This window comes from Mesoplodon mirus (genome assembly GCF_964341445.2).
Source record: "Mesoplodon mirus genome assembly, chromosome: 5".
NCBI lineage: Eukaryota > Metazoa > Chordata > Mammalia > Artiodactyla > Ziphiidae > Mesoplodon > Mesoplodon mirus.
In genome coordinates, this window is record NC_138980.1 from 121,135,702 (window position 1) to 121,424,059 (window position 288,358).

Here is a 288,358-nt window from a genome sequence, read left to right on the forward strand (position 1 = left end):
CACCAAGCTTCCTGTTGAGTTGGATCAACCCAGAGCCTCAGGAGATCAGAGGGAGGGAGAAAAGACAGGTTGGGTTTTTATTCCGCAGGCTTCTTCCTGTGGTGTCATTGTAGGTTGGCCATGTTCATAACTGAAGGTTTCCAGTAGCTTTTTTCACACAGCCTCCTCTGTCTCCAGGTTCCAATCATTGCTTCTTTCCCTCACTTCCTCAGGATGTCAAAAAAGTCTGACCCCGTGACGCTGCTTTTGCTCTCAGAATGCCTGGAAGAGTAATCATATACAGTCTACCCCCAGAAACAACAATCCTCCAACTAACCAGTCATGAGCACAGTGTCATGGTGTGAGGATGGTGTGAAACATTTTTTTATTTTTTCCATTAAATAATCTCCATGCAGAGACAGCATCAGATGGGTTCCAGGGTCCCTTTTTGCTCTCATCTCATCTCGTCTTCCTTTTTTTTCCCTCTGCCATATCCCCAGGATCCTCTCCATCAGTCAACACTCTCTGTGGTCAAGTCCATGGAAATTCCTGTCTCTAGTACAGTTCTAGGAGGGCAATTGGGAGACCTCTCAAACCTTCATTTTAATTGACTAAGGCCTTTTAGGGTCTTTAGAGTGTAGCATCTACAAAATAAACCACAAACACATTTTAAAAACAAGACTTTTGGGGGCTTCCCTGGTGGCGCAGTGGTTGAGAGTCCGCCTGCCGATGCAGGGGACACGGGTTCGTGCCCCGGTCCGGGCAGATCCCACATGCCACGGAGCGGATAGGCCCGTGAGCCATGGCCGCTGAGCCTGCGCGTCCGGAGCCTGTGCTCCGCGATGGGAGAGGCTACAACAGTGAGAGGCCCGCATACCGCAGAAAAAAACCAAGACTTTTTCCTGCAAATATTGCTCTCCTCTTATAGTACAACATGGGTATATTATTTTACTACAGACCTTCTGCTCACCTGTGTGAGAAAGCGAAAGATTCGGGGGAGAGGGCAGGGAAGATGAAGAAAGAATGGAGTGGTAGCTGGAGATGCAAGTCATGTCCAGAGAGCATTTCAGGAAATGAAAATAGCATGTTGAAGGCCCCAAAGCTGGGAAGCTGGAACATTTGTGGAACTAAAATAAGGCCAGTGTAACTGAAGCTTTGTTAGCAAGAGAGAGAATGGTTTGTGAGATAGAGCTGCGAATCAGAGAAAGCAGAACATCGTGGGTCACATTAAGGAGCTTGACCTTTATCCTAAGTAAAGAAAGGGTGGATGGTTTGCGGGAAACCTGAGGGAAGGCAAGTGAAGTAAATATTGTAAAAGTTTGGTTAAGAAAGATTGAGAAGCTGACCCATGTGATCTATTGTATATCACTCTATTTCTTGGCTTTCTTGCACTTAAAAATTTTTTTTAATTGAAGTATAGTTGATTTGCAATGTTGTGTTAGTTTCAAGTGTACAGCAACATGATTCAGTTGTGTATATATACTTATACATGTATATATACATATATATGTATAAATACACGTATATATACACACATATATATATATTCTTTTCCAGATTCTTTTCCCTTATAGGTTATTACAAAATACTGAGTATAGTTTGCTGTGCTATACAGTAGGTTCTTTTTTTTTTTTTTTTTTTTTGACTGCATTGGGTCTTCGTTGCTGTGCACGGGCTTTCTCTAGTTGTGGTGAGTGGGGGCTACACTTTGTTGCGGTGCATGTGCTTCTCATTGCAGTGGCTTCTCTTGTTGCAGATTGCGGGCTCTAGGCACATGGGCTTCAGTAGTTGTGGCATACGGACTCAGTAGTTGTGGCACACAGGCTTAGTTGCTCCGTGTTATGTGGGATCTTCCTGGACCAGGGCTCAAACCCCTGTCCCCTGTATTGGCAGGTGGATTCTTAACCACTGCACCACCAGGGAAGCCCTATTCAGTATGTTCTTGTTGTGTATCTATTTTATATGTAGTAGTGTGTATATGTTAATCCCAAACTCCTAATTTATCCCTCCCCCACTTTCACCTTAGGTAACCATAAGTTTGTTTTCTCTGTCTGTAGGTCTATTTCTGTTTTGTATTTAAGTTCATTTGTATCATTTTTTTTTAGATTCCACATATAAGCAATATCATATGATATTTTCTTTCTCTGTCTGGTTTACTTCATTTAATATGATAATGTCTAGGTCCATCCATGTTGCTGCAAATGGCATGATTTCATTCTTTTTATGGCTGAGTAGTATTCCATTGTGTGTATGTACCATGTCTTCTTTATCCATCCCTCTGTCAATGGACATTTAGGTTGGTTCTAAGTCTTAGCTATTGTAAATAGACTTGCACTTAAATTTCTAAAAATTTAAATTATCCATATAATACATAAATATGTTCTTTTTAATAAATTTATTTATTTTGTTTATTTATTTATTTTGTTTATTATTATTTTTTTTTGTGGTACGCAGGCCTCTCACTGTTTTGGCCTCTCCCGTTGCGGAGCACAGGCTCCGGATGCGCAGGCTCAGCGGCCATGGCTCACGGGCCCAGCCGTTCCGCGGCATGTGGGATCTTCCCGGACCGGGGCACAAACCCGTGTCCCCTGCATCGGCAGGCGGACTCTCAACCACTGCGCCACCAGGGAAGCCCCATAAATATGTTCTTAAAGTAAAAATTTTCAACAATTTTATTTTTGGCTGCATTTGGTCTTTGTTGCTGCACACAGGCTTTCTTTAGTTGCGGTGAGCAGGGGCTACTCTTCGTTGTGGTGCGCAGGCTTCTCATTGCATTGGCTTCTCTTGTTGCAGAGCACGGGCTCTAGGCATGCGGGCTTCAGTAGTTGTGGCATGTGGGCTCAGCAGTTGTGGCTCGCAGGCTCTAGAGCGCAGGCTCAGTAGTTGTGGCACATAGGCTTATTTGTTCCACAGTATGTGGGATCTTCTCAGACCAGGGCTTGAACCTGTATCCCTTGCATTGGCAGTCAGATTCTTAACCACTGCACCACCAGCGAAGCCCCATAAATATGTTCTTAAAGTAAAAATTTTCAACAATACAGACTGAAAAGTTCCCCTGAGTTATCATCCTTAATAATTCTTGAAACTTCCTCTCAGTTAACTATTATGTACTAGGAATGTTTACATCTACAACTAACAAGAAAAGCTGGCTATCAATGACCTAAGCTAATTGGAGTTTGTTTGATAGGCAGCTGTTAGCATTGGTTCAGTGATGTCAAGATGGCTGCCATAGCTCCAAGCATGGTATCTATCATTCACGAATCAGTGTGTGGCTATAGATAATTAATTTTCACCATTGTGTGGAATTCCATTGTACAAATATACTACACTGTATCCATTCTTCTGTTAACGGACGCTTGGGTTATTTCCAGTTTAGGGGGTTTTGTTTCATTTGTATTTTCTGGTTTTGCTATTAAAAACATGTGCTATTAATCATCTTATACAAGTCTTCTGGTGTACAAATTGCACAAATTTCTCTAGGCTATACCTAGGAGTAGAACTTCTGAGTAACAGAGTTTTCACATTTCAATTTTATTTTATTATGCCCTTTATATAAACGGTATCATGTAGTACATATTGTTCTGTATCTTTAATTTATTGCATAAGCTCAAAGATTTTGTCTATTTTTCTCACTACTCTATCCCCAGCACCATTCATTCATTTAATAAATATTTATTAAATACCTACTCTGTACCAGGCTCAAGTTGGAAAGATTTACTTGAGTTTTCCTCTGAAGTCCCTTCCCTCCCTGTCTTCCATAAAGGCCCTCAGTTCTGATCCTTCAGTTTACAAGTTTACAAGTCGGTATTATCACAAGAATAGGGCCACTGCTAGTCCACGGGGTGTTTTTATGCTAGTTGAAAAAAAGGCATATCTCTCCCACGGCACCCAATCACATGCCAGGGTTACCCACAGCCAGCACTGCGCGATGTTTGGTGAGCAGAGCTCAGCCTGAATTTCAGCCCCCTCACTCCCTCAGCAGATGCTCTTATGCAGGTACAACCTGTTCAACTGTACAGCGCAGCCCTGCCCCAGAAAGTTAGCTAATAGATGCAAACTTCTCTTTAACTCTCTCTCAACCTGGCTATACTCAAAGATGTTCTTCCTTTACCTCTGTTATTCTCTCCTTTACCTATTGCACTAAACAGACTGGAGGAAGAGTCCATAATATTTGCCATGAAGAAAATATTTGCCATGAAGAAAAGCAGCACCAATCAGTTCTTTTAAATATAAGTTTTGTGGCTCAAAAAGCATTCTTTGTCAGTAAAACCAACCCAGATACCCAAGCCATAATGATTTGGCTTGGCTTGGATGGAGAACTGGTATATGAGCCAGAAATGATCTCTGTGGGCTAGGAATAAAATATACCAGGTTCCTCTGAAGTGGCTTCACCCAATTTCTGTCTAGTGGCCCAATTTCTGTGGATACAAAGTGACAGCAGACAAGCCAATCAAATTCTGTCTTTGAGAACTACACATGATAAATGAATAAAGAAAGGACAGATTGTTCCAGTTTAATGAGCCCAAGAAATAATGAGAGATTTATGATTTTTAGTGATACTCGGAGTTGCACTAGGATGAAGGGAAATTTGGAGCCTGAGGCAACTTCCCTTGTATAAAACTTTCAACAGAGAATGAAATCTGTGTGACTCTTCCTAACACTAATTGGTCATTTCCCCCACAGTTAGGTATAAAATGTCTTATATCATTTTCTAAGTTCTGCTTTTCTCTCCAACCAGATGCTAACTTCCCCAAGACGACTTCCTTGTGAGTTCTTTAACCCCTGGCAGAATGCTGAACATGCACATAAGAATTCAATAAATATTTGAGAGGCTGAATTACTTTTTAAAAAATTGTTAATAATTCAACCTAAAACATTTAAGTATCAAATAACATATAACCATTATAAAAAATGTAAACAGTGTAAGTTGGAGTTCATGTACTTTTTTTCTCCTTCATTCTCAACTATCTCTGCTTATCACTGTTAACAGTTTTTTATGTGTATTCCCAGACCTTTTTACATGCACAGACATATTAATTTGTAAGGTTTTTCCTTACATAAAAATGGAATCATATATTGTTCTGCAACTTGCTTTTTTAAATTAAACAATTTTTTGGTCTGTTCTTCATGTCACTGTGTGTGGTGTGTACCTCACTGTTTTGGATGGCCGCTTCCATGATGTCCCTTTCATAGGATGGATATGTTAATTTTTTAAATAACCATCTATAACTGAATATTTAGGTAGTCTCCAAGCACTCACTATTACGAATAATATTACAATGAACACCCTTGTACATATATTCTTGCACACTTTGGTGGTATTTTTGTAGGCTATAGACCCAGATGTGGAATTACAGGGGAAACTTATAGTGATGTTTTGAAAAGGACATTTAGTTAGGAAAGTCTAAATTCTAGGCTTGACTCTGCCACTTCTAATCTGTGTTACTCTGAGCAAGTCACTTCAACTCCCTGAGATTCTTTTATTTCATCTGTAAGAGAAGGAAAAACCTCAGTATGTTTCATAGGATTGTTGTGAAAATCAAATGACCAAACTAAAGCATCATGGTTGACTAATATTAGATTTCAGTTTAGTATTGGCAGACTAGGAGTATTTCTTCAGCCTTTTTGTAATCTGCTGAATCTCATTAGATGACTTGCCAATTTCTAGTAGTCGGCTGAAATGTTCCTCTTTTGAATATAGTATAGGGAACCAAGTAGAAGAGTATTATTGAAATCAAATAGACAAATCATTGCATCCTGTGGAAATAGGTCTTGTTCTTTGAAAAGATGAATTCAGATCTCAGTTTTGATCATCCTTAGAAACGCATGAAAGTGACCCATAATAAACTCCAAAAACAGAAATACAAAGAAAGTGTCTTCTCTAGAATCCTATAAGGCAGCGGTCGCCAGCCTTTTTGGCACCAGAGACCAGTTTCATGGAAGACAGTTTTTCCACGGGGTGGGGAGGGAATGGTTCAGGCATTAATGCGAGTGACGGGGAGCCATGGGAGCGTAAATGAAGCTTTGCTCACTGGCCTGCCACTCACCTTCTGCTGTGCGGTCTGGTTCCTAACAGGGGGTTGAGGACCACTGCTACAAGGTCATAGGCAGAGAAGTCTTTGTAATCAAAAAATTCCATTATAAAATACCCTTACTGGCTAAAAAGTACTTATGCCACTCATTTTGTTATCAAAAACCTGAGCTTCAGTTCTGGTTTTACCATTAAGTTGTCTGTGAGTAAGAACCTACATTTTCCTCACTTGCAAAATGAAGGGGTTGGATTAGATCATCTTTAAGTTCCCTTTTACTGAAACAATAGTAAAAATTATAATAGTTACATGCATAAAGTGTTTACTGTATTAGAACCAGCACTGTTCTAATTGCTTTATATATGTTGATTCATTTAATCTTCACAGCAAACCTATGAGGCAGGTACTACTATTATCATTTCCATTTTACAGATGAGGAAACTGAGGGACAGAGAGGTTAGGTGGCTTGCCTAAGGTTACACAGCTAGTGAGGGACAGAGGCAGGGCTTTGGGTCTAGGTTGTCAGGCTCCAGGGTTCATGCTCTGAACTTTTCATCCTGTGATTCTCTGATCTCCTCAAACCCTTGAATTCTTTGCTTTGTGTTGATATTTGAAAGAAACTTCTTTTCTAGGAGTTTCTTTCCATTTTGTTTTGTTTCAAAGCTTTATTGACATAAATTTATTTGGAGGTCCTTTTTCCTTTTTTGAGAAAAACTTAAAAATGAGTAACTTATATTAGTTTTCTACTGCTACATAACAAATTACCCCAAGATTTTGCAGCTTAAACAGTAAACATTTATTATCTCACCTAATTTCTGCTTAGCTGTGTGATTCTGGGTCAGGGTCTCCCATGAGCTCATAGTCATGTCATTGGCGAGGGCTGCAGTCACATGAAGGGGCTGACAATCTGCTTCCAAGTTTACTCGTGGCTGTTGGTAGGAGATTTCAGTTTCTTTCCACATGGGCCTCTTCATCAGGCTGTTCATACAACTTGGTAGCCGGTTCCTTAGAGTGAGAAATCTGAGAGTGACAGAGACAGAGACAGACAGAGACAGAGAACCCAAGACAGAAGCTGAAGTCTTCTGTCCCAGCCACTGTCCTAATCTTAGAGGTGACATTCCATCACTTCTGCCATATCTATTTGCTGGAAGCAAGTCACCAAGTCCAACCCAAACTCAAGGGGAGGGAAAGTAAGCTTCATCTCTTAAGGGGAAGAATATCAAAATATGTATAAATATATCTTTAAAACCACACTGAGTACAACAAAAACAAACGAACAGTGGTATACTCACTGCCCCAAACTGGGAATTATTACCTTATCAAAACATTTCCAACAAGAAAACATTAGAAATAAAATCTTTTTTGTTCCCATGCCCAGCCCCAATCCTTTTCCTATTCTCCAGATTCTAATCTCCAACAATTCTAAGATGATATGGTGTATCATTCCAGTCTTTTTATTCTTTTATATATATATATATATATAGGTCATGCTCCAAGAGGTCAGGGACCTTGTCCTGCTAGCACCTGACATAGAATAGGCACTCAGGGCATATGTGTTGACTAAATCAATGATTTCTAGCCCACAGCCTCAGTCTTCTACTCTCCACTCCTATACTTGACAGATATTTTGAAATGAAAAGCCTGTCACACTCCTCCCCAGCTTGAAAAATGCCATTGGCTCCTCCGTCTGTGGAATCAAGTCCACTCTTCTTAACACGCCTTAAAAGTTTCTGTGAAAACAACTTTCCCCTCCCCCCAAAGCAAAACAAACACCACTTCTTCCAATAGAGGAAGCAGAAGAAGAAAAAGGCAAATCAGCTAATACTATTATAAGCTGATGGCCCTGGTAAAAGAAGTCCCAGAGGAAGAGTTCAGAATCCATAGATAAAGGAGGCTATGTAATTATTTATAGATTTCATCTTCGTTGTTGTTGGGTTTTTTTCTTCATGCTCTTTCTCTTTCATGAGAAAAGTTTTACCTATTGTTTAAAGGGAAGGGAATCTAACATTTCATTGAGCACTTAATGATATGCCAGGCATTTGGCTAAATGCTATATTTACTTTATCCCATCTAATAAAATTTTCTTCAAAAACCTAGAGTAGGTGTCACCTCTTCTTTCAAAAATAAAATGACTGAGGTCAAAAATGTCAAATACAGGGCTTCCCTGGTGGTGCAGTGGTTGAGAATCTGCTTGCCAATGCAGAGGACATGGGTTCGAGCCCTGGTCTGGGAAGATCCCACATGCCGCGGAGCAACTAGGCCTGTGAGCCACAAATACTGAGCCTGCATGTCTGGAGCCTTGCTCCGCAACAAGAGAGGCCGCGACAGTGAGAGGCCCGCGCACCGCGATGAAGAGTGGCCCCTGCTCGCCGCAACTAGAGAAAGCCCTCACACAGAAACGAAGACCCAACACACCCAAAAATAAATAAATAAATTTATTTTTTAAAAAATGTCAAATACACCAAGGAAAATTAAATGTGCTGGTGATTTCTACATTACAAGAAAGTACAAAAGACTTGTACAATACATATACTTCTTATCAGTTAATAATAGGTCGTGGGCCATCTGTGGTCACACATCTCATGTGTGATACTCTTGATGTGTCTTCCTCATAAACTCCTCTCCCATCTCTCTCTCTCTTCTTTCCCTCTCTTTCTCTTCTCTTCCTCTGGGCTTGCCTCTCTTTCCCTTGCGCTCTCTTAATCCCATTACTTTCTGGTTTTTTTGTTTTTCATTTTTCTCTCTGCCTACCTCTTAAGCCCATCAACAGCTTCATGGTTGCCTTCTAGGCCAAAAAGTTTACTGAAGGCTTGTCTAAGCTGAAGTGAAAGTAAACAGAAAGAAAGGCTTCCTTTAATTCCTGAGCTAGAATTGCAACAAAGTATAATGTTGTTTCAATACAATATGTGACCCAAAGAGATAAAGTTATATACTCTAGCCAGGCTTTCAACTTCCAATATGCAAGGGACAGTTGCCCACTGAGTTCTTGATGAGGTTCTCAATCATTACCGGTAATACGAAAGTTCTCATGTTTCCATTTTGAAAAAAAAAGAACCTGTAACCAGGAGATGTTAGCATTTTATCAATATGTAGAAGTTGTAGAGGGAAGTTTCCCTGAGATTTGAAAAGTAAGAATGGAAGCAGAAGAAAAATTTTCTTTAAAGGACAGACAGGATGTGGAAATCTGAAAATATCATCATGTGGAAAATTCAAGATGAGTCTGGTGGTCCTCAAATTCTACCCATTCATTAGGTCCTGAGAGTGTGGAGGCTGCTTTGGAAAACCAAAACTAGAGTATTAATAATGCAGGAGTTTTTATACTCCGTTCGAGTGTTTAAGTTGAGGTTGCCCTCCATTTTTATGCTTTCTGATTCTCCACTTTTAGGCAAACGAGAAGAAACCAAGAGGATCATTCCTTTGGCTCGATTTCAAGAAAAAGATATTCATTTACTTGCAAAACTTTTCAAGTGCTCTCTGAATATCAGACTCCATATTTAAACAAATCAAATCTTAGTGAGCAAGCAGATGCTATAAATCATCAAAACAGCTCCCTCTTCCCCCACCTCCCAGGCAAACAAACAGGCATTAAAAGAAAATTAGCGTTGAAGAACGGAGGTAGTGGGTATGTGGTTTATAGCTTGTGGGTTGATGATCTGACAACATTTTAGCAGAGAACTTTGCTGACTGGCAAAAAGCAGTGAGTTGCTAAACACTGAGAGATTGTTATGAAGACTTAAGGGCGAAGATATTGTTTCCTGGAAAAGGGGGCAGTGTTTGAAGACTATTGCCCTAACACTTTCATGATTTGCATCTCACGTGGAGGTGTCTTTCCTTAAAAAAAAGCAATTAGATTGCGTCCAGGTACCACCCCCTCCTCTTCAACAGACTCTTACCACCCTGAATTAATAACATACCTTGTTGACTCGTTAAGTCTTGGTGTCATTTTGATGCACATATTATTACAGCAATACATACAAAGCTACAATATTCAATCTGCTTAAACGATGTTAAGGCTATACTTTGGAGATGAGAAACTTTGAATTATTCAGTTGATTCAGGAAATGAGTTTACTGGCCTATTGTACATTCATTGGAAGAATGAAAGAGAAAGAGAGAGAATCCCCTGAGGCTTAAATCTGAAGGGAACTCAGCTTTTCACTGTACTTTTAGAAGTAAAATAGTAATGGTACTCATAAGGGAGTTTTATAAATTGGCATGCCCAAAATTTCTTTTTTAGCTATGTGCACGTAACTGCGTAAGTGAATGCTCTGGACTGCATCAGGGACTAAAGAAAGCCACTTTGCTCTTTTTCTCCACTGCTCTTTCAAACCTCCTCTGTCAAATTATTCTTCTCCAACCTTGGATGAAATCTGAGTCAGAGATCCTAGTTTTTCTGGTCATGTTCATGTATTAAAAAGCTCAATATCATCTAATATTAAAATGTTATGGTCTCATTTGGTTCAAAGTTTTTATTTATGCCCCCATCCCCCATTCCCTCCATCCTCAGGCCTGAATCAAGCTTGCAAGCCCCAAATGGGAAAGGTCAGGGTGGGCTTGTGTGGAATGGGGGCAGGGGGGAGGGGGGAGGGGTGTTCTTTCTAGACCCACTGACTTCTACGCTTTCTAGGCTGCTCTTTGTGGCTTTTCTATGGTGTGATCAGTGGAGGAGGTGGATTCATGGACAGTCTCTGCCTGATGCGGTGGACTTTCTGAGTTCTCACTACTGAGGACCTCCAACCTCCAGTTTCCTTTCACAGAAAATGATTTCAGACTGACGATTGCTTTCTCCACCACTTCCCACTCCAATCACCACATCTCAGCTTGAAGTTTTAGATGGCTCACGACCACCCTTTAGAAAGATTGTTTTGATGGAGTCTCTCTTTTTTTTCTGAATTACATTTTATTCATTTTTTTATACAGCCGGTTCTTATTAGTTATCTATTTTATACATATTAGTGTATGTATGTCAATCCCAGTCTCCCAGTTCATCCCACCTCCCCACCCTCCACTTTCCCTCCTTGGTGTCCATACATTTGTTCTCTGGTGGAGTCTCTTTTAAGATGACCCAAATCCAGTTCTTTTTAATGTAATACACATGCAGCCCACAGGAAACCTGTAGATTAGCCTCCTCAGATCCTTATTTCTAATTGCATTAATCAGGGTTCTCCAGAGAAACAGAAACAGTATGCGATAGAGATAGAGATAGATGCAGATAAAGAAAATTTTTTACATTTTATAAAAACTTTATTATAAATGTTTAAAAACATACATGAAAGAAGAGGGAATAATAAAAAATGAACTGATGTATACATCTCCCAGTTTCCACAATCATCAACAAACTGTCAGTTCTATCTTAACTATGCCCACAGCCACCAGCATCCCTGGCCTTCTACCCCAGAACTATTTTGAAGCAAATCCCAGATATCATATCATTTATCTGTAAATATTTCATTATATATCTCAAGAAGATACAGATTTTTTATAAAAAACACGATCACAATTATTACACTTAAAAATTAACAAAACAAGTTCTTGGGCTTCCCTGGTGGTGCAGTGGCTGAGAATCTGCCTGCCAATGCAGGGGACATGGGTTCGAGCCCTGGTCTGGGAAGATCCCACACGCCAAGGAGCAACTAAGCCCGTGCATCACAACTACTGAGGCCTGTGCTCTAGAGCCCACAAGCCACAACTACTGAGCCCTAATGCTGCAACTACTGAAGCCCACGTGCTGCAACTACTGAAGCCCGCGCACCTAGAGCCCGTACTCCACAACAAGAGAAGCCACCACAATGAGAGGCCCGTGCACCACAGCAAAGACCCAACGCAGCCAAAAATAAATGAATAAAATAAATAAATTTTTTTAAAAAGTTCTTAATACCACCAAATGCTGAGTCAGTATTCACATTTTCTCAATTTTCATGTATATTTTAAAATATCTTATTTGTTTATCTATTTATTTATTTATTTGGCTGCATTGGGTCTTAGTTGCTGCACATGGGCTTTCTCTAGTTGTGGCGAGTGGGGGCTACTCCTTGTTGCGGTGCGCGGGCTTCTCATCGTGGTGGCTTCTCTTGTTGTGGAGCACGGGCTCTAGGTGTGCGGGCTTCAGTAGTTGCACAATTTGGAAGGCTACTTTAAGAAAATGAATATAAAAAATTAGGCCTTTAAGTTTTACAAAATCATGAGACTGTGTGAGCACATTGCCAGGGCCCTTTCTGGGAGTGAGGGGCTTCACATAAATCTGACTCAAGACTCAGTCTATTTATGAAAGTGTTAAATCTTTAAGGACTATTCTAGATTGTACAATGGTGAATTGGGTTCTACAATCAGATCGGCAGACCTATATTAGATCAATTCAGCTATCTACCAGATACTTCCTGCGTATTTTGGGAAAAGTTATTTAAATTCTCTAAGCCTCGATTTCCTATATTAGTAAACCCACTGCATACGATAGTTGCAAAGATGAAAATATGTAAGCGTGTAAGACATTTTAGCATAGCTCATAATTAGTGCTTAATAAGTGTTAGCTATTACTAGCTATTAGTATTAAAATCTGAAGTATCTGAACTCTGCCTTGTATTTGCCTTTTCAAAACTCACAGATCCTTAGTTCCTCACAACAAAATTCAAGGGATCATCTGTAAGAAAATAAAATCCAGAATATCCAAGTCTGAAGTTTCCTGCTGAGAAAGAGCAGCTGGACCCCTACTCTCCCCCGTGAAGTTCCCCTCCCGGTGGATCATCTTGCCACCATCCTACCTGGATGATAAGGAGCTGCTCCTCTTTGAACACACTGAGACCAGACTGGGTTGTGAAAAAGAATCGACTAAAATCTAAGGGATAGTTTAAAAAAAGAATAAATAAAAATAAAGTATATCCAAGGTAGACTCTGCTTTCTCACAGCTATCTCCCCATTCCACATGAGGCCTTAGAAAAAGAAATTTTGCTTGGATTCCTCCTAGCTTCCAATCTTCCTCATCATGGTAAATACCATACACGAGTACCCACCACATAGGTGTACAATCCCAGACACAGAACTAACATACAGTTAGGCAGGTTACGCACTGCACAAAGATATCACATCTTAGAAGGCACCATTCGCATTGTAGACATCACAGATTTCTATGTTTACCAAAATAATTTTCTGGTGAATGGCAGCTAAGTATCTTGTTACATAGTCAGTACATTGTGATACTTTTTATAATCATTGAAACTAGAATGCCTTGAGGAAGACTTGGGGAGGGGGTGCCTTTTCCACTTTGTACACATGTATGATGTGGGTGTGGAGGCCTTGACTGGGCATCTAGAATGTTTAAAGTCTAGAAAGAGGAAGAGAGATCCAGCTCCCAGGCTGTTACCCCAAACCTAGAGCCTGCTCTCTCAGTTCCCATTTCCTGTCTAAGGTCTTACCTCTTTCTCTAGCAGTTGACATAGAGAATTGCTCCACCCTTCAGCCAAGAGGTCTTTACTTTTGCAGAGCTTAATGAAATAACTAGATTCATATAATACAATAATCTACAACAATAAATACTCACATGGCAATAGAAAATGATTTCCTTATAAAGTTTCTAAGATACACACATGTAGAGTTGTTTATTTTAAGGCCATGTTAATTTCAGGAAGAACAAATTTCTGTTACCCAAATGGCTGAGGATGTACTAAATTGAATAATAGATTATATCTGCTGTTCGCTTTGACAACTTCAGCTTTTATAATATCACATCTAAAACATGAGGAAAATATTACTAAGTTGATTTGGTTTTCAATGTAACACTCACGAGATATGATGTCATATTTCCTGAAACATCAATGAAAAGAGAACGTTTAGTTCTTCAAATGTGTTGGCCCAGTATAAATACAGCTATTTCCAACAACATCAGACCTAGCCATTTTTAGCCTTCCCACCCTTAGTATAAGTGTATTTCTTAAAACATGGTCCTTATTGCAATATTTTGTACTATGTTTAATTCTCAATATGTTCTGAGATTTAAGCTAAAACCAAGCTTTAATTCTAAATAAAAAAGAAAACAGTTTTTAAGGTGTATCTTTGTAACTGCAATATAGAATTTCCAAGTTAATTAAAAAATATTAGCTTGTTATTGTTTAAACTTTCTTAGTGTAAAATATATCATACCTTCACAATAGTGTATATGTGTTTATGTGCTGTTTAAAGAAGAATAATAAAAGAAGAGCTATGTACCTACTATCCATCTTAAGAAATAGAACATAACCAGTACCTTAGAAGTTTCCTTTCTACCTCTCCCTGGTAATGCTCCTTTCCCTGTCCACTGTAAGTAACCATATGTTGAAACTTTGTTAATCATTCCATGCTTCTATTAATTGTTTTATCATATACATGTATCCTTAAGCAATATATTGTCTAATTTTGCCTTATTTTACAATTGATGTAAATGAAATCATACATATATAGGCTTGTATGATTTGTTTTTCTGTTCAACATGTTTTTGAGTTTTATCATCTATTGATACACAAAGCTGCATTTCATTGAGTTTTGCTACTCTGGTACTCCTTTGTTATGAGTGGACCGCAATTTAGTTATCAATTCTACTACTGATGGGTGTTTGGGCTGTTTCCCATTTTATTTTATTTTATTTTATTTTATTTTTGTCTTTTTATGAACAATGCTGCTGTGAGTTTTTTTAAATTCACATCTCCAATGTACATGTGCACAAGTTTCTTTAGAATATAAACCTAGAAGTGGAGAGTTTTAGTATTCATCAAAATAGATTAAGAAATCAAAGCAATGTCAAACCACAGTATTCACAGAACATATGTTTGATGACGATGATGATAATCTCCTTGCTGAGTAGTGACAAAATAGGAGAGCTCATGCTTTGCTTACTAGCTCTGGCTTCAGAACATTACTAAATATCACCAATCTCACAGAAAGAAATTCCAAGAAACTTAACTCAAGTCCCCAGGTTTTTCCTGATAGGAGACAAGAGCTAAGAGTATGGAAGTCTTAATGAAGGGGTTTATCAATTGATGGTAAAGGTTTGCCAAGTGATTCAGAACGAAGAACTGACTGCTATGGGGAAAAATATGGGCTGGATAGCAACAAGAAAGCCTGACTTCTAAGCTGCTTCTATCTATAGATGGCTGTGTGGTTTTTGAGCAAATCAGGTAATATCACTGATTCTCCGTTTTCATGTCCATAAAATATGAAGTTTAGATTCAATGACCTTTGGGTCACTTCCTGCTCTAATTCTGATTCAGTGATTTTAAGTTCTTTTGGAAACGACAGCTTTGCTCGCCCCCTAGTGGTGTCCTCTGGCCTTGCAACTGGAGAAACCGGTTTAAAATGGTGGTTATTGTCCCTCAAAAACTTCCTTGTACAGTGTATTTTAGGCATTATAATTAAAAGGCATGAAAATGAAAGGAAGCTTTTTGTGAAGTTATTAAACTTTTTGAAAACACACATTTAAATAAAAGGATTTTTTCATTGACAAGAATTAATATTTGGTTTTAACAATAATGTCCTTGAGCTGCACACTTATAATTTTTGCATTTATTTTAATAACTTTAAATACAAAATGAGAAAAAAAAGGTTCTGCCTTCTTCGTCCAAGATGTAAAAAGAAATTAATTAATACATTTCCCTTCTACTAAATTAATGCCATTAATCATTATTTAAGTACTGTAGATAAAAGACCAGAGAGTTCCTGAGGATTAAAGAAAAAAACGTACATAGTACCCTGCCCATAATAGGCATTCAATACAGGTTAAATGAGTGTGAATCTTCATCTGAAAAAAACCAACAACAACACTTTTTTTTCAGCTGGAGCCTCAGTTGTCTAGTGGATTGAAAGTAAAAGAGAATGGCATTGATCTACTTTGTAAAGCTCTTGGGAACAGACTGCTTAACCACTTTAAGAATGAGTTTCTCTATTTGCAAGGAGGGAATTAAATTCCTGATGCTTGTTGAAATGACAGGGACATCATAAAGATTAGTGAGTCGAATGTTGGTAAAGAATATCATATTCCTTATAGAGCAGTGTTGTGTAAAGACTCAGGTCAGTATCATCAGAAATTGGCTACAAGGGCACTATGAAATGCATTACCTGTCATTTTTGAAATAGAGTATAAAATCCCAACAAGAAAAATAGCCCTGCTCACAAAACTATAAAATGTCATTTTTCTTCAAAGAGAGGAAAATTTAAACACCAAATCGATACATAAAAGAAAAGAATCAGGTTCTGAGTCCTGAATGTTTTTTGTTCTTTCAGCATTTTAATGAATAAATGAAAAATAAGTTTAATTATATAAAAATACTTTGACAGAAGTTTAGCTTTGTCTTTCTGTTGTTGTCTTTTCAACAGTGGCGCTGCCTTGGGAAATCTTTTCCTATGCTCTCTTATCTGTTCACCTGACTCATAGAGACAGCCCAACTGAGTGGGGGGAAAATGAACTTCAAAGCAGAGAAACTAAACTGTAGCTCTGGTTCTGCCTCTTAAAGAATAAGTGACCTTGGGCAAGCCCCTTGAGCTCTCTGAGATTTACTCTTTTCTATAAAATGGAGGTTTTGATAATAGCAGTAGCTCTGCCCCAGTGCCGTTCTGAGGATTAATTAAGAGTGTGTAAATTCTCTTTAGCGACTGCAAAATTATTTCCAAATGTTAATGACTGTTTTTCATATCTTTATTTATTATTATTATTGTCTATACAAACTTACCCATCTTGTCTTTATCAAGTCTTGATGATTTTACCCTCAAAACTCCAGCTCTTCCTCTATATTCCCACCTCTTGTGCCCTGGATTCCACTAGGACCTTTCTATTCACGGCCCCACCTCTCCCTAAACCCCGCCCAGGACTCTCCCCCAGCTCCAGTCAAACCAATCCACCACCAGGGTGAAATTTCTCACCTGAAAATATAGGCACACCGGGCTTCCCTGGTGGCGCAGTGGTTGAGAGTCCGCCTGCCGCAGGGGACACGGGTTCGTGCCCCGGTCCGGGAGGATCCCACATGCCGCAGAGCGGCTGGGCCCGTGAGCCATGGCCGCTGAGCCTGCGCGTCCGGATAGGCACACCCTTCTAGTGATCGGTATTCTTTCTGGCTCCTAATGACTACCCTGCAGAATAAAATCTCAGTTCCTTCACCATCTAGGCCTGCCTACCTGTTCCTTGCATCTTCTGCTCGTCCTTTCCTATACTTCACAGACTCATAATTCCATAATTGTCTCTTTTTCCTGTCTGCATGCATTTGCACATTTATTTCTCCTGCCTGAAACGTCCTCCTCCTCCCACTCAGCAACTCTAGTACAATTTTTCTGGGGAATCTTCTCACTGATTGCTGGCAAAATTCTACTTACTCTTCACACCTTAGTTCAAACTCTCTCCCTTTCACATGCTCCCTTTGCACTATGGTGAGATCTTCAGAGTTTTAACTGGATTGCTGTCCCTCTTTCAGAATGTGGATTCTTAACAAAGGTCGATCATGTCTTTTCATGTTGCACAAAGCCTGCTCCTAGCAAACATTTAACTTTTTTTGTTGCATGAATGACTATTTTCTAGTATGCTTAGCCCTGGACTGATTTCATTTTATACATCTTATTTTTCTATTTTTACAAGTTTTAATCATTTCTGTATACCAGTTTGGCCTCCTTCCTTCACTCTCATGTAAGTATCAAAAGTTGTAACAACGTTATCTTGGGACAGCATTACTGTATCAAATACAACATTCTTGCTTAATTAGGGTATTTATAATTAGAAGGAACAGAGAATTACTCAAGCTAACTCCAGGGAATGGGTGAGGGTGAGGTTGTTTTTAAGACTGCAGGGATATCGTGGGGAATCCTAGGGGAGGCCTCAAGGGAAATGTGGTGTGTACAGAGCAGTTTCTCCCTCTCTTGTCACATCTTCACGTCATTCTATATATGTTCTCTAGGCCTTCTTTCCCAGCTCCATCTGTTTTCAATTTCCTAATAGCTTGCCTCTGAATTTTGGCTACAGTTCAAGTCCCCGACATCCTTTCACCCTTTGCCCCACACTTCCTCTGTTTTCTCAAATTTCACATCCACAAGAGAGGACTGGAATTGACACAGCTCATCTCCTTGGGCCAAGCCACATTCATTCATTAAATATTTATGGAACACCTGATATATGCTAGGCACTCTTTTAGGTGCTGGGGTAAAAGTAGTGGAAGAGACAAATAAAAATGTCTGCTGCCACAGAGTTTACATTCTACTGGCCGCAGACAAGACCCTAAACTGGCTATCCCTAGACCAGATGCCACTTTTCAGCACCATCATGTGTGGTTGGCAGTGGAGAGAGGCAGGGTCATGTGGTAGAAAATGTGGTCACCTGGTCACCCAAAATTGAGCAGGACAGAGTCCCTAAAAGGAGGTGTGTGCAGGCACAGAGACTTTGGTGCAATTTTAGTTTGAATCTTCTCTTTATTACTCATATTCCCTTTATTTTCCTTCACATCTTAAATATCTCATATATGGTTTTAAAAGCATTCTTTTGATCCATTCAAGACCACCATGATATCTGAATACATTCTTACATATCCTAAGTATGTGTAATACTGGAAGGGTTTGTAATGTTTTTTAACGCCTGAAGAGTGTAGCCCGAGAGAGGATGGGTAACTTTTTACTCTTGATTTAACTGTATCAGCTCACTTTGCAATTACTAGATGTTGTTATTCCCATTTATATCTATAGTTGGGGGAAAAAGAAACGACTTTAGAAGCCTTTAGGACCAAGCCCTAAACTCCATTAAAGTTCATCTTTCTTTGTGAGTCTACCTGTCTCTCTGGGACCACTATGTGCATGTGCACAGGTGTGTATGTGTGTGCACAAAAGTTTATGTGGCATAATATTCTCGCTGCCTCTTGCTGGCACCATCTCTATCTCTTTGCTGTTCATCTCTTTCTCTCTCTCTCACACCTCTTTATCTTGTTCTCCTCCCTCTTCCCACGGACCCTGAATCTGTTGTTTCTCTCAACTTATGTAAAACAGAACTAAAGGCAATGTTTTCTGCTGGTGCCACCACTTCATTGGGCTGGGATTGGAGATGAGTACCTCAGGACTGGATTACCACTTGGTAGCAGCCATCAACAGGTGAGAAGTAATGACCCAGCCAAGGGCCTAAATTGGAAGACTTTTTACAGGAGTGAATAACTGCCACTAAGAGATGCCTTTTCACTCAAAACTTAGTTACTGAAATGCATAATGCATTATGTAAAATTCATAATGACAATAGACAAGAATTTTTTTATTAGAAAGAGATCCCAATGTGTAAAAATATCAAGGAAATCTAACATCCTTCAACAGGCAAGAACATTTCTTATTAACCTTTAACATAATTATAGCTAAGTACCCTGCTCTACAGTCCATTGCTTAAACTAACCCAGGTTCACTTAGGCCCATGCAGATTAAATTTGCCATAAATCTTCTTTTAGAATCAGAAGTCTGCAGGGATGTCCTGGTTCCAGAACTATAGACTGCAGAGCTACTTTTCATGAACAAATTCTCATAGGCAGTTTCCACCCTGCTTTTAAACCCTAAGTGGATCCGTAACTATTTGCTTACAATGTATAGAAAGAAAACATTCATTTAATTTCTCTTATTCTTGTTTCAGTCTTTTTTTTTTTTTTTTTTTTTTTTGCGGTACGCGGGCCTCTCACTGTTGTGGCCTCTCCCGTTGCAGAGCACAGGCTCCGGATGAGCAGGCTCAGCGGCCATGGATCACAGGCCTAGCCGCACCGCGGCATGTGGGATCTTCCCAGACCGGAGCACGAACCCGTGTCCCTTGCATCGGCAGGCGGACTCTCAACCACTGCGCCACCAGGGAAGCCCCCCCTGTTTCTATCTTTGACCTCATCTTTTGAGCCTCATAGCAAGAGAGAGAGAGAGGGAGGGAGGAAGGGAGAGAGAGGGAGGGAGGGAGGGGGAGAGAGGGAGAGAGAGAGAGAGAGAGAGAGAGAACAATGTTTAGCATAATCCAGACCTGAACGAAAATCCTAGGATTCCCTTTGTCAACAGCCAATTCTACAACTATTGACTAACTTCATCTGATTTCTCTCAGCCTCGTAATTGACTTTTTTAACCTCCACTTAACATCTATGTATTATTAACTTGTTTCAAACAGCTTTAGTACAATTCCAAATTCTCTTTTAAAACTTGCTTCTTAGAGAAAGTGGTATCAGGCCTTCCCTCTCTTATTCTAAAACAGTTTTCAATATGTTAAAATAACCAGAGTTTTTAAACAATTAATTTGATTTTTCAACAAACATTTAGTGAGCCCCTACTGGGCTGGGTACTGGGAATAAAACAGACAACAATCCTTGCCCTCTTGGAGTTTACCTCCTACTGATGATAGGGGAGACAAACAAAGTAGCTAACAATTATGTACTATCTTAAAAGATGAAGCGCAGGTAGAAAAAATAAAGGAAGGCAGGGGGATAGGGAGTGAGAGTTGCAATAGTAAATAAAGCGGCCAGGTAGGCTGAGTCTTTTGAAACAGTTTCATGTTTTCTATTCTTAACTTTAAAAGCAAAGATATATCCATTTATAATCCTCCCACTATAAAAAGGTGAAATACTATTTTTAATTGCTTTTGAACTTATACACCGTTGATTAAGTATTTTTATGTGGCTCTATCATCTGCCAGGAAAAACAAAATCCTAAACCAGAGTTCATGGTTTGCTGGTTGTGTGCAGCTGCTTTAATTGATCACTTTATAGCAGCATTCCACTTTCTGAAGTGAATAGCAATCTTGGGCATCAGAAAACCTGTCTCCAAGAGTTGAAGATCCTGTGAGTAGAGAGTGCAGTGCTCTAGAATATCTGGAACCAAAAGCCTCTGGCGAAGCCACCTGATTTTAGTCATTTCAGACGAATGCAGAAGAAGCTTATATGCATACACTTCAAATAACAGTACTAACCAACTATAAATATTTGGGGATTAGTATGGCATGCAATTGTCATTGTTTTCCCACAAATGAAGATGGGTTTAGATTCTCTGTCTTGCTTTGCCTGGATTCTCTTGAGCATCATCCTTACTGGCCAAATAGTCACACGGCATCAGTTCAGCTTACAGTCAGCCAAACCAGTGGGTCTTAACCTTGGCTGTGACTGGAATCGTCTTTTAAAATGACTAATGCATGGGCCCTTGAGTCCAATTAAATCAGGATCTCTGGTGGGTAAATATATGTATTTAATTCCAATTATACAAGAGATTCTAATGCATAATCTGGGCCAAGAACCTGTGCACCTAGCCTATCAGTCCCTAGCAGCCTTCTACTCAGCACCTCTGAGGGTCTCCTAAGGTCATTAGCGATTTATTACCTCCATAGAGACCTCAGCTCTCACCCTCACTTGCTTTTACTTTCAACTACTTTCCTCCCTTTCCTTTACTTCTTGTCCCCATTATTTCTGCTTCTGCCTCAGGCCTGCCAACAGTACCTGGTAAGGTTGTTTGGCCCTATTGGTGGCCAGAGGTGAGCTAGGTTTTCAGCTCTCTGATGCAAAACACACTGATCTAATTACCTGCAGATTGCCCACTCATCACTTCTGCAGCTGCTTCTGTGGTTCTCCAGGGCCTTTCCGTCCCCTGCCAGCCTGGCTGCCCTCCATGTCTGGTGCTCCACTCAGGGCTGGCCCCCAATGTGGAAAGTTTGGCGCTCAGGGTTCCCGTTGAATATGTACTATCACAGTGTCTTTGTATGCTCTCAGTGTGGCATAGAAGGCAGTTCATCATCTGGGCTGTGGCCTCTTTCCCACCTCACTCTCCTCCACTACCACCAGCACCTCTCCCACCCCTGCCCCACACACTTCCCCTTACATTAGCACGTTTCCCTAGATATACCTGTTTGTCTGTTTGCTTGTTTAATCTAGAAACTCCCTTCCTCATTCTTCAGACCCCTAACTCAATTGTTGCTTCCCTAAGAAGCCTTGTCTAACCACCTTGATTATAGTGTTGTTCACACTGTATCGTGACGGCTTATGTGTTTATGCTCCTGACTGCCCCTCTAGACTTGAGGCAGAGGCTGGATCTTTATCTTCCATATTTAAAATACAGACTAGCTTCTTGGGAAATGTTGGGTAGAAGAAAGACTGAATAGACTCATAGACTGTGGATGGCAAACTATAGCGAGCCTGTGGGCCACATCTGGTCCATCGCCTGTTTTTGTAATTGTAGTTTTATTGAAAAACAGCCACATCTTTTGGTGTATGTATTGTATAAATATACCCATTTGTATGTATGTATAAAGTTTTATTGAAACATAGCCAAGCTCATACGTATTGTCTGTGGTTGCTTTAGTGCTGCAAGGGTGGACTTGAGCAGTTGCAAAAGAGACCATATGGTCCCCAGAGCCTAAAATATTTACTATCGGGCCTTTCACCAAAAAAAAAAAAAAAAAAAAAAAAATTTGGCTGACTCCTGATCTAAAAAACACCTGAGAGATCTCCTATTGCAGTGTTCCAAGTAAAAAGATAATGCAAACCATATAGGTAATTTAAAATTTCCTAGTAGCTACATTTAAAAAAGGAAAAGAAACAAGATAAAAATAATTTTAGTAATATGTTTTATTTAACCCCAAATACCAAAAATGTTATCATTTCAACATGTAATTAATATCAAAATGATATAATGAGATATTTTACATTTTTATAGTACTAAGTCTTTGAAATCATAAAGATACTTTATACTTACAGACCATCTTAATTTGAAGTTGTGCTCAATAGCCACATCTAGAGCTAATGACCAAATTATTGGACAATTCTAGGCCAAATCCATCAGTTTATAATTGAAGAAATTGGTCCAGAGAGGTTAAGGGTTTAAAGTCACATAGTGGAAGAATCAGGCACTAAACCTAGCTCTCGTTATTCCTAGGCAAGTGGTCCTTCCACAGCTTACTGCCTTTGGTCTTATTGTTTGTTTACTAGAAGAGCTATGATAAGGAGACCTGGTTTCTAATTCTGTACAAGCACCAATAAGTTGTGTGACTTTGGGATAGTTCTTAGCTTCCAGGATTTTCATTTCCTCATCTCTAAAAGCATAGGACTGAGTGATCTTTAAGTTCTAATGTTATGTGACAATCAAACATGTTGGTTTGAAAACCAGAATACACCACAGTCATTTTGCCCAGAATTCTGTTCCTAAGAAGCTGTGTGTAGATATGAATTCAAGACCATGTAGGTTGTCACCATAACTTAAAGCTTTTAGGGGCCAGAATTTTAGATAATTCACCCATTCGAATTTACATGTCAGTAATCAGGAACAAGCCTAAAGCCTGATACCTTTGTCACAGAAGCTCTCACAGCGTCAGTGTTATGTTCTCAAGAGATTTTGGAGATGATCCAAGAAGGCCACTGCTGAGCAGTGAAAAAGCAAAGAAGGGACTGGTGTTAGGGCCCATTCAGGGCAGCAGAAGGGTTTCCTTTCTCTGCTAACCAGCATCAGGGACTGTCACAAATGACAGGAGGGTAGGACAGTGAGGAAATTGATCTGGCATAATACCTATGGGAAATTAGGGGATAGAGAACTGTGACCATGATTAGATAATGAAATTTTAGTTTGCAATACCAAATTTTATAACAGAATCAGTAGTATTAAATTTGTAATCCAAATCACAGAAGAAACATAACAGTGTAGGAGAAAGGTTCAGAAATGGAAGTGGACAGGCACCAAAGAGAGCTGCATCTTATTTACAAGTTTGCCTAAGACCAATTGTGTTCACTTTTAAACTTATTCATATCTTGCCCCTCCTCCACGACAGAAAAACCTTTCTTTCCTTCCAGAGACTGGAGAAGATTGCAGTAGAAGGCAAAAGCTATGTGCTTTGGAGTTGGTATGAACCCCAGATCCTCCTTTTAAAAATGATATGGCCTTGGCACAAGTTTGTGCCTTAGTTTCCTTCTCTGTAAAATGGGCATAATAGTACTTACCACATCAGACTGAATATTAAATGAGACAATATGGAAAAAAGTTTTTAGAACAATGAGTATCACATATTAAGCACTCAATTAATCTTAGCTAGTATTCTCATTCTGAAAACAGCATTCAAGAAGCAGGAGAGGAACTACCAGTGTGTTATACCTGCAAGTGACTGTCGGTGATTCACAGATGCTGTACCACGTTTATGGGAATATTGGTGGTATATATTAAATTGTGTGCATGGAAAGCAGTGGAATCTGACTGTGTCATAGAATCCTCCATTATTAATGCTTCAAGATCAGTGACTGGGCAGCTGGACGTGATGGTGTGGAGTTCCCCAGTGAATCTCACTTGGCATTTTGCTTTTATTACCTGCTAGGTAAGTTCTTCAGAATTCTAAAGCTGAGTTTTGCTTCTTTATGACAGTATTTCATTTTCATAAGCTTGTGCATTGCTAGCTGACTCTAGTTTGCTTTGGTTAATCTGCCTTCTTTCTGGGAAAAACAACATGAGAGTAGCTTCAAGTTTGCATCCTGGGTTGGGAAACTTGCCCTCCAGGACCAAGGGACTTTATAAAACAGTCCTTCAGCAGTTGTTCAGCCAGTGAAGAAGAGGTGGGTTCCCTTCCCTGCTGACTCATTGATCACGTTCCCTGCAGAATGGATTCAACTAAGCATATTTGGAATTACTGGCCAGAGACCAAGGTGACAGCCCTGGGTGTTCTTTCCTGGGACATTTGTCAAGGAAAACTCAGCCCCTTAGATAGAATAGCAGGTTGGTTTTGAACCAATCATCAGCTACAGTAATTATCATCCCTATTTTACAAAACTGAAGGACAGTGAGGTTGAGTAATTTGCCCAAGATCACACAGCAAGTAAGAAGCAGAGCCTGAGATCAACCCTAGGCAGTCTGGCGCCAGAGTCTGTGCCTTTATTTCCCTCTTCCCCCATCTACAACTTAGGAGGTGCCTTTTTATTTTCGACCAGTTTTTTCAATGGAACTGCAAAAATGTAGATTTTTAAAATTTTTTATTTATTTTACGTGTTGTTTTTTTGGCTGCGTTGGGTCTTCGTTGCTACACACGGGCTTTCTCTAGTTGCAGTGAGTGCAGGCTACTCTTCGTTGTGGTGTGTGGGCTTCTCATTGTGGTGGCTTCTCTTGTTGCGGAGCATGGGCTCTAGGCTCACAGGCTTCAGTAGTTGTGGCACATGGGCTCAGTAGTTATGGCTCACGGACTCTAGAGCACAAGCTCAGTTGTTGTGGTGTACGGGCTAGGTTGCTCCTCGGCATGTGGGATCTTCTGGGATCTTCCCGGACCAGGACTTGAACCCATGTCCCCTGCATTGGCAGGCGGATTCTTAACCATTGCACCACCAGGGAAGTCCAAAATATGTAGATTTAAAAGTCTATTTTGTTTAATCGAAATGATTTACAGTAATTGATTTTGATACTAAGGCAATTTGCACTCTTTTAAGAACTTTTAATTTATTATTAGTTCCTTGCAAAAATTATTATAGAATTATAATATGTTTTATTTTGTGGCTAAACAATGAGACAGATGATAGGAAGTACACTCCTTCTGCCCCTTATCTTCATGTTGTCTTCCTATACATTCCTCAAAACCCGGGAGTTCATTACTTCCTCCTCTGCTACTCCTACAACTATACACATATCTATAATTGCACTCATCACATTGCATTGTAATTATTTGTGTTTCTCATTTATGGCCCCTGCTCAACTGGACAGGATCTATATTTTTCTTCATGTCTGAATTTGTGTAATAAAGTCAACCAAGAACAAATGTTCATTGAACTGTATCTGAGGAAAATGCTTATATTCAAATAGATTTCTTTTATGTGAAATGTCTTTTTCAGCTGATCAGGCAGATTTAATATAAGAGAAAGTTCTGGAGTTACATGATCACTGATACTCTTTTTTTCAATTTTTAAAATAAATTTATTGATTTATTTTATTTATTTTTGGCTGCGTTGGGTCTTCATTGCTGCACACGGGCTTTCTCTAGTTGCAGTGAGCAGGGGCTACTCTTCGTTGCGGTGCGCAGGCTTCTCATTGCGGTGCTTCTCTTGTTGCAGAGCTTGGGCTCTAGGCGTGCGGGCTTCAGTAGTTGCAGCACACGGGCTCAGTAGTTGTGGCTTAGTTGCTCCGTGGGATATGGGATCCTCCTGGACCAGGGATCGAACCCTGTCTGCCCTGCACTGGCAGACAGTCTCCTAACCACTGTGCCACCAGGGAAGTCCATCACTGATACTCTTATAAAAAATTCTCTTATTTGAAATACTGAGTGTGAAAAAATATGGAATAACTTATCTGCATTCATTCTAGAGAACTGTAGTCTTCACATCATGGAATATTTGTAATCCATTCTTCCAACATTAATAACTGTGTGGCTATTCATGTTTATCTACCATTTATTCTAAAATCTTTTGGACTCAAAGTTTTTAAAAGTTACATGAAATCATTGTGATCTGATTTTTTTCTTATTATTTCCCTATTGTGTCTTAGGTATTATAATTAGAAAATGTATCCTTGCTTTTTAATTTTGTTTTCTACACGCTGTCATTTCTCGTTATTATTCTATGACGCAAATGTCATTGTACACAGGATAAAATGTTTAGCAAATATACAAACACCAGATTTTAGCTGAAGAAACAAAGAGCACAGTGTTGCAGCTCAATTATACATGTAGAAGCAAATACATTTATGTTACAGCTTAAATTTTCACTGTTTTTTTTACAAGAATAAAAGCAAAGTAATTATGTTGCATAATCTTTGATTAAAGTTAGTTGAAAACCAATATAACTCTAACATGTTATGTTGTAACTCACCTAGCAGTGAATTTTTTCAGCTTTTCAAACCCCCCAATTTATGTAATTCCTGATGTTAAACATATTAGTTTAGCTTGAATTAAAGCAAAATTTAAGCTTATGCTGTCTACTGACTTAAGTTTATTATATTTTAAATTAAAATTTGGAGTTTATTTATGCCATAATTAACTGTGATTTCATATTTTTAAATTATAAACATACTGGTGTTTATAATATTTTTATTACAAGCTATACGGATCTTGGATCTCAGATTTCCTAAGGGGCTTTTAGGAACTTGTGGTAAATATTTATTAGAGGATATGAGCTTTCTTTTCTTATTTTAATCTTTCTTTTTAATTTCATTTAATGTTATTTTTTTGGCCATTCCATGTGGCCTGTGGGATTTTAGTTCCCAACCAGAGATTGAACCCAGGCTCTTGGCAGTGAGAGTGCTGAGTCCTAACCACCGGACCACCAGGGAATTCCCAATCTTTATTTTTTTAAAAAGAGATATTATTTAATTCATCTATATTTATTCTATATTTTCATATGATAATGCAGAGGGGACAGCGTGAATTTATGGAACTTAACTTCCAAATTCCAAAAGGCTTTTTATATTGTGAATGTTTGCCTATAATGAAAGTCTGTTGAACAAACTGAAACAATTAGAGAATCACAGGATACCAAAAGAACAATTTCCTCTCTTATACTACACTTACAACTAGTCTTGAAGATTTCTAAGAGTCAATCTAGAACCAAACTCTTTTTGCAAACATAGTACTGAATGACTTTTTCCTTCATGTGCACCGTTTGATGTGTAAAAGGAAGCCGTAATTTTTGTGAAATCATCTTGCTTTTTAAAAATGTTTGTTTTTAAGTTTGTGGCTTGCCCAATTTTAAAACCATGAAGGGAAAACATTTTAATGGCCTACAACCTCAGCAGCTTCACAAATTGAGATTTTATTATTTTGTGTGTCTGCATAAGGTTTGTTTTGTGTATTGCTAACTAGCCTGTACCATGAGAATTTTAATAACATCACAGTTTTCTCTATATTCAGCCAGTAACTAGGCATTTTAACTAGTATGGAGATGGACAAATGAAGGAAAAGTAATCATTAATCTCTGAAATGGCTGAATCTTTTAAATACCTCCCTTCACGAACAGTTTACACTCTTGCTGCTTTGCTCCTGATGGCAAAAAGCAATGCTAACTTTGCTCATTACCAGTATTTCCTTTTGTGCAAGTCCAAGTTGACTTTGTTCAACTTATATTCAAGCCATTTTTGTTGATTTCTCTCTGGGGCTTAGAGTGCATTCAACAGACATGTGGACCTTTGATTTATTGGTCACAAATAAAACCTAAAAATCTTCCAAGAGGATAAAACTCATCTTTGTTTCAGCTTATGTTAGCAGGAAAAGTTGTTTTAACCCCACAGAGACTCTGAACCTTATTTTGAACTTATTGCCTGGTGCCTTTGAGCAGTGGGATCAATATTTTGAGGCATTTGTTCCAAGCCCCACAGTTCCAAATTAGTCTCAGCACATTGAACTAAACTTTATTTGACTTTAGCAATTCAAACCTCCAATATTTCTTTCAATACATGATTGAAAGTCAATCATATCTGCTCATAAATGTGTTTAGGTTTTGTTTAAGCACAGGTGTTTTATTCATTTTTAAAAGCCTTGAATTTTTAGGCTTATGAAAAGAGGATAAGCTCATTATAAAAAAATGTCCAAACATTACAAAATTACTGTAGAAAGTCAAGCTCTTGTGATATGGCGAGCCATTATTCACAGAGGAGTAGCAGTATTCCACAAGAATGTTTTCCTGTTTACTAGCATGTATTACTGTCCTGAGAGACCTTTTTTCAATAATTCATTGACAATTATATAGCTCTTGAAACATACTAATCATACAATACATACTATTTTGCACATCGTATTTCTCATTAATATCTCTTGGATATCTTTACGTGTTAGTACTTACAAAGTCTACTTCATTCTTTTCTTTGGCTAAATGTCATCCCATTATACAAATGTACCATAGTTCATTTAAATACATCCATAATTATGGGCACATGGGTTGTTTCCAGGTTGGTTTTGTTCATTTGTTTGTTTGATTGGTTGGTTTGGTTTGGTTTGCCATACCAATGTTGCAGTGAATATCCTTTCAAACATATCTGTGTACAGTTGGAACACCATTTTAAAGCATTAAAAAAAGGTAATGGCATAATACTGTTTTCATGTATGTATTTCATTCTTGTTAGCACTCCAGATTATTGTTACCAGCATACCAAACTTGTAATAAATAACATTTCAAAAATTTAACTCGGTGGCTCTAGTTCTAAAGAATAAGTGCGTTTTTCTAGAATTTGAAAATATTGACCCATGAGTGACCTTCCAACACATTCTTTTATTATTCATTGAATGATAGTAATAATAATAACTTGAGCATTATATAACTTCAGTTTACAAAGCACCTTCATATAATTATCTCATTAATAATATATTAATATAATTATCTGACTTCACATCAGTGTGATGTGTGCAGTGCAGGTTTATAGGAAAAAATGGTGCTGACTTGGAATTTTTCACTGTCTGACATAGTTATACAGAGTGTAAGTCCTCTGTTCTGTTAACTCAAGGAGTCAAGGCCACTGTCATGATAAGAGTGTTATATCATACTGGTACCTTAACGTGAAAAAGCACTTATGTGACACTTCAATAACTGGTGTTGCAAATTTACTATCCAGTTTTCAGGCAATTTTTTAAAATTGTCTGATATCCAGAGATTAGACTCACCAGGCATTTATTAGCTAAATGCTCCAATAATTGCTACTCCAGAACCAAGTATTTAAAAGACATTTATGCAGCAGTTGTTAATGATGGAGGAGTCTCAGTGCCACTTTACCTCATTTGGAACTGGGAGAACTGAGAGTAACGGGAGAGAACAAAAGTCTGTAGAATGTAGCACCAAGAGGACAGTGCTTGCTAAAACCTCAGAAATTACTCTCTCCACCGATTATTATTTCTGTATTTTTATGACCCTTCCTTTACCCAGTGCCTATCGTGGTAGGCTAGTAATAAATAGTGAAGCTTCTCTGATTTCCCACACTCTTGTTAGGAAGCAGGCTCCTGTGCAGGGAAAGGAAATCATTGTTATGTTGCCTCCAGTTTTGGGAAAGGAAGCAATCTTGAATGACTATTGTTGCAGTAGCTGCAAATTTATGTTGCCTCATTAGTGGATCTATCCCCACCCTGAGTTTAGCTGGGAATGCACTTCTGAACTTCCTCTCTTCCTACATCTATTGTAACATGCTCAGGACCACAAAATCAGCTTCCAGATCTGGAATCTTATGAGATGGTATCCACTTCAAGCCCTGCTTGTTGAATATGATAGCATTTCTAACCAACCATGATTCTACAGAGTGGCTACTGGGATTAACATATACATACTACTATATGTAAAATAGATAATCAACAAGGACCTACTATATAGCACAGGGAACTCTACTCAATATTCTGTAATAACCTATATGGGAAAAGAATCTGAAAGAGAATGGATATATGTATAGCTGAATCACTTGGCTGTACACCTGAAACTAACACAACATTGTAAATCAACTATATTCAATAAAAATTTTTTAAAAATCACATTGCTGATAATACTTAGAAATTCTGGTGTTCTCATCAGCACCATTACAGGAAGTTGATCTGTCCCTATTTCATCTGTCCAATATTACTTTGTACTTTTCAAAGTATACTTGACTGTCAAGTCAAGCTGTTTTTTTCATTGTCCCATGTGTAATACCTAGTTCATTTCCATCTTTCTGGTCAACCTTATATTTTTTCTCTCTCCTACAAGTCCTTTTTCTCTCTTGCCTAATTGAATTCTAATTGAATTTGAAAACAAACCCCCATGTCCTGATAAAGCCTTTCCTGTTATGACAGCCTTTCCTGATGTTTATACACAGGCAGAGAAACTCAACACCTTTCTGCACATTCTGTTTTTCCCTTCCCAACCTGTGGCTGAAATATCAAGTTTGTACCCTTGACATTCAAACTCTTAAAATAGTAACCTGTTTACTGGATTGCAATAATAGTATTAGGCACCAGAGTACAGTGTATGCCTTTCCCATTCTCCCACCTCTGGGCCTTCTCTCTGAACCTAGTAGGGAGATACACTGATGAGCAAAGTTGGGTTTTAGTGCACACCTCTGGACCTATCAGAGGACTCCCATTGAAGTTCAGAGTCAGCGGCAGTTGATCAGATTCTTAATCACATAGTGTATGGGAATGGTGGAGAGTTTCAAACTGATCAATGGCAAATGCCCTACCATTCTTCTTACTTGACTAACAAATTCCTCTTATGTACACAAGAATGACCTTTTGGCCCTCATGGTGTTTTTACAGCAGGTACCTTTGGACACATTTCACTTACTCAGGATATTTCAAGCATGAGTATTCCATGGCTGGTTAAAATTTCACTAATACTTTCTCATTCAGAATAATATATTTTATGTGTAATAAATAAAAAATGTTTCCAATTCAGAAAATTTAAAAATACAAGAAGTATGGCATATCTGGAGGGTGAGCATTTCCTATGATAATTTTATCTCCTGTCTCCTGACTAGTCTTATGAACTACCTAATTTAAGATTTAAAATCCTGGACTTCCCTGGTGGCACAGTGATTAAGAATCTGCCTGCCAATGCAGTGGACATGGGTTCGAGCCCTGGTCCGGAAGATCCCACATGCCATAGAGCAACTAAGCCCGTGCACCACAACTACTGAGCCTGCACTCTAGAGCCTGCGAGCAGGCTGGCTTTCTCTAGTTACGGCGAGCAGGGGCTACTCTTCATTGAGCTGCGCGGGCTTCTCATTGCAGTGGCTTCTCTTGTTGCGGAGCACGGGCTCTAGGCGCATGGGCTTCAGTGGTTGTGGCTCGCAGGCTCTAGAGCGCAGGCTCAGTAGTTGTGCCACATAGGCTTAGTTCCTCCGCGGCATGTGGGATCTTCCCGGACCAGGGCTCGAACCCGTGTCCCCTGCACTGGCAGGCGGATTCTTAACCATTGCACCACCAGGGAAGTCCCAAGGCTGGATTATTATGTAAAGAATAAGAGAAGCCTAGAAATCTAAAAATTATCTGGGGAAAAACTAAGTCTGACTTAGCCAAATCTAAGCCCTGACTGTTAATTTTCTTCACTAGATCACTCCGAATACAATCTGAATAAGGGAATAAACACTCTGTTACATTCAAACTTTCAATTATTGCAGTTTCAAGTCAAGCAATGAACATGTATATCCATGACTCATAGCAATGAATAAAATTCATTTGCAGGTATACGTGCCATCACACTCAAAGTGGGGGCTATACTTCTCAATGGGTGCCTCAGTGGGTTTTTTTTTTTTGGCGGTTAGGGCTGTGAAGTAAAATAATAGAACACACGTATTCCTCCTGTGTGGAGGAATTGTTATGAATAATATCAAACTGTTCTCTTTCCACTTAAAAGAGAAGAACGTTTTCACATTTTTTCCTTTTGTTTGGTGCCTATCTATTGACCACATAGGGTTAGTGAATATTTACATAAATAGAACGACAGAACGTTAAAGGTCTTGTAATCTGCTAACACTTTTAACACATAAAGAAACAGATTCCCACAAGTCACCTGCCCTGCTCAAATAGCTGTTTGTGGCAGAACCAGCCCAGAATGCAGATTGTCAACATCCTAATCTGGCCACTCACAGTTCTATAAATGCTTGATTTAGCTCCAATTAAATGGCAAAAGAGTATAGGGGTTAAGGGCAAAGGTTTGGAATTAGGCAGATTTGTGTTCAACTCCAGCTGGACTTCAGGCAAGCAACAAATAAATTCCTGCTGCGCTTCCGGTTCCTCTTGCATAAAGTGGGGGTGAATATCCACTCCATTAATGTTATTGTGGGCCTAAAAAAATATAAAATGTTCAGCACAGTGCTTGGCATGTAGTAGATGTCCAATAAATAAAAGCTATTATATAGTAGTTTTCTTTGAAAATCAACTGATAATTTAGAAATAGATGATGGTCAATAAGAATTTGAGAAGCATTTTGTAGGAAACCCTAAACCAAGAAAAGAAACTTTAAGTCAATCAGAAGAGGTAAAGCAGAGAATGAGGGGAATTACTTAACTGGAGTGGAAAGGAATACAACAGACAGTCCTAACAGTAAATGAATTGGTTTTCTTTTTTCTCCTCCATCTTTACTAAGAAAACACGACCCTGAGTCCCACTTTTAAGTTATGCTTTTTTGATTAATAGGCTTTATTTTTTTAACGTAGTTTATCTTTTGATTCACAGAGATTAATACTACTGGACCCACGGAAAAGTGGAAAATAATTGAAAAGCATAAAGCACTATACAGATACAAGGTCATATTATTCTTATGAATAAATACTGAGAAGTGCCTGGTTACTAGTTAACACACCAGAAAGAGATGAATCAACAGAACTTGATCTACATAGGTTTTTAAAGAACATCAAGGGTTAAATGGTGCAACTGCTGGCAAACTTTCCCGGGGACTGATGGATTGCTTATCTGAATTCTATCTAAATGAAGAATTGCAGGCATAGCTGTGGAAACATACAGACAGCGAGTATTGCACCATGCTGGATAAACCAGTTGAATCTGTAATTAAATGGCAGGACCATTGAAAAACGTATAAAACAACCTACTGGGGAAAAGGTACCATAGCTTGTAAGGGAAATTCACATAGAAATATTATGAGGTCTTTAGAGAAATAAAGACTATTGTGCCAAAGGGAAAACTAGTGGGCAAAACTTATAAGACTTTCCCCAAATCCTTAAATGCAAAGACATTTCCTACTATTTAATAAGAAATTTTGATGAGGTCATCAGTGGATTGGCAGTACTTTAAAAATAAAATAAGGCACAGACCTACTAGAGAATGGACTTGAGGATATGGGGAGGGGGAAGGGTAAGCTGTGACAAAGTGAAAGAGCGGCATGGACATATATACACTACCAAACGTGAGGTAGATAGCTAGTGGGAAGCAGCCGCATAGCACAGGGAGATCAGCTCGGTACTTTGTGACCGCCTGGAGGGGTGGGATAGGGAGGGTGGGAGGGAGACGCAAAAGGGAGGGGATATGGAAACATATGTATATGTATAACTGATTAAATTTGTTATAAAGCAAAAAAATAAAAAAAATAAAAAAAAATAAAAAAAAAAAAAAAAAAATAAAATAAGGATAGAGACCTGGCTTAAAATGAGGAAACAGAGTACATGAACATGTCTTAATGTAGAGAAGCATGAACAGCAGGATTTCAGAGATACCTCTGTGCTGAGGCAAACCTATTCAAAATTTGTGTAGGTAATCTGGAAGACAATATCTGATTCATAGATGATAATGAGTTCCTTCAAGTAGAAAGTACCTATGAGAGCAATGGGAGAAATTATAGGAAAAATCTGAGAGTTTGGGTAAGTAGGCAGAAAGGTAGTGGCTCTCATTCCTGTACACTTCATGCTCAGGAGTGTTGACCCCCTTTATAGATGAGAGGGTCCCAGGGAGATGCTGTTAGTTAAGGGAATGCCATGGACTGGAGGAATGCTCCATGTAGCTGAAGCCTCAGTGTTCACTCCAAAGTAGGTGCTGGGTGAAGGATAGAGGTAGACCACTTTCTCTCTGGCTCCAAACTGTGGGATGTTCTGTCGTTCCAGAGAAGCCTTCTTGTAGGAGTGGGAGGGGCAGAAGAACAATGAAGAGAGATTTTCCCCTTAAGGAAAAATGTTTTGTGGACACTTAGCTAAAAACTGTAATACGTACCCTAATGTACTCTTTTTATTTTTATTTTTTGGCCGCACTGCTTGGCATGTGAGATCTTAGTTCCCCAACCAGGGATCGAACCCATCCCCCTCCTGCAGCGGAAGCACGGAGTCTCAACCACTGGACCACCAGGGAAGTCCCTACACTAATGTACTCTTAAGGGCTCAGTTAACTCATGCAGTAAGCTTTGAGGTCAACTTTGACTGAGATGTCCAAAGGCCTTTGAAGTTTTGACATGAGCCTTTGTGCAAGGAAAGGCATTCTTTAAAGGCTGGGAGTTTACTCTGGTACCTATGTGGTAAATCCAGGGCCAATGATAATCTGCAGACCAGTTCATGGATGGAAGAGACTACGATGGAGTAGTTCAGAAGAATTCAGAGATCACTGGGCAAAGTAGAAAAGGTTTTGTATTTTTATGCTAGATTCTCTGTATTTGCTTTCCTTTTACACTTAATAAGATCAGAGTTGGTATGGTATGCCTCTGTGTAAAACTCTCAAAGGTTTTGGATGCTTTAAAGGAAAGGAATGCATTTTAGAAACAACTTTGAAGTCAGCTTCTCTAATTCTTAGTCTAATGTTGCTTTTTCATGTATATAGTTCCTCTTATACAGCTGATTACAGAAGGAGTAGGAAGAATGCCATTAATTTTCATGCCAGTAAAAGAAATAAAAAACTGACAGCTGCCTTTCATACATAAAAATTGCATTTACTAAGCATTTGCAATGTACCTGTGTTTTATTCTTCATTTAATTATTATAGCAAACCCTTCAGGTATTATTATTATACACATTTTAGGGACTGGAAAGTTGAGGCTCAGAGATATTCAATAATTTATCCAGACTACCTGGCAGGGCCAAGAAGACTCAAAGTTAAGGTCTGTCTGATTCCAAAGTCCATATTCTTAATATCCATATGTATAAACTTGCTGATTTTTTTAAGTCCATGTTTGATTATAATTTGTATTAACACAACAAAAGGAAGTTTAATTAAAATACTTTATCATCTTTAATCTATAATATTTTAATCTCTACTTTTAAAATCTTTTCATTTTATTCTACATACAGCTTACCCTGTTAGTAAAGAATCCACCATTACAGATTATAAAAAATATTTTTCAACAAGGGACATGCCACTGAATGTCATGACTATTCATGTGCTGGCTCTAGTGCTTTCAGACAAATTTGTTTTGTGGTGCCCACTCTATTGCATTGAGTAGGTTGTAAATCTTGTTAAAACCAATAAAAATGTAATTTCAGAATGTTTTAAAAGCAATCTCTCATGTCACTGGATTCTCAAATGCTTTCTGTTTCTACTTTCTTTTACATATAGTGCAAAAAAGATTCTGATAAAAATAATTTTATAGATAAGTATAATATTTTTCTAATTATAAAAAATAATACATGATGACTTGACAGAATTTAGAATATGTATAAAGGTATAAAGAAAAAAGTATCCAGGATTCCATTACCCACAGATAAAACATTATAAACATCTAATGTTCTTCCTTTAAATATATATGAGAACAAAATGTTAACTGTGGATTATTTTGGAAGGTGGTTGAAGAATTTCAAGTAATTTAAAATTATGTATATGTACATTTTAAAAATACTTCTATTTTATATATGTATATATTCATCTAAGATAATCATTGAAGTTTTCAAATATTCTCTAAAGTTAATTCCATTTCTCTATATGGTGACTATGAGATGTTATGACTATAAGCAAAAATTTGGCCAATTTGTCTAGATGAGAATTGAAAAAAATTAATGTGATTTATACATAATAGAAAATTTTAATTTTTGCATCTTTTAATTTTCCTGTTTACAAAGATAATATGTGGTCCTTGTATACAAATCAAATAACACATAAAAGTATTAAAAATAATTAACATTTGTTGAGTGCTTTCTATGTGCCAGGCACTGTTCTAAGGGTTTTGTTTATATTAACTCATTTAATCCTCACAATAACTCTATGAAGTAGGGACTATTATTTATTGTTTTTATTTTACAAATGAGAAAACTTAGGCATTGAGAAGCTAAGTAATTTGCTTGAAGTCTTGGTTTAGTAGGAAAACAATCATGCCAAACATCCTGGTTTTATTTGTTCACTGAGTTGTTTTAATGAGAAACAAAGATGATGAATTAGAACCTTGTCATGGACATATTATAGTTTCATTTTGGGAAATAAAATGATCAAGTTCCACGTGATGTTCTTATAGATGAAGAAGGTAAAGGGAGGGTGGATGCACACCTAGGAGAATCTGGAGCTGGCTGAGCCCTGGGTCTCAGGACAGGTAGTGGGTCACTGTCAAGGACATGTAGATGCTGAATGACAGAGTTGAGATTCAAACCCAGGTAGGATGTCCCCAGAGCCCACAATGAAACACTCCCTAAATTGCCTCTATAACGTGTAAAAAAGAAAGGCATTAAGAAGAAAGCCAAAAACTCTGATTCCACGACTCAGGGACAACAACTGCCATCATTTTGGTAAACATATTTCCAGACCCTTTTTGATGCAAAGCTTACCTGCAGCTGATCTAAGTTTTGGCAGACTGTTCTGCAATCCTCTTGGAACGTGAGACCGTGGGAAGCTTGTGAGGAACTGCTGCTGCAAAGCCATTTCTCACTTGTCTCCACATCTTTCTGGGAGGGTATCATGAGACCATTTCTCATCATCTCTTAGGTTCTGAACAGGTATGAGGTTTTCTGCCTTCCCCTCTGTAATGCAATTATGATGCTAACCACCCAGAATCAGGTTAAGAGCACAGTTCCTGGGCTTCCCTGGTGGTGCAGTGGTTGAGAGTCCGCCTGCCGATGCAGGGGACACGGGTTCGTGCCCCGGTCCAGGAAGATCCCACATGCCCCGGAGTGGCTGGGCCTGTGAGCCATGGCCGCTGAGCCTGTGCATCCGGAGCCCGTGCTCCGCAACGGGAGAGGCCACAACAGTGAGAGGCCCGCATACCGCAAAAAAAATTTTTTTTGAATAAATAAATAAATAAAAATGACTTTAAAGGTCTTATATCCAACCTCTTACCTGATAAGAGTAACATCATCCCAACAATTGGTCATAAAGCCAGTTTATGCTGTAATAGACATAGTGAGGAAACAATAAGCCAATTATTCTCAGGGCAATCAATTCTACTGATAGAGATCTGATCATTTTTGCATTCTTTCTCATATTGAGCTAACAATTACCTTTTAATAAATTTTACCATTGACCCTTTACTACCTCATGTAGCACATATTCACACAGCTATTAACTACTGTTTGGGACAGACATGCTATGAAGTCAATCATCATGTCTCTCCTTGGTTTTGTCTTCAGCAAATTAAACATCTGCCTTCACCCACACCTCACGTGGCCTTGTCTTGGTTCTCACCACCTTTGTTATCATACTATCTCATTAGCATCTTTCCTAAAATAAAATATCCAGATATTGTTGCATCAGTGAAGAGTATAATGAAATCACTGTTTCCAATAAAATATCTTATTTCAATTTCTTCTCTTTCTATAAATATATTTTTGAACTTACACAGTCTTCTTCAAAAAAGGATATGAGGGAGATAGGAAAATAAAATGTATATTAATGTCTTATTCTGTCCTCCTACTGTTAAGTTTTAACATATTTGTGTGTTTTAAATAATATTTTTAAATAATTTGGTTTGGTTTTATATTATGAAGATAATGTGTTAATGGTAAAAAAAAAAAAATTCAAACAATACAAATAGTAATAGGGAAAAGTTTTTAAAAATCCCCCTAACTCTCAAACTTATAATCCCACTTCTTAAAGCACAATTTAGTTTACTGTATTCATCCAGAATTTTTATATATTGGGCATCTTTCCTTATCAGCACTATGGGTCTATCTCATTCTTTTTAATAGCTGCATAGTATTTTATTATATGGTTATACCATTTTTATTTATCATTCCCCTTTGATGGACATAGGTGTTGTTTGTTCTCTTTTTTTTTATTTTATAGCAATACAGTAAATTTTTGCATGTGTTTCTTTGAATGCATGAGAAAGTATATCTGTAGGATAATTTCTTTAAAGTATTTAGAACTGCTATGTCAAAATTTATGTATGCCTTCAAGGGTACACCAATTTACACTCCTGCTAACAGTCTGTGGTAGTACAGTGGACTCCTGAACACCATGGGTTTAAACTGCACAGTCTACTTACATGTGGATTTTGTAATACTACGTGATTGGTAGTTGGTTAAATGGGAGAGGTGGGGACTGGTGACTGTAAAGTTATACTCAGATTTTCGGATTTTCCACTGGGTGGAGGGACGGTGCCCTAATCCCCGTGTTGCTCAAGGCTTAACTGTACTTGTTTTTCCATGTGCCAAACTCTAAATAATTGTTAATCTAACGGCTGACAAGTAGAATATGATTTGGGCTGGATTCCTTCTGTTTGCCCCACCAGATATACCCTGCACTCTTCTCCCTGTTCTTTGCCCCAGGAAGACAACGTGTATAGACTACATCACTGGACTCCTGTGCCCTCTAGCTTCCTATATGTCAAGTTTAGGAAGGGGGCCACCAGTAGGAGATGGGGAGGGGGTAAGGGGAGAGGTATTTATTGGTGAAGTTGAGATGTTTATTTCCTGGGCTCCCTCCTTGTGGGGTCTCTGTGGGCTGGCTGTGACCCTTAAGCCAAGGACTCAGCTCCTGTCCACACAATCTTCTCTGTTTCATTTCTAGCCACTGCTTTCTATTCTTGTCCTTTCAGGTGTAGAAGGGTGGTCTGCCCTGCTAAGCCAGATATTGCCCTCTCTCTTATGGTTTTCCTACACCCTGTCCCACCTTTGTAAGTAGTATCTTTATTAAGCATGCCTTCAAGTACCCAATTTGAATATTCTGTTTCCTGCCAGTTCTCGTTCCTGAGAGCTCCACTTAGAGAGATTCCCCAGGATGTTCAGGAGGTATGTCTCAAGAGATGCAATGTGAACATAGACCTGAATGATAAGGAGGAGTGTGACTGTCTTAGGCATATGTGCTCCAGGTGGCAAAGGCCCTGAGTTTGGAACAAGCTTGTCATAGTTGAAGAGCAGCAGGAATAGCAGAGCGGCTTTGGGCCGAGTGGCAAATATATGGTTTGCTTGTCCAAGAGCCATTGCCTCTTCTTCCTTGCTGAGAGAGCTCTAATTTTGTTCAGGCACAATAGGAAGATTCAAGGGATGAACCGTCGTTTGTCTAAGCGAATCATGAAAATTCTGTTCCAACGCGTCAGTGATTGATTTAGGCATGTAACCCAGTTCTGGCCAATGAGACATGAGAGGGAATTTTCTGGGGTCCTCTTGAGAATTTTCCTCTCTGGTACAAACAGGCATAAAGGAGAAAATTCCTGTCTCTTTCTCTCCTTTTCTGCTTTGGATGCTTTTTGTGAGAATATGATGCCTGGAAATGCAATAGTCTTTTAACAACCATGAGACAAAGGGCCAGGTTTAAAAACCAACATATGAAGATAGAAGAGTGAAAGGTTGGAAAGAACCTGGACCCTAATGATACACTGGACCTTCCAAACCAACTTTAGGACCACCTAACTTCAGATTTCTTGTTAAGTAAATAAGCAAATAAAAGCCAACCTTAGCTTAAGTCACCATTAGGTGGGGTTTCTGATCCTTTGCAGTTGACACACCAACTCACACAGTAGCAACGGAGGTGGTGAGGAATGGTAACCAAGGTAAGAGAGGTGGGCAGTGGTCTGTCATGCAGTGTCTCTTAGGCCAAGGCGTGGAATTTGGATTTTATTCCAAGGGTAAGAGATTTTTGCAGATGACCCAGTCAATACAGGCATATAATATAGATCTATCTAGCTATCTGTCTATATCAATATACATATTTATCATGTATATGATAAAAATATTATTTATTTTTAAAATAATAGATACTGACTAAAGATATATTTACCATTTCCATTTTAAATTTTAGAGAAATTACTATTTACAACCAGATAAAAAGAAATAAAAAGTCTCATGAGTAACTTATAAGCTAACTTGGCTGAAACTCCCAAATGTTGAGAATCTTTATTAATGTCTGACCTCTTATGCTTGGGAGACCCTTCAACACAGTTTCTAGGTATTGCTTCTGCCTGCTTTAGCCATGTCAGTCTTTACCAATTATGTTCTGCTTCAGAGAGCTTGCAATTGTCACCTCAACCCCTTACCTCTCTTTGAAAGAGCCCCCAGTTTTTGCCTCAGCCTTGTCTCTTTGAAAAGAAGGCAGCTTCTTTTAAGCATGGCTGTCCTAAATACCTTGGATGGTGTTTTTCTCCTAGCTGGCACCAAAAACATCACAAAATAAGGTAGATCATTTAAAACATTTTCCTCATGGTTGTCCTGTTCCCCATTCAGCAGAAAGATTATTGGTTACCATGGCAATCAGCTTCCACAGCATTCCATTCTAAGGAACTGCACAGGTAGAGCGCAAGCTTTACTTTGCGTTCTTTACCCTAGCTCTCTGCAGATCTGCATATTTTTTCAGCCTGTACTCTGTAACTGCTGTTTAGAACAATCATCAACCAACCAAACAAACAACTTGGAGTTAAGCCAGATAATTTTTTCAAAGGCACCATATCCCCTTCTCTTCTGAATATTTTAAAGATTTACATAAACCGTTGTACAATGATTTTCTCACAGCACCAATTGAAAACTTTCTGGTATGTTCTTTCACAAGTCTGGGATTCTAATTGTATCTCTTTAACCATGTTTAGAAAACAAATAATGAATTTACAGTAAAAACCAGAGCAGGAGATAGTTCTATGAGATCACTGCCCATGGGCTTTATATCATAACTTTCCTAAGGATAATTCTCTGACTTCCCTTCCTCTACCACTCCCAAGCCCTCTGATAAAACAGTGCAGATACTCAGAAGGGTAAAAGTTGTCCTCAAGCCATTGCCTTGGAGGTGCCAAATGCTTAGACTTTCATCCCTGAGACTGTTAACTACCCTGTTTCTATTCAGAACCTTATTGATAATAGTAAAAGATGGTTTTAAACAGGCCAAACAAATTACTGGCACCCAGTACCTGCTACATTTATGGAGGAGATGGAATAACTTTGGAGCATCAACTGGATAAATTCTATTTCCCTACAACTTTAAAAAAAGCCTTTTCTTATTATTACATTTAATCTTTGCTAATTATTTAGTTTCTTCATAACTATGTCACATAAGTGAGGAATCTAGAGATTTCTGTGATATGGAGAGATATCTTTTAATCTATTATTTCTACCTATGACTTTATTTGAAGCAATAGTGGTATTTTGGTAATGAAAACGAGAGAACGTGGAAGGGGAGTTGCTATTATCTAATGTTAAGCAATTAAAAATAAAATCTGGCTTTAACCCTCTTTCATGGAAGATTTTTCTATCACCTAGATATCTTTTCATTGAAAAAAAACGTTATCTCATGACCTGTCTATGAACATCCCGTTGAACAGCACCATCCCCTATTGAGGGCATGGAAGTAAACTCTGTAACTAAAACAGATGCCTCCGCCCACAGATTCTAAAATCAGTGGGTATTCATAAACGTTGCCACAAATTTTCAGAGCATAGTGGGAAAAAGGAACTGTTAAAAATTTGAAACTCTACTAAAGTACTTTCTGCCTCTTCCGGTAAAAGAAAATATATTGCTTTCTAGGAAGCTCACTACTTTAAAAAACAAAACAATCAGGATGGGAAATTCATGACTAGCATTTGGGTTACATCAGCTCAGTTTTAGGAGAGAAAATATTTACTTTTAGATGGAAAGCCATATAGAATGGTTCTCTGACTCCTCTCAAAATGGTACTGGAATTGTTTCAAGGGAGGAGAAAGACAATTTATTATTATATTTTCTGAGCAGACATACCATGATACATAAAATGTTACAACGTTTTACTCATTCCTTTGGGTACATGAATGCATGTATTACCTTATATGCTAATCCCACGTAAGTTAGAAAGAAAAATTGACCAATTATTGGTAGAATTTTCTAGATTAAGTGCAGAGGTTAAAATAAAAAATAATCACACAAACTTCGAGTAATTATATCACAGTGCACCCTGAGATTTATATAGAAAAAAAAAAGTTGTTCTCAATTTTCGGTTGACAAAAAGAGCAGTTGAGGAGGGACCATGTAGGTTTGAAAAGCAGAAACGCTAATGACGGGTCAACATTGTAAAAGCAGGGAGGCAGATAACATACTGTTTTGACAGCTGAGTAAAGATGAGGGGAAAAAGGTTTGTAAACCAGAGGAAGTCATGATAAAAGGGTAGAATGAAGTGTTTGAAAATGGTAAATTGAGACCTTTCATTAACATCAATGGCAAGAGCACAAAAGAGAGAAAAGTGATTTAGTTTAGATAGGAAATGGCCTGTAGAGAAATTTGAGTAGAGGAATAATTTGTATTTTAATTTGCAAGGGCCAAGAGTTGACTTTATTTGAAGAATGATAGCTCTGTTGCTTTAATATTTTATACACACTTAAGAAGCTCCATTTGCCTGATATATAAATTAGTACAATTTCTAGTAATATGATATATATATATATATATTAGACAAATTGGCAAGCAGGGGTTCGCTTTTGATCAACTTTTGTTATAACCTTAATAAAAACTAGTTTCAATATTTCAAACTATAAGCAAGATCATGATTTTATAATGTGAAGATAACAGAAAGCCTGATTTAGTTGCAACTTGGTCCTAATTCTTTTGGCTGGTGTTCTTTAGTCCTGGACTCCTAACTTGATCAAGAAAGCGTAAATGCAGAAAGAAGTAAAAACCAATGTTCCTTAATTAGGAATCATGTGAGTAGTTTAATACTAAAAACATTAAAAATACACATGATATAAATTCCATAGAGTTTTAGCTTCTTTTATTTAAACTGCACTGATATCCATTTACAGCTCTCCTAACAATCACTGAATAAGTTGGCAATCCTATGTCCTGAATTTCCCAGGTCACTTCAGATTCCAAATATTTTGTCTATTGTTAAATGATGTGTTTGGATTTTGGTCTGGAAAACATGGTCACTGAACTTATAGACTAACTCTGAAATAGCAATAGCCTTTGGCATTTTGTAGTAGCTCTGTTTCTGGGCCATGGTTATCATGTTAAATCAGATCAAATCAAAGTTCATTATTTGAGTTGACCTAATAATAAACTATGAAATAACGGAGACATTTTAAAAACTTTGTAGTAATTCGGAATTTGAAGAGCATTCATAGAATGATTCATTATAGATACAAACACAGACATAGCTAGTAAACCTATAGATAGATGGCTCCTCATCGTTGCCATATAGGAAATGAAATACAGCATACTTAAGAGATATTGTGTTATACGTTATACGGTCAAAACTAAGGAAGACAAAATTAGTCTAAGTGTGCTTGTATTAATACTTAAATAAAAAGGATTTGGTAGTCTTTCTTATTTTCAATTTCCATAGACTGAAACTCATATTCTTCATAAAACAGAACTGAGAGGGTACACTGGGATTTGCTATGTGTTGTACATGACGATAATTACAAGGGAACAAAGTCAAGACTGACTCATTATCCTATGCCAAAACATTGCTGTTTTGCAAATGAAAACGTTTAGATCATTTGATGCCCCCCACCCCATTATTATCCTTCATATCATTAAGATAGTGTTCATGGCTCCGCTCTTTATTCTTTAGTGATTTAGGTAGCCTCTAAGAAAGAAAAAAAGTTTTAAAGACTACTGAGTCCAGAATGGCATTTAATAACTTTCGAAAATTAAGGTGCTTTTCCCCAAGTCTTGCTGGAAACATATCTACCACTGTGCTCAGTCTCTCCTCCCACATTTCCGTGCTAGTGGGGACTTGAGAAAGCCGGGAAAGCTGCTGCAACAGGGGTGGGAGTGGGAGATAGGCTATCACCCGCTTGACACTTCGGCACTGTTGCTATGAATGATTCACTTGTGTTTGGCACATTTGTTGCAAGGAAATCTCCTCCTCCCAACGCTCCTCTCGGCTGTCTCCTGCGCTTTGGCCTTTAAGGAGAAGCGAGAGCAGGTGGGCACAGAGGAGCTCGCCGAGTCCTCCTCCCCCTGCTCCTTCCCTAATTTAGCAGTACTTCCGGCCGCGTGACATCATCCCCCGCACCCCGGTGACGTGAACGGCGGGTGACGTGTGTGCGGAGAGGAGCGCGCTGACGTTGCTATTTAAAGGTCCTCCTGCGGGGAGGATGGAGACTCAGCGAGAGCACCCGGTGTGGGGCGCGGAGGAGGCTGTGGCGGCAGGGAGCGGGGCCAGGAGCCAGCAGAGGAGCAGAGCGCACGGCCCGCGCGCCGCCGACCACTAGGGGAGGGGGGAAAGGAAGGACGGACCGCCGGACCTGCCGCCCGGCCTAGCTCCCCACGAGGGCCGGCTCGGCCCGTGACCACCAGCGTCCCCGCCGCCCTCGCAGCTGCCGCCTCCTCCCGCTACCCTCAGGGCCCCGCCGGGCCCTCGGGACGGGTCAGCGCCCCAGTTCCTGGTGCCCGGCCGCGTCTCCGCGGCCGCCCCCTCCCGCGAGTAGGGGGAGGGACCGCACTGCTCCCGATTCTCCCCGCCCCCTCCCCCGCCCCTCGCAGCCAGCTCCGCTGCCGCGCTCGCCTCTTGCGGGCGGCGCTGACCTGGGAAGCGGCGCCCTCCGCTCTGTGAGCGGCCGGTGGAGGCGGAGGCAGCGGCGGGCTTTGGGCCGCCCGGCCAGCGCTGCTCTACCGAGCAGGAGCTGGAGGCCGGCGAAGGCGGGCGGTGATGGAAGTGTGAGAAGGCGGCGGCGGGGCCCGGGGACTGTGAGGCGGCGTGTGGCGGCGGCGCGGAGCGGGAGAGGCGAGGAGCAGGGGTGGGGGCGCTGGAGCAGCGGCTGTTCTGCGGCTTCGAGCCCCTTTCCCCTGGTCCCGACGCGGGATTAGCCGCCCGCCTCGGCTCGGGCGGCCTCCCGTCGACCCTTCAGCCCCGTCCTTCACCGCTGCTCGGCCCGCCCCGGAGCTGGGGGCAGGGTGCCGGGGGGCAGCGTGGGGCTTGGCTCTCTGATTCATTCATTCTCCGCCGCCGGAGCCTCGAACTTGCGGTGCTCCGAAGAGCAGAGGGAAGAGCGGCAGCAGCGAATGAAGGGCCGGGCGCGAGCCGGGCTCCATTGTGCTCGGCGGCGGGGGGCGGGCAGGGGCTGAGGGAGGTGGGATCCGGCCCCCTCCCCCTGCTCCCCGGCGTGCGCTGCGCCCCCAGCCTGCTGCCAGCCTGGAAATGGCTCCGTGTGTTCTCCTCGGGAGAATGAATCGATCCTGCCCAGCCTTCTCTTCCTCCTCCCCGCCTCCTCTCTGCTCCCAGTCTTAGGAGGGGGGAAAAAATTAAAAGACAGATTCCAATGTGGAGTGCCGTGCACGTCGCGAGCCGCTGGGTTTGCACTTCGAAGAGATTTTTCTACATAGCTTTTTCTAATGTGAGCGCAGGGAAGCAGTGGCATTACTGCGTTTAGGATTTTTATTTTCTCGTAGGGATCTCTCAAGTGCACGTCGCATTGGGTTGCACGCTCCACCCCCAGGGACCTGGTGTGGTGGAGAAATTTGAACCCGCAGCCTTAGCACCGAAAAGGCCGAGTTACCTGGGCTCTCCCTGAGTGTGGAGGAGGACAGGAGAGAAATGACCACTGAACTCATTTTTTATAGGACTCCGTGAAGCTGGATTCTGCATTTCCCGATTCATAGACTCATTTTGTGGAATAGAGTTGACCGCCGTCTCCTCCGCGCAGCATTTTAACTCTAATAAGCAAATGCCACCTCTGTTTGAACATTTTGGTATTTCCCAGAGAGAAATCATTTTACCTAAGGGAACTAACTGAATTTTCAGCATCACTGAAATACCTCCACAAAAGGATCTCGGGGGGCGGAAAAGCAACTGCGAAATAACGGACGGAGAAATTCCTTTGGAGTTATTCCGTAGCATAAGAGCAGAAACTTCGAACAAGTTTTCACTGGGCAAAATGGGGTAAGGATTTTGTGCTTAACCCCGCTTCGAGTCTGTTTATGTATGTGTGTTACTGAGCGGTGGTGGTGAATTGTCTGTGTTTTATGTTTTCAAACAAATTTGCCACCTTGCTAAGCTGGTCGTACTTTAAAAATATAGGTGTATTAACCTTTTAAGAAGTTATTTTTGTGGAATAACACCGGAGGCCGTAATTAAGGAACATACGTCTATTATTGTAACCAGAATGTAGCTTTATTAGTGGTATTTAAGAAGACCACACGTACTGCCCTTTCCTGGTCGAAGTGCCGCAGCAGTTTATAATCAAAGTCGTGTTGTCTTAGGTTTTGTTGCCGGTATCTTCCAAAAAGAAGTCCTGCGTTCTCTCAGTACTTTGAGAATAATCAGGTGCACAAAGGACAGTTGTAAAGTAATGAGTGGTTAGACTACTGTCCTTGAAAATGATCCAGTGTAAATTGTTGTCCTCACTGTGCCCTCCTTTTTGCCCTTGAATAGCCGAAGCTAAAATCTATAGAATTGCTCTATTGGGGCATTTAAAACGAAAATCTGAAAGTCTTAGGAGGAGTCCACAGTGCCCTGCATTTAGTTGAAGATCAGAGCCTGAATAGGAAACAGCTTTTTGTTGAAGGAACTTCTTCACTTTCTCTGTTTTTTTTTTTTATTTTTTTTTTAATTTTTTATGATCAAGTCTTCAGTTTGTGTTAACAATGTCAGATGTATACCTTCTTTCAGGTCCAAAGTCAACCAAGAGTGCCATCTTCCAACCTTTTATTAACTTTTCACACAGTAGCTCGATAAAATGCTAGTGACTCTTCCTAATTTAAGCCAGACTTCCATAATATATTAATGGAGTAATGATCTAGTTTCATTGACAGATTTTCAAAGATTTTTTGTCAAAGAGGAACTTCTAGAATTTTCTCTCTATCTCTTTTTCGTAGTCGAATAAACACATCTAAAGTATAGTTAAAGGACAGAGATTGAAAGGACAGACACTGAAATTCGTTGTGACAGTTTAGGGGTGTGCACACCTAAACTTTCATTCTTAAAACGTTCAGAGGAAAGCCCTTACTGGTACTACCCTTTTTTGTTGGAATTAGAACTTGAAGTTCATTAACTTAAGTTTGAAGATGTAGAACGTACGTTGTAGGAGTCCATCAGGAATTGAGGAGAAAGAGCGATACTTGTTTTTAAAACTTAAATGACAAAGTGATGAGAATATATATAACTTGCATGATTTGGGATACCGCTAACAGCAATTAAAATACCTCATTCTATTTCTAGTGCTGCTATTAGTAGCTTGGTGATCTGAGGCAAATTGCTTGACCTTTGTGGACTCTTGTTTTTTTAATCTGTAAGATGAAGGTCTTAGGTGAGTTTAAAATCTTTTTCCAGCCTGTAAAAGTGAATTATTTCTTTTTCTCCTCCTCCAGTTTTCATAATTGCTGTTGGTTTCTTGAAGTAAATCTCTCAGATGGAGAGATTTTCTCTAAGCAGTTTTTAAGCATGTAAGCTGGAAAATAATGGCATTTGAAAAATGTTTTGGATGAATTGTACCAATTTTAATGAGAGAAAATACTGAAAAATACTACTCTGCAAAACCTTTGAAATATGGCTTCCCTTGAGAGTCCGCAGCTCTTCTGTTTAAAACGTGTCAGAGAAGAAAAATCAAGTGGCAGTTTTTCGTGTTGAAGGCTGCAATCTCTCTAAGCTGTGGAGTGGTAGCATCATGAAAGAAAATTCATGGTTTTCCACAACCTTTAAGCTGCATGAATGTCCATGGTTTTACCAAGGGAAGCTTGAGATTAACTCAATACGAAGGGGATTGGTCTTTAAAACATGAAAATAAGCTCCTGCACATAGCCCAGATTTTAGATACTTCAGTGTAATTAAATGTGTTTATAAACTAATTTATTAGTCCTTAATAAAGTCTTAAAGGTGGACTGGAGAGGCAAAGGAGTGAATGTTTATGGAATAATTTTTCTGCAAGTCTGCATTTGGGGCTGCGACTCTCAGTAATAGTGGCTTGTTTCATCTAAGTTGTCAAGAGAAGGCATTTGTGGAAGTTTCCACACTTAGTAGGTGTTTGTACCTAATAAGTGTTTGTGGAATAAGCACAGCCTCCTGCACCTGCTTAAAAGAAAAGGGAGCAGAGGTTTAAATGGCCTTTAAAGTTTTACCTAGGCAATCCTCAATTACCTTACTCTGACAGGCATCTGTATCTAAAATTTAATATTGTGGGTGAAGAGTTTCATGTTTAATGAATATATTTTTGACTAATGTTAGGTTATAATAAAAATTTATCTCTGCCTTAGTTTTGGATATAATTGCAAGTCTAGGGGCAAAATCAAAACAAAAGGAATGATTTTGAAAGAAAATGAGTGATTCGTTCAGGCATAAAACAAATCTAAGGCTCCTGTGATGGTAGTTTATGAACTACGGTGGAAGTGAAAAAGAACAGCTGAAACTGACAGTTGGCAGAATCTGTCAAAGTATCTTGGATGCTGCCTGAGCTGTTTTTAATTACAGTGAAGGTGGTTGAAGTATTGGTTTGTGAAATAGGTGTATCAGAACCCCTAAAAATGAGAGCAGGTATGTAAGGTAAAGTCTAGGAAAACTTCCAGGCCCCAGCGAGGAGCCCTTGTTAGGTATGACCCCCCCAGTCCTCCAAGTAGTATCTCCTAAGGAGAGCGGTGAGTCAGGAGCTATTTTGGAATGATTAGAGTAGGCAATAGAAATCCCATAACTTCAGTGAGGTATTTCATGCTACCTTTTTCCTTTTTTTCATGCTACCTTTTGTTTTACTTAGCTCATATTGGCAACTTAGTGATCTCAACAAGGGACTATTCCCTCCCCCCTCTCATTAAGAGTAATTTTTAAAACGTGACTTTCCCTGCAAATGAGGTTGATAACGCTGTTTGTGATTTATCGCACCTGCCTGTGGGCGCCTCTGGAAACCCTCTTCTCCGCCTTTCCTCAGATAACTTCCTGAAGCATGGAAGTGGGTGCTGCCTCATTGCAACCTGAACCAAGTCGCTTCTTTGCTGGGAGAGGAAGCTGACACCTCTTTCTGCCCCATGCTACTGGGTGCTGCTCTCCGGGGACTTTAGCTAAAATGCAGAAATCTTGATCCAGCATGCACTGCAATCTGAATGGGCTTTGTTGCAAAGGCAACCACTCAATCATTTCTAACATCAGGAAAGTTAGATGGAAGTCTTAATTATTTGTTCCTTTTACCAGGTTTAAACCCCTATCATGTGGCATGTACAGCAGCTCAGTACTGCTGATAACAGAGACCAGTAACATGTGCTTCTTCCCTTAGGGAGTTTATAGCTTAGAAGTTGATCTAGGATAATTACCCGAAATGGAATTCATGGCAGTTAAGGGACTGACAAAAGTGTGTTTGTACTTAGTTGTAAACTCAGTTTAGTTTTAAGTGATTAAATGTCTCAGATTAAAAGGTGGTTAAAATCTCAGAAGGTCCAACATCCCTTCTGCAGTGTGTTTGTTTGTTTTTCCAGACCTATGGTGTTTAGTTGAAATATTTATTTTTAGTTACTCCATTGCTTTGTTTTGTTATTTAAGATTAATCCAACTCACTGGATAGAAGAGTAGGGAAAATGAGTTCCAAATATTTAGGTGTTTCCTGATATAATTTTTAAATGACTGAGTATGAGGCATTTTAAGTAGCTTTATTTCTCAGTTAGGATCTGTTTAGTTGAGTGAAATGTGCAGTTTCTTGTTTGTGTTGCATATTTGTAATAACCCATGGCTTATACAGTAAAGTGACCCTATAGTTTACGAGATTCATTATGTTTGTGGAATGATTGAGATCTTCCTAGAAATCAAAAAGACTTCTCTGTTAAGGTTTGAAAAGCTGAGTGCTTTTTGAGCAACATAATGTTTCATGCTCATTAAGTATCTTCATTTCGAAAGAATCTCCATGTGACAAGCAGCATTTATATACATTACAGGAATTGAGATAAAATTTTCCAATCTTATTGAATGGGCATTGCAAGAGTAAGTAAAACTTTTTAAAGGCTAATCATTCAGTGGTCTTTAACATGTGTAATCATATAGAACTGAATCTTACTTTTAGGTTAAAAAGTCTTAATTTTCACAACATATCTCTGTATACTATAAAATTAGGACATCCATTATCACACTGTTAAAAGAGAGATTTATCAGTGAACTTGTGCTCTTAATTGCAGTTTGATTTTCCTTTCTTCATCCATCATAAGTCTAACACATTGGTTATTTCTGTGCTCCCTAATAAAATATCTGATTTGAAAAAAAAGATGAAATTGATGAGAATCAGTGCTGCTTGTTTTAAGCAACATTTTTTAGGGAAGCAGTTGAAATTAATCACATGTATACGTTACCTTTTTGTGTGCTTTGTCATTACCCTCCACTTGTATTTTATTTATTTCTCATCTTGTTTTTAAAAGTTTTTAAAAATCTCACTTCTCTGGTAGGTACAATTTAGAATTACTTTTACAGGTTCAAAACTAAATTACTTGTTTTTTTTGGCTGCGTTCGGTCTTTGTTGCTGCTCGCCAGCTTTCTCGGCGAGCAGGGGCTACTCTTCACTGCAGTGTGTGGGCTTCTCATCGCGGTGGCTTCTCTTGTCACAGAGCACGGGCTCCAGGCGTGCGAGCCTCAGCAGTTGCATCTCACGGGCTCAGTAGTTGTGGCGCACGGGCTTAGTTGCTCCGTGGCACGTGTGATCTTCCTGGACCAGGGATCGAACCCGTGTCCTGGCAGGCAGATTCCCAACCACTGAGCCATCAGGGAAGTCCCTAAATTACTTTTTAGTGACCTTGCAAAAGAAAAGAAACAAACTATTCTTTCTCATGAGGTTTCCCCCCCACCATGATTAATTGTGAACCCAGTATGGCTCTTGTGTAGCTAAAAGAATTTTAGATATGTAAAACAAACATTTGACTTAGTTAAGATCTGAATTTCATTTACACATAATTATCTTTTTTAAGATAGGCTACTGGAAGAAGGCAGAGCGTCATTGTTTTCTTTTTTGTATCAGAAAATAAAATTATAAAATCCGAAAAATTAGCAGTCTAGCCAATACTTTCTCTTCATAGTACAGTTTACCTTTGCACTTTCTCTAGCTTTTGAAAAGTCACTTTAATCTTTTAACACCTGATATTAGCTTTTTAAAAAATTGCTTTGCTTTATGGACATTTTCTTTTGATGTTCTTCCATAAAACATGAAGCATTTCCGTGTTATCTTTGAAAAGAGTTGGCACCAGTTCCTCAAGGCAGAGCAGTTTTAAGAATTGAGGACTTTTTATGAAATGACCAAACAAGAGTTAGACAGAAATTAAACACAAACAAAAAAGTGTGCTGAGGGATCACAGATACCAAGCAGCTTTTATTCCTTTATTAGGTTGTTTTAAGTCATGTTTATGATGTCATGTCTATGGGCACATCTGGATCCATGTGTCCACATGCCTCAGAGTCCAGAGGGCTGTGGAGGAGAGTGTTCTTGACCCCCGCCCCACCCATAGAAGGGCTTGCTCCTCATTTGTCCCTGTCTTTAGTAGGAGGGCGGAGATAGAGAGCCACAGCTCTGGTACGTATCTCTCTGAGTACCATACAGTGTGTTTCCTAACCACCTAGGTCGTAGCAGAGCACACACGTGCAGTGTAAGTTGAAAGGATCTGGGGAATTAGACCCCATTCTTCGTGTACAGAAAATGCTGATTCCTAGCAGTTGGGTATAAGTTGGATGTACCAATTATTTTTCTGATAAATTTTCTTGGTAAATTGTTGGATCCTTTAACCTTTACATTTAAGCATGCCTCAATCTTAAGTAGTGTTGCCTTCCTTCTGTTTCATTTAAGAAGTTTAAGACGGTTATTTTGAATAAGGCTTTTCTGTGAGTTGGAATTTTCTGCCCTAGTTACTTTCAGTTTCCCCCATTAGGCTCTTAGTAATGGTCGCTACGAAATTATCTTAAGTGGATTTGACTATCAAAGAGCTCAAAGTACTCATATTAGAAAATTTCTGTCCGTGTTCCTTTGTGGAAGGTAAGTCTGTACGTGACTAAACTTAGGTAGGACAATTATTTTGAACCAACTGCAATATTTGAGTGTGCTTAGCTTATCCTTTTACGTTTCTGTGCTTTCTTTTTGCTTATCTTGTAAAACTGCTGTTTTCTGTCCTCTGTAGTTATGAATCTCTGTCATATGACTTTTAACATTAAAATTCATGTGCTTTGCTTAATCTCCCTGCCAGCTCCCAAGATGTTTACAGAATGAGGATTCCACCTACTCTTGTGTACTCTGTTTTGCCAGGGATCTGTATATATTCAGCTGAATGGGAAGACTCACAAACCACCCTTCAACTCATCTTCCTTGAGGTTCTGTTGATTAAAAAAAAAAGTTCTGGATCTTGCAGGCTGCCTTTTTTCCCTACTCAACTGAAAATGTATAGGATTTTAGTTGTCTATTTTTATTGTTGCTTTCATTTACTATTTTTTTTTTTTTTTTTTTTTTTTTTGCGGTACACGGGCCTCTCACTGTTGTGGCCTCTCCCACCGCGGAGCACAGGCTACGGACGCGCAGGCGCAGCGGCCACGGCTCACAGGTCCAGCCGCTCCGCGGCATGTGGGATCTTCCCAGACCGGGGCACGAACCCGCGTCCTCTGCATCGGCAGGCGGACTCTCAACCACCGCGCCACCGGGGAAGCCCCCATTTACTATTTTTTAATGCTAAATTGATATTGCTACGCCTCTGTTAATGTGAGGGTAATAAGACATTAATGGCAATATTGCTACTTAGTTTTACTTGGTGGCATATTAGTATATGTGGAGTAATTAGTATATGATCTGTGGGTAAACTGTAGGCTAGTCATACGGTACAAAGCTAGCCTGAAAAATATTTTCAAAGATGGTGCAGTGGTCGATTAGAAACCAGGATGCAAAACTGTATATTCTCAACTATATAAAATACATCTGTACATGCATAAAAAGATTTGAAGGAAATTCATTAAAGTGCTACCATGTTTCCTTCTGGGACATACGATTGTGAAATTTTGTTGAGTCTTTCTGAATCTTTAAGTTTCTCTGTGATTAATATATTAAGTTTTAGAACTTCTCTTGGGTTTAAAGAGTGAAGGTATTAAAAAATACTAATATCTACAGTACAGAGTTATCAGGATCAGTCACTGTTCCTACATATACATAGATACTTATGTGTTTGTATCAATTTTAGCTTGTTTATCTCAAATTTTATTTTTCTTTTCAAAATTGGCTAAAGTAATTACACCAATGATAGCAAAAATGGCTTCTTGTTTAAGTGTGAGGAGTAGTTCAGAATGTTAGTACTAATCCCCACGGTACGCGGGCCTCTCACTGTTGTGGCCTCTCCCGTTGCGGAGCACAGGCTCCGGACATGCAGGCTCAGCGGCCATGGCTCACGGGCCCAGCCACTCCGCGGCATGTGGGATCTTCCCGGACCGGGGCACGAACCCGTGTCCCCTGCATCGGCAGGTGGACTCTTAACCACTGCGCCACCAGGGAAGCCCCTCCCCACTTTTTTTGGAGCCAGAGCTCAAAAGGAAAATGTGACTAGGGGAGGTCATGCAGGGGCAGAACATGTGCTAGATCTCCAGCTCCTTGGGGTTCCTACCATTAGCTCAGGGGATCCTAAATGGATGCTCACATATACAGAGACTCATTTATAGGGGGGTTTCTAACCCCTCATAGTTAAAAAAAAATTCTAATTTAATGTAAGCTTAGTGTCTTGATAGTGAGTTTTAACTAAATGGATGTTGTTTTCCTTTTCGATGGTACTGAAAGAAAGTGCATTCTAATTTTAGCGTAATCAGTGTCTGCTCAGTGCATTATATTTTAAATACATTGAAGTCTTTCTCATAAATGAATTGAAATGTTATTACATGTGTTTTGTATAGTTCCCAAAGTTGATTCTACAGTATAGATTCCATCAGTCAAAGCCCTGTTAACTGCTCTTGTAGTTACTGGACACATGAGCCTCAAGAATATGTGAGGAAGCAGGGTCTACTTCTCTGAAGACTTCAGACCAGGAAAAGAATGCTTAAGATGTTATCTTGAAACACTTTTCCTAGAGCTTAATGTTGGACCATGAGACCCACAAGTGGAAGGGTCACTTGTGGCATACAGTACAATTTCTGAATCATCATGCAACAGCTGTAAGTTGTTTGATTCCCTAGAATTCGTAAGAGACAGCTGGGCCTTATTGTATCCAGATTTAAAATTGTTATTCTTTCTGAATCTTTTCCCCCAGAGGTCCCAAACTCTAATGCTATCATTGGCTGGGCAGAAAAATGTGTGAATATATAAGGTAGAAGGCAGCAAGGATTGGTGGGGACTGTGGGAAAGTGAAGAGAGCATGTCCTGCCTGAAGGCATGCATAGCCAGGGTTCTAAAAACCCTCTGGTGAAAGAAATACACCTGAAGCCCAGTCTCTTATTTATTTGGCACTTTTTGAGCTCCTACCATGTGTTAGTGACTGTGATACTTTGATCTAGGTTGGATACAGTAGGTTTGGAAATGCTTTAACTCTTGTCTCAAGAAGGAAGACCAGAGCATAGCCGGGTAGTGGCAGAAATTCACACTAGATTAGTGGTTCTCAAATTTGAATTTGCATCAGAATCACCTAGAGGGATTGTTAAAAACACAGATTGCTGGACTTCAACCCACGTTTTTGATTCAGTAGGTCTGGGAGTGAGGCCCACGAATTTGCTGTTCCAATAACTTCTCAGGTGATGTTGATGTTGGTCCAAGGACCTTACTTAGAGAGTCATGGCGTTTGAAAAACGAAGCTTACGTATGAGAAACTTCTGTCCATTCAGAAGCCTCGATGATTCTTGAAGCTTTCTTTTCTCTGCTTGCAAATTGCAAAACATTATAAATTTGAACTAAAGGGGGAAACCCTGATTGAACCTTTTATCTACTGTTTATAAGCTAAAAGATCCAGGACAACTTGAAACTGATCTCTATCTCTTTAAACCTGATTACCTCCAGCAGTACTTACCAGTTAACGCCCCTTTCTTCAGAGTGACTTCTGCTTTCTAGCATTTCGGAATGTATTATTTTTAAACTACCTGACACTGCTTTGACTTCTGAAGTTTTTTTTGTGATTTTTTAAAATTTATTTTTATTTTTGGCGGCATTGGGTCTTCGTTGCTGCGTGCGGGCTTTCTCTAGTTGCAGTGAGCAGGGGCTACTCTTCATTGCAGTGCGCAGGCTTCTCGTCTCAGAGCACGGGCTCTAGGCGCGCGGGCTCAGTAGTTGTGGCTCGCGGGTTCTGGAGCGCAGGCTCAGTAGTTGTGGCGCACGGGCTTAGTTGCTCTGCGGCATGTGGGATCTTCCCGGACCAGGGCTCGAACCCATGTCCCCTGCACTGGCAGGTGGATTCTTAACCACCGTGCCACCAGGGAAGTCTGATTCCTGAAATTTTTATGCTTTTGGAGGAAGTATGATTTCCTTCTAAGTTGTTTATCCTGTTTAGCTATCCTTAAGTTTGTCCACATGCTATCATATTAGTTTTCTGTTGCTGTGTGACAAATCACCGTAATTTTAGTGGCTTTAAAACAACACTCATTTATCTCAGTTTCTGTGAGTCAGGAATCCAGGCACCTTAATGGGGTCTTCTGCTCAGGGTATCACAAGGCAGCAGCAGTCAAGGTGGCAGCTGGGACTAGAGTCTTATCTGTGGATCACCATCTCCCTCATAGCTCATGTGGTTGTTGGCTGAATTCATTTCCTTGCAGCTGTAGAACTCAAAGTGGCTGTGACTTCAAGGCCAACAGGAGGAGCCCCTCTCTGGTGCTTCATCTTCTTCTGAAGGACTCGCCTGAATAAGTCAGGGCCACCCAGGGTACCCTCCCTTTTGATTAGTTGAAAGTCAACTGATTAGTGACCTAATTACCTGTGTGACATCCCATCATATTCAACCCTTCTACCCATACTGAAGGTGAGAGTTTTATGCAGAAAATGCCCACCAGGGGGCAGTAATCTAGGGGCCATCTTAGAATTCTGCCTGCTGCACCACACCAAATACCTATGGATATTTTCCAAATGCTCAAGTATCAGTATGTCCATTCCATTTTTTTTTTTAACTTTTAAAAATCTGTAGTCCTCTGCATTCCTGCTCCACTATGGACTGGTTACTCTTTAGTCGTATTATGTAGTCCTCATACTAGACTTTCCCTTAATTTTGGGGGGGGGTAGGTGGGGAGGCATCATATCTCCTGTTTCCTGGACACTGTTTGTTTTCTTCATTTATCCTTTTGTTTTACTGAATCTCCTTTTCCTGTAGTTACCTGAAAATGACTAGGTAGGAGATAACTTTTTTGAGACATATGTGAAAGTGCCCTCCCCCTCAATTGAGGCTAGATCTCTAGACAGGAAGTAATTTTCTCTCATTACTGTGAAGGCACTGATCTATTGTCTTCTAGTTTCCAGTGTTCCTGTTGAAGCCTGCTTGTTTCTGATGCCTATTCCTTCATGTGTTACTCTTACCCCACTTTGGAATGTTTTAGGATTTATTTTTTTTCTCTGCTGTTCAAAAATTTCATGATGATGTGGTGTGGCGCTTTTTGTTTGTATGTTTTTTTTTTTTTTTTAAGTTCTTTTGGTCACTGCTGGACCATATCAGCCTGTCAACTTCCCTAAGTTTGGGAGATTTTCTTCTATTTTTAAAAAATATTTCATACATTTTTTTCTCTTTATGACCTATTAGTTGGATGGTAACCTTCTTTTTGTCTTATCTACCAGTTTTTTTCTTTTTATTCTGCCTTCTAAGGAAATTTCCTTGACTTCATCTTCAAATACTTTTATTGGATTTTTAATTTTCACATAATTTTAAATTTCCAGGTCTTTCTCAATATGTCATCAATTTGAGGACACTTACAGTGTTTTGAAGTTTTGTTTTCTGTTCCCTAAATTTTCTTTTGTGTTCCTTTTTTGTTTGTTTAGTTTCTTCTTTCATGATGGAAACTTTCCTGGAATATCTGGCAATCCTGAGCTGTGTGTAAGAGTAAGATACTAAAAAGCCGGTTAGAAGCTCTCTGTGACCCAGTGAGTCCTGTCACTGGTGGGCTTCGTGTTAGGCATTTAGGTGGTGAACAGGCCATTTTCTTGGGTGATTTCCAGGTGTCAGTAAGTAAAGATCTGTTCTCTGAGATTGTAGGTCTTTTCTTTGAGACTGTTCACTCTAGAGAACAATCTTCCAATGTATATATACCTCTTGGCATTCTGAGAGCAAAGTATATACCATTATATACCCAGGAGACATATTACCTGCTGTAAACTGAAAACCATGAAGGGGAGGATTTGCAGCCTTTCTCTTAATTCTTCATCCTTGTTTTCTGCTATTGGTAAAGGTAGTTGCTTGACTACGGAGGGTGGGAAGGGGGGAAGGGAGCACTCATTGTTCTGTTACTTAAACTTTGGATCAACTCCCCAACAGTCCCATACCTCACACCCTCTCCTGCAGTTCCTTTGCCTCTGAATTCTGGCCAGCAAGTTGTTCACTCTTTAGTTCCCTTTTTGCAGGCACCATACAGTTTCCTTGGCTTTGCCAAGTCACGTACTATTCCTTCTTCCAAAATACTTCTTTCAAAATTGTATTAAAATTACACAGTGGAGTCACTTCTGTTCTTTGGGTTTATGGGTTTATACCTTCTTTTTCCCTTCACTTTCATTTTAGTGTAGTTTCAGAAACGGAAGATATATGTGTGCAATTAATTTGCCATGTTTGACCCGAATCACTGAGCCTTAGCTTTTGAATTTAAATAAGGCATCTTTCAGAATGTGTTGACACTGTTGATGGTTAATTGATTAGCATTTGGTGGATGATGAAGTGTTGACTTTCTAAAAATCCCTCTGACTTGACCGGAAAACTCAGTGCATGAGGTAACCACATCTTAAAATTTAAAAGTTAAAGTTGATCATCAGCCCAAACCTCAGCAAAGCAGAGCACTTACTCTCTCAACTGTGTCAGGTAGCTAAGGTGTTGCTACAGTTTGTTCCTTAGCACTGTGCCTCTTGAGCACTTGTAACAAACATTAAGCACTTTATTTGTGTCATGAGTCACGCTAGGCGCTGGCAATACAAAGATGAGTAGACAGTCATTGAAACAAGAAATTACATTACTGTGACTTAAGTGCTGTAACAGAGATGTATGTTGTATTTGCCAGCACAGAGAAGGAAGTGCCCTCCTCTACCTGGGAAGGTCAGAGAAAGCTTCACATAGCCAGTTATGTTTGTTTGGAGCATTAAAGAACAAATAAGAGTTGATGAGGGCCAGGGGGGGCCAGTGCGGAGAGGGAAAATGTGTGAGGAGGTTGTTAGGGTATTTTGGGCAGGGGAGTGGCAAAGGTACAGCTTCAAAGGTGGCATATGCTAGTTAGAAAGTTTAAGGTAGTTTGGCATAACTCAGATATAATATAAAAGTAGATTTGGCTAGAAAGTTAAACCAGGGCTAGATGATGGCTGTGTCATGTTAGAGGATTGTACTTTCTGTAGATTAGTGGTCTCCACATGTTTTTGTGGCACCCATATCAATGAAAGATGTTGAGCATACTCCTTCATATGTGTATATTTATAAGTTGCATGTCCTACTGTGTGTGTGTAAACACACATACATATATATTATAAAACATAAAAATAGAAATGAAAGAGGAGAAAATAACTTATTCCTGTACCCCGCTTTAGAGGCCATTGCTTTACATAGTGGTGAGCAAAGGAACAATTTTAAGCTGGTAGAGTTAATACCATGCTTGTGTTTTAGATTAACTACTCAGGTTACAATATGGGATGAAATTTTAGACTTGGAGGAGGGGTGTGTGTATATGAGAGAGAAATGAGTGGGGGTCTTGGAGATCCTCAAATTTAATTGTGTAATAGGTTAATGGCAGCAGCTTAATCAAGAATAATGGCTTGAATTAAGGTAGAGTAGAACATGGGCTGAAGTCAGAAGAGATTTAAGTAGTACTATCTATAGGCATTGACAATGAACTCTGTTGATATATAGGGGTAAGGAGATTGGCTTGGTCAGCCATTAGTTGAGATAGGGAACAAGGAGAAAAGCAAGTTTGCAGTGAGGTGAGATGACAAATTGAGTAAAAATTGATGTATTTATGGCCAACTACGTGGGAATGTCTTATAGTTGGGTATCCAGGTCTGGAATTCAGGAAAAGAGAACTAGGCTGATGGTAGAGTTTTGGGAATCATTAGAATATATAAGTAGTGGTTGAAACTTTGAATGTGGATGAGCTCATTCAGGATATTTATAGAAAAGGGCAGATCAGGCCTCTCTGGGGGAATAATCATTTAAGGGGCAGCAAAGAAGCTGAGAGAGCTGTCAGGCTAGAACAGTGAGAGAACGGTGTCAAAAAGCCAAGAAAGGGAGTTTCCAGAATTGAGTAGCCAGGATCAAATGTAGCAGAAACATCACATGAGGCAAAAAGTATCTATTAGGTTGGGTAAGTAGTGGTCCTTTAACGACCTTACCTTGAGAAGTTTGAGCAGCCTGGGATGGAAGCCAAATTGCCACCAGGTGATGGTGCTAATGAAGGATAAGGAAGCAGGGCCCGTAAGTGTAGGCTTCTCCTTTAAGACTAAGCTTCTCTGGAATAGAGTGTAGCTTCAGCAAGCTCTAGAGTTCAGCTTCAGCAGGCTCTAGAGTTCAAGAAATTGTTGTGGTTTTGTTTTCAAAATGGGACTAAGCATTCTTTTTAGGCCCTGAGAAAGGAGTCCATAGCTAGGGGTATTTAAAAATTAGAGTACAGAGGGATAATTACTGAGAAAGGAGATGGGAGAGAGTGCAGTCTGGAGCACAGGAGAAATAGGTAACCTTAAATAGGAGGCATATCTTCCTTGTAGACTGGAGCGATGTATGTATGGAAGGATATGATTTGGTTAAGTTTGTAGGTTAAAGGGCAGGAGACTGGGAGGGAGTTCCTTAGCTGGGGGACTCCATTTCCTCAATTCATTCCCTGATTCATGTAATAAACAAATATTCTAGATGCCTGCTATGCCTCAGGCACTATTCTAAGTATATGAGCTACATCTGTGAACAAAGAGCCTTGCCTTCATGGGCATGTATTCTAGCAAACGATGAAAGACAAGGCCATCTTCTGAGAGTGCAGAGCCGCGGTCCCCAACCTTTGTGGCACAGGGGACCGGTTTTGTGGAAGACAGTTTTTCCATGGGGTTGGGGGAGGGATATGGTTCGGACAGTAATGCGAGCGCTGGGGAACGACGGGGCGCGACAGATGAAGCTTCGCTCACTCATCCACCGCTCACCTCCTGCTGTGCGGCCCGGTTCCCAACAGGCCGTAGACCGGTACCATTCCATGGCCCAGGGGTTGCGGACCCCTGGTGTAGAGGATGAAGGTTGGTCAGAGCCTTGGGAAGAGAGGTGAAGAATGGGAGAGATTACCGACCATGAACAGTGAGGAGCTTACAGGGCCCACCTGAGGTTAAAGCACAGGTTTTGGTGCTCCTGTTGTGGAAACAGTCTAAATCCAGGTTGCTCCTGTACCTGAGAAGCAGAGAACCGTGTCTTAGAAGGGCTTTCTTGGCCTCCATTCTGCTAAAAATGAAGCCCAAAAGAGGTATGTCCAATTTTGGTAGTGTTCTATTTAGAGTTATTTACATATGCCCCTTTTCCTTCTGTAGAGAACATTCTTATCTTAGGAAATCAACCTAGTAAGTATTAAGTTTGCCAGAATGGCACCAGTTTCTTAACATTTGAAGCCTTTTCTGTGGGAAGCATCCTGGAACCTAGTCCTGTGGCATGTCCTGGAGCTCTCCTGAGTTCTGGGGCTCCATTTAATATTTATCTCCCTATCCCTCACTTGTGCCCTGTACACACGCCACACACAACACACATGCACTCATGGGGAACCAGAGTGTAGAGGGGTCCTTTACTGAATTTTTTCTTCTGTCATACTGGGGAAAATCACAGAGGTTAATTGATTGGCGTAAACACTCGAACATTGCTCTGATGCCTATCGAGAACTCAGTATGGTATTACTATTTTGGAACCAGTTTTGCAACTTTAACTTACCCTGTCTTTCTTACTCTTGATAAATGTAAATATTCTTAGTCTTCTTGGATGGGTGGGCTTTGTTTTCTTTCTAGTCATTCAAAGTACCTGTATTCCTTGGCTAATTCTAATTTCACTATCATGAGAGCTTGGATAGCATTTTATTTTTTATGGGGACTTTCATGCTGGAGGAATAAGTCTTAACTAGCAAATTGAACAGCATTTTTCTTTTTTGTAGTAGTTAGAATCAGTTAAGAAACAGAGACTTTGAAGTGAAATAAATTTTACTTCAGCTTTTGTTCTATAAAGTTTAATTTCACCATCAAGCTCTAAATTGATGGAACTGGCACCATTTTTTAAAGTTTTTTTTTTTTTAATTTAACCTCGAGAGATGGATTTAGGCTGCAGAAGCTCTAGCTGTGATATAGAATAGCATAGCATAATACAGGCAGAGCAGTTTAGAAATCAAATGAGGTCTCTTGAACCAGCCAGTGGCTGCATTTAAATTATTGATCCTCTTAGCTCTGTGATCTTGGGCAGGTTACTTAAGTTTTGTATGTCTCCGTTGCCTCATCTGTGAAATGGGGATAGAATTATGAAGGTTAAAAGATCAAATATAAACAAGTTGTTAAAACATGTGGCAATAGGAACTACTTAATAAATCACAGTTATTATAACTATAGTTTTTATACAATTACGTTTCTGGTATTAAAACTAAGTTTTGTGTTTTTTTGACTTCTAAATAAAGAACGTGAAAAAATTTTTTTAAGTTCTAGTGTTACTGAAAGCCAAAGATAAGATTTTAGACTTTATCACCTTCTAATAAAATACCCATTAAAAAACCCCTTCCTCCTATATTTTATATCCAAAGAACTTAAGCTGTTAAATGTTCTAATTTCATTGATTATCTTGAAATATCCTGATTTGGGGGGCCTTGATGGAACCATGAAAATATTCATTCTCAGTAAGGAAGTTGAGGTTTAAATATTATATGTGATAGGAATAATCACCTATTCTGTAATTAATTTTATAAGATGCACATACAACTATTTTTATGAAAACTCTTCTGTATAGTTAAGCCATCTTGTTGGTCATCTTAATAGGTCTACAGAAGATTATTTAAATATCTGATTAGGTCTTTCTTATTAGACATGTTCACCAATTACAAGAATCTTTAAAGTCAGATATTATTAAATTACTCAGATTAGAATTTAGTATAGGAAAAGTTAAGTAAAAAAACAAAAGAATAAAACATACTCATACTTATTACCTAAAAATATGTTTCTAAATTCTTATGATAGCATTAGTTTAGACCGTAAGTGTCATGAGGGCAGGAACTGCCTTGTCTATTAATTCAAGTAACATGTTTATTGAGTGTCCACCGTGCACCCAGCACTTTTTCAAGTGCTGGGAATATTGCAGGGAACATAATAGACAAAAATTCCAGTCCTCATGAGATCACATTTTAACGTAAATTGTATCTGCACTGCTTGGCACATGACAGATGTTCAAGAATATGTTCCTCTACACCCTTTAGCTGCCCCAGAGGCTGAGTATAAAGGTGCAAATAGCCTCCTTTCCTAGCCAGTTACTGTTAGGGGCTACAAGTCAAGTTATGCTAGGGGGCTTCGTATGTCCCCTCCATGGGTCTGTCTGCAGAGGTCATGGGACCCTGGAGGACTTTAAGCAGCAGAGTGAAATTTCAGTTCACATCAAAGTGTTGCATTTATGCAGTTGAAATACTTGTTTGACCCCAGAGGGCCTGTTTTTCCTCTTTTAGTAACTGAATGTTGGGTCTAACTTGAATGTAAGTTAAAAATTAAAGTAGTATATTAACTTTTTCAAGTAGAGTTTTCATGTAGATGAAGGAAAGAACCTTAGAGATATTCTGCCTGTTTTTTTTTAATTAATGTTTTGTTTCCCTTTGTTTTCAGATGCAGAAATAACCTTGTAAGTCGGTACCTATGTTATTTTTAAGTGAAGCAGGTGAGGGCTTTGCCCAAAGTCCCAATGTTAGATGGTGGTAGAGCCTAGCCTTCTATTGCTTCGCCTTGTGTTCTTTCCTCTAGAAAGAAACATACACCACTCAGTGCTCCATCCATTAGTACAAGCCAACCTAAAAATCGGTTGTTTAACAAGTTTATACATTTCTTGTATTTTGAAATTTTGAAATCTCTCCCTTTTCTGAATCCTCTTAGCACTTTATGCCTCTCCTGTGGCATTTATCACTTTGTACTCTTACATAATTATCTTCTATTAGAAAAAAATTTTTTCTAGTTGAAACCTCTCTGAGAATAGGATGTGTATGTGGTTCCATTCCCCATAGCTCTTAATCGAATGCCTGGCATTCACTAGGTACTCAAATTATTAAACATGTACTCACAGAGATTATATTTTGGGTCTGGTAACCATGAAAACCCACAAGAATCTATTTAGCCTACAACAATTTAAGAAGCTCTTTGGTTTAGCCTCAAATCTAGGTTTGAATTCTGGCTTCATCCTCAACTTGGCTTTGTGATCTTCAATAGCTCACTTACATCCTTCTCTTCATCTGTAAAATGGAAATAGTATGTGCTCCATCCAGATTGAAGATTTAGGTAGTAAAATATATCCAAAGGATCTAGTGCTTGATGTACTAATAGCCACTCAGTAAATGGTAACTATTCCATTTTGAAATTTATTTTCTATTTATTATAAATGTGCAGATCTTAGTAATAGCTCTATTACTATGTGCAGGATTTATAATAACATAGAGGAAGTTCTGTGGTGAAAAGTTGACAATATTTTGGTGTGGTTATCAGATTGTAAAGTCTGGGGTTTTTCGCTTACTAGTTATTTATTTAGGATGTCTGATTTTGGGCTCTATGGACTGATTTACACTACGAAAACTTAAAAGCGACTGATAAATAAACTAGAATGGCAATTTATTAATAAGTCATTAGAAATGCATCCTCTCCCATAGAAAAAAATGCCACAGTGGAACCCTTGCAATCAGGAGGTTGCTTGACAAGTAAAGGTAACTGATTGGATGTTTAGTGCTACAGTAGTCTCATGAATCAATCTTCACCTGCCACTGGGATTCTTGGGACCCCCTCACCCCCAGAGAGTGCTAGGGGCACTGCCTAATCACCTCTCATGAATCGCCTGTTCTTACAAGTTATCTGCTTTTGTGTTGCATATTCTTGAAGGAAAAAGCAAAACACTTGGAGGTTTCATACTTAGTCATTAGCCTGTCATTTCTGCCTGAGTTTACAGCCTCACTTTGGTTGGATTAGGGGAGCTTAGATAGACTCCTAAATTTTTAAAATTTAAATTTTGTATTAAGAGAAGTTTTAAGCGTACAAAAACCTAAAGAGATTTGTATAATTAACCCCTATGCATCCATCATCCAGCTTCAACAGTTATTACCATATGGCACATATTGTTTCATCTATACTGCCTGTCCCTCTCCACATTATTTTAAAGCAAATTCTAGAAATTATATAATTTTACCTGTAAATATTAAGTATGTATCACTAAGAAATAGGACTATTTTTAAAAAATATGTACAATGCTATCATCATACCAAAAAATCCCACTAATAATTTCTTAACATCTAATCGGTGATCAGAGCTCCCCAATTACCTCATCAGTCTTTTTAAATCATTGAATTGTTCAAATCAGCTTCCAGACATGTTTCACACATTGCACTTGGTTGATACATTTCTTGGGTTCCTTTTAATCTATAACAGCATCCTTCCTTTCTTGCTGTTTATTTATGAAATTTGTCATCTAGAATTTTACATATTCTGGATTTGGCAGGCAATATCCTCACGGTGTTGTTTAACTTGTTCCTCTGTTCTCCTATCTTTGGTAAACTTGTGGCTAGGTCTAGGCTTGATTGGATTCAGGTTTGAAATTTTTCCCCCAAGAATATGTCATAGGTGGTTGTGGTTTACTTCCTGTCTGTTGCATTATACCAGAAGGCACATAGCAGTGTCTTGGCAGTTCTCTTTTTGTATATGAACGTTGATCATGGGGCTCAGTATTATCAACTTGATCCATCAATTATATTTTTTCAGTGAAACCATTATATTTTGGTTATTTCTAATTTTATTCTCAAGGAGTACCTTGCTGTCAAACATTATTGCCTTTCTTCTAATTTGTTCTTCATATGCAGCCAGAATGATCTTTTAAGTATTAGTTAGATCATATACTACCCTGCTTAAAACTCTTCAGTAGTATCCCATTACTCATAAACTAACACCTGAACTTCCACCCATTCTGTGAAGATCTGCATAACCTGGGCTTGATCTGCCTTTCTACACCTCATGTTATGCCATTCTGTCCTTTGAGCAGAAGTACGCCTTTATTCATAGCATAGGCTCTTGTAGTAGACTGCCTGAGTGTGTGATCTTGGGCAAGTCATTTTAACTGCTCTGTGCCTTGGTTTCCCCATATTTTAAAGTCAGTGTTTTAAGAGTATATGCAATAGGATTCTAATGATAAAGTAATACATATAAATCACTTAAAACAATGCCATACAAAATAATAAATACCAAATAGTAACTGTTGGTTGGTGCTGGTGCTGGTGTTCTCTCTCTCTCTGTGTTGCAGCCACACTGTATTTTTCAGTTTCTGGAACTGCCAAGCTCTTGCCAGCCTCAAGATCTATCCACATTGTTCTGATTATTTCTTGCTACATAACAAACCACTCAAAATTTAGTGGCCTAAAACAACAGTATCATTTATCTAGCTCACCAATAGCAAGTTGGGTAGAGCTTGGTGAGGACAGCTTATATCTGCTCTATGTGGCACTGTCTGGGGTGGCTCAACTGGGGGCTGCAAGATCTACTTTTAAATGGGTCATTCATATGGTTGGCAGGATAGTGTTGGCTCTTGACTGTGAACTCAGCCAGGGACCTTGGTTCTTCTCCTCAGGCTGTTTAGCTTTCCTTGCTGCATCATGGTCAAGTTTGAAGAGTGAGTGCCCTACAAGAACCTGGCTGAAAGCTGGGTGGCTTATTACCACCTGGTCTCAGAAGTCATACAGCGTCACTCTGGCCTCATTGTTTTGGTCTAGCAATCACAAAGGTCCATTCAGATTTAAGGGAAGCGGTCATAAACTCCACCTCCTGATAAGTGGATGACATGGTTCTAGAAGAGGGACAGGATTTATTGTTGCAGCCATCTTTGGAAAATGCATTTTGTCACACACATGCTATTGTCTGAGCCTATGAAACACTATTATCACTCTGATTCCCACTCGTTAGCTAACTATCCAATCTAAATCTCTTCCTCCGTTGCTGATGTGCACTCTCTTTCCCGCAGCTCTCTATTTTCTTTGGCAATACTGATCACAGTTGGTAATTATCTCTTTAAGTCCAGGAAGGTTAAGGCCTGTTATATACCCAGTACCTTGCCTAGAATCCTTTGAAATGTTAAAATGTATTCTTTGTAACTTACAAATATAAGCATCATATATCACATTTTCATTAGCAATAGCATATTCCAAACTTTGTTGGAAGAACGGAACAGAGATACAGAAACACCAGGAGTCAGTCCTTTAACTCCTCAGAGTTCATCTCCTACCGTTAGCTTAGGGTGAGGATGGGGTAGAGGAGAAACACATATAAATTTTGTGAGGGAGAGGAGGTAGGAGGAGGAAGCAGTTTGAACGGCTGAATTCCTACTATTCTCCCTGTACTTTTAAACCTAAACCCACAAGTCTATTTTCTATTCCCCTGTTCCTCTAGGATCCAGTTCATGGCAAAAGGCTTCTAGCTGGTCTGACAAAGAAATACTCACTACTCTCAGGGAGCAGCCAAATAGATGTACTTTATTCAAGAAAAGCTAACCCGACCCTCACTCAGAAACAGTGTTCTTTTACTTTTGGCACAGATCTAACAAGATTAGGTTCCAGGTTTCTCAGCCCCCAGGAGACAGGGTAGGAAAGAGAGAATAGACTTTTCGAAGTGAGGTATAGATAACAGCAAGAAAAACAGCTGTTGGTGCCTCAGATATTGTGGCCTGGGAATAGTTAGGTGAGGTAGAAGTTTTCATAAATTCGAAAGGCTTTTATTAGTTAATAAACATAGCATGCCAGTTGCTGAGTGTTAGAGACAGAAGGGTGAACAGACTCTTGGAGCTTGCAATCTGGGGATGGGAGTAGACTTTATGATTACTTTTACTTTTAACCTACATGTGTCTTTATATTTTAAATGATTTTTAAAATGATTTTCTTATAAACATCATATGGTTAGGTGTTCCTTTATATCCAGTATGACAGTCTCTGCCTTTTAATTGGGGTGTTTAGACCATATACATTTAATATGATTATTGATATTATTTGGGTTTAAGTCTGCCATCTTACTTGTTTGCAGTTTGTCCCATCTATTCTTTGTTCCCTTCTCTTCATGCTCTTTTGCCTTGTTTTGGCATACTTACTTGAGTATATTTTATAATTCCTTTTATTTACTATGTTGGCTTACTAACTATACCTCTAAATATGTTTTGTTGTTGTTTAGTGACTCTTTAGTGTTTGTAGTATGTACTCATCACACTCTACCTTCAGGTGGTATTATATCTCTTCACATATAATAAGAACCTTACAATAGTATAGTGTTTGTGCTATTGTTATACATTTTACTTCTACTAATAACATAACCCTCAAAATAAATTATTATTATTTTTACTTAATTATGTTCTTAAAATTTATTTTATTAATCTATTTTTGGCTGCATTAGGTCTTCATTGCTGTGCATGGGCTTTCTCTAGTTATGATGAGCAGGGCCTACTCTTCATTGCAGTGCACGGGCTTCTCATTGCGGTGACTTCTCTTGCTGCAGAGCATGGGCTTTAGGTGCTCGGGCTTCAGTAGTTGTGGCATGCAGGTTCAGTAGTTGTGGCTCGTGGGCTCTAGAGGACAGGCTCTGTAGTTGTGGCGCACGGACTTAGTTGCTCCGCAGCATGTGGAATCCTCATCGTTACATGAAAGTAACCATTAACTATTTTAAAGCATATAGCATTTAGCACATTCACAAGGTTATGTAAACATCGCCTCTGTCTAGTTCTAAGATATTTTCATCACCCTAAATTCACTTTCATTTTTTTTTTTTTTTTGCGGTACGTGTGCCTCTCACTGTTGTGGCCTCTCCCGTTGTGGAGCACAGGCTCCGGATGTGCAGGCTCAGCAGCCATGGCTTACGGACCCAGCCGCTCCGTGGTATTTGGGATCTTCCCGGACCAGGGCACGAACCCATGTCCCCTGCATCGGCAGACGGACTCTCAACCACTGCGCCACCAGGGAAGCCCTCACTTTCATTTTTGAAATATGTTTTTATTGGGCAGAGAATTCTTGATGAGTTTTTCTTTTCATACTTTTAAGATGTTGTTTCACTGTCTTCTGGCTTGTGTTATTTCCAATGAGAAATCTGCTCTCATTTTTCCTTTGTTCCTCTGTATGTAATGTGCCCCACAATCCTGAGATTGTGTTTAAGGTTTTCTCTTTATCATTGGTTTTAAGCAATTTAATTATGATGTCCCTTGGTGAAGTTTTTTTTCATGTTTCTTTGTGCTTCACATTTGTCAAGCTTTTTGGGTTTGTGGCTTTAGGATATTATCCAGTTTGTAAATTTTCCAACTGTAATTTCTTCAAATATTTTTTTCCATTCTTCCAATCTTTGAGAATTTCAATTGCATGTATATTAGGCTACTTGAAGTTGTTCCATAATAATTACATTGATACTCTATTTTTGTGTTTTTTTCCTCTGTGCTTTATTTTGAGTAGTTTCTATTTCTGTATCTTCAAATTAGTTTTCTTTCCTGTGGCAGTGTTTAATTTGCTGTTAATTTCATCCAGTATGTTTTTCATCTCCAGAAAACTGATTTGGGGCTTTTATATATCTTCAAGTCTCTCCCTAAAGTGCTTATGCTTTTCTCTGCCTTCTTGAACATGTGGACTGTCATTATAATAACTATCTTAATGTCCTTGTCTACTAGTCCTATCATCTGTGTCGTTTCTGGGTCTGTTTCTGTTGACTGATTTTTCTGTTCTTTATGGATTTAATTCTCTGAGTGTTAGATATTTAGAATTTTAGTTTATTGAGTGCTGAATATTTTTGTATTTTAAATATTCTTGTAGAAGGGCCTAATGAAAGAAGCAGGATATTTTCTAATATTTATACAGAGATAATAACTTGTGTAGTTATAACACTCAGAGGGAATGAGGAAGTAAAACGTATTTGTTAGCATGACAATAACAAAGATTTATAACTTATGAGGTTTTGAATCAGTCGGTGAGTAATTCAAAAATGAAGAAGAAAGAAACTTAAGTCTAGTTTTCATTGCCAGACAACATTCTCTTATTTGGGAGTAGTGAAAAGTCCTGGGCTTTGCAATTGGTCTTGGATTTGAATCCTAGAGATACCAGTACTGGCTGTGACCTTTGGCCAATTATTTAAACTATCCCCTCCTCCAAGTCCTTTTTTGTTTGTTTGTTTGTTTGTTTGTTTTTAATCTAACTTCTTTTATATCTTAGAGTTGTTTTGAGATGGAAATGAGAATTTATATAAGGTATTTACATGTAATAGGAATTCAACAAAATGTTACTTTGTTCCTCTACCTTTTCTCCTTTTAGCTGTTACATTTTGCAACAGTGCTGCTTTTGAATCACATGTTGGTTTGAAATGGGAGAAAAATAGTCACTACTCAACTACTCTTGTTACTCTTGAACAATTATTGTAACTCTTCCCATGGCAAGAGTTATTCTTGAGCTTTAATTTTCATCAAATTACCCGCAGTTGAAAATACCCAGTTGGCAACTTGCCTAAAATTGCTTTAATACATTCAAATTTGCTTCTATTAAGATTTTATGCTATTTTTTCAGTTATTCTATCCCTATTAAGTAAACATATTATTTGAGATATATGATGAGAAACTTATTTTTAACATAGTTTAGAATAAATTAATTCTGTAAATGGCAGAGGGTTAATAGATTTTAACTGAAGATTTGTACTGTCTATTAGTGTATTAGTTTCCTATGTCTGCTGTAACAAATTACCACAAAGTTGGTATTAAGATAACACACATTTATTCTCTTACAGTTCTAGATGTCAGAAGTCCAAAATCAGTTTCACAGGGGTGAAACCAAGGTGTCAGCAAGGCTGCAGTCCCTCAGGAAGCTCTAGGGGAGAATGGTCTTCTTGCCTTTTCCACTTTCTAGAGCTGCATTCCTTGTATTCATGGTTCATGGCCTCTTCTTCCATTTCAAAGCCATCAGTGTAGCATCTTCCAGTCTCCCTGACTCTTCTTTTGTCACATAAGCTTCTTCTTTACTTAAATCTCCCTCTGCCACCTTCTTATAAGGACAATTGTGGTTACATTTTGGGTCCACCAGCATAATCCAGAAGAATCTCTCCGTCTAAGGAGTCTTAATCACAGCTGCAAAATCCTGTTTACGAACAAGGTAACATTCACAGGTTCTGGGTATTAAGAGCTGGATAGCTTTGGGGGCAATTATTCAACCTTCCACAATTATTTAAAGAGGATATCAATAAATCCTATTTTTCAAATGGTATAATTTTTTTTTTGCAGCCCTACATTTAAAAGATCTATCAATTTACTGAAGTCTTCTGTTGCTCTCCCATTTTACATTGATTATTTACAATTTCACCTAGTGAAGTATGTTTTTTTTCTATGTCCACGTCACAGATATTTAGTTGTGATGACTGATGAGAAGATTGTTTAAAAGTATTTCCTAAAGTAGTTCATACAGCCCACTTTATAAAACTTGTTTTTTATGTAATCTAACCTTTCTGACTGTGTGTGTGTGTGCGTGCATGTGTGTGTAGGAATTCTGTAATGGTTCAGACAGCTTTTACAGAAAGTATAAAGTACAACTAGTTAGGGAATTACATTTTTAAAACTAAAGGGAAACACTTTCCTGGAAAAACTTCTTTATCAGAGGCGAAGTGTTCAATAAAATGCTGGAAGAATTAAATTCTTAGATGCTTTCTGCCAGAAAGAAACCAAATCAAGACAGGAAAAACAACAAGGAGAAAGTAGAAAGTATCTTCACAAGTGTATAGCTCCTCCTTCATCAAAATATGCATATTATTCCTGTCATGTAATCCTTTTCAGAAATGCCCTGTGTGATGAAACCTAGTTAATGTCTGAAGCAGATATAAGATACATGGAATTCGTAACTTCTAGTCTCAAAGGCCAATGTTTTCACCTCAGACAGGCTAACACTATTATTGTTATTGTTGTTATTCTTATTATTGTATTTTGTTACAGAGGTGAAATCATTGTATCAAAATACAGATCAGAGGGTTATCTTCCCTTGCAGAAGGAAAGCTCAAGAACTATGATAATTGGCATGACTAAAAGTAAGTTTTTGGATTCTTCCAAACCACACTATCATTCCAATAAAGTGTTATAATACAAATTATTTTCAAAATACAAGTAAAAGGTAAGTGGTGCCAGTGCACATACATATATCCCATGAAAACACTTAAGTACTCTTAACAGTGCTTAACATGCATAGTAGGCATAGTTGTCTAGCTATACTATCCCACTTCTGTCAACAAAATTTCAGCTCAAGGGCCAGGCAAGAGTTTGGTTACATCAGTGAACTCAGGTTTACCTGGCAAAAGAACTCTTTTCCCATCCAAGGAGTCAGTATAGGATAAAGATGTGGGCTCTGGAGCCAGGCCGTGTTTGTGTGCTGGCTCTACCATGTGTCATCTTGAGCAAATTACATACCCTCTCTATGCCCCAGGTTCCTCATCTGCAAAAGAGTGTTAATAGTAACTACCTCACACAGGTTGAGAGGATTAAATAACGCAGGCGTAGTGCTTATAACAGTGACCATATGGTAAGCTCTCAAAAATGTTAATTATAACCAAAGAATTTACCACGTATCCATTTTGTAAGTTTAAGCTTTTGCTTTCAGGCTTAAGAGCGCCATATTTGAATTTCTTAGTTTGAGTTATCCAATCTATGGATCTCTTCCTTTGGCACAAATGATGGAAGTTTTATGTTTATTGGTTTATAAAAGGGAAACGGTTAAGATGTTATATCATTCCAACTGCAAAAGGTTAAAAACTCAACTTTTTTGTCACTATTACTTTTTAAAATTCAATAACTAGTGTTTAAGCTATTCAGTTTTTATTATATTAGTTCTGTAATCTTTCAGTTACTACAGAGAATTTCCAGTAATTTGTAAAATCAGGAACAAGGTAAAACAGGATGGTTAAAGATACAGTGTTGAAAAGAAATATGAGTAGATACAGCAGACACCTGAGATAATATCAGTATTAGTGGAAAACAGAACATGGCTGAGCTTCTTGACAAATGAGTGAGAAGTGTGTTGAGTTGTAGTCTTGTTTCGGCATAACAGCAAGCAGACAAATTTTTCCCTAGCACTGTCATATGAAATACTGAATAATATGGGGATCCAAAGGGAGTTTGTTGTTAGTCTGTTAAGAGATTCAAGGGAGAACTTTAAATCTTAATTCAGTGAAGGCTTTCTTCTAAGGAATTGCGATAAGCAGAAATTTGCCTTCTGACTTTATCAATAATATAGGGGGAGGGAAAGATTAGTCTTGGAGAATTTATAATTGTTAGCAGGGTTTTTTAAAAAATCTTTATTCAATTATAATTGCTTTACAATGTTGTGTTAGTTTCTGCTGTACAACAAAGTGAATCAGCTATATGTATACCTATATTCCCATATCCCCTCCTTCTTGGGCCTCCCTCCCACCCTCCTCATCCCACCCCTCTAGGTCGTCACAAAGCATGGAGCTGATCTCCTTGTGCTATGCAGCAGCTTCTCACTAGCTACCTATTTTACACATGGTAGTGTATATATGTCAGTGCTACTCTCTCAATTCATCCCACCCTCCCCTTCCCCTCCCACGTCCAGAAGTTTGTTCTCTACGTCTGCATCTCTATTCCTGCCCGACCACTAGGTTTATCGGTACCATTTTTCTAGATGCCATATATATGTGTTAATATACGGTATTTGTTTTTTTCTTTCTGACTTCACTCTGTATGACAGACGCTAGGTGCATCCACATCACTACAAATGACTCAACAAATACTTTTGATATTTCTACCAAAGTAAAAAATAGTAGAAAAGAATGAATGCATTTAGGATACTGGGGATAGGAAGGTGTTGATTTTTTTTTAAGTGTTATGGCCTAGCTTATAAATTCATATAAACTTTGCATTTTTCTCCATAGTCTAGCCGTATTTATTTTTGATAAGATTTTTTTATTACCGTGACGTAAAATTGTTGTAGGATGACATGCCATGCTCATGTGCTGTTTGTAGTACCCTTGCCGTTAAGACCACTGCTCTCTTCTTGAGAAATAAGGCTAACTTGTTTTTTCTCGAATGTCTCAAAAAGAGCATTCAATTGAGGCTCTAGAGCTCTTTTTCACATGATGAGAGGCTATGTTTGAGTAGGAAAGATTTAAGAGTAGATTTTACCACTTTGTCCAGAATCCAGGTTTTAGACTTTTATAGAAGAACTGAAGAGAACTGGTTCCTAAATGGTCACTGAACAGTTGGATGAGGCAACCTTAATCCAGGTTCTGTTATTATCCACTTAGATAGTGTGGAATGTCTGCGAAACACAAAGGCTTTATTAGAATTTATACTTTTCTATTTATCAGTTGGTTCAGCTAATATTTGTACTTAATGTTTAGTTAATCCATCATCATCTTCTATGCTTTGTTAGCTGGAGAACCAGTTAGGGAACTTTCTCCAGGTTTAGATGATTGGCTTTCTTAGAGTTGATATTTTACAGGATTTCTTAGGACGAGCTTGCTGGTTCACAATTAAAGGCACACAAATAGTTTTAGATTATTGTTGTATAGGATAACTCTAGGTATTGTTACACACCATAAAGAGAATTCTGAAGAGACCTAGTTGATGAAAAAACTTGCCTCAGTGGAGATTTGTGGATGATTTGTAGGAAGTATTCCACAGGCAAGAGTGTCTCCAAATCTCTGTTTGCCAGATGAATTCATTATCACTCAGGCTGTAATATTTTTAACTGTCATTCAGTTTTTTAAAAATTTAAGGCATATATTCAGTAAAGTGCACAAATCTAAAGCTCACTGGATGTTTACATAGCTATTTATTTGTGTAATCACGGAGATAACATTCCACTAACTGTTTTTTTAAAGCAAGGAAATACATTGCATTAAAATTGTTTGCTCAAATTTTTTTCTTATAAATATAGTACATGTTCACATATTGAAAAGTTGAGATAAGAAAAAATAAGTCATTTGTAATCCCACCACCACCAACTCAAATGTCTTGGTATATAATCATTTATTCATTTATTTATTAAGTATTTTCTGGGTGCTTAATATGTGCCAGGTGTTTGAGTTGCTGGGAACACAGCCCTGATTAAAAATGGCAAAATCCTTGCCCTTAAGGAGACAACACTTTAGCTGGGGGAGAGGGATAATAAATAAGAAAATATGTTGTATGTCAGATGGTGATAAGTGCAGTGGGGAACAGTAAAAGAAAGGGGATAGGGAAGTCCTGGGAGAGGAGAGGAAGGGGCTACAGTCTTTATATAGGGCAACCAGGAAGGCCTCACTGCGAAAGTAACATTTGAGCAAACACCTGAAGGAGGCAAAGGAATATTCTAGACAGATCTGAGGGGAAAGAGTGCTTCAGGCAAAGGCCCTGAGGTAGGGGGTGCTTGGCATTGTTTGAGAAACAAGGAGGGCCGTTGTGGCTGGGCAAAAAACAGTAAGCAAATGGCATTTTGTTCTTTTTCATGGCTGAGTAATATTCCATTGTATGTATGTGCCACATCTTCTTTATCCATTCCTCTGTTGATGGACACTTAGGTTGCTTCCATGTTCTGGCTATTGTAAATAGTGCTGCAGTGAACACTGGGGTGCATGTATCTTTTTTGAATATTACTCAGCCATAAAAAAGAACAAAATAATGCCATTTGCAGCAACATGGATGGACCTAGAGATTGTCATATGGAGTGAAGTAAGTCAGACAGAGAAAGACAAATATCATATGATATCACTTATATGTGGAATCTAAAAAAAAAAGGGTATGAATGAACTTACGTACAAAACAGAAGTAGAGTCACAGATGTAGAAGACAAACTTATGGTTACCAGCGGGTAAGGGGGAGGAGGGATAAATTGGGAGATTGGGATTGACATATACATACTACTATGAATAAAGTAGATAACTAATAAGAACCTGCTGTATAGCACAGGGAACTCTACTCAATACTTTGTAATGGCCTATATGGGAAAAGAATCTAAAAAAAAGAAAGAGTGAATATATGTATAGGTATAACTGATTTACTTTGCTCTACACTTGAAACACAACATTGTAAATCAACTATACTCCAATAAAAATTAAAACAAAACAGTAAGCTACAGAAAGGTTGGAGAGGGAGCAGGGGTCCTATCCTATAGTGGTCTTTCCTCCTGAGAGGTGATTCCACGTGAGAATCACCTTGGAAGTGGGGCTGCCCACCAGACCAGTGATTCTAGGGCTTGGGGCCAGGTGTTTGTAATGCAGCCAGGGTTGAGAAACACTGATGGCAGGTCTTTAGACCATTTTAAGGACTTTGGCTTTTACTGTGAGTGAGATGGGAAGCCATTGGAGGGTTTTGAGCAATGCTCCACCTGGTTTAGGTTTTATTACTTTAAAATGCTATATTATGAAATTTTTTAGACATACAAAAAAGTAGAAAATACAGTCTCCTATACCACCATTTTCCCACCCACTTCAGTAGCAACCTCATTTTGCCTTACTTGGTTTATCCTAACCTCTCGCCCCCTTTTTTTTTTCCTGGAGTATTTTAATACTAGCTTCAGTTTTTAGAAGGATCACTCTGGTTTCTGTGTTGGGAAAAGGCAAGGCAGGGAAAGGGCAGAATATAAGTATATCTTCTGTGGATTTTTTTTCTCTGAATACACAGTTGACCCTTGAATAACACGGGTTTGCGCTGCGGAGGTCCACTTATGCTTGGATTTTTTTTGCTAGATACATATCACGATACTGCACGATCTAAGGTTGGTTGAATCCAAGGATACAGAGAGCCGACTGTAAAGTTGTACTTGGGTTTTTGACTGCTCAGAGTATTGGTGCCCTTAACCCTCACGTTGTTCGGGATTCAACTGTAGATAAATTCTTAAACAAAAATTGAATTGTGCTGTGTTAACAGTTTTACATAAACTCTTTTCACTTACTATATTGGGCACCTTATGTCACTGAATATTCTGGAACTTTGTTTTTTAATGGCTACATAGGATTCCGTTATGTGGATCTACCATGATTTATTTGATCTTACATCATTAGATGTTTTAATTTACAATCTTTGCTTATCATAAACAGAGTGGTGATACATCCCTATAGCTAAATCTCTGCATATATATATATTATTTCCTTAAGGTAAGTTCCTAGAATGGAATTGCTATGTCAAAGGATATGCACAGAAGTTTAAAGCTTTTGATATGCATTGTCAAAGTGTTTTCGGAAAGCCTTTACTAATTTATACCCCCACTAGGTGTTTCTGAAAGTGTCAGATTTCCTTAAACTCTAACATTGAATTTTTTCATTAAAAAAAAAAGATTTCCTGTTTTGACAGGTGAAAAAATGATAACTCGTGGTTTTAATTTGCAGTTCTTTGATTCCTAGTGAGCTTGAATTTCATTTCCATTTGCATTTTTTAAAAAATATGCTTATTATATCATTTTCTAGCTATGTGACTTTGGATAAGTCACTTAGGACCTATGCTTTTGTACTATGAAATGGGTGTTTTATACCTGCTTCACAGAGTTTTCATGAACATTAAATAAAAGCATTTTTTATCTCTAGGTTTTTAAACTTTTTGATCCACAGTAGAAAAAAAAAAAAAAAAGACATCCTACTTTGTGACAAGCATATATAAATATGTAGCCAAAAGTTTCATGAAATGATACATATACCCTTACCAAGTGTGATACAGTCTGATGTTTTACATTCTCATTCATTGCTTAAAATGCCCATTAAGTTAATTATAACCCTCTGGGTTGTGACCCAGTGTTTGAAAAAAACTCTCATAAGCTCTGGAGTACTATATCTTGTCAGGTGCTCTTTTATCTTTAGTGATTATCTCTTCCAGGTAGCTCAGAAATCAGCCTCCCTTTACCTCTACTAAATTCATTTTCAGAAAAGCTAAAGAGGAAACAAACAACCAAATCTAGCTTACTGTACTGTTGAATCAAATTTTTGGTCAGTGAAAAATGTTAAATAACTTCACAGTCAGAAAATGTGTTTGTTTGGGCTTTTGTGATACCATAATGACTGAATTGTTAACACAGTTGTTGTGTAATAGATCTAATGCATTTGAGCAAAATGCCACATAATCACAGGGATTGATTGTATTTGCAAAACCCCAAATTGGGACACAGCATCTGATAGTTTTGCCTATAATTTTTGTTGCCTGAAAAGCCAACAAAAATGGAAACCATAAATCACATTTAGTTATATTTAATACAGCCTTTTTCAATGGAAAAATAAAATAGTATGAAAGCTAGGTAATCCTGAGATACTGGGAATGTGTGGCGACCATGCATAAAATACCAGATGCTGTTCATTGGTAGGACTTGTAGCTAAACTACTTGAGGACCACTCAGAAAAGAGATAAATCTAATTATTAGCTGTGACTAGAGGAAACTTGATAGGTGAAAGTGAGAATCACTTCCAAGCTTGAGGGCTGTTGGAATGAGAATTGCAGAGAGAAACAGAGTGGGAATGGACTGGTGGCGTTTACTATTTGGAAAGCATCCAGGAGTTTAATGTATTTGAGAAGAGAATTGTGTTGTTACTTTTGACCTCTAGTTTAACATTAAATATGTTTTATCTGTTAAAATTATTTTTTGATGCTAAGACAGAAAAATTTTTTCATGACTCTAAGTTAAAAGTTTGACTAATACACATTTACCATTCTCCTACTCGCCCCTCCACAAAGGAGAAAATTTTAAGGCATGTCGGAAACAATTTGGTACAAGAATATGAAAACTAAATTTTATACCAAAGAACTGTAATTTACCTTTGAAAAATAGCAGAATATATATGCTATATCTATACTATATTGATTTTTAAACATTAAATGTCATCAGATTTAGAAAAATAAGCAACTCTGCCTTTCTCTATGTTAGTGGGTGTTCACTTTAATTAAGATCACCTAAATTCTAACCTGTGGTTAGAATTGTATATATGAGATGTTTCCATGCATATAGTTTGAGTGATGGCTGGATTCTGGTCTTTTCACTCTCTGCAGCTAAAATAGGGTTTTATTCTACCCTTGGGAATAAGGGTAGAACTCTTTTGGGCTCAAATGGCCCAGAAATATATGAAGACCTCCTTAGCCTCACTAGTAATCAGGGATGTGCAAATTCAGCAATGGTGAAATACCATTTCATGCCCATCAAGTTGGCATAAATTACTTGGACCTTACCAAGTGTTGGGAGGAAATAATATTAGACTATTAAAGTATAAACTGATACATGTGTTGTGAGAAGCAATACGGAAATATGCTATGATGCATACCCCGTGACCAGGAATTCAGCTTCTAGTATCTCTCTTGCATGTGTACACAAGTGAACATACAGGGGCATTGTTTGTAATAGTGCAGAAATTGGAACAACCTATATGTCTATCAGTAAGGAAGTGGCTACAAAAATTGTCCAGTATTTTCCACTTGAAATACAGGATGAGTAATACATGTAATTTTAAATTTACAGTTTCTAAAAGGTAAAATAAATTTTAATATATGTTGACAATACAGTTGACCCTTGAACAGTGCTGGGGTTAGGGGGACCAACCTCCCACGCAGTCAAAAATCTGCTTATAACTTCTGATGCACCCAAAACCTAACTACTGATATCCTATTATTGACCAGTACTGTTACCAGTAACATTAATAGTTGGTTAACACATATTTTATATGCTATATGTATTATATAGTGTATTCTTATAATACAATAAGCTAGACAAAATAAAACATCATTAAGAAAATCATAAGGAAGTGAAAATACATTTACAGTATTTATCAATATCAATAAGTATATATCATCTGTTTATAAGAGGAATCACCTGTCAGTACCTACATCGATATTGTCTTATATGATACAAAACAGTATAGATGTTACATATATTGCTAACAGTAGACATCAAAAGTGATAATGTGAAAAAGAAATTCATTTTTATTTACAGGTGTAACAATTCATGCATTGATAACGAAGAGGCAACAATGTGATGGCTTTATGGTAGCCTAGTGTTAATAATCAATACAATTGCTTCACAGTAGCCTAGCCTATACACTAATGAATGATTATAAAATTTTTATGGCATACAGTATTACAGTCATATTCATAATACAGTATTAGAAACATTGTTACTTTTTTTTTTTTTTTTTTTTTTTTTTTTGGCCACGCTGAGTGGCATGCGGGATCTTAATTCCCCCACCAGGGATCGAACCCTCACCCCCTGCATTGGAAGCATGGAGTTTTAACCACCAGACCGCCGTTACTTTTTTTTTTTTTTTTTTTTTTTTTGCGGTACGCGGGCCTCTCACTGTTGTGGCCTCTCCCGATGCGGAGCACAGGCTCCGGACGCGCAGGCTCAGCGGCCATGGATCACAGGCCCAGCCGCTCCGCGGCATGTGGGATCTTCCTGGACCGGGGCACGAACCCGTGTCCCCTGCATCGGCAGGCGGACTCTCAACCACTGCGCCACCAGGGAAGCCCCATTACTTTTTTGTAAACTGCTTACCTGTGATGATAGGCTGATACACAGTTTCTCCAATTATCAGAGAGAGGGGCATACTGTACGGTAATGTAATTCTTTGAAAGCAAAGTTAAAAAACAGAAAACTAATTTTTTTTTTTAGAAGATGTTGGAGGTAGGAGTTTATTAATTAATTTATTTATTTGTGCTGTGTTGGGTCTTCATTTCTGTGCAAGGGCTTTCTCTCGTTGTGGCAAGCGGGGGCCACTCTTCATCGCGGTGCGCGGGCCTCTCATTATCGCGGCCTCTCTGGTTGTGGAGCACAGGCTCCAGACGCGCAGGCTCAGTAGTTGTGGCTCACGGGCCTAGTTGCTCTGCGGCATGTGGGATCCTCCCAGACCAGGGCTCGAACCCGTGTCCCCTGCATTAGCAGGCAGATTCTCAACTACTGCACCACCAGGGAAGCCCTTATTATTAATTTTATATTAAATATTACTCACCTTATACCTATGTGAGGATAGACCAGTGTCTACATATATTTTATGCATTCATGACATACCTAACTTTTTCTTATTTTTTCAATTTTCCTAGGGTATGTGGTTTGTCTGCGAGTTTTTTCAAACTGTTGTGTAATCTGCAAAAAATTTTCTAATATCTTTATTGGAAAAAATCCGTGTGTAAGTAGACCTGCACAGTTCAAATCCATGTTCAAGGGTCAACTGTATATCCATAATATTTTTAACATATGTAAAGAGATTCAGATTTTACATTCTTTTTTCATGCTATCCACTGTGTATTTTGCACTTAGAGCACCTCTCAGTTTGGATGCTAAAATTTTTATCAAAAATACTTGATCTGAATTTAAATTTCATAAAAGTTACATTTGAAACAGTAGACTCACATATCCAAGTTGTTCCATACATGCTTAAAAGTATTTCAGTAACTGACTTACTTGAGTATCAAATAAACTAATTCACTTTCTCAATTGACCTAGCCACATTTCAGATGCTCAGTAGTCACCGTGTTGGATAGTACAGTTCTGATCATAGTGCCAACTTTTGCACAGCAGTTTAAAAAAAAAGATCTACATATGCATAAAATAAAATGTGGCTGATTTAGTCAGATTTCTCAGTGTTAATAAGAATTCTAGAGAAATGGTGTGCGGTTTTATTGTTTGTTTTGCACAATTAAAAATATTCATAGTAATACAGGGAATAATGTAACATCTATGCAACCACTATTCAAATGTAGCAAATGTTAATATTTTGCCAAAATACCTTTGGATCTTTCTCTTCAGTATTTTGCCAAAATACCTTTGGATCTTTCTCTTCAATCATAAGTTTATTTTTTAGAGTATTTGCTTGTTCAGATAGAATATGGATTGCATATTCACTTGGTTAGTTTTTACTAAGTGTAAAGGAAAAGAGTACCTAAGAGTATTATTGTTCCTTGAAGTATTGTTGGTATTAGAACTTAAATAATCTTTTAACATTTAATTCACTTTAAAAGTTTCTAGGAATTGGATGTCTACTAGAAAATTACTTATTTTGGATTTTTAGGAATGTGCCATATATATTAACAAGAATTAAATTCTCATTAACAAGAGGCTATTTTCCTTAGATTTCCCTAGTGTATACTGTGAGTTCTCAGAATATAGCTTTATGTAGTGGAAATCAACTGGGAAAAGAAGAATGATTAAAGTCTAGTGAAATTGAAAGTACAGTACTAATTTTAAATGTAACTGAGTTACCAGGAATATGTCCTCATATATTTTAAAACACCAAGTATTTTATCTGAAATAAATAGAGTTTTAAAAGGGGGAGTGGGGCAGAGATGATGTCACTTGGAAGTCAATACTCAAAGGACCTAGCAAGCCAGGTCCTTTGAGTACTGAAGATGTTGCTTAAATATATACATTGAGTGGGTTTACTTGCTCTTTCCTATGAATTTGAACATATTCCTTTGATCTTTTAAATGTAGCTACTGATTAAAGTGCCCAACGTAAATAAGTACTGTAATCCCTTTTAATAACTAGTGCTGTGCCTTAATGAAAGGACTGAGACTGAGAAAAAAAAAAAAGAAAACTTAAAATGAAGGCTGTATATAAGGAGTATAAACAATGTTGTTACTGTTTGAAATACAGTTTTATAATTTAGTAATCTTAAACTCCAGATTGAAAATTTTAATTTATTTGATTATATTTTCTTCAGATATGCTAATTAAGTCAAATACCTGATGTCATGAAGATATTTCTGATGCACAATTGTTGATACAATGATTTTCTTAAAAAATCTTTCGTTTGAATGTGTAATTAACCAGTTCAAAGACCAAGGAATTCAGATCATACACTTTTTAAGAATTCTTCCAGAAAAGACGTTCTGTAGTTGTTGGTGTCACATTTTAAGTCTGTATACCTATGTTATAGCAATCTCCTTTACGATTTTGTTTTTTCTGTATAGTAACTTGGAAGTTTAAACAAACACCTGCTATGTTTTTGGTTCATCACTAGATGGCGCTCTTGTGGTACAACTATGTGTGGGGTAGCCATTAGTCGGATAAGCTTTGCTTGCCTCAGAGGAAGCATGTGTTATTTGTTTGTTTTAAAGAAAATTCAAAATGGATAAGTAATCACCTGTTAAACACATAACATGGTAATAGAAATACATAGCTGATAATATGCAGTCATAATCTTTGAGCCGCATCAAAACAGCTGTTGTAGTCAGTAAGATTTTTGTTACAGGCGTGTGCTGGGAGAGTAGAGCTGGATGGTGGGATAGGGGAAGTAAACCAATTACCTGATAATCCAGTGGAATTACACTTTATATTATTAACTAGTACAGGACAGTTCTTTTGAGGACATTCCAGTGCTTGAGCTCCAGCTTGTCTGAAGACATGCTGTGCCAGCTCATAATGGCACTGAGACTAAATTCTTCAGGCATTGCATTTGAGGTTAAATGGTCATTTGTGTCCATCCACTCCTTGTCTCAACCTTGCCCATGTCCTTTTGGCCTTAACACGTATTGTCCCGTTTCTCTTCCCACTTCAAACTCCAAAAACCAAGCTAAAGGTAGAATGTTTTTTGTCTTACTTCCTGTGTATTTACTTCTAATGAAGGAAGGAAGTGGACATACCTTCAGCACTTCCAGAGGCATAGTTGGACACATTTGGAATTCCTGCTCCTGTCTTACTTTCCCTTTATTCCTCTTTATGAATAATAAGAATGCTTTCAGATGATGTCCTGTTAAGTTAGTTGAGTTCCAAGCTATTAAAAATTGTCACTTATTCTATGGTTCTTTGGCAGTCTTCAAAAGTGGCCCCTAAAGCATTCTTCTCTCAGCATTAACTGTGATATAAGTGTAGCTTCCTACACTGTGGCACTTAAGAAAATCTTTTAGTACTAGAACAAGTTTTAAAAGTTAAATAGTACTTAAAGGTTTGTAAAGACAAGTACTAGTTTCCTATCTCATCTTGTCCTTCATCTAGCCCTGTCCCCCCAGGCAACTGCTATTACAAATTCCCATTTTTATTTCTCTTGGTAGTTGTCTGCATATCTCTAACACGCAGTTATACTGCTGTTTCTTGATTAAAAGACTTGGATATTAAATCCTTATAGCAGAAAGTCAATTGATAATGAACTTTTATGATTTCCATGTTTCTTCCACCCATCTCAATCAGTTAGCCTTATAAATTTTTCCATTGATTACCTCTACAGTATGAAATGGGGCCCTAAAAATCTAATTGTATGTGGATCTGTGTTACAAAGTTAGTGAATGACCAGTGTGTGCTAGCTAGCCAGGAGAACTGGAAGACCACCAATCACATTTTATTGGGGAGCACATTATTGCAGAATTTATTATATGTATACCTCTTTCCTCAATTATTATTTGTGTAATTTTTTTAAATGACAACTGCTTGGAACAACTAGGAAACTTGTTTTATCACATAAAAAGCCTAGAGGCTGAGTCATCGATTCAATGACATAATCAAGGAAACAGATTCCTGGTTTTTCCATCTGCTCTTGTTCACAGTGTTGGCTTTGTTCTCAGGTTAGCTGCCCTCAAGGTCCTAAGATGACTCTTCAGGTCCGAATGTCACTGCAAACACAACGTTATTTAAGAGACCGTCCCTTCTTATGTGTGTATCTTATTTATTTATTTATTTATTTATTTATTTTGCGGTACACGGGCCTCTCACTGTTGTGGCCTCTCGCGTTGCGGAGCACAGGCTCCAGACGCGCAGGCTCGGTGGCCATGGCTCACGGGCCTAGCCGCTCCGCGGCATGTGGGATCCTCCCGGACCGGGGCACGAACCCGTGTCCCCTGCAGCGGCAGGCGGACTCTCAACCACTGCGCCACCAGGGAAGCCTTTATGTGCGTATCTTTTTGTGAGTGTACCCAGAAGCTTCCAGCAAACTTTCCCTGATTATCTCATGAGCCAGAACTGCTTCAGAGGTCCCTTCCTAAGCAGACTTCTGGCAAGGAGAATGGGATTGCATTGATGATCTTAGTGAAGCTCACAGTCATGTGGAGGAGGGTAGAGAACATGTGAGGTGTGTTAGGAAGGAGCCAGAAGGAATAGTTGGCGGATAGTCAGCCAGCAGTGTCTGTAGCAATGTCAAACTCTTAGTGGAAGGTATCATCTACCTTATACCTTTAACCTCTGCCAGGCTACTTTCTTTTGGAAAATTAAGAGGAAAGTCTGGCAATTGTTTGAAACCATAACTTTCTTCATATCCGCTTTGCTATGTATGTAGTATCAATACTTTTACAGAGTTTTAGCCCACAGTTAAGACCTTCAGAATTCTTCTTATACCAACTTCCTAGAATTATTTTACGAACCTTCTGGAAAACACTTCAGTAACCTTCTAACTGTAAGGTCATTTGAGCTACTCATTGCCTTGACTTTTTTTTTTTAATTTTTCTTTCTTTCTTTTTGGTTGCATTGGGTCTTCGTTGCTGCATGCGGGCTTTCTCTAGTTGCGGCGAGTGGAGGCTACTCTTCATTGTGGTGCGCGGGCTTCTCATTGCAGTGGCTTCTCTTGTTGAGGAGCACAGGCTGTAGGCAGGCGGGCTTCAGTAGTTGTGGCACGTGGGCTCAGTAGTTGTGGCTCATGGGCTCTAGAGCACAGGCTCACTAGTTGTGGCGCATGGGCTTAGTTGCTCCATGGCATGTGGGATCTTCCTGGAGCAGGTCTCGAACCCGTGTTCCCTGCATTGGCAGGCGGATTCTTAACTACTGCACCACCAGGGAAGTCCCGTCTTGACTATTGATGGAAGAAGTTACAAAGTAGATGATTCTCTAGGATTAAAGTGTGTGTGTGTCTGTCTCTGTGTGTTCTGTGTTTAGTTTTGTTTCTCTAAGCTAGTTTAAAGCATTTCATGCAAAAATCTATTTGCTTTCAAAATTGATTTTTAGATTAATGTTTAATTTCTTAGGAGAATTACTTTGTGTCATTATATCTGTTTAAGAAATAATACTGTAGTCATGACTAAGGCCTCAATTTTGTATTATGCCATATATATATATATATATATATATATATATATATTCTAGTAACAGTAAGGTCAATAAAGATGGTAGAATATACAGATTGGCTTTCAGTGAGATGTGTTTACCTCAAAATTTATCTTTTGATTCTCATATTGTGGTTATAAATGTAAGTCCTATGAGATGTTACTGTGTTATGTGAAAAAGAATTCTAGGATCAGATCACTTTGCTGCATGCTGGGTTATTCAGGGTTAAATGGGTTTCTTTACTGCAGGACTTCTCAGAACCTTTAATATATTAACGGGCATTATAAATGTTTCAGAGTAGAACACATAGGTGTTTGCAGAACTTATATAAGTATGGAACACTCAATTCTAGGACTTTCGTTCCATAGAACATACTTTGGAAAATGCTGGTATTTGATGCAGTTAGTTTTGTGTGAATTGTTATAAAGGAAGTAGTGTGTCTAACCTTTATTTATGAGCGCCATCCAGTTTATTTGAAAAAGCATTAGCACTTGAACACTTGGGATAATCAGTGTCAGATGCTTTTCAGATCCTTTAAGCTGCTTCTACAGCTTTTCTCTAAAATGAAGTTTTTCCACATGCTTAGTGTTGAAATGTACCTTAAACAGACTAGTGATAAGCTCTCTTGATGATTCCCAAAACTTTTCACTCCAGCCTGGTTTTCTCTACTGAGCTCCAAACTAACATTTTAAGTTCCCTTCCTGACAGTTTTACATGCAAACCCTGTAGGCATCAGAACTTGGTCAAAACTGAGCTCATCCTTTCCCTCACCATCCCCCCTGTTCCAGACTTTATTTTCTGTTTACCATACTGCCTAGTGGCACTGTCTTCTTTTCAGTCACCCAGACCAGAAACCCAGAAGACTCAGATTCCTCCATCTCCTACATCATGATTTCTTAACCTTGGCACTGTTGACATTTTTGGCTGGATAGTTTTTTGTTGTAGGAGGCTGTCCTGTGCATTGTAGATGTTCAGCAACACCCCTGGCTTCTTCCCACTAGAAGTCAGTAGCAATCTCCCTCCGTTGTGACCACCAAAAATGTCTCCAGACATTGTAAAATGTCCCCTGGGAGACGACTCTCCCCTGTTTGATAAACCACTGCCCTACATCCAAACTGTTACTTTATCTTATTGATTCTACTTTCTAAATTTACCTTTAGCCCCTCCTCATGTCTTCATTCCACTCCCTAACCTCCTATTCTTTTTATTTTTTTAATACTTGGGATCCTTTGTAAGGTTCTGACTAGTGTCCCTATGTCCAGTGTTGTTTCCCTTCAACCCACCTTTTTCAGTGCTACTAAATTTATCTTTCTAAAATGCAAAGCTGTTCCTATTTACATCTCTCAGTAGTTTCCAGCGGGTACCCTCATGAACTGACTTCTCTCTCTGTCTCTAGCCTCATTCTTCAAAGGCACACATACTCACTGAGGTTCTTGCTACACATGCCTAAGTACTATGCCCTCTAACCACTGTGCCATGGTTTCAGACTTAGGCATCAGTTTCTCCACAGTAGCCTTTACCCACTTATTTTCAGAGACTCTATCATGGTGAAGAGCATTTTATTTGTTTAACATATCTGTCTTCCCTCACCAGACTGAACTTTTCAAGGGCAAAGACCATCTCTCTCTGTTTTTACCATGTAGTAGATATTCCATAAAGGGTGAATCATCTGCTTATATGCCCTGACAGATGTAGTAACATCCTCGTTACTTCTAGGAATTCTCTTCCCTGTGTATCAGCTGTAAAATTATTTCCCTAGTCTTTATCATCCAGATGTTGATGGCTAGGCCTTTAACCACAGAGATCTTGAACTACAACTTTTTTTTTCTTTGAATGAACTATAACTTTCTTTAAGAAATCAGCTATTCAGAAAAGAATCGAAGAAAACAGCATATTTAGTTGATGTCAGACGTCATTTGCTTGTAAAATAGCTAGTTTACCCTAAAGGTTTTTATTTAGAATGGAATTAAATTGTGTGGAATAATTGTGCAACTCATTACACTGTGTGAATTAATGTGGTGTGGAAAATATTTATTGGACTCAAAACATCGCATTTCCATTGAATAAGGATTTGATGATTGGTCATATAAGGCTTGCAAAAGCAATATCATTGTCTTAACAGTTTTACTTTTTTGGAAAATACATTTATTAGAACACATGCTTATAATTATCAGCCTACACTATCTAGAAATTTATCCCCTGTCAAATGAAAAAAATATTATCAAGTCAATAGAGCCAAGAATGGCCCACTTCCCTTCCTTATGTGTCTTAAAAAATAGCATTTTGTGTGAATGAATTTCCCTGTGAATTGGAACTAGCTGCAGTCACTGAACTTTAATTAAAAGGTGAAAAAAAAGAAAAGCAGAGGTTGCAGGGCTTTTGGACGATAACCCAAATGTAGCACCAGCCTTACTGTGAAAGTCGAGGATTGAGGATGGGGAAAGGGAATGAACAGGGCCTACTCCTAATTTAGAAGGATTCTGCATCCTGGCATAGCACCTTGCCAGATTATTAATAACTATTTGCTGAATGAACCCATGTATAATGGCAGTTAAGCCAGAAGTGATGACTTTCTGCTTCATTTTTTAGGGAGGGGCATAAAATGTATCACTCACTTCCTTTCAAAAGTGATTCTTTAATAAGAACAGTTGTTATGGTGGTTTCCAGAAATGAAACTGGGAAGAGCCCAGTTACATACAGGGAAGGTACCTCCCTTTCCTAATAGCTCTCTAAGGGCTAAAGTAAATCATAGGAGACATATGTGACACCCAGCCCATTATTATTAATCCGAAGAATCATTTTGCCAAAGACCAAAATTTGCCTTGCCTGTTTTCTAATTTCACTCTTTTCCATACTCTCTTTTCCCTTCTTTAAATTTAAAATTGGAAAACATTTTTAATTCTTTAAAATTAAAAAATTTAAACTTAATTAATTTTAACATTATATATATAATACCGGTTAAAAGTCTCTTTAGGACCTTAAGCTGATTTAGGAAAGAAAAGTGTTATGTAAATGAAAGAAACATTTGGACTCCAAAAAAATTTTTGGTAAATGCTCTTTACAAGAGAATTCTTACTGAGAACTTGGAAAAATTTGCCTTATAATGCTTCTATCACATACAGATCATCTCATGCTTGTTTTTTCAGACTGTAAAAGAAATCTGTAATGATCATATTTTGAATATACATTTTTGATAAGTTTGGGTTCTTGAAATTATAATTTTAAAAACCTCATTTATCTTTAAGGCCTTACTTGATCTAAATAAAAGATACTGTGATGATGGGCTACTTTGTTTTCCTTATATTTTTCAGTATAGTAGAGATTATATTGAAAGTAAACTTTCCCAGTAAATTCTTTACCTGTTACCAGAATAATGTAGTTTTAAATGGGTAAAAACTTTTAACTTAGTGAGAGTCACATATAAGATACTTGTATTTAAACAGCATATCGTCAGTTCTAATTATTTGCAGCGGTTTTGTTCTATAAAGTCACCACAAACACTGAATTAATGAGTGTTGAACCATTGTCCAGAGGGAAACACAGGGTTAGATTCCTGTGAGCCTCTGGTCACAACATTTTCATCAGCCAATCAATAATAACCTTGTTTGATGTATGTTTCTATCTAAAGACACCCTATTTAATATATATTGTTGATTCATTACCATTGAACTCATGGCCAAAAGCACTGTAACTCATGCCTGAACAAAACTTATGTAACTTTTTTTCTCCATGAGGCACGTCACAGTCTGCTTACATCTAGGAACAGACAGCACTCAGCACTGTGCTTGGGGGCCATTTGAAACAGTGAAAGCACCAACAAAAAGCACAAAAATGCAGACTTCATGGTGCTAAACAGATTGCAAAAAGAACACTTGTTTATAGTATGAGAGCTGAGACAAGAAGGCAGAGTGCTACCTTGATCAACCTCAGGTGGAAAGGTACATGTCAGGTCACTGGAAAAGACCAAGGAAGTACCTCAAGTATGGATTTTGGGGTTACAAATGCATTTTACTGAGTAGGCAAAATCACAGATACAGAATCTTCAAATAATAAGGATTGACTGTAATTGTTTTAAAGAATGTTATAATACTGAGTATTCAAATTTAAAAGAAAGTTTCTCTTATTTTCAAGGATGTGGGAATTTTTGGGTAAGTGGAATCATACAGTTTTCATGTTCTGTTGTCCAGTGGAATAAAAGTGGCTGCTTTCATCCTGTCATTTTGTTTTCTCCCCTACAGGGAACAACCCATCTTCAGCACTCGAGCTCATGTCTTCCAGATCGACCCAAACACAAAGAAGAACTGGGTACCCACCAGCAAGCACGCAGTTACTGTGTCTTATTTCTATGACAGCACAAGAAACGTGTATAGGATAATCAGTTTAGATGGCTCAAAGGTAAGTTACATTTCCATTAAATAAACTTGCTGTTTTGCTTTATATAGTATACACTTCAGTTTTATTCAGAAGATTTTTATCTTCATTAAAATAAAATATTTTCTTTTGAGCTTTAAAAACTTACCTTTTAAAAAACAAAATTGGGGCTTCCCTGGTGGCGCAGTGGCTGAGAGTCCGCCTGCCGATGCAGGGGACACGGGTTCATGCCCCGGTCCGGGAGGATCCCACATGCCGCGGAGCGGCTGGGCCTGTGAGCCATGGCTGCTGAGCCTGTGCGTCTGGAGCCTGTGCTCCGCAACGGGAGAGGCCACAACAGTGAGAGGCCCGCATACTGCAAAAAAACAAACAAAAAACAAAAAAACCCAAAATTGATCATTTTTAGGGTAACAACTTTTTCATCCCCTAAATTACTTAGATTAACCACCTTATATATATATTGAGTTACATACCAAAATATTCTACAAATTTGAAATCAGTTTATTTGATAAATATTCATTGCATATCTGTTGTGTCAGGCACTGTGTTAGGTGCTAGGAATATAGTTTTCAACAGGATGGACACAGTTTCTACTCTTGGAGCATGTTATCTAGTGAGGAACTAGACTTCTTTTCAGATATACTTCTTTTTTTTGTGTGTGTGTGTGGTACGTGGGCCTCTCACTGTTGTGGCCTCTCCCGTTGCGGAGCACAGGCTCTGGATGCACAGGCTCAGCGGCCATGGCTCATGGGCCTAGCCGCTCCGCGGCATGTGGGATCTTCCCGGACCGGGGCACGAACCCGTATCCCATGCATCGGCAGGCGGACTCTCAACCACTGCGCCACCAGGGAAGCCCCAGATATACTTCTATAGTCTAGTAGGCAGTTCAAAAACCCCTAAATCATAGGAAGTCTTTCAATATTAAGTTCAGTATTCAATAATAAAGCTGACATCCATTATTCAGAAGAGAAGCGTATGGACAAGACCTGTTTTTATTTGTTAGGAGAGGCAGATAGTAAAATGTTTACGGGCATGGACTGCCTGGGTTTCTATCTCAATTCTACCATCTATGAAGTTTTTGATTTGGGGCAAATTATGTGTTTACTTCTCTGAGCTTCATTGTTCTCACCTCAGTAGTAGTTGTAAAGATTGAGTTAGTATCTACAAAGCACTTAGTTACCTCAGTGCCTGATGGAGTATACCCTTCAATAGGGGGGAAGTTCCATTTTTTCCTCAAGGAATTTTGAATAATACATGTAGATAATTCCTAGGAAATTTTCACAGTTCAGTGTAGAGTTAAGACCACAGACTCTGAAGCTGGACCATCTGGTTTGAATTTTTACTTTAATACTTACTAGCCATGTGACCTAGAGCAAGATATTTAATGTCTTCATGTCTCAGGTTTCTTCATCTGTAAAAAAGAACTAATGTAAATAACTACATCATTACACCGTGGGATTATTGTGAAGATTAAGTAAATTAATTTAGGCAAAAACACTTAAAGCGTGTATAGTAATCACTATACAAACACTTACTTGCTATTGTTATTATTCATATTATTCAGATTTTTTTTAAAGATGTTGGGAGTAGGAGTTTATTAATTAATTTATTTATTTTTGCTGTGTTGGGTCTTCGTTTCTGTGCGAGGGCTTTCATTAGTTGCGGCAAGCAGGGGCCATTCTTCATCGCGGTGCACGGGCCTCTCACTATCGCAGCGCGCCAGTCTCTCACTATTGTGGCCTCTCTTGTTGCGGAGCACAGGCTCCAGACACGCAGGCTCAGTAGTTGTGGCTCACGGGCCTAGTTGCTCTGCGGCATGTGGGATCCTCCCAGACCAGGGCTCGAACCCGTGTCCCCTGCATTAGCAGGCAGATTCTCAACCACTGCACCACCAGGGAAGCCCCCAGCTTTTTATTATGTATTGCCTAGTGGTTTGGGGGAATAAAAGATAATTTAGTTTAATGCTGAACTTTCAGTCTGTTTTTTCTATGTGCTCATTCCTTATCTCCTTAACTGGATTATAGGACCCCAGGGGCTATTTGCACTTTGTCTTGTACATAAGTGACTAACGTATTTATTTGAATAATCGATCCTCTTTTCATTTTTACTCAGGATTTATAGGACTTGGGAAATAGCAATAGTTCATTTCTCTGAAGCTTTATTTAATGAAGAATAATTTTGCCACATTTTATAACTGTTTAGTGAAATTAACAGATATTAATTATTATAATCTCAGATCCTAGAGTGTTAATTTGTTTCTTTTCCCTGACTTGAACCTTCAATTCTCTGTAATTTGTATTTCTCTCTTGACCCAAACCATGGATAAGATGTGGTTTTATTAGAGAGGGCAGTTAAATGGTACATAAAAGTAAAGTAGGCCCAAGTCCATTGTGATTAAATAATCCTCATGTGTTTTTCTCCTGAAGCAGTATGAACTATTGCTTCTGTCATTTCCATTTTTGAATATACTTTGTAGCTTGTAATTATTAGGCTCTTATATAACTCTTGTGAAAAAGTTTTTTTGTTTCTTTTAATAAAATCTACTCTCTGTACTGGAGTTATATCTTCTATCACATTTTCCATTTTCTAGTTACTTTTCTAAACTGATGCTATTAACTATTGCAGTTTCCTGCAGGAGTAGTTTTTTGGTAAGCAGCAGTGGTTTATTTGATGCAGCTAAATGGGTGAGTTTCTTTTCCCCACCCTCACTTCTATTTCTGCACAACATGATGAGTTGGGAAAACCTTAGGTGCCCCTGATTAGAAAACATCCATTTGTTCTCACTTAAGGCCTTTTCTGTGCATGTCAAGTTTGCTTGAAGGTTTTCTAATCCTGCTGCAGAGACATCAGTATGGCCAAGGGCCAGGATCAGAGCACTATATGGTTGGTAATGACACAGCATTTCTACTTCTTTTCCTTGAAAAGACAAGAACTATGGGATTGAGAGACATATTTATTTTAAAGAACTAAAAATTTTTTTAAAATTGATTTATAGTAGCATTCTATTTTAAGAATTCTAATAAATAATTTTAAGTGCAGAATCATCTATTATTTTAAAGTTTTATTCACTGATTAAAGAATCCCAAAACAAGTCATATGGAGACAAGGAAAGGTTCAGAATGGGGATTAAAATGGAACTCTTAAACATAAAAACAGAAAGAAGTTAGTCTGAAATAGCCAAACCAGAAGGTCAGTGACCAGCAGCTCATGAGTCACAACTTTTACATGCCTTATAAAGCCTGTGGTCGCCTCACCATGTGAGAGTTGTTAGGGTCAGCTGTAAGATGCCCATCTCTCCTTGGAAACACTCAGATCCCAGCTCACGTGTACATGCACCCTCCTCAGGGAACACTCAAGGACCACCAAATCTAAACTAGTGCTGGCCAGCCCTTGCCTTCCTGCCTCTCAGTCTTGATCCCATCCTGGTCTATGGTCTTCACAGCACTTACCACTCTCTGAAATTTCACTGGTCAGCTACTTGTTTATTTGTTCAATGACTGACTCTTTTTGCTCTAGAATGTAATCCACAGTTAGGTTGCTTCTCACTGTTGTATCTAAAGTTCCTAGAGTTGTGCTTGGCATTTAGTAAGTATTTGCACACGCGAAAAGTTGCATATCCAAACGAGTCCTTACCATTCGTTAGTATATTCTTTCCCACTCAATCTTTCATTTGATGACAACCCTGCATGTTAGAGCAGTTGTTAGCTACATTTTACAGGATCTAAAATGACATGCCAGGAAAAACAGCTTTTGAACCAAAGGGTAAGGCAGTATATTAGTGTATAAATTTTGTTAGAGGTGAAAATGCTTAGAGAGAATAAGGACTCTCATGTAACAACAGATAACATGTCTACTGTCTGTGAGAGAAGGCAAGCCACCACTCTCTTACTGTCTACTTTAGTAGGACAAATGTCATGCATTCATTATAACTTCATCAATACCTGCATAGCTCATAAATATTTACGTTTATACTGTTGTTCATGAGGTGTACAGATTTAGCTTTGTTCTGGAAGGCTTGATTCTTATTCCACATTTAATAGTTCACCAAATAACTGCTTATGGGTTTGATAACGTATCTATTTTTATTATTACTGGGATCACTTTGTAATCTCAATCTCAGTTACAGAGTCATTAGACTACTTAACTAAAACTGATTCTACACCTTAACAGTACTGGCAGAGGGGATGAATGAACTGAAATTAATGTGTTAAAGAGTAGTTGAAGTTTATTAAAGTGATCAGCAAAGTTAATATTTAATAAAGTACTAAAAGACTAGTTTTCTAAGAAACTGTTATAAACAGAAGTGATAGTGATTCTCATTACCATGATTTTATACCACTTTATATGTAAAGAAGCAAAGTATATACTTAAGGGTTTGTTTTTCTCTTGAGTAAAGGAAAACTTACTAAAGGATTGAAAGTCTTTTCTGTATCACAGTATATTTCAGGTAAGTTGGCTTTAAGAAAATTCTTGTTGATGGATTTTAGAAAATAATGATCAAATAGAAAATTTGTTCTATCGCTGCCTTCATTTTCGGAAGATTCTTTGGAGAGGGGGACCTTGCTTTTAAATAAACAACTATTAAAACCTACTTGCTTCCGGTGAATATCATCCAAAATTCATAGATATTGATCCTAAATGTTCAAAGAGAAGACACTGACCACATTAAAAACTCTTTAAAAGTTTTTGCATCACAGGAAAACTTATTTTGCTTGTAAACTATTGAAATTTATGGTAGAGTGCCATTATATTTATAGTTCTATTATTACCATATTGCCACAGTCACTTATAATGTTAAAAACTGTTTCTCGGGGCTTCCCTGGTGGCGCAGTGGTTGAGAGTCCGCCTGCCGATGCAGGGGACACGGGTTCGTTCCCCCGTCTGGGAAGATCCCACATGCCGCGGAGCGGCTGGGTCCGTGCGCCATGGCCGCTGAGCCTGCGCATCCGGAGCCTGTGCTCCGCAACAGGAGAGGCCACAACAGTGAGAGGCCCGCGTACCGCAAAAAAAAAAAAAAAAACTGTTTCTCTAACTCTCTTTATATATTTAACATTGTGGCTCAGTAGGAGTCCTGAGTTTTTACGTATCTGAATAGTCCTGTACTTAAATGCCTATTTGTGAATTTTTGGCTGGTTACTCATACTTGTTTTATTTTTCAGGCAATAATTAACAGCACCATCACCCCAAACATGACATTTACTAAAACATCTCAGAAGTTTGGCCAGTGGGCTGATAGCAGGGCAAACACTGTTTATGGACTGGGGTTCTCCTCTGAGCATCATCTTTCGAAAGTAAGTTAAATCATAAGATCTGAGTGGAAATCTACATCTTCAAGTCAGACGTCTTAAATATATAATAGAAAATGGAGAGTATAAAATGTAGGAGAAATTTCTTTGATAATCATTTTCAGAACGACTGTAGTGACAGCAGAGCAAGAAGTGAGAGATCAGTGGATCCCACTGTCGGTTGGAAACATTGTATACATTAAAAACAGTCACCATTGATTGAGGAGGGCTTTTGTGGTTAACTAGGTATGATAGGAAATAAAATGTGGGAATTATCACTTCAGAATGGACTTTGCTTGGGAGTTAGCACCCTTGGTTGATGTTCTGTAAGATAGGTAGACACCAAACGCTTCTGAATTGTGAAAACTCAAGCTGATAGTGATATTTCAGACATAATAGCAGGCACATATAAGTTACTGTTTAGGAAAGTGGTGCTTTGTCTGGGTGAGAATTACTCTGAGCTCTCTGATGCAACACAGAGTAAGATCTAAGAGACACCATGAGGAGTTCTCGGAACTGACCAAGTAAACTACTGTGGCTAGAACGGCTGATAAAATACAGAGCATCACCAGGCTAAATACTGGAAATAAAACAGTTTTCCTGCATATAAACAAAAGCCATGCAGTGTTCATACCAGCAGCATCTTGAGTTCTTGTGGATGTCAAAGAAAGAGTTTATAAGGAAAAGGAAACAATCTCAGGATAACAAGATGATCAAGGAGATGAGGATTACTCACTTTTCCCTTCACATTTGATGCTCACCAGACCCAAAGAGTTATGCTTAAAACTTCTCTGTTTGAAGCATTCAGTTAAAAGAATAACCCTACATTTGAACCATATTTTATGTATGATTTGGTATACATAGGATCTGATGGCTTGAGAGTTGAAATAGCTCAAGTGCAGGGTAATCAGGCTCTTGTTAGATATACACCGTTAATACTTAGGTGAAACCTAAGCTGTTCGTTATAGAAATCATTGAGATTCTTAAAAATTATTTCTTTTAAAAAATCTTACACTTTTGTGAATATTTATTGACTTGAAGTTATAATTAGATAGTTCAGTAGTTAAAATAATCTTTCTTTTGTTTTAGTTGTAAACTTTCCTTAACACTGTTGTTTTCAAGTGCTTTTGTTATCTTTTTGATATAAATTAGAGTTGAAAGCTCAATTTTACAACTATTTTAACTTTTGTCTTGATGATTATAAGTCATTCTCTGTAAGATGATTAAAACAAACAAGTGTTAACTGATTTCATTTCTCTTACACCCATTATATTCTCTAAATATATTTCTTGAGCTGTGGTAAAGTTATAAGTTTTAGACTTAAAGTATTTCAACATAGCAGGGACACAGGCATCGAGTTAAGCATTGTCCCTCCATAAACAATCCCCTTAGGAAATTACACATTTATTCTAATATTTTTGCCGTTACTCAGAACCTTTTTGGAAATTTTCTTTTGAAATTGTCTATTAAAGCCTATAGCAAAAACAGTAAAACTATAATTATATTACACTTGCTGAATTTCTTGACAACAAAGGAACTAAATTGTGGATTAATTTCTCAAACCTGCGTGAAATGATTTTTGAGCCTAAGTAATTTTGACTATATTAAGTTGTTGTTGTTTTTTTACTACATCTTTCAAGTTACTGGGCAAATAGCTAACATGGCAAAGAAATAGTTTATTAAATTCTGTCAATCATATTGTCTCCTCTTATCTGATCTTTTTTCTGATAATAGCTTTTATAGTTAAAGAATTTTATTTTTCCTCTTTAAAGTTAGTATATGCTTTTGACCAAACTGACTGGTAACGAATTCTAGTATTGTATTGTGAGGGTGGATTAACCATTAGGAAACAACTCAGTAGCTCCTGGAGCCAACTCTAGTTTGTTTATTCACTAGACTTGGCTCTAAGAGCTTATGATCAGTCTCTTCAGAATGTTTTGGTCCAAAGATCACAAAATCATGACTTATTTTCCAAGCTACCTTGAAGATTAATGTCGGTGCTTTGTAAACTATAAGGGACCCAAAGGAGTACATAATCTTTTATATAAGTGAAGCAAGCATGTAAATAGTCTGGCTTGTTTTGTCACTAAAATCATACATGAAATGAAACACTGTAAGAGTTTGGAGAAGGCTCTGAAGGCAATTCTAGGCAAGGTACTCCCAAAATGTGAGAGAGCAGCAGCATTGAAAGAAATTTGTGGTCTCCTAAGGTTGATGTATGAGAAAAATTCCAACTATGCTTGGATTGTTAGAGTGCTTATCAAGTTGTATTTTGTTATCATGGAAACCTAAACCTATAAAAATTAGCAACAGCATGGGTCTTTATGAAGTTGAGAAGAATTTTAAACATTAACTACTTTGGAATGCCAAATTAGTGTAAGAAAAACTTTGTGTATTATTTCAAATTACATAAAGAGAAATTAATTATGGTTTTGCTTTTATTTCAATTCCAACAATGTGAATGAGACCTTTTTAGCTCTATATTCAGACTTTTTTTTTTTTTTACAGTAATGAGATATTCTCTTTAATTAGATAAGTATAATAATACAGATTCAGTTTCCTGATCTACAAGTTGTAGGTGGGGGTAACAAGGTTTAAGAAGGAAAGTGGTAATAATGACAACTTTAATTTTGGCCCTCCTCCGTCTCCCTATTGGCAGGTCAGAGTATCATGAGCCTTTCCTTACAAAGCTTTCCTTCTCAAGATGGCAATGAAATCAGGGTTGGCTTATGGGGTTCGAAGGGGGACCTATAATTTCATATTTTTATTGCTAGCTATAACAGATGTTTTCAGTTGCACAAAGATTTTAGATTTTTTTAATTTGCTTATTTTGTAGCCTTGCCTTATTCTCTCTGAGAACAGTGGCAGACTAGTTTCCACTTCCAGTTCATAAATAGATACTGTTTGTGGCCATGACGTTTATTTGGTTACCATGGGTTCCTAAGAGTTAGCATTTCACATAAAGTAATTTTTTTAAATTGTTACCCATCTTAAAGACCTTTGTGGCGTCCTGCTTTTCCTTTCTGCTGCTGTGCATTCGCTGTTTAGGAATCTTTGGAAATGAAGGTTTAGTAATGTCAGTTACTGACAGTGGTACACGTTGCTGTTTGTACTGCTGCAAATACAATGCCTTACATAATGCAAGAGTTTATACTCTAGGAAAAGTTAAAAGCTTGCTCCAGATACAGAGATGGTTAGGAGTGGACACGTAAGCGATTTAGTTTTCTCCATGAGAAACAAACATAGTATGCCCATCTTTACTGATGCCACTCCCAACCTGTACCCCACACCTTGGTCTTAGTAAAGTATATCTGAACAACCAAGAAGAGACAGAACTAAGCTAGCTGAAACCAAATTCTAACTTAATTTTATCATGATCTTTTTTAATGCGATCTGTCAGAGTACTTTATAGTGCGCAAATGTTTGATATTAGGTTTATTTTTCTGTCATTTTCATATGATGCATGAGGGCTAAGTTGAGGGCTAAGTTGCTGTGTAAGAGTCAGTTATTCCATAAAATGGAAGACAACTAAGATAAAAGTGGGCATTAAGACCTATTTTTATTTGATTAATGTATATAGTCTTTCTACATTCAGTTTGCAGAAAAGTTTCAGGAATTTAAAGAAGCTGCTCGACTAGCCAAGGAGAAATCACAAGAAAAGATGGAACTTACCAGTACACCTTCACAGGTGGGTATCTAATTTCTATTCTTACTTATAAGCCTTGTTCATTTTAGATGGTATCCTTTATGCCAGAGATAAGTTTAGGAAAATAATGGCAAAATTAAGGTGATTGGATTCCAAAGTAGACATAGAAATGCACCCTTCAGTTAATCCATACTAGTGGAGAAAGGGTTTTTTTCCTATATACCAATGTGTACAAGAATCTCAGGGGGAAAAATCTGTTTAGTAATTAAAACTCAGTTTTTTAATGTGCATACAACTTAAAAACAATTGTATATAAAAAACATAGATTGCACTGTTGTTTGTATTCTGTGTTCTGTGATGGTCAGTCAGGTGCAGCCCCTCAAGAGAAGACATAGGAGAGGCTTGGGAAAACAAAAGTTTATTGTCCTCACAGGTCCTAGAAACAGGAGGCAGGACATACCTCTGGGGGGGCACCAGGGATGCCTCAGGGTGGTCAGAGGGCAGGAAGCAAGAGTACAGGGGAACACCAAGGCTAGAGCCTGTATTGGGGTTTCTGTTGGGAATGGCAGGGCAGGGTGAACAGTTTAGGACTGGCTAGTCTGAATGATTTCAGTGGGCTGTAAACTATAGAGTTAGTTCCTAGTTGCCTGTTATTGGGCTCCTTGGATGATTAAGGCAGAGGAATATTGTCTCCTGGAATGGAGGGGCCAGATAGAGGAGGTATGGCCTGGAGTGGTTAATTTGCATATCAAAGCCATGCTCCCACCTTAGCCCCCTGCTATCTCTAAGAATTGGCTAGCCAGAAAGGTTTTTTAAGATGTCAAAACATCACAATATACAGAAAATAAAAATATATAAACAATATAGTTTGTTCCACCTGATTTTAAGGTGTGTTTAAATCTGACAGTTGGGACATTTTACATCTCAGCACTGAGACCCAAAGGTTGTAGGTTTTAAAAAAGTATCCCTTTTTGAGATTGGGATTGATACCATGTATAAAATGTATAACTAATGAGAACCTACTGTATAGCACAGGAAACTCTACTCAATGCTCTTTGGTGACCTAAATGAGCAGGAAATCCAAAAAAAGGGGATATATGTATACGTATAGCTGATTCACTTTGCTGTACAGTAGAAACTAACACAATATTGTAAAGCAACTATACTCCAATAAAAAATAAAGAAAGAAAAAGAAAAGAAAAAGCATCCCTTTTTCCTTTAACAAATGAGTTAATACCTATTACTTGTCCATTGTAGTCTTTCTTCAGTTGGAAATTAATTACATCTCCAAATAAAATTCATTAGTTACATTTCAGTACTTTCACAAAGGTTTTAATGTAATAATATCACTCATAGAAAGCCAGTAATTTTCAGCTTTTTAATAATAGACTTTTCTAAAGTTAATCTTTATTTCAATTGTCATCTTAAGAGTAAGGTTCAGCTTTATGCTGGGTTCTTCTCTAGAGTAATTGTTTGTTTTTGAAGTGTACTTAGGAGATTTTATAAAAGGTAGGATTGGATATTACCAATGTTTCTGTGGAATATGTCAGTAGTAGCTGATTTACATAAAACTTTATTAAGTGAGTAAATAGTAACTGCCTTGGAATTCTGTGACTAGCCAAATGATTGGAACATTTTAGAGAATATTTTGCTCTTCACCTTCCTCCCCACCCCTGGTACCCAACTCTATTTGGTAAACCCTACTGGTATAAATAGTTTTGAGTGTTTTCAGAGGAAAGAAGAGTTCTGTTGAGTATGCTTAAAGTACATATTTCCTCATAGACTAAAGGCGTACTCTGGATTGAAGCCAAAGCTCCATGATACCTCCTCTGTACTTGCAGTGACCTGGAATAACAAGAATGATCATTTTGAAACTTCCCTCGAATCTATCTCCCTAAGTGCTGTGATAATGTAGTGATGCTTTTAAGCATAAAAGCCTATTTAAAATTCAGTACCAGTACACGTTGGGAGCTCCAGTTCCTCAGGTGAATGATTCTAGTGTCACAGGAGGATGCTATAACACATTCAATAAGAGAATACTGAAAAAACTCCAGTAAAATTGTAATGGTTTACACTTTGCCCTTGTGCTTAGTTCCTGCTTCTCTAATCATAACTTGTTTTTGTTTAATTGGTCATAAAGTGTTACAAGTTGCTGCTAAGATACCTGCTTCTCTTTGGTGGAAGGAATGTCTTTAAGCCTTTACTTTCATCAAAGGAATATATCAAAGATGTTTGTATTTAGAAAGTGCTGTGAAATATGAAGAATAAAGAAATGTCTTAAGTTCATTAGTATTTGAGAGCCAAAATATACTGACCTTACTTTATCTTTTTAAAATATTTGAAGTCTGATTGTTAATTTACAGAGCCAGAGAAATAGGGGGAAAATTGTATTTTCATTTCTCCTTCCTCTCCTTTCTTTTTTTTTTTTTAATGACAGTCCCTTACAGAGGTCATTACTATTTCTGTTTTGACTCGAATTGTATGACCTTTGGCCACTCTGATTCTATTCAGCTAGAAAGCACAGCTTGATTCTCACTGGTTTAACCCAATCTACTAAATTAACACTCTGCCTGAAAACTAGAATGTTACTCAGGAATTCAGCAAAGGGGGTAGAGAGATTAAATGGGATAATTGATAATAGTAGACACTGAGTTGGTCATAGCTTTCGCTTTTATTCGAGGTGGTATAGCAGACCAGTTAGGCGCGTGTATTTTCAAGTCAAACAAACTTAGACATAAATTCTTTTTCTGCCTCTATGTGATCTTGGAAAAATTGCTTAACCCAAGTCTGTTTATACATCTGCAGCATGAGTATTATATTACTTACCTTACAGGATTGTTGGGTGGAATAAGTATGATAATGGCAATGTCATGTTGACACTGTCATACAATAATGGCAATAATGTAGACTCTAGAGCTTGGCTTTGATCTGGGCTCTAACCCTTTTTAGTTTTCTGAACTTAGGCATGTTAGTATTTTCTTTAGTCCATAAAATGGGAATAAGGATGATATTTTCTTACAAAGTTATTGTGAGAATTAAATAAGGATTACAGAGTGCTTAGCATATAGTAAAGGCTTAATAAATGTTAACAGCTGAGTTTCCAATGTGGCTGTAATGGTGAAGATGATGATGTAAAGCCTTGACATAGTTATTTAGAAAAATACAGATGCCTTAATTGAATAAAGCCTATATCAGAAGCCCCTGGAAGACATGTTAAAACACAAATTGCTGAGTCCCAACCTTAGCATTTCTGATTTAGAAGGGCTGAGATGGGACCTGAGAATTTGCATTTCTAACAGGTTTCCAAGAGATGTTGATGGCTGTTGATCTGGGGAATCAGACTTTAAGAAATAGTGCTGTAGACAAACCATTCCATCTCCCTAAAGACTTGTGATAAAAGGAGTTTGGCATTTAGAACAAAGTTGGCCAATTCCCTCTTAGACTCTTGAGCTAATGTTGTATACTTGATATAAATATATGGTCATATCAGTTAATCTTCATGTTGTCTTCATCAAGGTGGTAACATCTCTAGGAATACTTTGAATCACATATTAGTTGTCAGTTTCTTTCGCATCTCTCTTTAAATAACAGACATTAATTTAGAACTTTTCCTCTGTTGGAGATCTTATGTTCTCATGTTTCCATGGGAATATTTTAAACAGTCAATTTGATATAAAATCAAGAGAGATGATTGACTTTAAACTTGAAATTTCTTACATAGTTCATGGTTTTTAAAATACTGTATTTCAGTTAACTTGTTAGGCACTTTCCTCAGAATATGCATTGAAGAAAAAGGGGCTATATGATCATTTAATCCACATTTTTCTTCATTGGAGTTTAGAAAAAAAATAATTTTTAGCTGTCAGTTGACTAAGACTTTTAAATTGAGTAAAATCTATTTACTCCATCACTTGTTTGTAGCCAAACAAAAGTCATGGGCTTTTTTTTCCATTTAAGATATCAGGTTGTATAGCATTAAATATATTGTAGTAGCTATCTTGATTTATATTTAGTATGTCTAAACCTTTTCCTCAAGATTTTTTAGAATTCACTTTATAGAAAAAATGGATTATATGTGTGTGTGTGTGTTTTCAGAGAAAAATAAAGTTTATTTAGCTTTGTTATAAATACCATAATTTTTAAAATGTTCCTTTTAACAATAAATTATATTTACCCAATGGCACTGGTTTATTGTAAGTGATTATTAGGCTCTCTGTGACTAGCTATTTGATCCTATGAAAGTCAGTTGATCTCTTTGACCATGGTTCTTGAATCTGTAAGGTCAGAGGTTTGAACTATATCATTTCTAAGGACATTTCAAGTGCAATAAATCTCAAATGTTTTAGATTATCCTGCTATAAATGGATTTTTTGAAAAGTGGTCTGCAGTAGCCAACTGTTACTATCGTAAACTATATTATTTATATATCTAGCGCACAAATATACCATTAGAAGTAGTGAATGCCTATACATTAATATGATGCCTTCTTAGTATCATATGACAAGTGTGGTTTTACTGAACCAAATACCACGAGAACAACTTTTACAACTTCAGGAAAGTTTCACTAGAGTTCTCTGGATATTTTTTTTGCTCTCCAAAGTAAGGACAGTGGAGATATGTGTCTTTAATCCTGCTACTTGTCCCAATGGAGTATTTATCTGTTTCTCTATTGGGTTTACCTACTAGTTATTGGCAGTGAAAATAGAGAGGGAGGGAATAGACATAATGGTGAACTTGACTGAACTTGGAGGAAATGTAAGAATTGAGGAAATAGTGAAGGCAAGGGAGAATGGTAAAGTAAGATATTAAGTTAGATGTTTCTGAAACTTCTATTCTTGGTTTGTAGCATGAACTTCAGAGGAGGATATCTACTTCAGAGAATTAATTTCAATCCTATTGGACATACAGGTGAATAGTGTGTAGTTAGAAATTTGGAATTGGAACAAATTACTCATGAACAAATGAGTAATAGTTAAAGATGTAGGTGAGAATGATATCATCCAGAAAAAAATAGGATGGAAAGACAGGAGAGACAAGGGTCAAAAATTGTCACTTAAAGATTGTCACTTAAAGGGACTTCCCTAGTGGCACAGTGGTTAAGAATCCGCTTGTCAATGCAGGGGACACGGGTTCAAGCCCTGGTCCGGGAGGATCCCACATGCCGCGGAGCAACTACACCCGTGCGCCACAGCTATTGAAGCCCATGCACCTAGAGCCTGTGCTCCGCAACAAGAGAAGCCACTGCAATGAGGAGCCTGTGCGCCACAATGAAAAATAGCACCCACTCCCCGCATGCACTCCCCCAACAAAGCCCCCCCCAAAAATAATTAATTAATTAATAATAATTTAAAAAAAGATGGTCACTTAAGGAATTTGAGGGAGATATAGGGAAAAACACAGAAGTAGGAAATGAACCAGCAGAGAATGTTAGCACAGAAGTCAAGAGAAGAGCATTTTAAGTTGGAAACAATGACTTGGCAGTGCAGGGAGCAGAGTTCCACTAGGTTGAGACTTTAAGAGGACTTTCAACCTAACAAAGTGGAGTCCACTTGTAAATACAGGGACTGTTGGGAAGGAAGGGCAATGTGAAGCACTTTCTAGAATGAAAGGAGATAGTTAGTGACTTTAGGTTATTCTTGAGGCCAAAATGCTTAGTAATAAGAATAACAAATATTTGGTTCTCTTGTATGAGGAGAAAAAGGGTTAGCGTGATAATCTCAGGAGGATATGGAGCTAAGAATTTTTTTTCTGGAATGTATGTGTGGGGGTGACTGGACTGTGTTCTTAAATGGAAGGAAGGAGTTAGAGAAGGAAAAAGAGATGAGAAGGAAGGGATCATTGATGGAGCATTGTGCAGAAGAGGGTAATATGAGAGGGAAGGGTGGAAACAAATTAGCTACTTGATTTGAGACAGGAGGGAAGGATAAAAACATTTAGATGCAGATAGGTGGGAGATCTAGGAAGTCTATGCCAATTTATTTCCATTTTTTCTGTGAAGGAGAGTTAGATCATTCTCTGAGAAGAAGGACAATCAAAGAAAGAGAAAGCTTGAACAGAGGTTTGAGACTGCTGTTAGGTAAAGAAAAAGAAGAGTCAAGTGGGAATAAGTAAAACTAAGAATACTCATCACTTCAAGAGCATAATTGAAGTCAGAGCTCAAAATTATTTTCATGACACTAACCAGCATATTTAACGTATTTTCTCCCATAGCATTTGGTAGCTTGGGCACATGAGAATAGGGAATGATAATATGAATTAGAAATTGGCAAGATGGGTGTTGTGGAAGGTAAGGAAGCCCGGAAGTTGGGATGATGCTACTGAGAATATAATTAAGGTGATTGACTTTCTATTGCAGGCTGGGTATGGAGAGAAATAAAGCCAGGTTGAGCCTGACAACTAGCATAATAGCAGAGGGCCAAGAGGATGTAAGTCTTGATGAGGTTGAAGAGCAGGTGGAAAGGGAGTGGGACAGGTTGGGAGGATAGGAGGTTGTACAGCATAAGCCCTCTTATCTGTTGGAATCAAAACCAGTAGTTGATGAGTTAATCTAAAAAATCAGTTGAGAGGCCCACGCACTGCGGTGAAGAGTGGCCCCCGCTTGCCACAACTAGAGAAAGCCCTCGCACAGAAACGAAGACCCAACACAACAAAAAAATAAATTAAAAAAAAAGATTTTTAAAAGTCAGTTAATGTAAAGACTTTTTTTTAAAAAAAAGATTCTTTTACATTTATAAATTAAAATTCAATAATATTATGTTTCATTTGTTCACCAGTATTTTGATTTAAAGCTCAAGGCTTTTGTTTTATTATCAATCTTTCTTACATAAATCATACCAATAATTGATTGTCTGCAATTTCCTGAGTTTTTTTTCTTTAAGTAGAGCTAACCCTTGACACCCCATCCTCCTTCTATGGCACATACACCTGAGAGTAGGCTGGTGACACCACCCTGAAGGCCTGGCCTGGAGTGAGGGCCAACATCATTTCTTTTCCATGTGATTCAAGATATTTCTGGAGCTTTTTGCTTTTTGCGAGAGGGCTTTCTTGCCACTTCATAAATGAGTAGAGAGAATTCTTAAGCACTTTCTGAATCTTACATCATTGCTCAGGTTCCTTTTTTATAGTGTGGTCACATGTGTTAGTTTTTGCTTCCTTGATACTCTCACATTTTAATATGCAAACTTTTTTTTCAATTTGACTGTTATTTTTCTTTTTCAGATTTTTTGTTTTGGTGTGGGGTGTGAGGGAAATTTCCCAGAAACAGTGAGATGTGTTTTATTTTCTCAAAATAAGGATGGAGAGATGATAGAAGTTGATTAAATCTCAGTTTTTATTTATATTTTACACTTATTTTTTAATCAACTGTGATCAAAGAATATATTATTTGATAATTTTTTCCTTAAACATTTACCATAGAAGTAGCTAGCCATATTAGTTTAGGAATCTTTTTCTAAAGAGGAATTATCCTACTTTCTCAAAAGTTTGTAGTCTAACAGATATACCTCCATGCCTTTTATTTTAATGTTTGATTTAAAGATATAAAATGTAGGTTTTATGAAAGTTAGGGTTTTTAAGGAATCACTAAAGTGGAATGTTTAGGAAATTACACAAAATTTAAACTAAAAAACAACTAGATGTTTGGAATATGTTAAATAAAACTAGTTTCACAGTGCTATTTTTAGCATATGTAAAATTTCTAGAAGGTTTCACACAACACTTTTGGCTACCTGTGTGGCTACCTAATTGGAGTAGTTAGAAGGCAAAGGAGTTTCATTTCCCTTATGTACTGTTAGAACTATTTCTTGTTCTCTTGAGCAAATGTTAATTTTTTTAAACATCCTTAAAAATGAAACATGCTTTGGGCTTTTGTTTTCATTTTAGGTATAGTGTCTAGGGTAATTTCAATATGCCTTTTGTTAAATATAGCTAATATTCGAGCTTTCAGAAGAAAAGCTTGCCCTGTTGAGATGCTGGAATTGTTGCAACCTCTATCCCTTTCTTCCTTCTCTCCTTCTTAGCTTGTCTCTAAGAAGAGTCTACTTCAGTAGCATCAACAGTTATAGCCTCCCCAACACCCATGCCTTATAATCTTTCTTATTTCACCCCATAAGGTAATAAGAACCAGAAATCACACTACTCCTCCTCTGGCTCTTTCTTTTAATCCTAATCTACTTTTGGCCCTCACACTCTTATCAACCAACAAATCCTTAGTTGCTAATACTGGTTATGCCCTTTCAGGTTAACAAGGTAATTTTTTCTGTTATCATTTCCACTGAATTAGGTCTTGGCCAACTTACTGTTTAGTTGATTGGACAGTCAACCTTGATTATTTTAGTTTGGCCTTTCTTGGAGAAAAAATTTCCCGATTTATTGAAACCAAATATGAATACCTCATGGTCTCTTACTGGCTGCTTAAACTTTTTCAAGCTAATTGACATGGTCCATAATTGATCTAGAGATAGTCATTTTGGATACTATTCCCTCAGTAGGATTTGACTTTGTTGCAAAACAAAATTTCATGTTTTCACAGTATACTACAAACTATTCATACACTATCAGTTAATAGAAACAGTAGATTCAGAGGAAAGTTGTTTTTTTGTTTTGTTTTTTTTTTTGCGATACACAGGCCTCTCACTGTTGTGGCCTCTCCCGTTGTGGAGCACAGGTTCTGGACACGCAGGCTCAGTGGCCATGGCTCATGGGCCCAGCCACTCCGCGGCATGTGGGATCTGCCCAGACCGGAGCACGAACCCGTGTCCCCTGCATCGGCAGGCGGATTCTCAACCACTGCACCACCAGGGAAGCCCCAGAGGAAAGATTTTAAAAGAATGAAATTAAAGGTCAAGCTAGAGGTTCCATTAATAATTGAAAAATAGTTAAGTGAGGATGTGGAATCAAGAAAGTAGTCTTTTGATCTTTGATAGCTTGTATAATTTATAGCACTATGGTACTATTAGTTAAAATATTTAAATGTAAAATAAAACACATACAGCAGTATAAAACCAGAAACCCCCAAAAAGGAAGCTGGTCTCACCACATTAATATCAATATTTTCCATATTTCTTTCTAGTGCTTCTTCACGTGCAATAATTTTTATGTAAAGTATATAAATTATCATAATCTAGATATCTCCTTATATTGTCTTCTTTTTTCTAGTTATAAGCATTTTCCTATATTACACATATTCTTCTTATTTTTATTTGAGAAAATCTTATATTCTTTCAAGTTGACAAATTATGACTATCCCCAACTACTCCTCTATTGGACACTGATGTTATATTGTGAAGTTTTATTGGTCAGAGATGGCAAGGGGTCTGTCAAGCTGCTCTTTAACAATGTGGTGCTAGGACCTCCTCTGGTTACTAGGGTTATCAAATGACCCCTCGTTCTGACTTCTAATATCAAATTTTGATAATCTGATGATGGCAGTCATAAGAGTAGGTATCAGAGTGACCTTTGTTTTAAATCCCATCTATTTTCCAGTGGGATAAACTAAATTTACCTTGATAGAAATAGGACAGGAAATATTGCAAAGAGAAATAATTTCATTATGAGTAGTAGGCAAGAAAAGCTGAAATACATTATATATAATGTGTTATAGAAATATTTCCAGTTACTTTTCTAAATGTCTCTTGGAATTGAAAGCTATGGCAGATCAAAAAAATTGACTTGTTGAAGATTTCGTTCCCTTTCTCTTCCTACCCTCCCAAATAAAATATAAAATCTTCTTGCATTTTTGTCCCATCTTCTTTTTCTTCTCAAGTAATTAGTTGAATATCTTATTAATTAATTGCTTATTAATTATTAATTATTAATATCAATTAATTGCTTATATAACCTAAAAGTTTTCAGTTCTTTGAAACTGCATTTCTAAATTGTGTTATGTTTTCATTTTTAAATTGTACTGTTTCAGTTAGTTTTCTTGTGCATTGCTTCTTTAAAATTTTTTCTCCTTCAAATTTCATTTTTACGTCTTTGACTCCAATTTCAATTGAAATATAACTATATTTCATAAGTAAGCATACATCAGAGTCAGTTTTAACTTTTAGATGATCTTGTGTATTTTAACAAAAGTGTAACACATTTTTATCCCCACTCCTTTTTTTTTTTTTTTTTTAAGGAATCAGCAGGAGGGGATCTTCAGTCTCCTTTAACACCAGAAAGTATCAATGGGACAGATGATGAAAGAACACCTGATGTGACCCAGAACTCAGAGCCAAGGCCTGAACCGACTCAGAATGCATTGCCATTTTCACATAGGTACAGATTCAATTCAACCATCATGATTAAGTAAAATGTGTAGAAACTTAATTGGTTTCAGATAAATCTTGCAAAGTTACAACCCTGAGTGAAAATTACAGGTCAGACTTTTTTTTTTAACTGTTAACCTCAGAAAAGTTTTAATAATTTATAGTTGCCTAGATGGACTGGAGTGGACATTTCCATTACCTTTGTAGAAAAAGGGCTACTGAGCTAATTATAGTACAAACTGTTTTTCAGTGAAACAACATATTATTGCAAATCTCTTTTACTTATTTCTTAACCCAGCCCCTAAAAGGCCCTCTTTGTTAACCTGGTTTCCATTTTCATGTATGTTCTTGAGGGTTATAAAAATTTTTTTTAAAAAATAGGTTTCCTATTCTGAAATTAAGCTTTGCCAGTCTTAGAGGTGATCTCACTGTATTACTTCAAAGAAGAAGACAAATTATTGGTGTAACTTCCAGCATGGACCTGTTAATGTTAATGTCAGGTTCATTTTTGCACACCAACTAACAGGAGATAAATCTTCACATGCTTCTGAATTTTAAAGAATTTGATACTTTAAAAAGATGCAATTTATCCTAAATATGTTCAAAACCAGTTACATTAATTATTGGCCATATTGTGGTATTTTTAGGATGTTAGGAGGTCTATGAAACTATAAATGTAAACAAATACCTCTCAGTCATTGTCTTAAAGTTAATTTTTATCCTTCTTTGGAAACTTTTGACCTAGATAATTTTAATTAAAATTCAGAAAAATGTTTTCCTTTGTTGTGCATCTCTTTGGACCAGTTCAAAAAGATCAAATTCTTTAGCATATTCAGAAGAATTGTGAAGTGAAATATTCCAAACTCTCTTTTTCATGAGAATTTTAATTTTGATTTTATTGGTTGAATATTGGGGCACAGGACTAAACTTATTAGAGACTAACATTGAGGGACCTCATAGTCAGGCTGAGGAAGAAGAGGAATTTGTTAAGATTTTTTTTGGAATGAATGGGGAAAAACTCTTTTTTTCACTATGAGGCCATTCTAATTTGTTCCTAAAAATGGTAATAATTTTGCATAAAAGAGTTAGGCATATTTTAGAATTTTCATAGAGGTAATGCTTTAACTATTGCAGTATAAGTGTATTCTCTTTTCTATAGCTAAAAAATGACTGAACACGTGAACATTTTTGGTGCTTCCAATCTGAAGACCATATGTTTACATTGATTTGTAAACCATACTGGTTTTTAAAATACGCAGTTATTACTAAAGAGCAATGTGATTCATATGCAGTTTTAAAAATATTTGTGTTGAGGGAAGCAAAAATTTCTTTCCTATTATATTTAACACGTCCAATTAATAAATAGATGTAACTACACTGAACATAATTATAAACTTGATTTCTTTGGCTAACACTTAAACGAGACGTGCATTGGATACTCTAGCATTATGAAATAAGAACTTTTGTATTTATCATTTGTAAAAGCTATTTCTAGTTTACTTTATGCACCTAAAATTTTCTGAGTGTTTATTATTTTGCTAATCCTTAGTGTTTGGAGTTATTAACTGTGATTGGTCATCTATTGATTTTCTCTGTTTGTGGGAGTCAAATAGGAGTTTACTTTCTTTGATGTGAAGGTACAGCTTCTTTGACTACTGGAATATATAGATTAACCAAGGAGATATTTGAGTTCTGAAAATGAAATTTAACAGGTCAATTTAAGCTTTTAATTACGTTAAAGGCATTATATAATCTTACAGTTTTCTTATTATTTAAAAAACACTTTAGCATAGGATTTTAGAAGACTTATTCTCTGAACTTGTTTTTACATCAATCAGTATCAATGAATATTCGCCTAGTTACTTGATTGAAATTAAGATTTCTACCTGAGATAGAAAATTGAGTATTTTACAGCTAATGTTAGAACCTCAAAATAACAGAGGGGACCTCAGAGATGGTGTAATCTAGGATTTTTCAAACTGCAGTGGTTTGAAATCAACTTAGGTTTTTCATGGCATTCTGAAAAAAATGAAATATAAAATGAAATAAGAAACACCAGGATAAAACCCACATTAAGAGATGAAATTGTGTTTCAGTAACATACATATTTAAGTGTGGGCTGGATTATAGGGTAAAACGTCAAAGTTTGAAAGCATGGGCCTTTGACACATCCCAGAAGTTAGGTGATTTGTCCTAGGTCATACAGTTCATTAGTAACAGCTTTAGAACTACAGCTCAGCTCTTTTGACCCTACTATGTACTGCCAGTTAGTTAATAGTGCATTTTAGTCTAATCCCCAAAACAAGCACATTGTTGTGTCGGGAAGTTAATAACTGTTTCTATTTTGGGAGAACTATATAGAAATAAGGTCAGTGTTTCATTAATGAGAGACACAAAGAATATTAAAATAATTTCTATTCAAATCTGAAACTCACAAATGTTTAAACTTGATACACTATCCTTTTTTCCCATGGCAGAGAACATTTAAAATCTATGTTTTTAAGGCTTACTTATACTATTTATTTTTGTCTTTCTTCCTTAGTACTTATTTCAACAGAAAAGAGTGAATAGGAAAAAAGATACTTTGCCAACATTCCTCTGTTCTGGTTGATACCGTTTTATGGCTAAATTAGGAGCAAAATCACTAGAATATCTGTGTGGTTTTTGTTTTTTCTTTTAAAGATGGAAGGATATAGGGAACAATGATTTAGTCAGTCAAGTTGATTGAGTTGATTGTAGTAATAGCTACTTAGCAAGCCAGCTTGTGCTCTTCTTAAAATTTAAATTTTATACCTAAATCTTATTAATTCATTAATTAACATACCAAAAGAAAACCCTGATTTTCATTTGGTCCTGAAAATTTAGTAATGTGTTTTCATTTGGTTTATTTACTCTCTGTAAACTTTATTTATTTTTTAAAAAGTATTACTTAACTTTAAATAGAAAAGCAAGATTTGTTTGTTAGTCTTTAAACTAACACAAATTTTCCCGTATATTTGAAAGAGATAATACTATAGTGAACTCCCATGAGCACGTCTCCCAGCTTTAACATTTAGGAAAAACTGGCCAGGCTTGTTTCTTTTCTAATCCTACTCACTCTTCCACTTTTGTATTATTTTTAGAGCAAATTCCAGACATATAATTTCATCCACAAATACTTTTTTAAAATTACTTTTGAACTTTTTAAAAACTTATTTACTAAGCTAGTACAACATTTTATATTCCATCTAACTCATTGGCATTATAGAGTTACCTTTATTTACTCTTTTCTTTGTTTTTGTAAAAATTACACTGCTGAACTAAATTTTAAAATGTATGGCCTTCTTAATGCTTAGTCAAGTGCTATATAGTACTGTGTTGTGTCCTTGTTATAAACTATGCAAAAACATTCTCATTGAATAAGTTTAGATAAATTAACACTTTTTTTAGTATATTTATTTAAATGCTTTTAAAAGTCTAGAGATGTATAAAATAGGAAGATTATGAGGCTGAAAATGTTTACTAATTTCTTTGGGGAAATGGTAATAAATTTTATCTAAATTGCTATTTTTTCTTAAAAACTATTTTTTTAACCTAAATGATAATATCCTTTTGGGACTGAACAGGTGTACACTCCGACCCACTGAAGTGTTCAGGGCATCCTTTGAGACTGTAGTCTTAGATTAGCTATATGGTTGACCCTTGAACAACACAGGTTTGAACTGCGAGGGTCCACTCATGAGTGGATTTCTTTCGATAGTAAATATTACGGTATTACAGAATCCGTAGTTGGTTGAATCCGTGGATGTGGAACCACGGATACAGAGGACTACCTGTAAAGTTATGCACGGCTTTTTGTCTGCATGGAGGGTTGGCACCCCTAACTCCCTGCATTGTTCAAGGGTCATCTGTATACTAAAAAAAATAACTACTATATGCTTGATAGTATTTATATATATATGGAGGAAGGTTTTGTGCTCTCATTCCAGGAGGGATTTGCTTCATAGCATCAGCTGTCTGGAATTTACTTGTTATTTCTTAATAAATTCTAGGATTTTTAAAAAAGATTTAACACAATCTAAAATTCTCTTGGAAATAGTTAATTTTATAGTTTCCCAGTGCTGTTAGAATGTAATATGAAATATAATACTGAAAACTGAAACTTTTTATTTTGTTCATTGTGAATTTATGATCCTCAGATATATAGTGATATATTGATAAATAACTGCTGTTATCCTATTTTTGAGAGTTGAAAGCAGATATGTGTATACAGCAGTAGTTTGTGAAGCTATTTTTGTACTGATAAGTTTTCAAAAGTTTGATTATCTTAATGGAGAATAGGCTGTTTTGAGCACCAATTATATTTAAATTCTTCTCAAGTTTAGATAATGTATTCTCATGGTGCTGCTAGAATTTATGCATTTTGGGGGTTCTGCATGTATCTTCTATTCTGTTAAAGAGATTTTTTTTTCTGCCACTTTGTGTGTTTCCAACAGATATTCATTAAAGGATATGTGTAGAATCATCACTCCTTAGTATGTTGATTTTGCTTTAAAGCAGTATAACTACAATTTTACCATAATTTGGGTGGGTTTATTCCATTTGTATTTAATAGATTAATTTCTTCATTTATTATCAGAGTTTCCAAAAGCTACTACTTTAAAACTGTGATTAGGGATTTTTGTAATCTCAAAAATTAAATTTCATTGGAAAATATACACACCATTTTAGTTATATGTTAAAAAAACAAGCAGTGTTTTATCTCGAATCAAATATATTTTGTATGTGCTTTGAAGATGATACAAACAGGAAAAAACTGAATGACTATTAAGAGCTCTGGGGTACTATATTCTCCACAGCTGTGCCATTTGTCTCTCTTTTTTATGGATAGTAAGCAAAACTTCTAAGATTATAGTTATGAAGTAAAATAGAAATAATTTCTGTGGAAAACTCTTGTTTGAATAAAACTGTGTATAAAGCTGGGGGTTGATTTCACAAGAAGTGCCTTATCATTGATAAAGTTGCAGATGAAAAATTTAACTTGTAGGATTCCCCTTATTATTACTTACAATTGACTTGAATATTGTTATTCCCCTACCATTGAACCTCAAAATTAGAATTTGTTTTTAAAAATTAATTTGAAGGCCAAGACAATTTGTGAGAAATCGCAACTGAACAATTTGGAGATGTCAGAATTTCCTGTACCATAAATGTGAACAGATAGCATTTTGTAAGAGGTGCTGTGGTAATTTGGCAGTATATGTAGGTCTGCATTGTCTGGGAACTAAGAAGCAATTCATGTATTTTTTAATAAGACACAATAAAAAATACAGTTTAGTGACCAAGACTGTTTATTAGGTTTTTATGTATGTATACTTAAATTCCTGTTTTAAGTGGTTTTTTTTTGCGGTATGTGGGCCTCTCACTGTTGTGGCCTCTCCCGTTGCGGAGCACAGGCTCCGGACGCGCAGGCTCAGCGGCCACGGCTCACGGGCCCAGCCGATCCGCGGCATGTGGGATCTTCCCGGACCGGGGCACGAACCCGTATCCCCTGCCTCGGCAGGCGGACTCTCAACCGCTGCGCCACCAGGGAAGCCCTGTTTTAAGTTTTTAAGAACTAATTTTTATTCTATTTTAATGTCTTCTAAAAGATTTTGAAGAAAATATAAAAATTTGCTAATGCATTTTGTTGGGAATTATCACTTAATATGGATTATTTGCAAGAAGAAAAATACTATTCGTATGAGATAAGGACATTACTAACCCACCTTCAATAGGGATCGGTCCCTTGCCCTTCTTCTCTGCCTTACCATTGTAATTAATGGGAAGAATTTTCACCAGTCCATCCCTAGTGATTGTTAATTTCTGTTTTCAGGATGATTGGCTTGAAGTTCGAGGTGTGATCATTCACAGTGGAACAGATTGATCTTAGGTTAATTATGACCTTTTCCCCATGGAGGGCTTCTAAAAATTCTTTTTTCCTCCATTTCTGTTCTTAGAAGACCATAGTGGGGCTTCCATTGGAAGGGAGGTGTGTGATAACAGTTCTGCTCTAGGACTTAAGGAAAAATAATCTTCCTTTGGATTTGGCTTTCTATCTTTCCTCTTACTAGACTAGTAAGGGACAAGATGAAGTAGTGAATGTAGGCAGAGGCCAAGCAAGTCACATAAATGTGTGAGGTTTGTGATGTATATGATGGTATGGAATTGTGAGGTCTGTGGTAAGGTGGAATGTACACGGTTCATCTGGAGATACTAAAGTTTTTAAAAAATAAGGCCAAACAGAGAGATGAGGATTAGATGACCCATCTGGTTTCTAGCTTAGACTTTCAAAAGAAATCTTTGTGATTTACATATGGTTTAGCCCAAGGTAAGGATTTTAAGCAAATTCCCAGCTAGTAATATCCGTTAGCATGATGCCTTATTGAATTCTTGGTGGTGGTATTTGGGAGGATATGATTTGCAGATTTGGAATCCTGGATATTTGCTCTTTGGTGACATATTACTCTGATAGGTGTTATTACTACTCTCAAACACAAAAATCTGACCATGTCACTTTTCTCCTTAAAATATTTCAGTGGCATGAAGTATGTAGACCAATCCATGATCATCAGATGAGGATTCCCCAGCCTCATCACTTTGTGATTCTGTAGTAGTTACTTGCATTTGCTTGTAACTACTTACAACCAAGCAACCATGGTATTGCTCAGCTGCAAGTCTTTGCTCCCTCGTTTTTGCAATGTGTTCTCCCTTCTCTTTAGAGTGGCTGCGTACACCCCCCCCCCACACACACACACACTCCATACTTCCTTGCACCCCACCTCTGCCTCTAACTTGATCACCAGCTGGTGAACCCTGGTATATCCTCATAAGGTCCAGCATCATCTCCTCCAGTAAGCTCTCTTTCATGTCCTCAGACTGAATTGTATCTCCTCTCTTAAATCCCTTTTGCCTCTAAACCGACATATACAGGTTAACATTAGCTTTTCAGTCTCTCCTGGAACAAGGATTGTGCTTTATTCATTTGTATCACTGGTGCTTAGTACAGTAGACATTCATTAAACATATGAAGGAAACAATTTCCCTCACAGAAATTGAGTATATGCTCTGAATGCCTTTGGTGCGGTGCTTCAGTTAGCTAAAGTTACACCTACAGTTTCATAAGACCTTGAAGTTAAAATGTAAAACTAGTTATATTCTTTGAAAAGCAGTCACTGTTGTCAAACTTAAGACTTGAGTTTAACTGACTTAGTCTAATTTTCTTCAAAATTTCGTAGTTTGTGTAAAGAAATGTTAAAGTTAGTGTTATTAATAAACTGTTATTAAGTACCTAATAATGTGAAAGATACTAAAATGTGCATTTTCAATGTAATAGAATCATTTTTCATCCCTTTCTTGAGAATAATTTTTCTTATTTCAAAAGCAGTGCAGAGTAATTCAATGATGTATTTTCTGTGAAGTTAGGCAGTATTTATATTCTGTGTTTTTAAAACCAGTTAGAAACAAACTGTGTTTTTAAAAATATCATCTCTTATAAAGTTCAGCCCAAGTACTTACTATTTGACTCAAAGAAGTGAATTTAGGGACTACAGATTTTTTGAAATTGAGAATTGTACCATGTACATTTGGCAGAAGTAAAGATGGAGACCAACTCTTGCTTTGTGGGATAACACATTTCACAAGGAAATAAGCTGACAAGTAATTCATTGAAACGTATTGAAAGTAGTCCTGTTTCAGGGACTATCTTCCTTGTAGAGTATGTAAAATGTGAATACAACTAAACCATTGAAATATGTGTAAATTTTACTTTCATTTGTTTATCAGTTTGCCATTTTCCTTTAACAGTTTAGATTAGCCGTATATTCATTGTAGACAAAACAGTTAATCTTTTTGACGCTGGTCTAAATTGAAGTCTAAATGTTGATATTAGAACTTTGGAGATAGAAGGAACCTCCACGATTAATAGTCCAGCTACTTCATTTTACAGAAATGGAAGCAAGTCCAGGGAAGAGGTATTCAGCATCACTATTTGCTGATGGCTAGATAAGACCAGAAAGGACTCCAGAGTCAGTGGTCATTAGGGTCCATCTTGGTTGTGGCAGCTCTCCTTCTACTAAACTCCAAGAGGGTTTGTTTTCTGTATGACCTTTCCGATACTCGACGTCTCAGTTTTTAATCATTGTTGAACACATATTTAACACCACTTGCCAAATTCCCCTGCTAGAGTCTTAGCTTCCGGCTAAGCCTTGTTGAGTTGTATTGGTACAATATTAGAATTATATTGGTTATATTGGTACCAGTATTTCTTGGTAGCCCATATTGTTTCTAGTCATTTAGGCATGTAAGAGATAAGGAATAAATGTGTTGCATAAAAAAATGTATATGCTCTTACTGTTACTGAGATGACAGAAAGGGGTAAATAAATTGGTGCAACTTGATCATTAGCATCAAAAACATACCATATACTAGGCAGGACTAAAAAAGATACTGAAATAAAGAATAATTAGTTTACCTTTTTAATTCTAACGGGGTCTACTTAGCTATTAATATTCCCATTATTATTGTTAATAACAGTTTTATTGAAATACAATTCACATACGAGACAATTCACCTGTTTAAAGTGTATAATTCAGTGATATTTGGTAAAACCAAAATTGTACAACAGAGTTTCTGCAACCATCACCACAGTCAACCTTAGAACACTTTCATTACCTCCCCCCCAATGCCTGTACCAGTTTGCCATCACTTCGCTATTTCCCTTCACACACTTCCTGCCTCCCCCAGTCCTAGGCAACCACTAATCTACTTTCTGTCTCTGCAGATTTGTCTGTTTTGGACATTGTGTATAAATGGAATCACATAATATGTGGTCTTTTACAACTAGTTTCTTAGGATGTGTTTTCAAGTTTTATCTATGTTGTAGAATGTGTCAATACTTCATTTCCTTTTATGGCTGAATAATATTCTATTAACCCACTCATCAGTTGATAAACATTTGGATTGTTTCCGCTTTCTGGAAGTTCCACTATTGTTATGAATAATGCTGCTGTGAGCATTTGTGTACGAGTTTTTGTGTGGACATACGTTTTCAGTTCTCCACGTATATACCTAGTAGTGGAATTGCTAGGTCATATGGTAATTCTATGGTTAACCTTTGGGAGGAACTGCCAGACTGTTTTGCAAAGCAGCTGTACCATTTTAAATTCCCACCAGTGATATATAAGTGTTCCAGTTTCTCCACATCATCATCAACACGTTACTATCTCTTTTTTATTATAGCCATCTTCATAGGTGTGATGTGGTATCTCATTGTGGTTTTGATTTGTATTTCCTTGATGGCTAATGTTGACCATCTTTTCATTTACCTATTGTCCACTTGCATATCTTCTTTGGAGAAGTGGCTACTCAGATCCTTTGCCCATTTTTAATTGGGTTGTTTGTCTCTTTGTTGTTGAGTTGTAATTACTTACATATTCTAGATGTTAACTCCTTATTGGATAAATGATTTGCAGATATTTTATCCAATTCTGTGGGTTGTCTTTTTCACTTTCTTGATGGTGTTCTTTGCAACACAAAAGCTGCTAATTTTAATTAAGTCCCATTTATCTTTTTTTTTCTTTTGTTGCTTGTGCTTTTGGTGTCATATCTAAGAAACCATTGCCTAATCCATGGGCATAAAGATTTACACCTGTTTTCCTTGAGAGTCCTGTGATTTTAGCTCTTATGTTTAGATCTGGCCAATTTTGAGTATTTTTGTATATGATGTAGGATAGAGACCCAACGTTATTCTTTTGCATGTGGATATCCAGTTATCCCAGCATCATTTGATGAAAAGGCTGTTCTTTTCCCATTGAGTTCTCTTGGCATCCTTGTCAAAAATCAGTTGACCATAAATTTTTATATCTGAACTCTCAGTTCTATCCCAATGATCTGTCCTCATGCCATTCTTCATTATTGTAGCTTTGTAGTAAGTTTTGAAATTGGGGATGTGAGTTCTCCAATTTTATCCTTCCTTTTTTAAGATTTAAGATTATTCTGACTGTTCTGAGTCCCTAGGATTTCCATGTGATTTTTGGATCAGCTTGTGAATTTCTGTAAAGAAATCAGTTGGGATTCTGATAGGAACTCCATTGAATCTATAGGAAAATTTGGATGGCCATCTTAATAATGTTAAGTCTGTCAATTCATGAACATGTGATGTTTTCCCACTTAGCTCTTCAGTTTCTTTCAACGGTGTTGTTTAGTTTTCAGAGTATAAGTTTTGCACTTCTTTTGTTAAATTTATTCCTAAGCATTCTTTTGTTTTGTTTCTTTTTTTTTTTTTTTTTTTGTGGTACGCGGGCCTCTCACTGTTGTGGCCTCTCCCGTTGCGGAGCACAGGCTCCGGACGTGCAGGCTCAGCAGCCATAGCTGACAGGCCCAGCCACTCCGCGGCATGTGGGATCTTCCCAGACCGGGGCACGAACCCGTGTCCCCTGCATTGGCAGGCGGACTCTCAACCACTGCGCCACCAGGGAAGCCCCCGCTAAGCATTCTTTTTGATCCTGTTATTAGTGGAATTGTTTCTTAATCTTATTTTCTAATTGTCATGCTGTATCTAGAAATACAGTTGATTTTGTAGAGTGATATTGTGGCCTATAAACTTGCTAAACTCATTAGTCTTAATAGTTTTCTCGTAGCTTCCTTAAGATTTTCTATATACAAAATCATGTCATCTGCAAGTAGAGATAATTTTACTTCTTTCTTTCCATTCTTGATGTCTTTTATTTCATTTTCTTGACTAATTGCCCTGTCTAAAACCTTCAGTACAATGCTGAATAGAAGTGAGAAGAGTGGACATCTTCTTCTTGTTCCTGATCTTAGGGGGAAAGCTTTCAGTCTTTCATCGTTAGGTATGCTATTAGTTGTGGCTTTTCGTAGACGCTCCTTATGATGTTGAGGAAGTTCCCCTATATTCCTAGTTTTTTAGTGTTTTTTCCATTAATATTTATTCTGATTGGTTTATGATTACCTCCCCTCAATTGGTAGCTTTAGGAAACTATGCTTTGACAAATGTAGCCATATGCTTTCCTTACATGGAATTGTTTTTAAAAGGTAATTTTTTTAAATTAATTTTTTTATTGGAGTATAGTTGATTTACAATGTTGTGTTAGTTTCTGCTGTACAGCAAAGTGAGTCAGTTACACATATACATATATCCACTCTTTTTTAGATTCTATTCCCATATAGGTCATTACAGAGTAATGAATAGAGTTCCCTGTGCTATACAGTAGGTTCTTATTAGTTATCTATTTTATATACAGTAGTGTGTATATGTCCACCCCAATCTCCCAATTTATCCCTCCCCCGCTGCCCCCCTTGGTAACCATAAGTTTGTTTTCTGTATCTGTGACTCAGTTTCTGTTTTGTAAATAGGTTCATTTGTACCATTTTTGATAGTTTAAAGGAAAAAAAGAACTCGATTTGAGGGGAAGAATTTTCCTTATAAAACTGTCATTAATTTTCAAAAGCTTATCACCAGGCTTCAGTTTTCCTATCTAAAAATATGAAACCTTCCAGTTTTCTATCTTTTTATCTTCAGAATATGTGAAGCAGCTTTTATAGACAGTGGGAATGGTGGTCCATTTACTTCTTATCTGATTTTGTAAGTGATATAGTTGACTTTTTTCTTCATATTTTTTAATTAAGAGAAAACAACTGATTAAAATGCCCTTTTTTTTAAGAAGAGAAAGAATGTAAATAGTCTTTTAAAAATGATACTGGATAAATCATAGCATTATTTAAATGAATATAAAGCATGTCCTTATTAAATATGAATAGAAATACACATATTAAGTTATTCATTGCAAATAACTCTGATTTCTAGTGTAAATATTACTCTTGAAAAGGCTAATCCTGCATTTTTTCCTTATTGCATTATAGAAATGTTAGCTGATGATTATTTTAAATGATCAGTTACGTGATCAGTACTTGTTTTACGCCAGTAGTGTTCTACCTAGTTTACCATGAAGGAGTTGTGTTTCTGGATGCATATAGTCTAAAAGAGTTTTCAGCAGAGTTGTACATTAACCTTTAAGCAACATAAGCATGTTATAATCAGCCACAGGACATTTTAAAGCCTGCCTTTGCATACAAAGTAGAAAATTAAGTCACTAGGTAAATTTAGTCAGGTTTTTTTTACCAGGGGAACCACAGTTTTTTTATTAATTTAAAATTTTTAACAATAAAATTTCTCCATGATACTTAATATAAAACCTTAGACACAGTTATGTAGAGAGATTTCCTTCATAGCTGCTTTGGCGTCTATAACATGAGGTTTATGGAAAAGCGTTTTAGCAAAAGTGACTTTAGAAAGTATATATGATCCTTTGGGTTAATAGTTTTTTGTAATTGGATCATTTCAGGGTATGCTTTACTCACAAGCTAACTTATTATTAAAGAGATGACCTGAAGCCTCTCTGGCTCTATGAAATAATAGATTGTTTTTTCTCTAGAGATATAGAGAATGAATATTAGTAATTTGTTAAATTACAGGAAGAAACACATCATTGGGTATTATCTGAGTGCACAAACACTGCTATTGTATAGTAGCCATACCTTTTCAACTTCTTTTAAAAGGTGTAGCTAAGCCATTCTGTCATTATTACATATTGTCAGAAAGTCTTAGTTTCCATAGCAAAGGAGATGTACTTTAGCTACAGGTCTCACAATCCACAGGACCTACTAGGTGTCAAGCCCTTAACTAGTACTAGACATATATCACATTTTGGTTTTTTGGAGAGAAATGGGTATCTTGGGCAGAAACAATAAAGAAGAAAAATCACATACCTAAATGAACTCATTTCCCTTTTCCCTGCTTCCCACTTTAAGAAAAATTTCTGTTTGAACGTTTTTTTCTTTTTATGGAAAACCTGGACTCCTTACTTCCTTACATCCTTATACCTGCTGGATAGGGTACTTTTACTTTTTTTGAAAGTCAGAAAAGATCAGTCCTCCAATTTGGATTTTTTTCCTACTGCGGAAGCAACCAGTTTTCCTTGGTAGATGACTTCTGTGACCACCTCTAGTTTTGGAACGTAGTGGAGTCACCATTTCCATGGAAGAAGAGGATCTGCAGTTTATCCTAATTGAAAAGATGCAAGTAGACCCTGACCAAGAGAGAGTAACTGACATGGAAGAAACATGACACTTTAAAAAAACCCAGTCTTCACAGATTTAACTTTGAAGAGCCAAAAGAATTAGTACCTATAAGGAAGATACTGAAATGTATCAGTTCCTCACTATGCCTAGATAGCATTTAAGATATCTCTGAGTAGCAGAAAAAAAAAATGACTTGGCATGGCATCTTGTGTTTCATTCCTTTGGCAAAATGCTATTATACTTGCTCCAGTTAATTTTCAGAAGTCTTAAAAGCCCTTGATGGAGAAAATTTTCTGTTTCTTAAAAATCAAAATAGCTATTATTCCTGATAAAGATAGTGAAAAAAAAAAAGCAACCTAATTTTCCTGGACTTCAAAGTAGAAGTGGTTCATAGATGCTGTTTCTATTAAGACTTTAATGTAGTTATTTTCCTACATGTAATCTGATACTCATTTCTTAGTCCATTTCTTTTGTCGTCATATGACAACACTTAACTCCCCACCTCACAGGGATGTTGTGAGGCAAGTTTTAAATGTTTCTAAGAAAAGTGTAGAATTTATAACTCGACTGTCTCTTTGTTGGTAGTTTATACAATCATAATATTTTATTTTAAAATTTACAAGTGCTTTCCTATAGTTATAAATGGATATTAGGTTATTAAAATGGAAGTAAGATAATGAAGTTGTATTTGATTTATCACTGAGCATCCTTGTAAATAATTTAACTGAATGAAATGTTGCATTGATTTTTTTTTTAATGAAGAGCTTTTATACAAGTATAATTAAAGAAAAGCTAAAGTAAAAGTGTCTGTTTTCCCCTTTTATTTAGTTGAGATTTAATTACTCATATGTCTTAGAGAGATGAAAGGTAACCCAATTCATCAATTTCTAATGAATAGAAAATGAAAAATACAATGAAATAGATATAATTTAAGGGAAAAGTTATAGAGAGGTGCCCAGAATTTGGGTTTTGAGTAAAACTCTGTGTTATTAATTAGATAGAGGTGAAATTTTAGTAGCATTTTCATTAAAAATAGGATTAATATAGGAATAGAGATTTGATAAGCACTTGCTTCACATCACAGCAAAAAGGGTTATAAAGGAAATTTGCCTTATTAAGTAAAGGAAAAATGTTTAAATATTAGCTAAAATTCATGCCTAGAAAAAACTTATTAGCCTGCAGAATTTGATTTCATTTATACAATTTCATTTTCATAACATATTTTAGAAAGTAATTGTATAACATATTCTCTTCCAAATAAACCAGCCCAATTTTGCAAATCAAACTTAGATATAGTGTGTGAATTATGAGATAATGACTCCCAGAGTGAGGTTTTTTAAATTGCTATCAAATGTCTACTTTCTGCTGCTTTGTTTTCACTGTGTATAGTATCAAAAGACAATTCAAAGTGAATCTTTGGAGTCAGCCGTATAATCTGGCATTTGTAAACAAATAATTTAGAAAATCTTTTCTAAATTACCGTATTATTTAAATGTGTGTTTTATAACTTATTCTGTATGCTTTAAAAATGGGGATGGACATAGTCCTGGGTTAAGTGTGTTAGTATCAAGAAAGCATTTGAAACCAGAATACCATATTTTTTGAATGCCTCACTTTAAAAAAATTTAATGGCTTTAGATGAACTTTGTATGCTTCATTTTACCAGAGATCCTACTGCTCCCTACTGTCACACATACCACAAAATTCACTCCCTCATGTTGTTTAAATTATTAGTTTCTTTAACTTGTATAGGGAGGTGACTGTTGAGGGGCCTTTCTTTGGCTAACTTGGTTTATCCCTCTTTTCAACATTTTATAATTTGCCCTCATTTAAGCATTTTATACATACGTTCATATCAACTACAGATATGAATCATATACATTGGTTCATAGTGTATTCCTCTTTATCCAGTTTAATGCTGATATGTTTGAATACTGCAGGGAGAATAATATTTTGGAAATTCTAACCTCATAATAATGAGAAAAACACTGTGTATGCAGCTAGTTTGAGGATAATTATGAAATTATTCATAACTTTTATGTATAAGCATTAATAAAAATAAACTCCTTTAAGAATAATCCTGAACCTGGTTTCTCTTTCCCATACTGATTTTTTAAACATCAAAAACACTCAGAAGTTATTTTTTTCATTAAAAAAAGTAGAGAGTGCTTTCTTTTCCCCTCAAATATGATAGCATCTAATATAGTATGTGTGTTCTTCTAACCAATCTATCATAGGAAGCAAATATTAAAGTTGGTGAACACGTGCTTCAGAAATAATGAAGAAATATAACCACATTAGTTATTACCTTAACAGTATTCTTTTTCTGATGTTTAAAACTTAGAAGGGCTACCTTGTATCAGTGTCCATTTTATTATGGGAACAGTTTATAAAATACATCCTGAGCCTGACATAATTCTAGAGAGAATAATTTCCTGGGAGGAAATGTGAATAGTATAATGGTTTTGTGATTATTTTGTTGGTCTCTAAAAATAAAACATGCTCTTACCATCATATACCTCTCAAAATTAAAAAGGTGAACTTGGGTTCTTCTGGTTATGCCACCAGTAGTATTCTTTCAGGCAAATTACTTAATCACTCTGAGCTGGTTTCCTCATCTCTTAAGTAAAAGTGGAGGGGTGGGGGTGAGTAATGATTTATAAGGTCCTTTCTCTTGATTATCTTGAGGTGATCCTGCCTTTAATCCAGGAAATAAGATATCCTCTTGCAGTGTTCTGTGGCTGGGTGTGAGATTTAGTACTGAGTTTATAATCATTAAGTACTTTGATATGTTACTGTGCTACATAAAAAATTATACTACATAAGTCAAATTAGCCATCTCTGTCTTTAAGTAGAACATTAGGAAAAAGAAGTGTCTTATGCTTTTGCATTATGTGCACACATAGTTAAAATTATTTAAATTCCTTCCAGATGACATTGTGGATTCAAAATGTGTGATCCATCAGTTATTACTTTTCAATGATAATAATTTTCGTTTAAAATTAGAGTGCTAGCACAGGAGATAGCATAGTATTGTAATGTCCTGGATTGGATTATTATAATGGGATGAATTTCTGAACTATAATACTACCTAATAACTAGACTTATAGATTGAAACCCATAATGACAAGTAAATCTTCTATACTTGGGAATGGATTTTAGCAGTTTCAAATCATAAACAGCAAACTGAAAGAAACTTGCTTTATGTAGTGGCTCATTTTGAAACATGGTATTAACCAATGGAAAATGGTGAGATCGGATATGCTGTCCTTTGAGAAAGTAAGATGTAAAAATTTAATAATATATTGCTACAGCTGGAAATAATAGTGTAGGCATTTAACACTTCAAATAGTGTTGTTTGATGTCTCATCTGTGAATCGTACCTCACAGTTTAATACAACTTCTAAACTAATTTGTAGAAAGCATTATGCCCAAAAAGGCGAGGGGAGAATAGTCCTTGCTTTTAATTCACTGAAGTTCAGTGATACCAATTGAGGGAAAAATCATCTTTGTGTTTCTTCTTCCTTTATTTTCTTCCTCAAGAGATCATCTTGTGTTTGTTTGCTTTTTAAAAAAATTTTATTGGAGTATAGTCAATTTACAGTGTTGTGTTAGTTTCTGCTGTACAGCAAAGTGAATCAGTTATAAATATACATATATCCAGCCTTTTTTAGATTCTTTTCCCATATAGGTCATTACAGAGTATTGAGAAGAGTTCCCTTGTGCTATACAATAGGTTATTATTACTTATCCATTTTCACCTTATAATAGTCAGTTTATTTCAGTTCAGAACTCTGAATGCTAGGCTATGTGCACTATCCTTAGTGCTTCTAAAGATTAGGTGTTATGGTGTGTATGGAAGTCTATTTATTAAAGGGCCTTAGATGAGTATATACATATACTTTTTACTTTTTTTATAGTTTTATCTCTACTCATTTTATTTTACAATTGTCTCATGAGAAGAAGAACAGATACACTTTCTTCATTTTCCAGCAAAAAAAAATCTGAGGTGTAAGGAGATTAGGGAATTTTTCTAAAATCTATAGATATCAGAATTAGATTTTGACTCTAACCCTCTGCTTCTCTGCCCCAGTCTTTTTCCAGTTTATCCTGAAGAAATTTTAAGCCCATGTGGAGACCAAAGTTGAAAAAGATGATAATTAACAAAATTCATTTGTTGTTTGACACAATATTTTTTAAATATGTGGTTGAAATTCACCAGTAAGTGGTAGGTCTGTAGGCATTTAATTCCTTTGAGAATGTATTATATATTTTGGTTAAGTCAGCATGGTCATATTGATTTTAGAGTTATTCACATTGACAAGTATTTTAATAGTTTATCATGTGTGCTTGTATATGTGTATAGTCATAGTATTCTTGATTATATAGCTTCAAGCAAAGGAAAATCATTAGGGAATCTTAGATTTAGGTAATTTATATTAGTGTCATAGTAAACTTACACATTATACGCTTTCTTTGCTCTTTAGTCTATTGATCTAGTAATATAGTTAAGAATACAATCTGGGTGTTTACTAAGTAGCTGGCTAATGGTTTTAATACTGCTTAGAGCTCACCTTTATGTTTCCAAAACCATCATGGCATGAACAAACATTTGGAACACTTGTCCTAAGAGTTCTCAGATTTGCATGTAAGGGTATGGCAACTTAATAGCATCTAGAGAGGGTCTCATAGCAAACGTCATTTCTTAGGAGCAGCAAGTTGAAACTTGCAAATAGCTTCAGAGGTATTCTACAAAATATGGTCATAGGCCCCGAATAGTTCAAAATTAGATTCTAAATTTTATTAGAAGGTAAAGAGGTTAAAAATAGCTCTACTATACACCAGTAATTCTAAAGATGTGTCCAGAGGTGAGGAGCACCTGGAAAGCACAATTCTCTTTGTGGAGTGTTTTTAGATGTCTATATATATATACATATATAATCACATGGATTAGAAATCATTTAGCTAACCCATTATATATGTAAAACTTATCATGAGCCACATGCAAAAGCGTGGTCAAAATAAACATGACCAGCTGTTTCTGGAAGTTATCCATGTATAGGTCCTTTTTAATACTCATTCGTTCAAAATCATTTATTGAGCATGTCTGTGTGCCAGGACAAAGGGACTGAGATTGCCCTCAAGGAGCTTTGTGAGGCAATAGAATATATATTTGGTGGTGATGATGCTGCTGCAGAGGTAGTGATTCATGGAGTACTCTGCAAGCCCCAAAGAGCCCCAGCTGTCTTCATAGCTACCTCAGTACTCTCTGATCTCATACTTCCCTTTATACTCTTTTTGACATATTTGAGTGCCAAGTACTGTGAATACGTCAGTGCACAAGGCAAACATCTCTGTTCTCACGGTGTTTAAGCTTAAGTGGGGGGAGCAAGAAAAAGAAATAAATGTATAATTACTGTTATGAAAAGTATCATGTAAGAGGAGATTAAAGGGAGAGGGAGAGGGCAGGTAGTAGTCTGTCTAGATCAGAAGAGGAGGCCTCCTTGAGGGATCACTTATCAGTCATCTTCCAGAGAATAGAAACCACCTAGAAGACTGGGGGAGGAGCACTCCAGGCAGAGGGAGGGGTGCCTGCCTTCGCCTTGAAGCCCTTGGGTGTTTAGTGCCCTCCTTATCTGAGGTCTTGGTAGTGACAACGGAAGGAATCTGTAGAGAAAAACTGGGATGGAAGAAAAGAGAGGGTTTTTTCACTCTGCAGCTCTGAGAGCAAGGAAATACGAAAAGATAAAGGTGTTTCTACTCCACAAGCTTGTAAACCATTTGAGAACAATAGCCATGATTATTTATCCTTAAATTCACATTGTCTGGTAGAGTGCTTGACACATAGTAGGTGTGCAAAAAACGTTTGTTGACTCAAGTGACTGATTAATTGTTCCTTATGTATTATAATTTTTTTTCTACAATTAAGGTAGAAATTCCTTTGAGGACGAGAAAAATATCATATACATCTATTTAGTGTTAAGTGGTATCAGTAAATAGAATCTAAAATAGGCTTGTCTTCCTTCTTGAATTTCTCTGTTCAGTTTTACAAAAATGCATCGGAAAGAGTATTTATACTCTCAAAAGATTAACATTTTTAAGTTGCCTATGAAGTTAGCTGCCACAAGTCATGTTATTTTAATATAATTCTTGAAAAAACTCAGCACGGAAGCTAGCTTTCCAGATCTATATTTGCATAGAGTCTCTCCTAAGTATTTTTTTTTCCAGCTTGAGATATAATTGCTGTATAACATTGTATAAGTTTAAGATGTACAATGTGTTGATTTGGTGCATTTATATATTGCAGATGATTGTGTTAGCTAACACCTGTGTCAGGTTACATAATTACCATTTTTTTTTGTGGTGAGAACATTTAAGATCTACTCTTAGCAACTTTCAAGTATATAATACAGTATTATTAACTGTAATCACTTTGCTGTACATTAGATTCCCAGAACTTATGCATCTACTACCTGGAAGTTTGCAGTCTTTGACCAACATCTCGATTCCTTTTCCCCAACCCCATCCCCTAGTAACTGCCATTGCGGTCTCAGTTTCTTGCGTTTGGCTTTTTTAGATTCCACATATAAATGATAGAATATAGCAGGGGTCCCCAACCCCCAGGCCTTGGACCACTACTGGTCTTCGGCCTTTTAGGACCCCGGCCGCACAGCAGGAGGTGCGCAGTGGGCGGGTGAGCGGGCAAAGCTTCATCGGCTGCTCCCCGTCGCTCCCCGTCGCTCCCCGTCGCTCCCCATCGCTCCCCATCGCTTGCGTTTCCGCCTGAACCTTGGCTCGCATTACCGTCTGAATCACCACCGCCCCCGCCCCCCACCCACCTTCCGTGGAAAAATTGTCTTCCACGAAACTGGTCCCTGGTGCCAAAAAGGTTGGGGACTGCTGGCATATAGTATTTGTCTTTCTCTGTCAGACTTACTTCACTTAGCATAAGCGCCCTTAAGGCCCATCCAATGTTGTTGCAGCTGGCAGGAGGTACTTCTTTCTGGTGGCTGAATAATATTTTATTGTGTGTATACCACATCTTTATTCCTCTATTGATGGACACTTAGGTTGTTTCCATATTTTGGCTATTGTGAATAATGCTGCAGTGACCCTGGGATCATAAGCCTTTAACTTGTTTTTTATGAATCAGTAACAATCATAGAGATATAACTTAACTAACTGAAAGGCAAAAAAAAAATCAGTCATTGCAAGCTCATAAAATATTTACATAAGGACTCACTAACATGGGCAAACTAATATATATGATAGAAGCTCCTCTGAAGCTTGGGATATGTAGTTATTTGGGGTTATTTTCCAAAGGCTGTTAATAAACCAAGTAAACCTCAAAGCATATTTTAGTGCTAAGAGCCTAGATTTAGTAGACTCTGCTCTCATTTGTAGAAAACAGCATAGCAAATAGTAATAGAAGGCCCTTAAAGTAATTATGCAGATATTCACATTTATGTTTTATAAAATTATTTACTTTTACATATAAATGTAAATAAAACAAGTCATCCATCTCTATAATATAAAGTCTTTTGATTTTGAGTTATTTAGTGATATGGATGTCTATTGTTTTCATATCCTCAAAAAGAAGTATAGAGATCCTGCTTTATTAGTCAATCCATACTTGTAACCATTCTCCATTTAAAAATATGTTTAGCAAATTTTGCTATGATGTCGAAGACCTTTGGAGCAATAACTTAAATCTGTTTAATCTGTTTAATCCAAACGTAATCTGTTTAAATTCGTATAATCTGATAATTATTTTTATTAATCCACATTCTAAGCTAGTTGGAAAATAGTCACCTGCATGGCATTCTCAACACCCTTACATACGATCGCGTATAGTCTATTGTGATAAATAATAGAGCGGAGGAGCACACGTGAGAAAAGGCTTCATGGTTTAGTTGGAAAAACCGTAAGGCAGGAGTCTTAATTCAAGTTTTAGCTCTGTTGCTGCTATATAGAAGGCAGACAGTCCCCATCCGTTACAGCATTCGGATTCAATAGTCTGAGTTAGTTAATTCAGTTACTTAAGCTTGGTATAAATGAAGCCCACGTCACTGATCTTGACATCATATGTGATAGCTTCACACAAACAAAAACTCTTTCCAAGTCACAGATTACAGAAGAGGTGTTAGAGCAAAAGGGAAACTTAAATTTGTGGGATGGTTATGTTCAAATCTGTCACTGTTACTAGAAAAACAACACAAAGCATGTATCCTGCTGACAGTGATTTCAGTTGTATCATCTTTCTATTGCTAAAGTGGTGACTCTGGCAGAACTAATCTGCAGTTGGAGTACAGCCAGTCTTCATCAACTTGGCCAATAAAGTTGGTTCTTGGAGTTATTTTGGCTTCCATCCAGGCTGAGCAGGCAGGCTTCAGAGGGAAAACCAAAAAAGCCTGTCTTGTTAATAGCCCATCAATCAGTAGTAGACTAAACTATTATTAATTCTGAGGTATATTCACTTATCATCTCCCCCTTTTTAAAGTTTGTCTGCATAATACTTCTGGTCAGGGCCTTTACCTTTGCATATTATTTACATAGCTCACATATACATTAAATAAATGAAGTTAGTAATGATGATCTGCCTCAACTAAAAAACAATGATAGTTGCAAGTAAAATTTTGTTCATTCTACAACTCAAACTGTTAAGTAATTTGAAGTTATGTCTTTTGACTCTGGCCTTACCTTTAAAAACAAATTTAAACTGAAATGCAAAAGTTCTCTGATTCTGAGTATTAAGTAATGGTCAGTTAAATTATTAATTACAATTGGTTTCTAAAAAAGTGAAAAGTTTTCATGACAAGAAATTGGAAAACAGATTTTACTGTAAAATTATCCATATATTTCTACTCAATTTTACCTTTTGCAAAATCTCTGTTAATAGCATCTTTTCCATTCTGCTAGTACTGAGCGAGATTTCTATTTTATTTATTTTGTTTTTCCCCAACAATACTAAATATTGTGCTGAACAACTTTTAGCATGGATTTTCTTTAAGTGACCTACTTTGCAAGGAAACAGAGGCATCTTAGCCTCTAAAACTCAATCAAATTATGGATGGACAGATAAAAATATTCATTTCTGTCTTGAATAAAGTATGATGATTATAATGCTATTACCCTGTAAATAAAAGAACAGCCTCAATATTAATTGATCTCACTCTTTGTACAAGATAGATGTATATTCATAAGAGATAAGAGGAACATAATTCTTAGTATGTAAGATTGTTTCCCTGAAGACATCTCCCCAATAGGATAATTGAACATCATTCTCTGAATAAATTTCCAAAGAAAGTTTTTAGTCACTGACCAGTTTTTATAAGAGGGAAACCAACACAATTATTGACTTGCCTGAAGGCAGTAGATGCACAATTCACAGTATCACCTTGAGTAAACTCTTTTCTTTCTCATTTATGAACTAGCTTTTTCTCCCTTCCCTTACATCCAGCATCCAACCCTCTCAAATTCACTGATGGTAGGGGAAGTATGATTTACATTAAAATATTTTAAACACCTATAAAGTAGTTTGAGCCTTTCACAAATAAATATCTTTGAGCAAGAAGTTGGTATCCACGCCTACTTTACTTTAAAGAGAATAGGCTGCTTTACGTTTTCAAAGGGAATCTCTTTAAAGGTTTTAGAGGTCGAAGAGGTAGGGAGTTGCAGTGAGAGAAAAAAGGGAAAATGAAATTGGGACGTCCCTGGTCCCTTCACCTTGTATCTCCATTCCTTGACCGTAGGTACTTTAAGGCACATGGCAGAGACCACAGACATTACTGTGCCAGGCAGGCCGTGTGCAGATGTTAGCAGATACTATAGTATGAAGCCATCTCCAGTGAAAGCTACTCTAGCACATAGATATGCTTCCATTGCTGCTAGGAGCACAGTTATGGGTGGTAGGGGATTTCTAAGGGCCTCTTTTTAGTGGGTTTATGGATCCCTCCATTTTAGTGAATAAAAACAGTCCTAGGGCTAGACTTTCTGTGTCCTCTAAAGTCAAATGGGAAACTCTGCATTGAATTGCATTATGTTTTTATGAGGTAAACATAGCATAGTTCAAATTCAGATTTCACCTTCTCTTCTCACCCCTCACAATCAGAAAAGCAACCTTACCACTTCATGAGAATCATTTTTGTTAACTTATTTTCTCACTCCTTCATATTAGCTTGATAAATTTATTCTGAGGTCTACACCAAAGGTTTAAACTTATAAATAATACATCTATTTTACCTAAGGGTGACAGCAGAAATCATGGAGTGCACACCTGATGTGGTTTCACTTGAATTTTATCTGCTTAAGTTATTTACATCACTAATCAAAAATATCTCCCTTAAAATATTTAATGTTAAATCTTTTTAGCTTTATAGCTTACTGAAGATTCTTTCTGGATTCTTTATTGCCTGTACATGTACAAAAGGCACTAACATCTGACAGTTAGGTGCTCTCTTCAAGGGTACTTTTATTTGGGCTGTTTATTCCTCAAAATTAATGAGGAGAGTTAGTATTAATCCTAATTTTACAGATGAGGAAGCTGAGACCCCGTGAGGTTAGATAACATGCCCGAAGTCCTATAACTAGCAAATGGCTAGAGCCATGATTTGAACCATGTCAACAACAGAGTCCTGAGCCTGTGCCTTTTTTAAATTGAGATACAATTGACATATAACATTGTATTAGTTTTCAGTGTATCTGAGACTATACTTTTAATCACTGTTTCACAGTTGGTTCTTGCTTAATGTGTACTTTTAACAGAATTCTTCACAACTTAGAAATTTCTATCTATAGACTGATACAGACATGCATTATACATTTGGAAGTAATTTGCTTCAGATTAATTTCATAACTTCCTAGAAAAGTCAGTGGTATTTCAGTTTCTTTACCAGAACTAAGGAAAATTCTGTAGTTTATCTGATTCCAGATGCCTTTGATAAGACACACTATTATTTATATACTACCAAGAAAAAACATTGTCAATTAAACTGACTATAACAGCTCTTTCAGGTATATTTAAACATAGATATTAATATATCTATGTAACACTTTTGTACATACGTAATATATGTAAAATAAATGGTTTAAGATGTTCCTATAATTTCATCATATTCAGAGTCCAACTCTTCAATTCACTTTCTGATTCTATAATTTATGTCCAGTTTTTCAACCCAGTATCATCTTTTGGGGCTGTCAGTAACATTAGTGATACAGTGTTGCTTTAAAAACGACTTTACTCTTATCTCTGAGATTTTCTTCCAAACCACTGTTTATTAAAAGCTTTAATACTTAAATTCCATTTCACTTCTAAAAACTGTGTTTCCCAATTATAACCATGTGATTTCCAGTTCACAACAAGGCTGTCTTTAAAACTTTATTGGCAAACATATCTTCATCTGTTTACCAGTAGCGATCACTTTCTATATTGTATGTTAATCCAGATACACCAGGCTCTGTGCAAAGATAATGGAGTGTGAGGCAGGGAAGGAATCTGAGCTGGAAAGTTAAATTTGGGAGATTAACAAGGCAAACATTGAAAGCAATGGTCAGAGGAGGCAGCTTTTAGAAGCAGGTGCCAACAGGAGGGTAAGGAACAGAGCAAAGGGAACATCTGATAAGAAGGCTCCAAGGATAAGCATAAAGATAAGGAAGTTGCCAGAATTCCAATCAGCTTTGAGAGGCACCTTGTTAAGCATTTAGGCAAATTGGGACTTTCAGCCATATCTAGTAGAAAAATTCTTAGTATACTAGGTTCTTTAAATACCGTTTATACACAATGCAAAATTACTGTTTTCATTTAAGAGGTATTTCTTTGCTCTAAAAGGATAGCTTACATTGTATTAAGAAAAACAAATTTCGATCCAAACTGTTGAAGAAGGCCTTAGTTTCTCAGTGGCACTAGCTTGGGGCCAATAGGCGGGCATGAGAGCACCTAGCCCAGAAGTGGCACACAAACAGGTTGAACGCCATGGTGGCTGCAACTGCATCCACAGGTGTGGAGAGGGAGTGAGGAGAGAAACCAACAGGCAAGTCCTGAGGCAAGGCAGTATTGTGGGGTGCTCACATCAGCCCTCTTACTTTCATAGTTAGGGAGTGACCTCACTACCAAGATTAATGTCAAGAAGTAAGCCTATTGCAACCTAATCTTAAATCCTCTTTTAAAAGCTTATCTGGATATTTTTCACAGTTCTACATAATTAACATGCTTATTAGGAAATATATATCAATACAAGGGGCTACCATTCCAGAGACTCTGATGGTGGATCCTGGGCCCTGGAGGCATGGGAGAGAGGCATCTTTCTTCAATGCTATAACTGACCATTCACATAGAGGATTCACTCCACAGGTTAAATAAGTGCATCGTTTGTGCATAAGATTCTTATTTTGTTAGACAGTCTATTTGTTAGATAGTACTTTTGAAGTACTTTTTCTTCTAGATTTTATGTAACTAATTTAATGAAGTTTACTACTTTCTTGCAGAACTCTGACATTAGATGAAGGAAAACAGTAAAATTCCAGTTTAAGGAACCTTTCAAATGATGTTTTTGGAGTGTTTTGAACTCCTTCATCTGACTTCTAGATCTCAAGCCAACAGGAAATCAGCTGGTCCTTTTTGAAGGGAAACTCTACCAAACAGTCACAAGAATAAAGAATTATTTTGCCCTTTACTCCAGCATTCAGACATGAGATCATAGTTGTATTTCAGTATATCTTCTGACTCACCAGTGTCTCCAGCTAAGCAATTTCTTTGCAAACAGTTAATGTGAAACTATCAAAACTGTACCTGTAAAAAAGGACCAAATTAGTAGCCAGAGAATCCCAATATTTTTTTTAAAAAACAAGTGTTCTGAAATGCAAAATGCTAACTTAAAATGTTGGTATCAGAATTAATCCCAAGGTATTCATTACCGCTAAAAATCAGGAACATGATACCTTAGAGTCGTAGACTAAAGCAAGGAACATTGTTTTTGCAAACTTGTGAAAGTGTGCCAAGTATTTAACATTATATGTAAGGGCTGAACACGTCTGAGATAGCTCACGTGTGGAACTTCCTTCAGGGCACTCTAGAATTCATTATAAACTGAAATTGTGAAAGGTATTCTAATATACTGGATGGTGAAAGGAATATCTAAAGAAGCTGTAGAGAGAAAACAGGGCAGATTGACCAAAATCAAAAACATTTTATTTCCAAAGTTGTGCTCTAGAAAGATGGATTATTAGAGGAGCAGCTCATTAAGTACAGGAAGCAAGAATGTTCTGAAAGATTCAGATTTACCAACAAAGATGAAATTTTAGTTGATATGGCAAAATAGCCGTAACAACACATATTTATTTACCTTGGAACCAAGTATAAAAAAATACAGAAACAAAAACTTAGCATTGAACTGCTCTGCTGTAGTATTCATTTCGGCACTATTAAGTCTCAAATTGTTATAGTTTACTGTACTCTTGTGCAACATGCGTAAAAGTATTTGATATGACAGTTTTTTCAACATTTGTTTTTCAGTGCAATCAGCAGTACTTTGGGCTCTGCAGAGGAAATAAGAAAAAGGTTAATGGGAATCCATTGATCAGCTTATCTGTGGCCAGACATCACTACTTAATACATTAGAGGTTCAAAACATGTTCAGGGATATGAAGTAAACAAGCTATAGTATATCAAAACTTTGTTCATCTTTTTCATTCCTGTTCCAGAGGCATTGTTTTAATTTTTTCCTGCCCAAATCAATTTTAATTATACCTTGTCTATGTCCCATTCCTTTCCTTTGTGTCTATCTCTGCCTTTCTAATCCTATTTCTCCTATCTACTTCTTATCACCATCTCCAGTTGCCCTCATCTCCTTCCTTTTAATTTTCAACTCTCTTATTATGTGTCACAGCTGTTCTGTTTCCTGCCCACCCAGTCTCTTCCTATGCCAACAAATACAGAAATGAGTGGAGCAGCTTAGAGACCATTCTACCCATTTTAAGAAGACCTGACTTTCCAGAGCTCCTATTATTTGTAATCCTACAAGTCATAGAAAGAGTATCGAGGGGTGCTTCGATAGACTTTTTTTTCTTTTAGTTGTGTGATATTTTTATTTGAAGTATAATTTATGTATAGTAAAATTCACCTTTTCTACTGTACAGTTTTATGAGGTTTGACAAATTTGTACAGTTGTGTACACATCAACACAATCAAGGTAAAGAAGGGTTCAATCACCCCCAAAATTCACTCCTGCTCTTTTGTAGTCAGCCTCTCCCCATTACCCCCAGCTCCTAGCAACCAGTGATCTGTTTTCTGTCGCTATAGTTTTGCCTTTTCCCTGATGTCATATAAATGGAATCATACATTAAAGAAAGAATGGAATCATACAGTATGTAGCCTTTTTAAAAAAAAAAAACTGGGGTAAAATATATATAACATAAAATTTATCATCTTAACCATTTTTAAGTGTACAGTTCAATATTGTTAAGTATATTCATGTTGTTGTGGAACCAATCTATAGAACTCTTTCATCTTGCAAAACTGACGCATTATATACCCTTTAAACAAAAATTCTCCATTCTTCTCTTCCCGCTAGCACCTGGAAGCTACCCTGCTACTTTTTGTCTCTACGAATCTGACTACTCTAGCTAACTTATATAGGTGGAATCATATAGTGTTTGTCTTTTTGTGACTAATTTATTTCACTTAGCATAATGTCCTCTGGGTTTCTCCATGTCGTAGTATGTATAAGAATTTCCTTCCTTTTTTTTTTTTTTAAAGTTTTTGTTTGTTTGTTTGATTTGGCTGTGTTGGGTCTTCATTGCTGCGTGCGGGCTTTCTCTAGTTGCGGCAAGCGAGAGCTACTCTTCATTGCAGTGTGTGGGCTTCTCATTGCAGTGGCTTCTCTTGTTGCAAAGTGCGGGCTCTAGGCACGTGGGCTTCAGTAGTTGCAGCACGCAGGCTCAGTAGCTGTGGTGCCCGAGCTTAGTTGCTCTGCGACATGTGGGATCTTCCTGGACCAGGGCTCGAACCCGTGTCCCCTGCATTGGCAGGTGGATTCTTAACCACTGTACCCCCAGGGAAGCCCCAATTTCCTTCCATTTTAAGGCTCAGTAATACTCCACTGTATGTATGATGTATTTACCACATTTTGTTTATCCATGCATCAGTGGATTCTTGGGTTGCTTCTACCTTTTAACTATCTTGAATGATACTGCTATGAACATTGTTATGCAAATATATTTTAGATATTTACCAAGAAGTGGAATTACTGGATCATATGGTTATTCTCTTATCAATTTTTTGAGGGACTGCCATACCGTTTTCCACGGCAACTGCCCCATTCCCACCAACAGTGCACAAGGGTTCCAATTTCTTCATGTTCTCACCAACGCTTGTTATTTTCTGTTTTTTTGACAGTAGCCATCCAAATGGGTGTAAGGTAGTATTTCATTTTTGAATTTGATTTGCATTTCCCTAATGATTAGCAATGTTGAGCATCTTTTCAAGTGCTTACTGGCCGTTTGTGTATCTTCTTTGGAGAAATATTTATTCTAGTCCTTTGCCCATGTTTTGATCAGGCTGCTTGTTTTTTGTTGTTGAGTTGTAGGAATTCTTCATATATTCTGGATATATGATTTGCAAATATCTTTTCCAATTTGTGGGTTGCCTTTTAACTCTCTTGATTGTATCCTTTGATGCACAGAAGTTTTAAATTTTGCCATACTCCAGCTGTATCTATTTTTCTCTTTTATTACCTGTGCTTTCTTTGATATATCCAAGAAATCATTGTAAGTCCAATGTCATGAAGCTTTTCACATATGTTTTCTTCTTAAGGGTTTTATAGTTTTTGCTCCTATGCTTGATCCATTTTTAGTTAATTTTTGCATATGGTGTGAGACACAGAACTAAGTTCATTCTTTTGCATGTGGATATCCAGTTTTCCCAGCACCATTTGTTGAAAAAAACTGTCGTTTTCTCATTGAATGGCCATGGCAACCATGTATGTGAAAATCATTTGACCACATATGTGAGGGTTTATTTCTGGACTCTCTGTTCCTTTGGTCTATATGTCTGCCTTTATGTCAATACCACATTATTTTGATTACCGTAGCTTTATAATACATTTGAAATCAGGAAATGTGAGACCTCTAACTTTGTTCTTCTTTTTCAAGATTGTTTTATCTGTTCAGAGTTTCTTGAGGTGCCATATGAATTTTAGGATGGATTTTTCTATTTTTCCAAAAAGCACTGTTGGGAATTTGTAGATCACTTTGGGTTGTATTGACATCTTCACAATATTAAATCTTCCAGTCTGTCTACATGGTATGTCTTTCTGTTTATTTGTGTCTTCTTTAATTTCATTCAGCAACATTTTATAGTTTTCATTGTACAAGTCTTTCACCTTCTTGGTTAAGTTTATTCCTAAGTAATTTATCCTATTTAATACTATTGTGAACAGAATTGTTTTCTTAATTTCCTTTGCAGATTGTTCCATGTATATAGAATCACAACTAGTTTTTGTGTGCTGATTTTTGTATCCTGCAACTTTGCTGAACTCATCTGTTAGTTCTAACAGCTTTTTTGTGGAATCTTTAGGGTTATCCACATATAAGACCATGTCATCTGCAACAGAGATAATTTCATTTCTTCCTTTCCAATTTAAATGCCTTTTATTTATTTTTCTTGCCTAATTCCTCTGGCTGGGACTTCCTGTATCATATGGAATTTAAAGTCTTGTTTCTGGTCTTAAAGGAAAAGGCTTCAGTCTTTCACCTTGGAGTCTGATACTAGCTATGTGCTTTTCTTACATGGCCTTTATTATGTTAGGTAGTTTCTTTCTATTCCTAGTTTATTGAGTGTTTTGAAAAATCACAAGAGGATGTTGAAATTGGTCAAGTGCCTTTTTTACATCAATTGAGATGATCACATGGTTTTTTTCCCCTTCATTCTGTTAATGTGGTATGCTATATTGATTTTTGCTTTGTTGATCCACTCTTGCATTCCAGAATCTCTTTTCATTTTTAAATAGTGTCTTTCAAAGAGAATGTTTCAATTTTTATAAAATCCCTTTTCTCAGTTTTTTAAAATGGATCACCCTTTTGGTGTTGTATCTAAGAAACCTTTGCCTAACTGAGGGAGACAAACATTTTCTCCTATGGTTTCTTCTAGAAGTTTATAGTTTTATATTTTGAGTTAATTTTTGTATTGAATATGAGATATGAGTCAAGATTCTTTGTTTTTCCTTTTGTATGTGGTTATCCAGTTGTTTCAGCACCATTTGTTTAAAAGACTATTCTTTCTCCTTTGGATTGTCTTAGACCCTTTATAACTATCTTCATTTTAATCATTTTCAGATATTTTCCTGTCTTTCCTCTCTCCCTTGGAGATCCAGGTTTTGCTCTTGTATCATAATCTTTCACCTGAGGAACTTTCTTTAATATTTCTTATAGTGTATGTCTGCTGTTAATGAATTCTCTCATCTGTTGTTTGTCTGAAAAACTCTTTATTTCACTTTCATTTAGAGAGGTATTTTTGTTGTGTGTAGAATTCTGAGCTGAGAATTGTTTTCTTTCATGACTGTCACTCCATTGTCTTTTGAATTACTTAGTTTGTGATCAGAAACCTACTGTAATTGTTACTTTTGTTCTTCTATATGTTACATGGTTTTGAGTTTTTTGGATCTGAGGTTTAATGTCTTTTATTATTTTTTGAAAATTCTTAGGCAGATTCTCTTCAAAATATTTCTTCTCTTGGGGCTTCCCTGGTGGCGCAGTGGTTGAGAGTCCGCCTGCTGATGCAGGGGACACGGGTTCGTGCCCCGGTCCGAGAAGATCCCACATGCCGCAGAGCGGCTAGGCCCGTGAGCCATGGCTGCTGAGCCTGCGCGTCCAGAGCCTGTGCTCTGCAACAGGAGAGGCCACAACAGTGAGAGGCCCGTGTACAGCAAAAAAAAATATATATATATATATATTTCTTCTGCCTTTTTCTCTCTTCTCCTTTTGGGATTCCAGCTACACATTAGTTGAACAGTTTGATATTACCCCACATCTTGAACACCTTGTTTCTTTTTTCATTCTTTTTTCTATTTGTGTTTCAGTTTGGCTAATTTCTATTTGGTTTCAAGTTCACTGAATTTTATGCAGCCATGTCACGTTTACTGATGAGCTTGTCAGAAGAATTCTTCATCTCTATTATCATGTTCTTTACTTCTAGCATTTCCATTTGACTCTTATAGTTTCCATCTCTGTTGAAATTCAACATCTGATGATACAGGGTGTCCTCCTTTTCCATTAAAACCTTTAGCATAGCTATTTTACATTCCTTGTTTGATAAATACTACATTGTGGTCATCTATGGGTGTGACTCCGTTGACTGCTTTCTCTCTTGGCAGTAGGTTTTTTCCCTTACTTTTTGGTATGTCTTATAATTTTTTATTGAATGCCAAAAGTAAGGCATTCCATAAAGATAAATAGTATTTACTCCTGGAGATGGGCCTGACTCTTCTGCTAGATTGTTAGTGTGAAGGTTAAGCTGGATTTGGAATTTGTTGTTGCTGTGGTTACCATGAGTACATCACAGGCTTTAAACATGTCTAGCATTACTATGTGCTTAGAGTTGGGTTTGGGTTGCTGGAAGGTTTTCTTACTGTTTCTACTCCACCCTCAGCTTTTGGTCTTTTCTATGTACCTTTGCCTCAGAGGGGGTCTATCTCTTGATCTCCCCCCAGTAGAAGGCTGCTGTCAGCTTGGTGGTAGGGGATAGGGTAGGTTTCTCTATTGTCCTTGTCCAGCCTCAATCTTGGGCAGGCCCTCTGTCCTGGGGTATCAGGGTGGGGTTCTCTCAGTGATCCTGTACCCCTCCAAGTAGCAGACATTCATCCTTGTAAATCTAACAGTCTTATGCAGGAGTTTCCTGCCCCGTCCCCCAGGGTTGGAGACCTCTAAGGGTCTAGGACCTCCAGTAGTCTAGGACTGTTTTTTGTTCTTTTCACAGGGTTATAGAGTTTTATTCCCTACTTTTCCCTTAGCCATCATGGGTCTTCATCTGTGTCTGGGAGGGTGGGGGTAACAAGATTTTCTCCCCTTCTCCCAGTGATTTAAGGCTTTGTTTCCATAGAGGAAAAGAATCCTGACCATGCTTTGTGGCTTTTCCACAGTGGTGGCCTCTTCCCTCACCCAAGGATCCCTGGAACTTCTGTCACTGTGGAGTTTGGGGCCCAGCACAGTGGTATGTGAATGCATTCTGGTTCACTGACATGGAAGCTCTCCAAACCTCATCCTTTTGGGTTTTTATGGAGGCTCCATTATGTAGACATAATTGATTAACTCATTGGCCATTAGTCATTGATTCAGTCTGCAGCCCCTCTTCCCTCCCTGGAAATCAGGGATTCGGACTGAAAGTTCCAACTCTGTTCTCATGGTTGGTTCCCTTAGAGGCCAGTCCCCCCATCTTTAGGGGTTTCCCCAAGTCACCTCATTAACATAAACTTACTTGTGGCTGAACAGGGCTTATTATGAATAACAAGACACATTTCACCTTTATGGCTCTGGATCAGTTTCAGGAACCAAGGACAAAAGACCAAATATTATAAAAAAGATGCTCCCATTGCTCTATTACTTAGGAAAGTCTAAGGGTTTGGGGAACTGTTGAACTAGGAACCATGGACAAAGACCAAAATGTATGTTTATTATAAATCGTAATATTACAGATATATAGTGGGTTTTTTTTTAAGTCATATGTAGTATTAATTTGTTTACTAGGGCTGCCCTAACACACACCACAGTCTGGGTGGCTTAAACAATCGACATTTATTTTCTGTAGGCTGGAAGTCTGAAGATCAAGGTGTTGATAGGGTTGTTTCTCCTGAGACCTCTCCTTGGCTTACAGATGCTTTCTTCCAGTGTCTTCACATGACCTTCCTCAGTGCATGTCTGTGTTCTAATTCATCTTCTTATAAGGACACCAGTCATATTGGATCAGGGATCACTCTAATTACCCCATTTAACTTAATTACTTCTTTTAAGACCCTGTCTTCAAATATACTCATATCTTGAGGTACTGGGGGTTAGTATTTTAACACATTCATTCGTGAGCAGACACAATTCAGCCCATAATGCAAAGAATTGGGAAAAAAAACAGAAATGTAGAGATCATCTAGGACAGTACTGTCCAGTAGAACTTTCTGTGATGATGAAAAGTTCTGTATCTTTGCTGTCCAGTATGATAGCCACTAGTCATGTGTGGCTGTTGAGCATATGAAATGTGCCCAAAGGGACTGAGAAGCTGAATTTTTTACTTTAATTCTGAGCAATTTAAATGTAAATGGCCACATGCAGCTAGCGGCTAACATTTGGACAATACACAAATAATGACTGAAATAATTGTGATGTAGGCTGAATTCTCAAATTCTTAATGGACTTTGCTACATACAGATTGTAAGATAAAACCTAGAGAAATAAAAAATAAAGCACTCTCATTTTTGTTCTTTTTCCTTTTATAAAAACGGTAATCTTACTTTATAATTGTGAAATTTTCAACAAATGTGTTTTAGAAATATTCAAAATCATTTTTTCTGCTCTTTAATTTTTAAGTGGTTTGATATTTGCATGTATCAAGTGTTTAAATTAGTTCAGTAATATTTTTGTTGTCAGATTATAGAGTGCATTTAAATAAAACTAACATCTGTAGCAGAAAAAATTGGTAGATGGTTTAAAAATCTATAATTCAGTTAGGGCAGGTGAATTGGTGCATGGTTTACTCAGAAAATCTGAACCTGGAAAATCATTCCACAAAAGAAGAAATGGAAAGAGCTTTCTTTTTAAGGATAGAAATGGATTGTTAAATTAATAGCTTAACTTATCATTTGATTTTGTCCTTTCATGGTTGATGAAGTTTTTTCTGTAAACTTTAGAAAATTTTTTAACTTTTCATTTAAAACTGATTTTAGACTTACAGAAAAATTGCAAAAACTGTACAGAGAATCCTTACATACCCTCATCCAGCTTGTCTTCACGTTAACATCTTACGTAACCATAATATAATTATTAAAATCAGGAAATTAACATTGATATAATGCTACTAACTAAACTACAGATCTCAGTTGTCACCAGTGTCCCTTTTCCGTTCTAGGAACCCATCCAGGATCCCACATTGCATTTAATTATTTCTTCTTAGTCTCCTCCATTCTGTTTCTCAAACTTACCTTTTTCTGACATTTTTGAATTGTGCCAGTCAGTTATTTTGTAGAATATATATGATGTTTTTTCAAAATTTTAATGATGGCTATGCATTTTTGGGAAGAATGCCACAGAAATGATCTTGTTATGCTGATATGTCTTCTTACTGGTGATGAGCTCTAGAAATCTTCATGATTGAAATGATGCTTTCTTTTATACAATATATATTAAGATTACTATAAAATATCAATCCACCAAAACATTTGCTCTGTGATGCAAATGACTTTTTAAAACCCAAAATGCTGATTAAAGAAAGCTATTATCATCACTAGTTAATGGGATGAAGTTAGTAGAATTTCACTAATAGGAATAAACTGTTCAATAATGAGAAAGAGAAACCATCTTTTTCTTTCAAATGAGGTAATTCTTTCTTCATTGGAAAGTTAAGAAGGAATTATCAAGAGAGGGGTCTTCTCACCTAATGGAATTGTCTTTGTAATAGAAAATTATCTTGGCTGAGATACTTAACTCTGGGTAACTTATCAAGTAGAACATTAAATGAGGAAAAAGGTGATTGCTTTAGTTTTGTTCTATAAGTGACACTGGAATTCTATCAGAAGTTAAGTTTTTAGAACCAGTTTCTAGGTCTAGCCTATCATATGACCTGAATTCAATTTGTTACAGCAAATTTTGTATTTGGGGCATTTAAAAATTCTGAATAAGATGACGTAAATCAACAATTTCAAAAGAAATACTGTATTACATGTTCCAGAACTTATTAACATTGAAGCATCCTCATATGTCTTATATTAAGGAATGAAATTGTACTTCAGGCTTCTTTGACGCTCTTAAAAAATATAGTACGTTGTTAGGTTTTGTTTATAGATATTTTTCAAGATATAATGTTTATTCCTCAAAAGAGGATGGGTAGAATCTCTTCTGTAGATACTTGTATCTGACATAAAGAAGGGAACTCTTCCACATTAAGCCTTCTACTTTGGTAGCTTTTATATTTCTTTACTTGGTAGGTTTTATTCACTAGGAACATTTCAGTGAAATATTTGTGTTTTTATTCTTTTTCGGTTGTTTTTGAAACATTCATGGGTTATAAACCAAATAATAGAAGTGAGTACTGCTGTCTCTTCAATGTAACAATATTCAGCATAATGGGCAGAATTTTCTTTTATTTTAGTTCAGCAATCAGCAAACATTGGGAGGCTGAACTGGCTACCCTCAAAGGAAATAATGCCAAACTCACTGCAGCCCTGTTGGAGTCCACTGCCAATGTGAAACAATGGAAACAGCAACTTGCTGCATATCAGGAGGAAGCAGAACGTCTGCACAAACGGGTAAGTTCAGGGCTGCTATCGGTAAGGATTTATGGCTAACAGATTTTCTTGATCAGAGGAAATTTACATGTAGATTCAGCACAGGAACATCTTATGGAGATTTTTGTTGGTTATCAAAACATATATATGGTTTGTATTATATGTTTATTGGTTAAGAAAAATATTTTCTGCAGTTTAATGGGAATGAAGAATATACAGCTTTTGGAGTCCAAATACCTGATTTCAAATTCCTGTTGTGCCACTTATTAGCTGTCTGACCTTTGGTAAGTTGTTCCCCACTTTCTACTCAGTATTCTCGTCTATAAAATAGGAATAATAACATAGACTCTGTAATTCCTGTGAAAATTGAGATACTGAATTGACGTATAATTCCAGAGTTAATGATAATGCTATTATTATTTTATTTTATTGTTGTTTCTTAAAGAAACAACAGTAAATTTGAAAAATACAGGTAGAAAATTCTTTATAAAAGTTGGTAACAATACAAATATGGGGCAGTAAAAGAAAAATCAGACATCGCAATACCATTAATATCAGAAGACTAAACAATTACTTAATAAAGAATTATTTTATTCAAAGCATATGCATTCACCCAGTAGGAAGCAGATGCCACTAGTTTCTGTTTTTCAAACAGCTGCCAAAGAAGTGAACCCCATAGACAAGAGGAAATGGACTTAGAGCACAGTTTGAGGAATGTACTTAGTGGACCAGGATGACCAGGGAAGTAAGATAGAAGTTGAGTAGAGAGTAAGAACCCTGAGTAAACACCATTCTATCCTAAGTATAAAAGTCAACTCATGAGGGGGAAAGAGGGAAGTTGTTATTTAATGAATATAGTGTTTCCATTTTGCAAGATGAAAAGCTCTAGAGATCTGTTTCACAACAATGTGAATATACTTAACACTACTGAACTGTACATTTAAAAATGGTTAAGATGATAAACTTTTACTGTGTTTTTTATTGTTTTTTTACCACAATAAAAAAAATTAACTTAGGACAACTGATTCATAATCCAAAAAACATTCATTGAGGAGCTATCCTTTTTATGTATTCCCTGCCCTTGAGGAATTTTTGCTTTAAGTAGTCAATTGAATTTTAAAGAATTTAAGAAACAAAGTATTTTTATTTACTCACATAATTATAATCTCCAGTACTCTTCTTTCCTTCCTGTAGGTCTGCATTTCCATCAGGTGCCATTTCCCTTCAGCCTGAGTAACCTCCTTTAGCATTTTTTATATATATTTATAAATATATATACATATATATTTTGTCTTTACTACAGGTTGTGTTTTCCTATTTCCTCACATGTCTAGTCATTTTTGGTTGTATATTGGATATGTTAAATGAGATGATGTTATAGAGCCCATAGATTCTGTTATCTTTCTCTGAATATTCAGTATTGAATTTTGTTTCAGCGAGCAGCTAAATGACTTGTTTAGTCATCCCTTGGTATCTGAGGGGGATTGGTTCCAGGACCCCCCCCCCACCCCGACCAACCACCTCCTGGATACCAATATCCACAAGTACTCAAGTCCCTTATATAAAATGGCATAGTACATTCGTCCCTTTGTATCCACAGGTTTTACAGCCACCGTGGGTATGGAGGGCTGACTGTACTTTGAAGTTTGGGAGGTATAGACTTATGCTTTACTAGTTGGTTTATTTCCGTTTTGTTCTTAATTCTAGGGTGAATCCTTGAGTCCTGGAAAATCTTTATTTCTAAGGCATAACTCTTCTGGGGTTTCAGTGGGAAGCTTAAGGTGCTTGCTAAGACCTACTTTGGTGGGACTCTAACCTCATAGTGTCTTCTCTGTGGTGAGCACTACCACGGCTTAGCTCTTTCAGCCTTCTAGCTTCTCTCCTATACCGCTGAACTCCTTGGATTCCTACTTTTACATGTTCAGTTCAGAAGTCAGCCAAAGATTTAAGGGCTTTCTGTATGCTTTTTAGAGGTCATTTTTTCATACAGTTCCCTGAATTTCTGGTTGCTTAAGCTGTTCTGAGGCATCCCCAACTCCTCAGACTCCTTGAGAAAATAAGATCTCAGGTTTTTGCTTGAGTTCTAGTCAAGCAACTCAGCCAGACTGCACAGTGCCTTCAGGCAAAAAGATGTGTAAATGTGTATCTCACCCAGTATGATGCTTTCTTTCAGTCTTTTGCCCAATTTGGTCATTCACCAGGGCCTTCTAACAGTTGATGTTTACATTTTGCCCATGATTTGCAATTGTTATCTGAGGGAAAGGTAATCCAGTAAAAGCTACTCCATCATCATCAAAACTAGAACTCCTCATGAGGAATATACTACCTAATTGAGCAAAGAAAACTAATATATATTAAACAATAGAGAAATAATTCCCAAGATTTTTGAACAGATGTTCAGTGTTGTGGACCAGAGGTCAAGAGAGCCTTGAGCACTTGAGTAGATAGGAATGGCTTTCTAGAGAAGTGCATTCTGAGCTGAGAGTTGAGGGTTTGGTTAGTTTTGAATGGTTTTCAGAGGTAAGAGAAGACATTCTAGTTAAGTCAACAAGATGGATATGAGCATGGTTTGTTCTTAGGACAGGGAGATTTGCCTGCTTTTAGCTGAAAGTGCATAACTCGGTGTCTTGGGCAATGAGATGTTTAAGTAGTTTGTGGCTAGCTTATGGAGGACCTGAGAGTTTAGATTTGATGCTATGAAAAAGATGAGCCATTGAAAGGCTTTTAATGGGACAGTCACACAATGAAAGATGGATATTAGCAGTTTGCAGAAGAGATAAAAATAGACAAAGGATATAATTAGGTCCACTGGCAGGTCATTGTTTTTGTTTACACCTGGATGATAAGGGTCTGCACAAGGCTCTTAGAGCATGAATAGAAAGCAAGAAAGTGATATGAGAGGTAGAGTGACAGAATATGGGGGTTAATTCAATACTTGGAAAATGTGAGGGAGAGAGATTTGCTGTTTCCTTAGTAGTCTACAATTTATTATATTCTAGTCAATCAAAATGTATGAGATCCTGAAATGTGTAGAGAGCTTTGATAAGGTGTGTGTGTGTTTATGTTGACTTCTGTCTATTTTGACTGTTTTTGGATGGTATAACTTATAAGGATAATGCCATTCTCTGCCCTCTCAAAAAATAGCAAGTGCACATTAGAAGTTATGTTGCTCTCTGGACCCTCAGTAAATTTGTATCGAGTAGAGAACTGTTCTCTTTTGCTCTAAGAACAAATTGATATGAAGATATTCTAGTATCAAATGATTTAAGTTGTATTTTAAACATATCTTTTCTTCCAGATTCCTTTACATTTTAGAAATGTCTTTGAAAACTTTTTCACTTCTGCAAGGCCAGTTTTCAGAACCCATATTTAATTTGAAGGCTACAGATGGAGGGCAGATGGCTGATTTTGAATTTGTTTTCAGAAGAAATTTTTAAAGAAGACTTTTGTTACAGGGGTTCTCTACTGTCATTAATCACTTAATTTAAGTTCTCCTAACCTTTTCATGACCAAGTCTAATTATTTCCTTTGTTCTTTTTCCTTAGTCCTAAATTGATTTTTTTTTTAATTTTTAAATTTTATTTATTTTTGGCTGCGTTGGGTCTTCGTTGCTGCATGCAGGCTTCCTCTAGTTGCAGCAAGCGGGGGCTACTCTTTGTTGTGGTGTGCGGGCCTCTCATCGTGGTGGCTTCTCTTGTTGCGGAGCACGGGCTCTAGGCGCATGGGCTTCAGTAGTTGCAGCACACAGGCTCAGTAGTTGTGGCTCTCGGGCTCTAGAGTGCAGGCTCAGTAGTTGTGGCACAGGGGTTAGTTGCTCCGTGGCATGTGGGATCTTCCCGGACCAGAGGTGGAACCCGTGTCCCCTGCATTGACAGGAGGATTCTTAACCACTGTGCCACCAGAGAAGTCCCCTAAATTGATATTTTTAAAGAATCAATTCTATTCATTCTACCCTGTCAATATTTCTCAAAATTAATTTTGATATATTGATTCAAAATTCATTAGTCACCTATCAGGGACTTATATGTCTTCAGCAAGAAATCCTTTGAAATTGTGTAATTTAATCTGTGTTCTCATTTAATTTTAGGTTACTGAGCTTGAATGTGTTAGTAGTCAAGCAAATGCAGTACATACCCATAAGACAGAATTAAATCAGACAATACAAGAATTGGAAGAGACGCTGAAAGTGAAGGAAGAGGTATTTGCTACTTCTCACTTGTCTGTAATCTCACTAAAATATGTGTAAAAACATTACAGTCTATGTCAGATTTAAAGGTACTTTATGCAGTAAGGTCGGGTTGTGGGGTGTTTTTAGGATGAAATTTTTCTTGAGTGATATTAAGCTTGTTCATATTTTTCCCATCCCTGTGTCTGTTATGAACTACAGTGAGGCAGTCAGACTGAGATACTGCCTCTTGCCTTCTGTAATGAGAATTGCATTCATACAAACAACAGAAAACCATTAGAAGTTAAATGAATTTTACAAGCTGTTCCTTTGTCTAGTTTCCAGTCAAAAGGTTTAATATCCCAGGAAAGAATTATATCCACAAAGCTTGAAGCAACCTTAAAATGTTCAGACTGCTGTTTCTAAGCAGTGCTGTACCAAAGCAACCAAGCTGATTTGTTGCTTAAGATTATGCTGTACTAGACAACATACCCATAAAGATGAATTTACCCCTTGAAATCAGTATAAAGGAATGTTTTTTAAGTCATCTTTTTTCTAAGGACTGGGACAATAATTTCAGGGAAAAATAAGGCCTTCTCTTTCCTTAATATTGTTAAAGATATTGCTCTACTTTTTCTAGGAAATAGAAAGATTAAAACAAGAAATTGATAATGCCAGAGAACTACAAGAACAGAGGGACTCTTTGACTCAGAAACTACAGGTGAGCTATAATAAAATTTTATATTCATTTCTGCATAAATGAGAGTCATCAATCATTCTTTCACTTAGTAATGACTTTTTTTCTGCAACTCCATTTTATAGGTTATTGGTCACTTTTCTTTTCCAGGACTTCTGATTCATGCCTGATCATTGATTTTTCAAAAATTACTTGATAACTCCATCTACATAGCTTATCATCATAGACGGTCATTTTATAAATTGTCTCTAGTAAATTATTTTAGAAATGTCTACTTTTTAACATAAAAAGTACTCTGAACTTAAAGAAAATCTCTCAGATGGATTATACTCAGTTTTGGAATTCTGCTCATGTTTTTTCACTCTACACTAATGTATGAATTGCAGCAGTAGTTGTGCCCTAATGGAAATCAAGGTAGTGTTCTTCTTCTTTCTTTGCCCTAACTAATTTTACTCACTCTTCTCTGCATAAATAGTATGCTTCCTGACTCTAATTCACAGATACATATCCTTTGTCAGTGGTAATCAGCCTTGGTTGGGGAAGATTTCTCAAAATTACAACCAAAATCTCCTGCTGCCAGCTCAGGCATTTTTCTTATACCCCATGACCTCAAGAAGGGTTAGGACCACTTCAGGGCTTGGAGTAGTTATAAATGTATGTATAAAGTGATGAATTTGGGACAAAGGATGATAAGTAGGACCTGAAAGCCTAGGATTGGAAAGAGTACCTAGATTATTATAAGAATGACCAACATTTATTGAGTGCTTATTATGTACCAGATACTGTGCTTTACTTATATTATGCATTTAATCCATAGAACAGTCATATGAGGAAACTAAGGCTTGGATAAGTTAACTTGTCCAACCTACATTTAAATGAGCACATTCTGTAACAGAGACCCTTCATAAAACAAACAGTTTCTTTATATGAAATGAGATATTTCCTTCTTTCTCTCCCATCACTGACTTTCAGCAGTCTGGGAAAAATGAAGTTGCTTCTTTTGGTCTGCCCTATTAAACAGTGTTCCTATAATTAACCATTTGTGTAGATTAGTGGTTCTCAACTGGGGGTAGTTTTGTGCCCCAGGGGACATTCAGCAGTGTGTGGAGATATTTTTGATTTTCGCAGCTAGGGTATTTAGTAAATTGAAGCCAAGGTTGCTACTGAGCATTGAATTATCCAGCCAAAATTTCAAGAGTGCCAAAGTTGAGAAAACCTTGGTGTAGAATTAAAATATGAAGCATGTAATCAGGGCTGGAAGAAATGGGGAAAATGCAGGCTAGTTTTGTCTTTTGTTTTGGTTTGGCTCCCATTGTTTAATTACTTGCTTTGATACAGGCAGTTACTAAGCACTTATATATATTAGCTCTAACTCTCACAGTAATAGGTGTGGTATCCCCATTTTCAAAGAGAAGGCCGCAGTTTAGAGGTGTTAACAAGTTTAATTAAAGCACTTAGAAAGTAGTGAAGCCTAGATTTGTTTTGAATCTAAAATCTCTGTTTTTTCTGCATTACCACACTGTTTCAGCAGCCAAGCATCCAAGCCATCCCTAACAATTCTTGGGAAATTTTTTTTCAGTTATGCATACATTTACATTGTCCCAGAGAAACCGAGAAATGATTTATTCATATCAAGCTTCTAAATGTATTTCATCATTGATTGAGCAGTAATTGAATCTTACAGTTGGCACCTAGAATTGTGACTGTTAATTTTTACCTGTTCTTTCACTGAATATCAGAAATACTTATCAAGACAGCCTACCTGGAATAGGACAGGGAAACTTTCAGAAAACCTAAGGGTGAATTCTAAAAGGCCAAGCCACAGAAATAACTTGTATTTTTTCCAATTTGAAGAAAGTTCCTCCTTTATAGCCTGGCCCCTCCCACCTAAACATCTGCTTGTCAAAAGTTCCAACACTCTTGAACCTCCATTCATAAATTCAGTCCAAAAAATTGGGATCATTAAATATTTGGAATGGTAGAGGAACTTTGAAATTGCAGTGCATGGATTTGGATTGTAGGTATGGATATGGATAAAAAATTTGTAGTTATGGGTAAATTAAAAATAGTATGATATGATTTTTCCAATTTGCAAGTGTTTTTTCCCTCAAATGTCAATGTAACATATGCTCATTGTAAAAAAATTAGAAAAATGTAATTTAGCAGGGGAAAAAAACCCATAATCCCATCATCCTAAGGCAAAGTGTTTAGAGTTTTCTTCCCCTAGTGTTTCTTTGGATAACTTTTTCTTTATGTGAGACATATAGGTACCAATTTGTTGTCTTACTTTCCTAACTTAACATTATGTCATAAGCTGCATATGTTATATGGCTGTATAGTGTTCTCCTATATAGATATACCATTATTTTCTTCCAACATTCTTACAGGGATGGTTATTTGTTTTCCATGTTAGCTATAATAAATAATGTCATAATGAATCTTTTTACATAATCCTTGCCTTTCTCATTATTTCTTTAAGATGAGCTTTTTAAGAAGAATTACTAGTTGTCAATGTTTTTACATTACTTATGCTGAGAAATTGATGTCAGGAACAGCAGGATACCCTCTGGATATTGGTCTCCTCCCATCTTTGCTTTCTGATAAGGAACAAAGGGGTAGCTTACTATTTTTTTAGTATTATCATTTTTTTGACTACGAGTCTTCCATATGCTTATTGTCATCTTTCTGTATCTTGAAGGCACCAAGTACATTTTCACCTTAGAGTACCTGGCGTATCCTTGCCTGGAGGTCTGAGCCCACAGATCTTCAAATGCACTGGTTTCCAATGTAATTTACATCTTGGCTCACATGTTAATTTCTCTGATTTCCCAATTTAAGCACTACTTTGCAGGCCGCCACGCCCCCTCCCCCAGTACTCTTTATAATATTACCGTGTCTTATTTTCCTTGTAGCAGTTATTACCATATGAAAAGATCTTGTTTTTTTTTTTAATTTTTAAAATATCTATTTATTTATTTATTTATGGCTGCATCGGGTCGTAGTTGTGGCATGAAGGATCTTTCATTGTAACATGTGGGCTTCTCTGTAGTTGTGGTGCGCAGGCTCCAGAGTGCGCGGGCTCCAGAGCGCGTGGGCTCTGTAGTTGTGGCACGTGGCTCTCTAGTTGTGGTGCACAGGTTCAGTAGTCGCGGCCTGTGGGATCTTAGTTTCCTAACCACGGATCAAACCCGCATCCCCTGCATTGGAAGGAGGATTCTCAACCACCAGGGAAGTCCCAATGATCTTGATTTTTAAATTTATTTTTAAACTTTTTATTTTGAAGAAATTTCACACTTACAGAAAAGTTGTATGAATAAGACAAAGATTTTTCATGTACCTTTCACCCACATCCCCCAGATGTTAACATCTTTGCCATATTTGTTTTATCATTATGGAACTCTCTCTGTATATATTCATATTTTTTTTCTAAATGTTTGAGAATAAGTTCCAAATATGCAACCCCTTTGCCGCTAAACACTTTAATGTATATTTTCTTTTTTTTCATATTTAATTTTTAAATTAATTTTATTGGAGTATAGTTGATTTACAATGTGTTAGTTTCTGCTGTACAGCAAAGTAAGTCAGTTATAATATACATATCCACTCTTTTTTAGATTATTTTCCATATAGGTCATGACAGAGTACTGAGTAGAGTTCCATGTGCTATACAGTAGGCTCTTACTATCTATTTTGTAGAGAGTAGTGTGTATATGTCAATCCCAGCCTCCCAATTTATTGACCCCCTTTCCCCTTTGGTAACCATAAGTTTGTTTTCCACATCTGTGACTCTATTTCTGTTTTGTAAATAAGTTCATTTGTACCATTTTTTTAGATTCCACATATAAGCAACATCATATGATATTTGTCTTTCTCTGTCTGACTTCACTCAGTATGACAGTCTCTTCAATGTGTTTTTTCTAAGAGTAGGACAGTCTCTTTGATAACCATCAAAATCAAGAAATTATCTAAAGACTTTATTCAAATTCCCATAATTGTCCTAATAGTCCTCTTTATAACAAAATTTTAAAAATTGTTTTTCTGATCCAGGATTCATTCCAGGATCACAAGTTGTATTCAGTTGTCATGTCTATTTATTTTGTTGTTTAAATTGTCCCAGATTTGGCAAGTGGGAACCTTTTTAATCCTGCTTCTCTGTCCTTTGGATGTGACCCTATCATTTTTTAAAGAACTTCATGTTTTAGCTCAACTAGATATTCCTAGTTGTATTTATCAGCTTCAGCCTTGAAATTAGCTATTTCTTCAAAGAAAAATTTCTTTTAGCGAAGTTTGGCATTTAGAAACCAAGTTCTGGGCACAAGATACACCTTTTACTATTGAGATGTCATTGTTTCTAGGCCCTACTAATGATCAGGGCTAGAAGTACACACATAGCACATTATGTCCATTACAACAGCTATATTGAAAAAAACAAACCTGAAATCGTACTCATACCTTCCACTGCAGTCCAGTACTATGGAGTTCATTTTAGCTTTCCCCATTTTCCTGTTAGTAACTCCTTTCCCCAATATTGTTTTAAAGCAGAAACTAACACACCATTGTGAAGCAATTATACTCCAATAAAGATGTTAAATAAATAAAACACAAAAAAGGAAACCACAATATGTTTATTTGCTTGCTTAGTCCTTGAAAGCACAGAAAGTAGTTTCTAATTCATACCACTGCCAAAACAACAACAACAACAAAACCCTACTAACTAGAGATCAGTGTTCTTTTTGTCCTTAGCCTGTGTTCAAAAGTTAGGTTAGTTCTTCCACGCCCCCTTTTCAATTGGCTAGTTTTTCATTTGAAACACATTTATGTTCATTTGTATCTTATTATATTCCATTTTAGTTTTTTCTTCCCCATTCTTCTTTATTTTGTATTTGTATGCATTTACAGAGCATATGAAACATTAACATGGTTCTAAAAATCAGAACTATTCAGGACGATATCTTCAGGGACACGTCATCCTGTCCAATCCAGTCTACCCCCATACTTGCCCCCCATTCCCAGCTGCCCCCTGTGGTAACCAATCTCATTAGTTTCTGGTTTATCCTTTCTGTGTTTCTTTTTACACAAATGAACACATATGTCTCTTTCTTAATTTCCTCCCCTTTTTTTCCTATACAAATGATAACATACTCTAGATTACTCTTCCGCACTTTGCTTTTTTTTAATCTAACGTATGTCCTGGAAATCACTCTATGTCCTGTCAGTTCATAGAGACCTTGTTCATTCTTTTTTTTTAGCTGTATAGTACTTCCTTTGCATGTGTGATAGTTTTTTCAACCACACTCCTTTATATGGGTATTTAGGTTGTTTCCAGTATTTTGCAACAGTACTACAATGAGTAATCTTGTGCATAGGTGTTTTGTTATTGTTGGAGGTATATCTTCAGGGTGGACTCTTAGAAGTGAGATTTCTAAGTGAGAAGATCATGTAGTCAAATTCCTCTCCATGATGAGTTGCGCCAGTTTTCCCTTGTATCATCAGTGTGAGAGAATGCATGTTTCTCCACAGCCTCACCAACAAAATGTGTTCTCTTACTTTTTTAACTTGTGGCAATGTATAATAGGTGTGAAATGCTAGTTTTAATTTGTGTATCCCATATTATGAGTGAGATTAAACATCTTTCATAAGCTTAAAGGCCATTTCGGTATCTTTTTGTACCTATGTAGATTGTGTATTCTTGTCTTTGCCCTTTTTTGATCCTTCTTCCACAAATTTCAAGAGTTCTTTATATATCTGCAATTATATGTTACAAGTATTTTCTCCCAGTTTGTCAATGTTTTTGACTTTGCGTAAGATGGTGGTGTTGTTTTATGTAGTAGTCAAATATATCATTCTTTTCTTTCATTGCTCTAGTTATCAATCATAGTTAGATAGCTCTTTTCCAAACTCAAATCATATGGGAATCCATCCATATTTCCCTTTAGTACTTCTGTGGTTTCATTTTTTACATTCAGATCTCTGAGTCATTTGCGGGTTTTCCTTCTCTGTGTGGTGTGAGATATGGATCTAACTTTATCTTTTTCCAAATGTCTATCTACTTATCACTGCCATTTATTTAAAACTTTATCCTTTTTTCCAGAGATTTGAGATATTCAATTTCCATGTGTGTTTTGGTGTATATCTGGACTTCCTATTCTATTCTACTAGTCACTCTTATCTATTCCTAGTACCACACTGCTTTAATTGTAGAGGCTTTACAGTATGTTTTAATATCTGATAAGGCCAATCAGTCCTCATAGCATTCCTTTTTCATTGTTTTTTTAGTATATTCTTATATGTTTATTTTTCCATACAAATTTTAGTATTAACATTAGTACCAATTTTAGTGTCAATGAAAAGTTTAGCTCTATAAAAAATTTCATTGGGATTGCTTAAAGTTTATAATGCTAGTTTAGCAGAAGTGTGGTTTCCATCCTATCCAAGAACAAGGGATGTCTTCTTATTTGTTCACATCTACTTTTGTGTTTTTCAGGAGCATTTTAGGGTTTTCATGTTGTGAATTTGGCACGTTTCTTGTTTATTTGTAAATATTTAATCTTCTTTTTTCCTATTGAAAATGGGGTTTTCTCTACTATCGTATCTTTTAATTGAATATTGTTTATATATTGGGTTGGCCAAAAAGTTCATTCGGGTTTTTCTGTAAGATGTTACAGAAAACCGGAATGAGCTTTTTGGACATCCCAATATATGAAAGCTGTTGAATTCTGTTTGCTAATTTTATATCCCTATACGTTACTAAATTATTTCATTGTTTGAACTAGTTCTGTCATTTATTCCATTTATTCTCTAAGATTTCCTAGGTATACTAACATATAATCTGCAAATAGAAAAAATTTTACTTCTTTTCTTCCAGTTCTTATGCCTCTGTTGATTTTTCCTGTTGAATTACACCTGTTAAAAATACAGGTACAGAGGTGGAGTCAAGATGGCCTACTAGAAGGACGCAGAATTCGCGTCTCCTCCCAACTAGGTCACCTACCAGGCACCAGTGGGGGACCACGGACACCTAAAGGGACGGGAGGAACCCCCAATGACCGGCTTGCAGGATCTTGCTTCCCAGGCCGGAGATCGGGCCCAAGCTCCTGTGGTGGGAGCTCCAAGTCCAAACTGCTGGACCAACAGAGTACCTCAGACCCCAGAGAATATCAGTTGGAGTGAGGCCTCCCAGAGGTCCACACCTCAGCACCAAGATCTGGCTCTTTCCAACTGATTGCAAACTCCAATGCTGGACATCTCAGACCAAACAACCAGTAAGACAGGAATACAGCACCACCCATCAAAAAAAAAACAAAAATGAAACGACAAAAGAAAATGTTACAGATGAAGGAGCAAGGTAAAAAACTACAAGACCAAATAAATGAAGACAAAATAGGCAACCTTCCTGAAAAAGAATTCAGAGTAATGATAGTAAAGATGATCCAAAATCTCGGAAACAGTATGGAAAAAATACAAGAAACATTTAACAAGGATCTAGAAGAACTAAAGAGCAAACAAACAGTGAAGAACAACACAAATACTGAAATTAAAAATACTCTAGAAGGAATCAATAACAGAATAACTAGGCAGAAGAATGGATAAGTGAGCTAGAAGATAAAATGGTAGAAATAACTGCCAGGGAGCAGAATAAAGAAAAAAGAATGAAAAGAATGGAGGACAGTCTCAGAGACTTCTGAAACAACATTAAACACACCAACATTCGAATTATAGGGGTCCCAGAAGAAGAAGAGAAAAAAAAGGGTCTGGGAAAATATTTGAAGAGATTATAGTAGAAAACTTTCCTAACATGGGAAAGGAAATAGTCAATCAGGTCCAGGAAGCACAGAGAGTACCATGCAGGATAAACCCAAAGAGAAACACACCGAGACACATATTAATCAAACTATCAAAAATTAAATACAAAGAAAAAATATTAAAAACAACAAGGGAAAAACAACAAATAACATACAAGGGAATCCCCATAAGGTTAACAGCTGATCTTTCAGCAGAAACTCGGCAAGCCAGAAGGGACTGGCAGGACATATTTAAAGTGATGAAGGGGAAAAACCTACAACCAAGATTACTCTACCCAGCAAGGATCTCATTCAGAGTCGAAGGAGAAATTAAAACCTTTACAGATAAGCAAAGCTAAGAGAATTCAGCACCACCAAACCAGCCCTACAACAAATGCTAAAGGAACTTCTCTAGGCAGGAAACACAACAGAAGGAAAAGACCTACAATAACAAACCCCCAAAATTAAGAAACTGGTAATAGGAACATACATATTGATAATTACCTTAAATGTAAATGGATTGGGCTTCCCTGGTGGCGCAGTGGTTGGGAGTCCGCCTGCCGATGCGGGGGACACGGGTTCGTACCCCGATCTGGGAAGATCCCACATGCCGCGGAGCGGCTGGGCCCGTGAGCCATGGCCACTGAGCCTGCGCATCCGGAGCCTGTGCTCCGCAACGGGAGAGGCCACAGCAGTGAGAGGCCTGCGTACCACAAAAAAAAAAAAAAGTAAATGGATTAAATGCTCCAACCAAAAGACATAGACTGGCTAAATGGATACAAAAACAGGACCCATACATATGCTGTCTACAAGAGACCCACTTCAGACCTAGGGACACATACAGACTGAAAGTGAGGGGATGGAAAACGATATTCCATGCAAATGGAAATCAGAAGAAAGCTGGAGTAGCAATTCTCATATCAGAGAAAATAGACTTTAAAATAAAGACTATTACAGGAGACAACAAAGGACACTACATAATGATCAAGGGATCAATCCAAGAAGAAGATATAACAACTGTAAATATTTATGCACCCAACATAGGAACACCGCAATACATAAGGCAAATGCTAACAGCCATAAAAGGGGAATTCGACAGTAACACAATCATAGTAGGGGACTTTAACACCCCACTTTCACCAATGGACAGATCATCCAAAATGAAAGTAAATAAGGAAACAAGCTTTAAATGACACATGAAACAAGATGGGCTTAACTGATATTTATAGGACATTCCATCCCAAAACAACAGAATACACTTTCTTCTCAAGGGCTCATGGAACATTCTCCAGGATAGATCATATCTTGGGTCACAAATCAAGCCTTGGTAAATTTAAGAAAATTGAAATCGTGTCAAGTGTCTTTTCAAACCAAAACACTATGAGACTAGATATCAATTACAGGAAAAAACCTGTAAAAAATACAAACACATAGAGGCTAAACAATACACTGCTTAATAACCAAGAGATGACTAAGGAAATCAAAAAATTCCTAGAAAGAAATGACAATGAAAACATGACGACCCAAAACCTATGGGATGCAGCAAAAGCAGTTCTAAGAGGGAAGTTAATAGCAATACAATCCTACCTCAATAAACAAGAAACATCTCAAATAAACAACCTAACCTTACACCTAAAGCAATTAGAGAAAGAACAAAAAAACCGAAAGTTAGCAGAAGGAAAGGAATCATAAAGATCAGATCAGAAATAAAAAGAAATGAAGGAAACGATAGCAAGATCAATAAAACTAAAAGCTGGTTCTTTGAGAAGATAAACAAAATGATAATCCATTATCCAGACTCATCAAGAAAGAAAGGGAGAAGACTCAAATCAATAGAATTAGAAATGAAAAAGGAGAAGTAACAACTGACACTGCAGAAATACAAAAGATCATGAGAGATTACTACAAGCAACTCTGTGCCAATAAAATGGACAACCTGGAAGAAATGGACAAATTCTTAGAAATGCACAACCTGCCAAGACTGAATCAGGAAGAAATAGAAAATATGAATAGACCATTCACAAGCACTGAAATTGAAACTGTGATTAAAAATCTTCCAACAAACAAAAGCCCAGGACCAGATGGCTTCACAGGCGAATTCTATCAAACATTTAGAGAAGAGCTAACACCCATCCTTCTCAAACTCTTCCAAACAATATCAGAGGAAGGAACACTCCCAAACTCATTCTACGAGGCCACCATCACCTTGATACCAAAACCAGGCAAGGATGTCACAAAGAGAGAAAACTACAGGCCAATATCACTGATGAACATAGATGCAAAAATCCTCAATAAAATACTAGCAAACAGAATCCAACAGCATATTAAAAGGATCATACACCATGATCAAGTGGGGTTTATTCCAGGAATGCAAGGATTCTTCAATATACGCAAATCAATCAATGTGATACACCATATTAACAAGTTGAAGGAGAAAAACCATATGATCATCTCAATAGATGCAGAGAAAGCTTTCGACAAAATTCAACACCCATTTATGATAAAAACCCTGCAGAAAGTAGGCATAGAGGGATCTTTCCTCAACATAATAAAGGCCATATATGACAAACCCACAGCCAACATTGTCCTCAATGGTGAAAAACTGAAACCATTTCCACTAAGATCAGGAACAAGACAAGGTTGCCCACTCTCACCACTCTTATTCAACATAGTTTTGGAAGTTTTAGCCACAGCAATCAGAGAAGAAAAGGAAATAAAAGGAATCCAAATCGGAAAAGAAGAAGTAAAGCTGTCACTGTTTGCAGATGACATGATACTGTACATAGAGAATCCTAAAGATGCTACCGAAAAACTACTAGAGCTAATCAATGAATTTGGTAAAGTAGCAGGATACAAAATTAATGCACAGAAATCTCTGGCATTCCTGTACACTAATGATGAAAAATCTGAAAATGAAATCAAGAAAACACTCCCATTTACCATTGCAACAAAAAGAATAAAATATCTAGGAATAAACCTACCTAAGGAGACAAAAGACCTGTATGCAGAAAACTATAAGACACTGATGAAAGAAATTAAAGATGATACAAATAGACGGAGAGATATACCATGCTCCTGGATTGGAAGAATCAATATTGTGAAAATGACTCTACTACCCAAAGCAATCTACAGATTCAATGCAATCCCTATCAAACTACCACTGGCATTTTTCACAGAACTAGAACAAAAAATTTCAAAATTTGTTTGGGAAAACAAAAGACCCCGAATAGCCAAAGCAATCTTGAGAACGAAAAACGGCGCTGGAGGAATCAGGCTCCCTGACTTCAGACTATACTACAAAGCTACAGTAATCAAGACAGTGTGGTACTGGCACAAAAACAGAAAGATAGATCAATGGAACAGGATAGAAAGCCCAATGATAAACCCACGCACATATGGTCAACTTATCTTTGATAAAGGAGGCAGGAATGTACAGTGGAGAAAGGACAGCCTCTTCAATAAGTGGTGCTGGGAAAACTGGACAGGGACATGTAAAAGTATGAGATTAGATCATTCCCTAACACCATACACAAAAATAAGCTCAAAATGGATTAAAGACCTAAATGTAAGGCCAGAAACTATCAAACTCTTAGAGGAAAACATAGGCAGAACACTCTATGACATAAATCACAGCAAGATCCTTTTGGACCCACCTCCTAGAGAAATGGAAATAAAAACAAAGATAAACAAATGGGACCTAATGAAACTTCAAAGCTTTTGCACAGCAAAGGAAACCATAAACAAGACCAAAAGAGAACCCTCAGAATGGGAGAAAATATTTGCAAATGAAGCAACTGACAAAGGATTAATCTCCAAAATTTATAAACAGCTCATGCAGCTCAATAGCAAAAAAACAAACAACCCAATCCAAAAATGGGCAGAAGACTTAAATAGGCATTTCTCCAAAGAAGATATACAGACTGCCAACAAACACATGAAAGAATGCTCAACATCATTAATCATTAGAGAAATGCAAATCAAAACTACAATGAGATATCATCTCACACCAGTCAGAATGGCCATCATCAAGAAATCTAGAAACAATAAATGCTGGAGAGGGTGTGGAGAAAAGGGAACACTCTTGCACTGCTGGTGGGAATGTGAATTGGTACAGCCACTATGGAGAACAGTATGGAGGTTCCTTAAAAAACTAAAAATAGAACTACCATATGACCCAGCAATCCCACTACTAGGCATATACCCTGAGAAAACCATAATTCAAAAAGAGACATGTACCACAATGTTCATTGCAGCTCTATTCACAATAGCCCGGAGCTGGAAACAACCTAAGTGTCCATCATCGGATGAATGGATAAAGAAGATGTGGCACATATATACAATGGAATATTACTCAGCCATAAAAAGAAACGAAACTGAGCTATTTGTAATGAGGTGGATAGACCTAGAGTCTGTCATACAGAGTGAAGTAAGTCAGAAAGAGAAAGACAAATACTGTATGCTGACACATATATATGGAATTAAAAAAAAAAAGGCATGAAGAACCTAGGGGTAAAACGGGAATAAAGACACAGACCTACTTGAGAATGGACTTGAGGATATGGGGAGGGGGAAGGGTAAGCTGTGACAAAGCGAAAGAGAGGCATGGACATATATACAGTACCAAACGTAAGGTAGATAGCTAGTGGGAAGCAGCCGCAGAGCACAGGGAGATCAGCTCGGTGCTTTGTGACTGCCTGGAGGGGTGGGATGGGGAGGGTGGGAGGCAGGGAGATTCATGAGGGAAGGGATGTGGGAACAGATGTATATGTATGACTGATTCACTTTGTTATAAAGCAGAAACTAATTTAAAAAATTTTTAAAAAGAAAGGGAGAAGACTCAAATCAATAGAATTAGAAATGAAAAAGGAGAAGTAACAACTGACATTGCAGAAAAAGAAAGGATCATGAGAGATTATTTCAAGCAACTCTCTGCCAATAAAATGGACAACCTGGAAGAAATGGACACATTCTTAGAAAAGCACAACTTCGGAGACTGAACCAGGAAGAAATACAAAATATAAACAGACCAATCACAAGCACTGAAATTGAGACTGTGATTAAAAATCTTCCAACAAACAAAAGCACAAGACCAGATGGCTTCACAGGCGAATTCTATCAAACATTTTGAGAAGAGCTAACACTTGTCCTTCTCAAACTCTTCCAAAATATATCAGAGGGAGGAACACTCCCAAACTCATTCTCTACGAGGCCACCATCACCCTGATACCAAAACCAGACAAAGATGTCACAAAGAAAAAAAACTACAGGCCTATATCACTGTTGAACATAGATGAAGAAATCCTCAACAAAATACTAGCTAACAGAATCCAACAGTACATTAAAAGGATCATATGCCACGTCAAGTGGGGTTTATCCCAGGAATGCAAGGATTCTTCAATATACGCAAATCAATCAATGTGATACACCGTATTAACAAATTGAAGGAGAAAAACCATATGATCATCTCAAGAGATGCAGAAAAAGCTTTTGACAAAATTCAACACCCATTTATGATAAAAACTCTCCAGAAAGTAGGCACAGAGGGAACCTACCTCAACATAATAAAGGCTACATATGATAAACCCATAGCCAACATCATTCTCAGTGGTGAAAAACTGAAACCATTTCCACTAAGTTCAGGAACAAGACAAGGTTGTCCACACTCACCACTATTATTCAACATAGTTTTGGAAGTTTTAGCCACAGCAATCAGTGAAGAAAAAGAAATAAAAGGAATCCAAATCGGGAAAGGAGTAAAACTGTCACTGTTTGCAGATAACATGATGTTATACATAGAGAATCCTAAAGATGCTACCAGAAAACTACTAGAGCTAATCAATGAATTTGTTAAAGTAGCAGGATACAAAATTAATGCACAGATATCTCTTGCATTCCTATACACTAATGATGAAAAATCTGGAAGAGAAATTAAGAAAACACTCCCATTTACCATTGCAACAAAGAGAATAAAATACCTAGGAATAAAGCTACCTAAGGAGACAAAAGACCTGTATGCAGAAAACTTATTATAAGACAGTGATGAAAGAAATTAAAGATGATACAAACAGGTGGAGAGATATAGTGTGTTCTTGGATTGGAAGAATCAACATTGTGAAAATGACTGTACTACCCAAAGCAATCTACAGATTCAACGCAACCCTGTCAAGCTACCACTGGCATTTTTCACAGAACTAGAACAAAAAATTTCACAATTTGTATGGAAACACAAAAGACCCCGAATAGCCAAAGCAATCTCGAGAACGAAAAACGGAGCTGGAGGAATCAGGCTCCCTGACTTCAGACTATACTACGAAGCTGCAGTAACCAAGGCAGTGTGGTACTGACACAGAAACAGAAATATAGATCAATGGAACAGGATAGAAATCCCAGAGATAAACACACTTACCTATGGTCACCTTATCTTTGATAAAGGAGGCAAGAATATACAGTGGAGAAAAGACAGCCTCTTCAATAAGTGGTGCTGGGAAAACTGGACAGCTACATGTAAAAGAATGAAATTAGAACACTCCATAACACCATACACAAAAATAAACTCAAAATGGATTAAAGACCTAAATGTAAGGCCAGAAACTATCAAACTCTTAGAGGAAAACATAGGCAGAACACTGTTTGACATAAATCACAGCAAGGTCCTTTTTGACCCACCTCCTAGAGAAATGGAAATAAAAACAAAAATAAACAAATGGGGCCTAATGAAACTTCAAAGCTTTTGCACAGCAAAGGAAACCATAAACCATAACCATAAACCATAAAGATGAAAAGACAACCCTCAGAATGGGAGAAAATATTTGCAAATGAAGCAGCTGACAAAGGATTAATCTCCAAAATTTACAAGCAGCTCATGCAGCTCAATATTAAAAAAACAAAAAACCCAATCCAAAAATGGGCAGAAGATCTACATAGGCATTTCTCCAAAAAAGATAGATTGCCAACAGACACGTGAAAGAATGCTCAAGATCATTAATCATTACAGAAATGTAAATCAAAACTACAATGAGATATCATCTCACACTGGTCAGAATGGCCATCATCAAAAAATCTAGAAACAATAAATGCTGGAGAGGGTGTGTAGAAAAGGGAACCCTCTTGTACTGCTGGTGGGAATGTAAATTTATACAGCCACTATGGAGAACAGAATGGCGGTTCCTTAAAAAACTAAAAATAGAACTACAGTACGATCCAGCAATCCCACTACTGGGCATATACCCTGAGGAAACCACAATTCAAAAAGAGTCATGTACCACAATGTTCACTGCAGCACTATTTACAATAGCCAGGACGTGGAAACAGCCTAAGTATCCACCGACAGATGAATGGATAAAGAAGCTGTGGCACATATATAGAATGGAATATTACTCAGCCATAAAAAGAATCGAAATTCAGTTATTTGTAGTGAGGTGGATGGACCTAGAGTCTGTCATACAGAGTGAAGTACGTCAGAAAGAGAAAAACAAATAATGTATGCTAACATATATATATGGAATCTAAAAAGAAATGGTTCTGATGAACCTAGGGGCAGGACAGGAATAAAGACACAGAGAGAATTGACTTGAGGACACCGAGAGGGGGAAGGGTAAGGTAGGATGCAGTGAGAGAGTGGCATGGACATATATACACTACCAAATGTAAAATAGATAGCTAGTGGCAAGCAGCTGCACAGCACAGGGCAATCAGCTCTGTGCTTTGTGACCACCTAGAGTGGTGGCATAGGGAGGGTGGGAGGGAGGGAGATGCAAGAGGGAGGGGATATGGGGATATATGTATGCATATAGCTGATTCACTTTGTTTTACAGCAGAAACTAACACAACACTGTGAAGCAATTATACTCCAATAAAGATGTTAAAAAAAAAAAAGATCTCATGCACTGAGGAGTAAACAAACAAACCAAAAATACAGGTACAGTGTTAAACAATAGTGGAGGTGACAGACTTATCTTGTTCCTGATCTTTGTGGAAATGCCTCTAATATTTTTCCATTAATTGAAATGCTGGCTTTAGCACTAAAATATACATATCTTACCATATTATGAGAATGGCTTATTCCTATTTTCTTGAGTGTTTTTACCATGGATGAGTGAATTTTGTTAATAGCTTTTTTAGTATCTAGATAATCATAGTTTTTCTCCCCAGATCAATTAATATGGTTTATTTTATTAATGGATTTTCTAAAACTGAACCACATTTGCATTCCTAGAATAAATACCACTTAGCTGTGGTATATCATTTTATCAATGTGGTACCAGATTTTTGTTCCCTATTATTTACAGTTTTTACATGATATTCATTTGTAATATTGGTCTGTAACTTTCTTCCTTTTTCAGGTGGGGGCTGAATTTATAAGATTTAGGTATCAAGGCTATACTAGCTTCATAAGATAATTTGGAAGATTTTGTTTATTTTCTATGCTCTGGAATAATTTATGTCATATTGGAACTGTCTGGTCTTTGAAAGTTTAATAGAACTTCCCCTTGAAACCATCTGGGCCTGGTGCTTTTTATGGAGTAATTCCATGATTACTCTCTCTTTCTTCTGCAGATATTGGGCTGTTTAAGCTTTACATCTGGGTTTTCAAATATTCAGTGGGAACTTTTATAATTTCTTATTTTATATAGTTTTTTTTTCTTTTCTTTCTTAAGTAATGATATGTCTATTTTAAGCTTTTTGCGAAAGGAGATTTTGACTTATTAATTAGTGTTACTCTTTTTCTGTCCTCTACCTAATGATTTTTACTTTTACCTTTATTTCTGCCTTTTGTTTTGGTTTACTTTTTTATTCTTTTTCTAGCAGTTTGAGAAGGGAATTTAATTCCTTTATTTTCATTTTTATTTATTTGTGTTTAAGGCTATAGATTTTTCTCTGGTCATTGCTTTAATGTGTCCCATAGATTCTGACAGTGTTTCCATTATCATTATTTCTTGAAATTCTGTAATTTTGGTTTTATTTCTCTTTCACGCTAGAAGTCTTTAAAAGAACGTGTTTTAATTTGCTTGTGGAAGGGCCTTTTAGTTTTATGATTTAGTTACTTATTTCTAGTTTCACTGCATTGTGATCACAAGCGTTTGTTTATGTAATTTCTGCTTTGCATAATTTACCGATTTTTTGTGTAATCTAGCATATGATCAATTTTATGAATGCTCTTTATTGATTTTGTAGTTTAAGGCCTTCTATATCCTTACCTTTTTTGTTATTGTTCCTCTTGATCTGTCCTATATTGAGAGTGGAATATTAAAAGCTCTTATCAGTGTATTTTTTTCTGTCTCCTTAGACCTACTGTAGTTTCTACTTTATAAAGGTGGCTACTGTGTTTCTTGGTACATAAACATAATTGTTATATCTTCATGGTGTGTTGTCACTTTTAGCATTAAAGGTGTCTTTCTTCACCACTTTTTCTACCACTATTACAACCCCTGCCTGGTATACCTTTGCCCATATCATAATTTTTGGACTTTCTAAATGAATTTCCCAGTGGAAGGACCATTTGTTTTATGATTAGCTATCCCCAAAGTCCCTTTCTCTTCTTTTTACTCTCAGAAGTATGCCTTTCCAAGGTTGCCTTCTCGAGTGTCCTGTACACTGTGAATTTGCTTCTTGTAGGCTGCTCTGGTCTACCAGGACGTTTTGTTTTCCACCAGTATTTTGGCACTTTCAGTGGTCTTTCTCTTTCTTTGGATTATTAGAGTTCATTCTTAGGCCTTTCATTCTCCTCTTCCTTCTTCTGTGCATTTCCCCACAACCCTGCCTTGCCCTCTGCGAAGAGAGTAAGAACTTGAGAAATATCTTTGCTAGAAACTGGTGCTTATATCTCCTAATTATAGGTAACTTGAAGTTTGTATTGTTCTCTTTCTTCTAGTTGAAGTTGTGGAATTCATGTCATTTTATTTGTTGTTATTATTGGTTTACACAGTTTGGAAAGATGGTTGAAAGATTTCAGTGCACACAGTGATTTCCTCGGTTACACAGACGTCTGTTCTGTTGACTTCTTTGTTACCAGTATCTTCGTTCTAGAATGCATGCTCCATCAAAACAGGGCCTGTCTTTATTTTCTACTTTATCTTCAGTGCCTAGTATGTAGAAGACACTCAGTAAATAATTGTTGAATAACTTCTTCTTTTACCCATTTTTCTGTTGAATTATTAATACTTGTTTTGATGATTTATGTCATGTTATATATGAAGGTTAATAATCTAATAGAACAATAATTTATTTTACTTTTAAGAGTTTAAGGTGTGAATCAGATATCAATAGAGACAATTTTTTGTAGCTTTTATTTAGATTAAATGATGCAAGATTTAAATTTATAACCTGACTTGGTCCCATTGATGGCGGTAATAATTGTTTACATTTTTTTAATCACTGTAGTGTTGTAGACTCCATATCTAACAAATACAGAGCATTTGTATTTATATACTTTCAGTTACTACCTTTTAAAGCACTCAAAGGGATTTAGCAAATTCTGGCCTAGTGCTTTATCTTGGTGCCCCTGGCATATGCTCACATATCGGTAAAGGAGAAGGGGAAATAGTAGCACAAAAATGATAATAAGCAGAAGAATGAGTTGGGAGGGAGAATAAAAGTCAAGAAGAAGGGATGGAAAATATAGACAGAAGGTAGAAAACTGGGACATGCCACCATCAGGTTGCTTCATACTGATCCTGGGTTGTCTGTTCTTCCTCTGGGATCTTATTCTCCGCCTCAGAATAGACCAGCACCAACAGCATTGTACTGGATCCCTTTTGTTAGGGGCCTAGTGAAATTCCTCCATCAGAGAAATGGCTTAGAGCACAAGACTCCTGGAGAGAACAGCTCAATTTTAATAGCTGAGGGAATTTGGTGTTTTGCTTGCTTCCACTGAAAATGGATGTTTCATTGATTGGCAAGGAGAACAAGGAAGCCTTTCATTTTTAAGGACGGCTTTAGAGGGCAAACTGGGCGGTGCCTGGTGAAGTGGGTGTTTTCTAGTGAATGACATTTGGTCTATTTTTACAGTTGGAAACATTCTACAGTACTCTTAAGCTTATTGTTTAAGCAGGCAAGAGAGCATGCTGTGCAATCATGAGTGGAATTTTTACATTTGATCCCAGGGTCTGTTTTCTCCTCCATAGTTTAGAGCCTCCATGAACTTGGCTTCTGAATTTATAAATATTTTATTGGTTTCAGAATCTGCTCTCAGTTTACTTATCTTCACCTTGTAGATTATTCAAAGGAAAAAGATTAGAAACATACCTGGTTAACATCTAACAGTAAATACTTTAAGATTAGATTGGAATTCCATAAATTCTTTCTTTATAAGTCATTATAACTGCTTTCTTCCTTTTTTTGTATTTTCCCAGGCTCTTCGACTCATCTGTGGTGTCCTTTTGCTTGAGCTGTGCTCTTAGTTAAACATGTGAATATTTCTTTGTGTTGAAAATGCTAAATCAATGGTTACATTCTTATATGTATTCAAGTCAGTTTTCCAATTATTTTTCTCAAAAGTTTAATTTTGCTGGTATTATAGGACAAATACATTTTGGAAAGAAGTGCGCATAATCCCAACAACCAGAACTGTTTCCTATTTTCTGTGTGTACTTTAATTCCCATTGTTTGTCCTCATGCATACAAATTTTTGCCTCGTTGCAGTGTGCTGCTTCGTGTTTTGTTATTTCCATTTAACGTTTACCAGATTGCCTTTCAATAATTTTTTAAAAACAGTCTACTGTCCTTCAGGTATAATATAGTAACTTCTAAATAATTTTTAAGTATGCCAGATTTTATTCTGTTTAAAAAGTTAAAATTTTTTTTTGTTGTCATGAACTTTTACTTCCCTTTTGTCATTTTTTTCTTTCCTTAATCTTCAGTATATTGGAATTGTTAGTTGTATAATTCTCTTATGTGTACAGTTATTATATATCTTCACTACAGTTTTTAGCAGGTGAGCTATATTCTCTACCATATGCATTCATTTGATATTGAGGCGAAACAAAGAATAATTAACATATTCAGAGGATCCTAAAACCTTATTTGAGTCATTTTTCGTCTCTAAATCTTTCTCCAAAATTTCCAATAAGGAGAAAAAATTAATTTCTCTCTTTTTCTCTGCCTGCTTTCATCTGAGATTGCTAACAATTGTGCCAGAGGAAAAGAACATGGGCAGAAATAGAAAAGAGATGCAGATAATCCACAAAATGGGTCTTCATCCGATCTCAGTATTTGAAGTGCCTAGACTAGTGTTGCCTGGCACAAAGCAAGCAGTCAGGAAATTTATGTTGGGGGGACAGATGTGTTCATGAACAAACCAATCAATAAAACCACAGGGATTTCTCAGATGGCAAAATCTAAAAACCTCCTTAAATTTTATTGAGACTCAGAAGGTCATCCTAATTATCAAACTTCATTAACTACCACAATATTAGTCATAACAGAAGTTATATTGTTTGTTAAGTCTTAAACTGACACACATATATATATCACACTTTTGTTTCTAAAGGAAGTAGAAATTCGGAACAAAGACCTGGAGGGACAACTGTCTGACTTGGAGCAACGTCTGGAGAAAAGTCAGAATGAACAGGAAGCTTTTCGCAATAACCTGAAGACACTGTTAGAAATTCTTGATGGAAAAATCTTTGAACTAACAGAATTACGAGATAACTTGGCCAAGCTACTAGAACGCAGCTAAGGAAAGTTAAATTTCAGTGCCAATTGATTAAAAAATATACTGTCTCTCTTCATAGGACTGTTTGGGCTCTGCATCAAGATTGCACAAAAAAATTGAATATCCCTTGTCCAGGAGGAGGATCTTTTGAAAATTGGAATTGTATATTTCAGTGTAAATTTTAGAGTTGACCTTGTAGCTAGTTGGGGAAAAAGAGATGAAAAACTTGAACTACAGATTACCTCCATGTATATTATTGGCCATAGTTAACTGGAAAGTTATAAACAGACACTTAATGCAATCTTTCTTTCTGATATTAGCCAATGGGAGAATTAACAAATGTCTGGGTCACATCCCCTTTTTGTGTTCAACACAGTGAAGGTTATCTGCTTTTTAAATTAATTTATTTATGATATCTAAAGCTGTGTTTTGTGCAAAAACTTAGTGATGAAAGCCCTGTCTTTTGTTGTGATCTGAATAATTTCTCAGGATATTTTTGCACTGCTGGCAGCAGTGCCATTACCAATTAATTCTTGCCAGGAGTGAGAGTGAGCTGCATCTTTAATTGAAACATACTATAACTGGGTGTATAGAGTTCTTCCCTTTTTTTATACTGGAAGATATTTCACTCTGGTGACCACTCTGGTACACTCTGGTGTTCTCTAATCTTGTCTGCTGTATAGTTTACTTTTCCATATTGATTCCGTGTATTTATGAGAAGATATTGTCTCCCATTTTATTACACATTTTAAAGCCAACTAAATGAAGGCAGCTGAGTCCCTCCAAAATTTTTCTTTTTAAATTTCTAATAAATTTGACACAGTACTGAAATACAGCAGCCCGTCACTGGCGGTCTGGTCTAGCAATGTTAAGTATATTTACAGAATATGCAGTTACATTTATTTATATATTTTGCAAGAAATCTTTTCTGAATGATTAATGCATTTCAATTTACAAATAATAATGGTTGTTGGGAAACTGTTTATTATAGATCATTTTAAGGTGTATAGCTATTTTAAAGGCGATCCATTTCCATCAAGCAACCAATCAGAGGACTATTGGGATTGGAGCCGTGTACTCTGTCTGGGTCTTCACATCAACCACGTCTCTAGTCAATCCTCACAAGGCAATATTCTAAACTGTTAACTAGGCATTTCAAAACAGGAATTCAATTCGGCGGGCTCTTCTCAGTGAACAGGATTTAATGTTGTTTTGAGGTAATTTTAAAGGACTTTTAGCAAACATGCATTTCTTTATATATTTCTTTTAAGAAACTGTTTTAAAAGTAAGTCAAGTGCTGTCTAGTCTGCTTATGGAGTAGGAACTGCATCAAGAGTCCATATATTCTTGCTGTCCAATGCTTGTGATGTTGAGGAGGGTTCTTATTTAAAGTGTATGCTTGAGTATCTGACTCCATGGAGTTTACAAATGCACTGACTTTTTGTTTGTACCCCAAAACAGTTGAATTGTTAAGTACAGAATTAAGCTGGTTAATCAATTTGTAACCATTTTTTCACTCACAAACAGCTAATCAACACTAGACAATTTTGTTTTATATATATGTATGTGTATGTATGTATTTACATACATATTAATTTATATTAGAGTGAAAAATAAATGGTTTGTTTCTAAAGTTAGTTTCTAAAGTGAGTTTTCAGGTGTCTTTGAAAAGTTTATATCAGACACTTAATCATCTTGTATTATATGTGCTATAATATCATGTAAGTTACCTCCATCTATTTTAGGGTATTTGCCTCACCTGTTTATAATAGGGAGGATAATTTAGGTACACAAGCTCAGAGCTATTTCTCTGATAAATCAGGTAATAAAATTTATTTGATTGATGGAATTTTGAAGTATATGTGATTTTATCCATCAGTTTCTGAGTAACGGAGCACCAGATTTTAATTTAAATAGGGGATTTAACACTAGGGATCAGGAAATTTGGTTATGAAGAGTTAAAAATTCAAAAAAAAATAGGGTAAGCTGTTGCAATGGTAAGTGAATTATTTTAAAGATGTAATAAGATATTTTTAAATTTTGACATAGTTGTCATTTAATGGGAAAATAACTCACCAAAATGTCTCCACTTGAATTGTATTGATATATGAGACATCTGTAATTCAATATATACATATACTCATATGTATATACAGAAAATTATTTTTAATATTTTCCTATGGACATGAAATCTAAAATTGGAAATTTTGTGAGTTTTTTCCTTTCCAATAGAGTCTAATTTTTTCTTTTTTTAGTGATTCAACAATTTCTTGAGGGCTGCACCTTTAAATTCCCAGATTGTCATTAGACGTGTACAGTATATGGGATAAGGTGGACACAAGTGCACATATAAATAAAATTTTCTTATTAAGACTATTTTAAACATTCATTTACAGTAGGAGAGTATCTAGAAATCATCATCTACAAGTCATAATTAGGTTGTGTGCCTACTGTAGTTTTCATTTCTGTATTATATAAATAAAAGTTTGCATATTAAAATTTGATTTTTCCCAGAGACAAGTATTATATAATGTATATTTAGATCAAACTGTGGTAATATATTTATCAGAAAATAATGTTGGGGACTATAGCCTGAACATGTGGACTTGAAGTGACACAGAAAAGGAGAGCAGAGATTGATCCCATTGTGTGTAAGTTATTATATGATAACTATGAATTCTTGTACAAAAAAACAATTGAAAAAAAGAAAAACAAAAATACAGTTTTTATTTTGAAATACATTTGTTCTCTGGAGAATGTATCTTTTTTTCCTTCAGTCTTTTACAGATACTTTTTAAAAAGCATTTAAGTGATGGCAGCATTTACTTAAATCTTACAGGTGCTACTGGATTTTGCATTAGTGTGTTATGTTGTGAAATCCTAACTTTGACATAAAAGGTTTTGTAAGTATTTCCCTGCCTGGAAAATTAGTTTTTGTTTCTCCTCTCTCTCTCTCTCTCTCTCTCTCTCTCTCTCTCTCTCTCTCTCTCTCTTTCTCTCTGTCTTTTTTTTCCTCCCCCTTTCTTTCTGCAGATTAAAAAAAGTTCATGAAGTTGCATCCTTCCTGTCCCTAATAGAAGAACTCCAGCACCACCATAGATTTAAAGTTTTGCTGTCATTGAACTGTTGGGAAGCAGTTAGAGGAAAAACTTACACCTTTTTTTCAAGTGGAACTAAAAGAGACACTCAGTTAAACCACCACCACCTTTTAAAACTCATTTCTTTGCCTTGTTAAAATTAAATGTATTCTTTCACATGTGTGCTCCGGCCTCCCATGTTTTTACTTAACTCTGGAGTATGCAGCTCAGCTGCTGTCTCCTCGCAGACCTGATTTTCTGTCAGCTCTGGAATGCGAGGCAGGCTGTTTGGGAAAATGTGTTTGGTGGCAGTGGTTTCTTGTTTTTTAAAGAAATCCTTTTGTTTATTTGATATCAAATGATTTTAACATCTGATATTCAGTGCTTGAAGCCATGAAATAGTCTTCATTGAACTTTTTTCTTCTGGATATTTAACATTGTTCCTTTATCATTCATGAAATCAATTAATTTATATAAATCTTAAAGAGGAAAACTTTCAGGTAAGAAGTAATTGAGAATGACACATTTAAAAAAATTTTCTCAAGTAGGATACTATGCTATAAGTATTGGTTGAGAAGATAATTTTCATGTGAGAAAATATTGTAAAAATTACTAGAAAAGGATCATTTTAGAATGGAAACAGATGTATCATTCACCTTACTCTAAATTGTGAAAGTGTATTTTTAACTAATATTCATGTTAAATTGGACCTTAAATTTTTATGGCAGTTTTTCTCTATGGGAAACCAATATATAGGTGTCACACAAGTAAGCATAGTTAATGAATTAAAAGAAATGAATGTTTTTCTCTTTTTGTTTATATATTGATATTACCTAGTAAAGTAGCTACAAGTTGCTAACAATTTTATCCAAGGAAAAACTCAGTCAGCACTACACTGCCAAGTGATTTCTGCTTAGTATATTAGATAAAAAAGAATTGAGTTATTTTTACCAAAAACAGGTGACCCAGGGAGAGAAATTGCATCTAGAATAGGGGAAAGGCCATAAGCTCCCAACAGATTTCTAGTCAATTCGTTGATCTCTTTAAGTACGCTTTTTATCTTTTAGATTAAAGGACACATTCCAAAGGCTACCAGAAGTGTATGTGGGTAAGGAGAGGATATTTTTTTGTGAAAACAAAGCCAGCAAAAAGAGTAGGAGCATGATGACTTCAGTTTTTATCTAAGACACATCAGGGTAGCCAGAGTCACATGAAGTTCTATTTCCTACCTTGCTGCTGCTTTTAACTAAACAAGTTGGGACTGCCCTAGTGAATTTCAAAGGCTTTCAGAAGATCCTGTCATTATTGCCTGTCAGGATTTATAACCTAATATAAGACACCTAACATTCAGACCTCACCAGTCCATGGGATTCTGACCTACTTTTGTCAATTATTTTCACGTCAGATCTGCCCAGGGACAGAAATGTTACTCTGTTTTCTCCTAATAAAACCAAATTAAGATGACAATGGGTGCCCCCCAAAATTAAGCCCATTTCTGTAATATAGAAAAATTTCTTTTGTGGGTATTTTTTCTAACTACATTCATGATTTTATCTTGTTATCCGTGTTTTATAACTATGTTACTATATAGGCATATATATGTGTGTGTATATATATATATAGTAAGTCATATCTATATGACTTGTGTATATGACTTATTTGATTGTTATACCTTAAGTGGAATGACTGTTTCAGAAAACAGGGCTAGAAAGCAGACATACTTGAAGTAAATGCTTTCTCAACAACTTCAGTATAAAATGGAATAGAAATGGGTATTTGTTGAATATCTGCTATGTGACAGGCACTGTACTGTTTGACATTTCATTTCTATGTATAGGGTCCCTGCCAGGGTTTTTCCTTTGGAGGGGGGATGAGGGGAAAAGGCTCAAATGATTATACCTGCTATGTTCCCACAGCAGTCAGTCTGGTCATCCAGTCCACTGTCAGAAGGTGGAGATCTTACTCATGTTGCTGGTACCGTTTTTCCCTTGAGCTTGCCTGTCTAGAATATCTCTGTTAGGACACTTCTTAACTATATATTTTATATTTGCTCTTCTTGAACTTCTTCCTTCAGGCTCCTTTGGTGTTTACAATGCTTGTCATCATTCAGTTGCAAGTCATACTTTGTTTGCAGGTGTTATATTTATGCAATATGTTTTACTCCCCAGTTTTTTTAAACTAACAGGCTTCAGATAATCCAAGGAAAGTAAGTTTCATATGCAGAATTTCAGTCTATAAAATTTAAGTAGCAAACTGTTTATAAAGGCCTTGGGAAGACAATTTATCTCTTAAGTTTCCTAATGAAATAAGTGGTAAACCTGTATAACTCATCCTCCAACACTTAATAATAGTTCAGCAGGATGTGGGTTTTGCAGTCACTACTAGGTAACTTTGTGGTCAACTGTGTTTCCACAGAAGTTAAGGCCTCTGTGACTGATCAGGCCATTAGATCATTCATAGAAGTGACTCATGGCCCTAGGTTCTTTAGGTGGGTGGTAGCCCTCAATTAAATGGAATCATATAATATTTGTCTTTTTGTATTTGGTGTATTTCACTTAGCATAATGTTTTCAAGGTTTATCCATGTTGTGGCTTATGTCAGAATTTCACTCCCTTTCAATGTTGAATATTCCATTGTATGGATATACCACATTTTGTTTATCCATTTATCTATTGATGGACATTTGGGTCATTTCCACGTTTTGGCTATTGTGAATAATTCTGCAGTGAACATTCATATACAAATATTTGAGTCCTGCTTTCATTTCTTTGAATATATACCTAGGAGTGGAATTGCTGGATCATATGGTAATTCTATGTTTAACTTTTTAAGGAAGGGTTGGGTTTGAATTGAATTAATTAAAAAGACTCATAGAGCAAGGTGCCTTCTCATTGGGAAATCACAGTTGTGGGGTTAGTATTTTGTTAATAGGCCTGTAAGTGATCCATTGGCCTCTTAAGTCATGCCTTCTATTGTCTTACCTAAAATATTTGTTGAGCACATGGTATATCCCAGGAATAGAGACACAAGAGAGAAGCTCATACTTCAATGCAGGACACAGACAGTTTACAGTGCATAAGTACTCTGATCAAGAGGACTGGCATGAGGGAGCCCAGAGGGAAGAAGAGTCAAGAAATCTTTTCCAGAAGAGATGATACCTAGCTGAGTTTGGGTGGGGGAATAAGAGCTAGCTAGTTGAAGGGGTGTGAGAGCATTGTAGAGAATGTGTCGTGTGCAAAGGCCTAGAGGGATGAAAGCATTGAGACATTTAGAAGGTTAGAATGGGTTAATGCACTGACATACAGGGTGTTAGGGAAAGGTATATGGCAAAAGATGGTGATGGAGGAGTAGGCGAAGGGTAGATCAGGGAAGACTTTGTAAGTCATATGAAAGATTTGGGATTTATTCTGAAGAAAATCTAGAGATATTGAAGGATTTTTGTTGTTGTTAAGAAGTGATATAGTGTTAAAATATATAGTTTAAATGTCTAGTTAGTTCTGCAAATCATAGTAGTCTCTGTTGAGAAGCTGCTTTATGGTGGTTGTACTGGGATGGAAAAGGTGAAATGAATTCAGAGAGTATTGCGAGGTAGAATGAGTAGGGCTTCTTGGTGGAATCAGTAGATGGCAAAGAAAAGAGAAGAACCTAGGATGATTCCTAGATCTCTTGAGTTAGACAGCCAGGTGTTACCATCCCATTTACTCAGATAGTGAATTCAACATGGGGAAAGGGTTAGTTTTGGTGGCGGCAAGACAAAGCAAAATGAATGATGGGTTAGATCTGTTTTGAGTTTAAGATGCCTATGGAATATCCAAGTAGAAATGTAGTTCTAGTTGGAGCTTAGGAGAAAAATATGAGCTGGAGATAGATATTTGGGAATCGTCGGCATATGTATTGATAATTGTAATTGAGAGCATGAGAAATGGGGAGATTACAAAATGAAAATGTCACTTTGAGCCAGGTACGGGACAAGAGCTTGTGAAAGAGACAGAAGGAATGACCGACAGCAGTGAGTAGACAGAGTGAGGGACTCATGGAAGCACAGAGTAGAGTAGCCAGATTTCACACGCAAATAAATAAATCAACAAATCAACTCATGTCTTGAGGCAATGATATTCCAGCTGTGTTCTGTTGAGACCATTAATATTTGATAAATACATTTGAACGTAAAAATTAAAAGCCAACAAACTCAGATACGCAGTTTATAACATTTTAAAATACTGAAATCCAGCAAACATCAGTACCAGGTTAACTTTTTGTGCAGATGCCAGAATAAAGCCATCTCTGGTAAACTGAAGAGCGCCTTGGTATTTCAAGGTGAGCTGTTAAAGAACTGCTACCATTTCTTAATGTGAATCAGGACTTTTTCAATACTGTGCAACTGAAACAAAATACGGAAATAGGGTCTACGTAAGATAATGTCTGTCTTCTGTAAACGCAGTCTCAAATGCTGTTTATAAAAATAACTTCACTTTTCTTATTGACTTATTAAATTAAATGTTACATACCATTTTTTCTGTTAATATATTGGTTTTCCAGGTGGCTGTCATTTCTAAAAGGTTACAGGGGTGGGGGTCACTGTTTCCTAGTAGAACTTGGCTTATTATCTTTCTGTGGCTCAGCTGCCTCACCTCAAAGTCAAGTTCTAGATGCGTAAGTGTATTACATGTACCTTTTTAAATGTGTTATTTTGATACTAAATTCACCACTAGGACCAGATGGCGTTTGTGTTTGCATTGCTATAGAAAGTTTTGAGAGTTAATATTTCTGTTATCTTAAATGATCCTTACTCTTTTTTTCATACTGATTCATAAACAGATAACTGTATGCAAATTATCTCTGGTAGAAATTATCTCAAACAAGGACAACAACCACAAAATACTCTCTGTATTTGGTTTTAGAATGCTGTGTGGTATATTTGATTTTTATTTCTAGTTTAAGTTAAAATTAGCTTGAATTCCTTGAGTAGACACGGCTTGCACTACTTGGGCAACAAATTAGAGCATGTTAGACATTCCAGGAAGAAAAGAGGAGCTACTGGTTTTCAAATTTGGCTCCAACTAATCCATAAAACTTGCAAATCACTTGTGAATTGTCAAATAAACTCTAACTTTTCAACCACCTTTGTTCATATTTTTCTTATGTAGTGATTAATCTTGGTCTCCTTTGGCAGAGCCCTTATTTTAGAATATATTCTGTGCATTAAAATCCCATGTTCTATATAATAGCCTAAAACGGAATGTCACCGTCTATGGCACGTGGCCATCTCACAACAGCTCACAACAAATTTTCACAGCAATGTCATGACCTAAGTGTTATTGTTATCCCCATTTTATAGATTTTGTAGAGTCTGAGATTCAGCACGATTAAGTGATGGGCCAAGTAAGAGGCAGAAGGAAGAGTAGAACACAGGCGCTCTGCCCGCTAATCGTGTTCCCTTCCCACTCCGTCGTGTCTGAACTATGAACGGCAGACCTTTTGTAAGAAGGCAGGTACAAAACTTTATCAACTCACGATATTTAACAATCTGTCACTTAATGAGAAAAATCGTTTTCCATTTCACAAAGGTATTATGTCTTTGAATGCTTATCTCCCTGCTTCTCTCCTTTTTTAGAAAAAAAAAACCCTTTATTTTCATTTTAATTATGCAAGTGGTTCATATATGCTTTCCTTTTTCAAATGTCTTTAAAAGTACAGATAAAGCAAATGTCACCCTTGATCTTTCAGTTCCAGCCCTAGAAATTACTAGTGTAATCTATTCCATGTATGTCCCTCCAGGATTTTTATATGCATTTATGTACAACATATATGTGCTTATAGAAATAACTAGTTGTTTGGAGGGGAGGGAGTACATAAGTTTCATCAAATGGTATGTCTTGTTATAAATTTGCTATTTTTTTTACCTAATCTCTTGGGAAGATCTGTCCAAGTTGGTACACATAGACCTACCTCATGCTTTTTAGCTTCTTCAGAGTATTACATTTTATGGGTGGATGATGGTTTATTTAAGCATTTCCATATTTTTTTCTTACTTTTTGTTCTACCCCCTTCTTTCTGACCTTGATGCTACTTTTTCAAGTATTAGGGATATTCAAGTTGATTAATACTCAGTTAAATCAAATGTTCCATAGTCCCTCTCGTGTCTCCGGGGAGTCAGAATGAACTCTGGATAAATAACTTTTCCTAAAAACTAAAACTCCAAAAAATTTTTAACCGGTCTTGATGAAAATCTTTCTAAATGACACTACACACAGCAATCAGCAACATGCTTTGGATGTAGTCATCAGTAAATGTGCTGCATGACTGAACACGCTTACTGTCTTAGAGAAGATGCTTAGTGTAAATGTTTACCTTTGCTTAGTGACTTGGTCCACCAACCACTGTACAGGGCCACCATCTGGGGATGCCTGGAGGACCCCCAAGGCAGTGTAGGAAGTTTAAAACCCAAAATGCTGTGCTTTATAGCCTTCAAAGTGGGGAAGAAGGACATAAGTTTCAAAAGGAAAGGAGAAATAAGGAGATGCTTAAACTGTGGTGTATCCAGCTACTGTCTCCCTCTTATGCCAGGAGCCTTTATTCACCTTATTGGTGGCTTTGCTTCTGGTCCATCCCCTGCCACTTGGCTGTTCATTCAGTGAAAGATTTTTTGAGCACCTGCAGTGTCACAAGGGACTGTGCTGGGCCCTGGAAATACAAAGATGATAAGACAGAGTCCCTACCCTCAAGAAGCTTATACTGTAGTGAAGGAAGAAGCATGTATGTTAGCCAGTAAGTGCAATAAGACATTAACCTTATCATGAAAGGAGGCATAGCTTCTGGGGAATATACAGAGAGGGGAGATAGTCAGTGTCATTGAGGAGGTGGCATTTGAATGTAAAAGATGAATAGCAGTCCACTTTGAAGATCAGGTGAACAGATGGAGAGCCGAGGAGAAAGGCTCATCACAAGAACAGAGAGATGTGCTCAAATTCAGTTTAATGCCCAGTGACTTAGCTTGGAGCATCAGAGCAGACAACGGTGGACAGATTCCAGATGGGATCTTGTCTTGTGTTCTCGGCAGTTCTGACTCTTCCTAAAGGGAGTGGAAAGCCACTGAAACCTCAGGGGAAGGAAGTAATGGGACTGGATTTACATTTTAGAAAAAGTAAGTCACTCTGGCCACAGTATCAAGAATGAATTCAAGACTATGTGAGGTGATGGAGGTGTTAACTAACCCTATCCTGGTGATCATTTCACAACATATACATGTATCCAATCATCACGTTGTACACCTTAAACTCACACAATGTTACATGTCAATTATATCTCAGTAAAGCTGGGGAAAAGAATGGGTTAAAGAAAGGTTCTGCAAGACCAGATTCAGGGTTCAGGGTGGCTTTTTTTCCCCCCCCAATTGTAGCAATCCAGGTAAGAGACAAAAAAAGGAAGTGATGCAAAAACAGCTGAACTAAATATGAGATGTTCAAGAGATATGTATTGGGGTGATATTTTGACATTTTTAGTTTCTCTTTCTTTCCTGACATTTATTGTTCCTTTCCCTCCCCTGCACTCTCAGCAGTTCAGGCAACAGCAAAAACATCCTCTTCCCTGGCCCTCAGGATTGGGTTGTTACTATAGTAATGAGAGAGTCAACTCCCTACTTTTGAATTTCTCCCCTCAAATGAGGTTTTTTTAAAAAGACCCTCCCTCCTCATGTCAAGGAAGAGGAATGGAAGGGAAACAAGACAGTGAGAGGGCGGCAAGTATCACCAAGAAGGAGCCCCGAGCACTGGCCCTCTCACGCACACTGCCTGAGATGAGAGTTGGGGGACAAATAAATGAGTCCCCAGAGAGGGTGGAGGATCCAAGTGCAGAAGACAGCTCTGCCTCAGTTTCCAAGTTTTGCCTGGAAGTTACCTGGGGGTCCAGGGTGGCATAGGAAGCAGCTGAGAAGTTCCCCTGCCTCACCCTCTCTAGCAGGCACAGAAGCCACTGGCAAAGGAGCCAGTGAATCGGGACAGAGGGTCACCTGCGTGGATCCGGCACCAACGACCAGATGGACATCTCAGTGGATGCTGGTACAGAAACATGCCAGTGACGAGGGCCAGAGGGAACCCAGCCATGTAAGCAAATGCAGCATCAACAGAAGTGGATAAAGAGCAAGGACCCATACTCTCCAAGCCCCCCCCCAAGCACTTGATACGAGGTGAAACTTAATTGTAACTGCAGGGAGGAGGTGGTAGAAGGGAAACTCTGATTGGCTGCGTTTATGTTGAATTGACAAAAACCATGTTTCTGCTGCTATGCAGAATGTATTTTAGAAGAAAATTATATTCTTTGCACACTCTAGTTGTGGCCTGGGAAAATGTATCCACTAGCAGTAGACATTGCAGGACTTGGTAACTGTCGAGGACTTCTAGGTTTCCAGATTGGGTTTGAAGAAAGATAAATTCCATTTGGATCTGGTGAGTTTGAGGTACTTCTCCAGAAGCCTCATGGATCTGAAGCTTGGGAGAGAAGTGTAGGCTGAAGAAATGAATTTGAAAGTTACCAGAAAACAGGCTATTGGTGAAGCCATGAGTAGATGAAATCAAACAGAGGGTGAGGATTACAGAACCGGAGCCGTGGAAAGCCCTGACATGTAAAAGGGTGTGCAGAGAAGATGGAATTAGAAAAGAGCCCATGAGGAAAGGTCCAAAGTAAACTAGAGAAGAACTAGCAGGTGACACCAGATAATCCAATTGATAGCTCTCATTTAATTTTATACTAAATCAATAGGATCCAGCTCCAGGATAGTTCATGTATACAAACTAAAATTCTTTGTGACATCTCTTCTCCTTATTATCCAGGAAATGATCTTCCTCATGTCCAAACTCAAGGCCACATTCTGGTTGCCTGAGGATGCCTGGATTCCGACTACGAGGGCCTAATTTGTGTTAAAATGGTGAAGGCTTACTTATTTCCATAGTGTTCCTGCAAGGTAGATCATAGTTCATGTACACGGAGAGCATTTTTGCATGTTATGCCAAGGAGCTGTCAGGACTTTTTTTTTTCACTATCTTACCCAATTCCCCTTTTAAGAAAAGAACTCTCACAAATTATTTTCAGAGATTAAGACTAAAAAAATTTGTTCTTTTGACCTGTGCTCCTTATTTCTAGGCATTGACCACTACATACATCCATTATTCCCTTATCACCCTGGCTGCTAGGAAGCTCAAGACCAGATTTTGGGCTTAATTGCTGTAGGGTTCCTCAGATAGGTGTTCTTAGAATTCTACGTTTTTTTCTTCCTTTTGGCCCTTATTTATTTGTTCCTGTTCCTGTTTTTTTGATCAGTAGTTTGGTTTTGTTATACTGGCCTGATGGTACTCATATATATATATATGTATATATATATATATTGGGGGGGTGCTGCATTGGGTCTTCATTGCTGCACAGGCTTTTCTCTAGTTGTGGCGAACAGGGGCTACTCTTCGTTGTGGTGCGCAGCCTTCTCATTGCGGTGGCTTCTCTTGTTGCAGAGCATGGGCTCTAGGCTTGCGGGCTTCAGTAGTTGCAGTGCATGGGCTCAGTAGTTGTGGCTCGCAGGCTCTAGAACGCAGGCTCAGTAGTTGTGGTGCACGGGGTTAGTTGCTCCGCAGCATGTGGGGTCTTCCCGGACCAGGGGTGGAACCTGTGTCCCCTGAATTGGCAGGCTGATTCTTAACCACTGCACCACCAGGGAAGTCCCGGTACTTATATTTTTATAGTAAGCTACTTCAAATCTTTTTTTTTGAGTTTGGCAAGAATTAGAATAGCTACAAAAAAATAAAGGATATGTCATAATTTTGCAGGGTTTTTTTAACCTGTGCGTCTAAGGCTAACCATTGGTCTATGTTAGTAACTGTCTTCATTTATTAGTTGCAAAGTTCCTTCTGTTGAATAATTCAGAGAATCTTTTTTTTCCTCTATAGTCAACCCATATATTAGCAATAGCAAAACTTAAACATGTGATTGCTTGATGTTATAGAGCATTTAAGAAAACAAGGTAACCCCAGTGAAGTGATAAAATTAGCTTTCCTCTTTTGTCTGTTAGCTCTGCTTATCTGTCATGGCACGTTGGTTAGAATAGTGGCCAGTAATCTTAAGTCATTGATATAAATTTTTTTTCTCCATATCTCATGTCAGAGCTGATAACAAGCTTCTTGCTCTGACTATTGAACTATCATGAGGAAAAACTCAACAAAAATAAATAATAACATATGTACTGTGCTAGGTTCATAACTGTGGGCATGCTTTCATTTGTCACGTCTTTTGGACTATCGCATCTTTTTTAGGTGTCAGGATCTACTTTTACCATCACCAGTGAGGAAGATACAAGGCTTTCCTCCAAGGTGAAGACTGAAGGATTGAAAGAGACTTTGTCAAGGCAAAATTTTTCCCCAAGAGTCCTGCCAAAGATTGGCCCCTGGGGAGGGTGCAGCCTCCTTCAGAGAGTGTAGAACACACCATGTAATTCTCCTTTTCCTCCACTGGCTACTAAGTTAACCTTTAAGCCCCATATGCCAGGTTAGAACGCAGTCACCAATCGCCATTGCTTTAATTCTCCCAACTTAGATGGCGCTTAGCCACCTGAACTGAAAGTTGGATGAAACTCTCCTTTGAATAAGGCTCATCACAGGACTTAATGTAGCCTGCTTCCTCAGCCAATGCCTGCTAAATACCAAGCTTGGACCCCAACAAAGAGAAAAACAGGTCCAAACTCTCCTTTTGGCTAATGATTTTATTGTCAAACCAAGATGTCTCAAACCTATAATTCTAGTTTTAATTGACTGCATTCTGTTTGAAAGAGCAATAGCTTCAGGGGAGGAGAGTAAGAACTTTAATTAACCACAGAGTGTGTATTGGGCCCTGGACATGTCAGGTCATTTGGTCCTTAAAACAGCCCTGGGAAGGGCAGTAATGGCTCTGCTTCACAGAGTAGCACCCAGGGACCCCAGGAAACCAGTGGTCACCCAACGCCATATAACTAGCAAAGAGTGGAATCTAGTTTGAACTCAGATGGGCTTAACTCCTTTTTTTCTCTAAGAGGCATGTTTTTCTTTGCCAACCTCAACCATGAGAGAAAAAGAGGCAGAAAGATAATCTAAAAAATGGAGTGACTGCTCACTTAAGAGGCTGTAACAAGATTGGATCTTGGTGGCTATTGCTAGAGGCTCCAGGGCAGCGTCCTCAGGAAGATTCCTAAATTGCTGACCGTGACTCATTCAGTCCTTTCTGTTGCCTGATTTTATCATCTGATCCCGAGACTGTGCTGTAACTTTGGGGTGAAAAAACAAAGCTAAGAATCCATACAGTATTCTCAACTCCCATCTAATGCCTTGATTCCTGAGATGCCTACTTTATACATAATGGGGGAAATGCATACAAGGCAGTGACTGAACAACACTCCAAATACAGCTTCCCACTTGTGCCAGGATAGACTAATTCATATGGACTTACAGGAGCCTCAAGGACAGGATTTTGGAAAATCAGGCCTTGGGGTGCTGGAAGCTTAGTACTCTTACTACAGAGCACTGCTGTTCCTGTCTCCTCGTCCCCCTGGAAAGAGTCCCGGGGTTGCTGGAGTCGGGGTCAAATGAGGGGTCAGTAGTAACAAAGGTGATGACACCCCCTCATTCCTCCACCTAAAGAACCTTCTTAGCCTTTCCCCAGACATGTTCTCTAGTAAAGAACTCCTTCCACTTCAGCCTTGCTGGGATCCACAGATTTCAAAATGAAGATTTTGGTCCTGCCTTGTCTAAACACTGAGACAGTTTTTGTTGCAGACTGGGAGCTGGCAGCAGCTCTTCAGAGCCAGGATATGTAGAATTCCTTAAAAACATGCAGCATGGAGCAGCATGAAAACCTGAGAAATGCTTTTGAGAATCAACTTAATCTTCCAGCTCTGAAACCAACTACGTGATGATGGGGGCTTTTGTTTTCTTTGCAGAGCCTAGGCTCCCTTTGAAAAAACTGACAAATTTGTAAATGTGGTAAAGATAACACTTTTCAATAAGCTGTTATTTCTCCCTCTTTATTATTTGGGTCAAAGAATTTTTTGAATTTCATTCCAATTCTTTTCACTTTGTGTATCAAGAAAAACAGTCATAGCAAGAAAGACTTGACCAATATATTCTTTTCATATCACAAATTCTCTTCTCAAAGTTTTTTTTTCTGGGGGGAATGAAAGTAATTTTATTTGTTGTTGGGTTATGGTCAAGTACTTGCAAATGACATGTTTTTTTCCATGAAATAGGCACTTTCTGATCTACCTGATTACAATACTTAAAATGTTATGCATCCAGTGGCGTCCCATCTAAAATGATTTGTTGTTACTGCTAAAGATGATTTTACAAATATCCCTCCAAGTGACAACAGAAAGCAGACATGAACTGATTTTTTAAATTAGAATTTTGTTCGCCTTATGTTTTGGATTAAGAAAGAGATGTGGTCAGTTAATGGTTTTATTCCATTTTTATTGCAAACAAGAATGAAAAAGAGAAAAGAATATTTCCACACTGGATTCCCCTTGAATGAATTCAAGCAAAGTTCATTACTAGTGGTTTTGCATCTGGCAAAGGTGTAAAATTGTGCCCATAGAGGTGTTGATTTGCTCCAGTTCAGCAGGGCCCAGCTCTTTGGTGGGCAGTGCTGGCCTGGGAGAAGTGGCCTTCTCTGCACATCTGTTAAGTCCCAGGGGCTTCTAGGGTTTGGTCAGAAGCTCATGCTAAAAACGATCTTTTTCCCCACCAGATTCTAGGTAGAAAAGGTATGTCATCCATTCATCTGTTGATGGACACTTAGGTTGCTTCCATGTCCTGGCTATTGTAAATAGAGCTGCAATGAACATTTTGGTACATGACTCTTTTTTGAATTATGGTTTTCTCAGGGTATATGCCCAGTAGTGGGATTGCTGGGTCGTATGGTAGTTCTATTTTTAGTTTTTTAAGGAACCTTGGGAATAAAGATGCAGACCTACTAGAGAATGGACTTGAGGATATAGGGAGGGGGAAGGGTAAGCTGGAACGAAGTGAGAGAGTGGCATGGACATATATACACTACCAAACGTAAAACAGATAGCTAGTGGGAAGCAGCCACATAGCACAGGGAGATCAGCTCGGTGCTTTGTGATCACCTAGAGGGGTGGGATAGGGAGGGTGGGAGGATGACGCAAGAGGGAAGAGATATGAGAACATATGTATATGTATAAGTGATTCACTTTGTTATACCGCAGAAACTAACACACTATTTTAAAGCAATTATATTCCAATAAAGATGTTTAAAAAAAAAGGTATGTCATCCACTATAAATGATGACTGGATCATTTCAGAGTCTGACAATATGAGCCATGTCTTAGGACTATGCACTTGTTCCTGACATTTCCTTCCATGAACAATTGCACACAATTCCACACACTTGTGTTTGCCATTCAGTGTTCTTCACACACGTGGGACCTGCAACTCTGCTTTTGACAGGCTCCTCATCTCCCCAGGCCCCCGTTTCCTCCTCTGCAAATGAGGGAAATGGCCTATAACTCCTTCCAACCTCTTCCATCTCTAGAATATTCAATACATTAAGAGGACAGGGTTAAGAATCATTGCTTTGAAAGAAACTCTTAAGATTTCTATCATCTGAGGGCAAAGGTGAGCCTGCAAGTCATTTATTGTCTCAAAAAATTAAGACCTTTCTTTAAACATAGACCTACCCTATGATCCAGCCATTCTACTCCTAGCTACTTACTCAAGAGAAATAAAAACATGTCTGCACAAAGACTTGTACAGGAAGCTTTATTCCCCAAAACCACAAACTGGAAACAACCCAAATGCCCATTAATAGATGAAAGAATAAACAAAATGTTGTACATCCATACAATGGATTACTGTTGAGCAATAAAAAGGAAAAAAATGATATATGCAATAACATAAATGAATCCCATTATGCTGAATGAAGGAAGCCAGACACAAGACTACATACTGTATATTCTGGTTATGTAAAACTCTGGAGAATGCAAACTAATCTATTACAGTTACACAAGGCAGGTCAGTGCTTGCTTGTGGACTGCAAAAGGGCACAAGGGATCTTTTTGTGGAGGGAAATGTTCTGTATTTTGATTGTGACGGTAGTTTCACAGGTGGATGCAACTGTCAAAGCTCATCAAAATGTGCACTTTAAATGAATACAACTTATGTAAATTGTTTCTCAAAGTTATCAGGGAAAATTTTTTTTTAAGCTCTTGACTGTTCAATCTGAGACATCAAGAAAATACATAATAGGCAGCGGATAAGGTTTTGAGGGGCCATGATATCAAAAAAGGATTGATAAACCCCAAATATTCTTAAACATTCTGGAAAGCCCTTTAGTTTCTGGGCAGCATGTATGAATTTGTAGGAAAATAATTTATCTTCTGATTTCAGGTAAAGCCCAGAACAAAGAACTGCCTTGGGAGCTAAGCAAGGTATGTTGCTCCACAAACAAAGGCAAGTACATGGTGGTGGGCAGCTTCCTGTCTTTGCAGCAAGTCAGGCTCCTTCATACCGATTTCTTCCTTCACTCTGCTGGAGGTGGTATTTACGGGCCTACTCAGGGGTGGATTCCATTCTACTTTATGAATGTCTATTCAGAAAAACTAGAAAGCTGTCGGGCATATTCTTCCTTTATAGGCCACATGGGGTGACCGATTTTAGTTGGCACCACTTGTAGAATCACAGGATGTGAGATTTGGAAGGAACCTCAGAGATTCTCCTGCCCAACTTCCCAAAGGAGGAAGCTGAGGCCCAGAGAGGGTAAGTGACTGGCCTAAGAACACAAAGCACAAGCAGGACTAAAAATCACTGCTCTCCAGGAGTCTCTCCACTTTAATACACTGGCTCATCACTTACTGAAAAAGTACAACTCTAGCCAGATCCTAAATCCAAGCTTAATTAGCCTGCTGCACCTTTATTTTTTTTTAATTTTTAAAAATTTTTTAATTTTTTTAATGAAAGCTGTAAAATGGTTGGATTCTAGCTGAGAGAAAAGCAGCAAATTCCCAGTTCTGGCCTACTGTGAGGAAATATAAGGATCAAACCTCAGCACGGGAATGAATGTGAGGCATTTATGATTCTTGTAGAACTTGGCAGCAATTACAAAAGCCTGTTCCATGGTGGAAATGACCATGTTAAATTTCCATTCTTATTTGCATTTGCAAAAATAGAATAAAATTATTTCTTGGGTAGAAGCATTCTCTGTGACTGGGAAGTGTTCTTGTTCGTTGCTGCTCCTTTTACTCTTCATATATTTCCCCTTGATGGCTGTTGAAATAGCAGATATTTCATACAGAGAGAACATTCATCACAGCAGATTCTTGATTGAAGTTGAGTCAGATTCTGCCGTGAAGCAGCCACTGCCAGGGAGTAAATTAGTCCTCTCTGGAAGTTCCACCACCACCCAGTCTAATATGGCTTTAATTTCCAAACTACAGTTTGGCAGGGCCAGGTCTCAGCACTGTCCCCAACCTCCTCCTCTTGCATCTGACCCCTCGGCGCCTGGGTTTCATGGGGCCAAGACATCCCCTCGGGAGTCGTGATGTTGCTTCCCAGTGGTATCTGGATGGCACCTGCCAGCTGGTGCTGGTGCAGGGGAGACAAAGATGATAGCTGTGTAATTTAGCAGTGGCCTTGGCCCTTTGGTTGGCTGGTGTGCTGGTAACATGTTTTGCTCTTCCCGCAGACTCCCCAGAAGGTCTGTTGTGGAGTTTGGTAGAATGACTGGGACAGTAACTTCTGGAAGAAGACTTCGGATTGTTGGAATCACCCCAAGCTTAGGAAGCAACATCGGCGGCCCCTGCTTCTATGAGGGGCTCCTGGATCACCAAGCAACGGCACGTCCTGGAGGTGTCGGCAGTGCTGGGGCCCACCCTTCCCCATGGTGGTGTTTTCTGGGTCACTCTGTCTTGTGCTGAGGGCCATGCTGTGCCGTGGCTGCGGGACACACCTTTCGTGTGTGGGCACCTTGGTTGGGCGGGTCTAACCCTGTACCCAGTGCATCCCTCCACTGAGCATCGTGAGGGACGGACTCCCTCACATTGCCGACACCTGTGCATCCACAAGGGCATTTGTCAGCGCTGAATTCCCTGTTGAGCAAGTGGATAATAAAGGTACTGACCTTAATGGTCTAATCAAACCAGTGTAGTAGTGACACAAGAAATCATTGAAAAACTGTGGGCAAAGAGCTGAAACTTTCTCTAGAAAGTTCATTAATGACCAGAATAGATTATGTAATCTACATACAATCATGGAGAATTGAGATGGGTACTTGAAAAAAAAACACCAACAAAAAAAACCATATTCTTCCCACCTCCTCTAATCCTTTGAATTTAAATCATTCCCATCATTGAGGTCAAAGGTGTTTGGGCCACCTGAAGTACAGAATTAATTTTCTTCTCCATTTTCTTTTGATTTATTAATTATAAATGTAGTCTTTTGTTTACCTAAGAGACGAATACAATTGCTATTTCAAGTCATTTTTACTTTCTATTTACTTTTTTTTATCAGCACACAAGCATGTTCTAGTGTCTCTTACCTTTAAAAAAATAATCCGCCCTTAATCCTTAGAGCTATCAGTTGATTTCTCCCCTCTTCACTGAAAAACTTCTGAAAGAATTGTGGGCTCATGAATTATCTCCATTTCTTATCTTTCCATTTGTTCTTCAGACGTCTCCACTCTGGCTTCTGCCCACACTGCTCTGCCAAAAGTGCTCTCTCCAAGGTAACCAGTATCCTCTATGTCGTCCATTCCGGGGAGCATTTCTGAGTCCGAATCTTCCTGGAATGCACCTTGGAGGACCATCTGAGAATCCTTCTACTGCACATGGAAGAAAAACCAACTCACATTGTGGCAAACAAAGCAGTAAGTTTATAGTATGGTTTCTTTAATAATTTTCTCCCCTCTACTTCTCCCTTCTTTCTGGCATTAATCAGATATTAGATTAGTTGAATTGATCCTCTATCTTTTCTATCTCCTTAGCTGTTTATTCAGCTCTAAGAGTTCCTTGCCTATCTTTTAAACCTTGTATTGCAAGTGTAATGTCAGCTGTCAGAGTTTTTCTCAGTATCATTCCTTGTTCTCAGATGATTCCTTTTTATTGCAACACATTCTTGTTTCATGGATGTAGTATTTTGCCTTACTTTTCTGGCAAAATTAATTTTAATTTTTCCTACTACTTCCTGAATTGTCTGTTTTCTGAGTTACCTTGTTTGTTTTGGTCTCTATTGTGTGGGGACTTTCCGGAAATGTCTGTGACTCAGAGCAGTCTGTTCATATTCTACAGGGAGACCCTGGGAGCTCTAGGGGACCAAGAGGGTGGAGCTGGTGGACTGGTGGCTTTGGGAGTAGGTTGATTGGGTGGGAGACCAGCTTTGTCATTTGGTAAATCTCCATCTCTTCTCACACCCAAATATTACCAGGTGTTGGTCTTTTGTCTGGGGTGATTTAGTTTCTCCGGAAAGGGATCTCCAGACTCCTCGGGGTGGGGGGGGAGGGTACAGATGCCTGGCCAAGAGCCATGTCAGAACCAGGCAGGAGGAGGCCAGGGGCCTTGTGATTCTGAAGGTAGATTGTAACTCGATCCTACAGTGTTCAGCATTACCTCTGCCCTCCTCTCGGACTAATATTTGAGTCTAGATCTTCTCTGGCTCACTTTCCAGGGAATGAACTTCTAGACTCTTGCTGTGGGAAAGGAGGGTCTGGAAGGTGGGGGGAGGGAAGGTCTCTTGCTCCTGTTTGAAACTCCCACCACTCTCCCTCTTCACCTGATACCTCCTCCCCACCTTTCACAGAACACAGTGCCCCCCAGCGGCGCCAGACCCCTCAGGACTCGGCTGGCTCCTCAAGTGTCTCACTGCACGCTCTCAGGTCAGCTCCCTCCGCTTGCTTAAGCCGTTTACCTCCCATACATCTTTCAAAGGCTGCACATTTTTTGTCCATAATTTTCTCCTCTTTTGTTCTTTATTCCTTTACTGTCATGTTAGGGCTTTAGGAGGGAGTATCAATTAAGGCATGTTCAAGCCACCATATTTAACTGGAAGAATGTTGGCATCCTTTATAACTTCAGATTATATTTTGATTCGTTAGGTCTGCCTTTCCACAGAAAGTCAGAAAATAGAAATTCTGACCTTTTCAGCTACAGCCAGTTCTTTCTACAAAGAGTAAACATGAAGGTAAGGATTTTTGTTGTTAATTTAAAATGTTGCCTGTTATGTAATATTCATTTTGTGTCATGTAAGTGAAATTATGTTCTACTGAAGAAGGAAATGTATATGGTTATTGCTGCTTTTTCAAATTATCCAGGAGCATCTATTCTACTCTCAGATGTCCTTGCTTCTAAGTTACTCAAAACTTTGTAGTTCTTTGTGAAGGATTTTTGTATCAGATCTTCCAAGTAATAATAGCTAACATTCATGTATGTGCCAGGCACCCTTCTGTGCACTCATTTAACCCGTACAACCACCATATGAAGTTGATACCATTATTTGTCTCTCTCTTTGGAACACAAAACTGAAGCACAGAGAGTAATATGTCCAAATTCACATGGCTAGTGTCTCAAGAGTCCTTGCTCTTCATCACTATGCCATGCTCTGTTGCAAAATCTTTTTCTTCTATCTGATGAAATTTCTAAAGATTTTCCCACCTACTTCCCCAGAGGAAACTTACAATATGAAAACACCTAGAGATAAGAGTTTGAAACACACACACATGCACACACACAAAGAGCCAATTAAAAGAAGCTGTGTAGACCGGAAGTCTGAGATGAGTTGGTTTTTCCGTTGGAGTACTAAATTTGTCTCTGATTTACTGTCAACTAATTTTAAAAAGTGAAATGTTAGATTATATGGTTCTCATTGTTTTGTAGAGCAAGCATGCACATTATTTTGCAGAGAAAAAAGGTTTTGGCAACTGAATTCTAGAAGCAATTTCTACAATGCTAATAAAAGAACTCTAGGGTTTTTAAAAAGCTTTTTATTGGAAATGTAATACATAGTCAGAAAAATACAAAAACATAAACACACAGCTTACTGAATTATTATAAAGCGAACCCCCGTCTCACCACTACCCTGGTCAGGAAAGAAAAGCTTAGCCCCACAGAAGCCCTCTGTATGCTCCTTTCTGGTCATGAAGCTGCTCTCCCCAAACGTACCATTATCATGACTTTCGTGCCAATCATCTTTTTTTCTTTCTTTTAGTTTTACCACCTAAATAATATCCTAAATACTATAGTTGAGTTTTGCATATTTTTTAAAAACTTTGACTGGAATCATGTATTAGATATTTTTGCTTTTTGCTCGACTTTATGTCAGTGAAATTCATCCAAATTATTTTGTGTAGCTGTATTCATTTTTATTCTATAGTACTCCATTGTCTGACTATACCACATTTTAGGGATATACCACAATTGTCCGTTCATCAGCTGATGGACCCTTGGGTTGTTTGGTTGTTGGCCATTAGGAAGAATGCTGCTATAAGCATTCTTGCATATGTCTTCTGATTCAAAAATACACACATTTCAACTGGGTCACTGGGTGACTATATTTTATGTCTCTTCCCATCATGTTCCATCTATACATGTCTATATCCAAATTTCCCCACTTCATAAACATACCAGTCATAGTGGAATACGGCCCACCCTAATGACCTTATTTTAACTTGATTACCTCTGTAAAGACCCTATCTCCAAAAAAGGACACATACTGAGGGTCAGGACTTCAACATATGAATTTTGAGGGACACAACGAAGTTGGTCATACTAAAACAAGGAACAATTCTAGAAAGAGGACAGTTTGTGCATAGGCCCTAAGGTAAGAGACAGATGATACACAATGCTAGAGCTCAGTAAGCCATGAGGCTGATAGGAAGGGCCAAATCACATTCAGCCTTATAGTCCATAGGAAGGAGATTTGGGATTTTATTCTAAGTGCGATGGAAAGTAACCAGAGGGTCTTATGCAGTGGAGAGACATGATCTCACCACTTTTGAGTAGAGGATTAGTTGTAAGGAGACAAGAGTGGCAGTGAAAGATCAGTCAGGAGGCTACTGCAGTACCCTCCTTGAGAGATGAGTGTGGTCTGGACCAGTGTAGGGGTTAGGGACAGAAAAAGCAGTGGATGTATGCCAGATGTAAAATGGAGTTAGGGTTGATAGGACTCGTTGGATATGGAGGATGAGGGTGAGAAGGGCAGCAAGGATAACTTCCAGGTTCTGAATTCCAGAACTGGATTAATTAAAAAAAAGAAGAGGAAGAAGAATAAAGAAAGAAAGAAAAGATGAAACTGAGAAGGATTGGGTCCAGGTTTTAATAGAGTAGGAGTCAAGGGAACCATTTTGGACATGTTACACTTGGAATTGCATGAAGCATCCAAATGAAGAGATCACAGGGCAGTTGAATACATACAGATCCAGTGTTCTGAGAAGAGGTGTAGGCCAGATAAAATTGGGAATCATTATGACACAAATGTCATTTAGAACCATGGGGAAAGGTGAGACTAAGAAGATTGAGAAAAGGGTTATGAAGAAAGTCTAGAAATATTGCTTACATATAGTGCAGTCAAAGAATTGCTGGAGTTGGGGAGATAATATTCTATGTGTTACCTTCTGATGATTCACCTTAATGCAATACCAAAGCTTAGATAACGTTAGAGAAACTCATAACTGAAATGTAAAAACCTTTCAGCAAGTTCTGGGTCACAGTGAATTTATTGTTGCATCTTCTGATGGTTGTTGGAAGAGTTAACCTTCTGTTTCAAAAACTTGGCCCTGACCCACACACTTGCCAGGGCAGGCCATCCTATTTCTGACAAGAGGTGGGTCACAAAGTGGCCTGTAGGTAAGACCAGGAATTTTTAAATTGAGATTTGAGCCACTGGAACACTTGAACTTTTACTTAAAGATTCCAGAGGTTTGAGTCTTTAAGCATGAAAAAGATCATTTTGGCCTAAAACATTTATGGGATGTTTTTGCCAACTGGACTACTTCCACCATAGAGCCATAGTGTGGCTTTTGCATAATGTAATTTTGAATAAGATTATATTGCAAAATGCCCACGTTGGCTACTTTCCCTCATCTCACTCCTCTCTCAAGTCAATAATGTGAATTTACTGTTCTAGCTTAGATATTTACACACTGTAGAATATCTGCAAAATAAAATAATTCAGAGTAGTGCTTTTTTTTTTTTTTTGCAGTACGCGGGCCTCTCACTGTTGTGACCTCTCCCATTGCGGAGCACAGGCTCTGGACGTGCAGGCTCAGCGGCCATGGCTCACGGGCCCAGCCGCTCCGCGGCATGTGGGATCTTCCCGGACTGGGGCATGAACCCGTGTCCCCTGCATCGGCAGGTGGACTCTCAACCACTGCGCCACCAGGGAAGCCCCAGAGTAGTGCTTCTTATTCTAAATCTTTCATTAAGTAGTTTTAGGAATAACTGTGATTGATTCCTGCTAGATTTCATTTGCTTTCCATTGGAAAATGGTTACAAACAAAGGTTTCTTTGAAGTTTGCCAATCTATCATCTTCAATTACACAAAACATCTGTTGGTGGAGGAAGTTCAATGCCCTTGAGGATGAGTAACTTTTTAATTGTTCTTGGTGGTGAACTATTCTGACAGAAATTGGCCAGTGGCTTTAGTTGCTTAAGGCTTTTCCTCAAAAACCATTATCATCATACTCATAGACTTGCTATAACTTGATAAAAGGACTTTTAAATATTATTTCAATATAAAAGGCTTCCAGATAACCACAGAGATAGACTAAGACATTTATTCAGGGTTGAAACAATTCAAACTGGCTGCAGTCACCGGGAATTTTCTAGCTCTAGAAGCACACGAATACAGATAAGTTGCTGAGGCCAAGAGAACACCCCAGCATCTGCAACTCTGAGACATCACTGGAAGTGAGACAAATAATGGTCTAGGAGTTTTTATGTGGGGATACATACGTCCCCATGACTCTCCTTGCAGGAACTATGCTCTGGGGAACAAAGTTCCTAAATCCACAGAGCATAATAGCACTATGTTACACCTAAAGCACTTCAAAGGCATCTGCTGTATAACTCATTCATGTCTTAAAATAAGTTGCCTCTGAAGAGATTTGAACTTAATAGCATTTTTTGGACTGACTTTGAATATTATCTGAAGTCACATCTTGATGTCTTTGAAACTTTTTCTTCTTCTTGAAGATGTGTAGTGATCCAGCGTTTCTCTAGCACATCTCAACACAGGAGACTCGGGCCTAGTTTTAGCCTAGAACGAGGTGCTCTTCTCCAGACCATCTGAAGTGGACGCTGAGCGCCACGTGCATCTTACAGCGTTAGGGTTAAGAGGAAGTTGAAGACGCGGTGGGAGATAACTGGGCGGGGCAGTGTTTAAAGCAAAGCCTGCCAAGCCAGTAGTTGTCACCCCAGACACGTTTAATACCTAACCCTTCTCTTGTGCCTCATATGAATTGTGAAGATTAAATCAGATTCTGACTCTTCATGTCTTGTTTTCCTTTCAATGTTCTGATTAAGAATGTTGACACACAAGGAAGGCCAGACACCTACTGCCTTTGTGCTTTCCCAATGAACGTACTTGATGGAATTTAGATGATGATGAGATAAGAACAGCATTTTAGAAACATGTGCAGGTGCATGAGCTGAGCATGAAAATGTAGATACTAGAGGTAGACTTAGGAGACCAAAGTTGGCCCACAGAAAGCCTTGTGGCATTGGTGCACGATTTCCTTAACCAGCATGGAGCCAGGAAGCCCAGGACTCTACAGCAAGGCCTGCCCATTGGAATTGGTGACAGGGAAGAAAGATGCTTAATGGCCTGAGTATATGAAGTCCTCCACAGCAACAGGAAGAGCAAGTGGAAGAGGCAGGAATGAGGGAAAGTAGGAAGTGCCTGACATTAGAGGATGGACCCGCTTGAACTCTGCAGAATTAATGGGTCAGCAGTCTGTTAGAGGTTAAGGTGACAAATAGTTGAGTTCAGAGAATGACGAGAGCACAAAACTGGTGAGCTCTTGTGAACAAGCAAGATTATTAGTAGAGAGATCTGGAGAAAATGTTAGCAGTGAGGAAGAACTAAGTTTCTGGTGAGCAACAAAGTTGTGGGTCGCTGTGGGAAAGGGATCCACTTGGCACTGGGACAGAGCGCTTGGGAAATGTGCTTAAGCTTCCGTAACTGTCAGAATGCGATGGTCTGTTGGTGGGTTTGCACCAAAGAATTTTAAACCTCTTCCACACAGCTTCCTGTAGCAAAGAAATGAAGTTTCAACCAGTTTACAGAACTCAGCAAGGTCAGGATGAACGACGGAATCACAAAGGACTAAGGAACTCCACAGGGCCTAGATTTCCAGGAGAGGTTTTCGCCTGTCTTGGTAAGTCACCCAGGAAGCCCATTCCAAACCAGCCACAGCATGATTTTCACAAGGGTGGACTAGGATGTACTGTGTCGAGAGTTGAATTAATGTATTAACTAACTCATTTTGCGGCAGAAGGTGATTCTATCAGTTTGGCTAAAGCACTTCTATTAAGTCCATTCTCTAAACTCTCACAGAAGAACTATCTAGTAATCAAAGCCCTCTGTTTAGTTTCAGATATATTTATGGAGGGAATACATGGAAGTAAGGCCCTTCCTTGGGAGAAATGTCTCCCTTAATCTCCCCCAATTTAGATGATCACAAATTGACTGCTAAAATGAAAGGCATTTGAGGACTTTCCAACGTTGGAGGTCAACATTTCTAAACCATATTTTGTTACAAACAGTGGTCGGGAAGAGGCACAAGTACAGGGGTGGAGAGTCTGAATCCTGTTCATCAGGTTGTAACAAATGCACAACTTGCTATGCTCCTTCTTATTAGAAATGAAGTGACATTATATACCACCATTGCTATTTTAAACAAACAAAATGAGCTTAACTCAATAAATATCTTTTATTAAAGAAAAAAAGGAATATTGTTAAGCACCAAAACTGTATGTTGTTATATTGCATGTACAAGAAGAGAAAGGTGATTGCAATACTTAGTGTACAAGTACTTTGAAGTCGTGGGTGTAAAAAACATGAAATACAAAGCGATACAATAATTACAATGCAGAAAGTTGCACTAAAGAGCAAAAGGCAACAGTCAAAACCATTATTGGAGATTTCATAGTATTGCTCTAAATGCTTGCTTACTTTTTTTTCTTTGTACTTTTAATACTTTAGAATGTTAACTGAGCATATTTAAGTATTGTAAAATTTGCAGGAGCTGTCACTTACATTTTGCACACTGTCCATTTAGTGTAACGGTGTTAAAGCCATCCTGAAAAGCCAAGCACAGTGTACCAGTGTTTTGCTTAATATTGCACAAAGCTAGTAAGTGGTGAATTGGTTTGCCATTAAAATTTTCATTTAACCAGAAAGGCTAAAAGAACATATCAGTTTCATTCGCCCTAATGGGCTTTTATTCATGCAAAAGGATCTGTAGCCTTCGATTTTTCATAAATTATACATTATGGTTTCATACTTTGCAAGACATATAGTACAAGAAATTCAATGGAACAGTGGGGATTCTGTCCAAGTCAAAGAAGTCAAAAGTCACTTGCATGGGTTGTATTGTCTACCCTTCTTTGGTCACAAATGAAGGGAAAATGTCATCTTGTGATTATGAAGAATTCTTAAAACCAATATAATTAGTACTGGGAAAAGCTGGAATAACCTGTTGCACTCTTTGATAGTTAACCACAGAACATGCAAATTAAAAAAAAAATTCCCTTGTTAAAATTGAACTCTTTAACCAACACCCACACCTTTAGTATACATCTCAAATCACTTACCACAGACTTTCCTTAACTCACCAGTTGGAGCCTCTCTTAGTCATACCTGACCAAAAAACCCAAAACTTTCTCTTAACCCTCAAAACAAATGACTGCTTTGAGATTCAGTATAAGATAACATTGATAAAATATTTAATATATCAGCCTCAGAAGTATTTTCTGTACATGCACCTTACAGTGGCGTAATAAATGTGTTTGGAGAAGGGGAGAGACATATGAATTTGGATTTCCATCAATTAAGTCCCTCAAATACCAAGCTGTACATTTACTGTGGGTAAAACAGAAAATTTTAGAATGAACATATCTTTGAAATAATTCAATGGGAAAACATTTATAACAGACAGACAGACAGACAGACACACACACACACACGGAATCCAGACTCCCTCTTGCCTTTAAAAATCCTTTACATAGATGATAGTTTAGGCAGCAATATAAACTCATTTTGTAGGAAAAACTTTTAAATTAGACTATATTTATAGGATAAAAAATACCATTGCTTCATTTTACAAAGCAATTAAGCAGAGACTTTAATGTGCTTTAAATAAAGAGCACTTTGCAGCAAAGTTCAGAAATAACTACTGAATTGTTCAGTAGCACTAAATGAACACAACATGCTCCAATAGTAAGGTGCTTCTACTTTCTTACCTCTCTTCCATCTAAAAGTCAATCTTGTGGTCAATCCTCTAAGCATAGTTGTTCTTCTATGCTAAGCAATAAATGGGAAATAAAATCTATTCAAAATGCACATTTTATATTATTTGAATTCAGTGCAAGAATTAGGTAAAACTTGTTCAGGTTTCTGCTTTCACTATCAAACGGATGCATGTTAACAATGCATCTGCCACAGTTTTTAAATGTTTTACAGCTGTTCAAAAAGACTTTTTACAAATAACCTGGTATAAGTATATGAAATTTCAACTCCCTGATAAGGCCTTTAGGAACCCATTAGCACTTTACAGGTTGATATCTGATGTTAAGTACATAGTAATTAAATTATAAAGGTTAAAAAGACAAGCTTGTATTCAGGGAAAGAACAGCTTTCCTTATGCACACACACAATGAACGCAATTTAAAAATGGAGTTAGGGAATGCATAAATTTAAACGGTATTAATTGTATACTGGTCCCATTCCAAACAGAGAGGGTACTGCCCATTGATTTTTGTCCCACTGATACCAGAGTTTTAATTCTTAGTGTCTGCTATGGCCAAAGTATGCTTTACAATCTAACACATCACATTTTATGACATAGAGACCTCATGCCACATGTTAACAAATATTGCTACATAGTTCAGCTTTGTAGAAACAAGGCTCCCCCCAACCCCATTATATAGAGTAGAAAATTTTCTGTGGGTTTGCATAATGAGAAAAGCCCCCATATTCTCACTGTGGAAATACTACACCTGATCAACTGTTACAGCTGTGCATTTTACAGAAATGTTTCAGTTCCACAATGAAGAACTAAAGAATGATTGTTTTTATAGTGCTCACAAACTCAATAAGCCTATAAAATATACATGAAGTGAGCAATTCTCATCTTTTAAAATTCCTCTTTAGCCAGGTATTTCTTCCTCATACTGCTACCCTACAGTACCACCAGGATTTTAAATCATTAGGAATACCTTTTCTATACAGGCCACATTGATTATATATACATAATTTTAGTTGTATTAGTAGAATATTCAAAATTGACATTCAAGTGAGCAGTAACATTAACCACCAAACATCCAAGTCACCATCTACTTGTTTCCCTATTTTAAGTATACTGCAGTTGAGACTAGATTGGTAAATTAACTGCTAAATTGATTCAGCATAAGCAAGCAGCTGTTTGTAGATTCTTGATACAGAAATGATACATTAACAGAAATATAACTGTCAAGTATTTTAAACCATATAAGTAGTACAGGCAAATTTGGAACTGGAAACATGATCATATATAAGTACCATCATAACAATATATACAAATTTTATACTAAGGACAAAGATGCTCATTTTATTAGGGGCAAGGATAAGAAGGAAACCATGCTTATATAATTTTTGTTGGGCTCTGAAACTGCTTTTTAATTAACATGTGGATTCAACTGGACACATGGACTGTAGTTATCTGAAATTCTAATATTTGTGAGAACTCCAAAGGTTGATGACCTATAGTAACATGTAATTTTGTGGAAGGAGGAACCTGAATCCAGAGGAAGGGAAGTGGATGTGTTGGAGAGAAAGTTGCTACCAGAGAATGAGCATAGGGGTTGCTAATGAGGCTCTACAAGTGTGAGGACAACCATCAAGGAGTGCTATGGTGGGGTATGCTTCTAGCTGTGGATGCACTCCTGAAGGACTCATGCAGATCTGAACACCCTGCATTCTTTGCTAGAGACTTATTACAACATGGCTCAGGAAAACAGATTATAGGACCCTTTTAAAAGTGAGCATTGTCTCTTAATGGGATCCCAGCTATAACACTAAGTGGGTAGCAATTTCCTCTAGACATATTAAGGTTCCAGTGCTTCTGCTGTCAATAATGACATTAAGATCCTCCTGTATTTTTCTAAATGTCAATAAATGAAACAAAACCGTTATGAACAAGCATCCAAAGGCATAAAATCGATACATGATTTAAGATTTGCAAATTTGCTTTAAAAATTTTTTTCAAATATATCAATCAATCATTCTTTAGGTTAAAAGGCATGTTTCAATGCGTTGCTGAAGGTGTGTTACAAAAATCTACAACCCATCCCCACTGTAATCAGGGGATTGAGATTAACTTTATATTAGATCTGTATTTCTAATATTCTCAGACAAGGTGTAAGAATGATGCTAGAATAGAGCCAATATATTGTGAAAATGCTCATATTCTCATCAATAAACATAGTCAATATTTAAGCAGATTTTGTTTTATAAAACCTGTTGCCAGAAAATTTTCTCCATAATTATTTTAAAGGAAATAACATTTTCAAGTAACAAAGGTGTGAGCATTTTTTCCTTCAGGATCACTAATTCAGATACATTTGAGGGCTTTTACTTCAGGACTGCTTTCTGGGTCTAGGCCAGAGAATTGCCTCATAAGAAATAAAGTTCATTTTGGTATGTCAGCCATTCATATAATGGCCAAGACCTGTCTTGCACAGAATTACACTCTACAGAGTACTGTAAACTGGGTCCAACATATCTACCTTCATTCAAGCCCACAACAGGCTTGCTGAGAATTCGTATCGGCTCCACGCATTCTTCAGGACTCCATTACAGCAAAATCAGCACCTAGAGCTACATACATATGTTTAAGAATTTAGTGACGATAACAAAGGCTCTCTCCCAAAATTCAACTCCAAGCATGTGAAGATAGTGAAATGCCAGCCGACGAGGCTTTTCTGCCTGTCTACTTTCTGTACATTTGTAGAGCACGTTTTTTTTTTTTCCATTGTGGAGCATAAAAATAAAAACAAATGGTGCATGTTAAAAAAGACTTAAGATCTGCATCCCTACTATTGAATCCTGATTTTTGATTCTCAGTAGGAAAGTCATGTTGAGTTATAGTAATCAAGCAATAGTTCAAACATAAAGACTAAAAATAATTTGAAATATCAAATTACAAAGTATTGCTTCTCATAAACAATGCTGCACATAAAATTCAAACTATTGTAAGTTCACAGTTATGAAGGGCTATTTAAAAGCATGGAAATTTTTACTCTGAAACCTTACAAATTGTAAGTGTGTGGGCTTCTAAAAACAGGCCATGTTAAATGCCTCACATTGTGGTAAACACATTTATAGGTGTATCTCCATGGTTATGTATCTTTTCAGATGTTGTGGAACATCTTTATGAAAATTCCTTTGGAGATGAGTAATGTGGGAATTATCAGTGCATTTCCATCTGATTTCTTCCAATTCCTGCCCTATAGCTATCATGATTAACTTCTTTTTCAGAATGTCACACTATTTAAGCTGATATGGAAGAAGCTCTGTATTTTGGGCAGATGACTATTCAGTGCACTGAACGATGGATTTCAAAGCAATCTCAACGCAGCTCACAGTAGATCTGTCAACCCAGTGTTCTTCCAACTCATAGCGACTCCTAGCTTTACTGGCCACTACAAGGATGTTAATGGGTAGACAGGTGGGGAAGGTGCTTAAAACACAGGAATCTTCACAAGGCCTTTTCTCCGTTGAAGTCAGGAACATTGCACATCTAAAACTCATGTTAACCACCATCTGTTGGAATGACTGGAAAAGTGATAACTTGCCAATTGTGCTTCCTTTTTCACACCACTGAGCCAATATACTTTGGATCTAATGGAATCCAATTTGTGGAACCACATGTTTACAATTTTGTAAGAGCCGATGTTCAACTGTAGGTATTTTTTTCATTCTGTTGAGTCACCTGTTTACAAACAAAGTAATACTGTATGTTAAAAAGGACAGCCTATTAAAGACAGTATGTATATATATTCTCTCACACCTTTCACAAAATCCAGTATGAACATTGATGGTTTTTTCTTTCAAATGACCTTTTTATATAGATGATGTATAAAAAACATCTTACAAAAGGATATGTTTGTGTATTCTTAAAAAAAAAGTAAAACAAAATTTGAACATGGATTTTGATCACTGTTAAAAGGTTATATGTCAAGATGACTATAGTTAACACTGCTGTGTGATATACAGGAAAGTAGCTAAGAGAGTAAATCCTAAAGAGTTCTCATCACAGGAGAATATTTTTTCTTTTCTCTCCTTTTTCTTTCTTTTCTTTAAGATGGATGTTGGCTGAACCTACTGTGGTAATCATTTTCACAATATATATAAATCAAACCATCATGCTGTATGCCTTAAACTTATACAGTGATGTAACACCAATTATTCTCAATAAAGCTGGGAAAAAGAGTTTTTTAAAAAGGGTGTATGTTAGATTCACTTTCACTTTTCTTCCTTTTACTCTTAACATTTTATGTCAAAACTATACACTAAAAAGATAAATACAATCTAAAATCTTTGCCTCAAAAACTGTCAGTATAATAAGAACTATCAATTGGCAAGTTTAAAATACACCAGAGAGAGTTGTCATTATAATTGAGATTTAGAGGACAGAGCTAGTACTGTCTTCAAATGGATGACTTTACCAGGACTTTGTAAAATTCAAAATAGTTGTGTTTGAGATCCATGCACTGACCCACAGCACAGGAGAAACATATATATGGCCTACTTGTCAGATAAAAGCTGACATGTGGCTTTTGAGCACTTGAAATATGTCTAGCGTGACTGAGAAAGTGATTTGAATTTGACTTAAATTAAAATCTAAAACTCTGTAAAAAATACTTTTCCATTAAGCACAACTTGGTTGTTTTGGTATGACTATTCAATTTAACCAATGAATACTTGGCATCCAAATTGAGATGGGGCTACTAGTAAGTGTAAAATACTCACTGGATTTTGAAGACTCAGTAACCCCCCCCCCAAAAAAAGTAAACTACATTGTGGAATTTGATATTAACAAGATACTCTTTTGGATATGTCATTTAGTAAAATATTACTAGAATCAATTTCACCCATCACTTTTAACTTTTTTAATGTGGCTCACATTATATTTCTATTGGACACCATCATTATAGTTACTCATGAGTTTAAGAAGGACCCCATAGGAAACAAGTTAGAAATAATAAAAGGTCTATACAATTATATATATTCCCTTATGTTTAGAAATCCCCTTCAAAGACACTATTATTACCTATGGCTAGGTCTGAGATGAGTTTTTAGAGGAGGATGAGGCTGAACATGTCCAGGATCGTCAGTTTTTATTTCATGAAGTTTTAAGAAATTAGTTCTTCAAAAACAAGTATGTAATTACATTAATTATTTTGAATCTATAAGAAAGAAACCAATTAATAGGAAATACAAATTACAGCCTTTTTAGCCATCTGTAGAAAACTGTCTAAAAGTTCAGAACCTTTAAAAATGACTTCCTAGGGACTTCCCTGGTGGTTCAGTGGATAAGACTCCATGCTCCCAGTGCAGGGGGCCCGGGCTCAACCCCTGGTCAGGGAACTAGATCCCACATGCCACAACTAAGACCCAGCATAGCCAAATAAATAAATTAATTAATTAAATATTTTTTAAAAAAAGACTCCCTAAGACCACACACAGGCAGTGATATATAGCTCTTTATCAATGGCTGCTCAACTGGTAGGGATCACAACTAGCCTGTGGTTTGCTTCTGGTGTAGTTTAGTCTTTAGTGACTTTGCCACTATCCCAGTTCATGCATCTTCTGGCAGTATTTCATTGTTCCTCTCAACATTATACTACATACACCAGCCATGAACAATCAGCCAAAAAAAGGGAAGGTTTTAGGCGATTTTCAGAGTTGTATTCATTATGGATATATTCTTAACACCTGACATAAGGTTAAATTAGCAGCCAAAAGCTATAAGTAACATCCCAGCTACTTGAATATACGAAATGCATGCTTATGTGAAGGTCCAGCACTGGGATTACCTAATCAATGCCAACATGGTAGCTTCTGGCATAGGTTTAGGGGTTTACTGAGAAGCTACATGCTGAAGGGGACAAGGCTAGAGGTAGCAAGCACTGTGAAGTGGGACACAATCTACAGTCATCCAGTGTGGGAAAGATTCCCAGTCAGGCACACCTGAGTCTCTAGACACACTCACACACTTGAGTGGACACATTTACATTCCTCTACAAAGCATGGTGTACATATGTACAAGCACAAATAGTTTGAAATTATTTGGGGATCCAAAAACAATAAGTGGCCGATAATTAAGGCCTCTACAACTAACAGGAAAAAAGGGTGCCAGCAGTCGCAAGACCCATGGCCATGGCAGACAGTGTTACTATCAAATGTTGGTTAGAGCACATTAAAGTTAACACCCAACCACTTATCAAGATTTTTCATGCTTTTTGTTAAGCTACAGTGCAGATGCTAGTGGGGAGGGGTGGAGTCGGGGAGTGTGGAATCGGCACATTTTCCTGATGGACCCATGCCCAAAAGGGTAAAAACTGCTTTTAGTAATATTTTGATATATCCAAAATAGTATCTTCCAACATTTAATCAATATTTTAAAAACTAATGACACAGTTTCTGGGTTTTATCTTTTTGTAATACGTCTTTAAAATCCAGATGTATGCCTACATATATATCAGTTCTACTCTTTCAGAATCTTTGGGAGTGAAGGCCATGAATATGCATTTTTAATAAGCTCCCCCTAGTAGTTCTTAAGATCAGGCACAGTGATTCTTCCTTTACCTACTCCCACCTACTTCCCCCTTTTGTAAAGCCTATAGAAACATATTCCATCAAGAGAGCATAATGATTTATAGAATATATTTGCATATGATTTATAGAATATATTTGCATACTTTATATTTTTCACAAATAATATTTCAGTTATGGTCATCAGCAATTTGATATACTATTTGATTTATAGCATGGGTTATCTTTACCAATTCTATGTATATAGCATAATTTGTGCCACATAACTATATAAATTAGCTTATTAAAGCATAGTGGGGGACAACTCTGTATTACCTTGGGAGAATGCCAAAGGTGTACCAATTCCCACAGGGTACTCAATAAGATATGCATATTATGTCAGCTGCCATTTTATATATTATGTCAGCTGCCATTTTATCTAGACAATGCAGTAATTACAGTAAGCCCTAAATGATAAACTTTAAAGGCTTAGAAAGCTAAATAATCCGACAATGCAATGACTTTTCTAGATTCCCTTGTGGGCAGCTAACAAAACATCAAAATTCAATATGCGTAACAGTCTGCAACTGAAATACCTAAGTCAGAAAAAGCCTTTTCTGTTTTTTTAAAGCTAGAATAAGACTGTCACTTTACTAGAATAAGATATCCTTTTTACTTGGGATATAGCTTGTACTGAAGAAATTTTTAATGAGCAGGATATAAAAAAACACAGCATTTACAAAGGAACATCTCTGTACTTTTTTTGTTACGTTTCCAGAAACTACAGAAGTAAAACCTGAAGTTATGATCCAGGCTATAACTGAGCTGTATAATAAATAATGAACCTCAGATTCAATGAAATTTAACAGACCTCATCATCCAATACAAAAGCTGTATTACTGAACACTACTGAAGAAAAGTAAGACCATTTACTTGTTAGTTTTCCCAGTCTGTGCAAGGCAAAGCCTCCTCTTCATCCTCTGACTCAGGGGACGCTTCTTTGATTCTTCTAAGAGCTTCATGGATGCTCCGCGTTAGAGGGTCCGTGTCGGGCAGAAGTGTGAAGGATTCTCTCAAGACTTCCTTCTGTACCTTCTTCAATTTTACCCCCTTCCTTATTTGTGCCAAGATATTATTATCATCTTCATCAGGAAAAGGAGGCAGAGTTCGCTGTTCAACCTTTCTCAGATGAAAACTACCGCGCTTCAGGGAAGCTAGCACCTCATCCATGGGTGAGCTCACTTTAGAAAACGAAAGAGAACAATTATGATTGCACTTCGAGCCAGGAAGTGTATAACCTCCAGACTTTAGGACTGTGATAGCCCAGGATGCTAAAAACACATCTGCAGAAGGGACCATGAAGCATGGACACAACAGTGCCAGAACACAGGGGATACTAATTATGCTTGTTTAAAAAAAAAAAAATCCCAAGACCCAAATTCCATGTCAGGCATTACTGGTATTCCTATCATTTCCCATGTGAGAGAAGTGAGCAGACTGGGGGCTGGGGGGTGATCTTTAGTATTATTACGGGTGAGACTCCTAAAGAGTTTCCATAATGCAAAAGTCCAATCTAAACTTGGACAGTGACTGGACTGCACATTTAATTTTAAAAAATTAAATTCTGGTTCATTATGGTGACACTGTGTGTGTGTGTTTTTTTTTAATAACTGCTTTACAAATGAAATTCTACTTGGGCTATGGTAAGAAATATTTTATAGGATGGTCTCTCAGATTAAAATGTAATATACAAATAAAATGTTCTCTCCATGAATGCTAAAGCTCCTAAGGGCCAAAATTATTTGCTGTTTCAAAAACATCTTTATTAAGGCATATATGACATGCAATAAATTATACATATTACTCCCTATTCTTCTTTGCTTCTTTATAAAAGATATGCCAGGGTCCTCAATAAATATGTAGCCAAATGTTACATGGTTTTGCCAATGTTCTCCTGACCAGATAGCTTCCCTTTTCTTGTATTTCTGAGATTTAAAATCATATTGTAACACAAAAGGAGCCACATAATACATGTTACCAAACAGATCAAGTCAAAAGATATAATTTAAAAAGCATCCCTAAGAGCTCAAGCAGGTCCATATTTGTGTCTGTACACATTTGCAAACATGGGTTGTTAAGAATTCTGCCATGCTGAGACCCTGAAAACCTGTTTGCTATCAAATAATGTCCAAAAATAAAATGTTTAAAGCTTTGTAATGTCCTAGGAAATAAACAGTCCTTTAACTACATGCCTCAGTCAACAGATGAACTCAAAAATCTTTTTTTAACTCACCTCTCTTCCTCTGCAAACCTTCAGCAGTCTTTTTGAGTTTCTTCCTGGCACTGACGAGCTGGCTGCTGTCGAAGAGGTGTGCTGAGGGGGCACTAGCTGACTCTGGGATCCTCTTCTCGTTCCCCTCCACTCTAGGCAGACCTTCCTCCAGTGTCTCTGGGGCGCCGTCCTTACCGACAGGCAGAGGCGGTGGTGGTGGGGGAGGAGGAGGTGGCGGGGGAGGTGCCGGAGGAAGAGGTGGGGGGAGTGGATCTGCTGTGGCAGAACCTGGTTTAGGGTCAATCTTATTCAGAAGTGGAGGAGATGCGGCAGGAGGCAGTTCAGAGGTAACACCACCGGGAGGTAACGAAGTAGCTTCAAGTTGTGCTGATGAATTGTCTTCAAGCTGTGTGAGGCTTTGGGCTTCTGTTGTCTGTGATGACCCGAGCTTGCCCCTTCCTTCCTCCACTCCCTCACTCTTCTCTTCTACCTGTAGCGCTCCTGGCAGAGGGTCGCACTGGTCTTCACAGGACACGGGACTGGCTGCACTTTCTCTTCTTGCATGAGCCAGTCGCAATCTGGTTGATTTAAGTATGACCTGGCCTGGGTATCTCTAAGAAATCAGAAGTTATTATAACTGGTTACATTACAATTTATGAACAAATGGCTGTTTATTTTCTCCCTCCAACGCAAGATTTTATTTTAGAGCTTTTGTGATTTTTCAGGGAAAATATACTGAAAACCAAAAGACCAAAATGTAATACCTTACAAATAATTATCACCAAATTCTTTATTATTTGCTTATCATCAAATCCTTCTCCCCTCTTATCCACTTAAGAGGTCAACCGTTCAGAATTACCACATGATTAAAGAAAGATCCTTAGTGAATAAAAGTACTAATTTAAATGGAAAAATAGTAGCAGTGTAAAATACAAAACAAATGATGTCAAACATATATATGCTATTGGTATGCAGAAAGCTAAAAAACTATTAGATTCTTACATGTATTTTCAAGCGCTTACAGATAAAAAATTAAAACATTAATGTTCTTCAAAGGGTAACATGGCATTTTTTAAAGCTCTGAAAACAAAATACGCATTTTATGATAGGATAGAAGGAGAATGAATAAAATTTTTTGGAGTACTGATACACAGAACTCTCATTCTTTTACTATGGTAAAACCTAGCATTAATGCATTTGGCAGACAACATTTTCTTAACACAAAGCTTATCCATGTGTTAAGGACCCCATTCCCACCCACCCCCACTCTTTCACCTGATCAAAAGCTCCCTTCACCTATAAGGAGACCCCTCAGAATAAAGAGTAGAAGTAAGGCTCTTGAGTGCTGCTAAGAAGCAGAACTACCTAGTTTAAGCACATTCCAAGGAAATGCTTAGCTGCTGTGATATCAGTGTCCAGAGTCATGGATAAGCCTGGCAAGAGAACTGCTGAAGCATTTCTCACGTATGTTGATCCACCCTCTAATTCTGCCATTGGTCAGATTATTACCACAGGGTTGATGTACACAGAATTAATAACAAGTTGATGCTTAATATGGATAGTCAGTTGTGAACTAACTTTATTAAATTCAAGAGGAATCCAGGCTTCCCAGAGGCCCTGACCATTCCTCTTCTATCACTGAAGTGGTAAGACAAGGACTGCCATAACTAAAATTGTTTTCTAGATAATAGACGGAAAATCAAGTTTTTCTCATAAAAGAAATCTTACAATAGGAGTATATATGTAGCTCTGTTTAAAAAGTAATGAAAAATAATAAATTGACCATACTTTTACTACCTGTTTAAAGGTTCGAAGTCTATCCAGTGTTCTTTGTCTTTCTTGGCTAACCCAGGCACTTTTTCTTTCCTCTTCATCATGTAATTTTTCTCTTTTCTGGTAAAAAAAAAAAAAAAAAGTAATTCCATTACGATGTGTCCCATTATATTTTATCATTAATAGAAAAAAAGAGAGTTCTCCCAATATGTAAGCTAGATTACTCCAAAGAACGATGTATTAAACAATGTTTTGTGGCATGAAACACTATCAGTTTTAATTGAAATTATACTGTTGTTTCACTTTCTGCATGACCTACCAATTAAAAGATGTTTACTCTGTAAAGTAAATATTTTCTCTGAACTGAAAAATGTTTCATCTTTGGGGTTCTGGCTTGAACAATTTAATTATGCAATACTTGTAACTGCTATATTCTGCTAACTCAAATAGTTGACCTTAAAAACAAAAAACAACCACTTGGTTGGTAATTTAGATATTATATATGGGTTAAGCCTGATGTTCTGCAGATAATGTCTACTATTACTGAACCTGTTCCTCTTGCCACAAATCTAAGTGTGTGTTTTAATACCTCATTCAATTTTTTTCCTTCCCATTCCCCAATCCCAAACCTCTTTGATTTTGTATTCCCAAACTGGATTAACAGTATCACCACCCACCCAATGTTGGCCAAGTTAAACATGCATTGCTCTTTCTAAAGGAAAGAAAGTGGAATTCTTGGCAGGAGGATAAAGAGTGGGAGTAGTGCTTTTGACAACCTCACTACTGGGGGTCACATGACAGACAGGTGGTTACCAATTAGGGAATGCATTGAAGAGTGCCACGATGGCCAACCACGTCCCCAGAGAGATGTAACTATCACATACAATGCAGATTGGTTCCACTTTCTATCTCTTGGTGAGGTGGGTTGAATCCTTTGTATATAAATCAGCCCATGGAACTCATGGTCAGGGTGCAGGGGGGTGCCAAGGGTGAGTGAAGATTAACATTCTTCCATCTCTTCTTATGGCAGGTCAAGAAGACCTTTTCCCTTTAGAGAGCTCTCACTTGGGGAGTCTTAAGAGAATTGCAAAGGCCATTTATTAGTAGGTAATAAGTCACGTATCTCTCAGTAACAGTCCCAGATTGCTATATATAATCCTAAAGGTTTCCAGATGGGAAATTAAAGAAGATATGATCTGAGCTCTTCATTAAAAGAAATAAAGGTCCCATGTAGATTCTGTCCTTTATAGAGGAAAGCCCAGAATGGCTCAAGGACACAGTGAGGCAAGAACTTATCCCAACTCCTCACCCCTACTGCATACTCAGTTCCATTCACATAGCTGAGCCAACAAAAGGAAGGAACTGAAAAACTCTCATATTTACATCTGGTAACCACCTGGAATTGGGAGTGAGCTTGTACTTTCTCACACCGGGATACATGCCATGGGATACTCAGGGACAAAGGGTCTTCTAAGGCCTATCAAGTAGCACTGGCTCAGAGATGAAGAGATTTTTCTACACCTTTCTATACATTATCTAATGAATATAGTGCTTAGTACTTGAGGAAGAAATTAGTTGTCTAGGAGATATTCAGCATTTTCAAACTGTGAATCTGCATTTCTAAACATAATATACAAATAGCTGAATGTGAAGTTCAGAAATAAAACTGATCAATCATTTTGCTGGTCTGTCAGCTGGTATAACCAGAGTCAGATCATACTATTATCTAAATGGAAAGAGAAAGTTTCAGACATGTTCAGGCATGAACTGATGGGTTTGTATGGACTTTTCATAGAGCACAGTATTGTATTTAAGAGCCTAGTGAGTAACAGGCCTGTGAATATCACCTCTCCCCCTCTGGCTAGCTTGAGGAAAGTTATTTAACGAAGATAATTTACCCTTTTGTGCCGGCCGGGGGCGGGAGGTGGAGGGTGGGTAGGGAATACTTACTAGATGGTGCTAGATGGTGACACAAGGGGCTTTGAGTTTCTGCTAACATTGTTTAACAAGCTGGTGCTAGCTGTATGCATATGTTCATCTAGTGAAAATTAAAACTTATGAGCTGTACACTTGTGTGTGTGATAAAGGTGGTTTAAAACCAGATTTGATCTAAGCCAACTTTCATTTTCCTCTAGCTTTGCATGTTAAGAAGAATTGATGATTAATGGATTCATTCTCCTACAGTGAGGTATTCCACCCAAAGTCGGTAGTAGGCAAAATTATAAGGCAGATGACATTCATCTTTGAGATTCCCCCAAATATCAATTTCCTCTTTTTACTCATCTTTGCCACATAAAACTCTTTGAGAAAGGATTTGATACTCATTCATTCTAAAAGGCTAATTAGTTCCTCCATCCATAAAAATATTGGCATTTTATCAGAATCCAAACCTTCATGCAATAAGGAACGCATTCTAAGTGTTCGCAAGCTGACAGAGCAGGTGCAGATGATGAGAGTAGGAGGCATTCCTATTCATCTAACTCTTAAGCTGGCCCACAGTCTGACTTTCCTTACAAAGCAGTTCCTGGCCCATGAAAACAGTACTGAACAATAAAAATACAATAAATTTGCTGTTGATTTAAGATGAATCTTACAGTTTACGGGTAGTTTGGCTACTACCCGTGTTTAAATTCGTGTTTAAATTCAAGACTTTTAGCTAATATGTGCCAAAATGAGCTTGAAGGATAACATCAAAACCCCTATGGCAGCTAACATCATTCTTAATCACAACAAATTAGAAGCTTTCTTAAGACCAAGAAAAGACAAAGAAGTCTCCTCCCACCACTCTTTTTCAACACCCTACTGAAAATCCTAGCTAACACAATAAGAAGAGCAAATAAAAGGTATACAGACTGCTACAAAAGAACTAAACTGCCTTTATTTGCATAAGACCTGATTGTCTATGTAGAAAATCTCAAAGAACCACCAAAAAAGCTAGTACAACTAATACACAATTATAACAAGATTGCAAGGTACAGGGTTGACATATAAAAGCCAACTGCTTTCTAATGTAACAGCAATGAAACACTGGAATTATGAACCTTTTATATTACCTCTACAAAACTATTTACATTGCCACACCCCAAAAAGAAGATAGATAAATTTAGGTATAAATCTAATAAAATGTGAACAAGATCAATGAGGCAAGCTGTAACTCTTAGAAAAGAAATCAAAGAAAAACTAAATAAAGAGATATTCCTTGTTCGTGTATAGGAAGACTCAATACTATTAACATATCAATTATTGAGAGGGCAGACAGCAGAAGCAAGAAGAACTATAATCCTGCAGCCTGTGGAACGAAAACCACACTCACATAAGATACACAAGATGAAAAGGCAGAGGGCTATGTACCACATGAAGGAACAAGAAAACCCCAGAAAATCAACTAAATGAAGTGGAGACAGGCAACCTCCCAGAAAAAGAATTCAGAATAATGATAGTGAAGATGATCCAGGACCTCGGAAAAAGAATGGAGGCAAAGATCGAGAAGATGCCACAAATGTTTAACGAAGACCTAGAAGAATTAAAGAACAAACAGAGAATAAAAAAACTGAAATGAAAAATACACTAGAAGCAATCAATAGCAGAATAACTGAGGCAGAAGAACGGATAAGTGACCTGGGAGACAGAATGGTGGAATTCACTGCTGTGGAACAGAATAAAGAAAAAAGAATGAAAAGAAATGAAGACAGCCTAACAGACCTCTGGGACAACATTTAAATGCACCAACATTCTCATTATAGGGGTCCCAGAAGGAGGAGAGAGAGAGAAATAACCCAAGAAAATATTTGAAGAGATCATAGTTGAAAACTTCCCTAACATGGGAAAGGAAACAGCCACCCAAGTCCAGGAAGCACAACGAGTCCCAGGCAGGATAAATCCAAGGAGAAACATGCCAAGACACACAGTAATCAAATTGACAAAAATTAAAGACAAAGAAAAATTATTAAAAGAAACAAGGGGAAAATAACAAATAACATACAAGGGAATCCCATAAGCTTAACAGCTGATTTCTCAGAACTCTACAGGACAGAGGGAGTGGCATGATATATTTAAAGTGATGAAAGGGAAGAACCTACAACCAAGATTACTCTACCCAGAAAAGATCTCATTCAGATTTGACGGAGAAATCAAAAGCTTTATAGACAAGCAAAAGCTAAGAGAATTCAGCACCACCAAATCAGCTCTACAACAAATGCTAAAGGAACTTCTCTAAGTGGAAAACACAAGAAAAGGGCCTATAAAACGAACCCAAAACAATTAAGAAAATGGTAATATGAACATACGTATCGATAATTACCTTAAATGTGAATGGATTAAATGCTCCAACCAAAAGACATAGGCTGGCTGAATGGATACAAAGACAAGACCCATATATATGCTGTCCACAAGAGACCCATTTCAGACCTAGGGACACATACAGACTGAAAGTGAGGGGATGGAAAAAGATATTCCATGCAAATGGAAATTAAAAGAAAGCTGGAGCAGCAATACTCATATCAGAAAAAATAGACTTTAAAATAAAGACTATTACAAGAGACAAGGAAGGACACTACATAATGATCAAGGGATCAATCCAAGAAGAAGATATAACAATTATAAATATATATGCACCCAACATAGGAACACCTCAATACATAAGGAAAATGCTAACAGCTATAAAAGAGGAAATCAATAGTAACACAATAATAGTGGGGGACTTTAACACCTCACTTACACCAATGGACAGATCACCCAGACAGAAACTTAATAAGGAAACACAAGCTTTAAATGACACAATAGACCAGATAGATTTAATTGATATTTACAGTACATTCCATCTGATAACAGATTACACTTTCTTCTCAAGTGTACACAGTACACTCTCCAGGACAGATCACATCTTGGGTCACAAATCAAGCCTCAGTAAATTTAAGAAAATTGAAATCATATCAAGCATCATTTCCGACCACAATGCAATGAGATTAGAAATAAATTACAGGGAAAAAACCGTAAAAAATACAAACACATGGAGGCTAAACAATACGTTACTAAATAACCAAGAGATCACTGAAGAAATCAAACAGGAAATCAAAAAATACCTAGGGACAAATGACAATGAAAACACAATGATCCAAAACCTATGGGATGCAGCAAAAGCAGTTCTAAGAGGAAAGTTTATAGCAATACAATCCTACCTTAAGAAATAAGAAAAATCTCAAACAATCTAACCTTACACCTAAAGGAACTAGAGAAAGAAGAAAAAACAAACCCAAAGTTAGTAAAAGGAAAGAAATCATAAAGATCAGAGCAGAAATAAATGAAATAGAAACATAGAAAACAACAGCAAAGATCAATAAAACTAAAAGCTGGTTCTTTGAGAAGATAAATAAAATTGATAAGCCTTTAGCCAGACTCATCAAGAAAAAGAGAGGACTCAAATCAATAAAATTAGAAATGAAAAGGAGAAGTTACAACAGACACCACAGAAATACAAAGCATCCTCAGAGACTACTACAAGCAACTCTATGCCAACAAAATGGACAACCTGGAAGAAATGGACAAATTCTTAGAAAGGTATAACCTTCCAAGACTGAACAAGGAAGAAATAGAAAATATGAACAGACCAATCAAAACCAATGAAATTGAAACTGTGATTAAAAATCTTCCAACAAACAAAAGTCCAGGACCAGATGGCTTCACAGGTGAATTCTATCAAATATTTAGAGAAGAGCTAACACCCATCCTTCTCAAACTCTTCCAAAAAATTGCAGAGGAAGGAATACTCCCAAACTCATTCTACAAGGCCACCATCACCCTAATACCAAAACCAGACAAAGATACTACAAAAAAAGAAAATTACAGACCAATATCACTGATGAATATAGATACAAAAGTGCTCAACAAAATACTAGCAAACAGAATCCAACAACAAATTAAAAGGATCATACACCATGATCAAGTGGGATTTATCCCTGGGATGCAAGGATTCTCCAATATATACAAGTCAATCAATGTGATACACCATATTAATAAATGGAAGAATAAAAAGCATATGATCATCTCAACAGATGCAGAAAAAGCTTGTGACAAAACTCAACACCCTTTTATGATAAAAACTCTCCAAAAAGTGGGCATAGAGGGAACCTACCTCAACATAATAAAGGCCATATATGACAAACCCACAGCAAACATCATTCTCAATGGTGAAAAACAAAGCATTTCCTCTAAGATCAGCAATGAGACAAGGATGTCCACTCTCACCACTATTATTCAACATAGTTTTGGAAGTCCTAGCCACGGCAATCAGAGAAGAAAAAGAAATAAAAGGAATACAAATTGGAAAAGAAGAAGTAAAACTGTCACTGTTTGCAGATGACATGATACTATACATAGAGAATCCTAAAGATGCTACCAGAAAACTACTAGAGCTAATCAATGAATTTGGTATAAATTCGCAGGACACAAAATTAATGCACAGAAATCTCTTGCATTTCTATATGCTAACAAAAAAAGATCAGAAAGAGAAATTAAGGAAACAATCCCATTCACCACTGCAACAAAAAGAATAAAATACCTAGGAACAAACCAACCTAAGAAGGTAAAAGACCTGTACTCAGGAAACTATAAGACACTGATGAAAGAAATCAAAGATGACACAAACAGATGGAGAGACATAGCATGTTCGTGGATTGGAAGAATCAATATTGTGAAAATGACTATACTACCAAAAGCAATCTACAGATTCAGTGCAATCCCTATCAAATTACCAATGGCACTTTTTACAGAAATAGAACAAAAAAATCTTAAAATCTATGGAGACACAAAAGACCCCGATAGCCAAAGCAATCTTGAGGGGAGAAAATGGAGCTGGAGAAATCAGACTCCCTGACTTCAGACTATACTACAAAGCTACAGTAATCAAGACAATATGGTACTGGCACAAAAACAGATATATAGATCAATGGAACAGGACAGAAAGCCCAATGATAAACCCATGCACCTATGGTCAACTAATCTATGACAAAGGAGGCAAGGATATACAATGGAGAAAAGACAGCCTCTTCAATAAGTGGTGCTGGGAAAACTGGACAGCTACATGTAAAAGAATGAAATTAGAACACTCTCTGACAACATACATAAAAATAAACTCAAAATGGATTAAAGACCTAAATGTAAGGCCAGACACCCTCAAACTCTTAGAGGAAAACATAGGCAGAACACTCTATGACATCAATCACAGCAAGATCCTTTTGGACCCACCTCCTAGAGAAATGGAAATAAAAACAAAAATAAACACATGGGACCTAATGAAACTTAAAAGCTTTTGCATAGCAAAGGAAACCATAAACAAGACCAAAAGACAACCCTCAGAATGGGAGAAAATATTTGCAAATGAAGCAAACTGACAAAGGATTAATCTCCAAAATTTACAAGCAGCTCATGCAGCTCAATATTAAAAAAACGAACAACCCAATCCCAACATGCGCAGAAGACCTAAACAGACATTTCTCCAAAGAAGATATACAGATTGCCAACAGACACATGAAAGAATGCTCAACATCGCTAATCATTAGAGAAATGCAAATCAAAACTACAATGAGATATCATCTCACACCGGTCAGAATGGCCATCATAAAAAAATCTACAAACAATAAATGCTGGAGAGGGTGTGCAGAAAAGGGAACCCTCTTGCACTGTTGCTGGGAATGTAAATTGATACAGCCACTATGGAGAACAGTATGGATATTCCTTAAAAAACTAAAAACAGAACTACCATACGACCCAGCAATCCCACTACTGGGCATATACCCCGAGCAAACCATAATTCAAAAAGAGTCATGTACCAAAATGTTCATTGCAGCTCTATTTACAACAGCCAGGACATGGAAGCAACCTAAGTGTCCATTGACAGATGAATGGATAAAGAAGATGTGGCACATATCTACAATGCAATATTACTCAGCCATAAAAAGGAACAAAACTGAGTTATTTGTAGTGAGGTGGATGGACCTAGAGACTGTCATACAGAGTGAAGTAAGTCAGAAAGAGAAAAACAAATACTGTATGCTAACACATATATATGGAATCCAAAAAAAAAAAAACGGTCATGAAGAACCTAGGGGCAAGATGGGAATAAAGATGCACATCTGCTAGAGAATGGAGTTGAGGATATGGTGAGGGGGAAGGGTAAGCTGGGACAAAGTGAGAGAGTGGCATGGACATATATACACTACCAAATGTAAAACAGATAGCTAGTGGGAAGCAGCCGCATAGCACAGGGAGATCAGGTAGGTGGTTTGTGACCACCTAGAGGGGTGGGATAGGGAGGGTGGGAGGGAGGGAGACACAAGAGGGAAGAGATATGGGAACATATGTATATGTGTAACTGATTCACTTTGTTATAAAGCAGAAACTAACACACCATTGTAAAGCAATTATACTCCAATAAAGATGTTAAAAAAAAAAAAGGAGTTGTGGTACATATATACAAGGGACTATTACTCAGCCATAAAAAGGAACGAAATTGGGTCATATGTAGAGATGCGGATGTACCTAGAGACTGTCATACAGAGTGCGGTAAGTCAGAAAGAGAAAAATAAATATCGTATATTAACACATGTATGCGGAATCTAGAAAAATGGTACAGATGAACCAGTTTGCAAGGCAAAAATAGAGACACAGGTGTAGAGAACAAATGTATGGACACCAAGGGGGGAAAGCGGCACGGGGGGGATGAATTGGGAGATTGGGATTGACATATATACACGAATATGTATAAAATAGATGACTTATAAGAACCTGCTGTATAAAAAAAAAATAATAATAATATTAAAACAAACAAAAAATACACTCTGCTCTTCGAGATAATGTCAAAGAATGAAAAGGCAAGCCACAGATTAGGAGCAAGTATTTGCAACAGACATATCTGAAAAGGGCTGTTATCCACAGTAAGAAAACAAATAATCTAATTAAAAATGAAAAAAATATCTAACACTTACTAAGAAGAGGTACAGATGGTAGATAAGCCTTGTGAGACCATGCCCAACATCCTACACCATTAGGGAACTGCAAACTAAAACAACTATGAGGTACCAGTACACACTTATTAGAATGGCTATATTCCAAAACACTTACAACATTAAATGGAGGATGTGGAGCAAAAGGAACTCTAAATTCATTGCTAGTGAGAATGTAAAATGGTACAGCCACTTTGGAAGACAGTTTGGCAGTTTCCTAGAAGGTAAGCATACTCTTCCCATAAGATCCAGCAATCATGCTCTTTGCTATTTACCCAAAAGAGCTGAAAACTTAATGTGCACACAAAAACCTTCCCACATTATCAGCTTTATTCTTAAGTGTCAAAACTTGGAAGCAAGATGTCTTCACCAGGTGAATGGACAAATAAACTGTGGTATATCCAGACAATGGAATATTGTTCAGTGCTAAGAAATAATCTACCATGCCATGCAAATACAAAGAGGAACCTTAAGTGCAAATTACAAGTTACATAAGCCAGTATGAAATAGCTACATATATGGTTCCAATTAAACGTTAGGGGGAAAGGCAAAACAAAAGATGAGTGGTTGCCATGAGTTTGTGGAGAAAGGGATATGAAAAGGTGGAGAACAGGGAATCTTTAGGGCAGTGAAAATATTCTGTATGATACTATAATGGTGAATTCATGTCGTTATATATTTGGCAAAACCAATAGAATGTACAGAACTAAGGATGAACTGTGGACTTTGGGTGGTAATGATGTGCCAATGTTGGTTCAGACTGTAACAAATATACCACTCTTGTGTGGTGCTGCACTGGTAGAGGCAGCTGTGCCATAAGGAAGTATATACACAACTGGGCCTCTGAACCTGTGGGTTCCACATCCTTGGATTCAAACAACCTCGGATTGAAAATGCTCAGGGGGCAAAAAAACCACAGAAGGTTCCAAAAAGCAAAACTCGAAGAATTTGCCTACTGGCAACTACTTACATAGCATTTACATTATATAAGGTAGTATATGTAATCTAGAGATGAAGAATATAGGAGGACGTGCACAAGTTCCATGCAAGTACTATGCTGTTTTATATAAGGGACTGGAGCATCCACAGATTTTGGTGGGGAGGTTGGGGGAGTTGGAAGGGCAGGTGTCCTGGAACCAATTTCCCCATGGACACTGAGGAATGGCTGTACAGTGACTTAATGCTAACATCTAGCTATAACATTTTCTTATTCTCTACAGATTTTATTCACTTTGAGATACATAAAATTCAAAGTTTTATTCTAAGTCTTCCAGAGTGCAAACTTACTAGTTGTACTGTGTGGTGGGTTCTATATTCATCTTCACTCCGAAGGCGCTGTTGGAATTTTTCGTTGTGTTTTGCAATACAAATTTCCTATAAATACATGAAATATGTTTTAATATAAGTGAAACTTGAAAGACTCAAAATCTAATTCAATTTGATAAATTAAATTTTAATCTTAACATATACCTACACAGCAAAATATCAAGTAACCCACCTCTGGTTTCTCACCCAGAATATCGAAGCAGCATAAGCCAAATAATTAGGATCTTTAAAGACTTTTATTAAACTACTTAACATCTGTAGAATTCCTGATTTCTCCCTTTTTTTGGAAGGGAAGGAATGGGGCATGGTGGAGTGGAAGGGGGGTGTACCTAGATAATCTCAAAAGTCTCTTTCAAATCTGAAGACTGTGGCCAGAAGATTCTAAGTATTATTGTACTCTTTAAACTAGTCTGAGCAAAAAAGGACACATAACTCTTGACTTAAACTCTGTTTCTTAAGTGCTTTCTGATGAATTAAAGAACATGATTTTGCCCGGATTGGTTTAAACAATATCATGAAATCTGAATCTTCTGATCATAGACTTCAGAGCTAAAAAGAGACCTTAAAGACTAGCAAGTACAATAATAGTATGCTACAGATTTACATGAAAATAATATTAAGAGATATGTGCTCTTTACACATACCCTATCATCTGGCAACTTCCTAGTGGCACCATGCTAAGTCTTCATTTTCTCTGGGTCCTTCTGGAGAAGTCCTCCAGATAAACATTAATTTCTAACACTCTCAAAGCTATACCAAAAGATTACTCTTATAACCTCATTAAGTCATACATGAATAACCTTTCAGGCCAGGAAGCTGTATTTAATTTAATTAATTTATTTATTTATTTATTTGCGGTACGCGGGCCTCTCACTGTTGCGGCCTCTCCCATTGCGGAGCACAGGCTCAGCAGCCATGGCTCACGGGCCCAGCCACTCTGCTGCATGTGGGATCTTCCCGGGCCGGGGCACGAACCCGTGTCCTCTGCATCGGCAGGTGGACTCTCAACCACTGTGCCACCAGGGAAGCCCAGGAAGCTGTATTTTAAAGCAGCTCTTTTATCTCCTTCCTATCTTTACCCACACTGCTTTGACTCTACTGCCTAGTAAGTATTGATCACAGATTGAACCTGTCCAAGGCAGTCTCTCCAAGGGGGAAAAGTGGCATGATATAGTGATATAATGGCTCAGGCTTCCAAGTCACACAGACCTAAGATAGTATCCTACTTTGACCTATACTAGCTGCTTTTCCTTAGGTAATTTATTTAACGACTGGAAGCCTTAGTTCCCTTGGTTATAAAATGAGGATACAAATCTACAATTCCTTATCAAGAACAGAACTCAGATGTGTTTCAAAATTAATTTTTTTTTTAATTTTAGAAAGGTGATATGTTGCATATACCATCTATTGCCCAGTAACTCCAGCAGGATCTTGACACAACACCTCATATGTCAAGATCCTGCTGGAGTGATGTTTTTGCAGTGAAACAGATGAACAGTCAAAGTAAGTTCGACAAAGAAATGTTCAGGTCTGGGTTTGCCACCAAATCAAGTATCAGAATGCTTTTTGGCTACTGGGAGAATAAAAGAAGATAACATACATAAAGAACAATGTTATTTCTAGTATTCTTCTTGAAAAGTTTAATCACAAAGCATATACCTCAAGTCCTCATGGCACAGCCAGAGACCGTCTTTGTTCTTTCAAGAGGAGAAGCAGGGCATGATTTACTTATAGCCAGAGAACTACCCCTGGGTATGAAGTTCTATTGTGGGTGCCAGATTAACCGCAGAGCCTGTGACCCTGGGGATGCTGACATGCAGACCACAAGGAAGGTAGGGTGCTGTTACAAAGAGAGTCATTCTGATCTTTGGTAAAGTATGATTGATCTTTCTTCTCAGAACAGTGTTTCTTAGTTCCTCTCTTTCCAGCCTTCTTTTGTCATTCCTCCTTCCCCCTGCCATTCTGTCACCTAAGCCATTGGATTTGGGGGTCTGGGGGCAGGGAAAGGGGAGGACAGGGGGTAAGACCATTCAGAGACCCTTGGCTGTGTGCTGTAATAGGTCACAGCAGATCAGAGGCTGTGGTGTAAATGGGCAGAATCTACAGGGCTGAGTTTCCCTACCTCAGATTTAGTTTAATATAAGAATGAAGAGTGAAGAATATAGATTAAATTGGTATACATTTTTATATATAACTAACAATTTCCTTGAAGACTGAGGTAAGAACAAGTCAACTTAATTGTAGAGCATCCCTGGCCTCCTTAAAATAAAAAGGAGCTGGGAATTGCATTACATGGAATCCTGTAGTCATGATCAGAGTCACCTTTGGGTGGCTGAGGCAAATAGCGTATCACCACTGGCTGTTCTAATGTGTTTAAGAGGGTAATGCTCAGACAACCATATAATGTCAATATAATGGCCCAAGTATTGAGAAGATACAACTCTTACTCAGTTTTAAAAGGTATGTGTATTAGTGACAAATTGGGTTAGAATTATTGGATATGGGTCAAAGATTAAGTAATGGAATAAAAGCAAGATGTAAAATTAAGGTTATATTCAATAAATATGTAACCTAGTATACCTTTTTATTTCTGAGGTATGCTTTCTTGGCTGAAACCCGTCCACGTCTTGCCTCCAGCTGGCGTGCTTTCTGCTGAAGTTTCTGTAGCTCTTCTCTCTGTAAATGCACAGACACTGCCATCTCTTCCTTCTCCAGCATGGCCTCCATGCTTTCATAAGTGTCATAGTATACCACTTCATCTCTCTTTTCTGTTACAAAACAGCAACAAGGGGTGGTGGTTAAGAGCATGGGCTATGGAGCCAGACAGAACAGGGCCCTGATCCACCCACCGATTCTATAACCTCAGGCAAAGCCATTACCCCTTTGTAAAATAGTGACTAGGAAATATAGCTCTTAGGGGGAATGTGTGTGCCAGTGTCTGGCACATAGTTAAGCGCTCAATGTAAAATGCCAAGAACCTTGTCTCCCAAATAAAAAATTTGAGAATAGAGATTCTGGCTGAAGCAACAAAGCAAGTTACTTACAAAATAAGTAGGAAGGAGTAACGTAGTTGCACTGCTACATCTACTAAATCACTTGTTTGCCTTTACATTAAGTTTTCTTAGCCTCAACAGAAGAAATAAAACTGGTGTCCACGTACATTTTCCCTATATATGCAAACAAATACACGGGGAAATTCCATCATTCATTCAAATGTATTTTTGTGGACTTATGTACTAGACACACATCATACCCGATATAAGTCTTTTGATGCTTTCCAGTTGTGCTGTCAACAGTAACTCTTCACACTTTAAGATTTCAAACTGCACTTCATACAACTGAAGTTGCAGATCATAATAATCAGCTTCTAATTGATCCAACTGAGCAATGGCTTCTGTACCGCCCTGCAAACTCTGCATCTGCATTGAAAACAAAAATAAGAACATATCTAGTTTGAGAGAACAAGAAATTAAGCTATGATTAGAAATGAATACTAACTAATCAGACAGGATAAATCCATGAAGCAACTGAACACCAGCAGACAGTGTGGGATCAGAGGCTTGTGTACAGATAATTTAAGAACCTACTAAAATTTGTGTATAAAGCTGTGTGTACATGTATATTTTTCTCTGAGTACAGTGTTCCTAGCTTTCAAATTCATAAAGGGACAAGAGTCTGTGACTTAAAAGAGGTGAGAATGACGATAATCAAGACTCGGTTAAAAAGGAACAGTACTTACTCCTAAGTGTGGTTAAAAAATTTTTAAGTCAAATGTAGTTTTGCTTGCCTGGGTGATATTTAATGTTTCAGCATTACTTTAGAAATTGTTTAGTGTTTAGCATTATACCATGGCAAATACCACTATCACATCAGGAAGACGTTTTTGTTTTTAAAATAACCTAAGGGGATGTGACATATCAACATTTTTTTTAAAGAACACAAGTCTCCCCATAATTTAAACCACAGAGCAGTACTGTACTATAAGGCAAGGGATTTGTTTGAGATGGGCTTAATAAATCACATTTGGTCTGTTTCTCATGAGTCATGTGGTCATGTTAAATTAATGCTAATAAAACTAGTGCAGTCATCACCACAGATATATATAAAAAGCACAATGCATATATTGTATCACTCAACGGGCATAAACCTGGCAAGAATGACTAACTGACAGCTTTACCAAATCCTTTGAAGAATTCAAACACAATCGAGAACATTCAAAAACAGACTATTAAGGTACCATTAAGGATAACCCCAGGGAAAATGACCCCACAGATAAACATGCCAGACTCCCTGGCCCATTTCAGCCTCACCCTTCCTCTACCATAGGAGACCAATTCCAGTAAGAAATGTTCTTGCAATAGCACATAGTTATAAATCTTACCTCAGCAGCTCTTTTAGGCACCCTATGTTGTCATTACAATTCATCCTGGTTAGAATAAAGCTAGTCAATCGATGAAGACAGTGGCACTCTATTTTAGTCAATAAAATGCTAGCATTTCAAGTTTTAAAGTTCAAGACCTTAAGAAAATTCCAGATACCTAGTAACATAAAGGAGAAAGCTAACTAGAAAAGAAGATTAGAGTGGAAATGCTTCAGGTGAAGGAGAGATGGAGCTGAAATCTGTGAAGAGATTCTGAATAGTCTGGAAAAGTTCAGAACAAGTTCTAATTTTTCCTTTAACAATAGTAGCAAATCAGAAAATGTAAGGGAAAAATAAATCCATTAACAGATCTAAATCCATAATTTAAATTCCATTAACAAAAAGATCTTTCTAGATCGTACCCTTAACATATTATAGATTACCTCATACACTATTTTTTAAACAAGAGTTAGACATGCATATGCACATTCATAGAATATATTTTACATAAAGCTGTATTAATAAAAGCAGTGATGGCATTTTGTTCTTCTCTAGAGAATATACAACTTTCAAAAATACATACTCAATGTATTTAGAAGCCAATGTGGTCAAGCCACAGAATGGGAGCAAATATTTGCAAATCATATATTTGATAAGACTTGTATCTGGAATATGTAAAGAACTCTTTCAATTCAGTGATTTTAAAAACCCAATTTTAGGGTTTCCTGGCAGTCCAGTGGATCCCGCAAGCCTAGGAGCACAGCTCCCCCACACAAAAAAAAATTTTTTAATGGGCAAATGACCTGAATAGACACTTCTCCAAAGAAGATATATAAGTGGCCAATAAGCACATGGAAAGATACTGGACATAAATGCCATCAGACAAAGGCAAATCAAAGCCACGAGATACCACTTCACACCCACCAGGATGGCTATAATAAAAAAGACAGTGTTTAGTGATAACGTAAAGAAAGATGTGGAGAAATTCTATCCTTTGTACACTACTGGTGGGAATGTAAATGGTACAGCTGCTTTGGAAAACAGTCTGACAGTTCCTCAACAGGTTAAATAGCATTTCACGCCAAGATAAATGAAAACCTTGCACATGGATGTTCATAGCAGCTTTATTCGTAAAGCTCCAAAAGTAGAAAGAACCCAAAAGTTCATCAACTGATGAACGCACAAAATGTGGTGTATTATTTGGCCAAAAAAAGTAAATTAAGTAATGATGCATGCTACAATACGGATGCACCTTGAAAACATTACACTACGTGGGGGAAAAAGGCATTAAAAAAAATCACATCTTTTATGATTCCATTTATATGAAATGTCCAGAATAGCAAATCTATAGAGACAGAAAATAGTTGCCTAGGTGTGGAGAGGACCGAAGGGGAGATAGGAAATGAGTGCTCCTTTTTCTTTTTTTTTTTTTTTTTTGCTGTACGCGGGCCTCTCACTGTTGTGGCCTCTCCCGTTGCGGAGCACAGGCTCCGGACGCACAGGCTCAGCGGCCATGGCTCACGGGCCCAGCCGCTCCGCGGCATATGGGATCCTCCCAGACCGGGGCACGAACCCGTATCCCCTGCATCGGCAGGCGGACTCTCAACCACTGCGCCACCAGGGAGGCCCTCCTTTTTCTTTTAACAGTTGCTGCCTACAGTCATGCTGGCATGCTGTGAAAATGCCATAACTCTAACTCTTCTATCAGAGGCCCTATTGTGAAAGTTATCATCATCTCATGAAGGTAGTGCAAAATTAACAACTGCCTGTAGAGTCAGAAAAATTTAAGTCTTATACCAAAAAAAAAGTCAAATAGCACATCTTACTTAAAAAAATTTTTAAATATATTTTTCTCATGGCTTTTGTTACCTCTTCTTTTAGTGCATGTTTCCTCTGTTCCAAACAGATCTCTTTAGCTCTCATCATCTGCAGAGTCTCCTTAGAAACTGCATACTGGAGTTTTTCCATACGTTCAGCGGCTGCTGCCCATGATGCTTTACCAAATTTCTTCTGATCTGCTCGCATTCGATCATACACAGCTATTGATAATTTTTAAAAAGACATTGAGACATTAAGACGTGAAACAACTTGATACTGAAGAATTGAAAGTCTTAGATTCCACTGATCACACACTCAAAGATAAACACACAAATCCTACCCTCATGATAAACTACCTATAACAGCTCTAAAATATAATTCAACAGTATCTTAGATTCTCTCTAATGTCTCCAATAAGAATTTTAAATAATCATTCTCAGAAATGACTTTCTGAAGATGAAACTGAGTTTTCAGGTTAATTTTTTAACTTACTTAAAAAAATACTCCTTTCACATTGTCCAGTGTTATTAAATTTCTAAGTTTCTATAAAACTTTATTCTGTGACGGTTTATACTTTTTCCTAGGTATGTTAGTTGAAATCAGAACCATAACTATTAAAGGGTATTTAAAAATTATTTAAATTCATGTACTTTTGAGTTCTCCAAACGTATTTTAACGATATGACGTAGGATGAAATAAATCCTAGACATTAGCATGGAGCTGATTCTGCTAAGGTTAGTGCTGGAGCAGAATCAGTTAGTGCTGGGCTTAACTAACTAAGCCCCAAAGAAGACACCCAACTTCTCCTTGCCACCACACAAAAAAAGGAAGAACTTTTTAGTTTGCCACAATAGAGGGCTCATTCAAGAAACATTTCTTGACAATCAAACACCTAGTATCTTCCAGTTAAAGGAGTTTATCACTGATAATAGCATGGTGCAGGCTCATCTTGGGTCCTTATACAAATGAACCCAACCATCCTTATGACCCTTATGCCTAATAGGTCAGACATGCTTTAACTACCATAAAAGAGTCAGGCAATCTGATTATGCAGTACCTGATGTAGTCTTTAGATCAGTGTACATTCTCTAGTAGTTTCTTTAATACATTCAGAGGTAAGTGATTAATACTTTTGTAATGCTACTATATCATAACCCTCTTTGCAAGAAGTATCTCAGTAACATTTGCCTCAATTTTAATTTTTTTACAATAATATGAGTACATACTTGAAAATTAAAACTGTACAGAGAGGCTGATAATGGAAAAGAGCAGTTTCTCATGCTCAGCTCTCCCCCCCACCCTTAGTCCCAATGCCTAAATGCAACCAACTTGGAACCTGCTCCTAGGTAGTTACCTCCATTCAAGAACGTTACCATTTCTTGATTTAGTCTTAAAAATCTGTTGAGTTCTTACGACAAATGAGCAATCTACTTACTCAGAATCTCCTCTCAATATAGTTCTTTTGGTTTCTCTGGTTTTTCTTTGGCCTTTAAATGCTAACATATTTGAATATTGATCTGATCCTTTATTTTAGGGTTTCTAACAAATAATAACTACTTCTGTTGCTTACATATCAAATGAGTCTGCCATTTTAAATCTCTATCTTTTAAAAATGTATGATAATATTTATGCAACCATAAGATCAATACAGTAGTGTACTGTAGGGGAAAAAATAACAGCAGGGGGTTTGGAGTTAGACAGCTTGGAGTTAAATTCCCACTTCTACCCATCAACATGTAACTTTCAGAAGAAATTTAACTGTTCTTGGGCTAAATTCCCTTGAATGATAAACATAAGGAAATACAGTACCTCCTCGGAAGACTTGTGGAAATTAAATGAGAGAATAATAGATATTTAAATGTTTCTCTCACTTCACATGGCAATATTAATCAAATACATGGTCTGTTTTGTTTCTTCTCTCCCTCATGCACATGCGACCACAATCACTCATATTTATACGATGTTGTGTTAATTTCAAAGTGCTTTTTCCAAGTGTTCTATTTATCTGCCCAGCAATCCTATTAGAATAGGCATGGTATGCATTATCAACACCGTCAACATAGATATGTGAAACTTGGTGACTTAAGACCAAGGTTACACACCTATAAAAGGAGAGTTATATTAGTACCCAAGTTGCTTAAATACCTAGTCTGCTGCTTCTATCATTTTTACCTGAACTTGTAATCATAGCATATAGTCAAACATTCTGCATAATCAAAAATAGTCTGGAGGGGCTTCCCTGGTGGCGCAGTGGTTGAGAGTCCGCCTGCCGATGCAGGGGACACGGGTTCGTGCCCCGGTCTGGAAAGACCCCACATGCCGCGGAGCGGCTGGGCCCGTGAGCCATGGCCATTGAGCCTGCGCGTCCGGAGCCTGTGCTCCGCAACAGGAGAGGCCACAACAGTGAGAGGCCCACATACCGCAAAAAAAAAAAAAAAAAAAAAAAAAAAAAGTCTGGAGCCTTATCTCTTGCTTCCCACTTAAGGACTGTGTCTGTGGAACAGTTCCCTGTCCTAATTCAGTCTCAGGTTGTTACCTACCACAAGAGCTAGTCAATACTTTGTCTTCCAACATCTTTAGATAGAATGTATTCTTCTGCCTAATTGCTGCTCACTTCACCTGGAGTTATTGTCCAACAGCTCAGGAATATGAAGATAATGTAGAAAATTATGAATACAGAATGCTCGGAATACCCCTAGAACAATACTGGAACATCTCCAGAACAGATTCTTGGGCTTCCCTGGTGGCGCAGTGGTTGAGAGTCCGCCTGCCGATGCAGGGGACATGGGTTCCTGCCCTGCTCCGGGAGGATCCCACGTGCCGCGGAGCGGCTGGGCCTGTGAGCCATGGCCGCTGAGCCTGCACGTCCGGAGCCTGTGCTCCGCAACGGGAGAGGCCACAACAGTGAGAGGCCCGCGTACCGCAAACAAAACAAAACAAAACCAAAAAAAAAACAGATCCTTCTCTCCTTCTGCTGGCAAGAATAAAGATTCTTGCTAAGATGACTGATAACATTAACAGGATAACAACCATGTAATAACACCCCATGGTGATCATTATATGTAAAAAGCTCTGAAGGTAACAGTCCTGGTGTTTACAAGGAATTATGTTAAATTTGTTTAAAAAACCTTAATGTTCTAACATACATATACCTGTCAGAAAAGGGCCCATTTAAGATGTTTTTAAAAGCTAAGCAGTAAAATTGGGCTACACCTGGCTTTGCGTAAGGAAGGAAATAAAGGCCTATTTTACTCCTCTTCTAATATATAGAGAATACAAGGAGATGTTATCTAGATCAATAGGGGGAAAACAGCCCAATAGAAAAATAGGCACAAGACAGTAACTGGGACAAAAGGAAGGATATGCAAATACCAATTATTACATGAAAACAAGAAAGATGAACACTCAGTAATAACCAAAGAAATGCAAATTTTAAAAACATGGTACTACTTTTCATCTATTAAACTGTTTTTTTTTAATGACAATGCCAAATTATGGTGAGGAATCAAGGAAAGTATTCTCATTCAGCACAATTGCTTCAAGTGAAACTTTTAAGGAAACATGGATTTGCTGAAAGAATAACCTGAATAACTACTTTAATGCCAGGTATACAAATAGAGAGATTATTAAAATAATGAATAATTTAAACTGCTTCTCAGGGAGTGGTGGAACGATTTCTGTGGCCTCCTATGGAAGGGAGTTGGAAGGAACGGACCTTGCCAGACAGACCTTGCCAGATGTATCTCTTCATTTGGCTTGATTTGTATCCTTTATAAATTGTAATGGTAAGTATGTGTTTTCCTGAGTTCTGCGAGTCACTGTAGTGACTAAATTTGTAGTGACAAATTTAGGAACCCCAAATTTGTAGCCAGTTGGTAAGACGTACAGATGGCCTAAGGACACCCCAAATTTGCAAGTAGTGTCTGAAGGGCAGGGAGTCTTGCTGGTGACTGGGCCTTTAAGCTATGACATCTGTAACTGTGAACGATTATTGACAGAATTGAATTATGCTATACTAATACCCATCACTTTTAATTTTTTTAAAGGTGGGCTATATGTAAACACATATGCCTAGAAAAGACTGAAAGGATATACCTTAAAGGATATACCTTAACTTGTTAATAGTGGTCTTCTTCTTTTTTTTTTTTTTTTTTTTTTTGCGGTACGCAGGCCTCTCACCACTGTGGCCTCTCCCGTTGCGGAGCACAGGCTCCGGACGCGCAGGCTCAGCAGCCATGGCTCACGGGCCCAGCCGCTCCGCAGCATGTGGGATCCTCCCGGACCGGAGCACGAACCCGTGTTCCCTGCATCGGCAGGCGGACTCTCAACCACTGCGCCACCAGGGAAGCCCAATAGTGGTCTTCTTTAACTGCTAGGATTATGAGTGGTCTTTAATTCTTTTCTATATAACTATTTCAAACATAAAATACTTAAACCACTCATTTTTGAAAATACCTCCATCCATTTTGAAAATACCTAACAAAAATAATTCTACTGGGAAACTCACCTTTTTGAGCTTTAGCTGTTATTTCAAAATATTTGACAGTAAGATCTTGAATGGACAGCACAGCCATATGAGCTTTCCGCTGCCAATCAGCATCTTCTTTTTGTAGACTTTCAATTCTTCGGGGACCCAGGTAATCATTCTCTATAGAAATCTGTAGAGAGAAAAAAGAAAAATGGAAAAGATCATTTCTTTCTCTCTTTTAACATTTACTGAACGTTTATATATCAGGCATTGTGCTTGGTACTAAAAGAAAGAATACTTGTTTTTCCCTGCTCTGCAGTAGAAGCTATCAATTTACAAAACAATTAAATTAACAATAATGTTGAAGACAGCTGATGCAGAAATTGTTCCCCCTTCCTCCTCTATCTTCTTCTTCATCATTCCCTCTTCTATATATAAATAAAGGACATATAATAAAATGTTTAAGACTGATTATTTTCAAGTGCTGCGATGAGAAATTTATTTCCTCCTCTACGATAATTATATTTTCAGGTTAAGAATTATTTGTGCCAATAAAATGCTTATTTAATCATTGGCGTAAATAAATAAAATAAGATTGACAATATATAAAAATCAGCCTATCTGCCTACTGAAGGACTCTGGATATAAGTAACAGAAAAACTGGCTATGTATTATTTATAAGAGTCACAACTAAAACAAAAGGACAAAGGAAAGTTGAAAATCAAATGATGGACAGAGGTATGCCAGGTGAATGTCACAGAAGTAACAATATCAATATTAAAGTATAGAAAAGTGCTAAACCGGTATGTTAATATGGAAGAAAGGTACAGTCCAGGAAGAACAGCAATAGACCCTCTGTACTGCTTTACCACATACTGAGAAAGAGACTTAAAACTTAAACAATAACACCATATTAGGATGATGGGGAAAAAATATTATAGAGAAAAATGTTAACCCACCCCTGGCACACTTAAAAAAAATTGATCAAGTTATCATACACCACTAAAAAATTATAATGAATTTCAAAAGTAGAAATAATGCAGGTCATAGTCTCTAAACAGTACAATAAATAGAAATCACAGGAACAGTCTAATAAAACAGTTGATTTAGTCTTGAAGCAACAATATACTGCTCCTTAAGCAAATGAAGTCTTCCAGAAAGAGGGGAAAACATATGAGCACTCACTGTAGTGCTCAGCACACACAGAACAATTAATTAGCAATGTTAAGGGGACAGTGGCAAGGTAGAGGAAGAGGTCAAGAATGATCCTAGGGTTACTGGGGAAAAATATGTACATGGAATTGCCAAGGATGTCATTTTGCATACTAATTTTAACTTTGCAAGTCATGTCCAGAGATATAAGCTTGGGTACCCTTGACACACTAGAAGACATTTAAAGCAACGAGAGTGAGTGAGTTCATGTAAGGAATTGTAATAATATAAGTAGCAAGATTCAATGGAGGAGAAGTCAAACACTATCAAACACTACTTAGGGGTCAAGTAGATACACAACCAGTACCCATGGACCTAACAGCATGAACTTGGCAACAACAGCTCTGGAGTACAGGCAAATTCCTTTTGCCTATTAATTCCCACCATATCTTCAGACCTCAGTTCAATTACTGGTTCATGGATGTCGTCCCTGACTCACCATCATAGGCAGTATAAGCTCTTCAATCTAAAAAATAGCCTTCAATCTTAAGTCTTATCACAATCATACTTTATATTATTTTATATCACCTGCTTTCTGCTCTGAATGTTCCATGAGGGCAGAGAATGCACAAGTGGTTTTTATCTCTGCTTGCTTGCTTTTCACTAGCACACTGCCGGGCATGAATTAGGTAATCTACAATATTTCCTGAATGAGTGAATAAAAATTCACTTCCATACATGTTTTTAATGAGGAGAGAAATGTAGACACATGTATAATACTCTTTTGAGAAATTTGTGTGAGTGAATAGAGGGGAAAAGGGTGGAGAAGAGGATAAGGCTTAAGGGTAGGCACTCTTGCTTTATTTTAATGGGAGATCACAGAGCAGGTTGAGAGGGAGAACCTATGTCTTCCCCTGTGAAGAAAGAACCCGGTTATGAAAAGAATCTGAAAAAGAATTATGTATATGTATAACTGAATCACTTTGCTGTACACATGAAAGTAACAGAACATTGTAAATCAACTATACTCCAAAATAATATAAAAATTAAAAAAAGAAAGAAAGAATCCAGTTAAAAATAAATTGGTAGAGAAGACGGGAGAAGACACAAGATAGCTCTTTTTAGCTGGTAGGGTGACAAACCATTTATCGTAGGAAGACTCATTAAGCAAATATTAAAAACAATACTAACCAGGGTTAGTGAAGTCACGGTGAAACAGGCACACAGAATATACTGCTGGTGGAACTATAAATTGATGAAAACCTTTTCTGGAAAGTGTTTTATGATACCATAATCTTTGAACACATTTAGCTGTTTAGATCAGGACAAACTTTACTGAGGCCCATAAATTGCAGAGGGCTTTGAAGGAGGGGTAGGATTTTGAGTTACATGGGGAGCATATGGGAAAAGAGAACCACCCAAAAGGGATGCTGTTGGTAAGAATCAACCTGTACAAAAGCCTTGAGGCAAGTAAGTTCAATGCACGGTAAAGGACAGAGAGCAGTCCAGCCTAGCTGGAGTTTAGGTAAAACAGATGAAGGTAGTGGGAGATAACACTAGAGAAGTAGGTTAGATCACTATGAGGAGGCTGAGGAGTTTGTACTGCATATGACAGGCAACTGGAAACCACTGAGGGATTCTCAGCAATAGTTAAGTGGCATAGTTAGACTTCAGTTTACATTTAAGGTTTTAGAAAACTTGTTTTCTGTAATAAAACCATCAAGGTTTTGTGCTTTCGTTTGTTGTGATTACCTTTGATTTTTAAAACAAGTTAAAAAGCAAAAGATTCGTGTTCACAAGTATGAAAACGAAATTTAATAAATTGATATTATGATAAATTTAATAAATTGTAGCAAAAATTTAAATTCTTACTCGGCACGTTATGATGGAAGTCCTTTTCAATGACATGATTAAACTTCGTATGTTTATTACACCTAAGACCATAAGCTAGGTTAGCTGAGTTTTTTCCCTGACTTCCCCAGAGATCTGGTTCTCTCCACTGAGATCAGACACACCAGCACCAGAAGAGCAATGTCTTCTTTCTCAGAGGTCAGCTCCACAGGACCTATCCTTTAATAATTACCACCTCTTCCCTTTGTAACCCCCGATCCTAGGAGTGGTGGCTGCTTTTGCAATTAACTCTGATATCTTAAGAGTTGCCTTCTTATCTACCTTGTTAACAACTTTATACCTGGTTCTTAAAATTCCCTCTTTTGAAATAACTGATTTGATCTTCTGGTCAGACCAACAGACACAACTGTGGAATAGAAATGTAATAACCAGAACAGGCAGTGCTCAAAATTCAAAAATCTTAACTCAGATCATGAAGATAGAAACCCTTTTCACTTGCATAGTTAAACACTGTACAGAAATGAGAAACCTTGCATTATGGATTTTTGAAGAGAAAAAATAATATAAAAAATCTGGTGGTAATTATTTGGCGATAACTTGTTCTTTGTTGTTAGATTATTTTTACCTTAATTGTACATGTATATTCAAATATACAGAAAACAAACATGCTATGCTTTTTAAATGCTGGTTTTTTAACTGACTTCTGAAACTCAGTAGCTAATGCTGTAGCCAACTGTTTAAAAACATGATTACAGTTTACTGTACCTAAGACATTAAGCTAGGATACAGAGTTCTCTTCCTAACTTGGCAAATTTGAAGATGTACAGCATTGGTCAGCTGGATCATGTGCTAATAACAATGACACCTCTGTTTTCAATTTTAGGGCTAGAAAGAAAACAGTGTCTGTTTTTAAGATGGAAAAAAATGTGTTAGTTTAGGTAGCTAGGATAGTGAGACTAGTTTATAAACACAAATTTCTTGGCAAGGAATTACTTATTATAAAGTACATCACTAGCTTGGATACTGGGTTTTATATGAGAAGCTGTGGTGTTACTTCTGTCTATTGCTGAGATTGTAAGTTAAAAAAAACCTCCAATTCTTAGGTGAAACAAATGCCAAGATAAACTTGTGAATATACTGATGTAGTAGAGACCTTAATGTGAATTTTCCAGGCCCAGGAGTCATCTGAAGGTGACTCTTGATTAAGAGAATGACGTGATTAGACTTGGCATCATCTATTACATGCATTTTTACATTCAAAGCAAATATTAAGTGTACTATTCCCACGAAAGAGTGTGAAATGAGACATTTTTTGAAGGTAAGAGACATCTAAAGACAAGGAAACCAAAGGAAAAAATAGTTCAGGTAAGAGATAAGTACCTTAATGTATAGTGGTAGCACTATATATTTCATAGTGTACGTGGTAGAGTATATAGTGGTCCAATGGTGTAAAAATTGCACCCTGCACAAAACCAGGGGGTTTGCCAAGCCATGCATACTGCTGCATATGTCCATTTGTCTGCTGGAATAAGGGTGGAGGTGGGTGACTTTTTCTATTTCACACAAAGACACCTATAGATTTGCCTGGTCCTGGGGAAGGGTGGAGGAAGAAGAGCACATTCAAGTTTCAGCTAGAAGACAGCTGAATTGCAAAATGACATGACTGGCTACAAAGGGGAGGGAAAAGCTGAGGGTGTCTTCTAGTTTCTAGCTTATGTACTTTCAGCAAATCATTAGAAATAAGTTGGACAACGTGTCTGAAGTGCTTATAGTTAATCCAGGAAGACTATCAGTAGGTCAACTCGCTAACCCTGACTCATTAAGACACTGGGCCTAAAAATCTAGATGATCATCTAGTTTATTTATTTTTATTTATTTATTTAAGCTTTTTTTTTTTTTTTTAATCACGCCACGCAGCTTGCAGGATCTTAGTTCCCCAACTAGGGATTGAACCTGGGCCCCGGCAGTGAAAGTCCTAACCACTGGACCACCAGGGAATTTCCCAAGGATCACACAGTTTAAATCTCATTTTATGGATGAAAAAACTGGGGCCCAGAGAGAATGTAACTGAATTTAGTGTGCTCCATCCCTTAGCTGTTTCAAATTTTATTAGACACGTGGTTCTCAAACTTCATATCAGAATTACCGGGAAGACTTGTTAAAACAAAGATTGCTGAGCTTCTCCCTAGAGTTTCAGCAAAGGAGATCTGAGGTGAGGCCTAAGAATCTGTATTTCTAACAAGGCTCTAGGTGATACTGAATTTCCTCATCTGGGGGTCACATTTTAAGAACCAGCGTATTAGAGTCTGGGAGCTTCCGAAAGGGGTGTGTATTTTAAAGAGGCTAAAGAATAAAGGTCAAATTCCCCAGGATGAGATAACATTCTAGCCCCTGACCATCATTCCTCTCTTACAAATCCTTAGACTGAGGCATATCAAACAATTCACACCCTATGGTATAACTAAAAGAGCAGGCTTTGCAGTCAAACATGTGTTTCAATCCCAGCCACGCCACTTATTGGCCTCCACTCATGGTGCTGGGTTGGTGATTCAGTAATGTTTGAGTAACTTATTGTGACTAAAAACCCTAGTATTATGCCTGTTTACTATACCATTCCTGTTTTTATATATCTATCTGGAATATTCTCAATTCCAATCTCCAATACAGACATACGTACTCACTTCCTACTGAATTCTTATTCTTCAGTGGTGAAGCTTGATCATCCCCCTTTTTCCGTATATCTTCAGGCAATGGTGATCACCTCATTTTGCGTCTCTACATAAACTTATACATACTGCTCATTTTTCTTTTAAAAAATCATCTGAGTTATAATTTACATACAACAAAATGTACCTGTTTTAAGTGTAAATTTTGACAAATATATATACCTGTGATACAGGCACCATAATCAAGATTTAAAGCACATCAATCTCCCCAAAGGATTCTGTTACATCTGCTTCCTCTCAGTGGATCTCCCCGGCCCCACCACAGGCAACAGCTGTTTAGGACAATCTTCTAGAATTCCATGTAAATGGAGGCACAGTTTGTCTGGCATCTTTTGCTCAGCACAATTTTTTATAAGCTATTTAATCAGGATTTAATTTACATACACTGTGTTCAAGTAAATCCATCTAAAGTGTTCAATTTGATGAGTTTTGATTGCTGTATACACCCAAGAAACAACCATTACAATCATGATACAAAACATTTCCGTCACCTCCAAAATATTCTCGTACTACTTTGCCATCCATACCTTCTCGCACTGCTTTGCCATCCATACCTTCACACATATACAGGAGGGTATATACATACCCTCCTGTATATGGCTTCAACTTAGCATGACTTTGACATGTGTCTGTGTTGTTGTGTCTATCAATGGTTAATTCCTTTGCTTTGCTGAATATTATTCTACTATGTGGAAATATCACATTTTGTTTATCCATTCACCTGTCGATGGTTATTTGGATTGTCTCAGTTTGGGGCTACCGGGAATACAGTTGACACGAACACTGGTATGTAAGTCTTTTTTGTGAACAGATGTTTTCGTTTCTCTTGTATAAGTAACTAAGAGACAAACAGCTGAGTTGTAAGGTATTGTACAGTTGACCCTTGAACAACATGGATTTGAACTGCATGAGTCCACTTACATGCAGATTTTTTTCCCCATAAATATTACAGGGCTACAAGATCTGCTGTTGCTTGAATCCACGGATGGGGAACCACGATCTGGAAAGCCACTTTGGGACTTAAGCATCTGAAAATTTTGGTATCACTGGCGGGTCCTGGAACCACACCCAAGGGTTGTTCAAAGATCAACCATATATGTTTAACTTTTGAAGAAAGTGCCCAACTGTTTTCCAAAGTGGTTGTACCACTTTACAATTCTGTTAGCAATGCATGAAAAGTCCAGTTACTCTACACCCTCACTAGCCCTTGGAGGGCCAGAATTTTTTCATTATACTCACTTCAATGGGTGTGTAACAGTATCTCACTGTGGTACCAATTTGGATCTCCTAGATGAGTATGTTGAGCATCTTCACATGTGATTATTAGCCATTTCTTTGTGTCTTTTAAAATATTTAGCTCATACTGAAAATTTTGGGGTTTTGTCTTACTGAGTTGTACAGTTCCTTTTTCAGATGTATTACAAGTTATTTTCTCTCAGTGTGTGGCCTCCTCATTTTCTTAATCTTTAAAATAGCAAAAGTATTTAATTTTAATTTTAGTGAAGTCCAATTTTATCTTTTTTTTTTTTTAGCTGAAGTTTTCTGCATCCTATCTAAAAAACCTTTGCCTTTCCTTCTGAAAGACTGTAAAAACTTCCTAGTTTTGTTATAAAAGTTTTATACTATGAGCTTTATGTTTGGGTCTAAGATGTATTTCAAATTAATTTTTGTGTATGGTATAAGATAAGGAAGGCTGGACTTCATTATTTCTATACGGGTATCCACTTCTAGCACCATTTGTTGATAAGACTATTCTTTCCCCCCACTGAATTGCCTTGTCACCTTTGTAGAAAACTAATTGACTATATAACCACAGGTTTATTTCTGGATTCTGTTTAGTTCCATTCATTTACACGTCTATCCTGTACTATCACCACAATGTCTGGATTTCTCTAGCTATTTTATAATTGGCTGGTTAGTTTAAAAAACAAAACACCCTACTGGAATATTAATTTGAATCTATAGATCAGTTGAGAACTGACATCTAAACATTATTGATTATTGTTAATAGATTATCTTCCAATCTATTAACATGGTCTATCTCCCATTTATTTAGGTATGCTTTAATTTTTCTCAGCAAAGTCTTATAATTTTTCAGTATATAGTCCTTTCATATATTTTATAAAATTTATCCCTAAACATTTCATGTTCAGAGATACTAATGTAAAAGGCATTTAAAAATTTTTGATTTTAACTTCATTTCTGGAAGATAGAAAATGCAATTGAATCTTTAATACTGACCTTGTAACTAAACTTACAGATTATTTCCAGTAGCTTTTTTAGATTCTTAATTTTTTTTACATGTGTGATCACATGATCTACAAATAAAGAAAGCTTTACTTTTTTTCTAATTTATATACGCCTTTTATTTTTTTTTTTTGCTTTATTGAACTGGCGACAAACTCCAGAGAAATACTGAATAAAAGCTGGGGGAGCAGACAATCTTACCTAGTTACCAATCTTAGTGGGGGAAGAATTCAGTCATTCACCATCATGTATGATGTTAGACAGGCTTTCCATACATACCCTTTATCAGCTCAAAGAAGTTCCCTTCTCTTCCTAGGTTGCTGAGATGTTACCATGGATGGGCAATGAACTTTTTATCAAGTGCATTTCTGCACCCAGACATGTTGATTTTTCTCCTTTATCAATAATATGGTGAGTTACATTGATTAGTTTTTGTAATGTTAAACCAATCTTGCCTTTCTAAGATAAACCCTAATCACAGTATATTATTGAATCCTATTTTTCAATATTATGTTAAGGATTATTGCATCTACATTCATGAGGGATATTTATCTGTAGTTTTCTTTTTTTCTATAATGTCGTTTGATTTGGATAATGCTGGCCTCAAAAATGAGTTGGGAAGTGTTCCCTCTTTTAAATCCTCCAATGATCCTTTACCTGGCCCTGGAGTTTTCTTTGTGAGAAGGTTTTAAATTATGAATTCAACTTTATTAATATAGAGCTACCAAATGTTTTCTATTTTTTCTTGACTCTATTTTGACAATTTGTATTTCTCTAAGAAGTGTATCCATTTCATCTAAGTTGTAGAATTTTTTGGCACAAATTTGTTCACATTCTCTTACTAGCTCATCATCATAGTTGATGGGGCATTTGAGGGGCAATGCAGTAAAATACGATTTTTACCTTTGAAAATGTTAACAGTTTAAGAAATATGTTGTCTGTTCCTCCTCACCTATACTCTGCTTCCCAGGGGAAAAAAATGGAGTAACAAGTGACACTAGTGGGCAATACAGCCTGACAAGAAGGTTCAATCCATTTGCTAATGTTAATACTCAATACAAACCATGATATAATACGAAAGCAAAAATTCACATAGATTCTGATAATCAGCGTTAAGCTGTATATAGATTATCTCAGCTAAACACTGCAGCTTAGTTTAGAAGTAGATGGGGCCTCCATGTATATCATCCAGTTCATCCCTAGCCTTCCAATCAAGTTTTCAATGGACAAATATCTATAGTTCATTTTTTAAAATTGGAGGAAACTGTAGTGTCTAAAAATTCTTAGTTACTAGTTACCATTTTACCCAAAATGCCAAGTTTATGATAAAACTGATTTAACAATCCAGTATTTTTCAAAAGTATTAATAAAGGAGAGTGTGTCAATTATGTGACAGTCTGTGTTGCTCCATATCTTGACTCATTAGTAAAGGGAAAAAGACAGACATGCTTTACCTTGTAATAATTTTTCAAATATTATACTACTCATTCTTGCCCCAGGCATAAAGTTTTCAGAATAAGTGGCAATTTCCCAGATATAAATTTCATAAATAATGTTCCAAATTCACGCATTAATGCACAAAAAGTTTAATATCCTAGTTCAGCAATATTTCCATGTGAATTAAACACAGCAACACTGATTTGAGGTCAGTTATAAAACCAAACCCTTAACACTTGCCTCAAAAAAAGTAATATTTTACACACAAAAGTCAAATGTCATGAATTTTAAAGCTGTATCATTAATGCCTTGTAACTTTCAAAACAAGGTCTTCCCAAAACAAATGTTCTCAAAATTCCTATTAAAGAAGTCTAAGACTAGATAATACCCAAAACATTAAAAGGGAGACAGGAGTAGATGGAGAGGGGAAAAAAAGCACAGGAAAGGGGGAAAGATGGGAATCTCAATGTATTTACAAATTTTCTAGGCTTTTCTCAGCCCTGGCTACTCAGCAAAGTTACCTTTTCAGATGCTTTTAAAATGAGGTGTTCAGGCTCTATGTATCACAAAACTACCAAACTAGACTCTCTGGGGACAATGGATCAGATATCTACATTTATAAAAACTCCTCTAATAATTAAAATGTATAGCCAGCCACGCTGAGAACTATGAAACAGGCAGGTTACTATTTAGATTAAAAAAAAAAATACCTTGATCTGCTGTCTTCGTAGCATGGCAAGTTCTCGCATGTCTCGGAATGGCTGTAGTAAATACTGATAGAGTTCAGTTGTGGCTTCTGCAAGGCTGCTGTAGGCTTCATCCTCCATCTGATACAAGTCCAGAAGCTCTACCATGCTCTCTGTATTTTTGTGCTTATCCAAGAGCTGTGGAACAAGAAAATTTCACTACAAAGAAATCCAACTGTAATAGCCTATAAAACTTGCCAACTCCCTATCATCTCAGGACCTTGGAACTCTGAAATGCAGAATTAAAGAGAATGAGGAGCACTAATTGCTTTCATCACTTATCTCTATGCCTTAGGTGTCTTACTACAAGACCATATCCTAAAACATCCTTTTCTAACTACTGTCACCATATTACTCCTGTTCTCTGCATTTTCTGGAATTCCATACTACCTGCCTACCCTTAACTCTTAAAATTTTTCTATAAACCTGAAAGTGATAAAACAGTCTATTAACTTTTAAATGATAGCAAACCTATTTAAAGACATAGTTTTACATTTCACTGTATGCATGCTTTTTATTTTTTTAATAAAACCAAGAATCATTAAAAATAAATCCATAATATCCAATTAACACTGATTTTCCTCCCTGTTAAGCCCTACTGTTTTAAGGTGATCAGACCAATCAAACAATATTTTTCTGCTTTGTTAACAAGTAGTTTTCGGTAGGTTGGTTTTGCTTGTTGTTTGTTTGTTTGTTTGTTTTACAACTTTATTGGAGTATAATTGCTTCACAATGGTGTGTTAGTTTCTGCTTTATAACAAAGTGAATCAGTTATACATATATATCTGTTCCCATATCCCTTCCCTCTTGCGTCTCCCTCCCTCCCACCCACCCCTCCAGGCGGTCACAAAGCACCCATCTGATCTCCCTGTGCTATGCGGCTGCTTCCCACTAGCTATCTACCTTACTGTTTGGTAGTGTATATATGTCCATGCCTCTCTCTCGCTTTGTCACAGCTTACCCTTCCCCCTCCCCATATCCTCAAGTCCATTCGCAAGTAGGTCTGTGTCTTTATTCCTGTTTTACCCCTAGGTTCTTCATGACATTTTTTTTTCTTAAATTCCATACACATGTGTTAGCATATGGTATTTGTCTTTCTCTTTCTGACTTACTTCACTCTGTATGACAGACTCTAGGTCTATCCACATCACTACAAATAGCTCAATTTCGTTTCTTTTTATGGCTAAGTAATATTCCATTGTATATACGTGCCACATCTTCTTTATCCATTCATCCGATGATGGACACTTAGGTTGTTTCCATCTCCGGGCTATTGTAAATAGAGCTGCAATGAACATTTTGGTACATGACTCTTTTTGAATTATGTTGTTTGTTTTTAATAGAGGTCCACTAGAAGACAGAGAATCAATTCAAACATCAGGGATTTTTTTTTTTTTTTTTTTTTGGCAGTACGCGGGCCTCTCACTGTTGTGGCCTCTCCCGTTGCGGAGCACAGGCTCCGGACGCGCAGGCTCAGCGGCCATGGCTCATGGGCCCAGCCGCTCCGCGGCATGTGGGATCTTCCCAGACCGGGGCACGAACCCATGTCCCCTGCATTGGCAGGTGGACTCTCAACCACTGCGCCACCAGGGAAGCCCAAACATTAGGGATTTTAACAACAGATAACACATAAATAATTTACAGATGCAGACAGAAGGCCAGACCACGTGGGATCTTGCTTTATGCCGAAAGTAAAGAGATGCCATAAAAGGACTGCTGTTGTTTTGTTTTTCCTTCAAAAACCTCTCTGGTTCCAGGGAAGCATTAGGGAATAAATACTTTCCTAAGTAAGGGAATCTTGACTTTTATTCTGAAGGATAAAAAGGGGTAAACTAGGCAAAGTGTAAAGGGAAGACTGGGTCAGAAAGACAGAAGGGCATATCCCTGGATACCATAAAAAATAAGGTTTACAAACTGGAGTAAACAGAGAAAGGGAACATAATGAAGACAATTCTGGAGACACTAACATACATGATAAACCTGAGTTATACTACAGTGGTGAGAAGGGGCACCAGAGTGGATGCAGATAGATCAGTTCATAATCTCCTGTGTCAGTCCATGTAAGCCTAGATGGGAGGAAGAGAAAAGCAAAGATTTAAGAAATGCTTTGGAGATAAAATTAACAGGACTTGATGAAAGACTGGATTTTCTCTTTACCCTAAGGTCTTTGGTATTCATTGATACAAAGAACACAGGAATAGAAACAGGTTTTTACAGGCAAAAATTACGGATTCAGAGACACTGTGTCCAAAGTGTTTTTTAGATATCCATGAGGAGAGGTCATGAAGGGAATGCAAAATGTCCAAGATAAACCTTGTCTTTAAGAAGTCTACAGTCTAACTAGGGAAATGAACAAACAGACATGTAAGTAAAATACTGATTGTAGAAGACAATCACGGTTCATAGTGGGCTAAAGCAGCTGAAAAAGATGTTCTAAAGCTAGGATTTGAACTGGGTCTCGAAGGATGGGAAGTGCTAGACAGGTGAAGGAGAGCAACCCAGTCTAGAGAAATCACATGAATAAAAAGTGTCACACATTTGAATCCGGGATGGGAGAACGGGGGTGGCAGACTGCCATGCTCCCTGGGGTAGAGGGTACACATTAGTGAGCAGGACATCACATTAAGACTGTAAATGCAGCACATTCTAATAAGCAGTGAAACCAATGATGAAGTAGAAAAAAAGAATGATGCATTTGATCAATGGGACCTGTTTGATTTTTAGTTTACAAAGTTAAACTTATCTAAATAACCGTATTAAAGTCATGGTCATTTAGTACCTGGTTACTTGAAGTATGGTCTGGGATCAGCATCATCTGATTACTTGTTAGAAATATAGAACCTCAGAGCCCACTCCAGACCCCCAGAATCAGAATGAGTGATGAGTATGCAAAGTTTCAGAAGCACTGCTTCAGTAAACGCCATATATGGCCACATTAACTACAACATGAGGCAAAAGTCTCTGTAAATTTACAAATTATGTAGTCCATTTTCAAACTGAATTTTCAAACTGAAAACTGTAGAATTACGGTATGTAACATTTTTTTCCTGGATCTAAAATCATTTTCCCCCCTCACTCTTCCTCTTACTATTTAAGTATTATTTTATTTTAGCTCAATTACCACTATTCAGACTAAAATTAAGCCAAAACTCCCATTTCTCATAGTTCAGTTCCCTATTAAAGCATTTTTAGCTAATCTAAAAAACAAAGTTACTACTGAAGCCAACCTCAGAACGAAAAAAAGTTACTACTGAAGCCAACCCCAGAACGATCTTCATCTTTAGAAGACAGGTACAGGGACTTTCCCTGGTGGTGCAGTGGTTAAGATTCCGCCTGCCAATGCAGGGGACACGGGTTCAATCCCCGGTCCAGGAAGATCCCACATGCCACGGAGCAACTAAGCCCGTATGCTACAACTACTGAGCCTACGCTCTAGAGCCCGTGAGCCACAACTACTGAAGCCCGTGTGCTGCAACTACTGAGCAACTACTGAAGCCCCAGCACCTAGAGCCCATGCTCCGTAACAAGCCACCGCAATGAGAAGCCCGTGCACTGCAACCAAGAGTAGCCTCTGCTCACCGCAACTAGAGAGAAAGCCCACATGCAGCAACAAAGACCCAAAGTGGCCAAAAAAAACAAAAAAACAAAAAGAAAAAGAAAATCCTGTTTAAAAAAAAAAAGAAGAAGAAGAAGACGGGTACAAAGAGACAAAGTCAGTCTGGCCTTACCTCCAGGCCTGGCCAGGATCTTACCTCTAACACATGGGCCATTCAAGGAAACTGGATGTTTAAAAGCAATAACCCACCCCCCACCCCGGCAAATACATTAAATAAATAAATAAATAAGAATAAACAAAAAACTAAAAAACAAACAAAAAATAAAAGCGATGGCCATTAAAATCATCAAATTAACTCCCTTCATTCTGATGTGTTTACTTTTTTTAAAATTAGAATTTAGCCTTTTACTACTACAAAGAAACAGTGAAATGATCATGAAGATATTCCAGTTCTTTTGACAGAATTCTATCTACTAATTTAAAAACTAGCAATTGAGAATCCCAATTTAGAATAAACTGAAAAATCACAAGGGAAATAGAATTCAGCAAGGTGTTATAATTTACACGCAGAAACCAACAGCCCCTTTCATATTAAATACAAAACAACCAGCCAGGATTCCATCTGCAACAAAACAGAAAAATACCTAGGAATAAACTTAAACCTTTTAAGAGCCATGTAAATAAAATGTTAAGGTACAAAAAAAGTAAGTAATAAATGGAAGAGTAAAAATAAAAATATCAATTCTCACTAATCTATAAATTTCACATGGTATAATAAAACAACTTCTTCACACTTTCATGGCATAAGAAAAGGCCAATTTTAAAGTTCACATGGAGGGGGTGCCTTCAAGATGGTGGAGTGTAAGACGTGGAGATCACCTTCCTCCCCACAAACACATCAAAACTACATCTACATGTGGAACAACCCCTACAGAACACCAACTGAATGCTGCCAGAAGACCTGACTTCCCAAAAGACACCCTCAGGTGACCTACCCACAGAGGCGGGACCAAATCCAAAGCTAAACCGCAGGAGCTAAGTGAACAAAGAAGAGAAAGGGAAATTTCTCCAAGCAGCCTCAGGAGCAGCGAATTAAATCTCCACAATCAACCTGATGTACCCTGCATCTGTGGAATACCTGAACAGACAACAAATCATCCCAAAATTTAGGTGGTGGACTTTGGGAGCAACTGTAGACTTGGGGTTTGCTTTCTGCATCTAATTTGTTTCTGGTTATATGTTTATCTTAGTTTAGTATTTACAGCTTATTATCATTGGTAGATTTGTTTACTGATTTGGTTGCTCTCTTCCTTTTTTAATTTATATATATATATATAAAATTTTCTTTTTTCTCTTTTTGTGAGTGTGTATGTGTATGCTTCTTTGTGTGATTTTCTCTGTATAGCTTTGCTTTTGCCATTTGTCCTAGGGTTATGACCGTCCATTGTTTCTTTTTAGTATAGTTTTTAGCGCTTGTTATCATCGGTGGATTTGTTTTTTGGTTTAGTTGCTCTCTTCCGTTCTTTTCTTTTTTCTATTATTTTTTTTAAAAATAATTTTTTGTTTTAATGACTTTATTTTATTTAATTAATTAATGAAATTTCTTTCTTTCTTTTTTTGTCTCCCTTTTCTTCTGAGCCGTGTGGCTGACAGGGTCTTGGTGCTCTGGCCAGGTGGCAGGCCTGAGCCTCTGAGGTGGGAGAGCCAAGTTCAGGATTATGGTCCACCAGAGACCTCCCGGCCGCACATAATATCAAACAGAGAAAGCTCTCCCAGAGATCTCCATCTCAACGCTAAGACCCAGCTCCACTCAACAACCAGCAAGCTACAGTGCTGGACAACCTATGCCAAACAACTAGCAAGACAGGAACACAACCCCATCCATTAGCATAGAGGCTGCCTAAAATCATAACAAGTTCACAGACACCCCAAGACACACCACTGGACGTGGTCTTGCCCACCAGAAAGACAACATCTAGCCTCATCCACCAGAACACAGGTACCAGTCCCCTACACCGGGAAGTCTACACAACCCACTGAACCAACCTTACCCTTTGGGAGCAGACACCAAAATCAATGGGAACTACAAACCTGCAGCCTGGGAAACGGAGACCCCAACACAGTAAGTTAAGCAAAATGAGAAAACAGAGAAATACACAGATGAAGGAGCAAGGTAAAAACCCACCAGAACAAACAAATGAAGAGGAAATAGGCAGTCTACCTGAAAAACAATTCAGAGTAATGACAGTAATGACCCAAAATCTTGGAAATAGAATGGAGAAAACATAAGAAATGTTTAACAAGGGCCTAGAAGAACTAAAGAGCAAACAATGATGAACAACACAATAAATGAAATTAAAAATTTTCTCTAAAAGGAATCAACAGCAGAATAACTGAGGCAGGAGAACAGATAAGTGACCTGGAAGATAAAATAGTAAAATAACTACCGCAGAACAAAATAAAGAGAAAAGAACAAAAAGAATTGAGGTCAATCTCAGAGACCGGTGGGAAAACATTAAACGCACCAACATTCGAGTTACTGGGGTCCCAAAAAGAAGAAGAGAAAAAGAAAGGGACTGAGAAAATATTTGAAGAGGTTTTAGTTAAAAACTTCCCTAATATGGGTAAGGAAATAATCAAGTCCAAGAAGCGCAGAGTCCCATACAGGATAAACCCAAGGAGAAACATGCCAAGACACATATTAATCAAACTATCAAAAATTAAATACAAAGAAAAATATTAAAAGCAGCAAGGGAAAAGTAATAATTAACACACAAGGGAATCCCCAAAAGGTTAACAGCTGATCTTTCAGCAGAAACTCTGCAAGCCAGAAGGGAGTGGCAGGACATGTTTAAAGTGATGAAAGGGAAAAACCTACAGCCAAGAATACTCTACCCAGCAAGGATCTCATTCAGATTCGATGGACAAATTAAAACCTTTACAGATAAGCAAAAGCTAAGAGAATTCAGCACCACCAACCCAGCTCCACAACAAACGCTAAAGGAACTTCTCTAGGCAGGAAACACAACAGAAGGAAAAGACTTACAATAACAAACCCAAAACAATTAAGAAAACGGTAATAGAAACATACATATCTATAATTACCTTAAATGTAAATGGCTTAAATGCTCCAACCAAAAGACACAGACTGGCTGACTGGAAACAAAAACAAGACCCATACATATGCTGTCTACAAGAGACCCACTTCAGACCTAAGGACCCATACAGATTGAAAGTAAGGGGATGGAAAAAGATATTCCATGCAAATGAAAATCAAAAGAAAGCTGGAGTAGCAATTCTCTTATCAGACAAAATAGACTTTAAAGACTATTACAGGAGACAACGAAGGACACTACATAATGATCAAGGGATCAATCCAAGAAATATAAGAATCATAAAGATTTATGCAGCCAACATAGGAGCACCTCGATACATAAGACAAATGCTAACAGCCAAAAAAGGGGAAATCGACAGTAACACAATAGTAGGAGACTTTAACACACCACTTTCACCAATGGACAGATCATCCAAAATGAAAATAAATGAGGAAACACAAGCTTTAAATGATACATGAAACAAGATGGACTTAACTGATATTTATAGGACATTCTGTCCAAAAACAGCATATCACACTTTCCTCTCAAGTGCTCATGGAACATTCTCCAGGATAGATCATATCTTGGGTCACAAATCAAGCCTTGGTAAATTTAAGAAAATTGAAATTGTGTCAAGTATCTTTTCCGACCAAAACGCTATGAGGCTAGTTATCAATTACAGGAAAAAATCTGTAAAAACTACAAACACATGGAGGCTAAACAATACACTACTTAATAACCAAGAGATGACTGAGGAAATCAAAAAATTCCTAGAAAGAACTGACAATGAAAACACGACAACCCAAAACCTATGGGATGCAGCAAAAGCAGTTCTAAGAAGGAAGTTTATAGCAATACAATCCTACCTCAACAAACAAGAAACATCTCAAATAAACAACCTAACCTTACATCTAAAGCAAGTAGAGGAAAGAAGAACCAAAAAGAACCCCCAAAATTAGCAGAAGAAAAGAAATCATAAAGATGAGATCAGAAATAAATGAAAAAGAAATGAAGGAAACGATAGCAAAGATCAACAAAAGTAAAAGCTGGTTCTTTGAGAAGATAAACAAAATTGATAAAACATTAGCCAGACTGATCAAGAAAAAAAGGGAGAAGACTCAAATCAATAGAAATAAAAAAGGAGAAATAACAACTGACACTTCAGAAATACAAAGGATCATGAGAGATTACTACAAGTAATTCTATGCCAATAAAATGGACAACCTGGAAGAAATGGACAAATTCTTAGAAATGCACAACCTGCCAAGACTGAATCAGGAAGAAATAGAAAATATAAACAGACCAATCACAAGTACTGAAATTGAAACTGTCATTAAAAATCTTCCAACAAACAAAAGCCCAGGACCAGATGGCTTCACAGGCAAATTCTAGCATTTAGAGAAGAGCTAATGGCTATCCTTCTCAAAACTCTTCCAAAGTATAGCAGAGGGAAGAACACTCCCAAACTCATTCTACAAGGCCACCATCCCCTGATACCAAAACCAGACAAAGATGTCACAAAGAAAGAAAACTACAGGCCAATATCATTGATGAACATAGATGCAAAAATGCTCAACAAAACAGTAGCAAACAGAATCCAACATCACATTAAAAGGATCATACACCATGATCAAGTGGGGTTTATTCCAGGAATGCAAGGATTCTTCAATATATGCAAATCAATCAATGTGATACACCATATTAACAAATTGAAGAGAAAAACCATACGATCATCTCAATAGATGCAGAAAAAGCTTTCGACAAAATTCAACACCCATTTATGATAAAAACCCTCCAGAAAGTAGACATAGAGGGGACTTACCTCAACATAAAAAAGGCCATATATGACAAACCCAGAGCCAACACCATTCTCAGTGGTGAAAAACTGAAACCATCAGGAACAAGAGAAGGTTGCCCATTCTCACCACTCTTATCCAACATAGTTCTGGAAGTTTTAGCCACAGCAATCAGAGAAGAAAAAGAAATAAAAGGAATCCAAATCGGAAAAGAAGAAGTAAAGCTGTCACTGTTTGCAGATGACATGATACCATACGTAGAGAATCCTAAAGATGCTACCAGAAAACTACTAGAGCTAATCAATGCATTTGGTAAAATAGCAGGATACAAAATTAATGCACAGAAATCTCTTGCATTCTTATACAAAAATCTGAAAGAGAAATTAAGGAAACACTCCCATTTACCACTGCAACAAAAGAATTTAAAAATCTAGGAATTAACCTACCTAAGGAGACAAAAGACCTGTATGCAGAAAACTATAAGACACTGATGAAAGAAATTGAAGATGATACGAACAGATGGAGAGATATACCGTGTTCTTGGGTTGGAAAATCACTTGGGTTGTGAAAATGACTATACTACCCAAAGCAATCTACAGATTCAATGCAATCCCTATCAAACAACCAATGGCATTTTTCACAGAACTAGAACAAAAAAATTCACAATTTGTATGGAAACACAAAAGACCCCAAATAGCCAAAGCAATCTTGAGAAAGAAAAATGGAGCTGCAGCAATCAGGCTCCCTGACTTCAGACTATACTACAAAGCGACAGTAATCAAGACAGTATGGTACTGGAACAAAACCAGAAATATAGATCTGTGGAACAGGACAGAAAGCCCAGAGATAAACCCACACACATATGGTCACCTTATCTTTGATAAAGGAGGCAAAAATATACAATGGAGAAAAGACAGCCTCTTCCAATAGGTGGTGCTGGGAAAACTGGACAGCTACATGTAAAAGAATGAAATTAGAACACTTCCTAACACCATACACAAAAATAAACTCAAAATGGATTAAAGACCTAAACGTAAGGCCAGATACTATAAAACTCTTAGAGGAAAATATAAGCAGAACACTCTATGACATAAATCACAGCAAGACCCTTTTTGACCCACCTCCTAGAGAAACGGAAATAAAAACAAAAATAAACAAATGGGACCTAAAGAAACTTAAAAGCTTTTGCACAGTTAACCATAAACAAGACAAAAAGACAACCCTCAGAATGGGAGAAAATATGTGCAAATGAAGCAACTGACAAAGGATTAATCTCCAAAATATACAAGCAGCTCATGCAGCTCAGTATCAAAAAAACAAACAACCCAATCCAAATGGGCAGAAGACCTAAATAGACATTTCTCCAAAGAAGATATACAGATTGCTAACAAACACATGAAAGGATGCTCAACATCACTAATCATTAGAGAAATGAAAATCAAAACTACAATGAAGTATCACCTCACACCAGTCAGAATGGTCATCATCAAAAAATCTACAAATAATAAATGCTGGAGAGGTTGTGGAGAAAAGGGAACCCTCTTGCACTGTTGCTGGGAATGTAAATTGATACAGCCACTATGGAGAACAGCATGGAGTTTCCTCAAAAAACTATAAATACAACTACCATACAACCTAGCAATCCCACTACTGGGCATATACCCTGAGAAAACCATAATTCAAAAAGAGTTATGTACCACAATGTTCATTGCTGCTCTATTTACAATAGCCAGGACATGGAAGCAACCTAAGTGTCCATAATCAGATGAATGGATAAAGAAGATGTGGCACATATATACAATGGAATGTTACTCAGCCATAAAAAGCAACGAAATTGGGTCATCTGTAGCAAGGTGGATGGACCTAGAGACTGTCATACAGAGTGAAGTAAGTCAGAAAGAGAAAAACAAATACCGTATACTAACACATATATGTATTCTAAAATAAAAAGTTCTGAAGAACCTAGGGGCAGACAGGAATAAAGACGCAGACATAGAGAATGGACATGAGGACATGGGGAGGGGGGAGGGTAAGCTGGGACAAAGTGAGAGAGTGGCATGGACATATATACACTACCAAATGTAAAAATAGATAGCTAGTGGGAAGCAGCCGCATAGTACAGGGTGATCAGCTCGGTGCTTTGTGTCCACCTGGAGGCGTGGGATAGGGAGGGTGGGAGCGAGATGTAAGAGGGAGGGGATATGGGGATGTATGTATATGTATAGCTGATTCACTTTGTTATACCAGTGAATAGCAGAAACTAACACACCATTGTAAAGCAATTATTCTCCAATAAAGATGTTAAAAAATAAATAAATAAAGTTTACATGGAAAAATAAGAGAATAAAATAGCAAAAAAAATAATTTTTTTTTTTTGGCTGTGCCGTTAGGCACGTGGGATCTCAGTTCTCCAACCAGGGATCGAACCCGTGCCCCCTGCATTGGAAGCATGGAGTCTTAACCACTGTACCACCAGGGAAGTCCCCCCCCCCCAATTTAAAGAGTAATTGTGGAGAAAGGCAATGGCCTACCAGGTAGTATTAATATTTGATATAAGCACCAAGTACAATGAAGTAGTAAAGAGTTCAGATATATGAAAGTTTACTGCACAATAAGCATGAATCATTCAAGAAATGTTTGTGATAATTGTCATTTAGTCAGGAATAAAAAAAAGTTGGATTCCCACCTTATTCCTTACACCAAAATAAACTACAGCAGTGTCAACAATTTAAATGCAAAGAACAAAATCATCTGGCTACAGACAAAAAAACTAAATGAAGAAACAAATAACAATGGGAAAAATATTTGCAATATAGACAATTTGCAAGATCAAAACAAACCAAACAACAAATAGGTAAAAAATGGAATGAATGAGTTCACAGAAATTACTCCTGAACAAATGAAGACTCATTCATACCTCAAAATCAATCACAAACTGAAACTTTTCATGGATAAGATAAAAAGGTTTTGAAAATACAGTCTTGTGTTTAAAAGGATAGAGAAAAAAATAGCAACCTCCTCCTTTTGTTTGCAAAAGTGTAAATTGATACATCCTCTACAGAAAGCAATTTCAACAAAATGCATATTTCTCTTTGATCCAGCAATTCCTCTTACAGAATTTTATCCTGTAGATATACATGCATATGTGGGAAAAGATATGCTATTTCAACAGCCAAAGATCAGGAAAAACCTATATATCAAACCAAATCGATTCAATGGAGCATAGCTAGCAACTGGAAGAAATACTGTTTATTAAGAGAAAAAAAAAACCAAGATATATATAACATGCTACCATTTGAGTTGTTTAAAGGCGGAAAATAGGACATATATATACTCTATGTCTTTGTACCTGTAACTGAACCTGCAAGACACACAAGAAACTTAAGGGTGACTGCCTCTGAGGTGCCTCTGAAGAGATGAGGAGATGGGGGAAGGAGTTGGGTTTACATTCCACTTTTCAATCGTGATCTATCAAGTAAATACACTCTTTTTTTAAAAGGAAAGTCTTATACTCTATTTCTTCTTCACTTTCCCACCCCAAAAGTATCCTGGCTTACACATCAAAAAACGAAAATTAAATTATCCCCTTTGCCACAATATCCAAAACTACACATATAACTTTTACTAAAGTATGAGAAATATGAAAATGATACACGCTTCTCTTCCTTTGCTCACCTACTTATTATTCATAAGTACTAAGTCATGTGTTAAGTCATCTATTTTAAGCTACAATTGAAAAGGAGGATTATGAAAGTAATAGCAGCTGTGTGAATAATCAATTTCTAATCATGACACTCTTCTCAAGTCCCAGAAATCAGTTCTAACTCGTGGTAAAGGTGCTCACCTCCACCATGGCTTAACACCAAGGCTGCAGCACATCAGAAATAAAATAACCAGATTAAGGAAGAACAGGACAAGAAAATGGGGGGTGGGGGTGAGGTGAGTGTATAATAGCAGCAAAACAATGGTAATCTTGTTTTTTTGTTTTTTGGGGTTTTTTTTTGCGGTACACGGGCCTCTCACTGTTGTGGCCTCTCCTGTTGCAGAGCACAGGCTCCGGACGTGCAGGCTCAGCGGCCATGGCTCACGGGCCCAGCCGCTCCGTGGCATGTGGGATCTTCCCGGACCGGGGCACAAACCCGTGTCCCCTGCATCGGCAGGCGGACTCTCAACCACTGCGCCACCAGGGAAGCCCCCAAAACAATGGTAATCTTTACAATGAATTATAAACTTTTTTTTTTTGGCCACGCCTTGCAGCTTTTGGGATCTTAGTCCCCCAGAGATCGAACCCGAACCCTCAGCAGTGAAAGCAGAGTCCTAGCCACTGGACCTCTAGGGAATTCCCTAAACTATCTTTTTATAGTTTTAATAAAGGCAATAATTCTCTCCTTGCAAGAAAATGTTTTCACAGAAGCCCTTTATTTTTTATTCCACTTGAAAATGGAACATTTACGTTGATTTTCTACCGAGTCCTAGGAATAGCAAAACTGTTAAAAGAATGAGAAAAAACCCAACATGGTAGCAACGTCTCTCAATAATAAATTTCCCCGAGCCATTTACAAGCACTCAAATGACAGGATTCATCAGTAAGACAATCCTTAAATACTAAGCTTCTTTGAGCTCTCCTTACAGAGACACTAAAGTAAATAAAACGCACCAGGTTTAGATACTATTTTGTACCAACACAAAAACATCAAGTCACTATATGCTTGTTAATTAAATCATAATAGGACTCTACACAGACATGAAACCACAAGAAAGAAAATCAGTTATTCTATTCAAATATTAACATTTATTTATTTCCCAAATGCCTTTGATCAACAGAGCAGTACTTCTGCAAAGCTATTATGAACCAACTAAACTTAATACTCCTGCAGAGAAGCTCAAGGCATCTCACCTAACACTGCTAATTTATTAATTTGTCTTCTTTGCTATAAAGTTTCATGTTTTTCTAACATTCGATTACCTAAAAACCAATTATAGCTTCAATTGGTAATCTATTTTAATCTAAGGATCTGAAAATAATCTTAAAGGAAATGTATTTTAAAATGTCAAAAGATGCAATTTACTAAGCATTAGACTGTTTAGTCTAAACCATTTCCTATCATCTCTGATAAAAGAATTCAACTGTAAAATATAATCACAACCTGTTATAGTAACGTATTTAATTTTCTATTTTGCTAACCAAAGCTGACTAAATCCAGGGACTAAATAAACTGAACTGTGGCTATTTGCAGGTTATGAACTGTGAAATGTAAAAGGTGTATAAATAATACACACAAAAAAAGAGTACAAAGAAATTGGAAAGCGAGTCAGCTTGCTTAGGATTAAGGATGTTTGCGATGTACAGGGAAGGCCTGAATTTAAAATGGAGAAAATGCTGTTTGCTAATTTGAGAAGATTCATTGATGGACACAAACGGAGTCAGAATGCAGATGGATCTGAGAATACAACATGCCTGCAAAGGATGATTTCAGAAGGGCTCAACTGCACCCGATACAATATAGAGATGCTCACTACAGGATGCAGAGGAAAGGAGGACAGGCGGGAACAGGGGCTGAAAGTAAAGAGCTGATTTGTTTCCAAATCTGACACATCTCTAACGCAATTTTAGAAAGTTATTTTGCTCTACTGATTCACTTAAAAGAAATGAAGCAGAATTATATAAAGCATTAATTAAATATATTAGCCTAATAAGTAGAACACTTCTCCCTTACCCTTCTTTCCAGCTTTCCTAATGGATACCTTTTCTGCCTCCCCTGATCTAACCTGGTAAAAACTAAGCTTTTAACCTACACTGATTTTTGAAACAAAGCTCTGCTTATTGCAAAATTTCTCTAGGGCAAGGACCCACAACTTTCATCAGGTTGTTAAAGGAGATAGTGACAACAGCTTTTAAATAATTTCTTTCAAGACTCCCCATAACCACTGCAATGGAGAAAGAACAAAACTACCTTGTGCCATTTACTCCCTTCCCTAGTCCTATTCAGCCTGGCTTCTAACCCAGTGAAAAGTTACAAATACAGGAGAGAAAAAGAATGCACCCCCTGTGCTTAACTGTGGAGTCCCCATCCTGTACTGTGCCAATCAGAGTTAGTTCTAGAGTCCTCTTTCTGACTTCAGGATTATAGGGCTGCCACTATCCTTGAAGATCCTAGAATAATTTCTGAAGTCCTAGGTATAAAATTTAGAAGCTAAACTCTCTCCTGAGCAGAGTTTCATAACTTTCTTCCTACTTTAATGTGTCAAACCCCATAGAGTGCCTCATTTTTTTCCCTTAAGTAAGATGTTTAGGGACTTCCCCGGTGGTCCAGTGATTAAAGACTCTGCTTCCACTGCACGGGGTGCGGGTTCGATCCCTAGTCTGGGAACTAAGATCCCACATGCCTCGCAGTACAGCCAGGAAAAAAAAAAAAAAAAAGATGTTTAGGACTTCCCTGGTGGTGCAGTGGTTAAGAATCTGCCTGCCAATGCAGGGGACATGGGTTCGATCCCTGGTCCAGGAAGATCCCACATGCCACGGAGCAACTAAGCCCACAAGCCACAACTACTGAAGCCCTCACACCTAGAACCCGTGCTCTGCAGCAAGAGAAGCCAACGCAATGAGAAGCCCGCGCACCACAACGAAGAGTAGCCCCCGCTCGCAGTAACTAGAGAAAGCCCGCGCCCAGCAACAAAGACCCAACACAGCCAAAAAAAAAAAACAAAAAAAAAGATGTTTAAGAAGCAACGTAAAAATCTGCAAATAATATCATCATTAATTATTAAGACATGCAAACAATCATCTGTTTGTGGAAAAGGGTGACTCAAGACTAGCAATGAGGTGCTCAGATGGGAGAGGCCTATACCAGCAATGAAATTGGATCTGTGGCCCTAGGAACTGCCCTTAGGTCTAGGTGACTTGTTTCCCCAACTGTCAAGTAAGGACCAATGCCACACACATTTTCCACATTCACAAAGCACTGCTCAACTCTGTTCTTGTTTGAATCATTTTTGTTATTTCTATGTTAATCACTGATTGTCAACAACTATTAATGCTGAAATCCAATTTTACAAAGTGTAAGGGCTACTGATAGTAATGACCCATTCTGATATTTTAAAAATTGGTTTTCAGATTCTTCACTTCATAGGTGAGTGGCAAATTTGATTTCATTTTACTCCTGGGGAGGAGACACCTTTAATTAAAATGTTAGGTACATGTATACATGTCATACACAGAAACCAGCTTTATAACATATCAAAAAACATCTACCGAGCACCTGCTGTGTACAGAATCACGGGGGAATTCAGGTATTAGAAAAAAGTAACAACAAAACCCATCTCTGTCTCCTGGTTAAATGCATTTTAAAGGGTAGAAGGGGTCCATAAGGAGAAAAACCAGGGCAGCAGTTATGGATGATATGAACCGTATGTAACATAAGGCCTCTCTGATCTCTGAATTTCTGACAGCAAGTCCTCTGGTTTCTGATAGTGGTCAGAAATGACTTTCTTCAGGAAGGGCACCTGACCTGGCCCTGGAAAGAAGGGTGGAACTTAGACAAAAGAATGACAACATGGGTGGGGTGGGTGTCCTATACAATGGAGCATGGTGTACAGTGAGTTCAGTGAATAACGGGTAAAAGAGCTTGACTAGAATAATGAAAGGTTCATGTAGAGCAGAGAAAGAGATAAGAGACTGGCAAGCTAACCAAAATATGCATGACTCTGAATGTCAGGAATTTGGAATCTGTTCACAGGACAATGGTAAGCAATGGAAGAGTTTGGTTTGGTGTGTGTATGTTACAGCTAAAGAGTTGGGTATGAAGATGTGCAAAGTAATGCTTTAAGATAGTTTGGGGGACTTCCCTGGTGGTCCAGTGGTTAAAACTTTGCCTTCCAATGCAGGGGGTGCAGGTTCGATCCCTGGTCCGGGAGCTAGGATCCCACATGCCGCGGGGCCAAAAAACCAAAACGTAAAACAGAAGCAACATTGTAACAAATTCAATAAAGACTTTAAAAATGGTCCACACCATAAAATAGTTTGGGAGCAAGGTATACAAAGGCTACAATGCAAGGAAAACACTGAAGGAGAGCTAAGGATGAAATAGTGGGATGAAATAGTCCATCCATCCAAACTATTCAAAATATTGAATAGTTTCAATATTTTCATCCTTGAAATAGTCCAAGGATGAAATAGTGAGATTAAACTAAAGTGGGTGTAGGAGCAACATGAGAAAGCAGTAACCAATGCATGAATGACTCCATAGCTCTTCAGTTCTAAAATTCATATTTAACATTTCTGAATCAGTATGCATTTACAAATCAGTATGTACATATAACACAGTGATGTAGGTATAACTATTATGCCATTTTACAAAGAACCAGAGGCAAAGAAACAGAACTTGCCTAAAGTTAGGTAGCTGGTGAAAGACAGAAGTGAATCCTCCACAGCTTAACTCAAGCTCTTAACCACTACCTTATTTGTCCCTACGCATAACCAGTCTATCACCTTTCCCTTACGTGAATGATACCAATCTTCTGGGTCTAGGAAGACTGAAAATATGATGAAATATATATACAATGGAATAATACTCAGCCATTTAAAAAAATGAAATTTTGCCATTTGCAACGACATGGATGGACCTGGAGGGTATTATGCTTAGTAAAACAACTCAGAAAAGACAAATACAGTATGATAGCACATATATATGGAGTCTAAAAAATAAAACAAAGGAATGAACATAAAAAAAAAAGAAACAGACTCAGAGATATAGAGAACAAACTAGTGGTTACCAGTGGGGAGAGGGAAGGGGGATGGGAAATAGAGGTAAGGGGATTAAAAGGGACAAAGTATTAGGTATAAAGTAAATAAGCTACAAGGATATACTGTACAGCAAAGGGAACATAGCTAATATTTGACAGTAAATTTTTGTTTTATATATAAATTTATTTATTTATTTTTGGCTGCATTGGGTCTTCGTTGCTGTGCGTGGGCTTTCTCTAGTTGTAGTGAGCGGGGGCTTCTGTTGTTGCGGAGCACAGGCTCTAGGTGCGTGGGCTTCAATAGTTGTGGCACACAGGCTCAGTAGCTGTGGCTTGCAGGCTCTAGAGCACAGGCTCAGTAGTTGTGGCACATGGGCTTAGCTGCTCCACAGCCTGTGGGATCTTCTCGGACCAGGGATCGAACCTATGTCCCCTGCACTGGCAGGCGGATTCTTAACCACTGTGACACCAGGGAAGTCCTACAGTAACTTTAGATGGAGTATAATCTACAAAAATTTTGAATCACTATGTTGTACACCTGAAACTAATATAATATTGAAAATCAATTATACCTCAATAAAAACAAATAAGTTTTTTTTCTTTCAAGTTTTAGGTCGCATAAGACTCAACATATAGAGTAAAACCTGCTCAAGAGCCAACTCCAAGACCCTCCAGGGAGCCAGAGACCTTTTAACACACTACAAAAATCAAGCACCTCGAAAGGCTTCACTGTGAGCTGGCACATAATTTCCTTTTCCCAAAATAATGCATGTTCAGCTATTGCTAAAGTTAATTCTTGTCCCTTTCTCTCTTAATCCTCCATTTCTTTTTTTTTATTTTTATTTTATATTGGAGTATGGTTGATTAACAATGTTGTGTTAGTTTGGGGTGTACAGCAAAGTGATTCAGTTATACATATAGTACATGTATCTATTCTTTAAATTCTTTTTCCATTTAGGTTATTGCAGAGTATTGAGCAGAGTTCCCTGTGCTATACAGTAGATCTTTGTTGGTTATCTATGTTAAATATAGCAGTGTGTCCATGTCAATCCCAAACTCCCTTTCTCTAACCCTACTTGTCATAACCTTTCATTTTCATTTGGCAACCCCAATACCCAAATTCACATCACCTAATATAAAAGGGAAAAAAAAGGCGGCAGGATTTCCAACTGAAAATAAATCAAGAGAGTTAACATCCTTAACTGCCTTCCTCCTCTGCCTAGCCAGAAAAATAAGATAATTATTTAGTATAGTTATGAGGGGAAGGGGAGTACAATATTAACTATTCAAAGTTATGTACCAATTGTTTGAAATGGGAATAAATAGCATGAGAAACGAGGTAGATTTCAGGTCTTACCTTAAAATACACCAAATTCCCTATTTCTTCTGTGGGGGGAAAAAGTATCAGGAAATGTTTAGAGGAGAAAATAAATTTTCTTGAAAGTAAGCTATTATCACACCATCTAAACCAACTCACCCTTAGCTAGCTTAATATTGAACAGAACTTACAACAGAAGATATCTAAACATCAGTGTAACATTTATTCTTCCTGTGGTTACAGGAAAATTATTTTTATGAGTCTGTATAAGAAAGACATATGCATTCTGTCTCACATTAGCGTTTTATGTATCATACATGCACAAATTTAAATTCACCTCCTCTGGGATTACAATGTTCTCCAATGACAGACAACATTGTTGATTACAGTATATGTACATAACCAAGGTTTTCCAAAAACAGTCATCAGCCAAACACTGTTAATGTTTCTGTCCAATGATGAGACATTAACCATGTATTTCAATTTGACAAAGGCCCAAAAAAAGTCATCAGCCAGACACTGTTAATGTTTCTGTCCAATGATGAGACATTAACCATGTATTTCAATTTGACAAAGGCTAAGTTTATCAGTTAGCCTTATTCCCTTTCTACAGGGGGGAAGATAGTCTATTGGTTAAGAAAACCAGCTGGAATCAGGCATGGCTTTGAATCTGGTTCTCTTACACAGATATGTTATCTTAGGCAAGTTTATCTAATCTCTTTGAACCTGTTTCCTCTATTGTAAAATCCCTACCTGTTAGGTTGATATGAAGATTAACATTAATAAGAGTTAACATTTATCAAGTGTTTATTGAGTAAATGGCACTGTTCTAAGTACCTTACATAAAAGCTACTTTTAAATCACTCTGAGGCAGCAGTATTATTCTCCTCACTTTACAAATGAGGAAGCTAATGCACTGAGAGAATTTGGTGGGCCCAAATACATAAAGCTATTAAGTGGAGGAGCCAGGACTCAGACTCACTTGAACCCAACCTCTTAACTCCTATCAACATGCTAACTTAATGTATCAATATTTAAATACCTCTGTACAGTGCTTGACCCACAGGTAGCATTCAATAAAAATTAGTTATTGTGATCATTAAAAACTAAAGCCTCGGGCTTCCCTGGTGGCGCAGTGGTTGAGAGTCCGCCTGCCGATGCAGGGGACACGGGTTCGTGCCCCGGTCTGGGAAGATCCCACATGCTGCGGAGCGGCTGGGCCCGTGAGCCATGGCCGCTGAGCCTGCGCGTCCGGAGCCTGTGCTCCGCAACGGGAGAGGCCACAACAGTGGGAGGCCTGCGTACCACAAAAAACAAACAAACAAACAAAAAAACAAAAAAAAAACTAAAGCCTCAGGACTCTCCTGGTCGCACTGTGGTTGAGAATCTGCCTGCCAACGCAGGGGACACGGGTTCGAGCCCTGGTCCGGGAAGATCCCACATGCCGCGGAGCAACCAAGACCGTGTGCCACAATTACTGACCCTGCGTGCTCAACTACTGAGCACATGTGCTGTAACTACTGAAGCCCACCCACCTAGAGCCCGTGCTCCACAACGAGAAGCCACCAGAATGAGAAGCCCATAGAGCGCAACGAAGAGTAGCCCCTGCTCGCCGCAACTAGAGAAAGCCCGTGCACAGCAACGAAAACCCAATGCAGCCAAACAAATAAATTAACTAATGAATCAATTAAAAAAAAAAAAAACTAGAGCCTCACATACGTCTCTACATATTGGTTGCCCCAGTTATTACCCTGTTAAGAGTCAGTAAAGACGGGACAGACTCAGATAGCAAGGTGAAGAGGAAGAATGGCTTTCAGAAATAATTTTAGTAATTAAACGTTGGTTTTGTAAGTGTAACTTTAGCAAGTTATCAAAAAAGTGATGGGAAAGCAGTTTTAACAATAAAGTCCATAGGGAAAAGCACACACACAAAAAAACCCCTCAAGTAATGGTAATGAACAAAGTGAGGACCAGAAAACGAATACAAAAAACAGGCAGAAACACCACTCCTGCCTGCTTCAGTGCCCTCGTGTACTCAAAAAGGAATCAGAGCTTTTTCAAAGCCTGAAGAAACTCTAGCAACATTAGAAGTGCTATGTCTTAGACAGTCACCTTACTGCAGAGGGACCCAAACCTGGATACAAGCACATAAAACAAGTGGCTCAGCTCCCAACAGTTGCCACACTGTGCTTGTAAACTGCCCTGTATCCTTATGGAAAAGAAGACTGTAATTTCATTCTGCAAACATGAAATTAACGCCCACAGAGGGTAAGTGACAGCATAAGGTCAAGCAACTAGTATCACAATTAGGACAAAAACACAGATTTTCCTGAGCCATGTTCAATAAATTTTCTTTCCACTAAGCACTAATTAAGATAGTGTAGTGAGACATTTCTTAAAAAGTACCCTACCTCAGCTAAATGTTAGCAGCAGGATGACTTGGTAACCAATTTTAGTTAAAATTTTTTTCCTGAAGAAAATGACCATTCTTGTTTATCACTGTATTCTCCCCGTACCTATATTACTTCATTGCACTAATAATATTTGTTGAATAAACTAAGCCCCAAGCCATCACCCTCACTGTAACCTTACAAGTTACAATAAAGCCCCAAATCATTAAACGAACTTCATTTATCCTTAAGGCCACTCTCTATAAAATATCTAGTTCACAAGGCCTATTTTTATTTCATAGCCTATTATACAAAATCTTCACTATAGTCTGAAAAGTCTATTATATGCAATTATAACTATATAAAATTTAAAATTCAAGGACAAGCATAAGGGCAATTCCCCACACTTAAGAAAACAACTCAAAAATTTCTAGTTTTTTGCTGAATGAATCCTTCTCTGCTCCTATGCAGTTTTAGTAACTTAGATACTCTGTGTTAAGGCTACTTGGTATTAACAGTCCCCTACAAGAAGCTTGAAAAGCCAAATGAACTTCACCACCTCTATCAAAAAACAAACAGCACCAAGAACTATTGTTCAGTCTTCACTGCCTATGTCTCTTACCCATACAACCAACTTAATTTTTCTCCTATGACAACTAAGGAAACTGGGTAGATTCAGAGGGAGCAGATCCTGGCCTATTAATAAGTAGTAAAAAGAGCCACAGGGAAATTTCCCATTACAAAAAATAAGCACACATACATCTAACCACCAATGGAAAGCCACCCTGTGCTTTCAAGTACCACTTCCAACAATATTCTACAATCAATAAAAGGCCAAATAAAGCAATAATGGAGAACAGTGAGACTAAAGTTACATGTTAAGATTTTGGGAATGAAGATTGCTAATTCAACCACCGCAACTGTTAGGTCTGACAAACCAAACCTCCCACTCACCTTCTCCCTTCAACACATACACACATACATACACACACACACACACACACACACACGATAGTACTCACATTACGAAACTATCTGTCCAAGTCGGTCTTGTTTTAGCAAGGAGGAAACATGTCTGTGAAATATCTGGTGGGCCAGGAATCATGTGAGGTTAAATGGTAAGCAGAGAAACCACCACATAAATTATTTATCAGGAAAGCTGCCATCCTGCCACCAGCCTTCATGTTTCTGTTTTACAGAAACACTAACTGAGAAACATATTCAACTTTCATTCTACGCCTACCTTTTTTTTTTCAGTAATATGACAAATGGCCAAAAGTTTATTGGGACACAGGATTGAAGAAAGAGATAAATATCTAAGTCATTATTTTAACAGTTTCCAGCTGTTAAAATAACATTGTTGTCTTTCATCACAACTGTTGTCTTTCATCACAACTTTCAAGAATCCCACAAAATTCATTTAGCTTCATTATTTCTTAACTGTTTTACAGTAAAAGAGCAGTTTGCACCATGTTTATGGAAATATCCAGGCAGAACAGCTCCCTCCTCTGCAGCTAAGTACATTATGTCCTTCCCGAGACTGCTTCTACTATTTATACCTAATCATGGGTTGTGGCTCACTGGCCCAAAGACCAGCATCCTAGGACTCCTAAACGACTGTCATTTCTCTAATGTATACACAGATCTTCCTTGACTTACACTGGGCTTACTGCCCGATAAACCCATCGTAAGTTGAAATTATTGTAAGTTAGAACTGCATTTAATACACCTAACCCACTGAACATTATAGCTTAGGCTAGCCTACCTTAAATATGCTCAGAACACTCACATTAGCCTACACTTGGGTAAAAATCATCTAACAGAAGCTTATTTTATAATAAAGTGTTAAATATCTCATGTAATTGATTGAATACTGTACTGAAAGTGAAAACAGAAAGGTTGTATGGGCACAGAACGGTTCTTTACCTTAGTGATCCTGTGGCTGACTGGGAGCTGCAGCGTGCTGCCCAGTGTTACAAGAGTAAGGTACCCAGGAAAAGATCAAAATTTGAAATACGGTTCCTACTGAATGCGTATCACTTTCACATCATCTTAAAGCTGAACCACCTTAAGTCGGGGACTGTCTGTAGTTGGGGCTTCAGTAGTGCTCTGGAGTTTTATAGCTAATCTTAGTTTTCCAGGAAATTAGTAAAGTCAAATTGGGAAGAGGGGTGATAAGTAAACAATCTTCATAGAGCTCCTTGCTCCTTCTCTTAAACAACTCAAGTCAGGAGTTGTTTATCGTCATTTTAAAATACAAAGGAAAACAGTGATTGGGCACTCGTCTAACATAAACCCATCCTTGCACCCTAGGCAACCTACTTCTAAAACACAACGGGTAGACTATGCCCTACACTATGCCTATCATGATTAATTTGAAGTAAAACAAACAAGTTACCTTAATTTATAAGTTCATTATTGACCTGACTAGATTTTAAATTACTGATGCCACCCTCCCATTCTCAGGAGCTGAGCGGAGACTGACATCCTTTTTAATGTCATCAGGGAAATAAGACATGTGTAGAAAAGGCCTATGTCTGGATTAGGACAAATCAAGTTTGAATCTGAGTTTAGTCACTTCTCAGCAGTTTAAAATTGGCCAAATCTCAACTTCTGCTTCAGTAAAATATGTATAAAACGCCACTTGTCTCAAAAGACAGAGTGGAGGATGAAAGGGGATAGGTAATGTGAAGCGCCCCAATACCTAAGTAGTGCCAATATTTACACTGCCTTGAAGCAACACTTTCTGGAAGCCTCCTTTATAAGTGCCAAACACATTGTTAGGTACTTTTTCATGTCTTAAGTCTTCGGAAATCCTTTAAGCATGTTCCCCATTTCTCTGTTTTAAAGAGGTTAAATAACTAAACAGGTCACAGAAGTGATGAGTACTAATTCAAGCCCAGGTTCTTCCGACTGCAAACAAAGTATCATCTGTCTACTGTGTGCCTTACATGGCTACTTTTGAAAACACATGCTTCTCTCAGTAGTTTCAACTGGAAAAGTTAGAATTGAGCAGTTTTATAAACATCATAAATTCCAAAGTGAACGATGATGTTTAGATTTTAATCAAGCCTACCATCATAGTTAAGGTTTACTATCTAAAGGACCACAATCATTTCAATAGTTGTCCTTATACTGAAACCATTATTTACAAAATCCACGTCATCAAAGGTAAACCACGGTATGGCTTGTAATATGATACTTAGCTTTAACCAACAACCAAGGCTACTGTTGAAACCATTCCAAGAGGTCTTGGTGGCACTTGATTCATTCAGGGATTTAGTGCTGCTATATAAATAGCATTACTTACAGGAAATCCTCGTAAAAGTCCAAGACAAGGCTACCGTGCAATAAATGTCACATTTCATCTGTACTCAAGGTTAAAGCCCTAAGTAGTATACAATCTACAATTCTTTGTCATATAAAAATAATTTCATTAATACTGTATAAATTGTACCACCTCACAAACTAGTCAATTGACCGAATTTGTAAACCATTAACAAAAACTTCTGGCAGAAAACTTACGGTTTAATTCCTCAATACTCCACAAGACAGATAGATATAGGACTACTTCTTATAACCCCATATTAATTCATAAATATATTCCAAAAATTAAATTCCAATAGAGGTTATGTCCTAAGCTTACAAAGCAGATAATTTATAATTGTGGTTTTAAGGCTCTTTTTGAAGAACACCTTTAAGCCTTTCCCTCCAAAACTGTGACTATGCCTATGCATATACAGGTGCCCATGCATTCTACTTAAGGTACTCCATTAAAGTCCATCTATAGCTCCCCTCAATTTATAGGAAATTCACCAACCCCAGATAACTGAACCTATTTGTTGTCCTTGATAGCTATTTTTCAAATACTGTTCAACTAAGCGAAGAACCAAAAATTTATGTATTTAAAGTTCAATGAATTTATAATTGACTTCATTTAGAGTTTTTCCCAAAACAAAATACTCTTTAAAAGTTTAAATTTTCTCTGTTGAAGAGAATAAAACATTATGGTCAATATAACCTTAATCAGGAAAAATACTCTTTTTCAAAAAAAGTACATGAGTTCTAGAAAACTGTAATAAACTATATTTTTCAGCAGCCTTCGTTTTTGACCCAGTTTGAATGAAATAACCAAAAAGAATTATTTTTTCTGAGTATCAGTAAAGTTAAAAGCAGACATACCTACATCATTCAGGGATTAAAAAATAGAAAGTTTTTTTAAAAAGATAATATATACCTGTAAAATGAATAAGCGAAAGAAGCACTAACTTTGTTCTTGCAGTTTAAAAGAAATACCAGTCACTATTAAAACTCTAAAGAGAATGTGACCATTTTAAGATTTGTCACTTCCTTCCAGAAAGGATTTAAGGTAGAACACAGACTCCAGAAGTGAGACGATAAAAAGGGAAATAAAAATAGATTCCTGGAACTACAGGATCATACTATGATGGGTGATGTTTAGCATAAAGTAAACTAACAGAAGTCAAAACCTGGATTCACTCTAAGTTTTAAGAGAGCACTGTGGGATAAGTGATAAAGTATTATTTCCTAAATCCTTAAGTCTAGCAAAGACTTCATAATATTCTATGAAGAAAACAGAAGGCTCCAGCTTCCTAGCACTAATAGGATTCAAGTAGTACATAAACATAGGCAAGGCTGACAGATAACACCACAATGTCAGCAATATAAACACGATAAAAGGGGGCATTTCCCCACCCCAACTCCAACCTCAATTGATACTAATACTAAAAATAATGAATTGCTTTGAGAACGAGAGTACTTCTTTAGTTTTTTCAGCAGAAGCTGATAAGTACACATGACCTCAAATTATACGTATCTTTTCCACATCATAGAGCTCCCTGTGTATAACCAGACCTTTTCCCATTGTTTCCTGTTATTTTAAAGATTCGTTTGAAAAAGTGTTTGCACTACTTTTACTTCTCAAGTCCAAAAGCAAAATGAACATTCCTGCCCAAGGCCTTTTTTCTCCCTAAAACAAGAGTGAAACATGAGCCCTCTTTAAAGACTTGCTATATTCCTAGAGTGTGTATAAAACCTTTCAAAGTCCATTTGCATCCAATTGTCAGTTGGGGCTTTTTCATTTGGACAGGCCACTCACCTGGAGGAAAATGATTTCTAAATTTGCCTAAGTTGCCAAATCACATATGGAGACAAAAAACTGACTGTTTTTGCTCCATAAGACAAACCATTTTGAATAAACGAACATGACGCCAGGAAAGTAAGGTTAATAATCTGGGTAATTATTGCTGGAAACAACTTCAGGGACAAAGAGAAACGCTCATTTAGCTTATACTTATGGGATAGCTTTCTGCTAAATGGCTTTAATCTTATTACCAGTACTTAGTAGCAAACAGAGGACTTTATAGAACCTATGTGATAAGTGGGAGGCGGAAATCTAAAGACTTATCAAAGTTCCTTCAGAGAGCAAATTAAGGAAAGCCACGGTTTTCCCCACTACCGAAAGGAATAAAGGGGGAGATAGGTCAGGAACCATTCCTTTTCCCTTGTCTAGCTAGAAACACAAGCGCCCCAAAAGCGCACAGCCTAGACTGAGGCTCCAGCCTCCGGCAGTGAGGAGGAACCAACAGCGATGAGTGGAGCCCGGACTACGTTCTTACCTCCTGGATGCGCTTCCTGGCCCGCTGAAGCACTTCTTCGTAGCCCTTCTGCCGCAGCTCGCTAAGGCTTTCGTAATACTCCTCCGGGTCATCGGTCTCGGTGAAGAGTACCTGGGACAGGATCTTCCAGCCACAGGTGTCCAGGCCGTGACCCAGGTAAACCTGCAGCTGGTAACACAACGTGTCGATCTCCTGCTCGGTCATCTCCGGGGCGCCCCCGAACAGCACCGTCCACATGCCCGAGGGCTCCTCGGGGAACACAGGCAGGCACGGCTCCAGCTGCGAGTTCACGGAGCACAGCTGCTGGTGCACCGCGCGCAGATCCTGAAAGGAGAAGAGCCCGGCCCAGCTGCACTCCTCGGCCGGGGACTCCAGCTCGGCGGCGGGCTGCGGCTGCTCAGCGTCCGAGAGCGACAGCGCCGCCGGGTCCGCCTCGTCCTCCCTCACCATTTCCAGCACCTCGATCTCCTCGGTGACCGTCCCGCAGGCGCTCACTACCCGCACCGACGACACCGGCGCCTCCTTGGGCGCCGGCGGGGCTGCCGCAGCGGCGGCCCCCCCCACATCCCTGCCTCCAGATGTCCTCCGGACCGGGCTGGAGTTGGCCCGCACTAGGCTCCGGAGAGGGCTCTCCGCCCCTTTGCCGGCCGAACTCCGCAGCAGTGAGTCCCCCCGAAGGCTGCACGCGCTCCGCGGAGAGCCTCCCTCCGCCCAGGTCGGGCGCCTCCGGGACCCGGGGCTCCTGCCCAGAGTCGCGGAGGCAGTGGTCTCGGGGCGACCCTTGCCCGCCGGGCTGCCCGGCCCCCGGGTCCCGTCGGACGCGGGTGCGCCAGGCTCAGCGCCCCCTCGCGCCCCCGCCTGCTCCCGGGTGCCGCTCCTCTGCCTCTGGGCCGTCCGGTTGTGGCAGGTTATGGCAAACTTGCCCTCAATCTCGTTCCAGGCTACGATGAAGACGAACTTGTGCTTCTCGCGCTCGTCGAACACATGGGGCCGCACAGCCACCCAGTCCGACTCGAGCGTCTCCTCGAGCGCGAACGACATGGTGGCTCCGGCGCCAGGCCGCGGGGAAGGCGCCGCCGGCCCTGCCTGCCCGAGGAATCACCGGCTGACTGCACCGCGCGCCCAGCTCACCCTCGCCGGGAGCCTTCAGCCATCTTAGCGCGCCGGCCGGCTCTCCCCGCTCGCTCGCCCGTCTCTTCGCACTCGCACCCGCCGCGCTCCTTTGTGGTGCGGCTCGCGGGAAAGACAATACGCGTCGCAAGAGCAGGTAGTTCACATGGTCACGTGCGGCCGGATCTGTTTACAAGCCCTGCGCTGCGGCAGCGCCTCGCGCCCGCCCGGGCCCCAGAGCGAGGCCGCGGTGCTGCGTCTGCGGCGCTCCGGAGGTGAGGCGCGGGTTGCCTGGCGCCGGGCAGGCGGGTAGGTGGTCGGGACCGGGGGCTTGTGAGCCTCCGCCGCTCGCCCGGGCCGATCTCCCCGCCCCTCCTCCTCTTCTTCCCGACCCACTAGAGCCGGCGTGACGGAGGGACGCGTCTCCTAAACTCTGCGCCTCAGTATCGCCACAATGTTGCCATTCGGCTGCTGACGTCGCGGCTCCACGAGGGACGTAAACACGGGCACGTGCCGCACGCTGGTGACGCGGCGGCGGAGGCGCGCACACCCTGCTCGCGCGCGTCGGCCCCGCCCCTCTGCGTCTCCCGCCCCCGCCCGCTCGCGGCCGCGCGCCTGAGTCTTCTCTTCCTCCGACTCAGCCTCCTTCTCCGGCAGTCTGGAGCCGGTGACCCGCATGCAGAGAGAGAGGCAGGTGTACACTGCGGGACAGGTGGCCTCCGAACCCAGGAAAAGAGGAACGAAGGTGGAGGAGCTGAGAATTTTTGAACTCCAGTCATTCAAAGGGACCCTCAGGTGTAAATTTTCCTCCATTCGCCCGGAGGGGTAACTCCTATATTGAGAAAGAAGTAGTCCGTAACGTTATGTGAACTATGTGCTAAACTTCATTGGGATCCCCTAGACTATTGGGTTCTCTCCTAGCACCCTTGCGATACAGTTTAAGATATGAAAGGAAGGTGTCTGAAGACAACCCAGTAGAACTCCAAAACAAAATTAAATTAAATGAAAATTCAGTCATGTCCCAATAGTGTGAATGTTTACATCTCAGTTCATCAGTGTTTTATTGCTTCAGGATTCATCATTGTGTGCTGTTCTGTGAACCTCGTTGTGAGATCACTGACTTGAGCCTTTTGAAATTGTATTCAATTATGAGTTACCAGAATGCACATACCAAAAAAAAATCATGTAAATCTGAAGAATTCTGTTCATACTGAACTATGATGAAACATTCTTAAAATTGCCTAGTGGATCTTATAATCTAGTTTATATTATTGGCATGTTTTTTTCCTGATAGTATCGAATTCATATTGTGGGTATTCTGCATTCACAGTAAAGTACAATGGGAATTGTTCCTTTTATCCATATTTCTAAAATATATGCAAGACCGTTTGGATTAACCTGGCATTGTTAGCCATACTTACTTCAGTATTGTCCTGACATCTGAATAAACAGCCCAAAGCTTTAGTCCTGTCATTCAGCTGGACATTTTAGACCTGTAGATCTGCTCTGACCAAAAAAAAAAAAAAAAAAAAAAAAAAAAAAAAAATGGCACTTTGGGCGGGGCAGGATGAGCAAAAGGGAAAAGGACTGGTTTTTAAACCTTTTTACAGTTCTTTATGTGAACTATAAATTTTCAAAGCTTGTAACTGAACTTGTGGCAACTCTCAAATGCAAATCAGAAATAACACCTTTTGAAAGGCAGGAAGAAAGAAAAGCCATTGCAAATCTTTATCACCAGCTAAGCAAACAATAGCACATTATAGAAAATTTTCCTTTTTTCTGTGGAAAAGTTACTACTAACAGTTTTTCTGTTAAAAAGTGATGAGACAGGGACTTCCCTGGTGGTCCAGTGGTTAAGACTCCACGCTCCCAATACAGGGGGCCTGGGTTCGATCCCTGGTCAGGGAACTAGATCCCACATGCCACAACTAAGACCTGGTGCAGCCAAATAAATAAATAAATATTTAAAAAAAAAAAAAGTGATGAGACAATTATAGCTCTCTTCTTATAATACATTATAGATAAGTATAAATACTAAGAATGAATGCCAAAAAATATGTTTATGGGAAGTATTTTTATTTACATGTATATTAAAATTGCAATATTTATCCACAACATTATGTCTTATCACAATAGTGCTAGAGAAAAATTGTTTGTGGTCACACAGGTGTTAAGTATTTTCCCCCAATACTCTGGCAACTGTGTTTTGTAAAAAAAGTTGTTTCAGTGTTTCTGGTCTCCTCTATTCTCCTCTATCTTAGTAACTGTTATCCTAGAAAAAAAAAAACGAAACTGAAATTCCCATGGCAGGTGACTGTAGTACTTTACAATTCTTTATTTAAGGCTATATCTGATTGTCAAGCAAGATCTCTGAGTGTATAAATACTCCCTGGGAATAAGTAAAGCTACAGAAATCTACATTTTGACCTTGTTCCATAACCCCAGGAGCCTGGGTTGTGATTCTCCCACTGGGACTTGCTGAGAACTTCATACCATATCTTTTACTACTCCTGCCATCTCGAATACCATAGGGTGTGCTGGGATTTCTGTTCTAAGTGGCAGGGTTGCTTGTTCTGCAGTGAGGACCTGCTGCAGAGCCATTCTCTACTTTGAGCCCTACTCAAAGCTGGCACCTTCCACATTGCCTGATCTATGAGCTTGAGCAATTTTCCTAGGTGTGGAATGTGTTGCATCCAAAGCCCAAGGAGACTTAACAGTCATTGTGCTTCCTTCATTGTGGTAGTGGCTGCATCATGCACCAATCCGTCCCTTACTTTGAAGGGAATGTCCTGACATACACCTGACCATAGGATGTGCAGAAACTTTACAGAGTTGGCAAGTGCCTGAATTTTTATAGAGTTTGTCTCCCTCCCTCTGGAGTGCATATGTCTCCAGCATGCCAGCACCCTCTTACTCATCCTGCCAGATCACCATGATGTCATCAGTGTAATGTATCAATATGATATTCTGTGATATGTCCAGGTGGTCCAGATGTCTTCAGGCTAAATTATGGCAGATGGTGGGAGAGTTAACATGGCCCTGGAGCAAAGTGTTTCTGATCTTCTTTCCTGACTGGGATAGAAAAGTACACATTCGCCAAATCAATGGCTGCATATTGAGTACCAGAGACCATATTATCTGCTGTAGCAAAGAAACTACATCTGGCTGGGCAGCTGTGATCAGGACTATTTCTTGGTTGAGCTAGTCTTTAGTATCCATCTAGATTCTGCAAGGACCACACCAGCATATTAGACAGAGCTATTCTAGGGTCAACCATGCCTACATCTTTAAGAGTGGCATTAATCTCTGCTATCCCTCTCCAGAGTTATAGTGCTTTTGATTCGCTCTCTTGGCGGGAGGTAGGCAGTTTCAGATGCTTCCACTTGAACTTCCCTGCTATGATAGCGCTCATCAACAGACTCAATGTATGGGTTACTCCAACTGCCACATATGTCAATCCCAATTTATATTTGGGGACCAGGGAAATGAGTACCAGGTGACTTCACAGACCTGGTGGACCCAGACTTTGGTCAAGACGCCATTTATTACCTGGTCCACAGAGCCCACGATGAAGTCTCTGGTTGTCAACTTAGACCCTGTCCTCAGTAGTCCTTGAAATGTCTGAGAATTTCCCTTTCCCCAGTGAACAGTCACTCAGGTACACAGCCTAGATTCCTTTGGGGAAGCACTGGGGAAATCATTAGGTATGGCAGAGTTCTTTGCACTGGGACTCAGTCATCTCTTCAGTCAATGGTACCAGGTCCGAAAACTGAAAACTGGGCAAGAGACTACTTTGAGTACTTCCCTCAACCTCCTGCTCGTCCATTATGGCTCTATTTTGACTATGTACATTAAGCAGTGTCTATTGGCTGCTCGGCTATTTTGCCCCTCGGGATGCTGTGGTTTATTAACCATCCCACATCCCAACTGTGGACATTGTGACCCTCTGACTTCGGATGGTGAAAGCTATCAATGGCCTCTATTGCTCCAGGGCCTTCTCATCCCCATTGCTATCAATGAGCCAAATTCTGTGACCACTTCTCCTGCCTTTTACCCTGGCCTACAAAGGAGAGCCACAGTGAACTTCATGGGGATGCTGGGGCCCCTCTCACCAACACATTTCTATCAAACACCCTTGGTGAATGGCATATTCTTGGGACCTTCCTGGAAAACATATTTGTTCTGGCCTCACGTAACATACCCATTCCAGCATTCCCACTTCCCTGAGTCTTTTATTCCCTTCCTCTTTTGTATATCATGGCAATTCAAGCATTTCAGTTCAGGCTCTGGGAGGCTCATTGCTTTTTCCAGGTTTCTAGGAGTCACCCTCATGGCAAGTTTTCAACATCCACTAGGGTCTTAGCTTGGATGTTAAATTCTCTTGTCCTGAGAGAGTGACCTTCAGGTCTATAAACAATGTTAGTTACCCACAGATTTTGCATTATCAGTCTTAAGATGACAGCCCAATCTCATAACAACCCTCCACTTCCATTATCCTTGTATATTATCATTACCCTTACATTTCAAATGCCTAAATCTTCACACCAGCCACTGGTACGTGTCCACTGGTACGTTGTCCCAACTCACCCCCAGTGAAAATTTTAGAAAGAGGACTCTCCCCTTTTGCCAGGGCCTCTCAGTGGCAAAAAGAAAGAAAAGCAACTGAGGGGAGCTGAGAAGGTGAACAAAATTTACATCTGATACAAATCTGCTTTCAATGACAGTACCTAAGAGTAGCATGCTTCATTAAGGACTTCAATATTTCTTTCAAGCTTAAAAAAACTTCCTTAGGTATTATTACAAAAAGCAACGCATGTTCATTGTAGACAAATTTAAAACTGCAGATAAACCAAAACAAGAAACTTTAAATACTACCTAGAGATACCACTTTTAAAACCCTGGTAAGGATATTTTTATACTTTTTTTCTATACTTATTTACAAAAGCGAGATCCCACTATAAATACTACTTTGTAAACTATCTTTTTCACGTAATAATGTCTCCTGAAAATTTAAGTAAGTATACATCTTTGCTACTGTTTTTGAAAGAATTCCATTGTGCAAGAATCTCCTCACTCAGTCCTGAACAGATTTTTCCTCCAATTGCAGCCTGAAGTCTCATATTTATCTTCCTGCCCCTATGGAGTTGCACCACCAAATGTGTCAAAGTATAGAGACACCCTTATTCCGCAATTGTTTTATATACTCTACAATGTCTAATATCCTTTAAGACATCCATCCATTTATCTGTAATTTCAAAAATCTGGACATAAGGTGAGCATATACTTATGCTTAGTATTTAATGGTAATTTAAATGTAAGTACAATAAAAAATGAAAACCAGAAAAAAAAAGAATTCCACTGTGTATATTTACATAATAATGTATGTTATCAATCCCTTCAGAACCAGATTTAAGTTGTCATCACTCACATCCTTGAGCTAAATCCTAATCCTATATCTTTATATCCTAAATCTTTGAGCACTTACTGAATTGTTTCTCTTTTGTTCTCAATGTCCCATCTAGGGAATCCTTTGAAACCCACACCCTTAACCACAGTATTAAGATCCTCCAATAAGCAGATAGAATGATGGGATTAGATGTGTAAGAGAATTTGTAGGGAAACACCTCTAAGGGAAAAATGGGGAGGGAGCCAGAGCAAAGGGGAGAACTGGTGGTGGTGAAGGAATGAGGAAGAAAGGAAGTTTCAATAGAAAGCATCTTGGAGTGCAGTGCAGTTTAGAGTGTTTTCTGTAGGTCAATGGGGAATCCTCAAACCAAAGTTACCTGTCAGAGGAGTTTCGTGTCTCACAGCAACAGTCCTGCCATATGCCCCATCTCCTCAGTCAGTGGCTGGGAGCAGCCTGGAGGAAATGTGGTGGATTCATAATGCAGCAACCCGGGCTGTCAGGATTATGCTTGGAGATCTGAGAGGAACGTTCTCATGGCTGCCACAAACACCATCTGTGCTTTACAAAAACTTGGTACTATTCATTCATTGATTCATGACACATCGAGTGCACAAATAGAGTACAATGTGGTGCTCACATTCTAGTAATTGGCTTCAGTTTGAGTGGATCATCACAAATAATTTTTTAGAAATTAGAAACAGAAATAGATTTCCAGACTCTCTTGAGGAAGATCTTCAAGGTATGGCTTCATTATCTTGTTTGAAATGATTTTTGAGGATCTAAGGTAAATTCAAAGCTAAATACTAAATGGGGTTTGAGTTCTCCCTCATTGCGTAGACCCAGTCCTGTATTCATATCACTTGATGCAGATAACCTGGGTGAGTTTTACATAATAAATTAAAGTCTAGAACCTGAAACAGTAACTGCCATTTCCAAAAAGTGTTTGAGAGAGAGAACAACATACCTCTCCCAAATACATACTTACTTTCCTATCCTTACATCCTTTCTTTTATACATATATGGTTTGTATTCGTTTTCTATGGCTGCTTCAACAAATTACCACCAACTTAATGACTTAAAACAACTCAAATTTATTATCTTAAGATTCTAGAGGTCAGAGGTCTGAAATGAGTCTCACGGGACTAAAGTCAAGTTGTCTGTGGGGCTGCGTTTCTTCTACAGGCTGCAGGGCAGAATCCATTTCCTAGCCCTTTCCAGCTTCTAGGGCTGCCCTCATTCACAGGTGTCTAGCCTCTCCCTCCATCTTGTAAGCCAGCAATAGTGGGCCAAATTCTTCCCACAGCACATGACATTTCTTCTCAGAGACAGATCCTGCTTCTCTTGTCACATCTCCTTTGACTCTTGACTTCTACCTCCCTCTTCCATTTTTAAGGACCTTTGTGATTATATCAGACCACAAGGATAATCCGGGATAATTTTTATGTCTGCTGATTAGCAACCTTAATTCCATCTGCAACCTTAATTCCCCTTGGCCAGGTAAACTCACATAGTCACAGTTTTGAAGATTATCATGTGGATATCTTTGGGGGGTGGGGCATTATTCTACCCACCATATGTCTTATAGCTAAGGCCTCTGAAACAATATCTATTGGAAACAGTTCTGGTGTTTATTAATCTTTTGGATGTTCATGGGAATGAAACTAAAGATTTATCATTCTTAGGATATTTTTTCGAGCTTTCAGTAACTATACATTATCATATTAAGGAAGTTGTCTTCTATTGCTATGATCTCCTTATATATTACTCTGTAATAAACCACCCCCAAGCTTAACGATTTAAAACAATTTATTATTATCGCTCATGTTACTGCGGGTTGATTGGTCTTAGCTGGATGGTTCTCTCTTGAGGCTTGAGCAGGCTGGGTGTCCAATATGGCTGCTTCCCTCACATGTCTGGGCTTCTGTGCTCCTCCATGGGGACTCTCTCCCACAGAGTAGCTTGTGGCGTGCATTGAGATAATCGTATTTTTCTTCTTTAATCTGTTAACGTTGGCAGTGTTTAACATGCAGGTTGTTTACTAGGACACGCCCTTGCGATCAGGGCCTGCGGAAAGAAAGAGGAGGGAGCAGGAGTAAGGAGAAGGAGGTCTCAAGCTGTGGTGGGGGCCTGATGCCCCTGAGTCCATGGAGATCATTGTAGCTGAGGTGCTCCTGCAGTGGGCCAGATGTTTATGCATTCACCCAGTTGTTGGATGTGGGTTGTCCCTGGAAGGGTATATAACCCTGGATGAAGCTGAAGTGATTCCCTAAAGGTGAAGACTGAATGAAGACTGTACACTGGCAACTCTCTCAGCAGGTGAGGCAATGAGCCATTCCTTGGAACAGGATCTGGGCTGTGCCTCTCCATGTCTCTTCCACAAGGTTCCTAGTAGTAGTATTTATAAGAGTAAAAAAACAGAAAAACAAAAAACCAGAAAACAAAACAAAAAAACCCTGGAAACAACCTAAATCTTCATCATACAATAATCAATAAAGATATGTAGAATAGCTACATGATGAAAAAACATACAGCAATGACAATGAATAACTAATGCCACATCTGTCAAGAGCTAGAGTCTCCGTCTGTCAGCATGGTTAAAGCTCAGAAACATGTTACATGAAAAAAGCATGTGCAGAAAAAAGCATGCCTGTCATTTCTATAAAATTTAAAAACATTCAAAACCCAACTATATTTTGTTTATGGATCATGAATATATAGGAAAAGTAATAAAATATTCATCAGGATCGTAACCGCTAAATTCATCATAGTGTCTGGGAACTAGGATCAGGGAAAGGGACTCAGAGGCTACAATTGTATCTGGAAGTTTGGTTTCTTTAAAAAAGATCTGAACTAACATGGCATTATAGCACAATGCTATTTATTATATGATGAAATGTCTTGAGTACATGAAAGTTTATTATATTTATTTTTTCTGTGTTAAAACAACTTCATTATAAAATTAATAATTTAAAAAACTACCACGCAGTCATTAAAGCAAAATTAATTACCCTTACACACATTAACATATTGCAAAAGCAATGCTAAATGAAGAAAAGAATTTGCAGCTGGATATATACATGATGATGCCATTTCAATTTTTTTTATTTTTTTTATTTTTTAATTTTTTTTGTATTTGTTTTTCTCTTTTTCTTTTTTTAGTTGTTTTTTTTCTTTTTTATATATTTTTGCCATTTCAATTTATTTTTTATTTCTTTAAATATTTTTTTTGATGTGCTGGACAGGTACATGTAAAAGTATGAGATTAGATCACTCCCTAACACCATACACAAAAATAAGCTCAAAATGGATGTGTACCATTTTTAAAGTCTTTATTGAATTTGTTACAATATTGCTTCTGTTTTATGTTTTGGTTTTTTGGCCATGAGGCATGTGGGATCTCACTTCCCCGACCAGGGATGGAACCTGTACCCCTGCATTGAAGGGAAAGTTTTAACCACTGGACCACCAGGGAAGTCCCCCATTTCAATTTTAAATAAGCAAAATGACATTCTATATTATTTATACATCTATACTCATGTGGTAAAAGTATTTTAAAATGCAAGGGCAGGACACACACCAATAATATCCAAATAGTTTTACCTTTGAGAAGACAAGGAGATGAATAGGACTGGGGAAGGATACAAAGAAGATTTCCAGATATTCACACTGGCTCAATCTCAGTGTTGACTACATGGCTATTTATTGTATGACTCTCTGTGCTTCTTGGTATGCTTGAGATAGTTCATATTTTTAAAAAACTTAAACATTCCATTTTGATTGGTCTTTCCCTCTGGTTATAATGAAAATAACCACATCAGTATATGCCATCACTTGGTTGGCATTGAATAGGAAAGGAAAAGAGTGTCTTCTATAAATCTCCAATTGCCATTTTTTTCTGGTATATCCTTTGCTGCACCCATTTTTTCAAAACACTGACTTAAGTGTCCCTGATTAAAAACAAGTACCCCAGTACTTATGTGTCCAGTTATTTTTGTGGGTGTTAAAACTCCATTGCTGCAGTAGGACAAAATTACTGGTGTACTCAGGCACTGGAAGTTAAGAGAAGAAGCAAGGTAGGCAAGTCTTAGGTTATGCCTCTCTCTCATTAAAAAAATCCAGATTTTAAACAATTTTATGGAGAAAGGATATTAAGTTATAACTATTTGCACCCTCCATGTTATTTTCTGATCCCTGCAAAGGGATTTTGGTGTTGTCTTTTTATTTAACATCAGTTAACATTTCTGTGTATCCACTTGGCCCACACACTAGTCAGTGTTCCATAGTTTCCATCTTGATAATGCAGTGCGGTTTACTTAGCCTTACCACTATTGTTGAAGTTTTGAGATTTTTCCAACTTTCCAGTATTATAAATAGCATTTCTATGACCATCTTTGTGCAAGCTACTTCTTTTCTTTCTGCTCATTTCCTTGAGGTATAATCCTAAAGTGGAATTAGGCCAAAAGGTATGAATAGTTTTGTGATTCTAAGTTCATATTCCAGTATTATATCAATTTATCTTAGATCTAAAAATGTTGGATTTACACATTTGAATATACTTTAAAAAATTTAATAGGTACAGAATGATTGTTAAAAGGTGCTTAATGAAAAGTTCTCTCAGCTGCTTTTTTAATCTTTTTTTTGTGCGTGTGTGTGTCTAATTATTAAAAGTAATACTCTCACTGTGGAAAAATAAAATCAAGTAAGTGAAAGTACCCTCTAAACCCGCACTCTTAAAAGATTCCATGTTCTGATTTGACTTAACACTTTTTCACATGATTCTATATGCATGCAATGTTTCATTTTTGAGACTTCAGGCAACATTTGGAAGTTCTTTAGAAACCCATCCAATCAAGACATCCTGTGTGCTTGAGCCTTTTCTCTCTTTGCAATTCTTTCAATTATTCCCTTTCTCTTCAAATCTACAGCTCTACTCTCTTCACCAGCTATTTTTCCTGAAACTTCCAACATAATCCAATCTCTCAAAAATCTTTATTTGCCATGTTGGATCTTTCAACTACAAGTTTATTTTTATTCTTCACAATCTGTTCCAAACCTCAGCACCATCTCAGAACAATATCCTTGACCCCATCCCGAATTATTGAAATCAGGATCTTAAAGCATGGGACCCAGGAATCTTCACTTTCAAAAGTTCCCCAGGTGGGGCTTCCCTGGTGCCGCAGTGGTTAAGAATCTGCCTGCTAATGCGGGGGACACGGGTTCGAGCCCTGGTCCAGGAAGATCCCACGGAGATGCCACGGAGCAACTAAGCCTGTGTGCCACAACTACTGAGCCTGCGCTCTAGAGCCCACGAGCCACAACTACTGAAGCCTGCATGCCTAGAGCCCGTGCTCTGCAACAAAAGAAGCCACCACAATGAGAAGCCCGCGCACTGCAACGAAGAGTAGCCCCCGCTCGCCCCAACTAGAGAAAGCCCGTGCGCAGCAACGAAGACCCAATGCAGCCAAAGAAAAAAAAGAGCTCCCCAGGTGATTTTAAAATACAGGCAGGGTGAAAACCACTGTGTTGCTCTAATTTCTGGAATGATTTCTCCATACCTGCATGTTTTTACTTTTTCACTAATTGTTTTCTCCTTAATTCCCTATAAACTGGACTCTGAGTCTTCTGCTTTACTGAAACCATGAACTTTAAAAAAAAAAAAATCAAATGCAATACCATTCAGTCCTGAGAGTAGGTGATAAGTCCAGAAGTTGCCTTTTCTGCCCCTGGTATACTTTTCGTGTTAGTTTACTTTTCGTATTTGTTTATTTCGAAGTTTCATGTTTGTTAATGTATGTTATCTACTGCTGCACTGCAAACTACCCCAAAACCTAGTGGCTTAAAACAATAAAACCATTCCTTTGCTCCGATTCTGCAGTGTGGGCAGGCCTGGGTGGAGACTGCTGGTATATGCTCCAAGTGGTGTTGGCTGGGAAGGTGTAACTGGGGCTTGAGGATCTATGATGCTTGACTCACATGTCTGGTGCCTCGGCTGCCTCATTTTTTCTCCAATGGGGAGGTTGAAATTCTTTACACAGTGGCTTGGGGCCCTCAAGAGAGCAAAAGTTGAGGTTGTCAGATTTCTTAAGGCCCAGGCCTTTGGCCAGCAGGGTGCACTTTTGCCACATTCTATTTGTGACAGCAAGTCACAGGCCAGCCAGATTCAAGGGGAGAGGAAATAGACGCCACTCTGGATGGCGAGGAATGGCATGTGTGAACAGGGATGGGAGGTTTCAAGCAGGGGAAAATGTGCATGTGGTAGACAAAGAATATCAGTTGGAATCACTGAGTGATTGAATGAAAGAACAAACGAACAAGTGAATGAATAGAGTAATAAAAAAACATAGGACAGGACTTCCCTGGTGGCGCAGTGGTTGAGAGTCCACCTGCCAATGCAGGGGACATGGGTTCGTGCCCCGGTCCGGGAGGATCCCACATGCTGCGGAGCGGCTGGGCCCGTGAGCCACGGCCGCTGAGCTTGCGCGTCCAGAGCCTGTGCTCCGCAATGGGAGAGGCCACAACAGTGAGAGGCCCGCATACTGCAAAAAAATAAAAAAAAAAAGTAGGACAGAAAATATTTTAAAATATACAGACAGTACATAGACAACAAAATACCCTTTTATATAAATGGAATGTATTTAATGGTAGAGACTGACTGCATTCAATTTTGCACCAAAAGGGAAGCTGAGGGAAGCAGTAGATATATTCTACATCAAGACAGATTGTGTCAGGCCAGGCCAGATGGTGTGAGGTGAAAGACGCTTCAGCTAGACCAGGAGGAAGTCTCCATGCAGGTGCCTAAGGCAGGCAGGACAGAGGTCAGATCCAGAGAGATCAGTGCTGGGTGCAGAGTGAGAGCAGGAGTGAGAAATAAGAGAGGTTCTGCAGGTCAAGGCAGCAAGTCCAGATCAGCAATGTCAGACTCCATGACCAGAAACTCAGGACAGGAAAATGGGAGACAAAAAAGGGACCAGGCCAACAGGAGACAAGATACGAGGCATCAGCATCAAGTGTGACTGTTGACACTGGGCATACTGCTCAGCAGCCTGATTGGTGGGTCCTGGAGTCTAGGTTCACAGGGGCTGACCCGGCACTGGGTTGGTCAGCATCTGTATTTTACTTTCTTACTGGATCATCTGTTCTATCTAAATCTGCAGAAGGAAGCAGCTTGTAGATGATATTAGTCACTTTTGCCAGAAATACCCAAAATGTAGTCTGGTAGCCAGACTCCAAGACAGCTCGCATCGATCCTCACTTCCTGGTATTCACACCCTAGCCTAGTCCCCTCTGACGTTCTCCGTGGACTGGTCTGTGGGGCCCATAGAATATGGCAAAAGTAATGATATGTCTCTTCCAAAATTAAGTTATTAAAGACTGAGGGTTGCATCCTGGGCTGTCTCCATCTCTGGTCACCCACTGTGAGGGAAGTATGTGGTCAGCTTGTGAGCAGCCCTATGGAGAGGCCCACATGGCAGGGAAATGAAGGCTCTGGCCAACAACCATGTAAGTGAACTTGAAAGTCAGATTCTCCAATCTCGTTGAGCCTTGAGATGACTGTAGCCTCTGCTAACGGTTTAACTACACCCTCATGAGAGACCCCGAGGCAATGACATGCAGTTAGGTCCCTCCAGAATTTCTGACCCTCAGAAACTGTGTGAGATAATAAACGTGTGTAGTTTCAAGTTGCTAAATTTGGGTAATCTCTTATGCAGCAATAGATACCTAATACATGTGGTCTGTATCAGAATTTTCTGGAGAGCTTATTGAACATGCAACTCTCAGGTCACATCTGAATGAAGAAAAACTATCTTTGGTAGGGGCCAGCCATCTATATTTTTAACAAGCTTCTGAGGTAATTCTAGGTACTCTTAAACTTGAGAAACATTACTTTATGCATTTAATCCCTTAGTGTTACTTCTTCCAAATGAATTTATATTTAATCATAATTTCTAAGAAGACCTTATGCAATAAGTATTACCCCAGGCTTAAACACTAAACCCAGAGATTCTTGATATTTTTGAGTTCAAGACACTATTTCAAATATTACACGTTTTTGTGATATGTTTGAAACAATTAAAAGACTAAATGAATGCTAAGCAAGCCAGCGATGATTACAATCAATTACTGCTACAGTATAGCCTTGTCCATAAAAGTGTCTGTACTAAATATGCTTTCCCCTGGTTACCCTTCAGCCTTGAGGATGAATTTATTGCTCTGTATGTGCTCACTCATAAACTCAAGAGGCCAAGTTTTTCCACATTCCAGCAGGAGTATGTCAAGCTTTGTGCTAAATATGTATTAGGCCTCACCCTTATTTTTGCACTCTCTTCTATGCCCTATCATATATCCAACTGAGCACAATGTCTCACTGGTAAAAGATTCAAACTGGGTGAGTACCATATTGATGATACTCAGCAATAGAGATGGTTGTTATATTAGTTAGGGTTCTGATATGAAAAAGATTGCATATTCAAATTGGGATCATTCAAGAAGAGTTTAAGGAAGAGAGGATGAACAAAGGGGTAAGACAGGTGTAGGGAAACACAAGACGTAGACACTAGTAGCAGAGCCATCCCTAATGGCAAGAGGTGGGATTGGTTCCTAGAACTGGAGACGGAGAGAGGGCTGTGTGGAGAGGACCACTTGACAGGAGTTGAGATCTTTGTTGGAAGGAGGCACCCAGCCTCTAGTGACCCCCACATGGGGGGAGCAGGAGATTAATACCCAGGCCATGCTTTCTCCCCTTCCTTTATCTCTTGCCAGTGCTCTGCATTGGTCAAACCCAACAGGAAGCCAGAGGGTAGGAGAGTTCATGGTGGCAGTTCATAGAGGTCAGCCTCCTAGAGAAGGGGGGCCAGTGGTCTGGGGTTACAAGAAGGGGAGAGATAGAGAAGATGTCTACATCACAGTCATCCATCCGTCTTTGCATAAAGCCATCCTGAGAAGTTTTTAGACCTAAAATGAACTACTTCAGGCTCAATGAGACATAACTTATTTCATAATGTGAAATTTTATGAATACTTGTTTGTTTCCAAAACTTCATGACCACAAACATGGCAGTCATATCCTCTTTAAGTCTTCATATTTCTCAACTGATTCTTAACATTTTTTTTCTATCTTAATATGTGAAACTACCTTCTTGGTGATTTTAACTAGAAGTTGTAGAGGAAAATGGACTGTCAGAAGTCGTATCTGTGGTCAGGTGGCAAAGTTAGGGGAAGATGAACGTGTCCTGACATACAGTAGAATGTTGGAGAAGGTTCAGAGGTAGAAGGGGACACCTGGCCTGCGGTGAGCGGAAGGAAAGAATGGACCAGGAGGAGAGAGAAAGTTAAATACAATAGTTTGAGGCACGCTTCTGAATGTTTTTGAACATAAGAAACAAATGGTTAGATTAACTCCACCAACTCTTCCTAGTTGATAGGCATGGTCTGTAAATGGTCCTCTTCTCCCCAGTTTGGGAGGTAAGCAGGGGCTTTATGGGTAAGAGTTCAGTACCCAGTAATTCTTCACTTTTATGGGCTTTGAACCTCTGAAATGTGGTATAGGTGGAGAAGAGGTACCTCTGTGATACCAGATCACAAAACCCAGGATTTGGAAGGGATCTTCTACCACTATGAATCTAATTTACAACATCCTTACTACGTGAGTTCTCAGTCATCAAAGGTGGCCAGCGATAAGGAGCTCAATATTTCATCAAACAACTTTTCCACTCTTTGCCTACTCAATCACAAAACAAACACTTTTTCCTAAGGGCAGAGATATGCTTTCTTACAACTTCTGCCCGCCATCTAGAAAGGCTTAGAATAGTCTATTTCCTCTGCTATATGAAAAACTCTCCAAACACTATCCTTCCTCTTTTTTCCAGCCTTCTTTTATCCTGCTGAAATAATTAAAAATAAACAGATATACATAATTTTTTTTTTTTTGGCCACACCATGCAGCTTGCAGGATCTTAGTTCCCCAACCAGGGATCGAACCTGGGGCCCCAGCAGTGAGAGCGCTGAGTCCTAACCACCGGCTGTCAGGGAATTCCCAGGTAAGCATAATATTTTATTGCCCACTATGAACCAGACACTGGCCTAGAGGCTTTTGTTTGTTTTGGCCACACCACAGATCATGTGGAATCTTAGTTCCCTGACCAGGGATCGAACCCATGCCCCTGTTGTGGAAGTTCAGAGTCTTAACCACTGGACTACCAGGGAATTCCCTGGCCTAGAGGTTTTGTGCACTGTATTGCTAATCTTTATAAAAACATGCGGTCAGTATTTTCATGCTCATTTTACAGGTGAGAAAGCCACACAAATTCTATGTGGCTGAGTTGGGAGTAGAAAGCAAGATGTGTGAGTCCTGCACTTCCTTGGTGGCACAGTGGTTAAGAATTCCCCTGCCAATGCAGGGGACACGGGTTCGAGACCTGGTCCAGGAAGATACCACGTGCCGCGGAGCAACTAAGCTCGTGTGCCACAACTACTGAGCCCGCATGCCACAACTACTGAAGCCCGTGCACCTAGAGCCCACGATCTGCAACAAGAGAAGCCATTGTAATGAGAAGCCTGCGCACCGCAGGGAGGAGTAGCCCCCACTCGCCACAGCTAGAGAAAGCCCACGCGCAGCAATGAAGACCCAATGCGGCCATAAATAAATAAATAAATAAATAAATAAATTTATTTTTTTTAATGTTGAATCAAGTTTTTGTGGCATGATGCCAGGAAATTCTCTCTTCCTTTGTTTTAACTCTGAAAAAAGTTGCAAAATTTTATCACTCAGCTTTCCACTGATTTAAACTCAATTTGTTGAGGTTTCATATAGCCCTGTCTTTGTGGTTAGATTTAACATAAACACAGAACCAAGACTCCCTAATAATAGACTACAGCTCTCAACTTCCTGAAAACTATGCTCCTTTATTTATATGTTATTTTTTTTCTTACTCATTCCTTGCCTTGTATTTAAATCCTAAAATGTTGGTCAAAAACCCCATTTTGAGACATTTTAAAAATTAATAGCACAGGGCTTCCCTGGTGATGCAGTGGTTGAGAATCTCCCTGCCAATACAGGGGACACAGGTTCAAGCCCTGGTCTGGGAAGATCCCACATGCCATGGAGCAACTAAGCCTGTGCGCCACAACTACTCAGCCTGCGTGCCACAACTACTGAAGCCTGCGCGCCTAGAGCCTGTGCTCTGCAACAAGAGAAGCCACCACAATGAGAAGCCCATGCACCGCAACGAAGAGTAGCCCCCACTCGCCACAACTAGAGAAAGCCCACATGGAGCAAAGAAGATCCAACGGAGCCAAAAATAAAATAAATTAATTAAAAACAAAACAAAACAAAAAACCGAGCATGCACTGGCAATTCTAAACAATGTCAGTGATAAAATACTTCTCCCTAAAATAATTTTTTTGTTTAGTTGTAAAAACTTGCTTTATAGTGTTGAATAATACATATAAACTTCAAATTAGCACATTTTATTGCTTATATTTAAATAAACATTGTATTCTAATGGCAGTTAGAGAATTGTTAGTTACACAGTTGGCCCTGAACTACAAGCATTCATTTTGTACATTCCTAAAGGTTTTGAATTATTGAGCTATATTGGGTGGGTTGTGGATGAGGGAGACACAGCTTGTGTCTGAGATCCCAGTGGTACTAATATTTCTGCATCTAGACAGTAGATGAACAATGATGGCCTAATGACTGTGAAGATAAAGAGAACTTGAATTACTAGAATTCCGTCATTCTATGTGACTGCTTGGAGTTGCTATTAGGGTTTAAAACTTAAAACAGTGAAACAGTTTGAACTGGGAGGTGAAATTTTTTTGTCCGGTAATTTTACATTTTCTAATACCTAAACAACTTTTAGTTTTGTGGACAGAATTCAGATATGGATTAGGCCTAATTTCATAAAGACCTGATCTCATAAAGGGTTTGGGACAGACACTAAAACTCGTGACTTGGAGCAGGTTGGAACTCCTGAGCAGAAAGCTAACAAGTTTTAGTTCATACATGAAACTATTTTATTTTAGTTGGAATTCTTCTTATTTAATTGCAGTTAATCTCGAATTGTAAGTAGATAAAGTAGGGGGTTCCTGGAGAAAGAAAACCAGGCACAGCTTTCTTGACATAAGAGAAACCTTTTTAGCCTAAGTCATTGTGTTATTTAAGCCTGGTTACAATGCATGCCCCTGAACAGGTCTCAGTAATTAATGATCTTAAGGGGATAAAAGAATGCAGAAACAAACTACTGTTATTAGGCAAGAGAAGTAACAACAGCAAAGACAATATTATTAATTGAAAAGACTCCCAGTTCTGTTTCAAAGGTAAAGATTAGCTTGAAGCGCTCAATCACCAGGTCAGCTGGAACCTAAGGGATGATGATGTTTGACCTTTTCTCTGACCCTCGGAACTTCAATCCACTAAAGCTTGGACTCTATAGACCGCCCAAGGCCCTTCATGAATATGTGTATAGCCTTAGCTTAAAATTTACCCAGTTTTGCTATTCTGGGAGACACTGCTTTGGGAAAGATCCCCAGTGTTCTCCTTACCTGCTATGTCCTTCCTTCCTTCTCTCAATCTTTGGCTTGGTTGAGTCTTTTGGCTCCACACCCACCAAAAGGCTAATCCAGTTTTTGGGTAATGTAATGTTATCATTCATTACTGTGAAAGACCAATATGTTGGTATAATTTTTTCCCTTAAAATTAATGTAATTAGGGGCTTCCCTGGTGGCGCAGTGGTTGAGAGTCCGCCTGCCGATGCAGGGGACACGGGTTCGTGCCCCAGTCTGGGAAGATCCCACATGCTGCAGAGCGGATGGGCTGGTGAGCCATGGCCACTGAGCCTGCGCGTCCGGAGCCTGTGCTCCTCAACGGGAGAGGCCACAACAGTGAGAGGCCCGCGTACGGGGAAAAAAAAAATTAATGTAATTAAATAGGATTAATTTGTTACATTTTTGGGTATATAATCTTTGTTTTGTTATTTCTTTATTTTACTGACATGTTTTGTACATACGAAGTTCAATAAATTAAAAATACACTGTTGCTTTTTCTGGCCATTATGATCAATTTGATTTCATGATGATTACTGAAAATTTTTTGTTGTATAGAGAGTTAGGAGTTTTAAAATGATCAGCTCCAGATATCAAGTAAAATAGGTATGCCAGTGATCATGCCTAAGAAGTTAGCAATAATCCCCTATCCTTATCAAAATCCAACCAACATTTTAGGCTCTAGATTTTCCAGAACTTGGTCAGATCCAGGAGGAGGGAGAAGGATAATTGATATTCTTACTTATTCCCCCTAGAAAATAAGGTAGAGCAAGAGAGAAGAAACAAAATTATTAAAGGTTACTGATATTATAACAACAGAACAACCACCAAAATGATAAAGTATGTAGAGAGCTTTTGCTAATTGGTCAAGAAGAAAATAAATCACAACAGTTTTGCAGAAGTTTACAGCCTTCTTGCATCTAGAAATAAAGGACAGCCCCAGTTAGAATGGGGATACTCTGGAGGGCTTGATAACTTGGGAGGGAGGGAGGGGCTCTTGGCTGCAACCCCAGTACCAGCCTGGGGTGATCACAGACTCTGCCAGCAGCGTGGTGACAATTCTAAGAGGTGAGAGTGTTTCCTTTCTGCTACTGCCTTAAAATCCCTCAGGTTAGAGAAAAGTAAAAAAAGTGCTTCTGTTCCTTCTTCTCGAATTGTAGGCAGTAACTGGAAAATCTATGCCAACTTTGTCTAACATTTCTCCCACCTTATCTTTTTCTTTTCCCCACATGGGGAGTGAAGTAGAGAGGATAAAAGTGTGTAATTTGGGGGGGTGGTTTAACCTCTACTTAGTTGGATAAATTGCCTATCCTCTCTTCATTTGAAAAATGGGGATAATTATAGTAATAACAGCTAATGTGGTATAGTGAACACTCGCTCTGCCCCAGAAGCATCTATGTGTGTATTACTTTGTTTAACCCTCACAACAACCCTATGAGGTCAGAACTGTTATTAACCCCCTTTGACAAAGATAAAGCTGAAGTAACTTGTCTAAGTTTGTGTTATTGGCACCCTCTTAGCTGTACTGCTATACTTAACAAGTAGAGATGTGGAGAGGATTAAATGAGAGAATGCATGTAAAACTCTTCGATTAGTGCTGACAATGTTGAATTTTACCTTGAGCCCTGTGACCCTGGGAAATAGCTATGGTTAAAGAAAACCCCCCTCCCACCCTTTGTGTTCTGGAAAATGGTTTACTGCAAAGAGCCATCCTTCCCCATATGACTTACATAAGACTCATGGGTGCTCCCTTGTTTACCCCTGATAAAGGCCAGACAGGGACCCTCCAAACTCCTATTCTTTGCCTCATAAATGATGAGCTGAACTGTTTTGTCCCCACTGATGAATCGGAACAAAATATTTGTTAAACAATCTTTGGTTAGGATTCTCTCCTTCCCTCAAGCCCCTGTACTTTGACTCGTCCTCAGCTTAAGGCAGCATGCATCCCCTCCTTAACAGCTTCTCCTGAAAGTAGGTTGACCTCGGGGTAAAACATTCTCTGAACTACTATCAGATCAGCCACCCCAACACTTTCTTCCCACTATCCCGCTTTACATTCTTTCTAGCCTTGTGTAGTCCTCCCTATAAAAGAATAACCCATTTTACCTAACATCTGAGGCCCTTGCAGGTCTCATTATCAGAGTATTCTTCCCATTACATGAGACACCTATCCTTTCAATGAAGTCTCTCCTTAACTGAATCT

General features: G+C 37.8%; 2 protein-coding genes across 4 annotated transcripts; one reads left to right on the forward strand and one right to left on the reverse strand.

The window, feature by feature from the left end:
• The first annotated feature begins 44,748 nt into the window (after window positions 1-44,748).
• HOMER1 (homer scaffold protein 1) lies at window positions 44,749-173,016 on the forward strand. Of its 2 annotated transcripts, none has more exons than XR_014293990.1 (9): window positions 44,749-46,523; window positions 90,076-90,232; window positions 95,368-95,499; window positions 99,089-99,181; window positions 109,260-109,399; window positions 144,851-145,007; window positions 149,074-149,184; window positions 149,799-149,872; window positions 170,117-170,168. XR_014293990.1 is itself a non-coding variant. In XM_082620317.1 (9 exons), the coding sequence occupies exons 1-9, from the start codon at window positions 46,519-46,521 to the stop codon at window positions 170,303-170,305; spliced, it is 1,065 nt and encodes a 354-aa protein (XP_082476443.1). In that variant the 5' UTR covers window positions 44,749-46,518; the 3' UTR covers window positions 170,306-173,016. The 2 variants fall into 2 exon arrangements, 1 of the variants encoding a protein (XP_082476443.1); XM_082620317.1 differs by having other exon boundaries at window positions 149,792-149,872; window positions 170,117-173,016.
• Window positions 173,017-197,288: 24,272 nt separating this feature from the next.
• Window positions 197,289-268,238, reverse strand: JMY (junction mediating and regulatory protein, p53 cofactor). Of its 2 annotated transcripts, none has more exons than XM_082620313.1 (11): window positions 267,097-268,238; window positions 240,525-240,698; window positions 230,441-230,591; window positions 225,985-226,154; window positions 223,009-223,174; window positions 222,336-222,523; window positions 219,717-219,803; window positions 209,455-209,550; window positions 207,679-208,270; window positions 206,319-206,626; window positions 197,289-202,560 (listed from the first exon to the last, which is right to left on the reverse strand). In XM_082620313.1, exons 1-10 carry the CDS (start codon window positions 268,135-268,137, stop codon window positions 206,322-206,324), a joined length of 2,970 nt encoding a protein of 989 aa, XP_082476439.1. In that variant the 5' UTR covers window positions 268,138-268,238; the 3' UTR covers window positions 197,289-202,560; window positions 206,319-206,321. The 2 variants fall into 2 exon arrangements, with proteins under 2 accessions (XP_082476439.1, XP_082476438.1); XM_082620312.1 differs by having other exon boundaries at window positions 209,446-209,550.
• Between the last annotated feature and the right edge of the window lie 20,120 nt (window positions 268,239-288,358).

Coding starts and splice junctions, on each gene's coding strand:
- JMY (XM_082620312.1), bottom strand. CDS start 268,137: ATGTCGTTCGCGCTCGAGGAGACGCTCGAGTCGGACTGGGTGGCTGTG. Junction 219,804..222,335: donor CATACCTCAGAAATAAAAAG/GTATACTAGGTT, acceptor ATGTATTTATAG/GAAATTTGTATTGCAAAACA. Junction 206,627..207,678: donor AGGTTTGCAGAGGAAGAGAG/GTGAGTTAAAAA, acceptor CGTTTTCTAAAG/TGAGCTCACCCATGGATGAG.
- HOMER1 (XM_082620317.1), top strand. Junction 99,182..109,259: donor TTACCAGTACACCTTCACAG/GTGGGTATCTAA, acceptor TTTTTTTTTAAG/GAATCAGCAGGAGGGGATCT. Junction 145,008..149,073: donor CAGAACGTCTGCACAAACGG/GTAAGTTCAGGG, acceptor ATTTAATTTTAG/GTTACTGAGCTTGAATGTGT.